The sequence below is a fragment of the Schistocerca americana genome, chromosome 7 (genome assembly GCF_021461395.2).
Source record: "Schistocerca americana isolate TAMUIC-IGC-003095 chromosome 7, iqSchAmer2.1, whole genome shotgun sequence".
Classification (NCBI taxonomy): Eukaryota; Metazoa; Arthropoda; class Insecta; order Orthoptera; family Acrididae; genus Schistocerca; species Schistocerca americana.
Window position 1 is genome coordinate 313,849,766 of NC_060125.1, and position 288,358 is coordinate 314,138,123.

At 41.8% G+C, this 288,358-nt stretch overlaps 1 protein-coding gene across 1 annotated transcript; it reads left to right on the top strand.

The window, feature by feature from the left end:
- Positions 1-30,591: 30,591 nt before the first annotated feature.
- LOC124621819 (malate synthase-like) lies at positions 30,592-168,809 on the top strand. The gene is made up of 10 exons (XM_047147257.1): positions 30,592-30,695; positions 60,862-61,008; positions 101,073-101,288; positions 105,446-105,613; positions 121,854-122,040; positions 122,137-122,277; positions 122,375-122,534; positions 134,775-134,886; positions 157,189-157,446; positions 166,447-168,809. The coding sequence occupies exons 1-10, from the start codon at positions 30,627-30,629 to the stop codon at positions 166,663-166,665; spliced, it is 1,677 nt and encodes a 558-aa protein (XP_047003213.1). The 5' UTR covers positions 30,592-30,626; the 3' UTR covers positions 166,666-168,809.
- The last annotated feature ends 119,549 nt before the right edge of the window (positions 168,810-288,358 follow it).

Here is a 288,358-nt window from a genome sequence, read left to right on the forward strand (position 1 = left end):
GACTACGTTATAGGATTTGTGAACTCACAGTTGTTATTGTGATCTTCAGTCCAGAGACTGGTTTGATGCAGCTCTCCATGCTATTCTATCCTGTGCAAGCTTCTTCTTCTCCCAGTACCTACTGCAACCTACATCCTTCTGAATCTGCTTAGTGTATTCATCTCTTAGTCTCCCTCTACGATTTTTACCCTACACGCTGCCCCCCAATACTAAATTGGTGATCCCTTGATGCCTCAGAATATATCCTACCAACCTATCCCTTCTTCTAGTCAAGTTGTGCCACAAATTTCTCTTCTCCCCAATTCTATTCAGGACCTCCTCATTGCTTATGTGATCTCGCGCCCTCACATGGCGCGCCGGAATGCCTTGTTTTACTTCAGTGTGATTGAGTTGTGGTAACACACGGTGTCTTCTTTCTGGAGTCCAGAAAACATACACAGGGAGGTGGGACAATGGAGATTCTCAGTTGTAGCGATACGGCACACAACATAAAGTGACGTGTGTTTTTGAATGTTCCATAACTGCAATTGGCGAGCATTGGTAGTTGTCAGAGTTTTCACTAACCAACATACACTGCAGTGGTGTTCACAAGCATCGGTGAAGTAGATGTCTATCGTTGTGAAGAATCACGGTGAGGTGCTGAGCAATCTTATCGTGTCATCGCTGTATTTAAATCCATTTTTATGGCATGGCCACCGTGTTACCTGAGTGTGTCATGCTTTTGTGGTATTTGAAAATACGGCAAAGCTTTTGCGAAATTTTACTGACAATAACTCATTTAACCTTTGCTAGCTTATGTATTTTCCTTGTAGATTCAATAGTTGGTATCACATCTGTATATACTGTCTTGTCCTGCCTGGGTCACTGTGGAGATAATCGTAGCAGTGGACTGTAGATCACACTAGTGGTCCATTCTGCGTGTGTGGCTGTTTTAATCTTCTGATGGCAGAAACAGTTTTTTTTTTATCTATATAATTTATACCTGTACCTTAGGATACAGTTTACCTCGAATATCATTATTGCCCTCTTTGGGGATCAGATTACTTTATTACTGTGGAGCAAATAATAATTTATTACGTCATTTTTTATCTGAAGTAAATCACTGCAAGGTGCTGAGTGCAGGAGTTTGCTGCATTCCTATGAGCTCTGACACTGTAAACTGTTGTTTAATTAAGAGCCCACGCTTGCAAAACTCCCAGTCACACTCCTCTCCCATCCAAATCCTTCACCATGAAAGTAGGAGAAGGTAATTTAGAACTCCGAAGTCGATAATTTATCTTGTGGTTAACGTATTTTTTGTTTTTAGATTAGGACTAGGATTTATGCTGTAAGTTCAAAATGTAGAAAAGGTTAAAATATTGCATAAGAGAATGAGACACTGTAAAGGAATAACACTGCAGTTGTTATTGTCCAGTGTTGCAAAATGCTAAAGACGTGGACACTCTAAAGAGGAGTGTCCCTTATCCGCTGACAAAAGTTTTCCACGTAGGCATCAGGAGATAGCGATGTGAGAGATATCTATTATCAGGGACAGGAAGCAGGCGTTGATGTTTTGAGTACTTTGATAAGGAGATTTAATTTCAGTTGTTGCCTGGGAACGAAAGTGCCCCCTCTACACAAAACAGGTTATTCATCAATAATACGATACGCCGTATCATAACCAATTTCTCGTGTAGAGAAACCACTACTCGAACGCTGTTCGCGCGCCAACAGTCCCGGTGGCAGAATCAGGCGCTTTTTCTATCATAATTTTCTCAGTTTTCTGAAGAAATGTTGAGAGTATTGACGACATCATACTTTTAAACGTTTCCCTCCTTCTACACTGTTACGTTTTCTATTGTCTCCTACGATGATTCTTTTATTATTATTTCAAATAAACGGCACTGTTGTAAAACGATTTTTACTGTGATTTGGCACTGCTTACAATACATGCAGCCACATTCGGCAAACCACAGTGAGGTGCGTGGCAGAGGATACCTCCCTTTGTACCATGTACTAAGTTTTCTTCATCTTTCGTTCGCGTATGAAGTGCGGCACACGTGATTAATAAATGCCTTGAATGCTTAAATTCTATTTCTTGTCGTTCATTAAAGTGATAAGGAGTAGGCTGTAGTTTACTCTTACTCTCTTAATACTGGTTCCTGAAACTTTGTAAGCAGACTTCCTCGGAACACTTCGCGTCTCTCATTAGGTGTTTGCCAGTTCAGCTTCATTTCTGTGTCGCACTGTGTTTAATCAGACAAACCACTGACCATTTGTGCTGCCCTTCTACATACTTGTTCAAACTCTTCTATTAGTCGTATTGGGGTGCGTCCCACATACAAGAGCAGTATTCTAGGATGAGTTCAACAAATTTTTATAAGGATTCCACATAGTAGACTGACTGCTTTTTCCCAATATCCTACCAATGAACCTTTACTATCCTCAACAATGATGGATATCGGCCACAGCTCTGGGATGTTCCACCTTGTAATCAATTATCACCACTAGTGGGGCTCTGTTATGTGGCAATTTATTCCCAAAATGTCTTGTAACCTGTTTCATAACTTAATATGCAGATCCCAAAAGGTAGTCAAGTCAAATCACTAATGCTGCACTAAAACTGCAAGCAATATTCACTACTGCCAATGGCTGAACTACTAGTTATTATTTCTGTATCTTCTTTCTTCATAGTAAAATGAGGGAGTCTTGTCATTTCGGCAGCTTTGGAGCTTTTAGTTGGCTCACAAGAGGGAAGCTTTACTTAGGAGAACAGAGTAGTCATAAAGCTCTTTTTAGCTGAAAGCCATTCACCACTCAGCTAGAGAGCAGAGTTGGACAGTCTACTGACCCTGTCCAGCAGAGACGTCAGGTGAAGCTGCGCAGTGTGCCATAAAACTGCACTGTGCAAGAAACAAAAAGGAATCCTTTTTTAGCTAAGATAAGAATCTGAAACATAGGATAAAACATAATACTTCGAAGCATGAGGGCACCCGTTAAACCCAGGTTTGATCATCGGGAATGTCTGTTCAATTTTTAGTAACGGGTACTTTGGTAGGCTCATAGTCATTATTTCAGAGCGAGTTCCCATGTGATTGCACGTCCATGCCGTTTGGTTGCCATTACTGAAAATATGCCATGTACTAAGAAAGATTTTCTGCCTTCTTCCCCCGCTATGGGAGAGACCTCACTGGTTACCCACGCCGCAGTCTGTAAGAAATTGTTAAACTTGTTTTTAAATAATAACTGGTCAGAACTCAAAAGGTTTGCCGCAACTGACTGACGTGATTTCGATAAAGGAATCCACCGTAGGCAGAACAAAAGTCATTAATTTTCCACAAATATAGCTTATTGGACAAAATAGCATGCTCATCTACCCCGACGAACTAAAATCAATTAAAACAAAAACTGACCAAAAGGCTGAAAGTCTTTGTTCAACAACTCAATCTCGTACCTGGTCGAGTTTTCAACAAACGAATGTTTACAAAGCGCTACTGCTGCCCACGAAAAGCAAGTGCCACAAGAGTTTACTTGTAATACCTGCACAGTGATACAGATTCTTGGAGAAACAGAATACAGTCAGTGTTCTAGAAAAGCTTGTGAACCAGATTACGACATCCAACCACGGAGACTGGACAGTCGACGGAGCTGCAGAGGCCAGGTGGTGTCCGACGAGCAATCAGCTGGTCGGCAGCAGGCAGCAGCGTTGTAGTGGAATGGATTTCCGTCTGTAGCTCTGACTCGACGTGAACTCACTCTGCACGGCGGTGCGTGGGCCTAAATACTGTTGCAAGCCAGGATATGGCAGGAACTATTTTACGATGCAGAAGGTCCATCCTGGTCCGCAACCCGTGGTGGCGCTGCTGCAAATCTGTTTTCCGGTGCAGAGCGGTTTCATGAAATCTAGGCAACCCGAAACGTTGCTGTGCCAGATGGATTGCCGGCCGTACAGGCAAACGCCGCAACACGTCACCGATGCTGGTGGAACCAACAAAGTTTCGTAGAGAAAAGAACATTCTGCTTTGAGGCTGCCGCAAACAACACTTCTCCAGGGCTTGAGGCAGTACGAGGGCTCTTAGAGTTACATTTCGAGACGTATCTGACTTAGAGCAGAATGCAGAAACTGAGCTGAACTTAAAATTTTCAGCCACCACTGCAGCCGTCTTGTACACTTGCACAGCTTAAGGCTGGTAAGCAGGAGCTATCGTTGCAGCCACTGAGACGAAATGAATGTGATGTGCATTAATTTGCATAAAGATTTTGTTTCAGAGATCTAGTTTTCACAGCCAGCTAGTTGTACCCGTCATGTGCTTAGGCGAGACTGTTGGTGTTTGCTCATGTTTTTCTGGGGATCTTTCTTTAAATCACCAATCTGTTCCGCAATCATTGGCCGTATTCATGACACTGTTTCATATCATTGTTTCATGTATCCGAACGCCTGCACCCAGGCCATAGTTCGTACTTGCAGTCCGTTGTCCACTTGTTAAGTTATTGTATTCTTGATTAGTGAGTAAATGGTGTTTTTTTTAATATGCAACAATGCAGAGATAGCAGCCATTCGTTTCCTTTCATATTTTGATGGATCGCGTAACTAATATCCCCGTGTGAGGTCAGGTACGCATACTTTCTTGCTTAATTTGGCCACCCGTAGTAATTTCAACTTAATAAGCTGTTATCTGTTGTGCGACTCTGTTCCCTTTAAATGTTCATGATCTTTTGGGGGTCGTCCTATCCATGTAGGTCACAACGGATAAGATCTGTAGAATCTCAGGGGTATCCTAAACAGATCAACCTATACCTCATAGTGCTCAGCACGCCACGAGAACCGACCCACTCTCTCAGGACCAAGGCCACACTGGCAGTACCTAGTTCAATCTTGTATAGTGCATTTCATTATGCCAGTCACACCTTTCAGCTATTCGGGTAATGACTCTGTTACGGATATCGCTGTTCTTGTTCCCAGATCTGTGAGAATATGTAGACAAGAATTGCAGCAGCTGTTGCTAGCTGGCGAGCACGCCGTCCTTATAGCAACCGAGCTGTTGATTTGTTGTCAGATGGTCCAACGTCGCGTGTTAAACCTGCCTGCACTGCGGTAATACACAGCACACCCAAGGGGATTTCTCTACCTGTCGGTTTCTGTGGTTTTTGGCGAGAGAATAACTAGAAGCAGTGTACTGGTGTAAGGATTGCTCTGCTCTTTTATACAAATAGCTGTTATTTTCGTAATTCACAGCACAGCAGTTCTACCAGGTCGTGCGGCGCCACCAGCCGCAGGCACGGGTCTGCCATCGCAGAGCCAGCTTCCTGCACTAAGTCCACCCTCCGACACAACGTGATGGCGCGCATCCGAATACGAAGCAGTCTGTCTTGGAGCTTATCGCTGGAACTGGCTATCCTTTAAGGCATAGCTGCAGATAGTGGGATAATATGTTTTACAGGCACGTAAAAAACAAACACCCAGACTGTGAATTTGTCCAATGATACCTGGTGGTATGAACTGCAATGTCACACACTTTTCAGGAGGGATAGCTTGCTCTAAAGGAATATGAGTTCTATACGCAAAGCAGGAATCAACCAAAGACAAGTTATTTTGCCAGCTAATGGCTAAAACCAGTGCACATACCATAGTTGTAGTTGCCTTACGCACATTTTCCCTCTCTTTCTTTCTGTGACGTAAATATTCTCCATTGCCATTGCAAGATCACGCTGACGAGAAAGAATCATAGGGGGCAGTACACCTCCAGCTTCTCGCAGCACCATAAATAACCTTCCCACCAATTTACCATCCAGATTAAGAGTCGGCATAATTGCATACGAATGCGTTAAGGCATTGATGATAGTTGATCTTGATACAACTCCCTTTGCACTTCGTATTTCCATTCTTAGTTTCATATGAAAATCCTCTTCAAATCCCGATTGGTCGAACACAGATTCCTTACTGAACTATGGGTAAGTTTTTTTTATCTCATCTATAAATTTTCGGGCCGATTCCTCAGTTTGCTGCGCATCGTCAAGTAGACGCTTTGTTTGAAATGTCGTTATCTTACGTCTTTCAATGCAGTAACACTGTGTGAAGTTATGGAACCATGCACCGCTTCCCTTGAAATCACTGTAACCTATGTCGCACACAGTTCGATGTGCATAACGCGGTAGGTCACTATCATGCACATCCCGAAAGCTGTATCCAGCATCCTTAAAAGTTGCAAACACCAGTTTTTGTAACAAGTGCGCCTTGTCCTCCCTTGAATGTCTGTAGTATTTCTTATGTAATACATGATCATATTGCTGCGGACTTATTCTGTTTAGTAACTTTTTTTTTTTTTTTTTTACTGTGGTGCGGATGACCTTCCATGTACGGAATTATGTTTAGCACCCGCTCCTTGTCCAACCACTGTCGTTTAATACCTTCATTGCAGACAGGATTTGTGGCTCCCTGTCCGGCAAGGATATTGAACTACTCGTACGTGCCTCGACACTTGTTTCTGTATCGTCATCATTATTCTCATTGCGCACACAGTCGAACGTATGCGACGCCACCCATTCCACTGACTCATCTTGCAGAAGCACGAATATTTCATCTGCCACTTCTTTCTCACTCTGCGTAATTACTTGGGTTCCTTTGTAACGAAATATCAACTTCGAAAACTATTGGTGTCCACACAACGCAGTGTTTGCTTTGTTTAATGTTACCATTGCTCTGTTTTGTATCGACACCACTAGCACTGTAGCACTATAGTGAGTTACTCGTCGACTATGCAGTCCAGCTACGCTCCGCAGCCCTCTGCTGTACTCACCAGCAATTACCTCCAGTTCTGCCCCCTGTTGCCATCAGTAGTCAATATTGTGGTTGCGTGGTAGGCAATATGTGGAGCGTCGAATGCCGTAAACGTTATTCGCCTTTTGCTACCTCGCACTCAAGGGGTTTCTTGTAAGTATCAAGGGCGGGCATAATATTATTGTAACGTCCCTCTGTCGAACACCAGATTGTCCTCCTGATGCAACGGAAAACTTCACAGAAAACCTCAGAACACTTGTACATCACTTCTCTAATCATACCATTATCATCCAACAATTATTGGGAAAATTACAGTTTTGTTAGTGGGGGGCGTGACAAGACATCCCGTGAAACATTACCAGACGTCTTCTCCGAAAACTACCTAGGACAGATAGCTCATAACTCCCCTCGTGATGGAGATACATTAGATCTAATGACAACAAACTGACCTGACCTCTTTGAGGAAGTCCACATCCAAACTGGTATCAGTGACCATGAGTCTGTTATAGAAACAATGGTATCAAAACACTAAGGGCAACTAAAACAAGCAGGAAGATTTACATGCTCAGCAAATTAGACAGGAAGCAGTAACGTCAGATCTCAATGAGGATTTGAAGCTTTTAGATCAGGACAGAAGCATGTGGAGGAACTATGGCTCAAATTCAAAAGAATTGTGGTCTATGCACTGACATATACCCAGTAGAACAGTTCGTAATGGTAGAGATTCTGCATGGTATATAATCATTGTAAAGAAACTTTTAAATAAACAGAGACTACTGCATAATAAGTATGAAACAAATCAGAGGACTATAGATAGAGAAAGGCTGAATTATATGTGTTTGGCACTCAACAGAACAATGCGTGAAGCCTTGAACGACTACTGTTGTAGGAAACTGTCAAATGATATTTCGCAAAACACAAAGAGATTCTGGTCATATGTAAAGGCTGTCAGTGGCACCAAAGTTAGTGTTCAGTCACTCATGGAGGAAAGAAGAACTGAAACTGAGAGTAGCAAAACAAAAGCAGGTATGTTTTTCAAATGCTCTTTTACAGTAGAAAATCCTGGAGTATTGCCATAATTTAATTCTCGTTGAGAAACAGCTAAATCGTTAAAACTGATCAAAACCCCAGGGCCTGATAGAACCCCTATCGGATTCTACACCCACTTCGCGGCTGTTAGCCCCTCTCTTAAATATAATCTATCGTAGTCTGTGCTCAGTAACTGGAAGAAAGCACGGGTCACGCCGTCTACAAGAAGAACAGCAAAAATGATCCACAAAACTACCGCCCAATATTCTTGATATCCGTGTATTATAATCTTAGAACATGTTCAAAGTTCAAACATAATGATGAACCTCGAGCAGAGAAACCTACATGCCAGCCAGCATAGATTTCTAAAATATAGACCATGTGAAACTAGGCACCCTCTTTTCTCATATGGCATTCTGAAAGCTGTTGATCAAAGCAGTCAGGTAGATTCAGTACTTCTCGATTTCCGAAAAGCATTTGACTCAGTACCACATCTACGTTTATTATCAAAAGTACGATCATATGGGGTATCGACGAAGTACATGACTGAATCGAGGATTTCTTGGTTGGGAGGATCTTGGATCTATCTCATCGACAGATGTAAAACTAACTTCGGGTGCACCCCAGGGAAGTGTGTTGGTTCGAAGCTGTGCAAAAATTCAGCCAGACTTGACAAGATTTCAAAGTGGTGCAATGATTGGCATGTGGCTTGAAACATTCGAAAATGTAAAACTGTGCATTTCATAAAACGAAAAACATAGTATCCTAAGGATATAATACACTACTGGCCATTCAAATTGCTACACCACGAAGATGACGTGCTACAGATGCGAAATTTAACCGACAGGAAAAAGATGCTGTGATATCCAAATGATCAGCTTTTCAGAGCATTCACACAAGGTTGGCGCAGGTGGCGACACCTACAACGTGCTGACATGAAGAAAGTTTTCAACCGATTTCTCATACACAAACAGCAGTTGACCAGCATTGCCTGGTGAAACGTTGTTGTGATGCCTCGTGTAAGGAGGAGAAATGTGTACCATAACGTTTTCAACTTTGATAAAGGTCGGATTGTAGCCTAACGCGATTGCGGTTTATCGTATCGCGACATTGCTGCTCGCGTTGGTCGAGATCCAATGACTGTTAGCAGAATATGGAATCGGTGGATTCAGGAGGGTAATACGGAACGCCGTGCTGGATCTCAACGGCCTCGCCTCGTATCACTAACAGTCGAGATGACAGGCATCTTATCCGCATGGCTGTAACAACCATCTGCACGAACAGTTCGACGACATTTGCAGCAGCATCGACTGTCAGCTCGGAGACCATGGCTGCGCTTACCCTTGACGCTGCATCACAGACAGGAGCGCCTGCGATGGTGTACTCAACGACGAACCTGGGTGCACAAATGGCAAAACATTTTTTCCGATGACTCCATGTTCTGTTTACAGCATCATGATGGTCGCAACCGTGTTTGGCGACATCGCGGTGAACGCACATTGGAAGTGTGTATTCGTCATCGCCATACTGGCGTATCACCCGGCGTGATGGTATGGGGTGCCATCGGTTACACGTCTCGGTCATCTCTTGTTCGCATTGACGGCACTTTGAGCAGTGGACGTTACATTTCAGATGTGTTACGACCCGTGGCTCTACCCTTCATTCGATCCCTGCGAAACCCTACATTTCAGCAGGATAATGCACGACCGCATGTTGCAGGTCCTGTACGGTCCTTTCTGGATACAGAAAATGTTCGACTGCTGCCCTGGTCAGCACATTCTCCAGATCTCGCACCAACTGAAAACGTCTGGTCAATGGTGGCAGAGCAACTGGCTCGTCACAATACGCCAGTCACTACTCTTGATGAACTGTGGTATCGTGTTCAAGCTGCATGTTCAGCTGTACCTGGACACGCCATCCAAGCTTTGTTTGACTCAATGCCCAGGCGTATGAAGGCCGTTATTACGGCCACAGGTGGTTGTTCTGGGTACTGATATCTCAGGATCTATGCACCCAAATTGCGTGAAAATGTAATCACATGTCAGTTCTAGTATAATATATTTGTCAATTGAATACCCGTTTATCATCTGCATTTCTTCTTGGTGTAGCACTTTTAATGGCCAGTAGTGTATTAGTGAGTCAGTGTTTGAATCAGTAAACACATAGAAAGTACTGGGGTATAACACTTAATAGGGACATGAAGTGGAACGATCACGTATAGCCTCAGTTGAGGGTAAATCTGGTAGCAGACCGGTTTATTGGTCGAATACTAAGGAATTGCATTCGGTCCACGAAGGAGATTGCTTACAAATCACTTGTGTGACCAATCATAGAATATTGCTCGAGTGTGTGGGATCCATACCAAATAGATCTAGCAGGAGGTATTGAACGTATGCAGAGATGGGCAGCACCAATGGTCACAAGTTTGTGTGACCCACAGGATAGTGTCACTGAGATGTTGACAAAACTGAATTGGCAGACGAAGACTATCCCAGAAAGTCTACTGACAAAGTTTCAAGCACTAGCTTTAAATGATGAGACTAGGAATACACTGGAACCCCCCACACATCACTCCCAAGGGGATCATGAAGAAAAGAGTAGATTAATAACAGCACGCAAAGACGCATTTAAACAATCATTTTTGTCGTGCTCCATACGTGAACAGAACAAGAAAATCCCCTCTTAACTGGGACAGTGAGACGCACACTATCTCAAGCACTTCACAGTGGTTTGCGGAGTATGGATGTAGATGGAGATGTAGATGGGAGATAAAAATTGTTGAGGGAGACCAAGAGTTGAATACAGTAAGCAAGTTCAAATGGTTGTAAGTTACAGTAGTTATTCGGCGATGAAGATGCTTAAAAAGTCTGAACAATCCTCGAGAACTGTATGAAGCCACGCTTCGAACTGAAGGCCACAACAACAACAACACATTTACATTGCTTGATTACAACTTGCAACTGAGATGTGAGATGTGAGATTTATCATGCGATTATTCTTCCGCGTATGCTCCCACGATTTTTCACTGATGACCCAGTAACACTGCTATTTGTTAGAACAATTGAACTTAAGTGAATTTCAGAACTGTTATTGTATATAAGCGTTATTTCAAATTGTGATATGTGACATTAGAAGTGTTTTTTTTTTTTTTTTCATTTATGTCTGCGGGTCGCTGTACATGTTGTGAGCGGAGGAATATTTAAAGTTTCACATATATGGACTAATTGCAATGATATCTTTAATAATACAAATGTGTTATCAGCAGAGAGAAATTTCCAATATAAAGTGACAACGGAGAGTAACGCGAGAGCAATTATTTATTATAAACAGGAAGATTACACTCACGCCAGGTAGATGAATAGATAACATAATTGGTGGCTGTGACTCATGTCTGTATCAAAGGAAAGGAAATTTCGATGAGGTACTACACTTGTCTTGCGATAAGTTATGATAAGATTAATTATGTTTAAGGATGACTCAGCAGACACAAGATAATGTCACTGACATAAAAAACCGGACTTAACGCGTTTCATGTTTGATGATAACCTTTATCTGGCGATGTACTGAGTAAACACTATTTCTTATTTTGTTACTAGATAGGCAGTTTCCTTCTCAAAAAATTATGAGTTGGCTTCTGATTGAAGTGCTTAAATCGCCTACAATCCAGAGTGCTACAGTTCACGCTAAATTCATTAAGGGGCCTAATGAAAAATCTCCTGGGAAGATTGCCACCAATAAAAAAGGTCATAAAGATAAAAAGGTGAATCCACGGAATAAATGTATGTCGTGGATAGCAAAACGATTTAAAAACTGCCATTACGTAAAGTTACTGGAAAGGTGACCGCAATCTCATACGGTCGTTTCTTTGAATTAAATTACTGATCACTAAAGGCAAAATATAAAATATTGTTTCCTTTACAAATGTTATAGACACTGCATCACGTAGAATAAACTACCTAAGGCTTAAACTTAAACCAATAATTAACTGGAACAGGTGTGGCCCGGAGTAATTTTAAGAGTACAGAATTAATGTAAGCAACAACATTTACGACGCCATATTTATTTCTATTCTTGATAAATACACACTAAAATAAAACAAAAAACGACGCACCACGAAGGAGTTATCCGAATGGGATGGAAATTGGTAGATGTGATGTACATGTACAGACAAATAAATGATTACAATAATAGAAAAACGGGATAATCTATCCTATGGAAAGAGCTTCACTAATGGAGCAAATCAGTAACGCGTTGGTCGGCTGCTGAACCTTAGGCAATCAGTTATTCGGCTTGGCATTGTTTGATAGTGTTGTTTGATGTCTTCCTGAGGGGTATTGTACCAAATTTTGTCCAATTGGCGCGTTAGATCGTCAAAATCCCGTGCCTATCGGAGGGCCCTGTCTACAATATTCTCAACTGGGGAGATATGCGGCGGCCTACCTGGTCAAGGTAAGGTTTGGAGAGCACGAAGAGAAGCAGTAGAAACTCTCACCGTGTGCAGGTGGGTATTATATTGCTGAAATGTATGCTCAGGAGGGGGCATCTCCAAAGTGAGACACGTCTTCGTCCTGGAATCTCATTTACTTGAGTAGAATTGTCTTCAGTGATTAGTCCAGCTTCGTACTGAGCCCCGACGACCAGCGAAGTCATGTGTGGAGACGGACAGCGTTGGGTTACCGACCTGACTGCCGCCCACCATACGGTCCAACAAACAGGGCTGCCAACCCTCGGCTAGCAAGATCGTCGGACCTCTACCCAACTGAAAACGTTTGGAAAATTATGGAAAGGGCCCTCCAACAAATTCGGGATCTTTACGATTTATCGCCTCTAGTGGACAGAATCCGACACAGTATAGCTCAGGAGGATATCCAGCATCTCTATCAAGTTTTATCAAGCCGAGTAACTGCTTGCATAGGGGCCAGAGGTGGACCAACACCTTAGTGAGTTGCTCAACTTGTGAAGCACCTATCCTTGAATAAATCATCCACTTTTTCTGAAATTGTAAAATTTCCTAGAGTACAAAACTATGGAAAAGAACATGCGAGCCTACACCGTATTCAAACCCTTCTTTCAGCTATTCCATTATTAACATACTTCGGGAAATCAAATAGGAACCACTGGAGGGAAGACGAAGTTCTTTTCTAACAGCTCTATTGGGAAATGATTGTGTTAGGCAAAGCACTGCAACTGTGTCAGCCACAATACCAAAGCGTTCTTATGGGTAACACATCTGCCTAGTAACCAAGAGTCCTGAGTACAAGTCCCTGCCTTAGCACAAATTTTAAGTCTTTGCTTCAGCTTCTAACCTTATCTAACTATTGAGAAAATTTAAAGAAATGGCGTTTGAGGTTCACAGCAGAACGATTCTACTGCCACCAGCGTCATTTTCACATAAGGATGAGAGGGATTAGGCCTCATACCGAGTCACGCAGACAGTCTTTTTTCCCTTATTCTATTTGCGAGTGGAACAGAAAAGTAAATGATTTGTTGTGGTATAGGGTACCCTCCGCCAATCACGGAGCAGCATTGCTCCACACGACGACAGCGAACTCCAATATGGGGCGAATCGGGATCAAGTAGAGGGTGACAGCACAATTTGGAGAAATGGACATTGCTGCTGTGCGTCGCTAAGTTTGTACCAAAAGCTGACAAAGAGACGCCTGCGCATAGGTTACCGCTGCATGGGCCTTCTGTAGAGTTTTCCACTCTCTGTCAGTTTGCTCTGTCTGAGGCGCACAGGCGCATACGTACTGGTGATATTGCGTGCACGGCCTCTGAGTAGTGGCCAAGATTTCCGTGGCAGAATAACCCGTATGATGTCTTGCGGAGATATAATGCTCCGCTGTGGTTGGTTTACTAGCCTGCAAAAGTTGAGTGTGGTGATCATATCTCACACATCTTTGACGTACCTTGCTTGTGGTCTAACCATTGTAGGCTTTTCCACACTGCCACGGTACTGTGTAGACTTCAGACTTTCGCAAAACCCAAGTCATCCTTTACTGAACTGAGCAGAGCCCAGTTCTTTTGTAGGAGGCCGGAAGATTATTTAAACAAATCATTTCTTCAGGATTCTACCTAATTTCGACGAAGTGTTGCTGACATATGGTAGATACGTTCTGCACTTGAAGAGCTCCTCCGCATGATGTTGCGAGTTGTCACGTTTCTTCGTCTTAAGGCTATGCTGATCTTTGGATGATATCCATTATTTCTGAACGCAGTGTGGATATTCCTGATCCTTTGCCAGGCTTTCTCTATAAGAAACAGCATGTAAACGATGCTTCAACGTTCGAATGATGCCCATAGTTTGAGAAGGATGGTGGCAGCTACACGCCTGCAAATATAGGTACGTATGCGTGGGCTTACCATATAAAAGGAAAGTTATAAGATGAATCCACTTCCCGACAGACTAAAACATCTATAAATGGCATATAGCCGCCTTTTTATACTTCCATCGTAAGTTGGATATCCGCGAGGCTAGATTCTGGAAATCGTAACGGCTCTTCCTTCTCGTGTGATCACGCTATGAAAGTGTCATCTATGTACCGCCTGAATACTTTTGGTTTGAGTTCCGCCGAATGACGTGTCCTCTCCTCAAAGTCTTCCATGAAAACGTTTTCTAGCGGCGGAGAGAGGGGACTACTTATCGCAACACCGTCAATTTGTTGAAAATATTCACTATTGAATAAAAAGTAAGTTGAGGCAGAGGCATGACGGAGTATCGCTGTTATATCGGTTTTGAACTAACAGTCGATGAATGACAACGAATGCATCACAAGGATTCTAATAAAGAGTGGGACGAAATCAAAACTTATTCGTAAGTCCGCAACCTTGAGTCGTAGTGATCTTAATCTACCGATGACGTCACGAGAGTTGCGAATATGATGCGCGGATTTTCCCACTAAGGGTCTCACAGGGAAACCACAGGACTATGGGATTTTTGTAATTTTTACACTTATGGTAAGGAGTTTACAAAGAAAAAGAGTTTACAAACTTTCTCGACAGGAGAAGAATCTTTACCAAATTATATCATTATTTCATAAATAAATCCAGAAACAAATTTAATAATTAGCGTTTGATTGCGCAGTTGATAATATAAATTTTAAGTATGCCAGAAATTTTGTAATTTGAATTATTCTTAAGAGAAGAGTAATTTTAATTGTTAGTACATATCGCTTGTAACACATTAATTTCTTTTTATACATTTTAGCCTGAAATATAATACATCGTATACAGAATCGTATGAATTCTTTTAGTGAGATAATTTTAACCTATGCAAGAATCGATAGTATATATGGTATCAGTTATCTCTATAAATAAAAGGTAATGTTAGAGGAGGATGATTCATTATAACTTCCAAGTGTCGACGAAGCGGAGGGAGACGTCGCAGAGCACCACACGTTTGCGCCATTACAAAGGAAGGCTGTAACCAGCGGTGAGCCAAGTTTCAAACTTCTGTGTCAAAATGGGAGATAGTTATGGGGTTTCGAAACAGTGATCCCTTAATTGTGTTGCCAAAAGTACATAAAGAAAAGAAAAAATCAGTAGCGCCCAAGACAAGTAATGGGTGGTTCGCGCCTCGTTTAGATTGTTTTATCGTTTTTTTGGTTCAGTTTCGTCATTTAGGTATAAAATTAATGAAACATATGCTAATTAATACACTTCTAACACTCATTTTTAGAAAAATGCACATCATCTTATTTCTAGTTGGATTTCCTACACAAAATGCAGTTTGTATTGCAAATATTAATTAGTAAATAGCAATCTTTTATGAAAGGTTGTTAATATAGAGTATTTAAACTTTAAATAAAATTTCATATTAGTTTTTCACTTTTGTGTGTTTTACTCTTCATGGAAACGCTCCTAGAAGATGCACCTTTATTTAAAAATTTACCACAGTTGAGAGTTGAATATAGATCACACACATTTCAGACAAGCACTCTACGACATGTCCGCATAGCCCCGCGAACCACCGAGAAATAGACAGTGCTTTAGGCTTTTGAAGACGCTCATAAAATTTCAAAGTCGGTTTTCTCTGGAGTAATTTTAGAGTTGCATTGAAGGGTTTTGGTTTTGATATTTGAGGTTTGAACTTCACGTACCACAAATATATATTTAAAAAAGTGAAATTGCTGTGTAGTCTCTTGTCAGTAGCGACACTAGATAGACCTATAAACTTGTAATTTTTTTTTAAAAAAAGCGACTTTTGTAGCGGTGTGCAATCAGTCTGTAGACTATGGCTGATGGACCAAATTTAATTCATCTAAATACGACTGTGTATTTATGCTACCCTTCTAAGATATGTTTATCTACACAGGGTGACAGCTAGCATGATGACCTGAAGGAGCTGAACTCGTATTCACATCAAAATAATTCCAAACTGAATGGCCACGCCACCGCCTCATATAGGTCACCACATGCAGACGCGGCAGTTGTGCCGTACGGCAGACTGCTCCGCCGACCTACTCGCCGATCCGTCTGACTGCGCGTGGACACCGGCGATTGCTCGGCAGACTTTACCTACCTACACTGACGGAATGCGTGCTGGCAGGTAGCTAGCCGGTCAAACCCACACACCCGGACCACGGATCCGACTGCAAACCCACACACAAGACAACTGGCCTGGGCAGACCCGCTCGGCCGACGAGTCAGGTGAATTGTCTACCTGTATAAGGGGGGGGCTTTTTAGATACGACGACGCACAGTCATCAGGCAGTAATATCTGTGTTGCGACCACTAACCGTGGAGCTGTTCAAAAACTCATCCATTGCTGTGGCCTGTCGAAAAGCCGGCTTGTGAAAAGAAGCATTGGAAGAATTACGGATGTTGATGACTCCACTCAAGTCTGAAACGAATTGTACGGTGGGAAAGAAAACAGTGCAGGTGAAAAAATGTATTCGATGCTCAGTGTCGTTAACGACTTGCTCCACAGATGATAAGAATCTGGATGAGATCTAATACTAATGTGTCGGCACGAACGTAGGTAAAGTAAGACAGCGAGTAAAAAAAAAATGTATCAGGCAATAATTAAATGTTACTTCGAGACTGCTGGAATACTCTACTACATACAACAGATCTACTACCGAGCCATATTCATATGACTGTTCTGAAATGTCGCAGACAATCTCTACACACAGAGTGGCCATACGTTCAACGAGCATAAGTTAACTTGAGCAGCTTCTGTGCATCAAGTTCTTGAATGCCGAGTCTCGCAAGTATGCGTTTCATACAGTCTGTCATGTTGCAAAGTTTCGCTGACCCAGTGATTTCTTTTAGGACTGCATACGGTATGTTTCCCCAGCATAACGTCACGAATTGTGAACCAAGATCCCCACGATCCAGTGACCCTGACCAGAAGAGGAAGAGTTACAGTCTGTGAAATGTTTTCGTGACATTCCGTGGGTGATCTCATTCTGGAAGGACAATGAATCATCACAAGTATGCATCTTGAGCAGTGCTTCGACTCGCGTTCGTGCCGTTGACAGGTTGGCGTCTTGTATTCGGATTGAGACCCCTTGTTTTCTTAGTGCGTTCACTGGCGCCACTACGTTTGCTCGCTTTGTCTGTCCGTGAGTGGCAGTAGCAGCGTTTATCGATAACGAATACTGTGGTATTATCTTTGGAGCGACCTCTAGTATTGCCGGGCGTCGTGAGTCACCAGTTGAGTTGTCAGGGAGGGGGAGGGGGAGGGGGAGGGGGACGGGAGGGGGAGGGGGAGGGGGATGGAGAGGGGGAGGGTTAGGGGAAGGGGGGGACGGAGCAGCAGTGAGTCCGCACAGTCAGTAATCCCCCGACCGCTGGCGTCATACATGCACTGCCCAACGGAAGGATGTGGTCGCGAGAGTGCACGAGCACGTCAAGGACCGGATTCAGCGAGTTTAAGTTGAATGGATCGTTATATTCCAGTAGTGCAACCTACACTTGTGTGTGTGTGTGTGTGTGTGTGTGTGTGTGTGTGTGTGTGTGTGTGTCCGTCCGTCGAAGTGGCCTCATGGCAATAAGTTGTCAGTCGACGATTCATACTGGGACGTTTGCCTTGCCTGACTTGATCGAGAGCGACCGTTGGTTGGTCGCTCGTTCTGTCGTCTTAACGGACGACGTGTATTTGGTCTTCCGACGGCTTCTGGGTTCAAATTGTTCAAATAGCTCTGAGCACTATGGAACTTAACTTCTGAGGTCATCAGTCCCCTAGAACTTAGGTTAGTTAGGTTTAAGTAGTTCTAAGGACACCACACGCACCCATGCCCGAGGCAGGATTCGAACCTGTGACCGTAGCGGTCACGCGGTTCCGGACTGTAGCACCTAGAACCGCTCGGCCACCACGGCCGGCACTTACGTTAGAGTCAATAATTTTATGATTGTTTTAAAATTTATTTTAATATTTTCAACGTGTAATTGTCTTCCTGATTTGTAATTCAGGCCTTCAGCCGTTAATCGTTCTGTGGTATTGCTTGTGATCTTCAGCTGACAAATAATTTGAACTCTTTCTTAATAAGGCCTTCAGCCGTCAATGTAGTTTGTGTTACTGTCAATTACTTTAAAATGATTGTTGAAAATTATTACCTTAAATAAAGTGTATGTGTTTACTGTGCAACCAACGGTAGCTGAGTAAGGCCCCGCCCACACATTTTCCTGCTTTCCCTAAGTCCCACGTTTCACATCTATCCTTGGGAACATGTGCACCCCTACATTTAATTTGTTTTTTCTCGGGAGGGTGATATCTACCCTTAGGACAATGTAATGTGTCACACAGCTCGCAGTGTAGGTGCGAGGTTCGAAGAGCACTGGGATGAGTATACCATATTCCCCTGGCCACCAAACTCCCCGGATTTATGCCCGATCGAGAATCCAGCCGCCTCGATCGGGCTGCTCGCGCCATGGATCCACATCCGTGAGATCTAGCTCAGCTGGTCACGGCATCGGAAACAGCATGGCTCCATATCCCTATCGGTATCTTACAGAGCCCCACTGATCCCAGCATGTCTCGCAGTGGTCTGCACTGCAAAAGGTTAGTGAGGCTTTTGACAGGTGGTCAATTAATGTGACTAGACAGAGCAAGACTGCAAATAATTATGACTTGTCGCGTAACTTCACTCCCCTGGCATTGCATTGCGAATTTTTGATGAAAACTACCATTGTTGCAAGTTGACACTGATTGCATTGTCATATACTGACGACCTAATGACTTGTACGTTGTTATACTTGAGGCTGTTGGCAGCCATCAAGGGCTTTCCAAGCTAGTGAATCAGAGATACGATACAGAGAACAGACAAAAGTGGTAGCATTTAGGTTGCCGAAGATAAATAGTAACACTAGAGCCCTAGACGCTCTTGGCAGCTGTCCCACGGGAGACGTGGAGATGTTTCACTTCAGAGAATTAACGGTAACTCCAGCCACCGCCTAGATGCTGTTATAAGATCACAGCAGAAGATGGCCACGGAAAGGTACATCTTAGCAGGGGTGCAATCTTGATACCTGCTCCTGAGAACTGCAACGTCACAGAAGGGCTGAGGGCGGGAGAAAGTGACGTAAAACACTGTTGCTGCTGGCCACAATAGGAGTGCCAGTGCCGTTTGGCTTTCAGCTGAACGCTGCTATCAGACTTGGAGTTTGTTAGTGCAAAGTCCACAAGCATCCCTACCTATCGAGTAGGAGAAGATCCACACGATTCACACTGAAGGTGAAGAGCGACTCGTCAGATTGGCCGAGGCTTGTTAAGTGCCGGTGGATTGATGGGTCGAGTATAGGAAGGCAGAAATAGTGCGCCGCCACGAGTCTTTAAAAATCCATGTTTTTGTATTCAGAGGGAGTTCTCAGTCATATCCTTGGGGCGCTGACTCCGTGTTGCACGTGACCAGCCTCGGTAAGCTCCCACACGTGTTTTTCATACTTGGAGAGCTGCTCTCAAGTTTGTACCTAACGTGCTGTTAGTGTCCGCTACTACTGTTAGCTATCACCCCCATGGATTCAAACACTGACTTCTATTGTGCAGCCAGTTGCCTCCTCTACTTTTTTCTAATGTTGGAACTACCCTTCGGAGTAGTAGTTAGTCTGATCCGTAATAAATAGTGTTAATCACACCACTGAATTTCATCAGTCTGCTGCTGCCAGCACTTTGCCGCGTCCCAAAATCCGTGCCTCTCGTAGGTGCCCTGTGACTGTGTTTGCCGCTGATCCAAGTCGTCAACCTGCCTTCACTAGGAATTTGTCTTTCTGCATTTGCTCCTCACTGCTTGAAAATTGCAGACTGACCTCATACACCCGGTCTTCCCTTCATCCTGCGTTAGGACACGACAGCATGCTCACCAAAATACACTCCTGGAAATTGAAATAAGAACACCGTGAATTCATTGTCCCAGGAAGGGGAAACTTTATTGACACATTCCTCGGGTCAGATACATCACATGATCACACTGACAGAACCACAGGCACATAGACACAGGCAACAGAGCATGCACAATGTCGGCACTAGTACAGTGTACATCCACCTTTTGCAGCAATGCAGGCTGATATTCTCCCATGGAGACGATCATAGAGATGCTGGATGTAGTCCTGTGGAACGGCTTGCCATGCCATTTCCACCTGGCGCCTCAGCTGGACCAGCGTTCGTGCTGGACGTGCAGACCGCGTGAGACGACGCTTCATCCAGTCTCAAACATGCTCAATGGGGGACAGATCCGGAGATCTTGCTGGCCAGGGTAGTTGACTTACACCTTCTAGAGCACGTTGGGTGGCACGGGATACATGCGGACGTGCATTGTCCTGTTGGAACAGCAAGTTCCCTTGGCGGTCTAGGAATGATAGAACGATGGGTTCGATGACGGTTTGGATGTACCGTGCACTATTCAGTGTCCCCTCGACGATCACCAGTGGTGTACGGCCAGTGTAGGAGATCGCTCCCCACACCATGATGCCGGGTGTTGGCCCTGTGTGCCTCGGTCGTATGCAGTCCTGATTGTGGCGCTCACCTGCACGGCGCCAAACACGCATACGACCATCATTGGCACCAAGGCATAAGCGACTCTCATCGCTGTAGACGACACGTCTCCATTCGTCCCTCCATTCACGCCTGTCGCGACACCACTGGAGGCGGGCTGCACGATGTTGGGGCGTGAGCGGAAGACGGCCTAACGGTGTGCGGGACCGTAGCCCAGCTTCATGGAGACGGTTGCGAATGGTCCTCGCCGATACCCCAGGAGCAACAGTGTCCCTAATTTGCTGGGAAGTGGCGGTGCGGTCCCCTACGGCACTGCGTAGGATCCTACGGTTTTGGCGTGCATCCGTGCGTCGCTGCGGTCCGGTCCCAGGTCGACGGGCACGTGCACCTTCCGCCGACCACTGGCGACAACATCGATATACTGTGGAGACCTCACGCCCCACGTGTTGAGCAATTCGGCGGTACGTCCACCCGGCCTCCCGCATGCCCACTATACGCCCTCGCTCAAAGTCCGTCAACTGCACATACGGTTCACGTCCACGCTGTCGCGGCATGCTACCAGTGTTAAAGACTGCGATGGAGCTCCGTATGCCACGGCAAACTGGCTGACACTGACGGCGGCGGTGCACAAATGCTGCGCAGCTAGCGCCATTCGACGGCCAACACCGCGGTTCCTGGTGTGTCCGCTGTGCCGTGCGTGTGATCATTGCTTGTACAGCCCTCTCGCAGTGTCCGGAGCAAGTATGGTGGGTCTGACACACCGGTATCAATGTGTTCTTTTTTCCATTTCCAGGAGTGTATGTTTACCGTCACTGGGATTCGGCTTATGCACAGACAGACAGGAGTATGTCCCCACCTTGAACGTGCACAGAATCGCTGACACAAAATATCATGTTAATACCTGTGTGCATACATAGCGCTACAGTCTGTGGTGGCTGAACTTTCGCTCTCTGGGGCTGAAGGAAAAATAGTCTTCACTGGTGGCAGAGGAAGGCGTAATGTCACGACTTAGACCCGTTACCTAAGTTTGCAAACCCATGCAGAGTTAGGGAAAGTTGACAAAGGGCAGAAAAGTTATTTCTCGAGAACCAACGTTCGGTTCAGATTACAATCCATTAAGGAGAAACGGATGACTTGTGCATGAAAGTATTGAAATGGTCTAAATGTGGACAGTGACAGAAAATACCAGTACTGTTACAGAAAATACCAGTACTGACAGCCACCGAGATGCAAATCCTTGTTTCAGTGGGCCATCTGCGAAACATTACTAGGAGTTTGCCCCCCTTCTAAAATTTAACCTTCGGGGTCTTCCAGCCAACAGTGTCATATAAATCTTACTTTATACAATCTTTCCGAAAAATTTCATTTATTATTTTTTATAGAATAGTACGACAATTTATTTTAAGGTAACGTCTTGAACACTTAAGTTCTTCACTGTACCATTACCGGCTTCGGCTGTTGTCATCTTCAGATCATAAAAATTTTTTGGACATAAGTATCAACGTCAATATCTAGAGACCTAGATGCAAAGTAAGTGAGCATTTGTTGCGTTGTTCTACGAAACTACTGACCCGTGTTCAGTCCTTGGTGGGAACTTTCTTTTCATTACATATTTCTTTCGCGCATGTGATAATGTTGTGATAATCGAAATACCTTTCTTTGCCTTTTTTTAAGTAAAACATCGGGAGGTGTAATTAATATTTAGTAACGTATTGACAGTTATTTTCATCGTGATACATAGCACAGAAATACACTTAAAGTGTATTATTGCTTAATCCCAACTGATCGTCTGTTCGGGAGCATTCTCGCAATCAGCGCAGAAACAGGCAAAACATAAATATTTGTCGCACCATGCGCAACACATTCTTTCGTGGAATTCAAATCTGATTCACTTTGGTAAAATCATATCTACCAAATATCAATTCAGATTTGTACCAAGCGTGTAAATCCATATGGTGAATGACAGGCGTGGACAACTGGTTGTAGACCGACAAATGAATTTAGATAGCGTTCATCCCATCTTGTAATTCTCTGCTCCGCTGTGATGTCGCATTATTTCGAAGTCGTGCGAGGAAATCTTTACCTGTCGGAAAAAGTAAACATCATACGATTAATAAAGAGGGGTAAATTTCCGTGGTATCAATTTTAAGGTCCAGCTCGGTTGAGCAGCATCATCTACGAAAGTCCTACCTATCGCATCTTGTATCACGATGAAACTAAGAGTTAATACATTACATATACTTATTTTCTTACTAATCACACCTCCGATAATCTACTTCACAAAAAGGAAAGAAAGGCATTCCTATTATGAGAAAATTTTCAGATACCTCGAAAAAAATATCGAATAAAAAGATACGACCAAGGATCAAACACAAACCAATAGCTTCGTAGTCTATGACTTGACCACATTTTGTTCGTTGTTGTTCACGTCATTTAGTCTGGATGGATGTCACATGACACCCCTTCCAGTCCATAGTTTTTTGATACTTCACCGTTTTGTGTGTGTGTGTGTGTGTGTGTGTGTGTGTGTGTGTGTGTGTGCAGCCAGCCTCTGACCGCACTCGCTCTGCTAGACATGTATGTACAATGACGGATACCCAAGCTACAGTATGAAAATACTAAAATATTAATAACTCGAACATTAATAACGTTGGGCGCCATATTACATTAATCAGAGATATTTGTTCTTCAACGAAGTTTCGATTTACAGCATTGAAAATCCTTCATCGCTTTTATCTTGACTTTTTTTTTTTTTTTTTTTTTTTTTTTTTTTTTTTTTTTTTTACAGTTGGGGAGTGTCTAGCAAAAGCGGAAAGATGTCTTTTAGTTTTCCATGTATAACGTCCTTGCAAAACTTATTCAACATCAGTGATCTACATGTGAGACCTTTCCCTTGTAAGACTAACAAGAAATTAAGCATTTCAACACTTCAAGCCCGATGATCTAGTAGTAAAGCGCGTGCCTGGAAACCGACGAGTCGAAGGATCGAATCCCAGTTGGACTAAGGAATAATTCAGTATGCCTTTAATGTAGCGTTCACTTGCCCTTACTTGTCAAGATACGCCATGAACGACGCTTGGATCACGTTCCACGTTAAAGTGTGACCGTTTCCAACGGTAGGAATTTTTGCAGTGAACTTTTATTAAATACAATTAAGTTGGAGGTGAAACCGTTACAAGTTTGAAGCCGATGTCAGCCATGTTAGTAGCCCCAAACATTAGCTTCTGGTGAAACTGTTTTGGTAAAAAAAAATGCTAGGTTGCTTACAGGTATACCAGTCGTTATGACTATTCTCTAAAGAGTGAAGGTGTCAAATTTCATTCGTAAGTGAACTCGTTCAAGCGGTTTTTTCTTTTGTATGCAAGAATTTCAGCTGCGCCTGGTTCCTTTTATTCTAGCAGTCTTGTTGTTGTGGTCTTCAGTCCAGAGACAGGTTTGATGCAGCTCTCCATGCTACCCTATCGTGTGCAAGCGTCTTCATCTCCCAATACCTACTGCAACCTACATCCTTCTGAATCTGTTCAGTATATTAATCTCTTGGTCTCCCTCTACGATTTTTACCCTCCAAGCTGCCCTCCAATACTAAACTGGTGATCCCTTGATGCCTCAGAACATGTCCTACTAACCGATCCCTTCTTCTAGTCAAGTTGTGCCACAAATTTCTCTTCTCCCCAATTCTATTCAATACCTCCTCATTAGTTATGTGATCTACCCATCTAATCTTCAGCATTCTTCTGTAGCACCACATTTCAAATGCTTCTATTCTCTTTTTGCCTAAACTATTTATTGCCCACATTCCACTTCTACACAAGGCTACACTCCATACAAATACTTTCAGAAAAGACTTACTGACACCTACATCTATACTCGATGTTAACAAATTTCTCTTCTTCAGAAACGCTTTCCTTGCCATTGCCAGTCTACATTTTATATCACCTCTACTTCGACCATCATCAGTTATTTTGCTCCCCAAATAGCAAAACTCATTTACTACTTTAAGCGTCTCATTTGCTAATCTAATACCCTCAGCATCACCCAATTTAATTCGACTACATTCCAGTATCCTCGTCTTGCTTCTGTTGATGTTCATCTTACATCCTCCTTTCAAGACACTCAAGACACTGTCCATTCCGTTCAACTGCTCTTCCAAGTCCTTTGCTGTCTCTGACAGAATTACAATGTCATCGGCGAACCTCATAGTTTTTATTTCTTCTCCATGGATTTTAATTCCTACTCCAAATTTTCCTTTTGTTTCTTTTACTGCATGCGCAATATACAGATTGAATAGCATCTGAGATAGGCTACAACCCTGTCTCACTCCCTTCCCAACCACTAATTCCCTTTCATGTCCCTCGACTCTTATAACTACCGTCTGGTTTCTGTACAAATTGTAAATAGCCCTTCGCTCCCTGAATTTTACCCCTGTCACCTTCAGAATTTGAAAGAGAGTATTCCAGTCAACATTGTCAAAAGCTTTCTCTAATTCTACAAATGCTAGAAACGTAGATTTGCCTTTCCTCAATCTTTCTTCTAAGATAAGTCGTAGGGTCAGTATTGCCTCACGTGTTCCAATATTTCTATGGAATCCAAACTGATCTTCCCCGAGGTCGGCTTCTATCAGTTTTTCCATTCGTCTGTAAAGAATTCGCGTTAGTACTTTGCAGCCATGGCTTATTAAACTGATATTTCGGTAATTTTCACATCTGTCAACACCTGCTTTCTTTGGGATTGGAAGTATTACATTCTTCTTGAAGTCTGAGGGAATTTCGCCTGTCTCATACATCTTGCTCACCAGATGGCAGAGTTTTGTCAGGACTGGCTCTCCCAAGACTGTCAGTAGTTCTAATGAAATGTTGTCTACTCCCGAGGCCTTGTTTCGACTTAGGTGTTTTAGTGCTCTGTCAAACTCTTCACGCAGTATCATATCTCTCATTTCTCTCTTCATCTACATCATCTTCCATTTCCATAATATTGTCCTCAAGAACATCGCCCTTGTATAGACCCTCTATATTTTCCTTCCACCTTTCTGCTTTCCCTTCATTGCTTAGAACTGGGTTCCCATCTGAGCTCTTGATATTCATGCAAGTGGTTATCCTTCCTCCAAAGGTCTTTTTATTTTTCCTGTATTCAGTATCTATCTTACCCCTAGTGAGATAAACCTCTACATCCTTACATTTGTTCTCTAGCCATCCCTGCTTAGCCATTTTGCACTTCCTGTCGATCTCATTTTTTTGAGACGTTTCTATTCCTTTTTGCCTGCTTCATTTACTGCATTTTTGTATGTTCTCCTTTCATCAATTAAATGCAGTATATCTTCTGTTACCCAAGGATTTCTGTTAGTCCTCGTCTTTTTACCTACTTGATCCTCTGCTGCCTTCACTATTTCATCTCTCAAAGTTACCCACTCTTCTTCTACTGTATTTCTTTCCCCCATTCTTGCCAATCGTTCCCTAAAGCTCTGCCTGAGACTCTCTACCACCTCTGGTTTAGTCAGTTTATCCAGGTCCCATCTCCTTCAATTCCCTCCTTTTTGCAGTTTCTTTAGTTTAATATACAGTTAATAAGCAATAGATTGTGGTCAGAGTCCACATCTGCCCCTGGAAATGTCTTACAGTTTAAAACCTGTAGCCTAAATATCTGTCTTACCATTATATTATCTATTAAAAAGGGAAATGGATAGGTTAAAGTTAGATATAGTGGGATTTAATGAAGTTCGGCAGCAGGAGGAACAAGACTTTTGGTCAGGTGAATACAGGGCTATAAATACATAATCAAATAGGGGTAATATAGGAGTAGGTTTAATAATGAATAAAAAAATAGGAGTGCGGGTAAACTACTACAAACAGCATAGTGAACGCATTATTGTGGCCAAGATAGACACGAAGCCAACGCCCACTACGGTAGTACAAGTTTATATGCCAACTAGCTCTGCAGATCATGAAGAAATTGATGAAATATATAACGAGATAAAAGAAATTATTCAGGTAGTGAAGGGAGACGAAAATTTAATAGTCATGGGTGACTGGAATTCAACAGTAGGAAAAGGAAGAGAAGCAAACGTAGTAGGTGAATATGGATTGGGGCTAAGAAATGAAGGAGGAAGCCGCCTGGTAGTATTTTGTCCAGAGCATAACTTAATCATAGCTAACACTTGGTTCAAGAATCATGAAAGAAGGTTGTATACATGGAAGAACCCTGGAGATACTAGAAGGTGTCAGATAGATTATATAATGGTAAGACAGAGATTTAGGAACCAGGTTTTAAATTGTAAGACATTTCCAGGTGCAGATGTGGACTCTGACCACAATCTATTGCTTATTAACTGTAGATTAAACTAAAGAAACTGCAAATAGGTGGGAAATTAAGAAGATGGGACCTGGGTAAACTGAAAGAACCAGAGGTTGTAGGGAGTTTCAGGGAGCGCACAAGGGGACAATTGACAGGAATGGGAGAAGGAAATACAGGAGAAGAAGAATGGGTAGCTTTGAGGGATGAAATAGTGAAGGCAGCAGAGGATCAAGTAGGTAAAAAGACGAGGGCTAACAGAAATCCTTGGGTAACAGAAGATATACTGCATTTAATTGATGAAAGGAGAACATAAAAAAATGCAGTAAATGAAGCAGGCAAAAAGGAATAGAAACGTCTCAAAAAATGAGATCGACAGGAAGTCCAAAATGGCTAAGCAGGGATGGCTAGAGGACAAATGTAAGGATGTAGAGGTTTATCTCACTAGGGGTAAGATAGAGACTGCCTACAGGAAAAATGAAAAGACCTTTGGAGAAAAGATAACCACTTGCATGAATATCAAGAGCTCATATGGAAACCCAGTTCTAAGCAAAGAAGGGACAGCAGAAAGGTCGAAGGAGTATATAGAGGGTCTACACAGGGCCGATGTTCTTGAGGACAATATTATGGAAATGGAAGATGATGTAGATGAAGAGAGAAATGGGAGATATGATACTGCGTGAAGAGTTTGACAGAGCACTGAAACACCTAAGTCGAAACAAGGCCCCGGGAGTAGACAACATTCCATTAGAACTACTGACGGCCTTGGGAAAGCCAGTCCTAACAAGACTCTACCATCTGGTGAGCAAGATGTATGTGACAGGCGAAATTTCCTCAGACTTCAAGAAGAATATAATAATTCCAACCCCAAAGAAAGCAAGTGTTGACAGATGTGAAAATTACCGAAATATCAGTTTAATAAGCTGCGACTGCAAAATACTAACGCGAATTCTTTACAGACGAATGGAGAAACTGGTAGAAGCTGACCTCGGGGAAGATCAGTTTCGATTCCGTAGAAATTTTGGAACACATGAGGCAATACTGACCCTACGACGTGTCTTAGAAGAAAGATTAAGGAAAGGCAAACTTACGTTTCTAGCATTTGTAGACTCAGAGAAAGCTTTTGACAATGTTGACTGGAATACTCTCTTTCAAATTCTGAAGGTGACAGGGGTGAAATATAGGTAGCGAAAGGCTATTTACAATTTGTACAGAAACCAGATGGCAGTTGCAAGAGTCGAGGGACATGAAAGGGAATCAGTGGTTGGGAAGGGAGTGAGACAGGATTGTAGCCTCTCCCCGATGCTATTCAATCTGTATATTGAGCAAGCAGTAAAGGAAACAAAAGAAAAGTACGGAATAGGAATTAAAATCCATGGAGAAGAAATAAAAACTATGAGGTTTGCCGATGACATTGTAATTCTGTCAGAGACAGCAAAGGACTTGGAAGAGCAGTTGAACGGAATGGACAGTGTCTTGAAAAGAGGGTATAAGATGAACATCAACAAAAGCAAAAGGAGGATACTGGAATGCAGTCGAATTAAATTGGGTGATGCTGAGGGAATTAGATTAGGAAATGAGATACTTAAAATAGTAAAGGAGTTTTGCTATTTGGGGAGCAAAAAACTGATGATGGTCGACGTAGAGAGGATATAAAATGTAGACTGGTAATGGCAAGGAAAGCGTTTCTGAAGAACAGAAATTTGTTAACATCGAGTATCGATTAAGTGTCAGGAAGTCGTTTCTGAAAGTATTTGTATGGGGTGTAGCCATGTATGGAAGTGAAACGTGGACGATAAATAGTTTAGACAAGAAGAGAATAGAAGCTTTCGAAATGTGGTGCTACAGAAGAATGCTGATGATTAGATGGGTAGATCACATAACTGATGAGGAGGTATTGAATGGAATTGGAGAGAAGAGAAATTTGTGGCACAACTTGACTAGAAGACGGGATCGGTTGGCAGGACATGTTCTGAGGCATCAAGGGATCACCAATTTAGTACTGGAGGTCAGCGTGGAGGGTAAAAATCGTAGAGGGAGACCAAGATATGAATACACTAAACAGATTCAGAAGGATGTAGGCTGCAGTAGGTACTGGGAGATGAAGAAGCTTGCACAGGATAGGGTAGTATGGAGAGCTGCATCAAACCAGTCTCAGGACTGAAGACCACAACAACAACATCTCGTCATACATTTCACCAAATGGCTCTGAGCGCTATGGGACTTAACATCTGTGGTCATCAGTCCCCTAGAACTTAGAACTACTTAAACCTAACTAACCTAAGGACATCACACACATCCATTCCCGAGGCAGGATTCATACCTGCGACCGTAGCAGTTACGCGGTTCCAGACTGAAGCGCCTAGAACCGCACATTTCATCAATCTCATCGTCATCTGCGGAGCTAGTCGGCATATAAACTTATACTACTGTGGTAGGCGTGGGTTTCGTATCTATCTTAACTGCTGGAACACGAAGGCAGCGTTTTTACATCTTATGCTTCGCTTCTTGGTTATTCTAAACATATAACAAAAATAAGTTACACTGACGAGGCCAAATTCATTGTATTACTGGATCAAATATGCCTTTAAGACCACAAAAACGTCTGAAAATACCTTACTGACGCTGATTATTCACGAAAATTGATATTTACTATTTAAAACAAGTGTGGCGCGGAGACGACAGAAATTAAGAACGAGACGCAACTGTCGACAGTAGTCTGCTAGTCTTTAGAGTCTGGCAATCGCTGGCTGTCACGTAAGTAATGACAATAGCTGCAGCGAAGATTTTTCCGTTGGCATGTTCCGTAGCTCGAGCACTCAACATCAAACAGAAAAGAAAATATCTATTACGCCTATGTTTCCCTTAGTATCGTAACACCCAGGACATTTGAATACACATAAAATCCCAGAGATTGAAAAGATCGCTACAGGTGTAAAGTTCTTTTATTTAGAACACGACCGGCTTCGGGCTCTTATAAGCCCATCTTCTGGTGTCGTAACTTTGTGCTGTGACTACGAGCTTAGTGGTGGACGAATACAAGACGCGGTGTGCTACCACTGAGCGCAGAGCATGGAGTGTTCTAAATAAAAGTCCCTAACAACTGTAGCGGTATTTTCAACCTCTGGTATAATGCTCGGTTTCGGATGTCCCTCCGACAGGATTGTTTGCACATAAAATAATTTTAACGTATACTGCAATAGGTTAGGCGGGAAGAACAGCATTGTGAATGCTCCAATATCTTGCCATCCTGAAGAGTTGGTAGAGGACAACAATGAGAAAGGATTACAGGGAAGATTATCTATCATGGTTGCACTGTGACATTCCCCGATCATAAAGAGGTTAAATAATTAATATTTAACGGTAAGAGTATCACGACTACCTCAGTTTTTCCGGGTACACACCGAAATTATGCCTGTATCTTATGCGCATTCTTTATGGCTTGCCTAGTCTTGTTTGTCTTCAAGGGAAAGAACCCAGCCTGATAAGAGCAACAATGATAGAGGCGGCGCTCTGACGTAGCAGTAGAGAAGACCAGTGTGACCTCGCTCTGGCGGGACTCTGAACCCAGCTCGCTTATCAGCCCGGCCGCGTCTGTTTCCAGTTTTTCGTGGGACCGCCATGGCGGCAGACGCAGCCACTGTACGGCGCCTACGCGTCCTCTCCAGGGTCATTGCTGGCGTCCGCAAGGTAGTGTACCTGCGCGTGCCCCACAGTAACTGACACCGATAAAGAACAGACAACGCTACTGCTCTCACAACTCTCCTTTTGCTACCTGCTGTGCCAGTACTCTCCTTCTGCTGCCAGCTATGACCACTTATGAGATACTTGGTGTCCCAGAAGGAGTGGTCAACATTAAGGCATATGACAGGAACGATCATTCGAAGCAAAAGAGTCCAGTAAACGTGGGCTCTAAAATGCATACTTTAATATCTGTGAGCACTCTTCGTCTTCGATAGTGTGAAACAAATCTCCTCTGCTGCAAGCTCTTTGCTTTCCACGTTTTGGGGGCAGGAAGTAGTATGGGCCAAACCAATAAAAAGATTGTGTAGTAAATATGAGCTCTAAAATGCATACCTTAAGAGCTAAGAGCACTTTTTCTGTAACATGTGTTTCATAGTAGCGAAGATAAACAAGCTTTCATAGATTTTAAGGTATGCACTTTAGAGTCCATGTTAACTAGACATTTTTTTCTTGTTTTCGTGCATATGGAGAGCAAAAAGCTTACAGTAAAAGAGATTTGTTTCATAGTATCGAAGATGGTGATGTGCTCATAGCTCTTAAAATATGCATTTTAGAGTCCATGTTTACTGGACTTCTTTTGGTTCAAATGGCTCTAAGCACTATGGGACTTAACATCTGAGGTCATCAGTCCCCTAGACTAAGAACTACTTAAACCTAACTAATCTAAGGACATCACACCTCCATGCCAGATGCAGGATGCAGGATTCGAACATGCGACCGCAGCAGCAGAACGGTTCCGGACTGAAGCGCCTAGAACCGCTCGGCCATAGCGGTCGGCGGACTTCTTTTGCTTCGATTTATCGTTCCCGTGACGTCTCGAATATTAACCATTCTTCCTGGGGCACCCTGTGCAGCACTGTGCTGTAATACATAAATCTAAGAAAAAATGCTATCTATGCCTCATTTACATTCCCCTGGGTGCAATATTGAGTCTGTTGATGATTGTCAAAAGTACCCAAATGAGTCAAATAAAAAAAAATTTCTGCAACATGTTGTTTTGATTTGAGAACACGCTTTTTGGAGCACAATCATTTACCCTTCGTTGTGTATACGCACATTTGTATTAGTTCCTAAACGATATCGTTAGTGGCTCTTTGGTTATAAATTCCTGCGATTGTATTCTAAATTCAGTTTCAGAACTTGAAGTACACGACAGACGCATATGTATCTGTTATGCTTTTCGCTTATCTTCCAACCCGATATTAATGTTTAAGACTATGACGTTACTCTTCGTGCGCAGATACAGAACGTTAAACACTCTTCCACCCAAATTTCACACCGAAATACATACCTGAGTCTGCAAAAGTATCGAACAATTATCGTTGATCATTATTTTACTATTTCTGTACTTCCTCTGACGTGTTTTTGTTCTATATTATGAAGCTCATTTCATTGTATGGTATTTCGCCGCAGTACGATACCATATTCAAGAATAAGCATCAGTGTGCGCGTCTTTTTGATAAGAGGATAGAGAGATATAAAGGATATTTTTGCAATAATGTTTTGTTTGCTTTATCGTGTAAAACTACCAGACCAGGAGCTGACATGTCGCGAACGTAGTTCATACCTTTTTAGTTTCCACAAGTGGAAAAGTCGATGCCGATTTTATCCGATGAAACGCTCATTTTGGTGTCCTTGGATTTCTCGTTGTTCTATTAACCAAAAATTATTTCTCCTTAGGGAATTCTATGGAACACAGCCACATGTGCGACAGCTTGCAGTCACCCGCATTTGTAGTGTATGAAGCATGAGCAGGTTTTTAGCAATAATGACCATAAAATATATAGAATGTTTTCATATAATATTAATGTGGTCGTGGTGGTTTAGCGGATAGAGCACCAGTCTGCAGTCCCGGAGATCCCGACTTCAGTTCCCGACAGAGGTAGGTATTCGTCCTCCTAACAAACCCTCCACGACGACATGCCTACCCGTCATGACTGATTTCGTCCAAATTTATGGTCTACGTAGGACTGTGCCAGAAATTAAAGTGACAAAACTGAGAGCTTCATATGGCTAGCGTTTCGAAAAAATGGCATCTTCGGCGCGGATCGAACGAGGCATGAGCCATTTAAGTCCGCGCAGTTTTCAGGCTGCGGTTGGGGCAGTGGAAAGATGGTAATCAGAGAGTTGTGGGATCGCTTCGCTAATTGGGTTTTTCACGTTGCTTACACTGTCAAGTAAACCGAAATAATGCTCAATATATTGTATTTATTAGTATTTTCATAAAATGCAATAAAATGAAAAGCAAAGGAAAATTTGGGGCTGCAAATAAATTTCCAGGAATGGATCATAATGCGAGCGAATGAGGACCTCGTATATCAAGTTAGATACTTTTATTATTTTACATTTGATGGTTTGCATGTTCTGGGGTGATATTCATGGTAGACATAGGAGTGGCAGCCGCGCGGGATTAGCCGAGCGGCCTCAGTTGCTGCAGTCATGGACTGTGCGGCTGGTCCCGGCGAAGGTTCGAGTCCTCCCTCGGGCATGAGTGTGTGTGTGTCCTTAGGATAATTTAGGTTAAGGGATCTTAGCTGTTAAGTCCCATAAGATTTCACACACATTTGAACATTTTTGAACCGGAGTGGCATCTTGCTCACGCTATAAACGCCGCTATTTTTACAGTTACATAGTTGTTTGAAAGTTACCATAGAAAAACAAACGTGGCTTATATTCGTGAGAGGTCCTCTCTCATCGCTCAGTTTGGCAGCAAATCACGCACAACGTTATCATTTCGCCACATAATGGCTTGGATTGCTGCCGACATACCATGGAATTTGTTTTGATGCAGTCTTCTCTAAGGTCAAAATGAAACTAACGGAATATGAAGCCCTGTACGCCTTAATTACAATCTCTCCTCAAAATTTTATTTACAGAGTCTTCATGGAAATTTATTTCCAAGCCCAAATCTTCGTTTACTTTTCGTTTTCATGCCGTTCATGAAAATAATAATAAACTCGATATACTGAGTTTTATTTCAGTTTTTCTGCAGTCTAAGTAATGTAAAAATTCAAAATAAAAAATAAAGAAGTTTCCGTGTGAGGACTCGAACCCACGACCCTCACATTACCATTCTGTAATCTTTCTGCTGCGCCAACCGCTGCTTGGAAATTATGTTAACATAGATGGCTCATGCCTGTGCCGACCCGCGCCAACAGGGCGATTTTTTTTTTTTTTTAACCGCTTGACCATCTGGAGCTCCCTCTTCTGTCACTTTCATTTCTAGTCAACACCTGCATATACTGTAAATCTGGACGAAATCAGTGATAACAGATTAGGCGAGGTCCCCTTGTCAACCTGCTATTAAACAAGAAGTGGGGATCTTTCCCGGGGGTAAAAGACGACCAAACGAGGAACTCGCCACTATCCTCCTGCTAGTACCGCGGAAATTTTGCCTGACCCTGCCTGCAGTCAGAGCTATAGCTTAGCCACAGGCTTGTGCCAAGGACTTTGTTTTTGTAACAACAATAAACTGTTTCATTACAAATATAAATAAATATTTTAATGTGATAATAATAATTTGTTCTCTTCAGTGAATTCCACACTGCCTTAGCATAACGGTCAAGAAATTACAGTTCAAGCAAATACAGGCTTTGAAAAGCGTAAGCCAAAAAATTTGAAAATTTCACATATCACACGATTAATTTAATAACCATTATTGCAGAAAACTCTCACAACTTTGATAACAACATTATCTACAGAATATAAAATCGAAGTGTGCATCTACAATTATCAGAACTTCAATAGGCACTCCGACTGCGGACACTAGCCCTTTTTTTTTTTTTTTAGTTGAGGACCCTTTCTTACTTAACTTCCTAGAGTATGCTGGTTCTACGTTAGGTTTTTCGAACCATGTTGGATTTATTGCCGACACAATGGAACTGTCTCGAAATCTGGCAGGAAACCCGAAGAGATTCTAGTCGTATGTAAAGAGCACCAGTGGTGACAGGACACAACAAGTACCTTCACTGCTCCATAACAATAGTGATATTATAGATGACAGTGTCAGTAAAGCAGAATTACGAAACACAGTTTGCCGAAATTCCTTCGCAAAAGAAGACGAAGTAAATAGCCCAGAATTTGATCCAAGAACGACTGTCAACATGAGTGACTTAGACGTAGTTATCCTCGATGCAAGGAAACAGCTTAAAACGCTTAATAAAGGCAAGGTCTGCGGTCCAGATTGTATATCAGCAAGGTTTCCTTCATAGTACGCTGATACAATAGCTCCATACTTAGCAATCATATACAACCGCTTTCTCTTAGAAAGATCCTTGCCTCACAAGTGTCTTCTTACCAAACTGCGTGCCTATGGAGTATCGTCTCAGCTGCGGACTGAATTCGTGATTTCCTGTCAGGAAGGTCATGGTTCGTAATAACAGAAATAATACCTGTCGTTGCCCAAGTAAGTGTTATAGGTCCTCTGCTGTTCCCGATCTGCATAAACGATTTAGGAGACAATCTGACTAGCCCTCTTAGATTGTTTGCAGATGATGCTTCAGTTACAGTCTTTTACAGTCATTTGATGATCAAAACGAATTGCAGAATGATTTGGACAAGATCTCTATGTTTCAATAATTGATAATTGACTCCAAATAATGATAAATGTGAAGCCATCCAGATGAGTGCTAAAAGTAATCCGCTAAATTTCGGTTAGACGATAAATCACACAAGTATAAGGGCTTTAAACTCAGCTAAATACTAAGGGATTACAGTTACAAATAACTTACGTTGGAACGATCACGTAGATAATGTTATGGAGAAAGCAAACCACCGAGCGAGGTGGCGCAGTGGTTAGACACTGGACTCGCATTCGGGAGGACGACGGTTCAATCCCGCGTCCGGCCATCCTGCTTTAGGTTTTCCGTGATTTCCCTAAATCGCTCTAGGCAAATGCCGGGATGGTTCCTTTCAAAGGGCACGGCCGACTTCCTTCCCCGTCCTTCCCTAATCCGATGAGGCCGATGACCTCGCTGTCTGGTCTCCTTCCCCCAAAACCAACCAACCAAAGCAAACCAAAGACGGCTATTTACTGGCAGAACACTTAGAAAATATAACAGATCTAATGACAGTGCCTGCACTACGCTTGTTCGTCCTCTGCTAGAGCACTGCTGCGCTGCATGGGATCCTTACGAAATAAGAGTGACGAAAGACATCGCAAAAGTTCAAAGAAGGGCAGCTCGTTTAGTATTATTGCCTCAGAGTACGAAAATATTTTGGTGCCGTCCAGCTACGTATGGAGGAATGATCATCATAATAAAATAACAGAAACCAGAGCTAGCACGGAATGATTTAATTGTTCGTTTTTCCCATGCGCTGTTCGAGACTGGAACGGTGGAGAAGTAACTTGAATGTGGTTCGATGAACCCTCTGCCACGCACTTAGTTCTGAATTGCACATTAATGATGTATATACAGATACCGTACGGTTCGCCTTCGTATATGTACCTTTTCTACTCTGGAATGTCTGTGCAGCCGCAACCCAGTCCACAAGAGCAAATGAAAAGTATCCTGTGTTAAAAGTACCTTGTAAGGTTTAGCATTTCTTCCAGTTTTCGAGTCTTTTAGTTTTTTACGCCAGTTAAGTCCCCAGAAGTTAGCTGTGAAATCTGAAACTTGATACATCTATGTATATTTCAACGGGACTTCAAAACGTACGTTACACTCTATTAAGACAGACAAAAAAAATTATTGAATGCTGTCCTACATTTCAAAGTGACACAGATACATGACACTATTTTTCTATGTAGCCACCACGACTGTGGTTGGAAGAAACGGTTGGAACGTTCCATATCTTTTTTCATTTCCTCGACGATAAAAATCCACTCCTTGGTCACAGATCCATTCGAGAATTTCTGTGTGGACGTCCTCATTATTGAAACATCCATTTCTCCCGCGACGTTATTTCAACTTGCCGGAAAGATGGAAATCGCATGATGCAATATCTGGACTTCTTGTCAACATCGTCCACGCCTGTCCGGCCTTGGTCAAGTTATTGACAAAATTTCACTGCGGGTCGATGCGACTTTGCATTTGGTCCACATATCACCAGAATTTCTCAGTGGATATGTGTGCAATTTAGACGGTTTTCGCGCTATAAATTTGTCTCGCCTCTGCACTCCCCCACAGTGATGCAGCTGTTATCCGTACCGCAGCAGAACTGTGTCTGCAAGAAATCTGAAAATGTACTCTCTTCTGAAAACTCACCACTCTTGTCTTAGTGCGGGACGACGAGTGTAACTTACTGTCCGAAGTCCCTATGTATAAAATAATGTCTGTCTGTATGTGATGGCTAATCTCGGGAACCGCAGTAGTGATTTTGATACGGTTTTCACTAATAGATAGACTGATTCACGAGGATGGTTTATGTCTATAACTTATAATCGGTACATAAGACAAGTCATCTGATGTAGATACCTAATGTTACCCGTGCGAAGCTGGAGAATGTCGCTAGTTTACAAATATAAACACTTCTGACTAAAAAGTGGTTGGAGGATTCATGACACAAATGACCACCTCTTCCCCCTCTCCCTTGGATTCAGCCTGCACATGCCATTGGTGTAGCCCATGTGACCATCGGTCATCTGCGATGCTTGGAAGACCATCGCAGCTACAGCTTCGAGATACCCACTCAATATCTGATTACCAGTGCAATTGGAAACAGCTGCGTGTGCCTGCCGCCTCCTTACCTAACAGAAAACGCGCCTGTTCTGATAACCCATCAGACGCATTACCGAATTAGTCTAACGATGGTGATATAGCCGCAACAATCGTGCTTGTTTTTGTTATCCATTGCAATAGCAGCGCACCTCGTAGCCAGCAAGCTGAACTGTTCAGTAAATGTGGAAGCCCAACCCAAAAGCGAGTACCCAATATCCCAAATCCTCGTGCTGTGCAGCGCAGGTACACACGTCTACGACTGCACACAGAGGAAACTGGTTTCCTGGTATCCAAGTGCAGAAATACCGTTACAAACAGAACATCGCGCGCACTTCATTAGTTCTGCAGCTTTTTCTTGCAATTTTACAGAAACTATTCGGTAAAAAAAAATTATTTTTCGTTACTTGTAGCTTCATACACTGAAGAGCCAAAGGAACTGGTACAGCTACCTAATATCGTGTACCGCCCCCGCGAGCACGCAGAAATGCTGCAACACGAGTGGCCAGGGACTCGACTAATGTCTGAAATATGCTGGAAGGAATTGACACCATGAATCCTACAGGGCTGTCCTTAAATCCGTAAGAGTACGAGGGGTTGGAGATTTCTTCTGGACAGCACGTTGCAAGGCAACCCAACCATGCTCAATTATGTTCATGTCTGGGGAGTTTGGTTGCTAGCGGAACTGTTTAAACTCAGAAGACTTTTCCTGGAGCAGCTCTGTTGCAGTTCTGGACGTGTGGGTTGCGCATTGTCCTGCTGGAACTGCCCAAGTCCGTTGGAATGCACAATGGACACGAATGCAGGCGATCAGACAGGATGCTTACGCACGTGTTAGCTGTCAGTCATATCTAGACGTAATCAGGGGTCCCATATCACTCCAATTGCACCCTCCCCCTCCCCCCCCCCCCCCCACGCACACACACCATTACAGGGCCTCCATCACCCTGAACAGTTCCCTGCTGATATGCAGGGTCCATGGATTCATGAGGTCTCCATACCCGTCCACGTCCAACCCGCTCGGAACAGCTTTAAACGAGTCTCGTCCTACCACGCAACGTTTCCAGTCATCAACAGCCCAATGTCGGTGTTAACGTACCAACACGAGGCGTAAAGTTTCGTGCCGTGCAGTCATCAAGGGTACACGAGTGGGCCTTCGGCTCCGAAAGCCCATACCTATGATGTTTCGTTGAATGGTTCGCACACTGACACTTGTTGATGGCCCAGCATTGAAATCTGCAACAATTTTTGGAAGGGTTGCACTTCTGTCACGTTGAACGATTGTCTTTAGTCGTCGTTGGTCCCGTCTTTGCAGGAACTTTTTCCGATCCCAGCGATGTCGGAGATTTGATGTTTTACGGGATTCCTGATATTCACGATGCACTCATAAAATAGTCGTACGAGATGCTGTGTCCCATCGCTTGTGCACCGACTGTAACATCACGTTGCGACTCACTTAAATCTTGATAACCTGCCACTGTAGCAGCAGTATCAATCTAACAACTGCGCCAGACACTTGTTCTCTTGTATAGGCTTTGCCGACAACTACGCCTTATTCTGCGTGTTTATATATCTCTGTATTTGAATAACATGCCTATACCAGTTTCTTTGGCATTTCAGTGTAAGCCATCTTAATGGTGAAGTGCCAATAATTTCGATAATGGTCATAATTATTGTGGTATTCGACATTTAAGTAACATACTCCGCGAAATTCGAAAAGTTTGCAATGAAAAGTAGGAATCGCTATTATTTTGTATTTGCTGCATATTGTGTCATACATTGCCGTGTATGAAATTTCGCTAACATTGCTTTTTAGTTAGTACTGAGAAGAGAAATGGATTTTAATTTGCATACTCAATTCCGACCGCACACCCATAAATTCAGAATGAAATATTCATAACATCCCCCATATCTCATAAACTGTTTGAGATATGGTAAATTATAGCACAAAAGGAATAGAACATTTTGCCATATGACTAACATGCAGAACCTTCTTATCCATGGCAATATAGCAGAAGCCATAGCTTTTATTTTCAGTTTGCAGGGCAGTACTGTACTTTCTGAAGAGTGAGATAGGAATTTGGTACTACGAAAACGAAAGTGAAAAATCTTTTCTTACATTATTGCAAACTGATATAATGAGGTGTTCCATAAGCTGTTGACGTCTCTGGTCGCTAATTGCTTCTTTAATAAGACACTGTTTCAGGAGTCAACCAGAGAAATGTAAAAATGTTCAAATGTTCAAATTTGTGTGAATTCCTAAGGGACAAACTGCTGAGGTCATCGGTCCCTAGACTTACACATTACTTAAACTAACTTATGCTAAGAACAACACACACATACACACTCATGCCCGAGGGAGGACTCGAACCTCCGGCATGAGGGGCCGAGAAATGTAGACGTTACACGTTACTGATATGCTTCTTCAAATGGGAAAGGTTAGCAATCCACCAAAATTAAATCACTAATACTGTTACAATTTTGGTGGGATCCCGTAGTTAATCATGCTTTTAATAGTGAACGACGGGAATGGAAACTTACCAACGGATTTTTTTTCCTGCACTTTAATGATCTGAAAAATACGAAAATAATCCACACCAAACAGTGTACCATCTATTTGTTACTGCTGCCGTTCAGAGTGAAGTGGTGAATTTCTTCACCTTAATTATCCTTTCATGCGTTAAAGATAAATTATATATCTTTGTAATTATTTTCACATTAATGAGTAGTCTAAAGTGTTTCATGAAGTATAATAGAACGATGCTGCATTTTTGCTCCAGAATACAACTGATGAAATAAAACTTTTTCATAACTGTGAAGTTGTGAACACTGACGACTTGCAGAACCTTTCCAACTATTCGTTGAAGTCAGTATCATTCGTGAATCAAAAAGTATTTGTAGTTAAAAGATTCAATCCTTCATTGTGTGCAGCGATAGGAATGGAAAGATGGTACGATATTTGCTTACTTTTTCATATATCAGAGATACCTGTAGTGCAGAAAACAATCCTTTGGTAAGTATCAGCCCCAAGTGTTTATTATTAGAGATACGAGTGCACTGGGTCACAGGATTTGCTTGAAATTGCAACATGGTTGGAGATAAATTTTCATGTGACTTGTTAAACTTTTTTTTCTTCACGGAAGTGTCACCAGCGACGAGTTTGGAATAACGCGTACACATTTCTAGCAGCCACGTTAAATTTTGCTGATTTTGCAAAACACAGCAGAAATTGAAAAAGTTAATATTTATAGATATGAATGCAAATAGTTTGTTATGAAGCTACACTGTGACGGTAAAAGTATTTATTGCCATATTGTTGCTTTAAAAACACAAGAACAAGATAGTGCGATATTCACGCACCTGTCATTCCCACAATACTGATCATGTATTTCCAGCATTGTTCAATTTATTTTGCACTGCGTTTCCTGGTAGGAGGAGTGCATGATTGATACCGATAGGATTTCTTTAAACATATTAATACATGAGGCGGTTTCAGTTTTGATTAAAAAAATATTTAACCGATTTTTATTCTGCGGATGTACTTTCCCCTAAGATGCTGACCTAACTCGTCCTCAATTATTTGTTTAATAAACCACAGTTGCAAGATTCTCTTGCAATTGCAATAATGTCAACAAGTTAGTGAGTTGATTTTGTGTGAACTCCGCTGTGTTTTCGCAAAAGAAGAAAATTTTAACTCGGGAGCAATAAAGACATAGGCTATTAGTCATAAATCGCTACTGATGACGCTTTTCTCAAAAATGAAAGTTTAACAAGGCAGGCGAAAGTAAAGCAATTCTTTTGTTGCAATTACAGCAGAATCCTTCAACCCAGTCTGCTTCTAATAACGAACAGCTGCTATTGTAACTTACCAGAGCATTTTCGTTTTACACCTCAAACTCCCTGAAACAGTAATTTATTAACTGAGGCCAAGTCAGATCAATAGCATATGAAAAATCACATGCTTAAGGTAAAAATTAAACGTGTAATTTCTTCACTTATGTTGTTGTAAAGTCATACTAATGGTCATTTAACTTGCTTATGTTGTTGCAAATCGACGCTAACAGCCATTTCACCAGCTACCGATTACTTTAAAAAACTGCAATATTCTGTTGAAAAAGTCTATAGTTATTGTATAAAGCTGTAGGTAAGAAAACTCAGCATGCTAACAGTACGTATGGTAAAATACCATCGTCTCTGTACGCTATCGTTTGCCACAATCTCGTTTCGGTATCTCCAACCCTTTATGAGGTATTAGGGTTGTTATGGATATTTCGTTCTGGCTTTTGTCACTGGCGCGTGCGATCGGAACTGAGTGCGCTACACAAAATCATTTTTCTGGAGATAGGAGATAGAGACTTCTTCCCAAATCTAAAACAAATTCAATACGTTAGCTACATTTAATATGCAGTTACGTATGCTGTAACACGCACGAAACGCCAAATCATTGCGATCCATATTCTCCATTGCAAAATTTTCGAATTTTTCGCAGTGTCTTACTTTTTAAAAAAATCACAAAAACTATTACCGTTAACGAAACGTGGTCCTTCACCATAAAGCTGATATATAAAGCTGCAAGTAACGTGTATATATATATATATATATATATATATATATATATATATATACAGTTTCTATAAGATCGTTTGAAAAAGATTGTTGGGCGCGCGCTTCGATTTTGTTAGCTCAGCGCGTCATCCACCAGCGCCGTTGTTGCTGGCATACAGTATCTCGTACATTCCGGCTCGCAGGCAGGTGCTGGCCCGCACCATTCAGCGCCGCCATTCCGACGGTCATTGTGTGCTGTCCCATTTGATAACATGGGGATATTCTTGGCGCAGTTTCCAGCCGTTTCAAGCTGGCTCCGCTATGCGGGTAACCCGCTTTCTTTCTGTGCGTGCCATATGGCAACTATGAGCGCAGACCTTCCTTTTCTTTCTTTCTTTCTTTTGCTTGTTCCTTTGTTCCGCAATGACACAGGGTCGGCATAGTTAATCGGATTTGGCAAGGTTAATTGAAGCGGTGGCCGGATGCCCTTCCTGTCGCCACCCCGTACCCCCCTGGGACGGAATTCGTGTACCCCAACTGTCTGTGTCAAGTGTAATCCACGGAATAGTGCGAATGCGGTCATATGTCTGCGAGCCATGTAACTGAGGCGGAAAGTGGGGACCAGACCAGTATTCACCTAGTGGGATGTGGAAAATGGCCTAAAAACCACATCGAGGCTGGCCGGCACACCGGCCTCCGTCATTAAGCCGCTGGGCGGATTCGATCTGGGGCCGGCGCGCCTACCCGATTCCAGGAAGCAGCGCATTAGCGCAACTGTGAGCGTAGACCGTATCGCCTTTATACACTGTCCAGTCACATTAAAGCGACCACATACTAATTTAGACGTTAACGTGCAGTAACTACTCACAAACCGTAGGTGGCATCACTAGCAGTGGAGGCATTGTAAAGCGCGTCATGGGGATGCGGAAACAGTGCACTCGTTGTCGTAACGCCGAAACTAAGCGATTTATCTGTCGTCCAAAAGGGCATGATCACTGGCTTTCAGGGCAAGGGTGAAAGCATTTCCGAAACGACCAAGTCTGTAGACTATTCGCGTGCCAACATGGTTAAACTATACCGCGTATAACAAAATGGCGGTATTCAAAACCGGCGCCATGGTAACTGTGGTGCACTGCGGGCCATACATGACAGTGATGAACAACGGTTATGGAGATGTGTACGAGCGAAACGAAGCGTAACTGTTGAGCAGAGCCGGCCAAGGTGGCCGAGCGATTTTAGGCACTTCAGTCTGGAACCGCGCGACCGCTACGGTCCCAAAGTGCTCAGAGCCGTTTTTTTTTTATTTCGTTGGTGATATTGTCATTTTGAAATCCACAATGGATCATCACAAGTATGCATCTATCATTGGAGACCATGTCCTCCCCTAAATGCAATTTATTTTTCCTCACCACGATGGTATTTACGTAGAGGACAATTTTTTTTGTTTTGGTTTTTAGGGCGCAAAACTGCTATGGTCATTAGCGCCCGGTCCGTTACTTAGGAAACAGTAAAAAACGAAGATGGAAACCAGCAGCAATGGGAACGAAACTCAAAAAATCGGAGAAACTAAAAGCAGAAGGAAAGCTTAAAATTCCACTACAGAAAGGGGTTGGTTGTCCCCAAAAAAAAGCTTCAAATGACTGACGTCATTTCACTGGCACTAATAAACTCGAGAACGCGATCGGCCGAGCGCGTGTCATCTGCCAAAATTGACGATATATCAGGCGACAGCTGTAGACGGGCGCGTAACGGAGTAAAATAGGGGCACTCAAAAGGTGTCTTACCGTCCACAGCTGAGAGCAGTGGGGACAGAGTGGCGGAGGATCGCCGCTTAAAAGATGTCGATGGCTAAAAAGACAGTGCCCTATCCGGAGTCGAGTTAAAATTACCTCCTCCCGACGACGCGCTCGGGAGGAAGAGGTCCAAGCACAAGGAAGAGCTTTCACGTCCCGCAATTTATTATGGGGAAGTGTCGACCAATGTGCGTGCCATAAAAGAACAACACGACGACGTAAAACGCTCCGTAGATCGGCGAAGGGAATCGATTGAAGAGCTGGCCGAAGAAGAGAGACTGCAGCCTTGGCCGCTATATCGGCCGCCTCATTTCCACATATACCAACGTGTCCCGGGAGCCAGGGGAACGCCACCGAGACGCCCCCCAGGTGGAGCAGGCGCAGACAGTCCTGAATCCGGTGGACCAGAGGGTGGACAGGGTAAAGAGCTTGGAGACTGAGGAGAGAGCTGAGAGAATCTGAGCAGATAACATACTGTATCCGCTGATGGCGGCGGATGTAGTGGACAGCCTGGAGAACAGCGTAAAGCTCCGCAGTATACACCGAACACTGGTCGGGAAGCCGAAATTGATTTGGGGTGTCGCCAACAATATAGGCACTCCCTACACCTAACGATGTTTTGGAGCCATCAATGTAAATAAATGTGGCTTCCGTCATTTGTGCACATAGAGCAGAAAATGCCCGACGATAAACAAGTGAAGGGGTACCATCCTTGGGAAACTGACAAATATCACGGAGCAGGCAGATACGGGGACGGAGCCAAGGCGGTGCTGTACCCCAAGTTGTCAAGAAGGTTTTTGGAAAGCGGAAGGAAAGAGAATGGAGCAGTTGACGGAAGCGGACTCCCGGTGGTAGTACGGAGGAGGGGCGGCCTGCATACCCTACATCAAAGGAGGCGTTGAAAAAAATGTCATGGGCTGGATTAGCAGGCATGGAAGACAGATGGCTAGCATAACGACTCAGAAGGACTGCTCGCCGAGTGGACAGCGGAGGTTCAGCAGTCTCAGCATAAAGGCTCTCCACAGGGCTCGTGTAAAAAGCTCCAGACACTAAACGTAATCCACAGTGGTGGATAGAGTCGAGACGCCGAAGAATAGACGGCCGAGCAGAGGAGTAAACTATGCTTCCGTAGTCCAACTTCGAGCGCACTAAGGCGCGATAGAGGCGGAGAAGGACCACTCGGTCCACTCCCCAGGAGGTACCATTCAGGACACGGAGGGTGTTGAGGGATCGCAGACAACGAGCCAAAAGATAGGAAACGTGGGAGGACCAGCACAGTTTTCTGTCAAACATAAGACCCAAGAATTTAGCGACGTCCGAAAACGGAAGGTTGACAGGTCCTAGATGTAAGGAGGGTGGAAGAAACTCCTTACGTCGCCAAAAATTAACACAAACGGTCTTACTGGGAGAAAAACGGAAGCCGGTTTCGATGCTCCAAGAGTGGAGGCGATCGAGACATCCTTGAAGACGTCGTTCAAGAAGGCTGGGCCATTGAGAGCTGTAGTAGATCGCAAAATCGTCCACAAAGAGGGAGCCCGAGACATCAGGAAGGAGACAATCCATAACTGGATTTATGGCAATGGCAAACAGTACAACACTCAGAACGGAGCCCTGGAGTTCCCGCATGGAGAAAACAGTGTTGTAGCTTTCGCGATTTTGAGAGGAGAAAGCAAGAGGTCGCACTTCCGCTGCACGTTTCTTCGGGAGAAACGCTGGCGGGTAATTTGAAGAGCTCGAAATCTCAGCAAAGTGCTGACCCAATGAGTTAGAAATTGCGACGGGGTCCACTAATGTATCATGCGCGCCAGTGAGCCCAGAGACCGGGGAGAAACTAGGCGCGCCTGATAACCGTCGAAGCCGACTCCAAACTTCCGAGGATGGAGTGAAGGTGTTAAATGAGCTAATAAAGAATTTCCGGCTTGCCTTCTTGCTATCGCGGATGACGCGACGGCATCGCGCACGGAACTGCTTATAGCGGATACAGTTGGCCAAAGTAGGATGGTGGCGGAAAACGCGAAGAGCACGTCGCCGCTCACGTATTGCGTTATTGCGTCACGGCACGCCTCGTTGAACCAAGGAACTGGGGGGCGCCGGGGCAATTCGGAGGTGCGTGGTATTGAACGTTCCGCAGCTGTAAGAATAACGTCGGTAATACGTGTGACCTCATCGTCGACGCTGGGAAAATGACGGTCATCGAATGTCGCTAGAGACGAAAAACGTGTCCAATCGGCTTGGGCAAACTTCCAGCGTCGCGGGCGCATATATGGCAGTTGAGGCTGCAGTCTAAGGACACATGGAAAGTGGTCACTCGAGTGTGTATCGTCAAGGGCGAACCATTCGAAGCGCCGAGCTAGCGGAACAGTACCGACCGAAAGGTCCAAGTGAGAGAAATTTGTCGTGGAGGCAGACAAAAATGTAGGGACCCCAGTGTTGAGGCAAACTAGATCCGCTTGGTGGAAGACGTCTAGCAATAGTGAGCCACGTGGACAAGGATGTGGAGATCCCCAAAGCGGGTGGTGGGCATTGAAGTCCCCAATCAGCAAATAGGGGGGGGGGGGGGGGGTGGAAGCTGACCAAGAAGATGAAGGAGATCAGCTCGTGCCAATGGTGTCGACGATGGAATGTATACAGTACAAAGAGAAAAGGTATATCCAGAAAGGGAAAGACAGACAGCGACAGCTTGGAAGGAAGTGTTTAAGTGGATTGGGTGATAATGGAGAGTATCATGGAGAAGAATCATGAGTCCTCCATGGGCTGGAGTGCCTTCAACAAAAGGGAGATCAAATCGGATGGACTGAAAATGGGGGAGAACAAAGCGGTCATGGGGACACAGCTTTGTTTCCTGAAGACAGAAGATGACCGGCGAGTAGGATCGTAAGAGGATCGACAATTCATCCCGATTGGCTCGAATGCCACGGATATTCCAGTGGATAATGGACATAGGGTGAACAGTAAATGGAGGAATGTGACCAAGGTTGCTGTCAACTCATCGACTGCTCAGAACTGGCGACCGACATCATGGAATGGCATTCAGCCGAAGGCAGAAGATCCTGATCCATAGGTTGTTCTGGAGCAGCTCCTGCCACCAGCGATCAGCCAGTTGATCGGCCGCCATCAGTGCGCCTCGGCGACACAGAAGACGGCCGAGGGCGATTTCCGCCAGGCGGTGCTGTAGATGGGACACGCCTTGGCGGAGAAGGAGATGAACTGGGTTTCTTAGTAGCCTTCTTGGAAATATGATATTTAGATGGAGGAGGAACTGATGGTTGTGAAGTTGGGATACGTAAAAAATCTTCACGAGTATGCTCTTTTTTCGAAATCTTGGTGTCTGACTTTTGGGCTCGAGATTTAGCAGAACCCGATGAAGGGTGAGCCATAGAGTGGGCAGGCGAAAGTGGTGAGGTTGAACGGGCGATCTTTGCGCTCGCCGATCTGACGACCGTGGCACTAAAAGTGAGGTCGCAAGTCTGTGTGGCCGCCTCCTTTGTTGGCTGAGGAGAAGCAAGGACAGTGCTGTATTTTCCTGTCTAAGGCACGGTGGGCTGTCGACTGGCGAATAATTTTCGAGCAGCAAAGGTCGACACCTTTTCCTTGACTCTGATTTCCTGGATGAGCTTTTCGTCTTTAAAAACGTGGCAATCTCGAGAGGAAGCAGCGTGGTCACCCATACAGTTGATACAGCGAGAGGATGGAGGTGGACAAGCACCTTCATGGGCATCCTTGCCACATGTAACACATTTGGCCGGATTGGAACTGGACTGGCTGGTGTGATTGAACCACTGACACCGATAGCAATGCGTAGGGTTTGGGACATAAGGGCGAACGGAAATTATCTCATAGCCTGCTTTGATTTTCGATGGGAGTTGAACTTTGTCAAATGCCAAGAAAACAGTGCGGGTTGGAATGATGTTTGTGTCAACCCTTTTCATAACTCTATGAACAGCCGTTACGCCCTGGTCAGACAGGTAGTGCTGAATTTCTTCGTCAGACAATCCATCGAGGGAGCGTGTATAAACGACTCCACGCAAGGAATTTAAAGTGCAGTGCGCTTCAACCCGGACAGGGAAGGTGTGGAGCAGTGAAGTACACAGTAATTTTTGTGCCTGGAGGGCACTGACTGTTTCTAACAACAAGGTGCCATTCCGTAGTCTGGAACAAGACTTTACAGGACCTGCAATTGCGTCGACACCTTTCTGAATAATGAAAGGGTTGACCGTGGAGAAGTCGTGACCTTCGTCAGACCGAGAAACAACAAGGAACTGTGGCAACGATGGAAGAACTGTCTGTGGCTGAGACTCAGTGAACTTACGCTTCTGAGCAGACATAGAGGAAGGTGAGGAAACCATTGCGGAAGAATCCCCCATGATTACCGGCGTCTCTGATGACGCACTCCCCCCTTGTGGGGGCCCTCTCTGAGAGCACTCCCGCCTTAGGTGATTGTTCACACCTCGGGTCACACCTCCCGACAAATGGATGGAGGGACCAATTGGCACTTTCGGAAGGTATCAGCTCGGGTAATCACCCGTCCCTGGGCCTGGCCGTTACCAGGGGGTATATACGTGTCCTACCTGTCTACTCGGGGCGGGGAATTACGCGTTACCCCGTCACCGGCTACGCACAAAAATGCGTGGGTCGGCCTTCAGACACGCACAGGGAGGAAGAAAGAGAAAGGGAAAAACAAAGAAAGGGAAAGGAAAGAAGAGAGGTCTCAAACGCTGCAGCGGAGAAAAGGGTAAAGAGAAGAGGTAAGGAAAAGAGAAGGACAAAGGATGGATGCGGAAAAGTAAGGTATGCAGCCCAGAAAGGAAGGCGGGCCACATTAGCTCAGGGTCCCGTGCTCGCTGCACTCGTATCCACAAAAAGAGTTGTGGACCCCCTGGAGGGGGTAGAGGACAATGCCATGTGTCATGCAAAAAATGGTTGAAATGGCTCTGAGCACTATGGCACTTAACATCTGACGTCATCAGTCCCCTAGACTTACAAATACTTATACCTAACTAACCTAAGGACAATACACACATCCATGCCCGAGGCAGGATTCGAACCTGCGACCGTAGCAGCATTACGGTTCCGGACTGAAGCCCCTACAACCGCTCGGCCACAGCTACCGGCCGTGTCACGCAGCTCGCTTTGTATTTGCATGGTCGGAAGAACGTGAGGATAAGGTTACGTTACCCCTCTGCTGACCCCTTGGACTTAAAACGAATCGAGCATCTGTCGGACCACTTCAATCGGGCCGTTGACGCTATGAATCCTCACACAAGAAACCTGGCGGAGCTGGCCAAGACACTGGAGTCGGCATGGCTCCACATCGCTGTCGGTACCTTCCAGAACCTCACCGGCTCTCTTCCTGCACATCTCCAGCGGTCTGCGGTGCAAAAGCTCATTATTAAGGCTTGTGGCAGGTGGTCACATTAATGTGGCTTAACAGTGTAGTTTCTACAAATGGTTACGTGTGTAACGCAATTGTAGAAATGGCGCCGGCCGGGGTGGCCGAGCGATTCTAGGCGCTACAGTCTGGAACCGCGCGACCGCTACTGTCGCAGGTTCGAATCCTGTCTCGGACATGGATGTGTGTAATGTCTTTACGTTAGTTAGGTATAAGTAGTTCTAAGTTCTAGGGGACTGATGACCTCAGCAGTTAAGTCCCATAGTGCTCAGAGCCATTTGAACTATTTTTTGTAGAAACGGCGAGTAGATGACATCACCTTTTTTTTCCTCTCTGTTTCATAAGGAGCCAGAGGTTTATGAGATTTGAGACCTAGTATGGAAGAATGGTAAACAATAACTATTGGCAGAAGCCGATTAGCCATATAAGTATAAATTTACAAAGCTGCAGCTACTTGATTTGCCGTCAAACTATATCTTCTGCTTGTTCAATGTCTAAAAACAAATAATTCTGTGGAGTGTTTCTCTCCATTTCTGAAAACAAACTTTAAAGTCACACTTCGTGTGACATCTTCAGCAGGTCATAATATCCATTGGTTCCATCCGCCTTCTGAGAGTAAAATATCTGAGTCCACAGTTCGGGTCCATGCCGGGATAAAACCATAACAAGTGCTTCATATTAATATGTAACTGTATTATCAATCTCTTTAACATAATGGTGACACAGTAGTATTAATGATTACAGAACAGACAAATCAGAAGCCTGTATAGTCGCTGTCAGATGTATGTCCAGCGGGACAAAATGGTTCAAATGGCTCTGAGCACTATGGGACTTAACATCTATGGTCATCAGTCCCCTAGAACTTAGAACTACTTAAACCTAACTAACCTAAGGACATCACACAACACCCAGTCATCACGAGGCAGAGAAAATCCCTGACCCCGCCGGGAATCGAACCCGGTAACCCGGGCGTGGGAAGCGAGAACGCTACCGCACGACCACGAGCTGCGGACTTCCAGCGGGACACCGCTTCTTCATTTCCTTTTCGATGCTGCCGTAGTTCCCGCATTCATTCGGCACTCAGCTTTTCAGGCTTTCAGTATTTATTTTGACGCAGGTTTTCTTCTGACTTGTGCTTCGGGCATATTTATGAGTCGTATGAGGTTGCGTCTTTCATTATTTTGTAATTTTCAATTTAATACGAATTTTCACTTATATTATTGGCTCGCTTTGTATCGTAGCCAGAGCTCCACAAGCCTTTCACAATGACACCCGAAACAGTCCCTAGCTAAATGAGTTTCCACGCTACATCAGTTTTTAACATTACACAAAGGTAATTCGCAACAGTCACACGCATGCTCCTACACTGGTACGATGACGTCACTGAAAGGTGAAATACTGCACGACGAATACATACCGATATGATCGACCTATTTGTGGGCTCAACCACTGGCTATGCATTATTAGTCTCGCAGGTATTAGCGTTTCAAAACTTACGGTGTTTCACCACAGGATAAAGTTCAACCGATGACAGAATAGATGTTTTCACGTCAAAATAGCTCCATAAATATTGATTACACTAGTTCCTTTGGTCTTGATGTAATAATGTGGCATTATTTATTGTATGTCTTTCTCTAAAATTAGAAATTGGTCTGTTACACTTGTGATATCATTTTGGCCTTTTCCTTTGCCTCTGACAACCACTAGTCATTTTATTTCTCTACTAGAATTCCATCCATTTATTATTATGATCACACTTTTTCACTCCACATGTCGATAGTTGGGAGCTCAGCTTTCTGCATTTGTACATTTTTTGTGCCTAAAAAACTAAGTTCCACAGTTATCATTGAGTTAAAGGTTTCTACTAAAGCAATCGTGTATTGCATGTATTATATCTGTTGAAAAAGGTTCCACAATTTACTTGTTGACATTATACTACATAGGATCTTTCCAGTGAGAGATGAATTGCTTGAGTATCAGTGACATAACATGCAATTTTAACTGAACTGCAATGTAAGTAGCGTATTGTAATACTGTTTGCAACAAATTGCTATTATCAATTTGAAGTAGCTCATATCACATGGAGTACCGGTAGTTAGTTACGTATTTTCGTGCTCCATGGATCAAATGGTTTAAATCACTGAGCACTATGGGACTTAACTTCTGAGGTCATAAGTCCCCTAGAACTTAGAACTACTAACTTACTAACCTAAGGACATCACACATATCCATGCCCGAGCCAGGATTCGAACCTGCGACCGTAGCAGTCTTGCGGTTCCAGACTGTAGCACCTAGAACGGCACGCCACTACGTCCGGCTCCATGGATCATTTGCACGATACATCGTAAGGATGTGGAACGAGTCATTTTACATTCACGTCAAAAATTAATTTTAAAATATGGCTACATGCTGAACATTTATAAGCTTTTTAAAATTATTTTTATTAAGAATGCAGATGTGAGTCAGAAAATCCTGCCCACCATCTTTTACACATTAGAGCTACTGATAGTCTTAGCAGAGCCAACCGTGACAAAACTCTTCCGTTTGGTGTGTAAGTTGTATGAGACAGGCAAATAGCCTCAGACTTCAAGAACAACATAATGATTCCAATCCCAAAGAAAGCAGGTGCTGACAATGGTGAAAATTGCCAAATTATCAGTGTAATAAGTCACGGCTGCAAAATACTAACACGGACCCTTTAAAGAAGAATGGAAAGACTTGTAGAAGCCGACATCGGGAAAGATCAGTTTGGATTACGGAGAAATGTAGGAACAGGCGAGGGAATGCTGACCGTACGACTTCGCATAGAAGATAAATTAAGGAGAGGCAAACCTACTTTTACAGCATTTGTAGACTTAGAGAAAGCTTTTGAGATTGTTGACTGCAATATTCGTTTCAAACTCTGATGATTGTAAGGGTAAAATACAGGGAACCAAAGACTACTCACAATTTGCACAGAAACCAGATGGTAATTGTAAGAGCCGAGGGCATGAAGGGGAGGCAGTGGTTGAGAAGGCAGTGAGACAGGGTTGTAGTCTATCCCCGACATTATTCAATCTGTATATTGTGCAAGCAGTAAAGGAAACACAAGAAAAATTTGGAGTGAGGATTCCAGTCCAGGAATAAGAAATAAAAACTTTGAGGTCCGCCGATGAGATTGTAATTCCGTCAGAGACAGCAAAGGACTTCGAAGAGTAGTTGAACAGAATGGACAGTATCTTGAAAGGAGGATATAAGAATGGAATTTAGATGGATGTAGAGTTCTTTTCATGAACTCAGAAGTGTTAATCATAAAATGTTTTATTTCAAGATCACTTGTCATAACATTCACTGAGTCATATTTAAGACAGATCTTGTAGTCTATCCCCGATGTTATTCAATCTGTATATTAAGCAAGCAGTAAAGGAAACTCAAGAAAAATTTGTAGTAAGAATTAAAATCCAAGGAGAAGAAATAAGAACCTTGAGTCTGCCGATGACATTTTAATTCTTTAGGAGACAGCAAACGACTGGGAAGAGCGGAATGGACAGTGTCTTGAGAGGAGGATGTACGACGAACATCAACAAAAGCAAAACGAGGATAATGGAATGTAGTCGAATTAAATCAGGTGATGCTAGAGCATTAGATAAGGAAATGAGACACATAAAGTAGTAAATGAGTTTTGCTATTTGGAAAGCATAATAACTGATGATGGTCGAAGTTGGGAAGATATAAAATGTAGACTGGCAATGGCGAGAAAAGCGCATCTGAAGAAGAGAAATTTGTTAACATTGAGTATAGATTTAAGTGTCAGAAAGTCCTTTCTGAAAGTATTTGTATGGAGTGTAGCCATATATGGAAGTGAAATATGGATGTTTAACAGTTTAGACAAAAAGAGAATAGAAGCTTTTGAAATGTGGTGCTATAGAATAATGTTGAAGAATAGATGGGTAGATCACGTAACTAATGAGGAAGTAGTGAACAGAATTGGGGAGAAAAATTTATGGTACAACTTGGCGAAAAGAAGGAATCTGTTGTAGGACACAGTTTGAAGCATCAAGGGATCACCAATTTAGTACTGGAGGGAGAATACAGTAAGCAGATTCAGAGGGATGTAGGTTACAATAGTTACCCGGAGATGAAGAGGCTTGCACGGGATAGTGTTTCATGGAGCGGTGCATCAAACCAGTCTTTGGACTGAAGACCACCACCACCACAACAACAACAACAACAACAACAACAGAAACTGTCCGTCCCCCATTCGCTAGTTTTCTCGAAAAGTGATGTGGTTGGCTATTCTCTGATTGATAATTTTGGAAACTGCTCAAAAATCTTGTTATAATCGGCGATCACACCACTATTTGGAGGTTACGAACAGTCAATGATAAAGACTGAAAACGGGCTGAAGATTTCAATTTTTCGTGCTAATTTGTCGGTTTTCAAGAGCTAAAAGTAGATAAATGTATGTTGTGTAGACACAGACAGGAGTTCAGCTACTTCTATTTTTATTGTAAACTATGAATGAAATGTTACGTTTTAAGTTTTCTCCATATATTATGTCGCAAGTCTGTAGTAGCTCCTTCCGTTTTTAATCTTGTAAAGCTAATGGAGCATTGCACTTCATTGATACCAAGCTTCACAACATACTAGGGACGGCGCGATTCCGTAATGCAACTGATATCCGATGACGACAGTAAGAAACTACCATGTACATCATATGGAGCAAATCTTGCACACTGCCTGTACATGCGTACCATCTAATAGGTCACGTCAAACGGTAAAAGGTACATTATCCTTTCAGCAATACTGTACCAATTCTTATTCCATGTGTTTGTTGCTCGTTTATGTTGGCATTGTTATTAAAATAACACTGATCGATGTTCTCCATTTTAATAATAACGCAATATTTCAAAGCAATGCAAATTTTACCAATAAAAATTACTCGTTTCTTACAAATATTTATTTAAAAACGAAAATTTTTGGCATACTGCTGTTATGGCTAATTCATTTTCTGATTTCTTTACGCGATTATTAGTAAAAAATAAAAACGTCTCTTACAACCGTGACCAAATAAATATCGAAAATAGCGGTTACTCAGAACTGAAATACCGGTAATGGTTTTAATCTTCCGGCTTTTCTCAACCCTATCACACACAAAGATTCGAAAGCAAAGTCCACCACTTTCCAAAAGCCAGCACCTGACTTACAGTGAAAAGAATCATGACAGGCAACTGGGTGCACGTTACATGAAGTGGTTCATGACCGATCAAACACCGAATTCAGACAAACCATAGTTTACGTAAAACGATACTGAACTCGTCACTTCGAGAATTCCGCACTGCTTCTATCGACGGATTTTATCGGTACAGAAAAACCAAACTCGGAATCGAAGCTAACTTTCATCCAGAATGACTACTTACTTGATCATGGAGCACCTCCCTGGTTAGTTCTCTCCAAAACTTCAACTACCTCACCTCCGCATTCGGAGAACGACAAAATTTGGTGGGAGTATACCAACAAGTCCCCAAACTGCCTGTCGCGCCACAGTATCATGACTGGAGTTGGCTTCGAAAATAACGTTCAGCTACCATTCCAGCCCACTACGCTAGCCAACCCAAGAGCTTCGACGTGAATCTGTCTGCATTTGTTAATACACCCACATTCATTAAAAATGCGAGATCATCCATTTTTGGAGCAGACGGTAATAGGTGCGTATTGTACTGACCGTCAATTGTAATTAAGGTGAGAATAAAGGCACACAAAATCAGGTTCCTAGCGTGATCTTCCTGCTTGGTACGGAAAGTAAGAGCATGTAAAATTGGAGCAAATTCAGGCAGAGAAAGATACCCTGCCAAACTTGGTAAGAGCACCAAAATTCTATGAGAGCAGGATTGATTGACGGCTTTCACCTTAGCCAGCAAATGACCTTTAGATGTGCCGCCCAGTGATAACTTAAGGGTTGCCGAGAGAATAACACAACACCATTTACCAGTCACTATGGCTGCTGAATTCTGACATTGAGCTTATTTGTTTTCCGCGTCCAGAACATTATACACTAAAATATAGTAAAGTCAAATGTAATAAAATTTAAAGATGAAATATGTTTTGCCCAGTAATCACCTGCACAGATGGTCTTATCATTACCTAGCTCTAAATCTAGCGGGGTATAGTTTGTGCTGAGGTTTCAGCACATCAGTACGTGGTCGTCCATTTGGACATTCCCAGTCACGCAGTGGTTCCCAATCGAAGTAGTACACAGGCGTGGTATGTTCAGCTGCCGACAAATTGAGTGCAATGGCTGTTGTTCGAAGCACTTGTGTGTCAACGCCCCAGTATGTATCATTTCATAATGAAAACAATCTTGGTTGCAAAATTGTTTAATGTAAACGTCGCGTTTTTCCCTTTTGCGTCATCACCAAATTGTGTAAAAATAGTTGGATATGTAACCCATCCGCCATGATGTCATATGAAATGAAAAATTGGAGAAACAGTAACGGGAATGGAATAATTTTTATCCTAATTTGCGTTTATCAGATTACGAATTATATTCTTCTTAGCACTGACCTTGTGGCTTAGTGTCCAAACAGTTCAGTTTAAATAATAGAGTTCTGTCCAACCCCACGTCAAAATATTTGAGTGTGTAGCAGTGTTCCAGCTGTTGCCCTTTTCAATTCACATGGAGTTTTCTTTTGACTTCCTTACTCCTCAGGTGGAAACCGCAAACTTCCGTCTTTGATGGATTTTGGTTTCAGGTGGTTCTGGTGACAGTAATCCTAGCATTTCAAGACTGCAAGTTAACTTATTCTCCGCTTCCTCGAAAGTGCTCACTTGGACAGCCAAGGCCGTATCCTCAGCATATACAAACTGCCTACTATCGGGATGCACTGGCTGGTCGTTGGTGTATATATTTAACAGCAATATACATTGAACAACGATATGGGCCTTCGGAGCCGAAGGCCCACTTGTGTGCTCTTGAAGACTGCACGACACAAAGTTTTATGCCTCGCCTGGCCCCGTCAACAGCAATATTAGACTGTTGATGACTGGAAACATATTGCCTGGTCGGATGAGTCTAGTTTCAAATTGTGATGATGATGATGTTTGGTTTGTGGGCGCTCAACTGCGCGGTCATCCTCGCCAATACAAATTCCCAATTTTTATACAGTCCAAGTTTTGCACAATCCAGTCTAGCCGCTGTCACGGATGATGATGATGAAGATGATAAAATGATGAGGACAACACAAACACCCAGTTCCCAGGAAGATGAAATCCCCAACACGGCCGGGAATCGAATTCGGTATCCCTGAATCTAGAGGCAGCCCCTCGCACCACTATACCACGAGCTGCGGACTCGTTTCAAATTGTATCGAGTGGATGGACGTGTACGGGTATGAAGAAAAATTCATGAATCCATGGACCCTGCATGTCAGCAGGGGACTGTTGAAGCTGGTGGAGGCTCTGTAACGGTGTGGGGCATGGACAGATGGAGTGATAAGGGGCCCCTGATACGTCTATATACGACTCCGACACGTACGTAAGCTTCCTGTCTAATCACCTGCATCCATTCATGACCACTGTGCATTCCGACGGACTTCGGCAATTCCAGCAGGACAATGCGACACCCCACACGTCCAGAATTGCTACAGATTGGCTCCAGGAATATTTTTCTGGGTTTAAACACTTCTGCTGGCCACCAAATTCCCCAGGCATGAAAATTATTGAGCATATCTGGAACGCCTTACAACGTGTTGTTCAGAAGAGATCTGCACCCCTTCGTACTCTTATGGATTTAGGACAGCCCTGCAGGATTCATGGTGTCAAATCCCTCCAGCACTACTTCAGACTTTAGTCGAGTTCATACCATGTCGTGTTGCGGCACTTCTGCATGCTCGCGGGGCCATGCAGTATATTAGGGAGGTGAACCAGTTTCTTTGGCTCTTCAGCGTAGAAGCGCCTATTCTGCAGTACACACTGCATAAATCGCGAAAATCCAAAATCTTTAGTCATCTGGTAAACCTTATATATCAGTCTCCTGTAGTTACCAATTCGATTCTACACAGAGTACGCGAAAGAACTTGCCCCCCTTCTAACAGCCGTGTACCGCAAGTCTCTAGAGGAACGGAGGGTTCCAAATGATTGGAAAAGAGCACAGATAGTCCCAGTCTTCAAGAAGGGTCGTCGAGCAGATGCGCAAAACTATAGACCTATATCTCTTACGTCGATCTCTTGTAGAATTTTAGAACATGTTTTTTGCTCGCGTATCATGTCATTTCTGGAAACCCAGAATCTACTATGTAGGAATCAACATGGATTCCGGAAACAGCGATCGTGTGAGACCCAACTCGCCTTATTTGTTCATGAGACCCAGAAAATATTAGATACAGGCTCCCAGGTAGATGCTATTTTTCTTGACTTCCGGAAGGCGTTCGATACAGTTCCGCACTGTCGCCTGATAAACAAAGTAAGAGCCTACGGAATATCAGACCAGCTGTGTGGCTGGATTGAAGAGTTTTTAGCAAACAGAACACAGCACGTTGTTATCAATGGAGAGACGTCTACAGACGTTAAAGTAACCTCTGGCGTGCCACAGGGGAGTGTTATGGGACCATTGCTTTTCACAATATATATAAATGACTTAGTAGATAGTGTCGGAAGTTCCATGCGGCTTTTCGCGGATGATGCTGTAGTATACAGAGAAGTTGCTGCATTAGAAAATTGTAGCGAAATACAGGAAGATCTGCAGCGGATAGGCACTTGGTGCAGGGAGTGGCAACTGACCCTTAACATAGACAAATGTAATGTATTGCGAATACATAGAAAGAAGGATCCTTTATTGTATGATTATATGATAGCGGAACAAACACTGGTAGCAGTTACTTCTGTAAAATATCTGGGAGTATGCGTACGGAACGATTTGAAGTGGAATGATCATATAAAACTAATTGTTGGTAAGGCGGGTACCAGGTTGAGATTCATTGGGAGAGTGCTTAGAAAATGTAGTCCATCAACAAAGGAGGTGGCTTACAAAACACTCGTTCGACCTATACTTGAGTATTGCTCATCAGTGTGGGATCCGTACCAGGTCGGGTTGACGGAGGAGATAGAGAAGATCCAAAGGAGAGCGGCGCGTTTCGTCACTGGGTTATTTGGTAACCGTGATAGCGTTACGGAGATGTTTAATAAACTCAAGTGGCAGACTCTGCAAGAGAGGCGCTCTGCATCGCGGTGTAGCTTGCTCGCCAGGTTTCGAGAGGGTGCGTTTCTGGATGAGGTATCGAATATATTGCTTCCCCCTACTTATACTTCCCGAGGAGATCACGAATGTAAAATTAGAGAGATTAGAGCGCGCACGGAGGCTTTCAGACAGTCGTTCTTCCCGCGAACCATACGCGACTGGAACAGGAAAGGGAGGTAATGACAGTGGCACGTAAAGTGCCCTCCGCCACACACCGTTGGGTGGCTTGCGGAGTATTAATGTAGATGTAGATGTAAGTGTCATACGCTACGCTAGGATCAAAGGAACATCGGTCACCTGCATTCTTTCATATCCATCTTCAGTGTACTGGGTTAAATCCAAAATTTTCCCAGTGCATGAGCATTCTGGCCTAAAACCGGCTTGTTCAGGCCTTAGGAACTCGTCTACAGGTTTGGATATTCTATTCAGCACAATTCTCTCGAGGGCCTTAAACAGGTGGCACAGCAGAGATTCTAGACGAGCCAGTATCTGTCAACTAAGCTGAGTTCGACCCGATGCCCAGCCGAGTTAGAGACGTTGTTGCTGTCTGAGTTGGCAGCTCTGTGTACTAAATTTCGTACGCTGTACACCCGAAAATGCACTGAAAATTTAATTATACATTCTTTCTACTTATTGAACGTGCAGAATAAGTAAAATTTTGTTACTTGCTTTCCTTCGTGGTATTGGAGCTCAGAAATTCCGAAAGACTTTCATATTTAAACAGAATGCGGCTTGCGAATAACTCATACCCATTACGTGAGCGCAGCTACGCCATCCAAAATATAAATATTTCTTGTTTGTTATATGGTAGATGCTTCACACAGGGATCTCTTTTTCTTTACAATTCATCTTTCGCTGGTAACACTGGGACTGTTAGAAGCGTTTTTCTTTAATTGATTTTTTAACTTCATTATTTTAATTCAGCTTAGACTCAGCAGTCGTACAAGGGTTAGACAAAAACACGGAAACATCGCAAAAAATGCGTGCTTGAACATAAATTGAGATGCCAACCAAGGCTGCAGATTGCGCTGTTGTATTTGACCACGAACGGCGCCTGTGTAATGTCCTCAATAAGTTCTAGATGTCAGCCCTGGTGAGAACAGTGTTCTGTGTAGTTGTGAGTGCATTGTGTCGGAGCTAAGTGAATTCTAACGTGGGAAAATTGTTGGTGCTCTTATGGTGGTTGGATCTGTAAACAAGGGACCCGAAGTGTACAGGGAAAGCGGAAGAATATCAACTGCTAAGTCACAACGCGGACGACAGTGCGTGTTTAGTGATGGTAACAGACGTTCGTTTAAATAGAATAAGAAGACAACATAAGAGAACAACAGCTGCAAAAGTCACTGCAGAACTGAATGTCGCATTCGCCAATTCTGTCAGTACCGAAACACCATGAGGTGAGGCCCATAAACAGGGGCTGTAGGGAGACCTGGATTTCCAAAACCACTCAACAGTGGCTGAAATGCCCGCAACAGGAAAACCTGGTGCTATGGCCATAAAACCTCAACGATGGAGCGATGGATGAAAGTCATTAGGTCGGATGAATCTTGTTTCACACTGTTACCAACTTCCGATCTAATTTGCGTCACAAGACTGAAGTATGTCGGGAGTTCGGTGACAATTTGGGCAGTCATATCGTGATATTCCATGGACCCCATAGTTACCCTGCAAGATCGGGTTACTGCCAAGAATTATGTCATCATCTCGGCTGATGAAGTCCATCCCATGGCACAACACGTGTCCCCAGTGGTGATACTGTATTCAAAGACGACAGCTCCACTTTCCACACAGCTCACATCGACCAGGAGTGGTTTCCTGTGATCACGAGGATGAATTGTCGCATCTGCACTGGCAACGACAGTCACCATACCTCAATATTATTGGTCCTTTCTGGTCTGCTTTGGACAGAAGTTTTGTGTGATCGCTATCCCCCTCCATCGTCGTTATCTGAAATGGTCACTATTTTGCAGGTAGTATGCTACAGATTCCCCTGAAAGCATTACAGGATCTATATTGATCCACTCCGAGACGACTGGAACCTGTTTTGAATGCCAAAGGGTTTCCTACACCGTAATAGGCGTAATAATGTGTTGTATTTTTGTTGTTTCCATATTTTTGTGCAACACTTGCACATCACTTTGGCAGAGCGCGAGTGGTACATAAACCTTCAACTACCTCCAGAACGTAATGCTAACGTAATCACATTGTACAGATTGAGAAGGAAACGGTGTTCTCCAAAGCGTAGTGGTTATTTTCAAGGAGAAATTGAGATATAAATTACGACCTCCATCTTACGTCGCGTAATATCCTCGATGGTGAAATTAGCGAAATTTGGGCTGATATCGAGTTACAGAATAACATAAACGCCTTGGTAATATTCGTGTTTTCTACACCAGCAGAACAAATAATTCTGGCGCATAAGGTGGTCTGCGAAGTGCTCTCGGAATCAGGAAGAAGTATATATAAGCCTTACCTGATGCAAGGCATATATCTCATTGCTTCTATTTGTCTACAGAACAACGCCAGTACGAAGACTCTCTGGAATGTAGAGGTGGAAGCTGCGCCACCAGGCGCGGAAGAAGCTCACCGGATCTTGCTGACAACGGCAGCCCTCTCTTTCGTTGCAGATCTGACGCGCACTTTCGAGCATGGCATACAGGAGGTAAGTACGAAGCGCAAGGTGAATCCACGGCTGTGTTCCTCCTCCTATATACTCAGTATGGAACGCAAGCAGTATGCACCAAATTGTATGACTCAGGTTGTTTCTTCCCCTTGCGGAGCCAGCGAAGGACTTAGTATTGGCGTTACAACAGAAAAATTATATAATATTATACTTAAACATCTGAGATTATCATTTTATCGTGCAGCCCAAATTGGGATACTCCTGAAGGGCCACAATTATAACTTCGTTATTCTCTGATTTAGAAACCCTTTCGTAGCTGTCAAGTACTTGCTCATTTGCGTTTTTCACACCTTCCACAGCCTGCTTAAATGGAAAGGAAAGGAAGGAGATAGCATACTTCTCTAATTCGTATGGTAATTGAATATACGTCCTAATCTCCTCTCTTCTGCCTTTGTCCATCTTCTCCTCCTTCACCCTCTCTCTGTCCATCTCCTCCTCCTCCTTCCCCCCCCCCCCCCTCTCTGTCCGTCATGTCGCCCCCTCTCTCTATCTTCTCCTCTGCTCAATCTCTGTCTCCATCACTTCCTTCCCCCTTTGTCCATCTCCTCCTCTCCCCCGCCCCTCTATCTCTCTCCATCTCCTACTGCCACCTCCCTCGCATTCTATCTTCTCCTTCTCATTGTCTATGTCCATTTCTTCTCACACCTCTGTCCACCTCCTCTTTCCCGCTCTCTCTAACCTTGAGTCTTGCTTATTGGTATTGCAAATTCGGATTCTGTAGTGCTCTAGCGGTATCGTCTTTGATTATCAGAACGTCCTCAGTCAGCACTGGCAACCAGAGACTTCCGGCATGAGACGTCACCCACCTTCTGCCAACGGCCTTGTCAAAGAGCGTGAAGGAGTGGAATGAGGTTCATGGCACTCTCTTGCCCTTGGGGTGGGAAACTGCCACTAAACGCGGAAGAATCAGCAAAGATCAGCTACATGAGGATGTAGAAGGCAGTGGGCATTAAAGACACATAATGTGTATCCACAGGACATGTAGTTTGTAATGATAATCGCTCCAATGGCAAAAGATTCCGGAATAGTCTCTCATTCCGATATCGGGGGGTTGGAGGGAGGGGTGGGGAGGCGGAGGGACTGCCAAGGGGGGTGGCCATGACAAAAAGAGTGAACAACCAACGAAAGGATAACGTTCTATGAATCGGAGCGTGGACTGTCAGAAGTTTCAACGTGGCAGGGAAGCCATAAAATCTGAAAAGTGAAATGCAAATGTTCAATCTAGATATAGTGGGAGTCACTGAAGTGAAATGGAAAGAAGAGAAGGATGTCTGGTCAGATGAGTGTAGGCTAATATCAACAGCAGAATCAAATAGTATAACGGGAAGGTGGGCGGAGAGAGTGTTATTGTGGAAAGTTCAGTGATAGGTTATTCTCATCAGAATCGACATCACACCAACACCAGCAACTATAGTTCAGGATTACATGCCGAAGACGCAAGCCCAGGTTGAAGAGACAGAAATAGTATATGAGCATATTGAAATGGTAATTCAGTATGTAAAGGGAGATAAAAATCTAATAGTCATGGGGGACTGGACTGCGGTTGTAGGGGAGGGAGTAGAAGAAAGGATTAATGGAGAATATGCGCTTGGTAATAGGAATGAGAGAGGAGAAAGACTGATTGAGTTCTGCCATAAATTTCAGCTACTAACAGCGAATACTCTATTGAAGGCTCACAAGAGGAGACGGTATACTTGGAAAAGCCCGTGAGATATGAGGAGATTCCAGTTAGATTGCATCATGGTCAGACAGATATTGATAATGGAAGAAAGACTAAAGGAAAATCAAGACACGTTCATAGGATTTCTCCAACTTGAAAAAGCGTTCGACAGTGTAAAATGGTGCAAAATGTTAGAAATTCTGAGAAAAATAGGGGTAAGCTACAGGGAGAGACGGGTAATATACAATACGTAAAAGAGCCAAGAAGGAATAAAGATAATGGAAGACCAAGTTCGAAGTGCTCGGATTAAAAAGGTTGTAAGACAGTGATGTAGTCTTTCGCCCTTACTGTTCAATCTGCACATCGAAGAAGCAATGACAGAAATAAAAGAAAGCTTCGGGAGTGGAATTAAAATTGAAGGTGAAAGAATATCAACGGGAAGCTTTGCTAATGACATGAGTGTCCTCAATGAAATTGAAGAAGAATTACGTGATGTGCTGAATGGAATGAACAGCCTAATGACTTCAGGATGCGGACTGAGAGTAAATCGAAGAAAGACGAAAGGAATGAGAAGTAGCAGAAATAAGGACAGGATTGATGGTCACGAAGTAAATGAAGTTAAGGAATTCTGCCACCTAGGCAGCAAAACAACCCATGACGGACGGAGTAGGAAGGACATCAAAAGCAGACTAGTACCGGCAAAGAGAAGTCTACTAGCAGCAAACATAGGCCTTAACTTCAGGGAGCAATTTGAGATGTGGTACTACAGACGATTGTTGAAAATTAGGTGGACTGATGAGCTAAGGAATGAGGAGGTTCTGCACAGAATCGGAGAGGAATGAGATATGTGGAAAACATTGACCAGGCGAAGGGCCAAGGTGATAGGACATCTCTTAAGACATCGGGGAATGTCTTCCATGGTATCAGAGAGAGCTTTAGAGTGCAAAAACTGTAGAGAAAGACAGACACTGGAATACATCCAGCAAATAACTGAGAACGTAGGTTGCGAGTGCTACTCTGAGGTGGAGAGGTTGGCACAGGAGAAGAATTCGTGGTGGGCCACATCAATCCAGTCAGAAAACTGATTACTCAAGAAAAAAAATTCTTAGATTGGTTAGTGGTTCCAAGCAAGTGTGGCACAAGCAAACCATTAATGTTTATTTTCCCCTGGACAGCAAGTCAAACATTGAAATCTGGTGTGTGGACGCAAAACGGATCGTCTGTACTGTAGGCATAGTCCACTTCATGGTGCAGTTACGGCAATGCAGAAAACTTCTACCGTCGTCAGTTATTGCTGAATAAACTATAGTCGTAGCACCTGAGTGACATGGAGATTCACCCATATACGTTCCTTTAGTTACACGATGTCTTCTTTAAATGCACACAAAAGAAACAATTCAAAATAAAAGTTTAAATCATGGCTGCGTCGTTAGCTACCATTTACAAATTAAACTTAAAGCAATTACAGCCCTCGGTCGCAAAGATTAAGTCTTTTGACCTGGTTTAGACACTTCTATGAGTGCCTTCATAGAAATTACATTCAAATTGGCCTATAACATAAGTACAAAATTACGGGGAAATCTTTTGTACAAAAATGTAAGTACTGACTAATAGCACAAGAAAGTAACAGTACTTACATGTCACGTATAAAATAAATATCAAGCGATAAAGCTTTAGTCACAAAATTTTTAAAGCAGAATGCGTGGAAAGCAAGCCACTACGGGCTGCTCGCATACGTCGAGTTACAGGTAGCATCAAACTGAGGCGCCCGTGTTAACGACGCAGGCACGTGAACATTGCACCAAGAGGGCCATCTAGTAGCAGCAAATACAAATTGGCTACTTAACATTCAAATAAATACAGACGAGTATTATGATGAAGATTACTCAGTACAGGACGTAAAAGACAATATTTTGTTTGACAGTAGCAGACAAGATAACATTGCGTCTACACCAGAGTTTAAAAGTAAAGTTTAAAGGATGAAAACACCATTATAGAAAATACAAAAAGGGCTGAATGACATTGCCTGTATAAAAACAATGTAACATGAAATTCAGCCAATATAAACCATTTAATAAACGAGAATTATGAGTCGAGTTAGATAGAAAAAACATTTCGGTAATTACTCGAGGAAACCCGAAATCAAACATGAAGTAACGGCTTTATACCGTTCAAGAAGTTTTTATTTCGTAATTGTAGTTGTTTATTGAGAATGATGATGGTGATGCTTGGTTTGCGGGGCGCTCAATTGAGCCGTTATCAGCACCCGTACAAATTCCCAACCTTTGCTCAGTCCAATCTGCCATTTTCATGAATTAGGATGAAATGATGAGGATAACACAAACAGCCAGTCATCTCGAGGCAGGTGAAGATCCCTGACCCCGCCGGAAATCTAACCCGGGACCAAGTGCTCGGGAAGCGAGAACGCCCGCGGGGCCACGAGATGCGGACCATTGAGAATGAGGCTATCATTTCGAGAAAAATACATAGAAGGCTGCCTCTAAGTATAAAGATATAACAAAGAAAGTGCTACGCACAGGTATGGCTATCCCGTTTAATAAGCAATGTGAAAAAAGGGGGCTCTTCCCTAATCATGTGAAAGCCTACACTAATTTGCAAATTGTAATAAAGATCCCAAATTCTTCAAACATACAGTTAAAAATCTCATTTCTGATAATGTTAAAAAGCAATATGCTTAAAAAGATGCTCTTAATGAAGACGCATATTTTCTGTATTTAGATCTTGTAAATATTTTTCGTCTTAATTACAATTTTAACGTTGACTATTTCTGGATACAGATTAACGAACATTTAGAAATTTGTAAACAAGGCATATTGCATGAGCACGAAGAGAAACTTAGAAACCTTTTTTGTCTATTTCCTGCTGAAAAATGGCCTCAAAGTACTTTCAAGAAAGCAGTCACGTATTTTGTAAAAGAATTTTAAATAAGACTAAGATTAATTTTATACATGAAACTGTACAGCTACACTACTGATGAAAAACAGCTGGAGACAGCGTCTGCCGTAAAATATCTAGGCGTAACTATCCACAGCAACCTTAAGTGGAATGGGCATATAAAACAGATAGTGGGAAACGCGGACACAAGACTCAGATTCATCAGAAGAATCTTAAGGATATGTAAATCATCCACGAAAGAAGTGGCTTATAACGAGCTTGTTCGCCCGTTTCTTAGTATTGCGCATCTATCTAGGATCCCTGTCAGGTAGGACTGGTAGAGGAGATCGAGAAGATCCAACGAAGAGCGGCGCGTTTCGTCACGGGATCGTTTATCTGGCAAGAGAGCGTTACGGAGACTACACAAACTCCACGTTGTACATCACGGAGAGATTTACTATTGAAATTTCGGGACAGCACTTTTCGGAAGGAGTCAGACAACATATTACTTCCCCCCGCCCTCCCACATACATCTCGCCTATTGACCACGAGGAGAAAATTCGAGAAATTAGAGCCAGTACAGAGGCTTACCGACAATCATTCTCCCCACGCACTACTCGCGAGTGGAATAGGGCTGGAGGGATCAGATAGTGGTACCTAAAGTGCCCTCCGCCACACACCATTAGGTGGCTTGCGTTGTATGATGTAGATGATGTCTTGCTTGAAAAAGGTCTAAAGTATTATGTCATGCCCAACTTGACAGAAAGTAAATGTAACAGAAAAAATGCTTGTCGACCTAAAAATTGGTCTTGATTGTAAAAAAAAATAGATAATTCATGTCAAACTAGAATTACCTTTGATGTAGCTAACATCCTCAGTAAAAACACAGCCTCTCTTCATAATGTTATGCATAACGATAGGAAGTTGGTTAAATCCATTAATAATAAACTTAAAGAAACTGATACTTTAATAACCAAGTCTGAAAAAGATTGCTCTTTAGTTTTTGTTCTGAATATATTTCTAAAACCTTAGATTTTTTAAAGAAAATAATATTTTGGAACTGCTTGATGATCCGACTCCGGAATTACAAAAAAGTCAGTCAGCTATCAATGACGCAAAATTTTTAATCAAACCTTTTCAGAAGAAAATGCTTATCAACATGAACCGTCACCCCCCAAATTTCGGTCTCAATTCAAAATACACAAACCTAACCATCCGATACTGCCGATTTCTAATACTATGCATAGCGCTTACCTTGATGTAGCCAAATTTCAGCATGAAACTCTGAAAGAATTCTTCTTCTTCCAGAACAATTATTCCATCCCCAATAGTCACGCTTAGCCCATAAAACAAAAGATTCAGAATGCAGTTCAGACACCAAGTTGTTTTCACTAGAGATAAAAATCTATATACTAACGTTCCTGTACAAGAAACGCTTAGGATCGTAGAAAAAAATTTACGTCATTTCAAAAAAGAACTTTCAGATGAACAAATCACTGACTTCATGGATATAATCACAGTCGTAGTCAAATACTATTTTGAATTTAATGAACAACTGCAATCAGTAATCCCACAGTCTCGCTATGGGAAATCCGTAAGCTGATATTCTTGCTGACATTTTCATTAACTCTCTAGAAGAAAAGTTGTTCAACTGTTTCTCAGCTACAGCACTAGGCATTCTCTCCTACTTCAGATATGTCGATGATATTTTAGTCATCTTCAAGGGACTTGTTGTTGTGGATTGGCAGGAGAGCCAACCCAAGAATACTAGAGGAAGCCGAAAGGCACGCGTTGTAGCTCACGCAGGCTGGCGTGAGGTCTGGAACAGGACAGGGAAATTAGACTTCAGAAAAACGAACGTAGCTGGTGGAATACTTAACTTTAATCCATTAATGGTGAACGTCGGTCTGACGGTACATGAATTACAAGATCAATAGCAACTGATAATGGCGCCTTGCTAGGTCGTAGCAAATGACGTAGCTGAAGGCTATGCTAACTATCGTCTCGGCAAATGAGAGCGTATTTTGTCAGTGAACCATCGCTAGCAAAGTCGGTTGTACAACTGTCCGACGTATACTAAAGGACCGCGGCCGATTTAAAGGCTAACACCTAGCAAGTGTGGTGTCTGGCGGTAACACCACACTTGTTAATGGCATTGACCGTATTTTCAATCTCTTTAATGAACTTTATAAGAAAATATCCTTCACCATCGAACTCGAGAACTAGGCCCGCCAATTAAACTTTCTTGACTTGACGGTTACAGTAGAAGAAAATAAAATATTTTTAATGTTTTCCGTAAAGAAACATCATCGTCATCATCATAATCATCATTTAAGACTGATTATGCCTTTCAGCGTTCAGTCTGGAGCATAGCCCCCCATATAAAATTCCTCCATGATCCCCTATTCAGTGCTAACATTGGTGCCTCTTCTGATGATAAACCTATTACTTCAAAATCATTCTTAACCGAATCCAGGTACCTTCTCCTTGGTCTGCCCTGACTCCTCCTACCCTCTACTGCTGAACCTATGAGTCTCTTGGGTAACCTTGCTTCTCCCATGCGTGTAACATCACCCCACCATCTAAGCCTGTTCGCCCTGACTGCTACATCTATAGAGTTCATTTCCAGTTTTTCTTTGATTTCCTCATTGTGGACACCCTCCTGCCATTGTTCCCATCTACTAGTACCTGCAATCATCCTAGCCACTTTCATCTCCGTAACCTCAACCTTGTTGATAAGGTAACCTGAATCCACCCAGCTTTTGCTCCCATACAACAAAGTTGGTCGAAAGATTGAACGGTGCACAGATAACTTAGTCTTGGTACTGACTTCCTTCTTGCAGAAGAGAGTAGATCGTAGCTGAGCGCTCATTGCATTAGCTTTGCTACACCTCGCTTCTAGTTCTTTCACTACGTTGCCATCCTGTGAGAATATGCATCCTAAGTACTTGAAACCGTCCACCTGCTCTAACTTTGTTCCTCCTATTTGGCACTCAATCCGTTTATATTTCTTTCCCACTGACATTACTTTCGTTTTGGAGATGCTAATCTTCATACCATAGTCCTTACATTACTGATCTAGCTCTGAAATATTACTTTGCAAACTTTCAATCGAATCTGCCATCACAACTAAGTCATCCGCATATGCAAGACTGCTTATTTTGTGTTCACATATCTTAATCTCACCCAGCCAGTCTATTGTTTTCAACATATGATCCATAAATAATATGAACAACAGTGGAGACAGGTTGCAGCCTTGTCTTACCCCTGAAACTACTCTGAACCATGAACTCAATTTACCGTCAACTCTAACTGCTGCCTGACTATCCGTGTAAAGACCTTTAATTGCTTGTAAAAGTTTGCCTCCTGTTCCATAATCTCGTACAACACACAATAACTTCCTCCTAGGAACCCGGTCATATGCCTTTTCTAGATCTATAAAGCATAGCTACAATTCCCTGTTCCACTCATAACACTTCTCCACCGAGCGTGGTGGCGCAGTGGTTCGACACTGGACGCGCATTCGGTAGGACGACGGTTCAATCCCACGTCCGGCCATCCTGATTTAGGTTTTCCGTGATTTCCCTAAATCACTCCAGGCAAATGCCGGGATGGTTCCTCTGAAAGGGCACGGCCGACTTCCTTCCCCATCCTTCCCTAATCCGATGAGACCGATGACCACGCTGTCTGGTCTCCTTCCCCAAAACCAACCAACCAACACTTCTCCATTATTTGCCGTAAGCTAAAGATCTGGTCCTGACAACCTCTAAGAGGCCTAAACCCACACTGATTATCATCCAATTGGTCCTCAACTAATACTTGCACTTTCCTTTCAACAATACTTGAGAAGATTTTACCCACAACGCTGATTAAAGAGATACCTCTGTAGTTGTTACAATCTTTACTGTTCCCATGTTTAAAGATTGGTGTGATTACTGCTTTTGTCCAGTCTGATGGAACCTGTCCCGACTCCCAGGCCAATTCAATTATCCTGTGTAACCATTTAAGACGTGACATTCCACTGTATTTGATGAGTTCCGACTTAATTTCATCCACCCCAGCTGCTTTATTGCACTGCAATCTATTGACCATTTTCTCCACTTCCTCAAACGTGATCCAATTTCCATCATCATTCCTATCCCATTCTACCTCGAAATCTGAAACATTACTGATCGCATTTTCACCTACATTGAGCAACTCTTCAAAATATTCCCTCCATCTGCCCAAGGCATCCACAGGATTCACCAGCAGTTTTCCTGACCTGTCCAAAATACTTGTCATTTCCTTCTTACCTCCCTTTCGAAGAGTGCTAATTACGCTCCAGAATGGTTTTCCAGCAGCTTGACCCATGGTCTCCAACCTGTTTCCAAAATCTTCCCAAGATTTCTTCTTGGATGCTGCAATTATCTGTTTGGCTTTGTTTCTTTCTTCAACATAACTTTCTCTGTCTACCTGAGTTCTAGTATGTAGCCATTTTTGATACGCCTTCTTTTTCCTTTTACAAGCTGCCTTGACTGTGTCATTCCACCAAGCTGTTTGCTTCATCCTACTTTTACACACTACTGTTCCAAGACATTCTTTAGCCACTTCTTGTAGTGCGTCCCTGTACCTTGTCCATTCCTTTTCCAATGACTGTAATTGACTACATTCAACTAACTGGTACCTTTCTGAAATCGCTGTAGTGTACTTGTGCCTGATTTCCTTATCCTGAAGTTTCTCCACTCTTATCCTCCTACATATGGACCTGACCTCCTGCACTTTCGGCCTCACAATCCCAATTTCACTGCAGATTAAATAATGATCAGTGTCATCAAAGAATCCCCTGAATACACGTGTGTCCCTCACAGCCTTCCTGAATTCCTGATCTGTTATTATATAGTCAATGACAGATCTGGTTCCCCTGCCTTCCCAAGTATACCTGCGAATGTTTTTATGTTTAAAAAAGGAGTTTGTGATTACTAAGCCCATACTGGCACAGAAATCTAGAGTTGTTTCCCGTTCCTGTTGGCCTCCATATCCTCTCCAAATTTACCCATAACCTTTTCATACCCTTTTGTTCGATTTCCAATCCTGGCGTTAAAATCAACCATGAGCAGAACACTGTCCTTGTCCTTTACTCTAACAACTACATCACTGAGTGCGTCATAAAAGCTATCCATCTTATCTTGATCTGTCCCTTCACAATGCGAATATACTGACACAATCCTAATTTTCTTGCTAGACACTGTCAAATCCATCCACATCAGTCGTTCGTTTACATACCTTATTGCAACTACGCAGGGTTCCATTTCTTTCCTGATGTAAAGCCCTACACCCCATTGTACTATGCCTGCTTTGACTCCTGACAGGTAGACCTTGTATTCTCCCATTTCCTCTTCTTTCTCACCCCTTACCCAAACGTCACTAACAGCTAAAACGTCCAGCCCCATCTTGCTTGCAGCCTCTGCCAGCTCTACCTTCTTCCCAGAGTAGCCCCCATTGATATTAATAGCTCCCCATCTCATTACCATTTGTTTGCCAAGCCGTATCTTAGGAGTCCCTGGTTTGTCAGTTAGAGGTGGGACTCCGTCACCTCCAAAGGTCCGAGGCATTTTGCTCTGACTGTTGCCAGCATCATATTTAAAGTACCAGGGAAGCAGGTTGCTAGTCTTACTTGCCCCGAGTCCCATTGGGTTTTACCTCTAACGGCTGAGGGACTAACCGGTGGATTTGGTAGTCTTTGCCGTATGAGCGCAAAGGTGACCACGACTCAGAATATGTCCGAGATACCCAGCCTTATTCCAAAGTAACTGGTATCCCGACTGTCGGGACCACTTACTTGGCCACTCATACGTTGCCCGTGGTTCATGAACTAGGACATGACTACAGGAACCCACACCATGAACCATATACTGATCAAATCGTACCTGCGTCTTCCATGCACCCACAATCTCACAAAAACGCTTTCTTTCACTCTGCTATTCATAGCTACTTCTATTCCACACATGAAAGAAAAATTTAATGAAGAAATTAATTTACTCAAAATGATAACAGTTAATAACGAATATGAACCTGGCATAATGAATGACATCCCAAAAAAGAAAACTGTTAAGAGTTACTACGCTCGACACCTCTATCATTGAATCAAACCCAAAAAAGTATTACGCTATTCCTTTCTTGGGGCCCATCTTCTATTAGATTCAACGACTTCTTCGTAATAAATACGACTGTAACGTTGCCTTTTTTTCCAATAATAATTTTAAAAAAATTATTCATAATTTAAAATCGACTCGTTCCCATTTGTAAAACTCTGGCGTCTATAAGATTTTCTACGACACCTGCTCTTCTTACTACATAGGACAAACAGGACGTGCCTTTACAACCAAATATAAAGAACATCTTCTAAGGAAAAATGGCACTAGCACCCAAAATTCGTCTTTTGTCGACCACTTTTGGATTACGCGTCACTCGCCTAAAGCTGTTCACATACCAACACTTTGCACACAGAGGAAATGGCGTAGACTAGACATTCTCGTAGAATTAGAAACTTTTAAACATCTTTCTCGAAATGATAGCATCATTCTCAATGAACAGCTACAATTACGTAATAAAAACTTTAACGGTATAAGCCGTTACTTCATGTTTGATTTCGGGTTTCATCGTGCATTTACCGAAACGTTTTTTCTATTTAAGTCGACTCATAATTTCCGTTCATTAAATGGTTTATATTGGCTGCATTTTATGTTATACTGTTTTTCTACAGGCTGTGTCATTCAGCCCTTTTTGTATTTTCTATAATGATGTTTTCATCCTTTAAACTGTACTTTTAAACTCTGATGTAGACAAAATGTTATCTTGTATGCTGCTGTCAAACGAAATATTGCCTTTTACGTCATGTACTGAATAATCTTCATCATAATATTCGTCTGTCTTCATTTTAAGGTTAAGTAGCCAATTTGTACTTGCAGCTACTAGATGGCACTCTTGTTGCTATGTTCACGTGCCTGCAGTTGTTAACACAGGCGCCTTAGTCTGATGCTACCTGTAACTTGGCATATGCGAACAGCCCGTAGTGGCTTGGTTTCCACGCATTCCTCTTTAAAATTTTTGTGACTAAAGCTTTATTGCTTGATATTTATTTTATACATGGCATGAAAATACTGTTTCTTCTTTGTACTGTTAATCAGTTTTCAGTCTTTCTGTACTTCTAAGCTTTTACGTAGACAAAAAGTTACCGTGTCTGCTGCTGTTAAATAAAACATTGCCTGTTAGTTAATGTACTAAATAACGTTCTTCTTAACATTCATCTGTCTATATTGTAAATGTTTAGTAGCGTGCTTATAGTTGCGGCTACTAGATGGCACTCTTGGTGTAATGTCACTTGTCCGCAGTTGCTAAGGTGGGCGCCTGTCTGTTGCTTCCTGTGGCTTGACATGTATGAGCAGCCCATAGTGTCTCGCGTTCCGTGTATTCTTTTTTAAAAATTATGTGACTAAAGCTTTATCGCTTGAAATTTATTTTATACGTGACATATAAGTGTTGTTTCTGTCTTGTACTGTTAGTCAATACTTACATTTTTATGTAAAAGATTTTTCCCATAATTTTTTACTTACGTTATTGGAAAATTTGAATGTAATTTCTGATGAAGGCACTCATAGAAGCGTCTAAACCAGGTCAAAAGATTTAATTTTTGTGACCAAGGGCTGTAATTGCTTTAACTTTAATTCTACATATTAAAGTTTAGAAAATCAAAATTACACTGATGGGAAAAAATCGCAAAACCAAGAAGGAACTGTGAGACGCGAACGAAAGTTGGCTGGCGTGTTTCTACATCTACTAAAAGTAATGTCTATTCAGATTTCGCGCCAGTTGCATGAGAGCCGCTACGATCATGGAAGTAAAGTTTGCTTTTAATACACGTTGTAACGGTCGTCAGCCTTAATTACCATTGATATTGGACGTGGTGAGCTGATGTTAGTCAAGAATGACTTTAAGGCGACAAAGCTGCCATTATCATCACTTCATTGAGGTTGAACGAGGTCGTGTAATAAGGCTAAGAGAAGCTGGATGTTCCTTCTGCGATACTGCAAAAAGACTTGGCAGGAATGTAGCCACTGTACATGATTGCTGGCAACAGTGGTCACGAGAATCTACGGTCGCGAGATGATCGGGGCCCGTGTGGCCACGCGGCGCTACCGGCAGGGTAGACCATCGTGTTTGGTGTATGGCTCTGGCGCATCGTATTGCATTTGTAGCAGCAATTTGAGCAGCAGTTGGTACCACAGTGACACAATGAAATGTTACAAATCGGTTACTTCAAGGACAGCTCTGAGTCAGACGCCCTGTAGCGCGCATTCCACAGACCCAAACTGCCGGCATTTGATACTTCGGTGGTGATAAGCGACAGCTAGTTGGAGGACAGCGTGAAGGTCTGTAGTGTTTCCAAATGGAAGCTTGTTCCGCAGTGACGGCTGTGTGTTGGTCAGGAGGAGGCCAATTGAGGGCCTGCAACCAGCCAGTCTGCGTGCTAGACACACTGGACCTATACCTTTAGTTACACTACTGTCCATTAAAATTGCTACACCAACAAGAAATGTAGATGATAAGCGGGTATTTATTCGACAAATATATTATACTAGAACTGACATGTGATTACATTTTCACGCAATTTGGGTGCACAGACCCTGAGAAATCAGTACCCAGAACAACCACCTCTGGCCGTAATAACGGCCTTGATACGCCTGGTCATCGAGTCAACAGAGCTTCGATGGCGTCTACACGTACAGCTGCCCATGCAGCTTCAATACGATACCACAGTTCATTAAGAGTAGTGACTGGCGTATTGAGACGAGGCAGTTGCTCGGCCACCATTGACCAGACGTTTTCAGTTGGTGAGAGATGTGGGGAATGAGCTGGCCAGCGCAGCTGTCGATCATTTTCTGTATCCAGAAAGGCCCGTACTGGACCTGCAACATCTACATCTACATCTACATCTACATCTACATTGATACTCCGCAAGCCACCCAACGGTGTGTGGCGGAGGGCACTTTACGTGCCACTGTCATTACCTCCCTTTCCTGTTCCAGTCGCGTATGGTTCGCGGGAAGAACGACTGTCTGAAAGCCTCCGTGCGCGCTCTAATCTCTCTAATTTTACATTCGTGATCTCCTCGGGAAGTATAAGTAGGGGGAAGCAATATATTCGATACCTCATCCAGAAACGCACCCTCTCGAAACCTGGCGAGCAAGCTACACCGCGATGCAGAACGCCTCTCTTGCAGAGTCTGCCACTTGAGTTTATTAAACATCTCCGTAACGCTATCACGGTTACCAAATAACCCAGTGACGAAACGCGCCGCTCTTCTTTGGATCTTCTCTATCTCCTCCGTCAACCCGACCTGGTACGGATCCCACACTGATGAGCAATACTCAAGTATAGGTCGAACGAGTGTTTTGTAAGCCACCTCCTTTGTTGATGGACTACATTTTCTAAGCACTCTCCCAATGAATCTCAACCTGGTACCCGCCTTACCAACAATTAGTTTTATATGATCATTCCACTTCAAATCGTTCCGTACGCATACTCCCAGATATTTTACAGAAGTAACTGCTACCAGTGTTTGTTCCGCTATCATATAATCATACAATAAAGGATCCTTCTTTCTATGTATTCGCAATACATTACATTTGTCTATGTTAAGGGTCAGTTGCCACTCCCTGCACCAAGTGCCTATCCGCTGCAGATCTTCCTGTATTTCGCTACAATTTTCTAATGCAGCAACTTCTCTGTATACTACAGCATCATCCGCGAAAAGCCGCATGGAACTTCCGACACTATCTACTAGGTCATTTACATATATTGTGAAAAGCAATGGTCCCATAACACTCCCCTGTGGCACGCCAGAGGTTACTTTAACGTCTGTAGACGTCTCTCCATTGATAACAACATGCTGTGTTCTGTTTGCTAAAAACTCTTCAATCCAGCCACACAGCTGGTCTGATATTCCGTAGGCTCTTACTTTGTTTATCAGGCGACAGTGCGGAACTGTATCGAACGCCTTCCGGAAGTCAAGAAAAATAGCATCTACCTGGGAGCCTGTATCTAATATTTTCTGTGTCTCATGAACAAATAAGGCGAGTTGGGTCTCACACGATCGCTGTTTCCGGAATCCATGTTGATTCCTACATAGTAGATTCTGGGTTTCCAGAAATGACATGATACGCGAGCAAAAAACATGTTCTAAAATTCTACAAGAGATCGACGTAAGAGATATAGGTCTACAGTTTTGCGCATCTGCTCGACGACCCTTCTTGAAGACTGGGACTATCTGTGCTCTTTTCCAATCATTTGGAACCCTCCGTTCCTCTAGAGACTTGCGGTACACGGCTGTTAGAAGGGGGGCAAGTTCTTTCGCGTACTCTGTGTAGAATCGAATTGGTATCCCGTCAGGTCCAGTGGACTTTCCTCTATTGAGTGATTCCAGTTGCTTTTCTATTCCTTGGACACTTATTTCGATGTCAGCCATTTTTTCGTTTGTGCGAGGATTTAGAGAAGGAACTGCAGTGCGGTCTTCCTCTGTGAAACAGCTTTGGAAAAAGGTGTTTAGTATTTCAGCTTTACGCGTGTCATCCTCTGTTTCAATGCCATCATCATCCCGGAGTGTCTGGATATGCTGTTTCGAGCCACTTACTGATTTAACGTAAGACCAGAACTTCCTAGGATTTTCTGTCAAGTCGGTACATAGAATTTTACTTTCGAATTCAATGAACGCTTCACGCATAGCCCTCCTTACGCTAACTTTGACATCGTTTAGCTTCTGTTTGTCTGAGAGGTTTTGGCTGCGTTTAAACTTGGAGTGGAGCTTGAAACACGTATGTAACATAGCAGCGATGGCGAGGCATTGTAGCATCTGTGACCAGAGAGTATGCGCTTGACCGCGCGAGTGTTGCGAGCGGTTCTCAGTCTGTCAGTCAGTCGTTGCGAGTCGGTCAGTAGTCGTTGCGAGTCTGTAGCTCTGTCTAGTTGAGAGCAGTACTCTAGTAGTAGTCGTGCAGTGCAGTACGCCAATAGTCGTCATGGAGAGCGGTCGGCAACACTGGTCAAGATGGTGAATAAGGTATACTGTTAATTAATATAATTATTAGATAATGAAAAATTTTATTTATTGTAACTATTCTCCAACAAGTCCCCAATAATAATTTTTATTCCAAAAGCATTTTTTTCCAAAAAAATTAATTTTTATTGAACTAAAGATTTCGTTGCACTTCCCATTTCACTCCATTTCTTTTGAAGAAAAATTTCACTAAAATCACAAAAAAAAAGGAATATTATCATTTGCAATGCAGTTCCTCCAAGCGGAGCGCAACAACAAGAGCAGAAATGTGACATCCATTTATTCTGAGGTAAGACTTTAACTCTGATTGTTTTACACAGGGCCAAAGACCGATATTTCGGTTTAATTGTATTTTCTTGTCACTGAACGGACTTTAAATTTTGTGAAGAATTTATCATTTCTACTAAGTATTGTCATGTTTATTTCCCTATAAAATTACGGTGGGGAGGTTACACTTGGCGACACCCAGTCCAGGATCGAATTTCGTTGAGAGTCTTTTGAACAACAGTCAGATATCGGCTCTTGTTTGCTTAACTATAATCAGGATTTGGCGCTACGCTTTTACTAATTTTGTGACTCTCTTTCCACAGATCAACGACAATTCGTTTGCTCTGTTGTATTTGTGTGTTGCTTTTGCATTTGTGATTATTTGTTTTGTGAAAAATTGTGACTATTGTAAAAATGCCGCGAAAGACTGTGAATAGTGTATCGCGAAGTATTATGAATGAAATTACCGACTTAAACAACGTGACCGATAGTAATTGTGATACGCAGCGTAATGATGACAATCCTGCGTTCACTAACAATCAGTGTATTCCAAACACTAATGATGACTTTTACCCTGATAATGAACAAACGAACTCAATTGTCTCGTCTGTTAATTGGACGACAATTGATGACGCAGAACGCTCTATTGTAATGAGCGCTGCCGAGCTTAACACACCCGATTTGGAAAATTCAAATAACGTACAGACAAATGTTTCTAATAAGAATGGACAGTGTACCGAAAATACGACGGATTCATTTAATTCCGAAATAGTGACTGACAATGTACGTTCGAGTGACAGATCTTTTTGTAAATTACAGAATGACCAAATGGTCACACAAAACGCGACAATTGCAAATACGCCGTCAAATAGTACAGAGAATGAAGCAGATAATGTTACATTGGGTCAAATTATGGCAATATTGCTACAAAATAGTAAAAGACTAGAAAATAATGACAAAAAACAAGACAAACTTAGTGAACAGGTCAGACAACAGAGTGAAGATTTTAAACAACTTAGGGAACAGAACAAACAAGATAATGAAAATCTCAAACAACACTTAAATGAAAAATTAGACGACAATTCCAGACAGCTTAGTGAACAAATTAGAGCGGTTGCCGCGCAATGTCATGACACTAAGGAACAGTTGCGCGTGGAAATTGAGGCGTGTTCACAAAAAAATAGCGAAGAAATTAAGTCTGTTGCGCAGGAATTAAGAGAAATGCAAACAGCCGCAACAGAAACACTCAGAGACGAAATTAGCGGAGTCGCTAAACAATGCTCTGAAAAAGCTACACAATTAAGGGACGAGTTTAAAGCAATGACGGTAGAACTTTCGCGCACAATGGACGCAAAGATAGACGCGAAATTCGAACAGCAGAACACTCAGATTAACGAGCGCTTTAATCAGCACATACAGAACAGTGATACGCGTTTCCGCAGATTTATTCAGGATCAAAACAAAGTAAAACGACAAGTCATGGAAACAATCACTGCACAAAGACAAGAGGACAAACGTAAAATATTCGCGAAAGCGAAGACGTATGTAGACAATAATATTACTACAGTGTCCGACAAAATTAATACCATAGAACAATTGAACGCGGAATTACGGGATGAAATTTCTGACCTTAAATCAAAAACAGATACACACACAGTAAATATTCAAACAGTGACAGATAGATTCGAACAATTAGATCTAACACAGAATTGTGATGTTATCAAAGCTGATGTTAAAAAACTGAGCGAAACTACGCGCAAGTTGCAAAAACAGATTAATGCGTCTGATTCTAAAACCGATGATCAGGTTAAAATACTGACTGAAAAATGTGATGAATTGGCCAGTCGTATTGATGCTATCGAAAATGCTAATGACAATAAATCAGACGATACTGCACCGGTTTCATTTATCCAAACACCTGAATTTCAAAACTTACAACAGACAATTAATGAGATCGATTCATCTAACAACACGTTACGTAGGAAGTTGTCAAGTTTACAACAAGAAGTAACAGAGATGAAAAACATTTCAGTTAATAACATACCGCAACAGACGCCACTTTATGAACATGTGTCAGACTCACGCAGCGCGTATAATTTGAGTAATTTACAGAGACTACGAGACGTAAAATCCGAAAAGCCACGCGACTTAAAATCTGAAAAGCTACGTAACTTGAAGTACGAAACGACACAGACGAACAGATTCACACACAATCCCGAACGTGTTATTAAACAGAGTGACGAGAACGTAGATTTCGAGCAATTTGCATTTGTAAGAAAATGTAAGGAACTTAATAATGACAGCGTACAGGTACACGATTTGCACTGTATACGACAATTTGTTTTTATGCTTTCACCGCTATTACCTGTAATGCAGAAACTAGCTTTGAACCTGATGCGACAATTTGCTATTGCATTTTCATCAGCATTGCCTGTAATGAAGAAACAACAATTAGCATGCAGACAGCGATTAACTTTTGGAATTTTACCGCTATTGCTTGCAACGCAAAAGCTAAAATTTATTCTCAGTGCGTAAATGACCTCAGGGGATTCATTACGCTTTAATGAATATGTGCCGTAGCGAGCATAGGGCCCCGAGCTGTAGTAGTGCTATTTCATCTTTAGTTTTCTGCACTGCTGCCTTTTCTTCTACTATCCTTTATATCTATCCAAACTGCTCTTTAACTATTGCTCTATCTAGAATTAAGAAACATTGTAATGAAAACCCGATATGACAAATCTTTTACCGAATGTGACAATTTTCAGTAGGCAATACCGTAATGACAATTACCGCCGTAATTTTAATAACAGATAAAATCGTAATCATCAGTATGTGTAAAATTAACAGCAAACGCATTTTTTTTGTAACAATAGACGTTTTTCACCGCAACAGCATGAAAGTCAACCGCTTAGCATACCTAACCAACAATGCAGTCTACAAGGTCAACCAAACTTTAATGTTTCGCCGCGTGCACGTATAGTCCCAGCTACAACAAATAGTAACGCACGGCAGCAAAGAAATAACTACGTACAGACAACACTCTATTTCAACTCGTATCACAATGCGGCGTATAGAAATTACTATTATGACAGAAGTAAAAAAAAAAAAAAAAATGATGAGCACAATTTTCAGCGTACATTTAATAACAGTCGATCTTATGAGCAGCAACAACAAATAATCATGAATGAAACAGACAATAGGTGTCATCCATAGCGTAACACGTCAGTAAGAAATAACAAAACAGTTCATATAGTGGATATGCCACAACATTCTCCCGTAAATAATAACACATACGATAGTTTTTAACCAGATACAGCACAGATTGCATATTACAGTAACGCAAACATTACTTTTGACACGCAGAATTTTGCTCACGAGAATGTTATTTGAAACATGCTTTGTTGAATGCTCCACTTTTATCGCACCCAGATCTCACCAGAAATTTTTCCATTGCCACCGACAGTTCCAACACCGCCTTAGACGTACATATCTTCCAGGAAATTGAAGAAGATGGTTCAATAGTAATCAAAAACATCGCATTTGCAAGCCGCATTCTGTCACCTGCTGAGCGAAATTACTCCGTTACAGAACGTGAAACATTATGTATTGTATGGGTTTTTACGAGATTTCGGCACTTTCTTTATGGCAGACATACCACCGTTTACACAGACCACAGAGCGATACAATTTTTACTCTCGGCTAAATTTACTCACGACAGGTTAAGTAGATGGAAACTTTATTTACAGGAATTTAATTTTACAATTGTTCACATTCCCGGCACACAAAATGTTATAGCAGACGCACTATTGCGTTCTCTCGGCAACAATCAGCAAGACGTAGCAACCAACTTCTGCAAAACAAATTTCAGTGTCATGTACATTCAGCAAGTTGCATTTGAAAACTTTATTTCATCGTCATTACAGGACATAGCACAAGAACAAAACAAAGACAATGTCTGGAAAGAAATTAAACACCTTTGGCTAGATAAGAATAATGTTACGATTAGGAACCATTACACTGTGCGCAATGACATTCTGTTTCGCCGCTCTCATCCTGATAGCAACAATTGGTTATTATACATACCTGACGAACTGGTTAACAAACTAATTTGGTACACTCATTTAAGTTACGCACATTACGGAGCACGAAAATGTTTTCTTGTATTGAGACAGAACTGTTATTTTACCAACATGGAGAAACGTATACGACGAGTTTTAGCGTCTTGTAAAATTTGCCAGAAAGCTAAATCAGACACCACTTCACATATTCCTCCATTATATCCCATTATACCTGTTAAATTAAGACATATGGCCGCTGTAGATATTTTTGGTCCGATTCCCAGAACTAACAGAGGTTTTTGCTACATATTTGTCGCTGTTGAGCTTACTTCAAAATTTGTTACTTTCACTCCATTACGCAAAGCTACTGCTAAAACTGTTTCGAAAGCATTTGTAAAACATTTTCTATCTCATGTAGGGCATGTAATGAAAGTAATTTCTGACAATGGATCTCAATTTCGTAGTAGCGTATGGACACGCATGTTACGAGCCAGAAACATTTCTCCGATCTATATATCCAAGTACCACGCTTCTTCGAACCCTTGTGAAAGATTAATGAAAGAAATTGGTAAACTGTGCCGAATATACTGCCACAAAAGACATATTGATTGGGACACACACATATTCTCATTCCAAGATGTAATTAATTCCATTCCAAATGAATCCACTATGCTATCTCCGTCTGTTATACTGAAAAATGCTGAACCACCTAACAAAATTAAAGAATTAATAACATTTCCTACATCTCGTCGATTACGACACCACGAAATAATTAACATTGCGCTGAACAACATCAAACGTGCCGCAGAGCGCCGGAGAAGACAGCAAAAACAGGTTTGTACACGCCGGGACTTTCACGTTGGACAGAAGATATTGATACGTACACACTATTTATCCAGTAAATTAAAAGGTAAGTGCAGTAAATTTGAACTTCTATACGCAGGTCCATATCGGATTCGCAGCATCCCTCACCCCAATGTTGTACACGTCGAAACTTTGAGAACCAGAAAATCGAAAGGCAATCACCATATCTCAAACATTAAACCGTTTATTGAGTGAAACCACTGTATGATTCAACACACTATGATGCCATTTATTAATGCAATTATTTCGCCTGACTAATTACTGATGATTATCGTATTTTTTCTTGGCAAGTGCCCGGCAAGGTAAGGTTAGCAGGTCGCTTTTCTTGTCGTTACACATCAGACCGTGCATATTTTTTCACACTTACGTATTTTATGACTAATTATGCAATGTTAGCTAATGACATGTTAATTTCATTACTTTTTTTTCATTAAAGTCTGTAATTCTCGCCTCTATTAACTACACTACATACAAGCTGAACACAACGAACGTCACATTTGTCTTTTTATGTACGATTGTATTCCAGTTTTGTTAGTATGCACTGTGAAATAGGATATAACACACACCAGTTGACTTTGACATTTTTTTTGCCTTATGACATCTCAACATCGTGACTGTTTCACATTTTTTTTTTTGCTGCTGCATTGTATTATTCTGTGTATATTTTTGCATTTGAACACTGTCAATGATTTTGACATATTACGTTTTCTGTCATGTTATGCTGTAGGGTTAATTATGTTACCATAAACCAGTCATTATCTAGTGGGTATATGATTTAAATGCAGGACATTAATCTCTGTCATCAATTTCAGAAAGAAATGATGCATGTAAGAAATAAATTCAACAGAAATGGGAATTTCACCTACGGAATAAACGAAAGGAGATGCGATAACTTTATGAGGAAGAGTAAATGGATCAGGATTAACAAACATTAACACGAATATACTATACTCATCACAGAATAGCGGTCTTAACTAATTTTTTCTTTCAGAATACAAGGTGATTGATGCAGGCTGTCAGAGAGAACTACACATCTTAGTTTTAGTGATGAAATATGCTAGAGATAAGGAATAGTTATGTAATGAGTAATGAAGTGATTTTTTGCAGATGATAATGAATACTGATGAATAATGATGAAGGATATGATGTTATGAATAATGAAGTTTTTCTTTACAGATGATGATAATAGTGAAGTTATGATGATATGGATAATGAAGTTTTTTCTTTACAGATGAGGATAGTGTTGAAGTTATGTATTTATGCTACGTAGTTATTTAAGTATTTGTTGCAGTTTGCTTTGACAGCAGGTGTAATATTGCATAGTAGGATGACGGAAAGTTTTGGAAAGGACAGCTATGAAACACATTTTTATACACATTTCGCTACCTGTTAATTCGAAGTTCACTACTTTTCAGCATAGTGTGCGTTTCTTCTTTCAGGTCAATAATCCATTTTGTAATTTTTCCAGGAGAAGTTTTTCATGATACTTACTAAACCTGTTACTTATTATACCTGTTCTAGTACTTGCATTTTTATATTTTTACCCATTTGTGTCTATCGTTTATAAATGTGATCACATGTACTGCCTTGTTACATAATCTTGCTACAGCTGACTCATGACGAATGACGTTACCTATCCTCATTTGCTGCAATAGGTCAAAAGCAAATAGTGTTATGTTTCAGCAATTAATTATCGATCCCAACGCAATGCATTGCTACCAAAAAAATGTATTACCAGTCCCACATAATGTCACCAGTTTGAGAAAATACTGAATAATACTGATTAGCTCTGAATAGTATGTCGCTTGAGTAATGACTTCTTAATGAGACAAAAAAAAGGGTATATATTTAAGATAATGCTTTGTCACCAGCTAATAACTGCCACTGTTTATTGTAATGATACTACTTATAATGCCTGTGATTTTTAATGATTTGACCGTAATTAACTGATTTTTAATAATGACTTCGTAATAATCTGAATAATACTGAATGATGATTCTATTCAATACTTGCTGGCCACTGAGTGCCAATAATTAATGTCACTTGAAGAATTGTTATTAATTATGCCATTAATTAGCCTTTTTTTTCCCATGTTGAGTTTTCATGTTTTGGTTAATGGCCAATGAGTGCCAATAATTTGTATCACTCAATGTATTATGTTAATGCTAGGCCAATAATTGACTCTCCTTTTCAATTAAGGCTTCTGATGAACATTATTCTGTCTTACTAAATATACTTTGTAACTGGCCAAGGACCGCCACTGTTTATTGTAATACGATTACCCATGATGCCAGCTAGTGATTCTTAATAGATTGGAATGACACATAATTAATTAACTATGGTACTGTTTAATAATGCTTTGTAATTAGGAGAAGACTAATGATTCTTACTATATTAGAATGACAAATGATTAATTAACAACAAATGATTAATTAACTGTAATTAGACAATGATTAATTAACTGTAATTAGACAAATGATTAATTAACTGTAATTAGACAAATGATTAATTAACGACAAATGATTAATTAACTGTAATTAGGAAAAGGCTAATGATTATTATTGGAATGACAAATGATTAATTAACTGTAATTAGGAGAAGGTTAATGATTCTTAATTATACTCTGTGACAAAAAAGAATGCGATTATTTCATAATGCTTTGTAACCAGGAAAAGAAGGCTACTGATTCTATGTAAAACAATTAATGAACATTTTCTGTAATACTACATACTTGGTACAGAAATGTTCAATAACTGGGCTATGAATGCCACAAACTATCAATGAAGACTGTAATTGTCAATATTATGTGACATAATGTCCTTCACCTCATGAGTTAACTACCCTAAATTACTGCAATGTCCATTTGTCCTGTTTATCCCACTGATCATGGAGCACTATATTTGGTTTTTGCACTAATTCTACGTTGGTGTGCCTTGTAAGAGCGTGGTGTTGACACGACATGCTGTCCACCACCGTGAGCAATGAAGACGTTATTATGGTCCCACTGTTTGGTGTACGTAATGTACTGCCAAAATGAAAACATGGAACATTACTACGACAGTTCAGTGTCTTGGCTACACTGATAAATTCTGATGGGAAAAGAACTTTAAGTTGTGTCACTTGGTGTTGTACTTCTGTGGAAAGATATGGACTTTCAGAACAGCTGTGTGCAATCTAAAGTGCTACAACCATGATGCAATCCTTCCGTTTCCTATCCTAATTCTTGTCACATAATGAAAATCATTTTTTGGTAACATCATTTCTGTTCGTAGGTTATACATTTTTTTCGATTCGCTGAACTCCAGTGCGAGTACACTTATGTCACTGGTCGACATGATGTTTGCCATTATGTTTATTTGTTGTGAAAATGCTAAAGACATTTTTCAGTGCATGTGCACTTTGGACATGATTTTTTTGCCATTATGTTTATTTATTGCGAAAATGCTAAAGACATTTATTTTTTCGATTTGTTCTCAAGTACAGTATATGTACACTCTTGTCTTTTATATTGTATATACATTTTTATTTTAATGATATGTTCTGAACTACAGTGCATGTGCACTTATGTTAGGTGTTAATATGTTTTCTATTGAACTTCAGTGCCTGTGTATTTTTCTCATTCTTCAATACTGTACATTCAATACTTTAATGCGAATGCACTTATGCCATTTGTTACTAATTGTACATACATTTCATCAATTACGGATATGTTCTCAACTGCAGTGCATGTGCACTCATGTCACTTGTCAACATAATATTTTTTGCCAGTCTGTTTATTTGTTCTGAATATGCTAAAGAATTATTTTTTTTCAGTGCCTGTGCACTTTATCTGTCAAATAATTTGTATATACATTTTTCTGATTTGCTACTATGTTTTGTACTCACATTTTGTCTTTGTCTGATATATTTTGTACTTAGTGCGTGTGCACAACATTTAAATATTCTGTAAGTTGTAGAATTTTGTTAATTAAAGAAAAATTTTGCCGCGCTTGGCAAGTCCAAATGACTCACCATCGCTGCCAAATTTTTGCCCCCCCAGTGGAGGGTTATGAAACACGTATGTAACATAGCAGCGATGGCGAGGCATTGTAGCATCTGTGACCAGAGAGTATGCGCTTGACCGCGCGAGTGTTGCGAGCGGTTCTCAGTCTGTCAGTCAGTCGTTGCGAGTCGGTCAGTAGTCGTTGCGAGTCTGTAGCTCTGTCTAGTTGAGAGCAGTACTCTAGTAGTAGTCGTGCAGTGCAGTACGCCAATAGTCGTCATGGAGAGCGGTCGGCAACACTGGTCAAGATGGTGAATAAGGTATACTGTTAATTAATATAATTATTAGATAATGAAAAATTTTATTTATTGTAACTATTCTCCAACAAGTCCCCAATAATAATTTTTATTCCAAAAGCATTTTTTTCCAAAAAAATTAATTTTTATTGAACTAAAGATTTCGTTGCACTTCCCATTTCACTCCATTTCTTTTGAAGAAAAATTTCACTAAAATCACAAAAAAAAGGAATATTATCATTTGCAATGCAGTTCCTCCAAGCGGAGCGCAACAACAAGAGCAGAAATGTGACATCCATTTATTCTGAGGTAAGACTTTAACTCTGATTGTTTTACACAGGGCCAAAGACCGATATTTCGGTTTAATTGTATTTTCTTGTCACTGAACGGACTTTAAATTTTGTGAAGAATTTATCATTTCTACTAAGTATTGTCATGTTTATTTCCCTATAAAATTACGGTGGGGAGGTTACAAGCTCCCTTTGCTTTCGCAGTAGTTTCCTAACTTTGTTGTTGTACCACGGTGGGTTTTTCCCGTCCCTCACAGTTTTACTCGGCACGTACCTGTCTAAAACGCATTTTACGATTGCCTTGAACTTTTTCCATAAACACTCAACATTGTCAGTGTCGGAACAGAAATTTTCGTTTTGATCTGTTAGGTAGTCTGAAATCTGCCTTCTATTACTCTTGCTAAACAGATAAACCTTCCTCCCTTTTTTTATATTCCTATTAACTTCCATATTCAGGGATGCTGCAACGGCCTTATGATCACTGATTCCCTGTTCTGTACATACAGATTCGAAAAGTTCGGGTCTGTTTGTTATCAGTAGGTCCAATATGTTATCTCCACGAGTCGGTTCTCTGTTTAATTGCTCGAGGTAATTTTCGGATAGTGCACTCAGTATAATGTCACTCGATGCTCTGTCTATACCACCCGTCCTAAACATCTGAGTGTCCCAGTCTATATCTGGTAAATTGAAATCTCCACCTAAGACTATAACATGCTGAGAAAATTTATGTGAAATGTATTCCAAATTTTCTCTCAGTTGTTCTGCCACTAATGCTGCTGAGTCGGGAGGTCGGTAAAAGGAGCCAATTATTAACCTAGTTCGGTTGTTTAGTGTAACCTCCACCCATAATAATTCACAGGAACTATCCACTTCTACTTCACTACAGGATAAACTACTACTAACAGCGATGAACACTCCACCACCGGTTACATGCAATCTATCCTTTCTAAACACCGTCTGTACCATTGTAAAAATTTCGGCAGAATTTATCTCTGGCTTAAGCCAGCTTTCTGTACCTATAACGATTTCAGCTTCGGTGCTTTCTATCAGCGCTTGAAGTTCCGGTACTTTACCAACGCAGCTTCGACAGTTGACAATTACAATACCGATTGCTGCTTGGTCCCCGCATGTCCTGACTTTGCCCCGCACCCGTTGAGGCTGTTGCCCTTTCTGTACTTGCCCAAGGCCATCTAACCTAAAAAACCGCCCAGCCCACGCCACACAACCCCTGCTACCCGTGTAGCCGCTTGTTGCGTGTAGTGGACTCCTGACCTATCCAGCGGAACCCGAAACCCCACCACCCTATGGCGCAAGTCGAGGAATCTGCAGCCCACACGGTCGCAGAACCGTCTCAGCCTCTGATTCAGACCCTCCACTCGGCTCTGTACCAAAGGTCCGCAGTCAGTCCTGTCGACGATGCTGCAGATGGTGAGCTCTGCTTTCATCCCGCTAGCGAGACTGGCAGTCTTCACCAAATCAGATAGCCGCCGGAAGCCAGAGAGGATTTCCTCGGATCCATAGCGACACACATCATTGGTGCCGACATGAGCGACCACCTGCAGATGGGTGCACCCTGTACCCTTCATGGCATCCGGAAGGACCCTTTCCACATCTGGAATGACTCCCCCCGGTATGCACACGGAGTGCACATTGGTTTTCTTCCCCTCTCTTGCTGCCATTTCCCTAAGGGGCCCCATTACGCGCCTGACGTTGGAGCTCCCAACTACCAGTAAGCCCACCCTCTGCGACTGCCCGGATCTTGCAGACTGAGGGGCAACCTCTGGAACAGGACAAGCAGCCATGTCAGGCCGAAGATCAGTATCAGCCTGAGACAGAGCCTGAAACCGGTTCGTCAGACAAACTGGAGAGGCTTTCCGTTCAGCCCTCCGGAATGTCTTTCGACCCCTGCCACACCTTGAAACGACCTCCCACTCTACCACAGGTGAGGGATCAGCCTCAATGCGGGCAGTATCCCGGGCAACCACAGTCGTAGTCCGATCAGGGGATGCGTGGGACGAGCTGGCCGTCCCCGACAAACCCCCATCCCGACCCCCACAGTGATGCCCATTGGCAACAGCCTCAAGCTGTGTGACCGAAGCCAACACTGCCTGAAGCTGGGAGCGAAGGGATGCCAACTCAGCCTGCATCCGAACACAGCAGTTGCAGTCCCTATCCATGCTAAAAACTGTTTTGCTAAGAACGTCTGAACTAATCTACAGAGAGCGCAAACAAATCGACAAAATTTAAACGGTTATTAAAATACAAGATTGCCTAGTAAATGCAGTAATGCTGCTACTTGCGCACTGCTGACACTGCTCGGCGGCGGAAGGAGACTAAGCGAAATTACACTATTCAGGTACTAAAACACGATGCTACACTCTCAAATACTATAATACGCCCGAAATTTATGAATTAAACAATGCAAGAACCAAAAACACGCATGCGGTCGTGCATTATCCTGCTGAAATGTAGGGTTTCACAGGGATCGAATGAAGGGTAGAGCCGCAGGTCGTAACACATCTGAAATGTAGCGTCCACTGTTCAAAGTGCCGTTAATGTGAACAAGAGACGACCGAGAGATGTAACCAATGGCACCCCATACCATCACGATGGGTGATACGCCAGTATGGCGATGACGAATACACGCTTCCAATGTGCGTTCACCGCCATGTCGCCAAACACGGATACGACCACCATGATGCTCTAAACAGAACCTGGAGTCATCCGAAAAAATGTTTTGCCATTTGTGCACCCAGGTCCGTCGTTGAGTACACCATCGCAGGCGCTCCTGTCTGTGATGCAGCGTCAAGGATAGCCGCAGCCATGGTCTCCGAGCTGATAGTCGATGCTCCTGCAAACGTCGTCGAACTGTTCGTGCAGATGGTTGTTTTCTTGCAAACGTCCCCATCTGTTGACTCAGGGATCGAGACGTGGCTGCACAATCCGTTGCATCCATCCGGATAAGATGCCTGTCATCTCGACTGCTAGTGATACGAGGCCGTTGGGATCCAGCACGGCGTTCCGTATTACCCTCCTGAACCCACCGATTCCATATTCTGCTAACAGTCATCGGATCTCGACCAACGCGAGCAGCAATGTCGCGATACGGTAAACCGCAATCGCGATAGGCCACAGTCCGACCTTTATCAAAGTCGGAAACGTGATGGTAGGCATTGCTCCTCCTTACACGAGGCATCACAACAACGTTTCACCAGGCAACACCGGTCAACTGCTGTTTGTGTATGAGAAATCGGTTGGAAACTTTCCTCATGTCAGCACGTTGTAGGTGTCGCCACCGGCGCCAACCTTGTGTGAATGCTCTGAAAAGCTAATCATTTGCATATCACAGCATCTTCTTCGTGTCGGTTAAATTTCACATCTGTAGCACGTCATCTTCGTGGTGTAGCAATTTTAATGGCCAGTAGTGTATTATCAAGAGTTCGATCTCGTATGACAGTCCGAGCACTCTCGTGGTTACCCCATGCATCCTGACCGCCAATTTGTACGTCAATCTCGTGATCCTACCTGTTGTGCTGCCATTCATGAACAGCATTCCAGGGGATGTTGTCTAACAGGGTAAGGCTCGTCCACATACCTCTGCTGTAACCCAACATGCTCTACAGAGTTTCGACATGTTGCACTGACGTGCTCGATCACCAGATATGTCTCTAATGGAGCACTATGGGACATCATCGGACGACAGCTCTAGCGTCGTCCACAACCAGCATTGAACATCCCTGTATTGAGTGACTGACCAAGTGCAACAAGCTTGGACTCCATCCCACAAACTGACATCCGGCACCTGTACAACACAATGCATTCATATTTGCATGCTTCCATTCTCCATTCTGGCGGTTACAAGGGCTATTAATGTACCAGCATTTCAGATTTGCATTGGATTATCTCGCACTTACGGTACCTGCGATCTCGCAATGTTAATCTCATATGTTACCTAGATAAATATACTCCCGATTTTTCATTACTCTACATCAACAATTTTTTGATGTTGTCATTTTTTCCCCTCAGTGTATACGATGTGTTTGCAGAAAGACTGTTAGATACAGAGAAAAGACAGTTAACACATTGAAATGGGTAAATACTAAGGCACCAAATAACGCAATATCTGCACCAGTACCCCTAACACCCTCCATATTTTCTTACCACACCAAGTACCCGCATCACCACCAGGGAGCATTCAGTCTCGCGATGGGCAAAGCTCGTAATGATTTGGTCCATCATGTAAAGCTTCATTTCGAATTTCGATGAAGATTTTAGATTCAATATTCAATTAAAAATTTTTTTGGGTTTGGGACCGCATTGTCAATATATAAAACTACCGACGTTTCGGTCCCTGTTGCAGGTGGCCTCCTTCAGGTTGTTTGTGTAGATGCTGATGTCGTTTCCTATTCCCACAGTTGGCTGGTGCCTGCTATGCCACAGACTACTTGAAAATATCCCTCTGAGCAGCATACTGCTGATGCCAAGTTCAAGATGTTATTGTCTACAACAGACTGAAACTTTTCCTGTCTTCAAGAGGTTTCTACTCGGCTGTTACCAGCCGAATACAGGAGATGCGGCAGCATATGAGTACCACTTCCTTCCAGGCGGTTTACCCAGCGCCAAATTGTAGGTCCTCTCAGCAGCAACCATAACGCGTGAACAATTGTAACATTTTGGATGTTCCATTCATTCAGCACCTACTAGAGCCATATTTCAACTGAGCAATGCTCGTCTATTCGATTATGATCAAAACTTGTTCTGTCCTGAACTGTTCGCTAATCCAAAGTTGTAGATTTTGGGAATTTTGCTGGTGGACTTCTCTCCTAGAAACGCTAAAAATGGCATTCTTATTCGGAACCTGAGTGATTAGATTCCATTACGAATAGAATCTCTTATGAGAAAGAGTCATGACTTCTGCAGATAGTGATTTCACGTACAGATTACTGTCTCAATAAATGATTTCGACTTTTATCTCGCACATACACTACTGTAGCAACATCACACTACGCAGAAGCTGAAATTGAACAAACCCCATTTCAGTTAGATAGGTTGGACATAAGACATCCTTTGGTATCGATCACGAGTAGTGGTCCTTTCTTTTTACTCTTAGCAGTCACCGATACATGAGTTCAGTAAATGAAAGTATTGTTTTTCCCACAGAAGCTTAAACAGGGTATACCTGTCAGATTTCGACATTGGACGAGTCTGAAGTTGACTTGTTTATAATGATATAAATACTTCTGTACTGATTATATTTGTTTCTCGCCCGTTTTAAGGCCTAAATTCCTTACTTAACTGCTTAGTGTGGATATTTTTCTATGAACTGGTGTAACGTGATCCTAAAGATTTTAGGACAGTGAGGTGGAATGAAAGCATTCCTACACTGATCTACGAGTATATTTGAGATACCTAGAGAATGCATTTTAATCTCTTCTCTTGACTAGGAGCTTCGAATGCATTCCAATCATTAGTGCGAATTCTTTGAATGAGAATGCTAAAAGTTAATTTCCTACCTTGTTGTTAGCCATAGTAAATACTTGAGTCATATGAATTTCGGACTGCCAGCATTTTTACCTGACCTAACGTTGATTTTCTGAACTTTAGTAAGCAGAATTGTTTCTTTCTGTGTACATTTAAAGAAGACATCGTGTAACTAAAGGAACGTATGTGGGTTAATCTCCATGTCACTCTGGTGCTACGACTACGTTTTATTCAGCAATAACTTACGACGGCCGAAGTAGATAGGACATGAAATGAAGACTGGCAGTAGCGAGGTGAACCTTTTAGAATGAGAGAATGTTGACATCGAATATGCATGAAGGTATTTACATGGAATGTGCCCTTTTTGAAATGTGTTGCTGGAGATGAACGCTGGAGACTGAAGGTCGGATAACTAATTAGCGGGTGCTGATATAACTTAGAAAACAAAGATCTATGAATGAGTGAAGTGGCGCAGTAGGTAGCTCACGAAACTCTTATTAAGGAGAACGACGGTTCAGATCCGCGTCCGGTCATCCAGATTTAGGTTTTCCGTGATTTCCCTAAGTCGCTCAAGGCGAATGCCAGAGCGCGTCCTTTGGAAGGTCACGGCCGATTCCTTCCACATCCTGGAAACAATCCTAGATTGTGATTCGTCTCTAGTGACCTCGATGTCGATGGAACATTAAACCCTAATATTCCTTCTCCTTTTTAGAAACTTACGGCACAGCTACACTAAAAGAAAGTATTAGTTACTACGACATATCCCGAGACATCAACGAATCGTAAATTTTATAATGGAAAAAAAGTGACGAGTGGAGGGAGTAAAAATTGGAAGGGGAGATGACATCTTGTCTACAGCACGCAGCTTCAAATGTGGGTTAAATGAAGAGGTTCGCACAGGACAGACAATCGTTGAGGGCTCCATCAGTGCAGTCTTCAGACTGAAGACGACAACGACGACAGTGTGTTTAGCAAGCAGTCAGAGCCAGCCGAAGTGGCCGTGCGGTTAAAGGCGCTGCAGTCTGGAACCGCAAGACCGCTACGGTCGCGGGTTCGAATCCTGCCTCGGGCATGGATGTTTGTGATGTCCTTAGGTTAGTTAGGTTTAACTAGTTCTAAGTTCTAGGGGACTAATGACCTCAGCAGTCGAGTCCCATAGTGCTCAGAGCCAAGCAGTCAGATTCAAGTCACTGTATGAAAGTCTTATTTAGTCTACATATGGTTTACCTAAATGACTCGAACTGAAACCTGGGACACTTCTTTCAGCGGTATTCTTTCCTTATTCTCGATCTGCTGAGCTCGATGAATCTGAACGATTGGGTATGTTGGCTGCAGTGTGGAGTATAGTTGGTGCAAACGGAAATAGGGACAAACGGACAAAACGTAAGAAAATATGTGGTATCATTTCGCTGAAGTTAGCAGCTCTATTCGTGTGAGTCAGATTGCTGTAGTGTGGTGTATACGAGTGACTGCGGTAAGTATAGGTGGAAACATCCCATTCTGAATCTCCTTCTGGCTTGTATACTTACGCAGGTAAGCAATATATGCTACGGAGGTAATGACTGAATTCATGGAGATTCTACCCTGGCGCGGTGGTGGGCCTGTGCTTTTTCTCACGAGCCAGTATACTACATTTTTGTGAACACTGACTCAAATAGTGCTCGGGGAGGCAGACAAATGCTTGTCCGTGGGGACAAACGGACACATTAATTTTTTCTTAATAAAACAGTTTTGGTGGTCTTGCAAATATCTTTAACTGACTACGAATTTTAATAAATGGCAGTAGTTGTGACTGACCTCTGCATTAAATTACAGAATGGTTCGTAACTGTAAAAGGTGTGTTTCTCCTGTCGTTGATATGAAAGTGTTGCGATACGATGACATTTATGAACTAGGTATACTTCCTGGTACAAACGTAGTCAGAGAGTGGCTTCATGAAATGGGGACAGTTCTCTGAGCTCTTCGACCATTTTATTAAGGTGAAGCCTTCTGGACCTGTCGTCGCATTTTGAACCGCCATGGGTCACATTGTTCAGATCCTCCAACTCTAGAGAAGGCTGCAGCCAACGGTGTGCATCTGTTATATTTTCCCCCACACAGTACTCACAGGCTACAGCCCTCACCATGTCTCTTACGCCCCGCTAACGACATTTTACAACGCTGGCTGCAGGTTGTACGTAAGAAGCAGTCCAGGGAAAGGAATTAAAAGTGACATTTGGATCAGCTGAAGCGTGGAACCGTGCAAATAAGGTCGGGAACGCTGTAAATGTCTTTAATACTTGTGGGATTCATCCGTTCAACCCGAATCGCTTGCCCGAGCAAGTGTTTGCTTCAGCAACTCTGCACGAAGACCCCACTAATTCCACAGTATCAAATCCTGCGAATGAAACAGCAGACCCCGAAGTCACAAATGTACCAGGAAATAATCCAGTGGAGGAACTGCAGGCACAGCCAACAACAGAGGTCACCAAACACACTGCGAATGCGAGAAGAAGTTTCAATGACGTCACTCATGTGCCATCGGCTCCAGAATCTGCAAAAACAGACGTAAGATGGGGACATAATTCATTTTGACAGATCCTAATTTTATTAGTGATCCAAAAGAGAAAAGGCTAGGACAGCAACAAGAAAATACGGAAAAATATTAAATGTGATAGCCATAAGAACGATGCGTGTAAAAATCTATACAAACACTGTGAAAGTAGGTGCAGTGTCTAGCATGTTCTTTCTGTTTTCATGTTGTATGTGTTTCAGGTGGAAATAACCCCTACTTTTGAGAGCTGGTTTCTCAGGATGAGGCAGGATAAGGTTACGATTCTGGACGGGGCCGTAATCAGTTACTCTCGGTTGCACAACAAACACGTAAACTTTATTTAAAGGAATTAAAATTTTAAAACAATCTCTTAAAAAACACAATTGACTGTATGATGGCTGAAGGCCTTATCACAGAAAAAAATCCACAATTTTAGGGCCGAAGGGCACCAACAATAACCTCAAACAACAAACGGCAGAAGGCCTGAATTAGAAGTCAGAAGAACGACTCCAAATAGCACATATTAAGATAAATACTTCTTTTTAAAACAAACTGTAACACGGCTGAAGGCCTTATTATGAAAGAAGTGAAATTATTGCTCGCCTGAAGGCCACACATAACTTCAAATCACAAATGGCTGAAGGCCTGAATCAGAAGTCAGAACAATTCCAAATAGTATCTTTAAAATAAATACCAGGTAGCAGAGCATGGTTTCGATCCACGGACCTTTGGGATATGGAACCAGCACGGTTCCACCTGCTGCGCCCCAACCGAACTGATGTTCGTTCGCAACCCCTCACCAAATCCAGGGCGCAGACAGCATTAAAATAACTGCTCATTCAAAACCACAAGATACACACGGATCCGGGAAAACAATTCCACCAACAACTCACAATACCAAAACCAGACACTGTGTAACAACGCGGACGAATTATAAGTCGGCACAAGCACAGAGAAGCCAGAATAGGTCAGAAGAGTGTGCTCCCTGCCGCCGTTGGATAAGCAGCTGCAGCAGCAAGTCGTATACTCCTAGCTCACTCATTTGCTACATAGTTTAGTTCTTAATTTCCTTGCGTGTTTTTGGTACTTGCATTGTCCAATTCATAGATTTCTGGCGTATTATAGTATTTGAGAGTTGTAGCATCGCGTTTTAGTACCTGAATAGTGTAAATTCGCGTAGTCGTTTGTCTTCAGTTTTTGTTTTGAACGGCCAGTGTCGGTTGGTCACAGTCAGTGTGCTCCCTGCCGCCGTTGGATAAGCAGCTGTAGCAGCAAGTCGTATATTCCTAGCTCACTCATTTGTTACATAGTTTAATTCTTAATTTCTTTGCGTGTTTTGGTACTTGCATTGTTTAATTCATAAATTTCGGGCGTATTATAGTATTTGAGAGTTGTAGCATCGCGTTTTAGTACCTGAATAGTGTAAAATCGCGTAGTCTCCTTCCGCCGCCGAGAAGTGTGTCAGCAGTGCGCAAGTAGCAGCATTACTGCATTTACTAGGCAATCTTGTATTTTAATAACCGTTTAAATTTTGTGTCGATTTGTTTGCGCTCTCTGTGGATTAGTTCAGACGTTCTTTGCAAAACAGTTTTTAGCATGGATAGGGACTGCAACTGCTGTGTTCGGATGCAGGCTGAGTTGGCATCCCTTCGCTCCCAGCTTCAGGCAGTGTTGGCTTCGGTCACACAGCTTGAGGCTGTTGCCAATGGGCATTACTGTGGGGTTCCGGATGGGGGTTTGTCGGGGACGGCCAGCTCGGCCCACGCAACCCCCGATCGGACTACGACTGTGGTTGCCCGGGATACTGCCCGCATTGAGGCTGATCCCTCACCTGTGGTAGAATGGGAGGTCGTCTCAAGGTGTGGCGGGGGGCGAAAGACATTCCGGAGGGCTGAACGGAAGGCCTCTCCAGTTTGTCTGACGAACCGGTTTCAGGCTCTGTCTCAGGCTGATACTGATCTTAGGCCTGACATGGCTACTTGTCCTGTTCCAGAGGTTGCCCCTCAGTCTGCAAGATCCGGGCGGTCGCAAAGGGTTGCGTTCTCGCTTCCCACGCCCGGGTTCCCGGGTTCGATTCCCGGCGGGGTCAGGGATTTTCTCTCCCTCGTGATGGCTGGGTGTTGTGTGCTGTCCTTAGGTTAGTTAGGTTTAAGTAGTTCTAAGTTCTAGGGGACTGATGACCATAGATGTTAAGTCCCATAGTGCTCAGAGCCATTTGAAACATTTTTTTTTTTGGTCGCAGAGGGTGGGCTTACTGGTAGTTGGGAGCTCCAACGTCAGGCGCGTAATGGGGCCCCTTAGGGGTATGGCAACAAGAGAGGGGAAGAAAACCAATGTGCACTCCGTGTGCATACCGGGGGGAGTCATTCCAGATGTGGAAAGAGTCCTTCCGGATGCCATGAAGGGTACAGGGTGCACCCATCTGCAGGTGGTCGCTCATGTCGGCACCAATGATGTGTGTCGTTATGGATCCGAGGAAATCCTCTCTGGCTTCCGGCGGCTATCTGATTTGGTGAAGACTGCCAGTCTCGCTAGCGGGATGAAAGCAAAGCTCACCATCTGCAGCATCATCGACAGGACTGACTGCGGACCTTTGGTACAGAGCCGAGTGGAGGGTCTGAATCAGAGGCTGAGAAGGTTCTGCGACCGTGTGGGCTGCAGATTCCTCGACTTGCGCCATAGGGTGGTGGGGTTTCGGGTTCCGCTGGATAGGTCACGAGTCCACTACACGCAACAAGCGGCTACACGGGTAGCAGGGGTTGTGTGGCGTGGGCTGGTCGGTTTTTTAGTTTAGATGGCCTCGGGCAAGTACAGAAAGGGCAACAGCCTCGACGGGTGCAGGGCAAAGTCAGGACATGCGGGGACCAAGCAGCAATCGGTATTGTAATTGTAAACTGTCGAAGCTGCGTTGGTAAAGTACCGGAACTTCAAGCGCTGATAGAAAGCACCGAAGCTGAAATCGTTATAGGTACAGAAAGCTGGTTGAAGCCAGAGATAAATTCTGCCGAAATTTTTACGAAGGTACAGACGGTGTTTAGAAAGGATAGATTGCATGCAACCGGTGGTGGAGTGTTCGTCGCTGTTAGTAGTAGTTTATCCTGTAGTGAAATAGAAGTGGATAGTTGCTGTGAATTATTATGGGTGGACGTTACACTCAACAACCGAGCTAGGTTAATAATTGGCTCCTTTTACCGACCTCCCGACTCAGCAGCATTAGTGGCAGAACAACTGAGAGAAAATTTGGAATACATTTCACATAAATTTTCTCAGCATGTTATAGTCTTAGGTGGAGATTTCAATTTACCAGATATAGACTGGGACACTCAGATGTTTAGGACGGGTGGTAGGGACAGAGCATCGAGTGACATTATACTGAGTGCACTATCCGAAAATTACCTCGAGCAATTAAACAGAGAACCGACTCGTGGAGATAACATCTTGGACCAACTGATAACAAACAGACCCGAACTTTTCGACTTTGTATGTACAGAACAGGGAATCAGTGATCATAAGGCCGTTGCAGCATCCCTGAATATGGAAGTTAGTAGGAATATAAAAAAAGGGAGGAAGGTTTATCTGTTTAGCAAGAGTAATAGAAGGCAAATTTCAGACTACCTAACAGATCAAAACGAAAATTTCTGTTCCGACAATGACAATGTTGAGTGTTTATGGAAAAAGTTCAAGGCAATCGTAAAATGCGTTTTAGACAGGTACGTGCCGAGTAAAACTGTAAGGGACGGGAAAAACCCACCGTGGTACAACAACAAAGTTAGGAAACTACTGCGAAAGCAAAGAGAGCTTCACTCTAAGTTTAAACGCAGCCAAAACCTCTCAGACAAACAGAAGCTAAACGATGTCAAAGTTAGCGTAAGGAGGGCTATGCGTGAAGCGTTCAGTGAATTTGAAAGAAAAATTCTATGTACCGACTTGACAGAAAATCCTAGGAAGTTCTGGACTTACGTTAAATCAGTAAGTGGCTCGAAACAGCATATCCAGACACTCCGGGATGATGATGGCATTGAAACAGAGGATGACACGCGTAAAGATGAAATACTAAACACCTTTTTCCAAAGCTGTTTCACAGAGGAAGACCGCACTGCAGTTCCTTCTCTAAATCATTGCACAAACGAAAAAATGGCTGACATTGAGATAAGTGTCCAAGGAATAGAAAAACAACTGGAATCACTCAACAGAGGAAAGTCCACTGGACCTGACGGGATACCAATTCGATTCTACACAGAGTACGCGAAAGAACTTGCCCCCCTTCTAACAGCCGTGTACCGCAAGTCTCTAGAGGAACGGAAGGTTCCAAATGATTGGAAAAGAGCACAGGTAGTCCCAGTCTTCAAGAAGGGTCGTCGAGCAGATGCGCAAAACTATAGACCTATATCTCTGACGTCGATCTGTTGTAGAATTTTAGAACATGTTTTTTGCTCGAGTATCATGTCGTTTTTGGAAACCCAGAATCTACTATGTAGGAATCAACATGGATTCCGGAAACAGCGATCGTGTGAGACCCAACTCGCTTTATTTGTTCATGAGACCCAGAAAATATTAGATACAGGCTCCCAGGTAGATGCTATTTTTCTTGACTTCTGGAAGGCGTTCGATACAGTTCCGCACTGTCGCCTGATAAACAAAGTAAGAGCCTACGGAATATCAGACCAGCTGTGTGGCTGGATTGAAGAGTTTTTAGCAAACAGAACACAGCATGTTGTTATCAATGGAGAGACGTCTACAGACGTTAAAGTAACCTCTGGCGTGCCACAGGGGAGTGTTATGGGACCATTGCTTTTCACAATATATATATATATATATATATATATATATATATATATATATATATGACCTAGTAGATAGTGTCGGAAGTCCCATGCGGCTTTTCGCGGATGATGCTGTAGCATACAGAGAAGTTGCAGCATTGGAAAATTGTAGCGAAATGCAGGAAGATCTGCAGCGGATAGGCACTTGGTGCAGGGAGTGGCAACTGACCCTTAACATAGACAAATGTAATGTATTGCGAATACATAGAAAGAAGGATCCTTTATTGTATGATTATATGATAGCGGAACAAACACTGGTAGTAGTTACTTCTGTAAAATATCTGGGAGTATGCGTGCGGAACGATTTGAAGTGGAATGATCATATAAAATTAATTGTTGGTAAAGCGGGTACCAGGTTGAGATTAATTGGGAGAGTCCTTAGAAAATGTAGTCCATCAACAAAGGAGGTGGCTTACAAAACACTCGTTCGACCTATACTTGAGTATTGCTCATCAGTGTGGGATCCGTACCAGATCGGGTTGACGGAGGAGATAGAGAAGATCCAAAGAAGAGCGCCGCGTTTCGTCACAGGGTTATTTGGTAACCGTGATAGCGTTACGGAGATGTGTAACAAACTCAAGTGGCAGACTCTGCAAGAGAGGCGCTCTGCATCGCGGTGTAGCTTGCTCGCCAGGTTTCGAGAGGGTGCATTTCTGGATGAGGTATCGAATATATTGCTTCCCCCTACTTATACCTCCCGAGGAGATCACGAATGTAAAATTAGAGAGATTAGAGCGCGCACGGAGGCTTTCAGACAGTCGTTCTTCCCGCGAACCATACGCGACTGGAACAGGAAAGGGAGGTAATGACAGTGGCACGTAAAGTGCCCTCCGCCACACACCGTTGGGTGGCTTGCGGAGTATAAATGTAGATGTAGATGTAGAAGATCCAATGTACGTCGGCCGCTGCTACGACCGACCGAACGACCAACCAACGGTCGTCCCCACTCAAGTCAGGCACTGGGAAGATCCCAGTATAAATCGTCGACTGACAACTTATTGCCATGAGGTCACTTCGATGGGCAGACACACACACAGGTGAAAGTTGCACTACTCGAATATCACGGCCCATTCAACTGAAACTCGCTGAATCCGGTCCTTGAAGTGGCCGTGCGCTCTCGCAACCACATCCTTCCATCGGACAGTGTATGTGTGTCGCCAGCGGTCGGGTGAGTACTGGCTGTCCGCACCTCACTGCCGCTCCGTCCCAACTGAACTAGCACGGCGCACGACGACTCGGAAATACTAGAAACCGCTGCAAAGATGGTACTACCGTACGTTCTACCGATAAGCGTTGCTGCTGCCACTCACGGAGAGACAGGACGAGCAATCGTAGTGGCGCCAGTGAACACACTAAGAAAACGAGACGCCACTATCGCTATTACAAGATGCCAAGCTATGAACGGCATGAACGCGAACCGTACACGGCTGAACTTCGTCTGCCAGAATTGTTGCAATGATGAGAGAGATTAAAAAGTCAGGCGTTCGTTTGCCCCATATGGAGTGCCGTTTCCCGCTACAGTTGGTGGCAAACGTTTATTAGAGCACCATCTATTTGTTTCAGTATTCCTGGGCTAAAATCAAAATTTAAAAAACAATTCAAATTATACTGTTTCGACTTAAGGTATAAGCTTGTCAGAGGTATAAAATAAAAATTTGAAATTTGACTTTATTACAGTTATTTTAAAAAATCCGCTTAAGGTTTCTGTTTGGCGCAACTTTATCCTACATTTAAACAAAGCGTTAGTTTTTGGTAGAGATAATTAACGTGTATTAAAGCTCACATGTATATTCGTGTTGCAGCTCTACCGGCGGCGGGCGCAGAGTAAGTGCGAGTTCGCCGACGGCCGGCGGCTCCCAGCATTCCGCCACGGGGACAACAGGGCCGCGTCCGGCGACTGGAGGGTAGCGCCGGTGCCCAGCAGGCTGACCAACCGTCATGTCGACCTGGGCGATGTCAGCCCTGCAGACATCGACCACTTCAGGGCCGCTCTGAAAGCCGACGTACAGGGCATTCAGGTTAGTAACACTGCCACTCACGCAATGTATTGTTTACTGCAAACCTACCATTATTGGTGTTGTAATGTGTTATCAGAAAGGCAGACCTACGCTGACGTGACAAGTTATGGAATAGTGATATACACATATACAGATGGCGATAGTATAGCGTACGCAAGGTATAAAAGGGCAGTGCATTGGCGGAAATGTCATTCTCACTCAGATGATCCTTGTGAAAAGGTTTCCGACGTGGTTATGGTCGCACTGCGGACATTAACACTTTGAACACGGAATAGTCGTTGGAGCTGAACGCATGGGCCATACCATTCCAGAAATATTTTGGGAATTCAATATTCCGACGTCCAGTGTCTAGAGTGTGCCGAGAACAACAAATTTCAGGCGTTACCTGTCACCACGGTCAACGCAGTGGGCGACGAAAATCACTTAAAGGCCGAGTTGCAGCGACGTTTCGGTAGAGTTCTCAGTGCTAACTAACAAGCAACACTGTGAAATAGCCGCAGAAATCATTGTGGAACGTACGACGAACGTATCTGCTAGGACAGTGCGACGAAATGTGGCGTTAATGGGATGTGACAGCAGACGACCGACGCGAGGACTTGTGACAATGTCAATTGGACCCTAGACGACTGGAAAACCTTGGCCTGGTCGGATGAGTCCCGATTTCAGTTGGGAAGAGCCAGTGATACCGTTCGAGTGTGGCGCAGAACCCACGAAGTCATGGACAGAAGTTGTCAGCAAGGAAGTGTGCAAGCTGCTGGTGGTTCCATAATTGCCTGGGCTGTGTCCTCTGGTCCACTGAACCTATCATTGACTGATTTGGCTATAGAGGCTGCATGGCTCACTTTTTTTTGCAGTGGATTCCAACGACTTGTTGAGTCCATGCTATGTCGTGTCGAGTTGCTGCACTATGCTTGGGGAAAGGAAGCATTCCATGACTTTTTCCACCTCAGTGTACATTCATGGCTTTTGTAGATTTAGAGAACTCTTTTGATAATGTTGACTGGAAAACACTCCTTGGAATTCTAAAAGCAACAGGCACAATTAACGGTTGCGTAAGATTATGTATAGTTAGTATGGAAACCAGACGCTGTTGTACAGGTAAGGGTCGAGGGACATGAAAGGGAAGCAGTAGTACAAAGGGAAGTCAGGGTTTTAGCCTAACCCCGATCATATGCAATCTGTCCATTGAGCAAGTAGAAACGAAGGAGAAATTTGTAAAGGGAATTAAAGTTGAGGGAGAAGAAATAAAAATTTCGAGGTTAGCCGATGAGATTGAAAAACAGTATAGAGATATCTGGATGTGTCCCTGGATCGAAGCGGGAATTTCTTTTCCCGCGTCGACCAGTTTGGCGGCGATTATTAGCAGTACGAATGCGTTCTCTCATGGCGATATCCATAAATCAAATATACTCGGCTTTCAAACCTCGACAAATGCTTAACATCCTACTATCTTTCGGCAGAGTTCCGTTCTGTAATCGTGAAGTGATTGATTGTCGTGTGGATACAGCTGCCATACTTACGTAGCCGTGGCGTCGCCAGTGACGTCAGTGATGCTCAGTCCCTCACCATGTATGGTAATGTATTGGCCGCGCGACCGTGGCGCCCGCTTCAACTCCCCGATCACAGAATCCCCGGTCGTGCTAAGCTACAATCCACAGTCCTTACTGAGGTTTCTCTTCGATATTTTGATCTCCATTCCTTCGTTTATTACGCTATCCCAGAACTGTTTGTTCCGTTTACTAGCAGAAGTCTCGTCGAATGGAATTCGGTGTCCGTTTTCCATTGCATGTTCCGCTACAGCTGACTTTTTGGTATAGTGTAGGCGGAAATGCTTTTCATGTTCTCTGCAGCGCTGTTCAATAGTGCGACCAGTCGGGCCGACATAAAACTGCGCACACCCACACGGTATTTTGAATATTCCAGGTGTTCTGAGGCCTACATCGCCTTTCACAGCCTTCATTTTTTGCCTGTGTTGCTGGGGGCCTGAAGACAGTGGACAACACCAACCGAAAACGGCCAATGGCGGTCGAGTAGGGTAAATCCAAGAAATACTAGCATAATAGCCAAAAACTGTTAATAAGTGAGAAATAATGTAGCACGTTTGAGCTGGGTGCTCAATATGTGTTATTGCACACCGCAAAGCTTCGTCATAAAATTTTAATTTCCACCCTGTGAAAATCAAGCTACGAACAAGAAGCTCTGGATGGTATCAGTCCTTCTCTACATATTCCCTCTGCGTTTATAGGCGCTAGATGGCTTGGTGGAGACCTTAGGTTGTAGAAATCTACATTTTGGCTCGTCGTCATTCTGGAAATGCATGCCTCGCAGTGGTTTCTTTATCAGGCCGAGAGAGAGGACCAAGTCACTGGATGCCTTCTCGGGAGAATTACGCGGGACGTAGAATAATTTGATGGTCGAAACAAGGAGCCTGTATAGTTGTGACTTGTGCAGATTGAATTTGGGCGCTGTCGTGGAGTAAACAAATTCCCCTGGATAGCTTCCCGCAACTCGTCGTCTTGACAGCCAGCTGTGATCTCGTCAGCTGATTTTTTTAGTACGCTCCTGTGCTGATTTGACCTTCACAACCATAGTGTGTTAGCACCACACCATGAAAATCCCAAGAAAGAAAAAAAACACTCAACACCATCTTGGATGATGAAGCAGCGATAACCGCACAAGGGAGCAATATGCGACACCTGGTAAGACGCCAGCTAGAAGCTATCGAAAGTGGGAAAGTGAAACGAGGCGCCACGGATCATATTAGGACTGCGGGAAGGTGCATCAGAACAAACAAAAATTAACTAAGTAACTACGGTGAAGAGCCAAGGAAACTGGTACACCTGCCTAACATCGTGTAGGGCTCCCGTGAGCACGCAGAAGTGGCGCAGCACGACGTGGCATGAAGTCGACTAATGTCTGAGGTAGTGCTGGAGGGAACTGACACCACGAATCCTGCAGGGCTGTCCACAAATCCGTAAGAGTACGAGCGGGTGGAGATCTCTTCTGAACAGCACATTGCTAGGGATCCCACAGATGCTCATTAATGTCCATGTCTGGGGAGTTTGATGGCCAGCAGATGTGTTTAAACTGAGGAGAGTGTTCCTGGAGCTATTCTGTAGAAATTCTGGACGTGTGTGGTGTCGTATTGTCCTCCTGGAGTTGCCCAAGTCCGTCGGAATGCACAATGGACGTGAGTGGATGCATGTGATCAGACAGGATGCTTAAGTACGCGTCTCGTGCACGTATCAGAGATCCCGTATCACTCCAACTGCACACGCCCCGCACCATTACAGAGCCTCCACCAGCTTTAACAGTCCTCTTCTGACATGCAGGGTCCACGGATTCATGAGGTTGTCTCCATAACCTTACACGTCCGTCCGCTCGATACAATTTGAAACGATACTCTTCCGACCAGGTAACATGTTTCGAGTCATCAACAGTCCAATGCCAGTGTTGACGGGCACAGGTGAGGCGTAAAGCGTTGTGTCGTGCAGTCATCAAGGATACACTAGTGGTCTTTATCACTAAAAGCCCATATCGATGATATTTCGTTGAATGGTTCGCAAGCAGACAGTTGCTGATGGCCAGCATTGAAATCTGCAGCAATTTTCGGAAGGACTGTACTTCTGTCACGTTGAATGATTCTCTTCCGTCGTCGTTTATCCCGTTCTTGCACGATCTTTTTCCGGCCGCAGCTATGTCGGAGATTTGATGTTTTACCGGATTCCTGATATTCACGGTGCACTCGTGAAATGGTCGCACGGGAGAATCCACTATTCGTCGCTATCTCGGAGATGCGGCGTCCCATCGCTCGTGCGCTGATTATAACACTAAGTTCAAACACTCTTAAATCTTGATAACCTGCCATTGTAGCAGCAGTAACCGATCTAACAACTGCGCCAGACACTTGCCTTATACAGACGTTGTCGATTGCAGTGCCGTATTCGGTCTGTTTACATATATCTATATTTGAATACGCATGCCTATACCAGTTTCTTTGGCGCTTCAGTATATTTGGTTCAAGGTGATAACGAAGACGTTACGACTACCCTTGGTACTGTGAATAGCAGATAAGACAAGAGATTCCATAGTACGCACGGTAGTTAGCGTTGCTGGCGTGACAAGTGTGTATACTGACGGAGCGAGTGTGCCCGCAGGTTGACTTCGACGACGGGCACTGTCCCACGTGGGGCAACCAGCTGGCCGGCCTCTTGGCGGTGTACCGCGCCGTGCACGGTACGCTGGAGGGCGCGCCTCCCATTACCGAGTGCCCCGTGCTGATGCTGCGGCCCAGGGCTTGGAACATGTCAGAGCGCAACCTGCTGGTGAGTATTCGTGCGACGTGGTTCCTCAAGTCACATTCAAACGGTGCACGTCTTGTAATGCGTAGCATATACAGAATGCAAACGAGCATACCGAGCAAAAAATTAGCCATCCTCAGGAGACACCACGCTAAGACCGCATAACATCGCCTCCAGCCATAATAATGGCCTCAGTTCGGGGAGCGAGATAGTCCACAAGCTACTTCCGGTATGTGACACCCATCTGAAACCATTCATTGACGTTAAAGGATGTAAATAATGTAGAAATTATGCTCTCGCCTGACTAACATGCTTCTGAAAAAAGAAGAAAAAATGATAATTAAATCGAAACCCTTTGCTGCCGGCAGGTGTTGTTGATGTACATCAATGGGGACAGCTGAAAATGTGTGCCCCGAGCGGGACTCGAACCCGGGATCTCCTTCTTAGATGGCGGACGCTCTATCCATCGTTTTTTATCTCATTTTGTTCGTTTTGTTCTTTGCATCTGCTCGGGGCGGACGTCATAAGACAGCCCTTTAAGGTCGTCGTTGATCCATTAACTCAATTTTTTTATTGCAGAGTGCAGCTAACCCTCTGACTCCATCTGAGCCACCGACGGCAAAGAGAAGAGGTGACTGCAGGGACCCATCCCTTGCACGCTTCCCGTGAGGCCCACATTCCCAACTATCCACAACCTACACTCGTATTGTTCGTAATAGATTTTTGCCCATTCACTCATTACTCACGCCAGACTAAGCTGACGAGTCCCGTAAGAGTTCGGCCAAATTGCGAGCTTTCGCACAGAAGAAGGTCAATGGCCATGTAGCCTTTAACTATAGTAACTCTTAAGGGACTCGTCAGCTTAGTCTGACTCGAGTAGTGAGTGAATGGGCAAAAATCTATTAGGAACACTACGAATGTATGTTGTGGACTGTTCGGAATGTGGGTCTCACTGGACGAGTGCAAGGGATAAGTCCCTGCAGTCGCGCTATCCTCTGTGTCCTCGGTGGCGCAGATGGATAAAGTGTCTGCCATGTAAACAGGAGATCCCGGGTTCGAGTCCCGGTCGGAGCATACATTTTCAGCTGTCCCCATTGACGTAGATCAACAACACCTGTCAGCAGCTAAGGGTTTCGATTTAATTATCATTTCATTCTAGAGAAGCTGCACGGTCATCAATGGTATCTGCTCTTTCGGCTCTTAAATACTGCTTTCTCCGCAAATTTTTTACATCTTACAGTTTACTTTTGCCAAAGAGCACAATGAGTTATAATTTTTATGATCTTTGTCTCTAATTCTCTATATAATTTTTAATTTCTGCTGCTTTTGTCTGTCTAGTCACAATACCCGACATCTGGCGTCACTAGATATTGAATACTAGGGCTGAGCAAACGAAACTCGCGTGCGAACTGGATCAAGTACTCCCGATGCGCCGTAGCGTTCGATACAGAATAGAGCCTGTTCGAACAATCATATGACATCTGACTCAAGCTGCGCGAATGCAAGGTATAAGCAAGAAACTACGAATTAGCCTAGCCACAACAAAAAGCTACGGCTCTGCTTAAAATCTGACAGTGTCGTGCAACTTGGAAGGAAATAGCATCGAATGTAATCACTGTACAAGCTTCTGTTGTATTTGAACAAATTCGCAATAAGGGATCTCGTACAATGTCGGTATGTATAGACATGTAAACATTTATGCTGATTTTTAAGTAAAGGTAGCAGGCAAAAGCGAAGATGTTTTGTCCCAAAAAAATTATTTTACTGAACCTGATTTACAAAGTGGGCTGCTAAATAGCATTTCAGTACCTGTCTACATATTATAGTAATGGTTAAAACCGTTACCAGATACACTTTAGTAAATTGATTGTAACTGTCATTGCGAGAATAAATTAAGACAAGATCAGTCTTGGAGATAGCAGTATCACACGTCACTAGATCGTGGGACGAGCGAAAGTGTCTTATTTATTTTTTAGTTGCCGTTTTAACATATGACCTGCACCCTATAAGGTATTTTAGTCAGTGTTTCAGAGCTATTTTGATTGTTAAAATGCACTGTGCATTAAAAACTTTAACACGGGGCTTGGAAATAGTATCAACAATAGTCACTGTATCATGGGCCAATCGAAAAATCGAACAGGACCTGAGATTCCCCTATCTGTGTCGTAAACTGTTCGAACATTTCGAGTCGTGCTCAAACAAAGCCCTACAGAACAGTCTTTCCAAGTGCTACTACAATGCACCATACATCAGCGCTGTTTATCTCCTCGGGATGCTTTGTATGAAAATGAACATAAAATACAATTGTGTTACTATTTCTTCTTATGTGTCACTCCGGAGTGCTTCGAAATAAATTACCGAAGTCGGAATGAACATCATTTTTTTATTCGTAAACAATTTGCACATGACGGGAATCATGAAAGGTCATAGAAACTGTTCAAAGTGACAATCACTGGTCTCATTGTGTACATTATTTCATAATCCTTTGAGAGAACTGTCCTCTGCAGTCAGAATCATTTCCCCCATTACTTGCACACATTGTTTATGATAGGTTAGTAATTGCTTCTCTGCCAATGTTGTTCACTCTGTTGTCTTAAAAGTGAGCATTTCATGTACACGTTGACGGGTACTTACCGAAGAATCATCTTCCATACAGTACAATTCCATCTCCTAAAATTCCACTGTGCAAACAAATCTTCATCGAAAACCTTGACCAGGACTCTGTGATTTGTGTGAACTAGTTTCTCGTAAGTCTGTTTACACGACGTTTTTATCTCAGTTACATTGACACCAGTTGCGAAACTTCGTAAATTATCCGGTCATTTGATACTTTTATAACTTATTTGACTCATTAACGCGTTTGACCTGTTGTTTGCTGCCACATGTTTCTGCACAGGACTATTTGTTTACTGAATTTCGGGACAACCTACTGCCGAGTTATACATATCGCTGTAAAAACTTTTATAACCACACTCCTGTGCGACAGTAGAGATGTTGTTGTCGTTGTGGTCTTCAGTCCAAGGATTGGTTTGATGCAGCTCTCCATGCTACTCTATACTGTGGAAGCCTCTTCATCTCCGAATAACTACTGCAACCTACACCCTTTTGAATCTGCTTAGCGTATTCATCTCTTGGTGACCCTCTACGATTTTTACTCTCCATACTTCCCTCCAATACTAAATTCGTGATCCCTTGATGCCTCAGAACGTGTGCCACCAACCGACCCCTTCTTCCAGTCAAGTTGTGCCACAAATTCCTCTTCTCTCCAATTCTATTCAGTACCTCCTCATTTTCAAAAGTTTGTATTCTCTTCTTGTCTAAAGTCTGCATCGTCCATGTTTCACTTCCATCCATGGCTACATTCCATACAAATACTTTCAAGATTGACTTCCTGACACTGAAATCTACACTCTGCTTCAGAAACGCCTTCTTTGTCATCGCCAGTCTACATTTTATATCCTCTCTACTTCGACCATCATCAGTTATTGTGCTGCCAAAACAGCAGAACTCATCTACTACTTTAAGTGTCTCATTTCTAATCTAATTCCCTCAGCGCCACCTGATTTAGTTCGACTATATTCCATTATCCTCGTTTTGCTTTTGTTGATTTTCATCTTACATCCTCCTTTCAAGACAATGTCCATTCCGCTCAACATCTCTTCCCAGTCGTTTACTATCTCTAAAAAAAATACTATGTCATCGGCAAACCTCAAGGTTTTTATTCTTCTCCTTGGATTTTAATTCCTACTCCAAATTTTTCGTTTGTTTCTTTTACTGCTTTCTCAATATACTGATTGAATAAAATCGGGGATAGACTACAAGAACTGTCTTAAAAATGACTCAATTAATATAATATGACGAAAAGAGATCTTGAAATAAAACATTTTATGATTAACACTTTTGAGTTCATGAAAAGAACTCTACGTCTATCTAAAGTCCATTCCAAGTACATGCACATGCACACTATTCACATTTTCACTTTGGTTAGGTATTGCACTTTCTCATTCTGTTCGGTTGCCATAATGAAAACTACGCTAATTCTTATGGGACAATACCAATCATTGAATAAATTCTTCGCGTCCCCATTCAGACTTGTTCATTCGACGATCCGATTCCCAGACTCATTTGCTACGAGCCTTTCTGCATGCTCCAGAAGCTCATCCTGTTCCTCAGCTAATGGGGTATCCCACGTCACTTGTTGATCTTGGGTCCAGCAGAGATGGGTAAGGGTAAGGATCGATACACAGTAGTGGAACCGACATCTGTACCATGACAACTTCTCTCTGTACATTCGTTCTGCATTCTGCCGCTCCACACTTTAAATGCATGTCAGAAACTTCCTTAATGAGTATTGGTTCACCTTTGAAACCAATCATGACTGTAAACAGTGGAAAACACTACTGCGAACGTGCGGTAGCGTTCTCGCTTCCCACGCCCGGGTTCCCGGGTTCGATTCCAGCGGGGTCAGGGATTTTCTCTGGCTCGTGATGGCTGGGTGTTGTGTGATGTCCTTAGGTTAGTTAGGTTTAAGTAGTTCTAAGTTCTAGGGGACTGATGACCATAGATGTTAAGTCCCATAGTGCTCAGAGCAATTTGAACCATTTGAACTACTGCGAACACGTCAGAGACGACTGAATGTTAATCATCAAGTTAGTACCGCCAGGGCCGATTCGCCAGGTTGTTGTCCGTTGTGAAATACAAAATAGTAAAGCTGTCCTCAATCCGAAGGTTGGTTTGAACATCGGTTTACTTTACTAGACATGGTCCTACTGCACATGGCATGCCCAGGCCTGCCTCCAACTGTAGGCGACTTTCAGTTAATCGTGAACACCGAACAATAGCAACTTGGCATTTTTCACATTAACAATTTATTGCCGTAGGTAATGAAGCGGTAAGTTGTAGATGATACAGTAGGTCTGACCCAGGACCAAATCCCTCCTTTGAATTTACAGGCTGGTACTTTAGCGTTGAACCACTGGACCCTGCAGTTTGTAAGTACGTGCGCCACAAACCGCCTGGAATATCCATTCTCTGCCAGTCGAAACTCATATTGTATCACCATCAGCTGCTACGGAAATTCTCACGTTTCGATTCATGTTTCGATTATCACAAATTGTCACCAAGGGCAGGAGGTTTTCAGTGGTCATTTGTGATAATCTTAACTGGTCGCAATAGTAAATGTTTTTAACAGCAGCTGATTTCATGAAATGTGATTTTCACTGGGCTATGATCTGTAGACCATCAGCTGCAGAAAACACACCGGCAGAAACAGAAAGTGTCACACCTAGAAGTATAAATCCGATATTTATTAAATTTTTTAGAAATATTCGCCACATACCTGGTATTAAATGGTTGAAATTTCATTCATTTCAGAACTTACGTCTGTTATAAACATCAGTATGAGTTGTGAACCCGACGGATATGAATATACTCTTGTATTCATAATGGCATAGAACCAAACAGCATTCATATGTCATCTTGAGGAATTTAAGCGATGTCTGAAACAGACGCTCCTGCTCCGAGTCTGGTATAAAGGTATGAGTTTTCCCATCGCATTTCCGATGTCCTCTATGGGTGACAAGTAGTCAAGAACTCGTACATTCCTGAAGGCGATTGTGGCGTGAATTTCAGTGCGGTATCTTGCCATTTCTTGCTGGAATTTGCTTTTTGGTGCAGGGACATAAAGTATATGCCATTACGACTCTCCGTTTCTGCCACATAGCAACGAATGGTGGGTGTTGGTGAGTCTAGGGTTGTAGAGGAACCTGTTCTGAGTACCTTGTCAGTGGCTTTTCATGCGACGGTCCTTAGTTTTCAAAAAAAAAAAAAAAAATCGATGTGCGCGTAACCTATATTTGTAACGTTAATCACACACTGACGGAAAATAAAATCGCAACACCAAGAGGAGTTGTGCGACATAAAGGAGGTTGATAGACGTGTTTCTGCTTCTGGAAAATGATGTCTTTTCAAACTTCGCGGCAGTCACATAAGACTGGTGATAGTAGCGCCACTGTCAGGATGCAAATGAGGTTTTCTTTAAATATACACTCTAACGGTCATTAGGGTTACCACTTTGAGGTTCGACACGGTGAGCTGGTGTTAGTCAAGAACGTATTTAAGGCGACAAAGACGCCATTATCAACACCTCAGTTTCAACGACGCCGTGTGATAGGACTATGCTAAGCTGGATGTTCCCTCTGTGATACTGCAGAAGGACTTGGCAAGAATGTATCCACTGTACGTGACTGCCGGCAGCGGTAGCCACGAGATTGTACGGTCGCAAGAAGGCCTGGCTCTGGACGGCCACGTGGCACTACCAAGAGGAAAGTCCATCGTGTTTGGCTTATGGCTCTGACGCATCGTACTGCATCTGCAGCAGCAATCTGAGAAGCAGCTGCCACTACAGTGAGACAACGAATTGCTACAAATCGGTTACTTCAAGGACAGCTCCGAATCAGACGCCCTGTATCGTGCATTCCACTGACCCCAAACGACCGCCATTTATGACTTCAGTTGTGTCAAGTGAGAGCTTATTGGAGGGCAGGGTGGAGGTCTGTTGTGTTTTCTGATGAAAGCTGGTTTTGCCTCTGTGCCAGCGATGGCCGTGTTTTGGTTAAAACGAAGCTAGACACACTGGACCTATGCGTGGAGTTACAGACTGGGAAGCGACTTCGTATGACAGCAGGAGCACCCTCGTGGCTATCCGACGCACCCTGAGTGCAAATTTGTCCTTCAGTCTGGTGATTCGACCTGTTGTGCTGTCATCCATGGACAGCATTCTAAGAGATGTTTTCCAACAGGATAACGCTCGCCCATACTCCGCTGTTGTAACCGAGCGAGCTGTACAGAGTGTCGGCGTGTTGCCTCGGCTCCTCGTTCACTAGATCCGCCTCCAATTGAGAGCGTATATGAAACGTCAGCGGATGACAGTTCCAGCGTCATCCACAACCAGCATAAACCATCCCTGTATTGACCGATCAAGTGCAATAGGCATGGAACTGCGTCCCACAAATAAACATCCGGCACTTGCACAATACAAAGTACGCACAACTGAATGCTTGCATTCAACATGCTGTCGGCTGCACGGGTTATTAATGTACCAGGATTTCACGTTTGCAATTGTTTATCTCACGCTTACATTAACCTGTGATCTCGAACTGTTAATCACTTAAATATGTTACCTAGACAAATGTATTCCCGAAAGTTCATTACTGTACATGAATGGTTTTTTTGTATTGCGATTTCTTTTCAGTGTATTTCGACCAAGCGAAAGTATCGCAGCGGCTAAGGTTTCTGGCTACCACGTTGGCGGTACAAATTCAAATTCTCCCCAAGTATCTTTCTTTTCAATTTCATGTTACAAAATGTCATTCAATAGTATATGTCAGGCTTTAGTGAGTTCACCCTTCGATTGCTTATCACACTTCTGCACTTCTGATAGATCTTTTTTAATCTGTTTTTCTGTAGAAAAGCTTGCTTCTTCCACTTCTCTGTGTTCTTTTGGCACACACTGCATTGAAGATGCGTTGCGAACAACAGATGCTGGCAACAAACGCCATCTGGCGGTTAACACAGCCTGGAAACTCCGTCAGGTCCTCGAGGGAGAAAGGACGTCAAGAGGCAAGGTCACGTCTAGGAAACGCAGGAAGCAAAGGTTGCCTGTATACGTGGGATTTTAACTGGGAACCACAAACCCTACACACATTTGAAGAAAGTTTGCTGTAATTATGGAATGATTAAGGAAATTACTACGTCTGAAATGACTGTTTCTTGAATATATTCTGTTTAGTAAGAGCTTGGTCAGCATTACACACAGTTGGTAAAAGATATCGCCTTAGTTCTTTCACAGCCCAATCGAGGAAACGTTGTCCATAATGCAATGTCCATAAAGCGTTAGTTTACTTTCAGTTCTTGACTGAGATACACAAGAACAACCATAAGTGCAGTTTACTCGTCGCGTTTTCAGACTGTGTTACTCTGCAGCCACCCCAAGGGTCCGAAAGTGAGTTATACCGCGGAGTCTAAATATGAGGAAATAAAATCATTTGTACAAAAGTGGATAACATGCTATAAATTGGTTAAAAACGTGGATGGTTTTGAAGACCGTGGCTCAATCGGCAAAGAGGCTCCAAAAGTGTGAAAAAATGAGTATTAACCTCTTTTCGGGAAACCCATTTTCAACATTACGTCAAGGGCAAGATACCCTCACTTTGAAACAGCGGTCAACGCAAATTCGACACTTTTGGAGGTCTCTTCCACGTGAACATGCGGAAAGCTTAGTTTCAAACATGCATCGGAGATGCCTAGGAATTATCGACACTGCGCTTGAGTGGACGTAGTATTATTAATTGTAACTGTGGTTCTCTTTTGTTGATGTATTATGTATGTATGTGTTTTGGTTTGTTGTCAAATAAATTTTTCTACTGGCCACTATTTTACTTAGCAGATTGTAATTTAGCTTGACGTATATTATTTGAAGGGCTTATTTCAAAACTGGTACAAGTCCATTACCTCCACTTTTCTGTCTATAGTGCTTCTGAAATTAATGAGCCAAACATACAGAAAGAAAGGTTCAACTGCAGATTTTTCAGCGCTCATTTAACTTTAGGACTCTGTATCTCAATATGAACAAAAATGGACTTGTACCACTATTGAGATAAGCCCTTCACTTAATGATATTCTCTTCGATGAAATTGAGTAAAAGTACACGGGATAGGATCTGAAGTCGCACGGCCATCGTGATAACCGCGAACCGTAGTCGCTGCGCTATGCTCGCGTGGCTGAATGGTGCTTAGCGTTATGGGTGTAGGAAATAAGCGCACAGCTTCAACACTGATTTTCTCGGAAATTACTGACCGTAGCATGAAAAGCCGCTAGCCAGATACTTAGGACAGGGATGGATCTCGAAAGTCGATGCTTCTTTTGACCTTCCAACAGACTGTCTATAGACAAGTTAGCGTCAATCTGATCACCAGAAATACGAGAGACGTTCAATAATTAACGCAGTACACTTTCTTTCTCGTCGAATTTCGTTTTAAAAAAACGTGCAATTTGTCGTGGGACATGGGGAATAATCCCGCTTCAGCTGTTCCAGTGCCACGACGTTCCGGTAGATGGCGGCGCTATAAGTAACCTTCAAAGTGGCGTCTGTAACGGAGGTGTATTCCAAACAGAGAGCTGGCACAGAGTTTCTTTTGGCGAGAAATCAGAGCATCGCAGATGTTTATAGGCGCTTGCAAATTGTCTACAGAGACCTGGCAATGAAAAACCGACGTCTCTGTTGGTAGTGGTGACACACTCGTCCACCAGTTGAGGTGTGTGTATTGTGTATTGAACCGGGAACCTAGAAACGACGGAGAGACTTCGTCCCGCCGTAGTGTCAAGACCCCACAAAGGTCACAGCACTCCACCCGCCCCACACCGAAGCCCGGGTTATTATATTGTGCGGTTCCCCCTGGGAACGTCTCATGCCAGACGAGTGTAACCCCAAATGTTTGCATGGTAGAGTAATTATGGTGTACGCATACGTGGAGACAGTGTTTGGGCAGCAATAGCCGACATACTGTAACTGAGGCGAAATAAGAGGAACCAGCCCGCATTCGCCGAGGCAGATGGAAAACCACCTTAAAAACCATTGACAGGCTGGCTGGCACACTGGACCTCCACACTAATCCACCGGGCGGATTCGTGCCGTACCTTCAGCTGGTAAAGTCACGGCAATGGTCTTCTGGCACTCTAAAGGGATTATTTTGTTTGATGTCCTCCTTCATGGTGCCACGATCAACTATGAAGTGAATTGTGCTACCCCTAGGAAACTGAATAAAGGGTTTCAGTGTGTTCGTCACCACAAAAATGCAAACGAATTTCTCCTTCTCCAATGCAACGGAAGACTTCACATAAGTCTTGCCACCCGAGAGGAGCTCACAAAGCTTGATTGAACTGTTCTTCCTCATCCACCATAGAGCCCGGGTCTCGCAGCTTCCGACTTCCTTGTGTTTGGCCGGCCGGTGTGGCCGAGCGGTTCTAGGCACTTCAGTCTGGAACCGCGCGATCGCTACGGTCGCAGGTTCGAATACTGCATCTGGCATGGATGTGTGTGATGTCCTTAGGTTAGTTAGGTTTAAGTAGTTCTAAGTTCTATGGGACTGATATCCTCAGATGTTAAGTCCCATAGTGCTCAGAACCATTTGAACCACTTGAACCTTCTGTTTGGCCCAATGAAGGATGCACTCCGCAGGAAGCAGTTCTTGGATGATGGCAGGTTATTGATGCTGCAAGGCGTTGGCTCCGACGTCGACCAGCAGAGTGACACCACGTGGGCACAAGGGCCCTCCCAGCGAGGTGGCCTAAGCCCGTGGCATTGGGCGGAGATTATTTTGAAAAATAGGGCTTCGTAGCCAAGAGAGTGGGGAATACTATGGTGTATTTCAATTCTGAATAAAATTGACCTGGTTTCAGAAAAAAAAAGTGTTGCGCTACTTACTGAACCCCCTCGTAGAAGCGAGACTCATCGCTGGACACCACAAAATTGTACGTACAATCCTCTTTGACTCTGTACCTACATCACGCACGTCTCTGTTGTCTGCTGTAGGACGTCTAGAGTAAATATTATATGACAACTCGAGATTTCATCCTATCTTTCAGTAATGTCTTTTCGACTGTTCGTAGTAACACCCAGCGTGTTGCCTCTGCTCGCGCCACAGACAGGTCTAGGGTCTTGTCGTGACGTACTCCTTCTGGAAGGGTCCATGCCTATTTCTCTTGTCATATTATTGTCCCGAGCCCAATTCGTTACCACTGGTTCCCTAATCATTACTCTGCAGTCAAATGTCTGTGTGATGTGTCGTAGTCCCATGTCCCTCACGCCAATGTTTCGACTTTTCTCGAAGTCTAAAAGATGTCGATCAGCTGCACGTGCCCATCCGACGGGGATGCTGTGTTGCGATATCCACCTCGAAAGCTGATGTTGCTTTAGACACGCCCCAACAGCTATGATAATCTTTACATGAAGAAATACCTTTCTCCGTGTCGAGAATACCGAAAATCAGTTCGCAAGAATGAAATTTTAATTAACATATCCCACGTGCATATATACTGGAGCGTCAGTTCGGCAGTGTTAGCTGAAGGTTATCGTGCTGTAATACACTCTGAGGAAAAAAAAAAAAAATTCCGACTCACCACAAAGAAATTACCTGAATGGAACGGAAATCGATGGATGTGATGTACATGTACAGATAAACAAATGATTACAACTTCATAAAAATTGGGTCATTCATTCACGAAAAAGAGCTTCACAAATTGAGCAAGTCAATAACGCGTTGGTCCACCTCTGGCAAGTATGCAAGCAGATATTCGGCTTGGAACTAATTGAAAGTTGTTGTATATCCTGCTGATGGATATGGTGCGAAATTCTGTGCAGAGATGGTTGAAGGGCCCTGCCCATAATGCTCCAAATGTCCTCAATGGGGCAGACATCCGGCGACCTTGTTGGCGAAGTTAGGTGTCGGCAACCACAAAGACAAGCAGTTGAAACTCTCGTCATGGGCAGGCGGGTATTATCTTGCTGAAATGTAAGCCCGCTGTGCTGTAAGGGTGCCGCGGATGACAACCAAAGGAGTCCTGCTATGAAAAGAAGTGGCACCCCAGACCACCACTCCTGGTTTCCTGGCAGTTTGGTATCCCACCGCTGTCCGGGGCGTCTCCAGACACTTCTTCGGCCTAAAACCTCCTTGTCTAGAATTGTTTTCAATGATGGGTCCCCCTGGCCAGTGAATTTCAACTGCTTCCTTCTTGCTTGACAAACGCTACCTTAGCTCGCCAGGTCGACGGATCTTTACCCGAGAACATTTGGAGCATTATTTCCAGGGTCCTCTAATCAGTTTCGGGGATTTTGACGATCAAATGCACCAGTTGAACAGAATTTTACACGATATCCTCTGGAGAACATCCAACAGCTCCGTCAATCAATTTCAATCCGAATAAAAGCCTTCCCAAGGGCCAGAAACGGACCAACGCGCTATTGAGTTGCTCAGTTTCAGAAGCTATTTCTCTTGACTAAAACATCCAATTTTTCTGAAATTGTAATTTGTTTGTCTGTACATGTCCAGCAGAGCCTATTTCTGTTTCATCCGTATATTTCTTCGTGGGACTTCGTTTTTTTTTAAGCCTTACATGTATATTTTTTTCAGGAATGTACGAGGGAAATCTCAAAAGTAAGGTCTCCCATTTTTTATAAGTATATAGACCTGTTTATTTCTACAGTGGTTTACATCAGTTTACAGCTTGAACATTTAGCTATTTTTCGACATAACCACCATTTCTGTCGATGCATTTTTGTAGACACTGTGGCAGTTTTTGTATGCCCATGTCATACCAGCTCGCCGCCATGCTGTTCAGAAAGTTATGAACCTCTTCTTTCACTTCGTCGTCGGAGCTGAATTTCTGGGAGCACAATTAACGCTGAGAGGTACTGTGAGACTCTGAAAAAACTCAAACGGGCAATTCAGAACCAGAGAAGAGGAATGCTGAGCAAGGGCGTACACATTCTCCATGACGACGCTCGCCCACACATCGCTCGGCAAACCGTTGCTCTCCTGCAACACTTTCAGTAGAATATAATCGCCCACCCACCCTATAGTCCTGACTTGGCGCCCAGTGACTATGACCTGTAACCTAGGTTAAAAGAACATTTGGCCGGAAAGCGATTCAGCTCCGACGACGAGGTGGAAGAACAGGTTTATAACTTTCTGAACAGCATGGCGGCGAGCTGGTATGACATGGGCATACAAAAGCTGCCACAGCGTCTACAAAAATACATCGACAGAAATGGTGATTATGTCGAAAAATAGCTAAATGTTCAAGCTGTAAACTGATGTAAACCATTGTAGAAATAAACCGGTCAACGTACATATAAAGGAGACCTTACTTTTGGGATTACCCTTGTATTTCAGAACGTGCCTAGCAAAGCCACATATATCATCCTTGTCTACCAACAGATCAGAACTGATTTTTTTTTTATAATCGCAACTTATAGCAGTAATAAAGCCTTTTCCATATCACATAATACAGATAAAAAATTATATACGACTAGTATCTACAAGAAGTTGGACACGACATAGCGAAAATATTTCAAAGTCCTTAATTTAGCATCTTCTAACGTCTGTATAATATTGATATTAAATTATTATAGTGCAGTGTCTGAGACACTACGTTGACGATCAACAGCCGCATTCAACGGAGAATGAACTCGAAAACTGTGATTAGTGTTCCGTATCAACTGTGGAATGTTTCAGAACAAACGAATTTTTGTGCCATACCGGTACTCAAAACCGGATTTCCCGCTTATCGCGAGCGGCCGCTTTAACGACTTCGGCTATCCACGTATATTTCCATTTGTCCTGGTGTCTACTGTCCCTTATGCTTGCATTATTGATTCTCGCATAGGATGAGACATTATTTTCGCTTCTCGGCTAGCTGTCGCGTAAAATAATGCCTTACAGTGTCTGATACACTGCATTGACGATCGACAGGGAGTAGAGACCAGTACAAATGGAGATGAGGGCCGCTTCTGGAAACGTGCTCGGATAGCCGAAATGGTTGAACTGACCGCTCGCGACAAGCGAGAAATAGTGTTCGATTCTCAGCCCGACACGAATTTTCATTTGTCCTGAAGTTTTCTACAGCATTATGCGGAACCATAATCGCAGTTTGGGAGTTCATTCTTAGATTAGATTAGATTAGATTAATTGTCCATTCCATAGACCCATAAAAGAGGGAATCCTCCTGGGTGTCGAACATGTCAGATAAACACATTACAAAAATGTAACTAGAAAAACTTGAGTTTCATTAATTTTTATGATCCGCAGTCAATAAACAGTAAAATTATGTACATGAATTAAATTTAAACTTCTAATATTTACAGGTTTAATGCTTACATCTGCTTTCATTAAATCCATCACTCAGACATTTGCTAGTTTCTTGGCTATTACAACCAAGTATTGTCAAAAATTAAAGTAAATTATTCATTTCAGTGATCCTCAGTTAAGAACAGTCAGATTATGTACAAGATTTAAAATTAAACTTCCACTATTTACATACTTAAGACTTACATCTGCTTTCCACAGATCCATCATTCACACAGTAGGTAGTTTCTTGGCTGTTACAACCAAGTAATGTCAAAAATTAAACTATAATAAATTTTCATTCAAATGGTCTACTGCACTTGTTGAGAAACTCATGGATGGAATAGGAGTTGGCCACCAAAAATTCTTTTAAATTACGTTTAAATTGTGTCTTGTCTGAAACTAAACTCTTAATGGTTGCTGGTAACTTATTGAAAATATGCGTCGCTGAATACTGGACTCCTTTCTGGTCAAGAGTAAGTTATTTTAAATCTTTATGTATATTGTTCTTATTCCTAGTATTGATACTGTGTACTAACCAATTAGTTGGAAAAAGAGATGTATTATTTACAACAAACTTCATTAAGGAATATATATACTGAGAAGCTGTGGTTAATATGCCCAATTCTTTGAATAGGTTTCGACATGATGTTCTTGGATTTACGCTACTCATTACTCTTATTATACGCTTCTGTACTCTAATAATTTTTTGTCTGTTTGTGGATATACCCCAAAATACAGGGTGATTCAAAAAGAATACCACAACTTTAGGAATTTAAAACTCTGCAACGACAAAAGGCAGAACTAAGCACTATCTGTCGGCGAATTAAGGGAGCTATAAAGTTTCATTTAGTTGTACATTTGTTCGCTTGAGGCGCTGTTGACTAGGCGTCAGCGTCAGTTGATGCTAAGATGGCGACCGCTCAACAGAAAGCTTTTTGTGTTATTGAGTACGGCAGAAGTGAATCGACAACAGTTATTCAGCTTGCATTTCGAACGAAGTATGGTGTTAAACCTCCTGATAGGTGGTGTATTAAACGTTGGTATAAACAGTTTACAGAGAATGGGTGTTTGTGCAAAGGGAAAAGTTCTGGACGGCCGAGAACGAGTGATGAAAATGTAGCACGCATCCAGCAAGCATTTGTTCGCAGCCCAGGAAAATCGACTCGCAGAGCTAGCAGAGAGCTGCAAATTCCACAATCAACTGTATGGAGAGTCCTACGAAAAAGGTTGGTTATGAAACCTGCCTGAACGTCAACTACCCGAGGCGATGGATCGGCCGCCAGGCAGCCCGTGACAGAGCACTTCATCACTGGCCTCCAAGAAGCCCTGATCTTACCCCCTGCGACTTTTTCTTATGTGGGTATGTTAAGGATATGGTGTTTCGGCCACCTCTCCCAGCCACCATTGATGATTTGAAACGAGAAATAACAGCAGCTATCCAAACTGTTATGCCTGATATGCTACAGAGAGTGTGGAACAAGTTGGAGTATCAGGTTGATATTGCTCGAGTGTCTGGAGGGGGCCATATTGAACATCTCTGAACTTGTTTTTGAGTGAAAAAAAACCTTTTTAAATACTCTTTGTAATGATGTATAACAGAAGGTTATATTATGTTTCTTTCATTAAATACAAATTTTTAAAGTTGTGGTATTCTTTTTGAATCGCCCTGTATGATACCATATGACATAATGGAGTGAAAATAAGCAAAATATGCCAGTTTTTTATATTTATATCTCCTATGTCTGACATCATTCGCATTGCAAACACAGACTTGTTTAGGCGCTTTAGCAGTTCGTTAGTATGATGCTCCCAACTGAATTTATTACCAAGTTGTAATCCCAAGAATTTTACACTCTCAACTTCTCCTATTTCCATGTCATCGTATTTTATGCACACACCAGAAGGAAATCTCTTGGAAGTTCTGAACTGCATATAGTGGGTCTTTTCAAAGTTTAATGACAGTGAATTGACGTCAAAGGTTTGTGTCACCCTATAAAAATGCAATATATCTGGTTGAAATATATACTTCATGTTACTTACTCCATTGTGTGTTGTCTGTGATCACAAATCATCTGCGAATAGTAGCACTTGAAATTGCTTAAGAAGTACAAAGTAGAGTTAGGTGGGTGATCCGCAAAATAATGTGAAAGACCTGAAGATGGTAATTATGGAGTGAAACCGTTCATATTGTAAACCACTTGTGAAACTGAAGCTGCAAGTAAACTCTGAATAATACTCTAAAGTTTTCAGAAACTCTATGGAAATATGTGAAGCCTAATAAAGATATTATTGTTCTGAACTGCGTCTATGTGTGTAAGATCGCGGGAAACAATAATGTAGTTTACTTATTTTAAAAACAGGTAGATGGCAAAGAGGTGCCGGGGGCTGTTTTCGATTTCGCTCTCTTGATGTTTCACTGCGGTCACATCCTCGCTGCTAATCAGAGTGGACCATTCTTCTATCTGTCAAAAGTTGAAGGCGCTTTCGAAGCGCGGCTCTGGAACGAAATATTTGTATGGGCCCAGGATGCTCTGCGAATACCACGAGGTAAGTTACAAAAATTTAAAAGCATGATTTTTAAGTTTTAACCCATATTGCTTATATTGCTAGAAATTATTGTGTGATGTCTGCACCATTTTCCAGGTACCATTAAAGCATGTGTCTTAATAGAAAATATTCTGTCGTCTTTTGAGATGGAAGTAATACTTTATGAGTTGAGAGAGCATTCTCTAGGACTGAATTGCGGAATATGGGACTACGCTGCTTCAATTATAGCGAAATTCGGTGAGTACTCATTTCATAGTGGGCTTTCTCGTATTCAAACGGAATCGTAAAATGATTGGTTTGATGTAACGGCGCTTAATGCACCGAAATGCTTTAGGTGATCGCAAGGAGTTCGTCCTGCCTGACCGTAACAAGTATGTGAACATGGAGAAACACTTCCTGGTGTCCTACATGCGACTCGTGGTGCAGACCTGCCACAGAAGAGGCGCACACGCCACGGGAGGCATGGCGGCGTTCGTAGTTGAAGGCGACGGCAGGTACGCCAAAGCGTAGGTGTACAAATTGTCCTTCCAGCTTGCCTGTCCCTATCTCCGCTGCAACCGTTAAAGCAGCTCAGCCTGCCGCTTGCATTATCAATCGAGCGTGACCAGGTGCGTACACGTTTGCTCATCTAGTTTTACTGCAGCTCGGCAGCAAAATGAACACACCAAATTTAGAGGACATTGAGGAGAAATTAAGAGTTTCGGTATATACGAGGTGCGACAATAAAGTAATGAGACTGGTGTGAAAAAGATGTTGCTTACTGTTTTAGTCAAGTTTAGCGTTGTCTCCTTCAAAGTAGTTCCCTTCTGATTGCACACACTTTTTCCAGAGCTTCCGCCATTGATGGTAACATTTCTGGAATTCATCTTCTGTCATATCCTCCAAGACCCTCGTCCAAGCTTTTTGGACATCTTGTGTTGTTTGAAAATGGTGTCTCTTGACCGCCGTTTTGACTCTTGGAAATAGAAAAAAGTCGCACGGAGCGATATCTGGTGAATAAGGTGGCTGTGGTAGTACTGAAATTTGTATTGAGGGCGGCCGTTGTGGCAGAACGGTTCTAGGCGCTTCAGTCTGGAACCGCGCGACCGCTACGGTCGCAGGTTCGAATCCAGCCTCGGGCATGGATGTGTGTGATGTCCTTAGGTTAGTTAGGTTTAAGTAGTTCTAAGTTCTAGGGGACTGATGACCTCAGATGTTAAGTCCCATAGTGCTCAGAGCCATTTGAACCATTTTTTGTTTTGAGGTTAAAAATTGCTGTACTGACAGATCAGTATGGGATGGCGCATTATCGTGATGCAGAATCCAATTGTCAGCAATGTTGGCACGGACACGAAGAACTCTTTTTACGAAGTCTTTCTAAAATTTATTTGTAGTAATATTGGTTAACTGTTTGTCCAGGAGGCACCCACTCTTTATGAACAATTCCCTTGGAATCAAAGAAGCACACAAGCATGCATTTCTCTTTTGACTTTGACAAGCGAGCTTTTTTTGGTCTAGGTGATCCCTTTGAGCACCATTGCGAGCTTTGTCGTTTTGTCTGTGGATCGTACTGAAAAAACCAACTTTCATCACCAGTGATAACACGGTTCAACAATTCTGGATTGATTTCCGTTTGCACTAATAGATCAGTTGCCACATTTTTCCGTGTTTCTCGCTGCTGTGGTGTGAGATTTTTGGGGACCATTTTTGCACAAATATTTATATACCAAGATTTTCAGTTATTATTAGACGAACTGTTTCTCGATTTATGTTCAGTTCTTCTGCAATCATTTTCACGGATAATCTTCGATCAGATCGTACGAGTTCATGCACCCTGGCCAAGTTGACATCCGTCCGTGAGGTTGATGGTCGTCCACTGCGGTCTTCACCTTCAACATTCGTTCTGCCTTCACGAAACATTTTATGCCAACGAAAAACTTGACTCTTGACATAACCTCCGCTCCAAAAGCTTTCTGAAGCTTACCATAGGTTGTCGTCGCTTTTTCAAACAATTTAACGCAAAAAGAAATGGCATACCGTTGCGCAGTATTATGCGGTTCCATTTCCGTGACGAGAGACACAAACACGTATTAACTTATTACAGCACAACTCACGATTGAGCAGTTGCATCGATGTGCTGCTTGGACTAGAAGCAGATTATAGACCTAGGTCAAAGATATTGTGTCTACACAATCCCGCAGGGTTGCCACATCTTGCAAAGAAAATCAGTCTCATTACTTTATTGTAGCACCTCGTATACCAGTCACTAAACATAGCCCAAGTCCAGCAGGGGAAAAGTTATCTCGTATTCATGAGGCAGCTTCAAATAATTTGATGGGTGTCTCACAATGGAAAATGCATAAAATGCTACTAAATACTCATTCGGGAACATCTGGTATAAAAATTTCGAAAGAGAAACTCAGTAGCTGACAAGTGTGTGGAAATGTCTGGCGAGGACTTGAGGCCATTTAACAGTATACAGGCTTTCTAAATTTGGGGCAAACATGATTGAAAGAGGATAAAAATATGGATCAGTGGACATTAGAAACTGCATTCTGGTGGTACGCAATGTAGTGCAAAGAAAGCTTAGTATGAAAGAAAAGCTTCTTCTTTTTTAGATTAAAATAATAATAACGAACTTCGTGTTTTCAATGAAAGCGTACAAAATAAACGCAGGATAGCAGAGCGGGAAGACGGGCATGCAATCAAGACTCCTTTAGCCTGTTAGTGTTGGGCACAACTCGGCTTGGATGGGAGTAATACAGTCTGCCCATTGTGCTGACAACGTGAGGCGGTTTGCCTGTCTCGCTAACAGGCAAGCATTGGCAGGTTAAAAGTGGAACATGTATTGTACACCTCTACCCCAAGGTGATCACACGGAGCTACTCACTGCTTATGGCTCAGTACAGTAACAGGATGTGAAAAGGCTGCGGCTCCCCCATGAACGAACCGTAAAGCTGAACAATATACAGTGTTATGTTGAAAATAAAACAGTCACGGCTGCAAAGTTATTTTTATTTAAAAACGACGCTTTTCGCTGTGGTTAGGCATCATCAGATTACCTATAAGGAAAAACCAGGCTAATTAAATAACTATCCTAAAAGGAAACCAATGAAGACTTACAAATACTTCTCAATTTTTATAGCATCTCCTTCAGGCGCAGCACTTAGCGGGCATGCTAAGACTTTATGTGGGGAAATGTGTGCACCATATCCCGAACTCGACAGACTTCATTGGCCGCCTGAAGGAGATGACAGTACAAGAATCCGACATCACGGTCAGCTTCGATGTCGTCTCATTATTCACACGTGACCCCCCCTGGAAGATTCTCTCCACTTAATCAGTGAGAAATTCGGGCCTGAACTGACACAACTGTTCAGGCACGTGTTAACATCTACGTACTTTGTCTTCAATGGTCAATACTACGAGCAACCGACGGAGTAGCCATGGGGAGCCCGCTCTCCCCAGTGGTGGCCAACCTGTTCATGGAGAGAATCGAAGAGGAAGCACTGGAAGCCGCCGAACTGAAACCGGTATGCTTCTTTCGCTACGTGGACGACACGTTCGTCATCTGGCCACATGGACAGGAACAGCTACAGATTTTTATACAACATCTACATTCGGTCCACAGTAACATTCGGTTCACCATGGAGACTGAGAAAGATGGAAAAGTACCCTTTCTTGATGTCCTAGTGGAACGTAGGTCTGATGGCTCACTGGGTTACAGTATGTACCGCAAGCCTACACACACTGACCTGTACCTACACGCCTCCAGCTGCCACCATCCGGCGCAGCTTAATGGAATGCTCAACACCTTGGTACATAGAGCACACTCGATCTCTGATGAACAGAACTTGCCAACGGAACTCACACACCTGGAGACCGTGTTCCGCAAGAATGGGTATGGCAACCCCCAAATCCAAAGGGCCTTCCGACAACAGAAGTGCAGCAAGAACCGAGATGATGAACAACCCGAAGAAGAGAAGCAAGCTCTCGCCTTTCTGCCGTTTGCTGGCAACGTGTCGTCAAAAATAGGGAGACTGTTAAGGCGACGCAAGATTGACAAAGTCTTCCGACCACCAGCAAAGATTCGTGACCTACTAGGAACGGCAAAAGGTGACGTAGGCCTTAAGAAAGCTCTCTCTCACTCTCACTTTGTGTTGCCTCTGATGCAAACACACCTGTTGTGTTCCCAATTTCTCGAGTAAGATCGTTCGTGAAACAGCGGTGAAAATATTCGAGTTTCATTGTTGTCTGAACTCACTGAAGTAGTGCAAATCGCTGTCGTAGGTCATAATACAGGAACTTGGTAAGATCACCAACATGATAAACCTTCCATGTCCCACAGACTGGACAGAGACATAGTCATTTTCAGTACTAACTTCAGACTCAGTGGGACTTACACCACTGAAGAGTGAGGTATCATTATTCTCGCTCTCCTCTCCTTCAGCCTCAGTATCCTCCAGAAGGATGCTCCCTCTGCCTGACATATTCAGATAGGTAAAAATCATACGTAAAGGATACGATTGTTTGCATACATCTAAGCACTTAGCATAAACTTAGATAGAGCAGGCTGAAACGTTTCCCCCAGTCTCTACTTGTGAACCAGATGAGGCGTTGCTCAAAGGGGCGGCAAGAATGTAATAGTTTACAGAAGAGGCAATTTAGAATAACAGAACAGCCGCGACGTGGAGGGAACCCCGGGCGAGTCACAGCAAAGTTCCCTGCTTTGAAATTATAAGTTACCTCACTGAACTCCACCCTCTTTATTTTTATCTGCAGATCTGCGTGGTATTAGGCCACTGACAAGGGAATCTCCCCATCGCAACCCCCTCAGATTTAGTTATAAGTTGGCACAGTGGATAGGCCTTGAAAAACGGAACACAGATCAATCGAGAAAACAGGAAGAAGTTGTGTGGAACTATGAAAAAAATAAGCAAAATATACAAACTGAGTAGTCCATGCGCAAGATAGGCAATATCAAGGAAAACGTGGGCCTAGGAGCGCCGTGGTCCCGTGGTTAGCGTGAACGGCTGCGGAGCGAGAGGTCCTTGGTTCAAGCCTTCCTTCGTGTGAAAAGTTTAATTTTTTATTTTCAGACAATTATTATCTGTCCGTCCGTTATGTTTTCATCACTTTTTTGGGAGTGATTATCATATCCACAAGGAAACCTAAATCGGGCAAGGTAGAAGAATCTTTTTATCCATTCGCCAAGTGTACAAGTTAGGTGGGTCAACAACATATTCCTGTCATGTGACTCACATGCCGTCACCAGTGTCGTATATAATATATCAGACGCGTTTTCCTGTGGAGAGGCACGTCCTTTCGTCTACTAATCGCACGGTTTTGCGGTGCGGTCGCAAAACACAGACACTAAACTTATTACAGTGAATAGAGACGTCAATGAACGAACGGAAGATCATAACTTTGCGAAGATTAAACAAAAGTGAAGTTTTCACTCGAGGGAGGACTTGAACCAAGGACCTCTCGTTCAGCAGCCGCTCACGCTAACCACGGGACCACGGCGCTCCTTAGCTCACACGCTCCTTGATGATGCCTATCTTGCGCATGGACTGCTCAGTTTGTATATTTTGCTTATTTTTTTCATAGTTCCACACAACTTCTTCCTGTTTTCTCGATTGATCTGTGTTCCGTTTTTCAAAGCCTATCCACTATACCAACTTATAACTAAATCTGAGGGGGGTGCGATGGGGAGGTTCCCTTGTGAGTAGGATGGAAGACGTCACTGTTCGGAAACGGAAACCGATCAGACCTGCATCGTTTTAATCGCAAAATGTTGCATGCAGCCGAGAAGTGATCGTAATAAATATATTAGGTGGATTACGTTACCTAATTGAAAAATAATTAACGAAAGATCACTAATTATGTAAGATTGTTCGCATCCGAGCAATCCACCGCCAATCTCTCCCATTTTTATCTGTAACTTGAGGAGACAATAGCATAAACGATAAAAAGACAAGGTAATGGCTTGAATTAATAACGAAGCCGGCGCAACAGATAGATTTAAATAACTTTTATTGAACAAATATAGTTACGACTAAGACACACCCGCTAAGCTCGAGCTCCAAATGAAAAAGTTGATAGTGCAAGAAGAAGATAAAAGAACAGCCCTCTTTCATTTATTCTCATTGGCTTTGCATTCACCACTCTTACAACTTCTAAAAGTATCGGAATGTGAAATCCAATCTGTAAACTTATATAAAAACCATAGTTTCCTTTACGGTTAAAGTATAGTTTTCCTTTCCACACGTCGTTACATTATCAATTATGAGAATAAAAATAAAGGCAAAAAAGTAATGAAACTTTTTAAGCCAACTTACGCTTTCTGTCGGTCCGATTTGGTAGTACAAGTTAAAACATGGATTATCACACCTAGCGAAAAAGCTGTAATAGAGATAGAGTTTCGGACTGGAGAAAAAGAAGAAAATCTATGTGTCAGACGAGGTCCGACATTCCAGACGAAAGGGTTTAATTTCATCTGTAACGATGGCAAACCGTTTTCCAGAAGTAAATTAAAAACCGTTCCACCTCGTTGCTATTTGCGATATGGATGAAAAGATCGAAGTCCTTCAACAGCCCTCCACGTCCTCATTGATAACGAATGAAACATGCAAGAAAAGCACGCAGAGTAAACACAGGCGTGTCGTCAGTCAGGTAACTGTCCTGTGATTAAATGAATAGCTTTGCTGGCTACTGAGGTGAAGGTCTGAAGTTCTATTCCTGGTGACTGCGTCGTATTTTTCTGGGTAGGAAGATCTCGAAAGGCCTACATTGTCAACTATGGTGGTGGTTGGTGGTTGTTAGTGTTTAACGTCCCGTCGACAACGAGGTCATTAGAGACGGAGCGCAAGCTCGGGTTAGGGAAGGATTGGGAAGGAAATCGGCCGTGCCCTTTCAGAGGAACCATCCTGGCATTTGCCTGAAACGATTTAGGGAAATCACGGAAAACCTAAATCAGGATGGCCGGAGACGGGATTGAACCGTCGTCCTCCCGAATGCGAGTCCAGTGTGCTAACCACTGCGCCACCTCGCTCGGTGTCAACTATCAGTAACTGTTTACGAGGCTACATTTCCAATAGCACAACAGTTTCTAGCGTAATTAAAAACATAATTTAGTATTTTGATTCATTTAGGATCTAGAATAATTATAACTAACTATTATTATTATTATTGTTATCGGTTTATGATAAGCCCCCACTTCGATTCTTGTCTTTAAACTGGCATCATCTTTTACAAACACTTGTGCATATAGCATGTATTGTTTCCCATTCGGATAGTTTGTGTGAGTACCTCGTGAACCTGAAAACAGAATTAATGGATATTCCATCCGGCAGATTAACAGGCACTATCGCTCCAAGCCAAAAGTCCGGCACAGGATACATAAAATAATAACCAGGCAAAACTCATGCAGCCGGCCGCGGTGGTCTCGCGGTTCTAGGCGCGCAGTCCGGAACCGCGCGACTGCTACGGTCGCAGATTCGAATCCTGCCTCGGGCATGGATGTGTGTGATGTCCTTAGGTTAGTTAGGTTTAAGTAGTTGTAAGATCTAGGGGACTGATGACCACAGTAGTTAAGTCTCATAGTGCTCAGAGCCATTTTTTAAAAAGTCATACATTTCCTTCCACGTGTTGTCAATGTTTGGCCTAAGACATCCAGAATACTCATGAAAATTCGATTTGAGGTGAGCTTAGGTTCGTAGCCTAGGACTGACAAAACTCTTTAGTGGAGTGTTACGCAGGGCAGAAGAGTATTCCAGTGAACAGCGACACTGCATTCCTTTTTTGTAACCCATCAAGTCTACTGTCGCTAGTCCCTGTGCTTCCTTCATTTCCACCACCAGCTCACAGCCTAGGGAACATAATATGTCCAAAGACCCGCAGAACGGTAACCCCTCGGGCAGTTGACTTTCGCAGTTTCACCATCTCACGATGACGCTGCCCGTGTCACTGACTAATGAGGACCCTACTCTTGTTACGACCGTAAGGCATGCATTAAATTCATAAAGCGTGCTAAAGATTAGTGAAGCTAATGCAGGTGCCCAGCTGAAATATCATCCATAGAAGTAAATGATGGTCCGAAACATCATCGGATAATAACAAAGTAACCTACCAAACTGCCAAATTTTCTAAATAATGTATGCATGCTTCCTTAAAAAATGGGAGTTCCTATTTAAAAAAAGAATATTTGCACTTCCTTTCGAATAAATTTGCCCGTAAGATACAGATAACTAACATAAGGAACCTGGATCATAATACCGAGGCATTGGGAAACAATTATGGCTCTCCTTCCAACACAAAAATACGTGCTTGACATTGTAAGGTTGTCTTCCTATATACATCTACGTATATAATCGGAAATTGTTACAACCTAATCCTTTCCCTACTATTTCAACAACGTTGCGACGTAATGTTTTCTTCTTTAAAATGAAATTAATTTTACTTAAAGTTATTGCAGTTAGAAGCTCGATGAAATATAAATGTCTGTATGGGTGGTGTAAAACAATAACCCAGGCTACTTATCTTGAGATCTGCTCGTTGTCCTGCAATTCTTGAGAGAACTGAATTCACATTTTAGGCTCAAACAGCGTGTAATGTGAAATAACAGCCGCATGGGGTAGCCGCGCGGTAGAGGCGTCCTGCCACTGTCACTGCGGCTCACCCCGTCGGAGGTTCGAGTCCTCCCTCGGGCATGGGTGTGTGCGTCGTCCTTACCGTAGGTTAGTTTACGTTAGATTAAGTAGTGTGTAGGGTTATGAACCGATGACCTCAGCAGTTTGGTCCCATAAGACCTTACCAAAGATTTCCAATTTGTGAAATAAGAGAAAGATACGCCCGTATACTTCCTATGGTAGATTTATTGAACACAGTGACTTAGGTGGTGTGTCACAAGACCACTGACCAATAACGTGCCCCACCGAGGCGAATACCGTTCTTTTATAACATCCCAAACAATGTTTCCGTTTTATTACAGATTTTCGAAACTTCTGATGAAAATAATTACATCCAATTGAACTGACACGCGCATTTTACAGTTACAAATACTCTCTTTAGTTTTAGACATACAGTTCAGCAAAATTACAATGTTATTATAAGAATCTGTTTGAAATATGTAATACAAACAATCAACTTACTAGTTTCCTTAATTACATGAAGATGAAAGTTACTCGTTGTTCCTCGCAAGTATACGGCTGATATATGATAGCATCCTTTCATTAATATGCACAGTAGTTCTTTCACATAGAGGTTCCACTTATCAGTTTGTTTACGTCTTCCAGACTGCTTTATTATGTGAATGAGTTCATTACATTAAGAAATAAAGACTTACATTATGTACCTTTTTTCACACATTGACTCTAGCAAATCACATGGTATTTCAGGCATTTGGACCAACGGATGCAAATTAAGTAACACGGCATTATACGGTGTCATTCTTCAATAATTAGAATAGAATACGTTCATTTCAGACTTTCCTGCGAATTGACCGAGTTCTATAGTTTTGGTGCATTGCTGTTCAAGGTCATACACATTTCATATCGTTCACAAGGCAGGGATGCTGGTGCGAACATTGTATTTACACTGAAGTGACAAAAGTCATGGGATAGCGGTATGCACATATACAGATGGCGGTAGTATCGCATACACATGGTACAAAAGGACAGTGCATTGGGGCAGCTGTCACTTGTACTCAGGTGATTCGTGTGAAATGGTTTCCGACTCGGTTATGGCCGCTCGACGGGAGTTACCAGACTTTGAACGCGGAATGGTAGTTGGAAATAGACGCATGGGTCATTTCACTTCGGGAATATTTAGGCTATTCTATATTCCGAGATCCACATATCAAGAGTGTGCAAAGAATACCAAATTTCAGGTGTTACATCTCATCACGGACAACGCAGTGGCCGACAGTCTGCACTTAACGACCGAGAGCAGCGGCGTTTACACAGAGTTGTCAGTGCTAGCAGACAAGAAACATTGCCTGAAATAAGCGGGAAATCAATGTGGGACGTGCGACGAACGTGTACATTAGGAAAGTGCTTCGGAACTTGGCGTTAAAGGGCTATGGCAGCAGACGACCAACGCGAGTGTCTTTGCTAACAGCGCATCACCTGCAGCGCCTCTCCTGGGCCCGTGACCATATCGGTTGGACCACAGACGACTGAAAAACCGTGGCCTGGTCAGAAGAGTACCGATTCCCGTTGGTAAGAGCTGATAGTAGGGTTTGAATCTAGTGCAGACCTCACGAAGCAATGGACCCAAGATGTCAACAAGGCACTGGGCAATCTGATGGCGGCTCCATAACAGTGTGGGCTGTCTTCAAGTGGAGTGGACTGGGTCCTCTGGTCCAACGGAAGCAATCATTGACTGGAAGTGATTATATTTGGATACTTGGAGACCATTTTCAGCCCTTCAAGAACTTCATGTTCCCAAACAATGATGGAATTTTTATTGGTGATAACGCGCCATGTCACCGAGGCACTCTTGTTCGTGATTGGTCTGAATCCCGTCGAACACTTTTGGGACATAGCCGAGAGGTCAGTTCCTGCACCGGTGACAGTTTCTCGATTATGGATGGCTATGAGGCAGCATGACTCCGTATTTTTGTAGAGGGCTTTCAACGACGTGCTGAGTCCATGCCACATTGAATTGCTGCACTACGGCGGGCAAAATAAGGTCGACAAGTTATTAGGAGGTAACCCAAGACTTTTGTCAGCTCAGTGTACATTACAATTATTCCATTAGTTGAAATCTGGGTGATTACTTATCCTAGATGGATTAAGAATTGTGATACCGAGCAGTGAAGTAAATCTCCGAAACTGGTCTGTTACGTAAAAAAATCCACTGTGGTGTGTTGGTTGAGTGTACTTCCCATTATACCACTTACAAGGGCATCTCCCCATTAGATTCGACTTTGTAGCGCGGGAAGAATGAGCGCGTAAATGACTCTGTGTGCACAGCAATTGGTCTAATCTTGTCCTTGTGTTCCCTATGGGAGCAGTATTATGTAGGGGGCTGTAGGACACTCTTGGAATGCTCACTTACATAGACTTTCGCAGGATAATTGGCGTCTTCCTTCAGGAGTAACAGTTCAGGTTCTTCAGCATCTCAGGGACACCCTCTCTTGTAGTAAACAAACCTGCCACCATTTGTGCTTCTCTTCTCTGTATGCGTTCAGTATCTCCTGTTACTCCTGTTCTATATGAGTCTCAAACACTTAAGCAATATTCTAAAATGGGGTGCAGGAGTGTTTTGTGAGTAGCCTTCTTTGTAGACTTAGTATACTTTGGCAGTATGCCACCAATGAACTGAAGTTTGCCACCAGATTTATTCACAACTGAACTTAAGTGGCTCTTACCACTATGGGACTTAACATCTTAGGTCATCAGTCCCCTAGAACTTAGAACTACTTAAACCTAACTAACCTAAGGACATCACACACATCCATACCCGAGGCAGGATTCGAACCTGCGACCGCAGCAGTCCCGCGGTTCCGGACTGCAGCGCCTAGAACCGCACGGCCACCGCAGCCGGCTTCAACTAAAGTGATCATTCCGTTTCATACCCTACAAATAGCTGTGTACAGGTAAATATATGAACTGACTGATTCCGGATGTGATTCATCGATGTTTTTATCATAGCGCAATAGGTTTTTGCGTTTTTTGAAGAGTAAAAATTTAAATTTACGATTATCTGAAGCAAGCTGCCAATCTTTAAGCCACGCTGGAATCTTATCTACACCTTCGTCCAAATAATGATTGTATTTTCAAATGACAGCGGATTTGTCCGTTAATGAAACATAATAAAGAAACCTGCAATAATACTGCTAAAAAGCTATTGTACTTGCACTAAGTAATTGTACCGAATGTATTTTCAGTATTATTCAATTAATGTGACGTTCATAAAATGTTTGTACTCACAGGCCTATTCGATTTCAGTTACTTTTGAAATCATTTTCAAATTCAGAACCTGCAAAATTTTCAGAAGTTTTTGCTTTACATTGCCACGGCTTCTTCTGAATTTGTCTATTACAACATCATCACAGGTCTCCTCTTGCCTCACTTGATCCTTGATTTGTCGTAATTCCTACGCTTGTGAACATTATTTAGTCTGCCTAATATCAGAGTCAGAGAGTTAACCTTTTTTATTGCCCCATATTAGCTACACTGTTTAGTACAGCCAATAAAAATTTATTTCGAACGCTTGTTCCTTAGTTATTGATGAGTCATCGTGTTAAATTTTTACAGTCAGAGCTCGTCTTATTTTGTGGTCTTCACTGTCACTGATGAACATCCAGCCCAGCATGAAGCCCTGGGTAGTCTCTCCATAGGGAGCTTACCACTCCCTAGCAAAACGTCTCACTTCTCTCAGCCCGCCGATGAAAATAAGAAAACTTAAATTTTCCATTCCATCGTCAAATGCAGTATCCCTAAAGTACACGTTGTTTATTAAATTTGATTGGGCCCGTAATGAGCGAGTTTTCATATATTCCCTTGCAACATCAGACAGACGTCCAATTGAATTAGTATCAATAAAAGTTAACCACACTACTCGCAGTTTATGCTTGTGTCATTGAACATCATATTTTTACAACTCTACTGTAACTCTGTTATTTGAAAACAATCACCCGAAACATTCTTGTGACCAATACTGTGTAATTCTCCAGCCATAAAGTGCCACAAATTCTATTACGCCATTGATAAGGCCGTGTCTGCTGACTTACTTTTTATATTTTACAGCAAAGAGAAGCTCATAGTGGACAAAGTTTGTCAAGCGAAACTGCAGGAGATTCAACATGGTGTAGACGGCTTCATGGTATATGATTTGCGGTTGGTTCCCTACGTAAATCAGGTAAGTTAAATACTAATGCACGAAGTGATGTCATATTTAAGGTCCCTCTTTTTGAAAATACCTGATAATTCAAACAATTTCAAAGGAAAGTAAGTAATGCAAGCTTTCTCTCGAAGTGCTAGAGATCTCTTAAAGCCGATGATGTTACATCTGTGCCTCGTAGAACGGATTCGGTTATTTCTGAAAGACCTCATATCCACACTGGATGGTTTTGAGAAAAAACGTAAAAAAATACTCTTAAATGAAACTGATGGTCACAGAAAAACTATTTCTTACATGTCAGCAATGAACATCACAAAGATTTTTTTTTATTTAATTTTTTTTTTTTTTTTTTTCATTCAGTAGGAAGGAAGCTATGAGCTTCAGAGTTCTGTGAAATAAAGGCCTTTTAGCTATTACTTCAGTAATATTCTTTTATGCACCCAATATTTAAGGATTTATCTTTTTAAAAACAGATATACGTATTTGAATGCTAGATGAACATTTAGTATGCGTCAAGATTGCGCTGAGTACACAACTAGCATATACTACTACAGCTGTGATGTTCGATGCGTCTGGTAATGCTTTGGTCCATGACACTATTCCTGCCGACCGCTGTGGCGTAGTGGTTCTAGGCGCTTCAGTCCGGAACCGCGCTGCTGCTATGGTCGCAGGTTCGAATCCCGCCTCGGGCATGGGTGTGTGTGCTGTCCTTAGGTTAGTTAGGTTGAAGTAGTTCTAAGTCTAGGGGACTGATGACCTCAGGTGTTAAGTCCCATAGTGCTTAGAGCCATTTGAACCATTTTGAACACTACTCCTTCAGGAACTGGTAGTATATCGTTACAATACTTTACATACTGGCACAGGATGTATTTCATAACGTACTTTCTGTATGCTATTTTATCACGTTTGGTCGCAACACTTTCGCTGTACTCTAGACACCAAGAACCGTCACACGTTTTGTTAGGGGCAAGCATAGGTCGAATGTGTGCTTCACAAATCCACCGATGCAGTCAAAGGTGGTCCCCCACATCTGGAGTGTTTGAGATACATCTGAATTATGATGAATCAACTGTAGTGAATGGTATCTTTGATTGATGTTCCAGTTCCCTTCTCAGAGATTCTGCTGGCTGTATGGTAACTTTGATTGATGTTCCAGTTCCCTTCTCAGAGACTCTGCTGGCTGTATGGTAACTTTGATTGATGTTCCAGTTCCCTTCACCGAGTTCTGCTGAGAGTCAACCGTTCTTGTAGAAATTGAGCCATCAACTGTTTAAATCTACAATTTCCTTCATGTCGACCACGTGAACTGTAAATTTATTGTACTAGCATAGTTTACAATGATTGATCGCAACTAAATTGCCACTTCTCCACGAGAAAGGGGTTTTTAGAAAAGAATGGGAATATTGTTGGCTTCCTGTGTCAACACCAAATGCAAAATATTCGCCTCCTTAGTAATATGATGACACCACTCCTGGAGAGTTAAAAATTACAATAAAAAGCTTTTACCAAAGAATGTTACGAAGGGCCTTCCAAAAATGACAGTCATTTATCTGGTTTATTAACTTGTCGAGACGACAGAAATGCGCCACAATATGTATAACACTGGATGTAGGTGGACAGAACATGAGAAAGTATTGAGTCTGTCTTTCCGAATCTCGATCTAAGCGAAGTAGTTGTCTGTAGCTGTAGTCAAAATATTCTCATCATGTTTACGTAACCAAACGTAAGTACAATTCTAGTTTGGTCTTGATGAGGTGACGCACCAGAAATACATGTTTGAGACACCGTGCAATACTTCCTGCAACTTAATAGTAGACCCTGAGAAATGATCGTCTTAAATATCTCTGAAAACTCCCAGGTATAGTACATATCTACGATTTTTCGTTGATGGAGTTGTGACCCTGTGGCTCCTATAGTAACAACATCTACGTTCTCATGCAGCGATTTCTTTTCATGCCAAGAAATAAATTAAATTCTCGCTGTCCTTCTACTTGAGGAAAAAACCAATGAATGTTTCGTGTACCATCCACATTTAAGTTACGGAAATAATTGTTTCACTCATAATGTGGTATGTTACTCATCTCTAATGAGCGATAAAAATTTACCGTTTGAGGGTGTTGCTGCAGCATATATGAAACTCAGTGCGACTCCGATGTCGATATATAAGCACCGACGTGTATGCAAGGGATTAGTATGGCATTTGTGTCTTTCGATCTGTGTGCGGTGAATGCGGCAACGTGGACTATGACGACGTTATTACCAAACGCGTCCAATCAGGACAAACGTGATGTTATTCTTTTTTTGGCTGCCGAAGGGCAGACACCGGTAGATATCCAGCGGAGAATGAAGAAAATGTATGGAGCAGCATGTCTGTCGAAAACAGCCGTTGTGGACAAGGGATTCTTCATGATTACGCTTCCCATATCGCACCGAAGTTACGCCAACTTAAGTGAGAGACACTCGGGAGGGTGTCGGCGAGAAAAAGTTTAGAAAAGATTTCAAATTATGCGTAAAGTTTGTTGCAAGTCTCTAAGTGCTCTCATTCTCAAATACTGGATGACCAAAGTAAGGGAATTCACGGCTCGTGGGCTATACTGCTTTTTCATCCCTACCCCAACACCTTTAATAGGTAAATGCTTGTTACCTCCACAGCGGTTCTTCCCGGACAGCAAGTGATATATGTACCAAATTGTTGAAAGCTTTCCAGTGGTTTAGGAGTAGATGTGGAAAACACACACACACACACACACACACATATATATATATATATATATATATATATATATCCGTTTTTATAATATGTAGGGATTTTCGTTCTCTAAAAGAACCGAATAGTTCAAATGGTTCAAATGGCTCTGAGCACTATGGGACTTAACATCTGAGGTCATCAGTCCCCTAGAACTTAGAACTACTTAAACCTAACTAACCTAAGGACATCACACACATCCATGCCCGAGGCAGGATTCGAAACTGCGACCGTAGCGATCGCGCGGTTCCAGACTGTAGCGCCTAGAACCGCTCGGCCACCCCAGCCGGCAAAAGAACCGAATGCTTGAGCATAAAACGTTTTAAATAATTCTACAAAAGATTGACTTCAGCGATATAGGGCTATGCGTTTCTGTCCGACGACCTTTCTTGAAGATAGAAATGGCCTGCGCTTCATTTTCATTGATAGACGCCCATCGGCGTTGCAGTGATTTGCGACAAACTGCTATTAGAAGGAAGGCAAGTTCTCTGGCATTATGTCTGTAGAACCTCACAGGTAACTCATCTGGCCCGGATCCTTTTCCACTGTTGAGCAGTTTGTTGTCTGTTAGTGGTTTTACTGCTACCAACACTAACATCTTGCTCGTTATTTTCTGATGTGCAACCGCAGCACACACAGCAATTCGACATTTGAACTGTGGCCACCACGTCACAGTGCATTATGCAAAATTAGATCGCCTCTGGGTATTATTATGCTGACGAAGTGCTTAATTTGTTACACTGCAACTCTCAATGAATCCTTACAATGTACCCAGCTTAATCCTCGATAACTTACTCTATCCTACCTTCACGTTGCTCATAACTGATCTGTTTCAGCAGCACATATAAAGTGAGAGAATATTAATAACTATGCAGTTTCAAGAGAAAGAAATGCCTTTCTCTTCGATCATTCGAGTACCATATAAACTAATTTCTTAGGGTATGGGACACAATAACTCATTTTTCAAAGTGTCCGGCGTCTCAAGCAACCGGAAAAGAAATGACGATCCCTCATACGCGGATTTAGGATGGGCAGTCCGAGAACCGATAGCTACTTTTAGAGATATTCGAGCTTACACGTAGGCTTGTCAACAATGATTCACGACAGTAAAAGGAAAGGTGGAATGTGGTGGTAGTACCTTCCGCCATACACCAAAGGCGGTTTGCAGAATACAGATAAGATATAGATATACAGAAGACACGTGGACGTAGCCGTAATACCTGAGGAGGTCCAGATGGTCTGTCCGAAACTTGGTAAGTGCACAGTTGGGACCACGGCGCCTCCACAGTCGTGTCTTCAGCGGCAGTGCTGATCGAGATGGCGCAATAGTTAGCATAGTGGACTCGCATTCGGAAGGACTCTAGTTCAAATCCGCTCCCGGCCACCCAGATTTAGGTTCTCCGTGATTCCCCTAAATCACTCCAGGCAACTGCTAGAATGGTACCTTTAAAAGGGCACGGTCGATTTCATTTTCCAACCTTAAAACATTCCCAGTTTATACTCCGTCTCTAATGATCTCGATGCCAATGGGACGTTAAACCCTCGTTTTCCTTCTTTCCACTAAATTACAGGCCTATATCGTTAACGCCGGTGTGCAGCGGGATTTTGGAACGTATATTGTGTTCGAACATTATGAATTACATTGAAGAAAACGATCTATTGACACACAGTCAACATGGGTTTAGAAAACATCGTTACTGTGAAACACAACTAGCTCTTTATTCGCACGAAGTGTTGAATGTTATTGACAAGGGATTTCAGGTCGATTCCGCATTTCTCGATTTCCGGAAGGATTTTGACACTATATCACACAAGCGGCTCGTAGTGAAATTGCGTGCTTATGGAATATCATCTCAGTTATGTGACTGGATTTGTGATTTCCTGTCAGAGAGGTCACAGTCTGTAGTAACTGACGGAAAGTCATCGAGTAAAACAGAAGTGATTTCTGGCCTTCCCCAAGGTAGTGTTATAGGCCCTTTGCTGTTCCTTATCTATATAAACGATTTCAGAGATAATCTGAGCAGTCATCTTCGGTTGTTTGCAGATGACTCTGTCGTTTATCGACTAATAAAGTCGTCAGAAGATCAAAACAAACTGCAAAACGATTTAGAAAAGATATGTGAATGGTGCGAAAAGTGACAGTTGACCCTAAATAACGAAAAGCGTGAGGTCCTCCACATGAGTGCTAAAAGGAACTCGTTAAACTTCGGTTACACGATAAATCAGTCTAATCTAAAAGCCGTAAATTCAACTAAATAACTAGGTATTATAATTACGAGCAACTTAAATTGGAAGGAACACAAAGAAAATGTTGTGGGGAAGGCTAACCAAAGACTGCGTTTTATCAGCAGGACACTTAGAAAATGTAACAGACCTACTCAGAGACTGACTGCACTACGCTTGTCCGTCCTCTTTTAGAAAACTACTGCTGCTGGGATCCTTACCAAATAGGACTGACGGAGTGCATCGAGAAAGTTCAAAGAAAGGCAGCACGTTTTGTATTATCGCGAAATATGGGAGAGAGTGTCACAAAAATAATACAGGATTTGGGCTGGACATCATTAAGAGAAAGGCGTTTTTCGTTGCGACGGAATCTTCTGACGAAATTTCAATCAACAACTTTCTCTTCCGAAAGCGAAAATATTTTGTTGACACCGACCTACATAGGGAGGAACGATCACCACGATAAAATAAAGGAAATCCGAGCTCATATGGAAAGATATAAGTGTTCATTCTTGGATTGGAATAATAGAGAATTGTGAAGGTGGTTCGATGAACCCTCTACCAGGCACTTAAATGTGATTTGCAGAGTATCCATGTAGATGTAGAAGTAGACTGCTTTTCAGGTCAACCTTGGAGATCGTGAGTACCTAGTTCAAGTAATATTGATGCTAGGTAACTGACTGAGCTAATAAAACCGAGTTGACATACAAATACATCGAATTATGACCAGTCCGGCGATGAAAGCCAGAACAGCGTTCAGCTCGACACACACTGGTGGGAAAAGAGGCCCTCATGCGTCACGCTATAAGCAGTCTCCGTAGAAACTGTGATGGACAAATCGGATTTAGCTCATTTTCTTTCTCCTTCTCCATCCAACACCCACCTCTCCCCCCGCCACTGCGTAAATAGCTGTCCCCTTTCCATGTCATTCTCATCATACTTACGCACTTGGACTGTCGAATACCGCGTGGTATTTAATAACTGTGACTTGCAAAGAATTCTGTTATTATTTGTAGCCTCTGTTGTTTTATTCATACACTCTAGTGTACCTGCGTCGGTTATTTTATGGGTGCACACATTTTTGTTCTTGTCGTCTTTTCGATATTAAAATGCTGTGTGTGGAATCTAATCTTAGTACATGAGTGATTCATTAATTAGTTTGTAGTTACCTTCTGCCTCTCCCCATGCTCAACTGTATGAAAGAGCATGAAAGAACTAATTAAAGAACCCTGACAGAACGAACGAATCTAATTCATTCTGTTAGGGACACATATACATTACAACATGAAATCACATTCTTCAATGCACAGAAACTCATTGGAACTGTTATCAACAACATACATAGCCATGATGAAATCTTAACTTTCCCCTCAGCTATTTTTAACGTTATACAGCACTTCTCTTGGAAGCGACAATTGTAAAGTGATCTCAAATATTAACAAAACCAATCTATAACACCACTGCGTTCTAATTAACACCAATTTTTCTTCTTCCTTTTCTATTAGACTGTTTCCTCACACACGTTACAAACTGTTGTTTTGTATTGAAGACTCTGTACCACGTATACGAAAATTGTTAGTCGGGAACTGTTATAATTTTGTAATTATATGGCAGCACCTGATTACATTTGAAATAAATCATTAAATTAATAAATCAACAAATCAGTCTAGGCACGAAACACGAAGGAATCAAAATCAACTGTCTGACCTCCGTGGTTGACACTGCAGTTTTTGCCAAAGATATAGAATTAGCTATCACCCAAAGAAACCTCCTTGTAAGTACATCAGAGAAAGCCAGAGTACAAATCTCGACAACCAAAACTGAATAAATGACAAATATCGTAAGTGGCCGCAAATTGCTGAAAACAGGTTTTGGAAATACTGAAATACCTCAGAGAAATAATTCAAATCAGTGGACTGACGAAAGTAGCAAACAACGTCACATCCCAGAAGATCAAAACGGCATAGCAAAAAATGGTTCAAATGGCTCTGAGCACTATGGGACTCAACTGCTGTGGTCATAAGTCCCTTAGAACTTAGAACTACTTAAACCTAACTAACCTAAGGACATCACACACATCCATGCCCGAGGCAGGATTCGAACCTGCGACCGTAGCGGTCGTGCGCTTCCAGACTGTAGCGCCTTTAACCGCTCGGCCACTCCGGCCGGCAAAACGGCATAGCAATTCTCCAAGGACACCTACAATAAAAGAATCAGTTTCCATTTACGTGAACATGAGAGACAGTGCAACAGTTATTAATCTACAATCTCTCTACGCAGCAGAGTGGAATCCAACGTTTAAAGTAACAGCACAGAAAAAAAATGGACAAATAAGATAGGAGAATCCTTCGAAAAATTCTTGGCTCTACTATAGATGAAACCGAAATAGGCAACTACAAATTAAAGAGCAACAAAAAACTCTACGCTCTGGAGAATGTGGATCAGTTTTTTTGCACATGTGAAACGAATGAATGACAATAGATTAACTAGAATATTCTTCCAGTATTTCAGTAACAAAAAGGAGCAAAAATAACTGTCTCCAATAGATTGAAAAAGACAAGAGATGAACAAAATTGGAGAAGAAATTCAGAACAGAGAAAAATTCAGAACCAGAATAAAGCTTGAAAGAGAGGAAACGCTTAGTAATTTCCACCCAGGAACGAAAGCAACAGCTGAGTGAGAGAATAAAGTACTGTGGAGACCAGAAGAAAAACTTCGTTCGAAAGAACAATTCCTCCGCGTAATTGAAGGTGTTGGAAGAAGGATGTGCTCACCCAGAAGAGCGTGTTTTACGTTACTGCGTGTTAGATGTTTGGTTCAATTGAAAGACAAGAACATAAACACATTATAAGACAAAAAAACACAACAAGAGGAAATTATCCAAATTGGACGGTAATTGGTAGATGTGTTATACATGTACAGACAAACAAATATTATAGTTTCAGAAAAACTGGAAGATTTATTCAAGAGAAAGAGCTTCGCAGGTTAAGTCAATATAGCACTAGTCCATCTCTGGCTCTTATGTGGGCAGTTATTTAGCTTGGAAGTGATTGATCGAGTTTCTGTTGCTTGTCTTCGAGCATGCCGTACCCTACTTTGGCCAGCAAGATCAACGCAGCTGTACCCAATTGAGAACGTTTGGATTATTAAGGGCAGGACCCTCAAGCCAACTCTTATTTTAGAGTGTACAATAAGACCGAGTAATTTATATAACAGCCAACTGCCTTGCGGCAGCGGTAACACCGGTTCCCGTTAGATCACCGACGTGAAGCGCTGTCAGGCCATCCACTTGGATGGATGACCATCCGAAGAATGCTGAAGATTAGATGGGTAGATCACGTATCTAAAGAGGAGGTACTGAACTGGGGAGAAGAGGAGTTTGTGGCACAATTTGACTAGAAGAAGGGAGCGGTTGGTAGGACATGTTCTGAGGTATCAAAGGATCACCAATTTAGTACTGGAGGGTAGCGTGGAGGGTAAAAATCGTAGAGGGAGACAAACAGATGAATACGCTAAGCAGATTCAGAAGGATGTAGGTTGCAGTAGTATGGAGATGAGTTTTGCACAGGATAGAGCGGCGTGGAGAGCTGCATCAAAGCAGCCTCTGGACTGAGGACTACAACAACAACATATTCATTCTTGCTTTTAGTAGTAAAGAAATTTTGTGGCTTGCGACAAAACATTCGCTATTTCTATACACAGGTTTACACCTATACAGGTTAAGAAGTTGTCCAGACGTCCCAAGTCTCCAAAACATTGGAGTATAATAATGTTCGAAAAGTTACCTCTTCACACTTCCTCCAAAAAGTACGTGATCTATCTGGATGTAATAAAACAGTTCCGCACGTGTTGACTGTCGAGGATAAGATTTCATACATCATTTCTGGAATTATTTTTCTCTCCAACTTCTGAAGATTTCACTGCAAAGCTCATCGTGCTGATGTACTCAGAACGGCTAATAAACAGACACAATTCGTGTAAACCAACAAGCGCTCGTAATAATGATATTTGATCCGGATAATAAAATTAAATCTGGCCTTATCTGTGAATAGGACAACGAAAATAGGATTCCGAAGATCGATTTACGTCTTCTGCAGTTACCTGGCACATAAACATGGTATTTTCAAGGTTTTACGATTTTTTTCGTACTCACATTGTAAACACATTCGTTTGTGCTCTTCATCAGACGTCTAAATTTTAGCCGCTAAAGTAGGGCTGTTTATCTGGAGAATATAAGCTGTAGCAGAAAAATTTCTGGCAAAGTTCTAGTGCGTACAAAACATCGGAACTACCTTTACGTTCAGTTCTTCAGATCTGTGTACATACTAGAATAAAATGGGATCTATAACTTTTGTAGCAGTAATTTTACAGAGTGAATTGTTGGGTCGCGTATTGAAATTATAAAATTCCAGTTTCATATTCAAAGCTTTTATATGTCCTCTCACACATATTTCCTGTTGTGTAGTCACGCGCGCTGTTCGCTTTTTGTCCTTAATCAGGATAAAGTTTATAGACATGATGCTAATACTCTCTGACCAGTCATTAATGATTATATCCGGCAGAATTACTAATTTATGTAGATGTTGATTCCTGCGTTTCACCCCCTGTTGCAAATAAACTGAAAAGCCAAAACATTATCTGTAGAACTCTAACTGCCATGACGACTTGTAGTAACCAAATATCAGGATAATTGAACAAATAATAAAAACAGGACATTCCTTTAAATAAATCCAAATTTTTGTATACATACTACGGCAATATTAATTTTATAACTACATAACAATGTTGTTTAGATTTTGAAAGTACTGTGCTTACATACTGTGTTACTTCTTGAACTTAACAGTCAGAGTCAGTTGTTTTTGCTGTCTTTAATGGTTTTCGTGCAGCCAAGTCTCACATCCACTTGACGGTGAGCAGCTGCATAAGGTCACAGGCCACCGCTCCATCCGTGCTGGCACAGTGTCGAGACACGCAAACGCCTCACCAACTGACGGTCCCGTATCTGGATCACTGATAATGTCATCCTCCTGGTCATTAGTTTCTTCTCTCTCTCTCTCTCTCTCTGTTTCTCTCTCTCTCTCTCTATGAAGGATTTTTTCATCGTCATTGAGAATTTGGAATTCAGGGTCCATAGAATCTCAAGCAAGCTACTCTCCTGTATTTTTTGCACTGCAATCGAAACGTCCAGGAATTTTCAAAAGGATTCCTACATCCTCAGGTGATGTTTAGCTTTCTGCCATTTATCTTTCTTCCCTTTCATGCTTCTTCTTTTCGTCTTCGTCTTTCTGTACCTCATCATTGGTAGAAATACCGTTCAACTTAGAGTCCGCCACCATGTAGGTGCAGTCTTTTAAATTCGGTGTTTGGTAATGATCCACAATGCCTTCTTGATATCCATCTTCTATCAAAATATTCTTGAATAGTTATCTTCTGAAATGTCGCTTCGTAGTCTCGATAACCGATTGTTCCACTGGATGCAGCAAACTCGCTACATTTGGCGGCAGAAAGAATGTCTTGAAACGTCCATCTTCTCTGTCAGGGAGGCCTTCTGTGGGGCGGGTGGGTGGTGGGTGCACTGTCCAGGATTAACATCACCTTACTCTCTTCCTTCTCTATGACCTATTGGTATTTTTTTTACTTCAGGTACAAAATTGAATCGCACCGTTCGCAAAACAAAGTCGCAGTCATCCAGACCTTTGGTTGATCCTTGTAAAAGACTGGAGGTTTTCCAACAGTTTTCGTTTTCCTATCAACAGAAGGGTATTTTGTATTTTGCAGTAGATTTAACACGTTTCAGCACAGTAGCACGGTCTTTACTTACATTATAGCCAGTACCACTAGTTTCCCTTTTACAAGCTAAAGCTGCTTCAGGTAAAGCTTTCCGAATAAGGCCTGTCTGCTCTGCGTTGTATAAAAATTCAGGATAATAAGATTCTGATTAGATTTTGAATTTTTCAATAAACTTTTCTACTGTTTTTGGGTGTACTGATAGTTTTTCGCACTTCAATTTAACTCAATGCTGTGCCTTGCCTCGACATTCCATAACAGGCCATTGATGGCTTTAAACGAAGATAGACTGAAGATTTTCTTGACTAAAATCTCGCTGCTGCAAAAATCACTTGAATACGGCCTCTTCAAGCTCTTTGTTTCCTGCTGTTTTCATTGCTTTTCTCGGCGAACTCGCAACTTCAGTCTCAAGGACAGACACAAACTTGAAAACTCAGGGCTTGTTTTCTTATGCTTGAAATTGATCATGTCCCCAAGAGAACATCTCGTCTAGTATCTTACCACTCATGCCTTTTTCTCATTATTCAAGGACTTTTATTTTGTCTGCCAACGATAAGAAAAAGCTGTTCCTTTTAGAAGACATATTCACACAACATATTAAAGCACTCCCGCAAAACACAATAAAAAACATGGAGGATGAAACATACAGCGACAAATCAGTGTATATGTTACGGTCACAACACATACTAATATACACTGCGTCGACAAAGCCAGGGAATAACTCTTAATATCATGTCGGACCTACTGAGCGATGTGGTGCGAATGTTATCGCACTGGACTCGCATACGGCAGGACAACTGTTCAAACTCGCGTTCGGCCATCCAGATTGAGGTATCCTGTTATTTCCGTAAATCACTCCAGGCAAATAACAGGATGATTCCTTTAAAAGAGCATGGCTAGTTTCCTTTCCCATTCTTGGCACAACCCGGACTCCATGGCGACATGACGTTAAACTTAATCTTCCTTCGTTCTTCGAGTCCGAAATCCTTTTACCCGGCGTAGTGCAGCAACTCGACGAATCATGGACTCAAAAAGTCGTTGGAAGGCCACTGCAGAAATATTGAGCCATGCTGCCTCTACAGCCGCCTATAATTTCGAAAGTGTTGCCAGTGCAGGATTTTAAGCACGAATTGACTTCTCGAATATGTCCCATAAGCGCCTGGTAGGATTCATAGCGGGCGATCTGGGTGACCAAACCTGCGAATGATTTCCAAGTATCCGAAAGTACCGAGAACCCAGTCCATTCCATGTAAACACAGTCCACGCCAGTATGGACTACCACCAGCTTGCACAAAGCCTTGGTCAGAACTTGGATCCATGGCTTCGTGAGGCCTGAGCGACACTCGAACTCCACCATCAGCTCTTACCAACTGAAGTCGGGACTCATCTGACCAGCCCAGGCTTTTCCAGTCTCCTAGGATCCAATCGATATGGTCAAGAGCCCAAGAGAGGCACTGAAGGCGACGTCGTCTGTTAGCAAAGGCATTCGCGTCGGTCGTCTGCTGCCATATCCCAATAACGTCAAATTTCGCCACACTGTCCTACCGGTTACATTCGTCGTATATCCCATATAGATTTTTGAGGTTATTTCATGCAGTGCTGCTTGTCTGTTAGTATCGACAACTCTACGCAAACGCCGCTGCTCTCGGTCGTTAAGGCAAGACCGTCGGCCACTGCGTTGCCCTTGGTGAGAGGTAATGCCTGAAATTTTATATCTTCGACACACTTTTGACACTATGGATCGCGAAATATATAGTTGGCCGAGGAAATACAGCATGGTAAAGCAAAATAATAAAACAAAAAGATATTCATGTAAACGTTATTAATTTATTTATGTATGTAGCATAAACGATGACCTGTAATTTTAAGAACCTCATCTCAGATTCGAAGAAAAAAGACTAGACATAGTGATGGCACACATATCTAATAAATACAACAGATGTATAGGAAACGAAGCATTTAGCGAGTGTTAGAAGTGTAAAAAAACATCTCAGGCTTCGCTCTTCATAACAGAGGGTTTCTAAATTTACACCTTCATCTACATAGCTACTCTGCAAATCAAACTTAAGTGCCTGGCAGACGATTCATGGTACCTGATTCTCTATCATTCCACTCTTGAACAGCGCGCGGAAAAAACGAACAAAATGGCTCAAATGGTTCTGAGCACTATGGGACTTAACATCGGAGGTCATCAGTCCCCTAGATCTTAGAAGTACTTAAACCTAACTAACCAAAGGACATCACACACATCCATGCCCGAGGCAGGATTCGAACCTGCGACCGTAGCGGTCGCGCGGGTCCAGACTGAAGCGCCTACAACCGCTCGGCCACCACCGGCCGGCAAATAAAGGAACACTCAACACCCATCCATGTGAGCTCTGATTTCCGTTATCTTATTATGATGATCGTTTCTCCCTATGTAGGTCGGAGTCAACAAAATATTTTCGCATTCAGAGGAGGAAGTTGGTGATTGAAACTTCGTGATAGGGTTCTGCCGCATCGAATGACGCCTTTGTTTTAATGATTTTCACCCCCAAATCTTGTATCTTGTCCGTGACACTCTCTCCTCCATTTCTCAAAATTGCAAAACGTGCTGCCCTTTTTCGAACTTCCTGGGTGTACTACGTTCATCCCAGCTGGTAAGGATCTCACACCGCGCAGCAGTATTCCAAAAGTGGACGGACAGGCGTAGTGTAAGCGGTGTCATTAATAGCTCTATTGCATTACCTAAGTATTCTGCCAATGAAACGCAATCTTTGGTTAGCTTTCCCCACAAAATTTTCTATGTGTTCCTTCCAGTTTAAGTTATTCGTAATTGTAATTCCTTGGTGTTTAGTTGAATATACGGCCTTTAGATGTGATTGATTTGTCATGTAACTAAAGTTTAATGGGTTCCTTTTAGTACTCGTGTGTATGACCTCACACTTTTCATAATTTTTGGGAAAATAGCCAATTTTCCCACCATATATATACCTCATCTAAATCGTTTTGCAATTGACCTTCTGATGACTTTGCTAGACGGTAAACGACAGAACCATCTGCAAACAACTTGAGAGAGCTGCTCAGATTGTCTCCCATATCGTTTAGATAGATAAGGAACAGCAGAGGCCCTATAACACTATCTTGGGTAATGCCAGAAGTCACTTCTGTTTTATTCGATGACTTTCCGTCAGTTACTACGAACTGTGACTTCTATGACAGGAAACGACGAATTCAGTCGCGTAACTCAGATGATGATTTGATTAGAAGCCGCTTTTGAGGTACACTGTCAAAAGCCTTCTGGAAATCTAGAAATGCGGGATCAATTTGAAATCCCTTGTGAATAGTACACGATACTTCGTGTGAGTAAAGAACTAGTTGTGTTTAACAAGAACGATGTTTTCTATACCCGTCTTGAATATCTTTCAATAGATCGTTCTCTTCGAGGTAATTCATTATGTTCGAACACAAAACATGTTTCAAACTTCTGCTAGATGTCTACGTTAATGATATGGACCTGTAATTTAGTGGATTATCCTATTATCTTCCTTGAATACTGGTGTGATCTATACACTTTTCAAGTCTTTGAGTGCGGATCTTTCGTCGAGCTAGCGGTTAAGTTTGGAGCTATTGCATCAGCATACTTTGAAAGGAACCTGTTTGGTACACAATCTGGACCAGATATCTACTTCTACGTTTCCCATAGTGGCAGCTGTTCTTGACTCGAAAGAAATATTCACTTCATCGTCTTCGGTGAAGGACTTTCGGAAGGCTGTCTTCAGTACCTCTGCTTTTGCAGCACTGTCATCGATAGTATTTCCATTGCTATCGCCCAGAGAAGGCAGTGACCGTGCCTTGCAGCTAGCATTCTTTACGCACGACCAGAATCTCTTTGGATTTTCTGCCACGTTTCGAGACAAAGTTTCGTTGTGGAAACTATTATTAGCATTTCGCATTGAAGTCCGCCTCTAATATCTACTATTCTGTAAAAAATTACCACCATTTAAATTTGGCAAGCTTTTTTCATTGTTTCTGCAACAATGTTATGGCCTGTTTTGCGTACCAAAGGGGATCAGCTCCGTCTTTTGTTAATTTATTTGGTATAAATCTCTCAATTCCTCTGAATTCAAGCCCCACCTGGTTTACACTTACATTGTTAATTCGGAAGGAGTGAATATAGTCTTTCAGGAAGGCGCCAAGCCAGTTTTTATCTGTTTTCGAACACATATAATTTTCGTTTATTTTTGGTGGATTTGGGAGTTACGGCCTTCAGTCTCGTTACGACAACCTTGTGTTCAGTAATCCCTGTATCCCTTTCGTGCTCGTTATTAACTCAGTATTAGTTGTAGCTAAGAAGTGTGTTTCCACAACCGTTTACTATTCGGGTACGCTGATGAATTAATTACTCGAAATAATTTAATGCGGACTTCATGTATGTTCGCCAAGCATGTCGAGAGTATTTGAAGTCACCGCCAACTAAAGCTGTATGAGTCGGCTACGTGTCTGAAATTAGACTCAAGTTTTCTATGAACCTTTCAGCAATTGTAGTATCTGAGTTAGGAGGTCGGTAACAGGATCCAATTATTTTTTATTCTGATTGCCGAGGATAACCTCTACCAGTATTAACTCACAGGAACTATCTGTTTAAATTTCGCTACGAGATTAAGTACTTCTAACAGCAACAAACACGCCACCGCCAACTGTATGTAGCTCATCCGTCCTGAACACCGTTAGGTCCTTCGGAAAAATTAAGGCACCAGTGTTTTCTACTAGCATTTGAAGCTCTGGTACTTTGGATATAGGATGGTTTTTTAAGACTCATATAATTAAGCATGTATATTTTATTAATTAACGTCCGTTGAATGTCGATATTTCGTTTGTTTCTTTACTTTCCGATAAGCATCGGAAATAAAACCTAAAAATGGGTGTACAGAATGTCGGCGGACTTTTATTCTCTCTATGTGTCACACGAAACCATTATGGACTCCTTAAAAAATGAAAAAGGTGATTCGCCGGCCGCTGTGACCGAGCGGTTCTAGGCGCTTCAGTCCGTAACCACACGGCTGCTACGGTCGCAGTTTCGAATCCTGCCTCGGTCATGGATATGTGTGATATCCTTAGGTTAGCTAGATTTAAGTAGTTCTAAGTCTAGGGGACTGGTAACCTCAGATGTTAGTTAAGTCCCATAGTGCTTAGAGCCATTTGAACCATTTTTTTGAAAAAGGTGATTCATTCCTCGCATCTGTATTGCTATATGTCTCGCATGACTTGTCCCACAAACATCTGCAGTCTTTAAATTTTTCCCGAAACCGGTCCTTAAAGTTTCGTCCGGCTTGCATCCTATCATGTATATTAGAACAGCATTTAATCCCACGAGCAGTGACAGAAGACGAACTTTTGTCGGTCGGTTGGCACGACATTGCTACTCACGGCACAATTTATTGGTTGAAGTGAAGGAGGTGGGGGAGAATCGGCTGTCGGTTGGTCATACTCGCCCGACATCCCGACAAGGTAAGTTCGTCGGTCGGTCTTTCAAACCTCCTACTGACGCCTAATTTGTTGGTCGGTTCGTTGGTGCGTGTGTAGGGCCCCCTAGGCTAACAGAACTGAATGGTTATTATTAGTGGTACATTGTAATTCGGATTAACTGTCTCTCTTACATTTCCATACAAGTTTTAAGATATTGTATTCGAACATTCAACATTCCTGGTTCTTTTTTGGTTATTCATGCCTTCCCCAAGAGATCACCGATTCTTCGTTTGTACTCTCTCATCACCAGCGCATGCGTTAGCCGACTGGCTGGCTGTTTACTTTCGCGGTGTATTTCCCAGTACACGGTCGCATTCCTTGTATGCACGTAGGCTGGCGCTGAGGCGTGTGTTTGTTTTATTTGTATCTCCTTTTGTGCTACCAAGCTATTTTCTTGATGGACACTGTCTAGTGCTTTAGGCCAGTTGCGTTACTTTGCTGGAAGATCCCCTGTTCTTTAAACTAGCTACTTAAAAGGTCTTCATATGGTTTTCTAAGTATCTTTGTGTTACCAGTGGATTTCCTTGGTGTAATCTGTTTAGGCACCAGCCATTTTGGACTTTGCTCTCTACGCCCGGCTGATTTTTGATTCAGTGATAGACCACAGTATTATAACAAATGACGGTATAACAACGAATGCTGGGTTCTATGTTCTGGGCTACTTAGCTCTTATCACGTAGTTACGTGAGTATAATTTTCTCAGTTTTACATATTTTTAAAAATTCTTCAAAATTTTTTCATGTTAGTGGGCATTTTTAGTATATGTCACTCTTTCTGGACTCATTGTTATCCAGATGGCACCTGAAGAAAGCCGGCGAGAGTGGCCGAGCGGCTCTAGGCGCTACAGTCTGGAACCGCGCGACCGCTACGGTCGCAGGTTCGAATCCTGCCTCGGGCATGGATGTGTGTGATGTCCTTAGGTTAGTTAGGTTTAAGTAGTTCTCAGTTCTAGGGGACTGATGACCTCAGATGTTAAGTCCCATAGTGCTCAGAGCCATTTGAACCATCCTAGCCCAAACAGGACTCGAGGACCAACGGCCCTTCCACCCAAACCGCGATTCTGCGCGCAGACTTTTCCGACCTATTTGTTACAGCGCTCCCTCGCGTTAACCATTAAATACAGCTGAACTGGCCTCTTAATCCCGAAGCGAATAACCGTAGTTTGAAACAGACACTCATTGACAAGGCGCGAAGCTGGTCACTGGTTCCTGCCATTTAGTATCTGACCACTTTCCTTACGCCATGCTACATGATTGTGGGTCATTCACCATTCCTTGTAGAGACGTTGGACATTACGTGTTAATACACCGTAAAATCGGTTAAGTTGCTTCAGGATTTGGTCGTGGGCGCGTCCAGCCACGATAGCTTCTTTCTGCCATTCTATCACGTCTCCATGTGCTCCAGCTCACTGCGCTGTTTCCATGCAGCCACCTGACTGGTACACACCAGTTCATTTTCGTTACTTAAGCCAATGGTGGAGCGTCACATGACCGTCCCATACGGGTTCTGTTGTACGTATTTGATTGGCCTATTCATACAGTGTATAAAAGGCGAATGAAAAGACCAGTAATCTGCTGCAGCTGTATTTAAGTCGATTACGCACACAACCGGTTTTGCAACTTCCAGATTGCATCTTCTGTGTATCTACATCTACGTGATTACTCTGCTATTCACAATAAAGTGCCTAGAAGAGAGTTCAATGAACCACCTTCAAGCTGTCTCTCTACCATTCCACTGTCGAACGGCATGCGGGAAAAACGAGCACTTAAATTTTTCTGTGCGAGCCCTGATTTCTTTTATCGTGATGGTCATTTCTCCCTATGTAGGTGGGTGCCAACAGAATGTTTTCGCAGAGATCTTATAAATTAAGACGTTCATAACAGTTGGCGTGGCTAGGCATAGTTTCGAGCCTTCAGTTTATAAAAACAAACATTGACGACTGTCCAGTCTAAAATGCAAAAGATTAGCATTAAGAATCGCTGATCCTTCATCAAAACATAGTGAAGGAGTAACTAAAATGATGGGGTCAGCTCAAGCGCTGCTTAGCATTGACTACAGAAATGTCTGGTCTATGAGGAGTTGCTCGACCATTAAATCCCATTCTTTTTAACTCTATACGCACAGTCATTGTTCTAAATGTACTACCTACTGTTAGCATTTTGGAACTCAAGAGTGCTTCCTTCCGCTGATTTCATGCTATATTTTACAGCTACCCTCAGCAATGCTCGACGCCCCTCTCCGTAAGTACATGGTACGCCTGGTCTTTGTTTAGATGCGTTTCTTCCTTCGCATTTCCGCTTCAGACAAATCATAAACAGTCGACTTTGGCAGCTTTATAAGGGTTCAAACGTCCGAGATGAATTTGTTACTGAAGTGACAGCCAATGACTAATCCGCGTTTGAAGTCACTGACCCATCCTGGTGTACCCGTCTTGCTTTTATTGCTTCTACTGACAGTAAAACACTCCCCGTCACCTTTTGTACTGGTTGGCCGGCCTCGTTATATCTAGTGGTCACTTCCGCATTACATACGATTTTTCGCATACTTTTGAACACTGCAATTGCGCTGAAACTGGAGCCAAGTATACCTGCACCAACGTGCTTGAGTGGTCCCAGTTACGAAAGTAGGTTAGTCATTATCTAGAAATGAGAGAAGAGACATCTCCGCTCGACACTGATAGTGTAATGTGAGGCGTGTGCAACAGAAAAATTTTAAATTGGGGCGTTGCAGGTGTACACATACAAATAAGGCACACATTGCGAATTTTTTTCCATTATGCGTCTGCTATACCTGTCTCTTGCACTGAAGAGATCTCACGGCCGAAAGTCCGTTGACAGCACTTAATATGCTGCTTCGCTGTTAGCAATTAGTATTCAAATACTGTTTTAGGGATGCCAAGACATTATCACGAATTTTCTTTAAGGAATGTGTAAGAATCATTCACGACCACTTCGAACAGTAAGCACGCAAGACTGAAATAAAACAATTAAAATCAGTACTATTTACAAAACGCTCTAGCACGATGCACGCCTTTATGCACGATCATCACTCTAGCCACACCTTCGTGTCGGGTCGTCAGTCCCCATTCTCGAATGCTAGTCAACCGGGGGCCATAAAGGGCAATGCGTCGTTAAAAGGGCGTGCCGTATACAGCTAGTATGAAACGAGAAAGATATTTCTGAGTCGTTTCACATGTTCGTTGCTCAGTTGAGTTCACCCCATATGGCACATTATTACAGTTTCCATATACTGGATTAGTTCGCTGAAAGACTGTCCCTCCCAATAAACCATGTTACTGATCTGGAAAGTCTCAAAAGACCATTTACCCAAAACTGCTACAAAGAGAAGCATAGCCTACACTTTCACTCAGATGGCTCCGAGCACTATGGGACTTAACTTCTGAGGTCATCAGTCCTCTAGAACTTGACAACTACTTAAACCTAACTAACCTAAGGACTTCACACACATCCATGCCCGAGGCAGGATTCGAACCTGCGACCGTAGCGGTCGCGCGGTTCCAGACTGTAGCGCCTATAACCGCTCGGCCACCTCGGCCGGCTCACTCAGATGATCTGGTCACTTGTTTAGCTGGTGTAATACCCCCATTTGAAGTAATTTACGTAATAGTCGTCTAATGAAGAACCCAGTCTAATTTGCCTAATAACAGCTACTAAAACATTTCTGTGATATTTCTTGCGAATCAATCGTAATCATTCCTTTTCTATAAACCAAAAAATAATTCCCCCAAATATGTTTACAGTAATGAAGTAAATTGGAAGATTAATAATTATTATTAATCTTTCCTTCATTTGTAATCAGCAGCTCTTTGCAATGCGCTCTGTATTGTATATTCAGTCAGCTAGAATGCCAACTCGAAATTAGGTACGTTAATAGAAAAGTTCGTCTCCAAATACAGATTCTGTCACGACTGTTCATGGGTCACCAATAATTACCAAAATCGAAGATATTCCGGCGCTTAAGACAAAACTCAGTTTTTGGTAATATTTTCGAAGAACAGCGATGTTGTAAGCTATATAAAATAAGTGAAAAACAGTCTAGATCGCAATGGTTATTTAAAAAGACCGGTTTCGGCCTAGTCTTACGGCATCTACATAGTAGCAGTCTGCTGACTGTTTCGCACATCAACTCATAAGTAACGACTCAGATTTTAATAAGTATAAATTACTTCGTCACCGACTTCTTTATGTGCCTAGCACTATTTCTACCCTTTACAGTGCTATTCTGTAGATGGCCTAACACTAGACCGAAACAGTTGATTCTAAATAAAATAACCATTGCTATCTAGACTGTTTTTCTTTAATTTTATAAAACCCAGAAAACCGAAAAGACGTTAATTTCTCATCCAGTATGAAGTCGGCGCTTTGTCACTGTCACACCAATTTTGAACACACAGGTTATCGAGCAATGAAAGAATAAATCCCTGACGGGGTAATGCACAAGATTGCTGCTGCACTGATTACATACTGAGATGAAAAGTCGTGCGATTACTCCCAATATCGTGTCTGAGCTTTTTGCCCGGCATAAAGGAACAACTTGACGTGGCATGGACTGAAGTAGTTGGAAGTCCCCTCTAGAAATAGTGAGCTATGCCGCCTCTATGGGCGTCCCTAATTGCTAAAGTGTAGCCAGTGCAGGAATTTGTGCACCTACTGACTTCAGATTATCTCATAAATCTTAGATGGAATTCATGACGGCGATATGGGTGGCCAAATCATTCGTCCGAATTGTCCAGAATGTTCTTCAAACCAGTCCCGAACAATTGAGGCCCGGTGACATGCCGCATTGTCGTCCATAAAAATTCCATCATTATTTGGAAAGATGAAGCCCACCAATGGTTGCAAATGGTCTCAGTGTAGCCCAACATAATTTCCAATCAGTGATCGGTTGAGCTGGGCTAGGGGGCACAGTCCATTCCATGTGAACACTGCCCACAATATTAGACCCACCACCTGCTTTTACAGTGCTTTTTTGACAACTTGGGTCCGTGGCTTCGTGAGGTCTGCGACACAATCGAATCATACCACCAGATCTTTTAACTGGAATCTGGACTTATCTGGCCAAGCCACGATTTTCCAGTCTTCTAGGATCCAACTGATATGGTCACGAGACAAAGAGAGGAGCCGTAGGCGATGTCGTCTTCTTAGCAAAGGCACTCGCATTGGTCGTCTACTGCCATAGCCCATTAACGCGTAATTTCGCTGCACTGTCCAACGGATACCTTCGTCGTACACCCCACATTGATTTCTGCGGTAATTTCACGCAGTGTTGAAACTTCCTGGCAGATTAAAACTGTGTGCCGGACCGAGACTCGAACTCAGGTCCCGAGTTAGTCTCGGTCCGGCACAGAGTTTTAATCTGCCAGGAAGTTTCATATCAGCGCACACTCCGCTGCAGAGTGAAAATCTCATTCTGGAATCATGCAGTGTTGTTCCTCTTAGCAATGACAACTCTACGCAAAACCGCTGCTCTCGGCCGTTGAGTGAAGGCCGTCGACCACAAAGTTGTCCGTAGTGATATGTAATGCCTGAAATTTGGTTTTCCTAGCACACTCTTGACACTGTGGATCTCGGAATATTTCATCCCCTAACTATTTCCGAAATGGAACGTCACATGCGTCTAGCTCCAACTACCATTCCTCGTTCAAGGTCTATTAATTCTCGTCATGCGGCCACGTTCACGTTGGAAACCTTTTCACATAAATAAACTTACAAATGGCAGCTCCACCAATGCACTGCCCTTTACGCGGTATTACCGCCATCTGTATATGTGCATACTGCTATTTGATAACTTATGTCATCTGAGTATATTCTCTGACGTATGAAATTTCTGTAACTTGTTTCATGATGTACTACAGAGGCTCGAAAGAAATATTGAGGTTTACTTTATCCAACTGGCTTATCACTCAACATACTTCTGTTACAAGAAACATTCATAGCGGATTGTAGAACACTTGAAAATATGGTAGTCTAGATGCAAATCAGAAGTCACAACAGTGTCGTGGTAGCGACGTTGTCACTCTAGGATTATGTTGGCAGCTGTGGGAGTGCGCCGCTGCCGACGTCAACCAATTGTCGGTGATTCACCCAGCGCTGGTGGTATCTCGCGAGGACCTGCTGCAGATGCCAGCCGGAGGGGTGACAGAAGAGGGCCTGCGCCACAACATCGCCGTCGCCGTGCTCTTCGTCTTTCACTGGTTCAAAGGCCGAGGTCACTTCTTCTACAGGGGCTGCGTCGAGGACTCTGCCACCGCAGAAATCTCTAGGTCGCAAGTCTGGCAGTGGATACGACATCAGGTAAGTCTCCTCACTGTACCTTTTTACTGTAGAAACAAAAAACTGTTCTTGCTAACATTTTATTTGTTAGAAGTTCCACTTCTAGTTAGTGTTGTGGTATTCGATTCGAAAACTTGTCTTATACAGACTTGCTGGTCTGTCTTGTGCAAGTATCTTCATCTCCGCGTAACTACTGTAACACGCATTTGCTTGAACCTGCTTAGAGTAAGATTCTTGATCTCCATTTAATGTTGTGACTGTTGTTAATCCCCAACACTTCCCTACAGTACCAAATTATTTCTCGGTGCCTCGGGATGTTGCCTATCCACCCACATCCACTTTTATTAGAGTTGTACATTAGATTTATTTTCTCAAGTCGATTCCGTAATTCGTCATCAGTTATGCGACCCATCAATCTCCTGTTCAGTACTCTTCTGTTGAAACACGTTTAAATATCTATTATCTTGTCTATATTAGTGTCCATACTTCACTTTCATGTAAGTCTGTCACGTAAGTCAATACAAATAGTTTCAGAAAATACATCGAAACAAATTTATAATAGGTAGTAACATAGCCCGCCCATCCAAAAATTTCAGAGGCTGATTTTACTACTGGTGTACAAACAGCGTCACCACGATAACTGCGATGGAGCTTGAACTAATAACAGATGTGCATTCTGCAAGTAAGTGTTCAATAGTGGACTGAGTAGTGGACGTGCAACGTAGTGTCAGTATTGCCACGAATCACAATGGAGCAACATTTCCAAATGACATGTTAAAGGCATTCACCAGAAAGTTCTGAAGAATAGGAAATCGTGTGCAAAGTGTCTCAAACCTTGGAACCAGAACATAAACGATGCTTTGACACTGTTATCAATAAAAACCTACCACAAAACGACAAATTGCAGAAATTCACTTGAAGGGTCGACCGTTTGACGGCAAACAGACATTCAGGCCAATGTTACGCGCGAGTTGAACAGTATCACCATGACAGTTTTCATAGTTGTACGAATGTTCTGTGCGTTGTAATAAAGTGCAAGGAGACTAGATAGAACACCTGAATCATTAAAACCATTATAACTTTTCCATATATTTTTTATTAATTCAGGCTCGAAACTTTTCGGACTGGAGGGGTAATCCTTCCAGAAAATCTTTTCATGCAGCTGCGTTTAGTTTTCACATCCTTTTTCACTTCGGCAGTCATCTGTTGTTTTGTTGCCCTGTTAGCAAAACTCGTCTACTACTTTTTCATTTATTAATCTAAGAGGATGTATCTAATATGAACTGGAATTCAAATCTGGTGGCTGTGATACTGGACTGTAACGGGTGTGAGCTCGACAGGATGTTAGTGGGGATGTCTGAAATAGTACTGTTCTGCTGCAGTTAGACGCCACCGCCATCATGTCATGCCAACAAGACGTAAACAAGTCTGTTGCGAAGTTTCTCGCGGAAGAAGGCGCCAAATTTGCGGAAATAGAGGAGGTTGCATGCAAAGTTTAGGGAAAAGCCTTTTCGAAGACCGAAATGTATGAATGGTAGGAACATTTGTGGCAGGGCGCCTAGCTGTGGAAAACGTACCCCCAAAAGACGACCACAGACACACATCACACCAGACGATGTTTGTGCCTTACAGGACCTTACTACAGAAAATCGGCGCATAAACCTTTCCGAAATCGTTTTTTGCAGTAGGAATAGGCTATGGCAGTGCTCAGGCCATCGATGATGGTGATGCATGGCCACTCTCTGCTGCTTTAACGAGGAAAAATGGCTCTGATCACTATGGGACTTAACTTCTGAGGTCATCAGTCCCCTAGAACTTAGAACTACTTAAACCTAACCAACCTAAGGACATCACACACATCCATGCCCGAGGCAAGATTCGAACCTGCGACCGTAGCGGTCTCGCGGTTCCAGACTGAAGCGTCTAGAACGCACGGCCACACCGGCCGGCCTTTATCGAAGAAACTACTGGAGGAAATTCACTGAGCAACTCCAAAATATCCTGCCTAGAATCCAGATTGGTGACCCTGTATTTCATGGTTGGAGCGCTGAAAGCAGAGCTTGGAGGCTACGTTTGATGACGATACAGCGATAGAGTAGTTCACGTGCAAGTGGCCGCGTACACGTCCCCTTTCAAAAAGTTGCCTGCTCGCTGGAAAAAAATGTGCAACAAAATCAGGAGAGTGTAGAAAGATTAGGTGAGTGTATTTTTGGTTTGGTTCATTTAGTAAAGTTTACAAAAACAATTCAGGTTCATATTTGATCTGATACTTTCAGCATCACCTGAGGTAATTGAAATATATACTATTATTCACGTTTTACTTGAAGTTCACTACCCATTCCACTCAAGTGATTTTCCAAGTTCTTTCCAGTTTGTCAGAATTATACTGTCAGGCAAACCATATAGTTTTTATTTCATCTTCCTGAACTTCAGTCTCTCTTCCAAATTCCTCCTTAGTTTACTTTACTGTTTGTTCTCTGTACAGAGTGGATAACATAGACTACTATTCTGCCACACGCCTATCTCAAGGATTCTAAGTTCGCATTCACAAAAAAGTTCTGCATCAAGCATGCACAGCAGAAGTAAATGAACACCCATACATAGAATAGTTACTGTACAAAAGTGCTTGCATACTAGGTACCGATGTGGTCGCAGGGCGCTTGTCTATTACTTATGTAATATGGCCAAAACAAACTGAAACCACTTCTAAGCATTTATTAAAATAGTGCGCACTTATATTCTCAGCTTTGAGTGATCGAGGTGGGTGGCCCTGTAGTTGAAGCCTTATAAACCAGTATGGGCGTACGTAGAAATATTTCCAATATGGGGCAAAATTTTGCTATCTTCTATGTAACAGAATCGGCGAGTTTACAAAAGTACCCATTAACTAAATTTCTGAAGAATTACAAAGGATTATTGTGCCTCAGATGTTTTTATTTATCCATTTATTGTTTAACGTACAATATTTATATAAATAGTAAGCAGATTCAATTTCTTATGTAAAGTACATCTTTTCATATTATTATGAATGTCAATGGCACTTTTTGATTTTGTGATCCAAGATTCCATCCTGATACAATTAAATCAAGCATATTCAATGAGTTATGAAAAGTTATACAAAAAATTAGTGTGTAGCAGCATAACATGCTGTGAAACTGAAATTCAAAATCTAACAGTCAGAAAGATTGAAAAAAATTCTGGATATCAACATAATTAACCAGCATCAATATTCCTCGAAATGGAAGAACAGGCTTTAAACTTTGAAAAAGAAAATTCTTATTAGATTTGGTGTCAGATACACTACTTCTTCACGAAACTCATCTGATTCTAGGTACATAGTGTAATCTAGGGCCTGTAAACGACTAGATAAATGTGATGGATCTTCCAAAATGATCCTTACATTAGCAGTAAAACAGACATTTAGCAGCCTTGGACTGAATGAAATCAATCCTCGTCTCTTCAGTTTCAAGTTGTCCTGCAGCCATACCAAATCGACAGCTTAGTTCATGGCTCTAGGACTGTGTTTGGTGCTATATTACACCACGAAGTTGCGAAGGCTACAATTCCTTTAGAGGAAACTTTTTTGGCGTTGAAATCTTACTTTTTCTTCCTCTCTTCTAGCGCACAAAATGTGATTTTCTGTTTTGACTGAAGCACTTGAACTAACCGATTTACAAACGGTTCTGTTCTTCAGTGTCTAGTGCAATAGTTCTGCCGTTTAAAACTGAAAGTAGAATTGACAAGCCATCGCAGGTCTTCTTAGTCCATTGATAAACTACAAACGAAGAGAGAGTGCTGAAAAATGCCTCCAAATATTTCATGTGAAAGCACTTCAAGCTTTTTAAATATAACAAATATTATTAACGTTATACATGTTCAATTCTTCATGTATACATATTTGCAGCGCTCTGCCGCTAGTGGGATCCGAATTGTAGCATGTGACATGGCCATGTTAACGTAACTACGCTCATAAAAAACAGTGTGCTGTATTAGAATTCAGAATTCGAAGAGTTCGTCCACAGATGGAGTACCCTCCCCTGAGAATGAGAATGACAATGCTAGAACACACACGTGCGCTGCGACATCGGCAACAATTCTAAACCATTGGTTCACGTTCACAATCATCTTCCACAGAGTCCAGGCAGGGTATCGTCCAATCTTTTTCTGCTTCCAAGGCTTAAAGAACGCCTGCAACATTTTACATTGACAATGTCAACAAACTGATCTCTTTGGCAGAAATGTTTGTCGTCAGGGTCACTGCTACACAGTAATTATGTAGACGAGAGCAAAATTGTAAAATTTTAAAGTTTGTTTGGTTTGAAAAGCTGAAGGAGTTTTCACATAAAATCTGAGGCATCGTACAGTTGAGATCCTGTTCTGCAGCAAGAGCTCGAGGCGTTCTTGATCAGGTAGGGGATGTGTATACCGCATCCATGTTTGTGTAGTGCTGGGAATCCGTACGTCAGGGTTTTGCAACGGTCCGTCCCTGCAGCTCGGATAGGGCTGTACGAGGAATAGGCAGAAAAGATTGAGGGAGAATGTTCCAGTACTGTTCTGTAAAGATGTGCCACCCCACCAAGGAATCATAATTTCTCGTTAAAGGCGTCAAAACCAAGAAAATAAAGTCATTACTGAAATATATGCATTTAGGTCCCTGTAACGGATCAAACTAATTGTCAGACTTCACTAATTTGTGAAATTAATTGCAGTTCGAGGCTTTGTTTGATGTGTTCGTGAAATATATACTGCGTCTGACGTATTTTAAAGATTCTTCGATTGACGGCCGATTTGAAAAGATGCCGGACGTTATGTCACCGTGCATGTTTAGAGAGAGATTTTTTACAATTTATCTCACTGTATTTTGAACTTTGCACAAATGTAGAACCTGGGATAAAGATTATATGCATAAAAGCAAAAGAGCAGTCGACATGACCTAAATAGGAAATTTGTTGTATTTCCCAGATATATATTGCGCATGAACACACAAAGATCAAAATTAACACTTAGCGTGCGGCTGACGTAACATTACTGTTCTTGCAGAAATGGCAGCGTGCAGGGGATGTAATATTACGTCACACCAGTTACGAGGGTTTTCCGTGATGTCGGCTGTATTTTTACGGCTTCTGTAATATGTGAGGTCTGCACGTTTCGTAGATCACAGTAGCGGTATCATTTCAACAATCCATATTTTCTGAAAAGTTTGTTACTGTCTATTGCTTTTTAGGAATTAGTGACGTTAAAGTTCTGTTTCGTCTGTTTTGCGTGCTTTTATATTGATTCCGTCTCTAAAATGTGCAGGGAAGAGAAGAAATATTTGGAGAAAATAATTTGCAAATCCCTTGAGTCCACAAGTGATGAAAACGAAGAATTTGATGACTATTCAGATTACACGTCATCTGAAAATTGTAGTAATGTTAAACTTTTGTGAAGAAGAGTTGCTTCATACATTTATCTTATTTTCACAGATTGTTTCCTCCTACAGGCACATTACGAAATGAATGGGGGAATAACTATCCTGGGATGTAATGTTCGACTGTGTATCTCTCCGTTTAAATTTGCATCACACTGTGCTTCACTATGAATACAACATTTTCTTTGATTGAATTTTCTCATTTTAAGAGAGCTGAAGGGCGACCTGTTTAACTGTTAAAAACCAATCAACATTCAACATCACATATATAGATCTCCAGAATATGTAAACAGTTATGTTTTCGTGTAGCGTGTTCGCATTATGCGACAAGCAATTGTGAACAATGCGTATTGACATAGCCTGTGGCACAAGGTGCTTTACTTTTTAAATATTTTAGCAATGACAAAATTTTTGCAATGTGCTGTTTTTATACACTTGCCATCTTGTGTGTGATTCAGCGTAAAATAAACACTCTCTACAACTAAAAGATTTTTAGACCCGAAGAAGACAGCATAGTCTGTTGAAACCGGTAGCCTTAGATTAAAAAAGTTTCATGGGAACTTGGCTGTTAAACGGTTTTTAAAAATATGCTTTGATCCTATTTCGTGTGTTCCTTTAGATATAAATTAGCTTTACAAGAAATATAAGCAGAAGAATCACGTGTCCGCTGAAACATTTTAATACAAGAATTCATTTTCAATTTTTTGTGATGTTTACTGTCAAACTGAAGTTTCCTCTACGTTTTCCTGATTTAACACTGGCAACTAAAAGTATTTACATCTGAGGCAGGAAGTCTAATAAACCTGAAAATGTTTTGAAATTCGATCTGCATATTTGTATGCACGAATCAGAACCAGGAAACTAGATATTTTAGCCAGTCCACTGGTAATGGCAACTACCCACGAGTATTCACTACCCACATCATTAAGAGCGGAGCGCAATAAAAAATAAATAAAAGTTCACGTAATAATTAGATTCGGAGTCAAATATTTTCTTTATCAGATTTTCATGCATGTTTCTTTCAACCATTCCCTGGAGCAGGGTCTTGTTTTCTTTCCTTCTTCCTACTCAGTGCTAAGGTCTGTACACGAAATGCTTTGTCTGCATTAGTAGTCATTCCCACTAGGATCAAAACACGATGCGGTACGCACTTTTAAAATACCGATCAATTTGACAAACTTTGTTGGTACGTCTGCTCAGTTGTCTCGCAAACTCGAGAATAGGGAAAAGATGAACTGATAAAGTTTGATGGTTTGTAGGGGTCTTCGCAACGTAATTCATTGACGTAGTGAATTCTTAGAGTTCAAAATCATTTGTCCCCATTGCTTACAGTTTCCGTTCACGGCAGGGATATAGCCACTGTAGATCGTCGAATATCCGAAAACTAATGAAACGAAATACCAATTAACCGAAAGCGTTCCAACCCGCAAGGCAAAGTTTTCATGTGTGCGCTGTAGAACTTGAAGGGTGCTGTGTATATTGCTGAAAAAGCCTGATACGTAGTCAAGGGCATTACAATAGAAAAATTGCAGTAAGCTATTTGCTTGACATGAGTCTCGCTGAATTTGAAGAGCCACGAAACAGACAATTTGCATCTGAATTGGCAAGGGTGATTATTTAATCTTCAATATTAGAAGAACGCGATCAAGAATGTATTGAGGACTGGCTAAAAGGTGATGTTGTTGAACCTAGCTAGCAGATACTGACGGACGATGAAATTATCACCAATGTCATCGACGACCTCTGTAATAAAACGTATGATTTATGGAGTTACAGCATGGTGGAATAAAGTAGAACAGAATGTGGCTGCTAAGGTGCTTGGAGTGGTGCAGAGATTTGCGTGCCTAGCCACGACAGGTGGAATTAGTAGCACACCCACTGGGGGATGGAGACCATGCTGGGCAAACCCTATTGCATATCTGGATTACAATGGAGACAGTATCAGGAACACACTGTCTTTAGGATATCCAGAAACCCACGCCAATATCAGGAGTATGGTAAACATGGGAATGGGCTTGGAAATGCCAGCTGACTATACAATAATTTTAAGTTGCTTCAATTAACTTTCGAGGGTAACAACCGCAAGAAGAGAGCAGCAGAAGACTGAACCACGATACCGTTCAGGAGACAATCTTGTTTACTCGCATTCGGGAGGACGACGGTTCAATCCCGTCTCCGGCCATCCTGATTTAGGTTTTCCGTGATTTCCCTAAATCGTTTCAGGCAAATGCCGGGATGGTTCCTGTGAAAGGGCACGGCCGATTTCCTGCCCAATCCTTCCCTAACCCGAGCTTGCGCTCCGTCTCTAATGACCTCGTTGTCGACGGGACGTTAAACACTAACAACCAACCAACCAACAATCTTGCTTACTGGTGTTCGAAAACAGTCTAATCTATGTGGGTATATGGAGATACAGCCTAGGCTCTCTCTTGAAGAGCTGGCTACAATATTCCAGGCAGAGATTTTCGCTGTCAAAGTATGTGCAGATAATAATCTGTTTAGATCACAAGAATCGTTGGATCTACGTTCACTCACACAGCCAAACAGCTCTGAAATTTCTATCACCTCATCAACAAGACAAAAGAAAGCCATGAAGTCCTTGTGAGGCTAGGGGAAAGCAATAAGGTTAAGATGTCATGGCTCCCTCAGGAATTAGTGGAATTGAATGAGGTGATGGGCTGGCCAGGACAGAAACAACGAGCCCATTTGTTGGATACGAACATGTCCTTTCCATCACTAAGGCGATGGAAAAATCAAAACTTTTTAGATGGATTAGGAGACAAAACGCAGAATACTGGACGAATATACAAAAACACGGCCAGATAATGATGCTAAAGCCGTGTTTTAGAAGCTGCTTTGTGGACAACAGCTTGAACAGGAGACACTGATTTTGGGGCTAACGTCTGACCATAGGAACTTCACACGATGGGTATAGAGAAAGAAGCCCCTAAGTGTAGACCATATGGTGAGGATGAACCCGCGCCACATTTTATCTCCCAATGTGAAACTTTGGGGTGAAATCAGTAAGTTCTGAAGAAATTGTGTAATCAAGAGCTAGTAAAGGGTCTCCTCCTACCCTTTGAGGGTACTGCCTGGCTTTACTAGAATGACAGGCAGAGAGACAGTTTCGATGTGGGTAACTGTGTCCCAAGACCACTGCTTTCTCTCCCTGTGTCAGTCAGTCAGTCTGTCAATTCCGACTCTTGCGAGAACGAGGAAGAGCCGGGCGAAAAAGACTTCGCAGAAAAACGACCATTCAGTGAAGAAATTTTTAACTAACTAGATAAATGCAGGAAGTGGCTAGAATAATGTGACGCTTTCCAATTGTCCTCAAAATGTTCGCGAGATATATCTGTAAGAAAAATTTAAATTCTTCAGCAAAAATAAAATTTTCGACTTTTTCCTGAAATGTAGGACAATTTAATGGTCAGTTTGAATTATTCAAACGAGGCTGTGTAGACGTTTATGTTACTCAGCATTTTTGTTTCGTATCCATGTGAACGCTGATAGTGCTCTTGAAACGTTAGAATGTCCTAAACATGTTATCCGAACACCCCTCATGCCCAATTGTTCTGAATAACCGATGATTTACTGTAAATACCTTGTTTCAGGTCTGCATGGAGAAGACGAACGTAATGGTGACTAAGCATCTAGTGAAGCAGCTGACAACGGAATTCGTACAGCAGCACCCGTTCTGCAAGGCGGATGTCACAAAGATGCAAGCTGCTGCGGAAGTCTTTATGGACATTGTAACCAGACGAGAGTTCCCGGATTTCATTACTACTTACCTGAACCAATGTCCTATTTTCTGGCACTTTCAGAGAGTTTGAATCTTCTGGCAATACGCTTCACAAGTGGCAGTTACGACATAAAAGAGCAGAAACGTTGCATTCTTAATTACTCTCATTCTCTAGAGAGCATTTTAGAATGTCATTAAGCCCTAGCGAGGCTATGGAAAAGCGACAGGGTAAACCTGCTGTGGGTCTCTGGTCACTTAGGAATTAGTGGCAATGAACAAGCTGATAATATTCTCGAGGGCTTCGGCAAATGGCTACTAACATTCTGGGGTCGGAATTTTTCATGTCTAACGCGTACTATACAGAGGTGGATCATAGTAACACTGTAAAACAGATCACAGAGTGAGATGATTGGGAATTTAACATATTGAACTTACAATCGAGAGAAACGAGATACAGATTCCTGCCCGACCATAACTCGTTTTTCCAGAGCGCCTACAAACCGGTTAATGCGAAAGCCAATGTGTTTCCTTTGAAACGCGGCAAATTTCCTTCTCAGTTTGTACCTAACCCAAGATTATGCTCTGTATCTGATGAACTCGTCGCTTTCCTTCCTTTGTCATTTTCAGAAATTTTCAAAGGGAGTGGTCTCCAATCCAGATGCCAAAGTTGTCTATGCTCTGGAACTTCAATTGAAATATTAGAACGCGCCTGCCTAACAGATTCAAAGGTGTGGTCTCCAATTCCTTATCAACCTCCATGGAAGCTCTTCCAGGTAGCTATAGGTACTGCACCTCTTGAGAAAAGGATGTAAAGGATAGTGGCTGCAACAAAGCCTGAGGTTGGATTCTGAAAGGAATCTTACACTTGGTGGCGAACTGTATCCTGATGGGTACCATAGCAGCTGGTTATTAAAATTCTGTAGAAAATCAAACGTCCATATCAGTTACCTGTCCAACATGTACAATGTCCTTACAATGCATTGGTTCAAGTGAGCATCGCTTACGGACCAGGCACTCCACTTCCTTCGATGGCTGCGACTATTTTTTTCATAGTAGAGAACCATCTAGAACATCCCTTCTTTCTCAACGGCTGACTATGAAGGTTGTAACACTGATAGAGAACAAACAGTAACGCGTATATTATAGCAGAAATACTTGGAAGAACAGTGCTGAAGTGCCAGCCTGCAAATACAAAGGTCAAGCATTCGATCCCTGGTCCCCCGCAGAATTTTAATCTGTCGTATTCAGTTCTTTAACCTCTGGCAATGTTTGTTGATGCGAAAGACAACGCGTTGCTTTGTAGTTCGGCTTCCCCTTATAAACAGCTGGATGAGTCAGTTCGATGATCGGAGGAAGGTAATGGCGTACTACCTCTAATAGGACAATGCAATGCCTAGTGAATGTCCTACTCATCTGGTAGAGCTACAAAATCTGTTGACGTCACATTTTCTGATCCACTTCCATGTCTGCAACTCTCCCTATTCCCTTAGGTTTACGTTATCCAGATACGCATCATTGTAGTAGTGAAATTTCGTTTTTTACGAACCGCATTCACGTAAACTGACAGTTAACACCATTCGAACATTTTAAATTGGCCTAATGATTACGTTCCTTGTCATTGAGATATGGCAATCCCTTTTGCACTCCTTACCACATACAGACACGATACACAGCGTCCATTTCTTCATATGTGCTCCTAATTGTTGTCTCCACAAGGTGCTGCTCACACTGAACACGCTCAGTCGCAGTGTAATACCTGTAATTTGCTTGACATGCATTATAAAGTGACATCTGAAACATGTCAGGCACCCAATAACAGCTGAACTACACAATAAAATAGGGGACAAAACTGGGAAGCAACTAGAACCGCCAAATGCATAGACTCCAGCTGCCAACTCTCATAGGTTCATAATTGTTTACTAGGTAGCATACTGTAATATTACTGCATATTTAAGTTGGCTCAATGAAGAATAAACTTCTTAGACTATCGTAGAGGTTAGGCACTTACGTTACAATGTGCTTTTGCCAATGATCGTTGTCTAATCAATAAAGAGTTAGAATTAAGAATTTATACAGCTAAGAACTGGAAACAGGCAATACAGAACCAGTCAGAAAATCGAGGGTTTACCATCTTGACTATCAAACATTTGAACCTAGGAAATAACACATCTAAATAGCTTTTGTGTAATTATTTCTGATGCTGCTTTTAGATAACTAGGATGCAAAAACAAAGAAGGAAATTTTGTGTTGTGCGTCTTTCCCCTCATTTATAACAAATATATCGTCATAAAACCCTTAAGTATTTAACCATAGGAAATTGGGAGGTGTTATTACTATTTGATACTAAGGAGACACTAGTGACAACTGCTCTATCATAGTGGGAAGAATAGTAAGTGTTTGATTAATGTAGGTTCCCTAAAACGAAAAACCACTTCATCTCTGTAAACTGAAATAACACAATAAAATATGAATAAAGTGTTAAAGAAAATAATAAAATATAACTTTTTTAAATATTTGGCACATCCTAACTCAAACTAAAAGCTACATAACGGCAATCCTACAAAGATAAACAATGTGACTCACGGTGCATCTATGTTATGAGAAAGAATGTCACAGTAAACATGATAAAGAAATAAGCAGTAAACGATAGAAAAGATAAAATTAGAAAATTGCAAGGCCAACGACTAGTGGATATGTAGATCATTGAAGAAACATAAAGCTCTCAGAATAGCTATCAAAACATAAGCTACTGCAAATATCTACAACGTGAACATGTCAAACGTCTGATTAAGACAACAGCCTCAGGTTGCTTCCTGATGGTGATAAACGTAACTGAAATATCATACATAAATGTAAATTTTAAAGAAACAATTCTGTACCTATTCATTAGCAATCTGACGAAACACACAAAGGAAAATAAAAAGGGGTAATTTTTAGTTGAAACATACAGATACTAATTACAAAAGATAATCTTTCAGCACAGTAACATCTCATTTCAAACTCTGAGACGTAACGTTAGCTTATTAGAAACAATGTGAAGTTACATGATGCAGTTTATTAGGCACAGCCTTGCACTGACTTTTGTCAGTTAAAATGTGATTTACTAATGTAAATACCTTGTTGCAACATAATTATAGCATTACCTAAACCAAGAAACTTGTAAATATTTTCTAATAATTAAAAACTGTATTACCTTCATATGACAACTATGAAGTAGAATTCTCAAATTTAAATAATACTTGGTTTAAGTTGTCATACCCTTAGGAACACTTCGTACGGCTGCTTGAAGGGGGTTGGCTGATGAAAGAGAATGTTTGTACAGGGCTATTACAAATTATTGAAGCGATTTCATAAATTCACTGTAGCTCCATTCATTGACATATGGTCACGACACACTACAGATACGTAGAAAAACTCATAAAGTTTTGTTCGGATGAAGCCGCACTTCAAGTTTCTGCCGCCAGAGCGCTCGAGAGCGCAGTGAGACAAATTTGCGACAGGAGCCGAGAAAGCGTATGTCGTGCTTGAAATGCCCTCACATCAGTCAGTCATAACAGTACAACGACACTTCAGGACGAAGTTCAACAAAGATCCACCAACTGCTAACTCCATTCGGCGATGGTATGCGCAGTTTAAAGCTTCTGGATGCCTCTGTAAGGGGAAATCAACGGGTCGGCCTGCAGTGAGCGAAGAAACGGTTGAACGCGTGCGGGCAAGTTTCACGCGTAGCCCGCGGAAGTCGACGAATAAAGCAAGCAGGGAGCTAAACGTACCACAGCCGACGGTTTGGAAAATTTTACGGAAAAGGCTAAAGCAGAAGCCTTGCCGTCTACAATTGCTACAAGCCCTGGCATCCGATGACAAAGTCAAACGCTTTGAATTTTCGGCGCGGTTGCAACAGCTCATGGAAGAATGTGCGTTCAGTGCGAAACTTGTTTTCAGTGATGAAGCAACATTTTTTCTTAATGGTGAAGCGAACAGACACAATGTGCGAATCTGGGTGGTAGAGAATCCTCGCGCATTCGTGCAGCAAATTCGCAATTCACCAAAAGTTAACGTGTTTTGTGCAATCTCAAGGTTTAAAGTTTACGGCCCCTTTTTCTTCTGCGAAAAAAACGTTACAGGACACGTGTATCTGGACATGCTGGAAAAAATGGCTCATGCCACAACTGGAGACCGACAGCGCCGACTTCATCTTTCAACAGGATGGTGCTCCACCGCACTTCCATCACGATGTTCGGCATTTCTTAAACAGGAGATTGGAAAACCGATGGATCGGTCGTGGTGGAGATCGTGATCAGCAATTCATGTCACGGCCTCAACGCTCTCCCGACTTAACCCCATGCGATTTCTTTCTGTGGGGTTATGTGAAAGATTCAGTGTTTAAACCTCCTCTACCAAGAAACGTGCCAGAACTGCGAGCTCGCATCAACGATGCTTTCGACCTCATTGATGGGGACATGCTGCGCCGAGTGTGGGAGGAACTTGATTATCGGCTTGATGTCTGCCGAATCACTAAAAGGGCACATATCGAACATTTGTGAATGCCTAAAAAAACTTTTTGGGTTTTTGTATGTGTGTGCAAAGCACTGTGAAAATATCTCAAATAATAAAGTTATTGCAGAGCTGTGAAATCGCTTCAATCATTTGTAATAACCCTGTACATAGTTCCAATTTATATATATTTTTACACTGTATTTTCGATGTTTACAAAAATCGTGAGTAAAGCATTTAATTTTCATCTGCTAATTGGGCTTGATCTAAGGTGCTTCTATCAAGTTCGTAATTATTACTCGATTTCCTATAAAATAGGGCTTCTTTTGATTACTTATCGATATATGTTTCATGTACACAGTTTATATATCGTATTATCACTATATAGACTGAAGATCTTTAAGAGTGCTGCTCACTCAGTTCTAGGAACAGTTACGTACCAAGAACAGAATACCAACCTCAGTAATAGATCACATGGTAAGTGGAACAGGAAAAGTAGTCTCTGGCCAAAACTGTAAGATCACAAATAACATGGAAAAGATTTTGCTATCGCTTCCAGTGACCAGGAGAGGTCTGTAACGAAGGTAAGTCACCAAAGCGTAGATATTTCACTGTCCTGTGTTAGTAGTCCGTTTTCCAAGTTACAAGTTACAAGTGTACCTGCTAATGTAGGGAAGTGCAGGGCATTCTTCAGAATAGCTATTGGTGCAGCTAGATATCTTTAAACTAGAATTTGGAAAACACCAATTCTTAAAACAAGTACTACTTCAAACGGCATTTCATATAAATCACAAGCTCAGAAAATTTCCACAGATCCAGAAATCAAAGCAGAAGCGAAGAAATATGTGGATGACATGGTTGGTAAACGCAAATAACTGCACCTTCTACATAGTCATGAAGAGCAAAATGTGGTCATCAAGACTAACTGGAGGCAGCCTTTTCGATGGATAGAAGGTTCGTAGTTTTTATCTGAGATGCTGGGAAGTGGAAAACTAATATGGAAAATCATGTCTGCAGAGATTCTTCAGAGGCACCTCATTCAATTGTAAAATACCTCCATAGTGAAAGGTATTTCATACCTGGTACGCAGTAGTGACTTTCTGTGACGTTGTTTAGGTCTTTGACTCTATAAACTGTACTAAATCAGGCGAAAAATTTCTGCATTATGGCATCAAAGGTAAATTAGTTGCATACTTACACAAAAGAAAACAAATCTAAATGATGCAGCCACAACAATAAATTCAGAATGAAAAATTGTTGAATGTGGAATTCCCCGACGCTTAGTCCTTATACTACTAATATTCTTGACTTGCATTAACGATCTGGCAGTGTCAAACATAGTAAAAACGTTTATGTATGATAAAAGTATCATAATCAGAGAGACAAACTCCACCAAACAAGTTACAACCAAACCAATAACACTCAAAGTATACAAATGGTTCATAGCAAACAGTTTAACCTTAAATATTTCGAAAACAAATCTTACGCAGTTTAAAGTCGTAAACAAGAAATTGTAAGCTGCTCAAGTAGACATTAAAGGACAGAAAAAATAAACATCTGGTCCAAAATTTGTAGGTATCAAAGAGATGTAATTAACATAGACGGGTCATACTGATAAGCTACTTATGAAACCTAGTTCGGCAGTCTTTCCACTAAGAGCTACTTCTCGGAATCATTAACTAGAAATTATGCTTTCTTGATTGGTACAGTTCCGTCTACTCTCATCTACTCTCCTGTGGCCCAATAGTCCTGGAAAATATTACAGCACGGGATGCCTCTCCTGTTGGACCAGCGGTCGATTTCCCTGCCCAAATGGTTCAAATGGCTCTGAGCACTATGGGACTTAACATCTGTGCTCATCAGTCCCCTAGAACTTAGAACTACTTAAACCTAACTAATATAAGGACATCACACAGATTCATGCCCGAGGCAGGATTCGAACCTGCGACCGTAGCAGTCGCGCGGCTCCGGACTGAGCCCCTAGAACCGCTCGGCCACCGCGGCCGATTTCCTGCCCATTCCGGACAAGTACAGAGAGTGGGCGTGCTAGTAATTATGAGCTCCAATGTTAGGTGGGTGATGGAGCCCGTGAGGGAGATAGCAGGCAAGGCGGGAAAGAATTCCAGTGTGCATTCGTAATGTTTGCCGGGAGGTCTCATCCGTGATGTGAAGGAGGCCCTGCCAATAGCTATCGAAACACTGGGTGTAGCTGGCTGCATGTAGTGGCACATGTCGGCACGAATGACGCCTACAGCTTGGTTTCTGAAGCCTTCCTCGGCTCCTTTCGGCAGCTGGCAGATTTGGTGAAGGCAACTAGCAACGCAAGCGGGATGCAGGCTAAGCTGTCTATTTGTAGCATCGTACTCAGGGTTGATCGCGGTCCTCTGGTTTGGAGCAGAGTGGAAGGTGAAAACCAGAGGCTCAGACGACTCTGCGATAGCATCGGATGCGAATTTCTCGACTTCCGCTATAGGGTGCAGAATTGTAGGGTTACCCTTAACAGGTCAGGGGTGCACTACACGCAGGAAGCAGCTACTAGGGTAGCGGACAACGTGTGGCGTGCACATGGGGCTCCTTTAGGTTAGAGAACTCCTCCCTTGGGAGCAAAGACTGTTTGCCTGTTAAATCAGCCACAGCGACCTCAGATCATGTTGGTCCTCGCAGATCAGAGATAGAAAAGATTAATACGATTTTAGTAAACTGCAGGAGCACCCAAGGAAGGGTTCCAGTGTTAATGCCTCTTACTGAAGGTTATAATGCACAGATAGTATTGCGAACAGAAATCCGGTTGAAACCAGACGTCAGTGACAACTAAATCCTAAGTTCAGATTGGAATGTTTATCGTAAGGATAGGTTAGTCGCGAGTGGTGGGAACGTGTTTACTGCAGTAAAAAACTCGATAAAATCTAGAGAGGTTATCACGGATACCGAATGTGGCTTAATCTGGGTGAAACTGAGTATCAAAGAACGGTCAAAAATGGTGATGGGATGCTTTCATATACCACCTGGGTCAGGATCTGTAGTTGTAGAGTGCTTCAGACAGAACTTTCAGAATATATAGCAATTTTACTGAGCATGCCGTCGTAATAGGGGGGTGACTTCAACTTTCCAGGTATAGACTGGGAGTGTTATGCCATCAAAACTGGTGCCAGAGACAGAGAATCGTATGGCATTGTTCTGGATGTCTTGTCCGAAAATTACCTTGAGCAGATAGTTAGAGAATCACTCGAGAGTGTAACGTCTTAGACCTCCTGGCAGCAAACAGAAGTGAACTTATCGAATCAGTTAACGTAGAGGACGGTATCAGTGATCATAAGGCTGTGGCAGCATCTGTGACGACAGGTACTACAATGTCCCTCCTTTCAATCGTCGTACGAAGATCGAAGTGGCCGATATTGAGATAACTGGCCGCGGAATTGAAAAGCAGCTACAATAGCTTAGTAGTGGAAAGGCGTCGGGACCAGATGAGATACCTGTAAGATACTATAAAGATTATGTGAAAAAACTTGCTCCCCTTCTAGCAGTAATTTATCGTAGATCGCTTGAGCAACGAAAGGTACATAACGACTGGAAAAAAGTGCAGATCATTGTCGTTTTTAAGAAAGGCCGTAAGACAGACCCACACAATTATAAACCTATATCGTTGACATCAATCTGTTGTAGAATTGTGGAAAATGTTTTATGCTTAAGAATTATGACGTTTTTTGTAAAATGAACATCTCGTCTATAAAAATCAACATGGATTCCGCAAACAGAAATCCTGCGAAACTCGGCTCGCTCTGTTCCTCCATGAGATCCACAGCGCAGTGGACATCGGCGCTCAGGTTGATGCCATGTTCCTTGATTTCAGTAAGGCATTTGACACCGTTCCGCAATGCCGTTTAATGAAAAATATACGAGCTTACGGAGTATCTGAGCAGACCTGCGATTGGATTCAAGACTTTCTTGCACATAGAACTCAACACGTCGCTCTTAACGAAACTAAATCGACAGATGTAAAGGCAATATCCGGAGCACCACAGGGAAGTGAGATAGGAGCGTTGCTGTTAACAATATATATAAATGATCTAGTAGAAAGCGTTGGATGCTCTTTAACGACATTCACAGATGACGTAGTTGTCTAAACTAAAATAGCAACCCCAGAAGATAGTAAGAAATTGCAGAACGACCTGCAGAGAATTGATGAATGGTGCGGATTCTGGCAGCTTACCCCGAACGTAAATGAATGTAACATATTGCGCATACATAGGAAAAGAAATCCACTGCTGTACAGTTACACTACTGATGACAAATTGCTGGAGACAACTTCTCCCGTAAAATATCTAGGCGTAACTATCCAGAGCGACCTTAAGTGGAATTACCATATAAAACAGGCAGTGGGAAAAGAAGACACAAGGCTCAGATTCATCGGATGAATCTTAAGAAAATGTAGCTCAACCATGAAAGAAGTGGCTTATAAGACGCTTGTTCGCCCGATTCTTGAGTATTGTTCATCTATCTTGGATCCCTATGAGGTAGGACTGATAAGGCAGATAGAGAAGACCTGACGAAGAGCGGCGCGTTTCGTCACGGGCGAGAGAGCGTTACGGAGATGCTAAACAAACTCCACTGGCAGACGTTAAAAGAGAGGCGTTGTGCATCACGGAGATATTTACTACTGAAATTTCGTGACAGCACTTTTCAGGAGTCGGACAACATATTACTTTCTCCTTCATACGTCTCGTGTAATTACCATGAGGAGAAAGTTCGAGAAATTAGAGCCAATAAAGAGGCTGCCGACAATCGTTCTTCCCACGCGCTATTCGCGAGTAGGACAAAGTAGGAGGGATCAAAATGAAGATCGTGTGCAGCAAAGTGTTGTTCTCAAGTGGCTTCATTTTCAGTTTGTTGCAACAAATTTAAATTTTCTTCTGTGCTTCGACGGACCTGGGAAATATTTTGCAGTGGAAATTAAACAGTTCAGCCTCCATAAAATGATCTTCAGAAAGAGGCTGTTCAGGGCGTCACCATGTCTGTCATAGTTACAGTGTTAATTGAATAGATACAATATCAGCTTTGGAAGTTAGTAAGGATGATGAAATTCAAAAAGCTTCACTAACAAGGAATCCCTTGAGTGTGAGGTCCCAAGTTCAATCTTTAGTAAAGTTCATTTAAAAATTTTGGGTTAACAATTAGGAAAAACAGTAGCTGCTAACGACTCATCATGTGCATCAAGATGATGACAGGAAATAAGTGTCAGGGAGTTGCAGACATCAGCCTTCTATGCGATGTATGTATTACGCTTCACGAAATGGGCATCAACATTGAATAAATGTTAGGAACGAACCATGAAAACCGAATGAAAAATGGCGTGCCACAATAATCAAAAGGTTTGTATCTTCAAGATCGAAGGCGAACTCCTTGGGAGTTATAAACGTGCAGGACGTTTTGTTAGGTATTCACCCTTAAAGGCTCCATATGGAATCATACTGGTGTGATGAGGTGATGGGAACTGATGGAATACGAAGGCATGCAACCCAATGCGAAACAGTCTGTCGCAGAGCTTATTGTGAAACTGGCTGTTCTCTAAGGCGTAGCTGCTGATAGTGCGATGCTATGTTTTATGGGCAGGGAAAAAAACAAACATCCAGAGGCCGAGTTTGTCCAGTTGTTCCAGGTGGAATGAACTGCAATGTCACACGCTTTTCAGAGGGGATAGTTTGCTCTAAAGCAGTATGATTTTTTTACGCAGACCAGGAATCAAGCAATAGTTTTGACTTTCTGTTGACCAAAAACAGTGTTCATACCATAATTGTACTTCTCTTACGCCCATTTCTCCCACTCCCGCTTGCCCTTGCAAGATTACGCACACAAGAAAGAATTGTAGGGGGCAGAGCAATTCCAGCTCCTAGCAGCACAATAAATAACTTCCCAGTCAACTTGTAACGCATTTTCTCTTCAAATGCCGACTGGTCGGAGTTGGAAACGAATTCCTTACTGAACGATGGGATGCGGTTGGTATCTCATCTACACTCCTGGAAATGGAAAAAAGAACACATTGACACCGGTGTGTCAGACCCACCATACTTGCTCCGGACACTGCGAGAGTGCTGTACAAGCAATGATCACACGCACGGCACAGCGGACACACCAGGAACCGCGGTGTTGGCCGTCGAAAGGCGCTAGCTGCGCAGCATTTGTGCACCGCCGCCATCAGTGTCAGCCAGTTTGCCGTGGCATACGGAGCTCCATCGCAGTCTTTAACACTGGTAGCATGCCGCGACAGCGTGGACGTGAACCGTATGTGCAGTTGACGAACTTTGAGCGAGGGCGTATAGTGGGCATGCGGGAGCCCGGGTGGGCGTACCGCCGAATTGCTCAACACGTGGGGCGTAAGGTCTCCACAGTACATCGATGTTGTCGCCAGTGGTCGGCGGAAGGTGCACGTGCCAGTCGACCTGGGACCGGACCGCAGCGACGCACGGATGCACGCCAAGACCGTAGGATCCTACACAGTGCCGTAGGGGACCGCACCGCCACTTCCCATCAAATTAGGGACACTGTTGCTCCTGGGGTATCGGCGAGGACCATTCGCAACCATCTCCATGAAGCTGATCTACGGTCCCGCACACCGTTAGGCCGTCTTCCGCTCACGCCCCAACATCGTGCAGCCCGCCTCCAGTGGTGTCGCGACAGGCGTGAATGGAGGGACGAATGGAGACGTGTCGTCTTCAGCGATGAGAGTCGCTTCTGCCTTGGTGCCAATGATGGTCGTATGCGTGTTTGGCGCCGTGCAGGTGAGCGCCACAATCAGGACTGCATACGACCGAGGCACACAGGGCCAACACCCGGCATCATGGTGTGGGGAGCGATCTCCTACACTGGCCGTACACCACTGGTGATCGTCGAGGGGACACTGAATAGTGCACGGTACATCAAAACCGTCATCTTTCCCATCGTTCTACCATTCCTAGACCGGCAAGGGAACTTGCTGTTCCAACAGGACAATGCACGTCCGCACGTATCCCGTGCCACCCAACGTGCTCTAGAAGGTGTAAGTCAACTACCCTGGCCAGCAAGATCTCCGGATCTGTCCCCCATTGAGCATGTTTGGGACTGGATGAAGCGTCGTCTCACGCGGTCTGCACGTCCAGCACGAACGCTGGTCCAACTGAGGTGCCAGGTGGAAATGGCATGGCAAGCCGTTCCACAGGACTACATCCAGCATATCTACGGTCGTCTCCATGGGAGAATAGCAGCTGCGAAAGGTGGATATACACTGTACTAGTGCCGACATTGTGCATGCTCTGTTGCCTGTGTCTATGTGCCTGTGGTTCTGTCAGTGTGATCATGTGATGTATCTGACCCCAGGAATGTGTCAATAAAGTTTCCCCTTCCTGGGACAATGAACTCACGGTGTTCTTATTTCAATTTCCAGGAGTGTATAAATTTTCGGTCCGATACCGCAGTTTGCTGCGCATTATCAAGTCGACGCTGTGTTTGAAATTTTGTTATCTTACGTTTTCCAGTCCTGCAGCACTGTTTGAAGTTTTTCAATTGTCTGCTGCTTTTCTTGACATCGCTGTAGTGTATGTCACGCGCAATGTGATGTGCATGAAGAAGCAGGTCACTGTCATGCCCATCATGTAAACTGTATGGAATATGCTTGAAACGCGCAAATGTAAGTTTTTGTGCCAAGTGTGTCTTGTCCTCCTTTGAAAATCATTAGTTCTTTTTATGCACTACACGGTAATATTGCTGCTGACTTATTCGAAATATGGTCATAATTGTTCTTCTTTTGCTACGCTGCGTACGATCTCCCATGTACGTAATTATATTTAGTATACGTTCCTTGGACAATGATTTGGTTGGTTGGTTTGGGGAAGGAGACCAGACAGCGAGGTCATCGGTCTCATCGGATTAGGGAAGGACGGGGAAGGAAGTCGGCCGTGCCCTTTGAAAGGAACCATCCCGGCATTTGCCTGGAGCGATTTAGGGAAATCACGGAAAACCTAAATCAGGATGGCCGGACGCGGGATTGAACCGTCGTCCTCCCGAATGCGAGTCCAGTGTCTAACCACTGCGCTACCTCGCTCGGTGGACAATGATTTTCCTTATCTACGTTAACTGAGGACGGAATTTGTGGCTTCATGCCCGACAAGGATGATGAACTACAGGACTCGACACCTGTTTCAGTATCACTTTCACCTGTTAAGCACGTGTCGTCGTCATTGTACTCCTCATGAAAATTTTCAGTACAGTCGACCGCATACCACACCACCCACTCCACTGACTCGTCTTGCAGAAACGCTAATATTTCATCAGTCACATCTTTCTCACTCTGAAATTCTTTGGATTCTTTCTGACTAAATGTCAACTCTGGCAACTGTTGTAGATATAATGCAATGTTTACTTTGTTTGTAGTTAGTTAGAATTGTCTACTTTGTATCACTGTTGCTCTGTTGTGAGTTACACGTCGACTAAGCAGTTCAACTGCGCTGTACTCGCCACTGGATACCTCCAGTCCCGCCCTCTGTTGTCATTAGCAGCCAATATTGTGGTTGCGTGGTGGACAATACGTTGGACTTCGAATGCCGTAAACATCATTGGCCTTTTGCGACCTCACGCTCGAGAGGTTCCTTGTAAGATGCGAGGCGACTGGAATTTTGAGCAGTTTTTAGAATCTGGAAACTGCAGTAATGACAACTTTTTGGTCAACTACATGCTACAAATAAACTGCTGCAATGCGTTGACACCGATACAGAGACTGTAATGAAGATGTGCGGTTCCTTACTTGAATACGCTCGGGAGAATAGTTCTATGAATGGCACATATAAAAACGCTGGCATCCAAAAGAGTAAGATAAATATGTACAAAACAGCCACAAGATAGAAAATGCCAAGCTTGAAGGAAAGGAAGATTTTAGCGAAAATACATTTCTGCTTAATATAGACAAATTGATATCTGAACTGGTGATAAGAGTAATTGGAAGAGTTTTATGGAATTTTTGAGTCCCTAAGCATTTTCGTGTACGAGACAAGTTAGCCATTAAAAAGTGCTAGAAAACTGCAACAGTGTTACAAGGCGAGATGGAAGAATTTTCGGATGGTCGCGTTATTTTAAACCATACGTGAAGAGCAACTAATTAAAAATCTACTTCCTAAGTGCTTTGTGTAGGGTGTTGCATGAAAACAATTACAAAATGACCTAGAGATAATTTCTGTATGGTGCGAAAAATGGCAATTGCCACTAAACAAAAGTGCGACGTCATCCACATGAGTACTAAAAGAAATCCGATAAATTTTGGATATACGATAAATCGCACAAATCCTAAGGGCTGTCAGTTCGACTAAATACCTAGGAATTACAATTACGAGAAACTATAATTGGAAAGACCACATAGATAATATTGTGGAGAAGGCGAAGCAAAGACTGTGCTTTGTTGGCAGAACACTTAGAAGATGCGACAAACCCACTAAAGAGACAGCCTGCATTACACTTGTCCGTCCTCTGCTGGAATATTGCTGCGCGGTGTGGGACCCTTACCAGGTAGGATTGACAGAGGACATCGAAAAAGTGCAAAGAAGGGCAGCCCGTTTCGTGTTATCGAGCAATAGGGGTGAGTGTGTCACTAATATGATACGCGACTTGGGGTGGCAGTCACTGAAACAAAGGCTGTTTTCTTTGCGGCGAGGTCTATTTACGAAATCTGTCATAAACTTTCTCTTCCGAATGCGAAATTACTTTTCTCTTCCGAATGCGAAATTACTTTGACACCCACCCACCTACGTACGGAGAAATAATCATAAGAGAAATCAGAGCTCGAACGGAAAGATTTAGGTGTTCCTTTTTCCCACGCGCCATTCGAGAGTGAAATGGTAGAGAAGTAGTATGAAAATGGTTCGATGAACCCTCTGCCATACACTTACGTGTGAATTGCAGAGTAAACATGTAGATGTAGAACATTGAAGAGCTGTTTCCTACGAATATTTGTCAGCTGCTGCAACCAACTGTTAGACCTAGCGCCCCTTCTCGTTTCTCAAGACTCAAGAACTATTTGTGGTCATCCATGTAACTGTATTTCAGTCCTCTGCGTGAATTCTGACATAACACAGCAACTAGATTATGAAGATGTGATCGACGAATTTACTACAGAGAAAGCACGCCGTAGGCCAGCTTTCCCTGACTTGAGGGTGGTGAATTCAACATGTATGTATTTATTATTATTAATAATATTATTTGTTAGTAACAGCAGTCGTACTATTCAGGTAAGTACAGATGTAAGTTACTTCGTGGTACATTTACGTCGAACTGAGAGACGGAAGTATTTTGTCTGTCTAGGGGCGGCAAATAGCTAAATTCGCCCCTGCTTGACATTCCATATAGTTAAAGCAACTCACTGAGAGTTATCAAAGTGGTATCTTCACTTTAGAAAACGTATTACGTCACCCAGCTCGAATACTCCTTAAAAGAAAGTAGAAAACATGAAGATAAATGAAAGAGCAATTCCTTTTAGTGCCGCTTTTTATTAGAGTATCCATGTTCACCAAGCGTAGCTCGCTTTTCACTTCTGGCTGACAAAGCCCTCGGCTAATTACTCAGTGGTATCACACTAATAAGTTGTTAGCGAGATCAACACGATATATCTAGTTACGGATCGAAACAAAACGTTTAGTCTGAACCAGTTAACTGTAATCCGCTAAATTAACTTCCTTTGGAAATATGGTTACCGGGTCGCACAATTTCCTACTACCCGTGACCACAATTTTTCATCCGTGTCAAGATAACCGCAAGGATAAAGAAAGACGTAACACTCTATCAACGGAAAGAAAATAAGAAAGTAACGGTGTGCGTGAACTTGTGTGCATACATTTTTCAACAGACATTTCGGCGATAAATTTCTTTGTGACTGATCAATAATAAGCTGGGGGTCACCTTCCATGTCCAAGTACCGCATTGCAGCTTCTGGTGTGGGGCGAGACCACACGTATTTTTTCTCATCAGGTGCATTAAGAGTCAGGTGAGTGCAAACCCATTGCATACAAAAAGATAATTGTCTGTCATGAGCATTATTTTGTCTTAAGGCGTAACAATCAAGTGTGATCATCGGTAAGAAATTATTGACAGTAAGAAAATTAAGAATACACTAAATATGTAAAAGAAATACTGAGTAGAAAATGTTACCCTAATTATAAGCACACCGGAAAATAGTCACTGCTATGAGCGATCACGCTACTACCGGATACCTCGCTTCTATCCTTGATAAAGGCCTTAATTCGAAGAGAAGGAAAGTCCGCAAGTTTCTTCACCCACGCCCCGCTGAGGCCACTGACTGATAATTGCACTGATGTGACGAGTCATGGGATAGCGACATGCAGAATGCAGATGGCTGTCGTATCGCGTACGCTAGCTACACAAGGACAGTGCATTGGTGGAGTCGTGATTTGCCGTCAGTGATTCACGTGAATAAAAATGGTTTCCGGCGATATTGTGGCCGCACGACGGGAATTAACCCACTTTGAACGCGGAGTAGTAGTTGGAGTTAGATCCGTGGGGCATTCCATTTTAGTAATCGTTAGGGTATTCAATATTCCGAGATCGATAGTCAAGAGTGTGCCGAGAATACCAAATTCCAGGCATTATCTCTCACAAGGGACATTCCAGTGGTCGACGACCTTCGCCTAACGACCGAGAACAGCGGCGTTTGCGTAGATTGTCAGTGCTGACAGACAAGCAACACTGCGTGAAATAGCCGCAGAAATCGATGTGGGACATACGAAGAACGTATCTGTTGGCACAATTTGGCGAAATCTGGAGGTAATGGGCTATGGGAGCAGACGACCAATGCCAGTTTGCTTTCTAACAGCACGACATCACCTGCAGCGCGTTTCCTGGGCTCGTCATCATATCGGTTGGACCGTAGACGACTGGAAAACTGTGTCCTGGTCTGATGAGTGCCGATTTCAGTTGATAAGAGCTCATGTTGTGGTTAGTGTGGCGCAGACCCTACGAAACCATGGACCCAAGTCGTCAAAAAGGCAATGTACAATCTGGTGGTGGCTCCATAGTGGGTTGGGGTGTACTTATGTGGGATGGACTGGGTCCTCTGTTCCAACTGAACCGATTATTGGCTAGAAATGGTTATGTTCGGCTACTTAGAGACCATTTTCAGGCATTTGTGGACTTCCTGTTCCCAAACAACGACGGAATTCTTATGGGTGGCAGTGCGCGTGCCACTGGGCCACAATTATTCGCGATTGGTTTGAAGATCATTCTGGACAACTCGAGCGAATGATTTGGCCACCCAAATCGCACGACTTGAATCCCACCGAACTTTTATGGGACATAATCGATCACCGACGACACTTTCACAGTTACGGACGGAATGGCTCAATTATTCTGCAGGCGACTTCCAACGACTTGTTGAGTTCTTTCCACGTTGAGCTGCTGCACTACGCCTAGTAAAAGGAAGTCCGACACGATATTGGGAGGTATCCCGTGATTTTATCACCTCAGTGTAGAATCCATAGAGCCACTAAACTGAGTGATGTTCATTGCTCTGCCTGAAACAGTCCCAGACATTTTCTACAGAACTAAGATCAAGTGATATAGCAGTGCTCTCGGGATGGTGTAGGGTCCCCAAGTGTTCTTAAAACACTATAATGAAGTACTGTCTAAGGAAGCTGTACATATAGTCAATCAGAACTCGGTAAGATTTCAAAGTGGCCTAAGCGTTCAGCAGCGGAAAATTGTGCAATTCACAAAACCAAAAAAGTAGTACCCAGTGACTATAACTGCAGTGAGTCACACCTTGAATCGGTCAATTCATACAAATACCTGGCTGTAGCAAATGGTAGGGATGTGAAATGGAGGCTTAGTCGTGATAGAAACAGGTGGCAGGCTTCGCGCTATTGGTAGAATACTAGGGAACAGCGATCAGTGTACTAAGGAGACTGCTTGCAAATCACTCGTGCGAGCCACCTTAGAATATTGTGCAAGAGTATAAGACCAGTAGGAAATAGTACTAAGAGCGGATATGGAACGTATACCGAGAAGGATCACAGGTTTATTTGACCGATGGATGAGTGTCACAGTGATACTGAAGAAACTGAACGGGCCGACTCTTGCAGGTAGACGTTGTACCATTATTTTATGGGTAATCCTCCTTACGTCGAACAGTAATATAGTGTTGATACATAAAGTCGTATCGTTTTTCCGTAAGTTAACACATACACATAATTTAGACTTTAGTCATCATTAATATATTCTCCTTCACTATTTACAAGTCTGCCGGCGGTGGAATAACTTTTAGGTTCTTCGACTGTAGAAATCACGCGATTTTGAGGCCAAAAGCTCGTCGAACGATGTTCGGAGAGCTTTTTCATCCGAAATGGAAGTTCCTTGAAGATGGACGCGTTACACATCTGAATTGAAACCGTCGTAGAACGGAAACGGTACGTTTCCGTACATGGGTTCTCATTCAAAATATTATGTACTCACTCACCTCCACAAGTCGTAGAAATTTGTAAGGGGATTTTCCGAACATCCTGTATGTTGTCCGGTGAGCTTACAAACGGTAAGCAGCCTTCGACGACATACTGTTTCAGACGAATTTGTTACAGGCGTAAAATTTATTCTTCTCTGGCAAAAGGATTATGATCAAAACTACTATCTGCTATGTGCAACTGCTGTAATTTGTCATTTATCGCTCTCTAATATAGTATACTTTTAATAGAACTGAGACTATTAATCTTGACCTTTATGAAACTGTGACCTGTACGTAAACACAAATAAATCGCCAGTTTCTCATTTTTATGTTTGATGAAATAGACAAGCATCAAACCTAAATGAGACGCATGACTACTCCAAGAAGATAAGTAGCACTACTCCAGAGTTCAAAAGGCGCACATGGGTGATAGATGTAAATGGCAATATCATTAATGACAAGAAATTAGAATAGTTAGGGGGAAACAATATTGCGAAACACTGTACTGGAGAGGATATAATAGTGAGGAAGAGAGCATTTTTATGGAATCAGACAATGAACCTGATTTTCCTATTCAGTGAAATCGAAAATGCCGTAAACCATTTGAAAAATAACAAATTCCCAGTTATAGACGGTATTTCCATACAAATGTTGAATGTGATGGGGGAGGAAGGCATACTTACTTCGTATTTAACATGTCAGCTGGTTAATGATCTTAACACTGAATTACATCTGCTCTAATTCCTCTTCTCAAAAGAAGAATCACTTAGGGACTGCTCCAGTTATAGAACTACAGCATTAACATCGCAGCGTAGTAAAGTCTTCCCGCACATAATAAATCAACGTCTAAAGAAATTTCTAGAACCCCAGATTTCTTCAGAACTAGCAGGTTTTGCGGCAGGTAAAGGTACTCGAGAGGCAATTTTGAATTTGAGCCAAATAACTAAAAAATGCCATGAGTTCAGTGTTCCTGCCTTCATTTGTTTCCTCGGTTATAAAAACAGGCTTTTCATTCTGTCGTGTGGGACAAGCTGTAGCAAGTGCTCAATGATTTTGGGGTTACAAAACACGTAGTAGTATTATTAAAAGGTCCTCATAACAGCCATACTGCAACCATAAAGGTGGATTGTGAGTATTCGGAGTTTTTCGACGTAACAAATGGAGTCGGACAAGGTTGTATGTATACTGTCACCTCAGCTCTATAACATCTATGCGGGTACATCATAAGGGACACATTGGATTACTGGGATGGCGGAATTTCAGTTGGTGAGAGGAAAATCACAATTTACGCCTTGCGATAATACTACCCTCATTGTAGGAACTGATCTGGTCTCCAGTGAGGAAACTATTACTTTGGGTTTCGGTCTAGAGATAAACATAGAAGGCTAATCGTTTTTAATCGTCAAGGTTTAGATAAAAACAACTTACAGGATACTTAAAGGATCTGGAGGTAGTGAGTGATTGTGTACATCCAGGATGTCTTATCAGTGAGACAGGTAGTGTGATAAAGAAATAAAACAAATAACCATCCTTGACCGAGCCAGAATAGTTAAATTCACTAAGATCGGGAAGAATCGGTCGATATCCAAACCAACGAAGAGGCGCTTGGTGGAATCATTGGTGTTTTCTGTGGTCTTACACGGCTGCGAGACCTGGACAGTGAAAGCTAATGACAAGAGCCGAATTGAAGCCTTCGAGATTATGTATTGGCAGAAGACGTTACGTGTACCATGCACTGAAAGAACAACTAATGCTTCCTTCATAGAAGAACTTAGCATCACGAGAAGTTTATCTTCTCCTGGCAGCCAAAGATATTGCCAGTTCCTTGGGAACATTTTGAGAAGACAGCTGTGGATAAATATGTCTAGTCGAAGATCCAATTGTTTAAGAAATGAATGAAGAAATGACGTCGGGGCATTTACCAATGAGTCAACCGACTAATGATGAAGACGATATTGAAGTTTCAACACTGCGGCTTGGCCAATTTTTCAATGCACGCCTTATTGTCGACTACGCAGAATGGAACACACTTTGTTCATGTACTTTGTGTACTAATATATCAATACCAACTATTCTGCTGATGAATAATCGAAACGCAACTACAATGCACAGGTTCAAAATGATTCAGCTGTACTCATCCAAGCATTTGCGCAGAAACTTCGGAATAGGTAGCATAGGTCTGCATATTACAATTGGAAAATTTTTTAGAAAGGCTGTGAAATTAGCTGTAGTTCTCATGCTGCAATAATGCGAAAATGCTTGAAACCGTATTTTTGTAATTTAATTACCTTTAACGTGAAAAAGGTTCACTTATACAGTAGTTACGGGGTCCGAGTAGATTCGTTCTTTCAGAGTGAATAAAGGTTATAACACATTTAAATTTCAGCAACGTACTGACACAATTACAGAGGGTAACATATTACCAGCCGTAATACGATGAAGAAAAATCATTGGCATTCAAAACATATTCCATTCGTCTCGTAATAGTTAAACATAGGTACCGAATGGTTTTTAAGAGAGAATCGTATACCGTTCTTTCTGCAAAATAGCGTCAAGTTCAAGATATCGATCACGCACCCTTCTCTCGAAAGTGGAGCACCAAGGCTAAATGATATTACTATGTGCTGATTGTGGTGGCCACGGGAAAAGTGACAATTGATCCTCGTGCTCACATTCCTGGACGACCGCGAGAGGTGTGAACAGGGGCACCCATCACCACTGGGGAACGAATATTGTACCATACGATATACTTGATCAGCCGAAACGGTCACATAAACCTTGGCAGTAATGCGTCCTTGCAGAGTACCCATGGGGCCTACGGAATACCACAAACTGGCTGCGCGAATCATCGCCGAACCCCCACCATGTTGTATTCTTAAGACGTTAACTCGGCCATAAATTGGAAACAGTGTGAAGCAAGAAACATCGGACCAAATGACTTTTTTCCATTGCTCTATAGTTTCCTGGTAACGGCATTTGAATAACAGATGAATGTATTTGGACTTACAGTTCGCCCTGCAATTTCCTGCCTCTGGAGCTCCCTTAGTGTTGTTTTGATGCTGACTGGATACGCGTGAGTGACTTTCACTTCTGTAGTGGCTTTGCAGCTTCCGTCCTCTTATCTTTCTTCCCAACACACTTATGTGTCTGTCTGTCTGTCCGTCTGTCACGATCACTGCCGCGCGGGGTAGCCGCGCGGTTTAAGGCGCCTTGTCACGGTCCAGGCGGCTCCCCTCCCGTCGGAGGTTCGAGTCTTCCCTCGGGCATGGGTGTGTGTGTTGTCCATAGCGTAAGTTAGTTTAAGTTGATTAGGTAGTGTGTAAGCCTAGCGACTTGTTACCTCAGCAGTTTGGTCCCATAAGACATTACCAGAAATTTCCAATTTCACGATCACTCAACACACACTTCGGCCGCGTTGTGACATAGCGGATGTTGTTTTTTCGCTTTTCCATTCTGCATCATAAATCGTTAATATTGTCTCTTGAAACGCGAAACACTTAGGCCCCGGCTACGGAAGCACCCACCGTAAGAGCATCAACAATTTGCCGACGTTCGAAATCACTTAGTTCCGACATAATGCAGTCGCAATTACAAGGTACACTGTTCTAACGCTTGTAACGAATGGAGTACATTGGACTAGTGCCGTTCGTGGTTAGATACAACAGCATAACCTGAAGGCTTGGTTAAGATATGCATTTACAGGGTGTTTCAAAATGAATATACGGGTTTTAAGGCTTTGTAGCATTTATTACATTCACCTTACAATTATAAATAATACATCAAGTGAAAGAGTAATTGAAACAGTTTTCTTTGTGTACCTGTACACAAAAGGAAGGGAATAGAAAGAGCCAAGAGTGACTGAACAACGTGTTGAACGAGTGAGAGCCTCTTACACGTAGCCCCAAGAAATCAGTTCGGAAGGCTAGTCGTGAATTAGCAGTTTCAGTGACACCTGTCTGGAGTATTAAGGAGACGCCTACAACTAAGTCCTTATCGTTTGCAGTTGTTACAAGCTCCAAAGCCTACAGAGTACGGTTCACGTGCCAACTTTGCAACCGAAACATTGCTGCAAGACCATGAAGATTTTCTGGATCGTGTCGTCTTCGGTGATGAATCGACATTTCACGTAAGTGGAAATGCAAACAGAAGTAATGTGCGCATCTGGGGGTCAATAAATTCCCACGAGACGGTATAGTTGGAAAGAGACTGAGCTGAATTTTTCTGCGCCATATCCCGGCGGAAAGTTTATGAGGAGCCTTTCATTTTCGGTGAAGCAACTATAATTGGTGTTTCCCATCTTGAAGCTCTAAATTATGCCTCATTCCATCAACTGGAAGAAACTGAACCACATAACTTTATTTGGCAGCAGGATGGTGCGCCTCCTCATTGGCATAACTCAGATGACGATTGGTTAAGAGACGTTGTACATTAACACTGGATTTGCCACAAGGGACCGAATGCCAGAGCTTGTTTTGCATGACCTCCACGTTCACACACGAGCTGACTCAACGCGAACTTCATAACGGATCTTGTGTATGTCTCTCCGCTACCCGCTGAGCCACCTGACTTCTGTATCAGCATCGTTGCAACAATTATATCAGACCCAGTGATCAAGATTTGAGAAGAACTCCTTTACCGACTCGATGTCAGACGAATGGTGGTCACACTCAAGACTTGCAAGAAAAACTGTTTCAGCTGCTCTTTCATTTTATGTATTATTTATAATTGTAAGTTGAATGTAATAAATGCTACAGAGCCTTATAACCCGCAAATTCATTTTGAAACGCCCTGTATTTTCAGGCATGTATTTCTCGCAGTGCTTCCACATTTTTGTGCAACTACTGTACTTTAGTGGACCATGCCACGTTACAACACAACTGGAAACTTGTTCTTCGCATTAAGATGGCTATGAGCTATTGGACATTATGACCTAGCGCTAGCATTATAGTCCATTGGCATATTGTTGTGGTTGCTTCATAAATCCTGGTGGAAGAATAGTACAGACGTTTTCATCACATCAACACCTTCACATATATGAAGATTTGCAGATCAAGTAGTGATCATCAATATACGCTGTCAGACCAAAAATACCCAGACACACGTATGTAATGAGGAACTGAGCACTAGATGCCAAGAGAGCCGGACCCGGCAGTGTGAAACGGGGCGGGGTGTACTGTTTTGCCAGTAGAGGAGAAGTAACAGCAAGATGGGTCTGCCAGGAGGCCTCAGTGACTTCGAACGTGGACTCTTCATTGGATGTCAAATGAGTAACAAGTCCATCAGCGACATTTCAACCCTGGTAAGGCTAATGAGTCGATTGGTGATGTGATTGTGAAGTGGAAATGCGAAGCAGCCAACCATAACTAAACCAAGACCACGTAGGCCTCGTGAATAGACGGACAGGGATCGTCGAACATTGTGGAGGGTGATTGTAAAAGAACCGCATGAAATCAGCGGTGCGAATCATTCGTGAGTTCCAAAGTGCTTGCTGCAGTCCAGTTAGCACAATGACTGTGCGTAGGTAGTTGAAAACAATGAGGCACAGTGGTCGAGCAGCTCCTCATTAGCCACACATTTCTACAGTCAGTGCTTAGAGACGCTTGATGTGGTGTAGAGAACGACGATGCTGGACAGTGGATGACTGGAAACAAGTGACTTGGAGTGATGAATCAAGCTATATCTTGTGGCAATTCTCTGGAAGGGTTTGGTTTTGGTGAATGCCTAGAGAAAGTTACCTGCCGTCACGTGTAGCGTCAATAGTGAAGCACGGAGCAGGCGGTGTTATGGTATGGGGGTGTTCTTCGCTGCTAGGATGAGGTCTCCTTATTGCGCTTGAGAAAACACTAAATGCGTAAGCATATGATCACATTTTACAGCTTTGTATACTGTGTGTAGTGGAGCAACAGTTTGGAGACGATGACTGTTTGTATCTTATGACAATGTAACCTGCCATGAAGCAGCTTCTTTGAGGCAATGTAACATTCCTGAAACGGACTGGCCTGCCCAGAGTCTCGACTTCATCCCAATGGACCACTTTTAAGATGAGTCAGAACGTCGCCTTCGCTCCAGACGACAGCGTCCAACATCATTACTTTCTCTCATTTCGCCTCTGAAGGAAGAGGGATGTTGGTAGATCTCCTAAATTCATGTGATCTGATGCAGACTGTGTCTTTTACAACTAGGGTGCAGGGGAACAGTAGCTCAGCCATAGACAAAGTTTGTATTCATTCTTCATTACTAGACATGTATTCTGTTAGTAAAAAGGTGAACTGCCTTTCAGACCATGATGCACAAATTTTAACACTAAAAAGCTTTAGTACTCAAACAAATGTCACATATAATTACAAACTATATAGGAAAGTTAATCCAACAGCAATAGAGAGCTTTTTAAACCTCGTTAAGGAACAAGAGTAGCATGATGTTTATAGTTCCAATAACACAGTAGACAAATATAATGCTTTTATTAACAAATTTCTCATGCTCTTTGAGAGTTGATTTCCATTAGAACATTCTAAACGGGGTACTAGCAGTAAAAGGCAGCCAAGGTGGCTGGCTAGTGGGATAAGGATATAATGTACAACAAAGTGGGAATTATATCAAAATGTTAGAAGTAGTCACAATAAAGCTACAGTATCCCATTACAAACAGTACTGTAGGGTGCTTAAAATGTTATTAGAAAGGCAAAGAGTATGCGGTATGCAAATAGAATAGCTAATTCACAGGATAAAATAAAAAACCATATGGTCACTTGTGAAGGAAGTGTCCAGTCAGCAGCACAAGGTCGACGATATGAAGTCAGTTTCATATTTCTGTTATTGATAAATGTATGTACAGAATTTAACAATCATTTTCTGAGCATTACTGGTGAATTAAATAAAAATTTATTTTCCACAGGGAATCATATAACTCTCTTGGCAAATGTCTTTCTGACTTTGATGTTTGAAATACTCCTCTGTGATACAGACAAGAGGGAGATTCAGTCAATAATTAAATCACTGAAGACTAAGGACCCTCATGGATGTGATGGAGTACCTAGCAGAATATTAAAGTACTGTGCTGCACATGTTAGCCCTGTATTTAGCCATATTTGTAATTTCTCCTTTAGGAATGGCCAGTTTCCTGAACGATTAAAGTACTCAGTAGTAAAGCCGCTTTATGAAAAGGGAGAAAGGGATCACGTAGACAGTTTTAGACCTATTTCCATGCCATCAGTGTTTGCTAAACTTATTGAAAAGGCTGTTTATGTAAGGATAATTGTTAATTTTATATCACAATTTTCTATCAAATGTACAGTTCGGCTTTAGAAGTCGTTTAACAACTGAAAATGCTATATTCTCTGTTCTCTGTGAGGTACTAGATGGGTTAAACATAAGGTTTCGAACGCTAGGCATATTTTTTTATTTAACTGAGGTGTTCGATTGTGTTGATCACAAAATATTGCTCCAGAAGTTGGACCAGTATGGAATACGGGAGTAGCTCACAATTTGTCCACCTCTTACTTTAGCAACAGACAGCAAAAGTTCATTATTAGTGTTGAGAATGGCTGTGATGTGGGGTCTGAGTGGGGTACAGTCACATGAGAGGTGCCTCAGGGATCAGTGTTGGGGCCACTTGTTACTTATTTATACAAATGATATGCCCTCTAGTATTGCAGGTAACTCTAAAATATTTCTGTTTGCTGGCGACACTAGCATGGTAGCAAAGGATGTTGTGTGCAGCATTGGCTTAGTTTCATATAGTGCAGTTCATAACATAAGTTCATAGCTTGTAGAAAATAAACGCTAAATCACAGTAAGACTCAGTTTTTACAGTTTCTAACACACAATTCAACAAAACACGACGTTTTAATTTCAAAGAATAGGCATATGATTAGTGAAACCGAGTGGTTCAGATTTCTAGGTGTTCAGATAGATAGTAAATTGTTGTGGAAAGCCCACATCCAGGATCTTGTTCACAGCCTAAATGCTGCTATTTTTAATATTCGAACGGTATCTGAAGTGAGAGATCGTTCGACACGAAAATTAGTGTACTTTGCTCATTTTCAATGGCTTATGTCGTACGGTATTATATTTTGGGGTAACTCTTCCCATTCTAAAAGGATGTTTTTGGCTCAGAAACGGGCGGTTCGGGTAATAAGTGTCGTGAGTTTACGAACATCTTGGTGACCCCTGTTCACGAGTCTGGGAATTTTGACATTGGCCTCTCAATATATATATATATATAAATTCCTCACTGGCATTTCTTGTTAACACTGGCATTTCTTGTTAACAATATTAGCTTACTCCCTAGAATAAGCAGTTTTCACTCAGTTAATACTCAGCAGAAATCAAACCCGCATTTGGATCGGACTTCCTTAACTCTTATGCAGAAAGGTGTTCAGTATACTGCATCCATTTTCAATAAGCTACCACTAGAATTCAAAAATCTTAGCAGTAATCCACGCGCTTTCAAATCAAAACTGAAGAGTTTCCACATGGGTCACTCCTTCTATTCTGCCGAGGAGTTCCTTGAAAAATTAAGCTGATTCTTGTTGTATTGTTGACTGCTTTTACTTAAACATATGGCCTAACTTTTCTCGGGTTCAAAAACATTTAATTTTTATCTGTTATTACTTTTATGTTGTAATTTCATGTACTGACACATTCCATGACTTTGGAGATTTGCTCCTCAATTGGTCCTACGGAACTTGACGTGTAAATAAATAAAAAATAAACGGCTGGCATTTCTCCTCAGACATTCAAATACCTCAGTGAAAGCGTTCCCCACGGAGTTCAAGCCGTCGTAAAGGCAAAGGACGGACGCATCCCATATTAATGTCCACTAAAAGTGTGCGGATACTTTTGATCAGACACATATAAGCATAATCTGGCGACATTTGCCGACTATCCGTTTGGGTCTGGCCTGTATAAGTGTTCCTAACCTACTGTTGCTACGTTCGCACGTTTTCCTCACTCGCCTCGCTCTGTCCTCTAATCAAGGTGCTTCCCCTAACTATTGTTATTTAGCCTGAGACTGTATTTTCATCGACAATTATCTAAGACCCGAGCGATAACCAGCGAGAATAGATGAATACAGTGTGAATCAACGGATACATGCACTGCAGATATTTCGAAGATGGAAGGCACTATCAAAAATGGTTCAAATGGCTCTGAGCACTATGGGACTCAACTACTGAGGTCATCAGTCCCCTAGAACTTAGAACTAGTTAAACCTAACTAACCTAAGGACATCACGAACATCCATGCCCGAGGCAGGATTCGAACCTGCGACCGCAGCGGTCTTGCGGTTCCAGACTGCAGCGCCTTTAACCGCACGGCCACTTCGGCCGGCGGAAGGCACTATCGATGTGAGGTTTTCACAGAATTTGAGACGTTTACAAAAGTGCATTTATTTACAACTGCTACAAATTTTTAAATATGACACTACCTATTGACAGTAAAATCCTAAAAGTAGTGTAAATGAGGATGTCAGTGGTGTTTGTTGCAGGAAGCTACTGCAACTAGTTTACGAGTTATGGTATTGTGAACACTATGAGCATCGATAGCATCGATAGCTGTTTGTTTCATCATATTGTTTAGACGCTAGCCGACGACGTCATGTTTGTTTAGATTGTGCTGTGTATATACTGCGACCGCATTGCGACGGTCCTGTCACTTATTGTGATTTCGGACGCAATAAGATGTGCTTAGAAGATGGTATGTCCCAACGCAGAAAAAGCGGACATGCTCGTGGTTCATGGTGAATGTAGGAAGAATGCCGTTCGACCGTGTACCGTGTACGCCGAAAGATATCCCAATAGATGTCAACCACCGCACCAGTTAATTGCGAACCTCTTCAGACAGTTACATGCAAGTCGTAGTGTAATGCCCAAAATACGTCACGGAACGGAAGAGAAGGGTGAAATTAATGTTCTGGCTATTGTAGCAGTAGAAAAAGTAGTTCACATGCAATCACATGAGGAAGCGGCATGGGTCAGCCGTGTGAACTACGCGTTCTCCATCCCTATCACATCTCTCTCCAGAAAATGCTGCATGGAAATTATTTTAGGAATCGTGGAAACTTCTGTATATGAGCTTTAAGACATGTTTGCGACTGCAGCTGCACTGACAAGTAAATCTCAGAAACGTGCTCTACTGACCTGTTGACAATTCCCGTTGACTTCGCCAAGTGTAACGTCGACGCCGCTGTAGTTTAAACGAGTTTAAACGTATGGTGTGAAATAGTCCACTACCATCTCACAGATCCGTTGTTCCTAGAGGCAACCCTGAATTCGCACAAGTGTCTCATCATCCTAGCGGAACATCTTCCACAGATGTTATAAGACGTTCCCCTTCAAACTAGGAGGAACCTGTGACATCAACATGATGACTCTCCGCCCCACAGTGCAAGATTTACGACTGCGTATCTTCAGGGACTTTTTCCAAATTGATGACCAGCCAGTTCCCCAGATCTGACGCAAACGGAGTTTTTTCTGTGGGGAGTCTGAAAGACGTTGTTTGCAAAGGCGTATCATCGGCACCAGATGATACTAAAAGGCGTATTACTGCTGCCTGAGCTGCAATTTCCGTTGAAATGGTAGAACTTGTGCAGCGATCGTTGCATGGAAGACTGGAAGCTTGTACTGAGGCTGGTCGCGAAAATTTCGACTGGAAGCTTTGAAGGTGCATCGATTCTTTACTTGTCGGATCCCACAGGGGTACTGTACTCACCTTTGTTGTCGGCCATGTGTTTCATTTAACAACACGACACCTGCAGAGATGTATTAACATCAGTGTAGGGATGCAAATACGTACTCAAGTAAAATTCACATTCGTTTGTGCTACCACATGGAACAAGCAACTGTCGGTGTTCACAGTGTTCAAACTACGACTTCTCGTAAACTACTTGCACTAGACTCCTGCAGTAAACACCATCAACATTCCAATTAACTCTATCTTGATTGTAATACGGCCAAGGGGGAAAGTTTCATTGAAATATTTGTGCATTTTATAAATAAATATGGATTCGAAACTGATAACACTCTATGTGCGAGCTGCAAAGGCGGCGGGCCCCTGACTTGCATTCCAATCTGTCAAATCCGCATATCAAATCAATGGCGCCTTCCAGATCAGAAATATTTGCTGTGTATGTTTTAGTTGATTCGCCCTGTATATATCTTTTGAAATAACAATCATTGCAAAGTTTGTAAATCGCCTTTGCCATAAGTAGAAACACAAACTTTTTATTTTACTGTGCATGTGGGAAGAATCTTATCGATCGTCCGCCTACTGTACGAACCTTTTACATTTATTTCTATGGAGGGCGTTGGTTGCCAACTCGGAGTTGGTCATCATCCTAGCACATTCATACAATATTTAATGTCGCCGACAAGTTGTGTGGCTTTTTTTTTCCTTCTTCTCATGACAGTTAACCACTGCAAGTATTTAGGGAGTCTTTTTAGAAAAACAACAGAGCAGACATGGTAACAGATGCTCGTATAGCTGCAACTAAGAGAACACTTCACAGACATGTCAGTATCTTACGGGGAAGATCATTTAGCGTTACCTTCAAACTTGACCTAAAGTATACTACTGGCCATTAAAATTCCTACACCAAGAAGAAATGCAGATGATAGATGGGTATTCATTGGACAAATATATTATACTAGAACTGACATGTGATTACATTTTCACGCAGTTTGGGTGCATAGATCCTGAGAAATCAGTACCCAGAACAACCACCTGTGGCCGTAATAACGGCCTTGATACGCCTGGGCATTGAGTCAAACAGAGCTTGAATGGCGTGTACAGGTACAGCTACACATGCAGCTTCAACACGATACCACAGTTCATCAAGAGTAGTGACTGGCGTATTGTGACGAGCCAGTTGCTCGGCCACCATTGACCAGACGTTTTCAGTTGGTGAGAGATCTGGAGAATGTACTGGCACTGGCAAGAGCAGCAGTCGAACATTTTCTGTATCCAGAAAGGCCCGTACAAGACCTGCAACATGCGGTCGTGCATTATCCTGCTGAAATGTAGGGTTTCGCAGTGACCGAATGAACGGGAAGAGCCACGGGTCGTAACACATCTGAAATGTAACGTCCACTGTTCAAAGTGCCGTCAATGCGAACAGGAGGTGACCGAGACGTGTAACCAATTGCACCCTATACTATCACGCCGGGTGATGCGCCAATATGGCGATGACGAATACACGCTTCCAATATGCGTTCACCGCGATGTCGCCAAACACGGATGCGACCATCATGATGCTGTAAACAGAAGCTGGATTCATCCGAAAAAATGACGTTTTGCCATTCGAGCACCCAGGTTCGTCGTTGAGTACGCCATCGCAGGCGCTCCTGTCCGTGATGCAGCGTCATGGGTAACCGCAGCCATGGTCTCAGAGCTGATAGTACATGCCGCTGCAAACGTCGTCGAACTGTTCGTGCAGATGATGGTTGTCTTGCAAACGTCCCCATCTGTTGACTCAGTGATCGAGACGTAGCTGCACGATCCGTTACAGCCATGCGGATAAGATGACTCTCATCTCGACTGCTGGTGATACGCCGCCGTTGGGATCCAGCACGGCGTTCCGTGTTACCCTCCTGAACCCACCAATTCCATATTCTGTTAACAGTCACTGGATCTCGACCAACGCGAGCAGCAATGTCGCGATACGATAAACCGCAATCGCGATAGGCTACAATCCGACCTTTATCAAAATCGGAAACGTGATGGTACGCATTTCTCCTCCTTACACGAGGCATCACAACAACGTTTCACCAGGCAACGCCGGTCAACTACTGTTTGTGTATGAGAAATCGGTTGGAAACTTTCATGCCAGCACGTTGTAGGTGTCACCACAGGCGCCAACCTTGTGTGAATGCTCTGAAAAGCTAATCAATTGCATATCACAGCATCTTCTTTCCGTCGGTTTAATTTCGCGCCTGTAGTACGTCATCTTCGTGGTGTAGCAATTTTAATGGCCAGTAGTGAATGTTAGTCAACTACCTTTCTAGTAATATGATACGAAAATGAAGCTTTAATGTAAAGAAAAAAAGATGAAGAAAAACTATTAATATTCGAAATGAAAATATTTGACAAGTTATAGGAGCGATGAAGATAACATGAAATGAAGGGTAAGAAAAAGAATGAAGAACTATGGGTATTGTGCAAACACAGTGAGATCGTCAAATTGCTAAAGTACAGAAAGTTGAGTTGGGCTGGCCACGCAGCAAGAATGTCGGGGAATGAAGTTTATCTACATGTTGGTATTAACAGAGAACTTTTTCGCAACGAAGCAGAAAAAACTTATATTTTGTAGGTGTTTTATATTGTGCTGTACGTGTTACACTGTGAGATCGAAACATTCTCTCAAACACTCTACAAGCCTCCGCAACGGGTGGGCCAGAGGAGGTCCTTGGCGCTCCCTCCCCTCCCCTCCCCTCCCCTCCCCGCCCCTCCCCTCCCCGCCCCATCGGGAAGGTGTAGTACGAGAGACTGTTGTACTTTAGCACATTTTTCAGAGTTTCATCTCTAGCCTGCCCTGTAAGAGAACTTTATTATGTTTTCTTACAGTGGTACTGAAATTGTAGGATTCTTTAACACGGAAGAGTTATAGAAAAGCACAGACACAGAAGTGTATTTCGTGGAGAGGGTCATATGGCATCGAGGGAACAGAGAGTTAGTTAAATGGTTTAGTTTTCCTGCATCACAAAACAGCTGGATCGATGTTGGCGACTTGCTATATAACAGGGTGCTCACGCCACAAACACCTCCGTAGCATAACATGCGTGATAGGAGATGCGTTAGAGGAGCAGGCGGTATTCTCGACAAACTACCAGTCGAATTAGACATTCGTAGATGTAACTATTGTGTATCTGGAACACAACTTCAGAAACGATTCACACGCGGTAATAAGATAAAAATGTGCTTTACGAAGCATGTATAGAACGCGACATCGCATACGCAGCAAATAAAGATCGTCATAATGCCGATCGCTTTTAGCTGATAAAGCTAAGGCAATTCGGGCGAGAAGGGACGTTGGTATAGGTCAATGCATTGCAACATTTTCAGCTGAAAAAACCATGTGTGATAAAGTTAGGTTGGGATTGGGTATGAAGAAGTTCAGCCAAGTTATGAGCGCTTCACGTCGGACGTTAAGGAAAAAGAAGACAACCAAGCCACCCAGGATTCTACAAATATTCCCTTCCTCACTCCAGCCCTAGACGGCCTCTCGGCGGTAGGTTCATTGACTGGGACTATTGCCAGGACAGTCAAGAATGCACAAACCTCTCAGGACCAACTGCAGGAGGCTCGAAGACATAACCGCATGATGGAGGCAGCAACCATCGGAATGAACTGTACTTGAAACCATACAAGAAATGACAAGGTCTCTTCATAAACAAAAACAAAGCCCCCTAACAGTCCTACCAGACAGGGCCCCTACAAATAAAGATTTGCTTAAGTTTTTTAAGAAGAAATTCAACATTCCGAAATTCCGAGGCTTATTTGAGCCGAATACATTACTGACAACTATGGGGAAATCAGGAGAATGCGGAATTGTGAATCTAGATGTAGCAGGAGGACCTGAAACTCACTGGGTAGCATATATTAAAAAAAGAAATACAAATATCGTCTAATATTTCGACAGATTCGGCAACTTGCAACCTCCAGAAGAATTACGATACTTCACAGGCAGAAGACGTGTGTTCTACGATTTTCGACGCTACCAAGACTTTAATACATCCCTGTGAGGTCATCTATTCATCATGTTCCTCCTGACGTTTAGGAATGATATACAGGGTGGTCCATTGATTGTGACCGGGCCAAATATCTCACGAAATAAGCGTCAAACGAAACTTGTCTAGCTTGAAGGGGGAAACCAGATGGCGCTATGGTTGGCCCGTTAGATGGCGCTGCCATAGGTCAAACGGATATCAACTGCGTCTTTTTAAATAGGAACCCCCATTTTTTATTACGTATTCGTATAGTACGTAAAGAAATATGAATGTTTCAGTTGGACGACTTTTTTCGCTTTGTGATAGATGGCGCTGTAATAGTCACAAACATATGGCTCACAATTTTAGACGAACAGTTGGCAACAGGTAGGTTTTTTAAATGAAAATACAGAACGTAGGTACATTTGAACATTTTATTTCGGTTGTTCCAATGTGATACATGTACCTTTGGGAACTTATCATTTCTTAGAACGCATGCTGTTACAGCGTGATTACCTGTAAATACCACATTAATGCAATAAATGCTCAAAATGATGTCCGTCAACCTCAATGCATTTGACAATACGTGTAACGACATTCCTCTCAACAGCGAGTAGTTCGCCTTCCGTAATGTTCGCACATGCTTTGAGAATGCGGTGAATCATGTTGTCAGGCGTTGTCAGTGGATCACGATAGCAAATATCCTTCAACTTTCCCCACAGAAAGAAATCCGGGGGCGTCAGATCCAGTGATCGTGCGAGGCATCGTATGGTGCTCCGACGACCATTCCACCTGTCATGAAATATGCTACTCAGTACCGCTTCAACCTCACGCGAGCCACGTACCGGACATCCATCATCTTGGAAGTATATAGCCATTCTGTAATGCACCGAAACATCTTGTAGTAACATCGGTAGAACATTACATAGGAAATCAGCATACATTGCACCATTTAGATTACCATCGATAAAATGGGGGCCAATTATCCTTCCTCCCATAATGCCGCACCATACATTAACCCTCCAAGGTCGCTGATATTCCAATTGTCGCAGCCATCGTGAATTTTCCATTGCCCAATAGTGGATATTATGCCGGTTTACGTTACCGCTGTTGGTGAATGACGTTTCAGGCTAAATAGAACGCGTGCAAAAAATCTGTCATCGTCCCGTAATTTCTCTTGTGCCCAGTGGCAGAACTGTACACGACGTTCAAAGTCGTCGCCATGCAATTCCTGGTGCATAGAAATATGGTACGGGTGCAGTCGATGTTGATGTAGCATTCTCAACACCGACGTTTTTGAGATTCCCAATTCTCGCCCAATTTGTCTGCTACTGATGTGCGGATTAGCCGCAACAGCAGCTAAAACACCTGCTTGGGTATCATCATTTGTTGCAGGTCGTGGTTGACGTTTCACATGTGGATGAACACATCCTGTTTCCCTAAATAACGTAACTATCCGGTGAACGATCCGGACACTTGGATGATGTCGTCCAGGATACCGAGCAGCATACACAGCACACGGCCGTTGGGCATTTTGATCACAATAGCCATATATCTACACGATATCAACGTTTACCGCAATTGGTAAACGGTCCATTTTAACACGGGTAACTTATCACGAAGCAAATACCGTCTGCACTGGCGGAATATTACGTGATACCACGTACTTAAACGTTTGTGGCTATTACAGCGCCATCCATCACAAAGCGAAAAAAGTGGTCCAACTAAAACATTCATATTTCTTTACGTACTACACGAATATGTAATAAAAATGGGGGTTCATGTTTTAAAAAATCGCACATGATATCCGTTTGACCTATGGCAGCGCCATCTAGCGTGCCAATCATAAGGCCATCTGGTTTCCCCCTTCAAGCTAGACGAGTTTCGTTCTTTGTAGTTTTTTCGTTTGATGCTTATTTCGTGAGATATTTGGCCCGGTCACTACCAATGGACCACCCTGTATAAGGACAGGCATTAAGCATCCATTCACCAGTTGATGTTTATATGTAGTGTCGTACACTCTGACTTTAAAAGGACGATCGTCTGTAGTACGTGGAATTAGTTCCCACCAATTGATTTGAAAGTATTGGAGATGGGAGCATCGCGCTGACTGGACTGGGGACATACAACACCATCCCAAATATCACAGAGGCTAACAATAAACTGCATCTGGAAATTAATGGTGGTAAAGGAATAGGGGAAATTTAACCTGGTGCGTACGAGATTGACGACTTAAACGAAGTTTTAAAACACTCTGGGAAAGAGATTGAGCTTTGTGCAAACATCAGTACTCTTAAATCTGAAATAAGGACGGTGGTTGCATCGATTAACTTGAAGCAGAAAGGTTCAGTAGGCCCACTACTGGGTTTCACAAAGGGACAGGGTCTGAAGACGGATCCCAGCAAGTTTTGCATATCTTATCAGACAGTAGATATTCTCCCTGTAGTACAATCGGTGTTGAGTGTAACATTGCAACGAACTCATATATCAACAATAGATTGTTAATTTACGGATTGTTCCCACCAGTTGGAACAGGATATAAGATTTTTGTGACTCCTACCAACGCTATATACCTTCCAGTGACAGTTCAGACATTGGACTAGCTGCAGCTGCTTATTGTGAACCAAAATAACCGAACTTGTTGACTTCCGTGATGAGGAAATCATTGTACGACTACATGTAAGACAATATGGGCGTAAGGTATAAAACCAGAGCACACAGCGCACTGCACAGCACTTCGTAGCCGAAGCGCAAGGTGATAACACGAGCGAACTACGAGTTTCTTAAATGAGTAGAATTGAAACATCGCAATGACGTCGTTGCTCAATATATCTAACCCAGTGGAACACGATGAGCGAATCATACTCCAGTAATACTTCTCATATAAACCTTATGCTTCAACGACATTTAACAAGAACGATAATATTAGGATTGTCATCTAGCACCAAGACGCTTTAATTCTTCCATGCAAAAGTTTCATATATTTGGATGGATCATTGAAGAAAAGGTAGTAATATAGTTTGATCAAAGCTTACATGTAATACTTCGTCATTCCTGTTCAAGAAAATACGATATGAACTGAATGGGGCAGAGAATGATTATACACGTAGTGTAGGCATATCGTCAAACCTTAAAACATATGTCTAATCATCATCATCCTCAGATTTGAATGGTTTAGAAAATGCAGGATGCTTCATAGACGAGCCTGTGGGCAGAACTGCCGAAGAGTACCACCGATTTACTACCTGCATGCCTGTAAAAATACTTATAGGGTACTTTGAAGACATGCAGTGAATTATTATGAATGCTAAACAGGAACTTATCCCGGTAAGGAGTGCAAGGGATAGCAACTGGTACAGTCAAGGAGCTCAAACTCCAGGATCACATCGTCATCAATAAAATTATATGAAAAATACCAACATAACTGAGGCGGACGAGGGGCGTTTCAAGCAGACTATTAGACTTGAAGAACACACAGAATAGAAGGAACCTAAAAAAGTCTGTATGCGGCGCACATCTGCCACATTATTCGTAACACCATGGAGCCAGTGATCCCAACCTGAAACGAGGCAACTCTCTTACCTGGGGTGTAAAATTACCGTAAATAGACCAAATTGAACCAAAAGTATCGTACTTATCTGCATAATGACCATAATACATAGTACTGAGTGCCAGCTCTTGTTGTGAATACCTTATAGTCTATCTGTTGTGAAATATACTATTGTTTTATATTGGACAGAGATTTTTTGGGATTGAAATTAATGTTTTATGCATAATACAAAAAACCTCTAACATTCTGCGTGGTGTCTGTTTGTTCTAAGTCGTGTCTCCCTACCACTTTCGCGCAACGACGCTCTGAGCGTGTTTTTTAGGGAATTGACTAATTTGAACCTGGGGCCTGTTGCTGGTAAGGAGACGCCAGACCACACATGACATGTAGAGTTCAGAAGAGTTCAGTGAGACTAGCGATGATATAACCAAATACTTAATGATTTCAGCGTCAGCTCCACTGCACTCCGTGTAAAAGAATCTTAATACTAACTAAATTTAGTGGAAGGGGTTCAAGGCTTTCCTATTTTTAGTTAGCTGGTAAAACAATGCCGAAAAAGCAGTTAAGTTTACCATTGTAAATTTTATTCTACTCACAAAACATTGTTTATAAATTGCACTATTGATAAGAGGAAATGTTTTAATACAGGATGATAAAAACCAACTGCGTTCAACAAAAATGTGAACGAATATTCCCTGAATGGGTTTCCAAGTTCTACAATGGATCGAAGGATGACCTATGCCATATCACATCTATAATCTAGGTTTAAATTAAGTTTCACAAAAGAGAAAACTATCAAAATGGTCTACAGTGACCCTCAATTATCTTTAATTACTTATCTAACTTGTCGTAAATTGGCTGATGTGGCTTCTCAATAATTATATAACAGAGAAATCATCGCGTTTCAGATTTTAACTTACGTAGCAAATGTGAATACCATGAGATTTAATTGACGATCGACGCTAGTATTACGTAAAAAGGGGATGTAACAGATGAGACTTCTGCAGTTCTGAGTGAAGCCTTATGCGCTCAAAAATGCGGCATCGCGTGCGTTCATTACCTTGTTGGTGTTCGTCAGGGTCGGCGGCCGGAGCAGCTCAATACACCTCGCCGTCTCGGAAGCAACTCTCTCTAACTTCTCCTTACTACAATTTACCGAAGTTGGTTTAAAAAAAACTATCTGGCTGTGTTTTCATCTGACCAATCAGGGTCTCAATGTTAACCTTAAGCTCCGCCTACAAAAAGTCTGTCTATCCAATGAGAAACGTTATACTCTTCGTGGTCGGGCAATGTTTTTAATGTTTGCAACGTAACAGAGACGCGATAAAGTCTCACGGTAAAACTTGCAGCTGGTGTGGCCCTTTTAGTGATATCGTAAGATCTATACTGTTCTTCTGGAGGGCTCTATCTTTTAACGTGGGCTGAGGGGTGGTCCTGGTGGTTACTTTTCGTGGTGGGGCAATGTTTTTAACGTTTGCATCGTAACAGAGACGCGAAAAACTCTCACGCTAAAACTTGCGGCTGATGTGGCCCTTTTAGTGTTATCGTAAGATCTATACTGTTCTTCTGGAGGGCTCTAGCTTTTAACATGGGCTGGAGGGTGGTCCTGGTGGTTAGCTGGCGACGTGGGTGTCCGTCCCTTATCGTAGGGCCTTCTAGTTTAACACGGTTCTGCTCTCGGCTTCTGTTCTCGTTTCTCCCATCAGAACAGCATCTGTCTCACGGTGGGAAGGTATGACATGCATTTAGGCGTTCTTGTGTTAGTCTGTGGTATTCCATTTGCTCACTCGTTACTCGTATTACTTTGGTTAATTTAATGTCACGATTTATTCGGAGCTATGTGACGTACTACTGGATTTGCTTATCATGTCAGGGTTTTCATGGAAGGTGTTGGATTTGCCTGACACCTTACAATAATACAAAACACCGTCCATGAAAAGATGTGCGATGTCTCCCTGGCTCTTTTCCACTACGTGACTAAATTTATCATTGTTTATGAGAAAAAAATTCAAAATACCACTTGCAAAAGCACAAGGACGATCAAGGACAGCATCGAAAGCAATACCTTTAAGCTTTATTGGATTTTTCTCATAGGCCCCAATAGTGATTTCAATACTATCAATGACTCTTTAAACAGTAGCACTTCAGGCCGGTTCCATCTATAACGGCGAATCTCGTGAGTCTTTCAAAGCACATACCGGCTCCAGACAGAAATCTTTGCGTTCTATCTCTTCTTTTCTCATTGCTGCCAACGCCACCGACTTAACAACTGTGACACAACAGTTACGTTACAGAACTGTGTTGTATTCTTTGCCGCCACGTAGTTATGCATATGTTACAGTTCAGTGTAAATCCAAACGTTAGCAGTTGATCGGTGCGAAACGCGTCAGACGTGCAAGCTACACACACAATGTGGACTGGCAGCGCCGAGCCTGCAGTATGTCAGCATTTTCTCCCACACGTCTCCCCACACGCAGCGGTAAATGCACTGAAGCGCCAAAGAAACTGATATAGGCAAGCATCTTCAAATACAGAGATATGCAAACAGGCAGAATGCGGCGCTGCGGTTGGCAACGCCTATATAAGACAAGTGTCTGGCGCAGTTGTTAGATCGGTTACTGCTGCTACAGTGGCAGGTTAGCAAGATTAAAGTGAGTTTGACTACAATAGCTGGCGCACGAGCGATGGGATACAGCATCTGTGAGATAGCGAGGAAGTGAGGATTATTCCCTTACAGGCATTTCACGAATGTACCGTAAATAGTTGTATTAGGAATCTTGTAAAACATCAAATCTCCGACGTCGCTGCGGCCGGAAAAAGATCCTGTAAGACCAACGACGACGGAAAAGAATAGTTCAAATTGACAGAAGTGCAGCTCTTCCGCAAATTACTGCAGATTTCAATGCTTGGCCATCAATCAGTGTCAGCATGCGAACTATTCAACGAAACATCATCGACATGGGCTTTCTGAGCCAAAGGCCCACTCGTGTACCCTTGATGACTGCACGACACAAAGCTTTACCCCTCGCCTGGTCCCGTCAACACCGACATTGGGCCGGCCGGAGTGGCCGAGCGGTTAAAGGCGCTACAGTCTGGAACCGCACGACCGCTACGGTCGCAGGTTCGAATCCTGCCTCGGGCATGGATGTGTGTGATGTGCTTAGGTTAGTTAGGTTTAAGTAGTTCTAAGTTCTAGGGGACTGATGACCACAGCAGTTAAGTCCCATAGTGCTCAGAGCCATTTGAACCAACCGACATTGGACTGTTGATGCCTGGAACTAGGTCGCCTGGTTGGACGAGTCTCGTTCCAAATTCTATCGAGTGGATGGACGTGTGCGGCTATGGAGACAACTTCATGAATTCATAGACCCTGCATGTCAGGAGGAGACTGTTCAAGCTGGTGGAAGCTCTGTAATGGTGTGGGGCATGTGTAATTGGAGTGATGTGGACCCCTGATACGTCTAGATACGACTCTGACAGGTGACACGTACGTAAGCATTCTGTCTGATCACCTGCATCCATTCATGTCCATTGCGCAGTCCGATGGATTTGTGCAATTCACGCAGGATAGTGTGACAACCCACACGTCCAGAATTGCTACAGAGTCACTCCAGTAACACTCTTCTGAGTTTAAACACTTCTGCTGGCCACCAGACCCCCCAGACATGAACGGTATTGAGCATATCTGGGATGATGTGCAGTGTGCTGTTCAGAAGAGACCTTCGTCCCCTCATACTCTTGCCGATATATAGGGACAGCACTGCAGGATTCATGGTGTCAATTCCCTCCAGCGCTACTTCAGACATTAGTCGAGTCCATGTCACGTCGTGTTGTGGCACTTCTGCCTTCTCGCGGGGGCCCTACACGATATTAGGCAGAAGTACCAGTTTCTTTGGCTCTTCAGTGTATAACACGTGACCTCCCTTAGCTATGGTCTTCGGTTACGACGAGACGAGATGAAAGGGAAAAACAGTTTCTGCCGAGAGGCATAGCACGTGGAGGGGAGAAGAATTCTATCAGTCTTGGAAACTTCACGTCCCACTAAATATTTGCTGTGAGTGTTCTGCGCCCTAAATTTTGAAGAAATCAATAGCTTTTTTTTTATTTTAGGAACTTTATTCATTTTCTTCAAAGAATGCAAATCAACGTGTCGAAGAGGGAATGTTGTTACTAACGCAAAAACCGAAATATACTGCACAGTGTTTCATCGCGAATATTGGCTACATTTGTGAGGCGCACGAAACTTTCTGCGATCTGTTGATGAATTATCAGAACTACGGGGCGGAGAGCCGTATAGAAAGTGAGCACCTTATATTACCACTTTCTCGCCATTGTAATCGGCTCAGAATACAACATATGTAGCCGAAGCTACTTTCTCTCCACCTTCGGTATTAAAATTTGTATACATAAAAGAGGAAAACATATCATTGCCCTTCCAACATTTTGAATTTATGAAGAAATGAAAAGGGAAGGGCACTAACAAACGAAACCAGTGGCAGTTTTATTATGCTTATGTTAATATGTGTTTTACATTAAAACATTACGAAAATATAAATATTTATGCAAACAGCATCGTATAAGCTATGAAGCTTTGGCAACAATAGTACCAATTACAGCCTAACATCGTTTTTTGTTTGAATGATGCACTAGTCATTCTTATTATCACGCTGTCACTATTTTTATATCTTAAAACTCGTTAGGCATTAAAACGCTATCACATTCTTCCACATCTATGCCACTACACAAACAGTGAGTTTTATCGAAGTTGTGTTGAACTGCGGATTTTTTTCTGTACAATAGTGCTAGGTTCATATGGCAATATTCACTCTGTGAAGGCTCAGAAGTTGTGCAGTTTACATTTCTCTCTTTCACTCGTTTCTTTTCCGAGCTTTGTTCATAGTCGAATTCGCTATTTCATTTCGTTTTTATTACATTGATTTGGCTAAATGCACGTTCACAATGAGCATTCGAGTCCGGAAGTGAAATAACATCCAACATAAATCTAGACAAATATTTAAAAATGAGCCCTTGGTTGTCTTCTTCGCAAGCCATCAATTTTGACTAAAAAAATCCACTGGACTTTTTATTTCAGTACCTGCCAGGAGGTCAAACGATTGTAATTGGTGCCACTCATCATCGATTATTTAACAGTTGACAGTGGATGCAAATACGAGGCAAGGCTTCCATCAACAAAAGGAAACTTGACACGGTATCTCTTGTCTTCTTAATATTACTTTCGCTCTAGTTTAAGAACGGGACGCGAAAATTTGAAGGATTTCTTACTTTCCCTACAGCCTTCCGTCAGAAATTCGACACAACGTGTTGAAAAATCTGAGTTCAGCTTTTCATTATTGCGGACCTCAACCCTGTCTAAAACACTTTTCTAACGTCAACCCGTAGTACATATTTTCCGGTCGTAAACGATGCGTCTCGTTGCATAGATGTAGTTTGTGAAAATCGGTTGGCTAAACATAATCCTTGGACGTGTACGATTCTCACAACTCTTAATAGTTTGTAGATTCTGTCATGGATGTTTGTAATGGCTACAGACGATGACTGGAAGAGTTCATTCGGCATGGCGAATTTAGGTAGAATATAGTCCAGAAAAATGTAGAACAGTTTGATTAGAGGATTGCTGAGTGAATGGACAATCTGTTCAACAGATAACAATCTAATAGTTAGCATTTGGTCTCTAAAATACAGTTCTAGTGCAGCTCACTGTTCTGGTATCATAGAAAGAACGGTTTTTAAAATAACCAACGCGTTTGTTCAGGGCGAAGCGTTTTGTGGGTGTTAATATCTAAAAATGTTTGAAATTTTTGAAACAAATGTTGTTGTTTTGCGCTGCTCTTAAATTGATCGTAAACGTTTCGTAGTAGATCTTCGGGACACCTAGGTAATTTCTTACATTCATTGCTACTACAAAGATGCAATGAGTGATGTATGTACCTGAATATGTAAATGTCAGGGCACTGCTCTATGCGATGCGAATCCAACGATATTCTCAAATGGAATTTCTTTAACTTCAAAGGAATTCGTCAGTATATCTAAGATATGTTTTGCCTTAACACATTCCAAGTCCGAATTTTGTTCAGAAACTTGGCAGACATCCAGAAATTTGCGGATCACTCGACTCTCTTTGGGATTAAAAAACCTGTTTTACACAGCACAAGGTATAGGAATACAGTACGCATAATTATGGTCAGTAAATGCAGTGAAGAAACAGTTACTACCTTACAATGACATTCACCGTTTGCATGCTCCCAGTATGAGTGGATTCGTCTTTTAAGATGATAAATCGACTAGTCTGCATTTTTTGTTGTAGTGGTTCTATTTCGGCGATGGTGATGAAGTATTTTTTAATGCAGTTCCTTTTGTTGCCTTTAATTGCATATTTCTAATAATTTCAGAATCAGGTACAGCCCTCTTCAACAGTATTTTCAGATGACCAAAGTAATGAAAGAAATATTGTGTTCAACTAAAAAAAGCACATAATTTTATTTCAAGAGCTTGAGTTGCCTTGGCTTCTGTGCTGATTTCATAAATCTATTTGCTGAAAGAAAGAATCGCCGACTGTGCTGATATCAGATTGTGTACATGAGTTTTCGATGACACATGATTTTTAACCACAGTCAGCTCCGCTTTTATTGTTACTTTCCATATACGACACTGGGCTTTGTTCTGATCTTAGGCATCTTCCTAAGCGATTCTTTGTAATCATCATTTTTCAGCCATGCATCTCTGAATTTTTGTTGGCGATGTTTATTGCTAATTTTGACGATTTATCTCGGGGGTGATTCAGTTCACTGACTGTCGCTGTCTAAACAAGAAGGATTCATATTTCTTTCGACAAATAAAAATCATAGAGTTAAACGATATATATGTATATAAAATGCAGCCAAACAACTAAGATATCTAAGAGATATACTTAAGTTATCAACGCAAAAGCAATCACTCTTCCAATCACTAAGTTGTTGCCTCAGAATATTAATTAAATACATGAATCTTCAGCGCCACCAACCAAGTGATAAGATCGCACACTTCAAACCTATTTAACAAAACTAACTGACAACACTCAAATGGAAAATATGTGAAATGTGTAAAGTGGGAACATCAACAACCAAATTACATTGAAGCGCCAAAGAAACTGGTATAGGTATGCGTATTCAAATATAGATATTTATAAACAGGCAGAATACGGCGTTACGGTCGGAAAAGCCAATATAAGACAACAAGTGTCTGGCGCTGTTGTTAGATCGGTAACTACTGCTATAATGGCAGATTACCAAGATTTAAGTGAGTTTGAACATGATGTTATAGTCGGCGCACGAGCGATGGGACACAGCATCTGCGAGGTAGCGATGAAGTGGGGATTTTCCTCTCTAACCATTTCACGAATGTACTGTATCAGGAATCCGGCAAAATATCAAATCTCTGACATCACTGCGACACTAAAAAGATCCTGCAAGAACAGAGCCAATGACGACTGAAGAGAATCGTTCAACGTGATAGAAGTGCAAACCTTCCGCAAATTGCTGCAGATTTCAGTGCTGGGCCATCAACAATGTCAGCGTGTGAACCTTCAAGGAAATATCATCGATATGGGCTTTCGGAGCCGAAGGCCCACTCGTCTACCCTTGATGACCGCATGACACAAAGCTTTATGCCTCGCCTGGGCCCGTCAACACCGACATTGGACTGTTGATGACAGGAACTAGGTTGCCTGGTCGGACGAGTCTCGTTCCAAATTGTACCAAGCGGATGGACGCGTGCGGCTATAGAGACAACCTCATGAATCAAGTCAGCAAGGGACTGTTCAAGCTGGTGGAGGCTCTGTAATGGTGTGGGGCGTGTGCAAGTGGAATTATATGGGACCCCTGATACGTCTAGATACGACTCTGAAAGGGTAGATGGTGACAGCCTCGACGTGGCCTACCCCCCCCAGTATCGTGCCGCACAACGATCGCATTGCGAGAAGAAAATCGAAATGCTCAGAACGAGCTGCGACACGAGAAGCAAATGTCACCACCAAACGGCGGCCGGACGTAGTAATACCTCCCGGCCCTCACAGGCGAAGTTACGCAAGAGAGCGAGACAAATGCCTCAGTTTCCCCCCCGGAGCCAAGTGCGTGGACGAATACGTATATGCCAAGTTAACATAGAAGGATACACGAGGACAAAAGGAGACATCCTCACAAAGCTACTAACAGAAGAAAAAATTGATGTGCTGACCTTGCAGGAAACACATCTATCAGAAGAAAATATCTCGAGACTTCTAATACCAGGCTATGAAATTGTGGGCTATAAAGCCCATAATAAACACGGTATTGCAACACTGATCAAGAAAGAACTGGTTGATAATATTGAGGAAACTATGCACCACGAATTTGCCGTGGGAATCAAACTAAACGATATGACTGTGTATAACGTGTACAAGCCACCTTCAGAAAAATGGGAACAACCTGTTTTACCTAACCCACAACACCCTGCAGTCATAATTGGCGATTTTAACTCCCACCACCCCAGATGGGGCTATCAGTCTTGCGACAAAGAAGGACTCATGCTGGCAGACTGGGCAGATATAAATAATTATACATTAATATACGATGCAAAAGATACCCCCACCTTCTGTTCAGGAGCGTGGGGCACAACATCAACGCCCGATCTTTGTTTTGTCTCATCTGGAGAAACTGAAATAGCACTTCCGTCCAAGAGAACTGTACTGAGCCGTATTCCTCGGAACCAACACAGACCAGTTATTATAGACCTTGGGATCCAAATACCAGTAATAAAGAGCCCCCCTATAGCCCGCTGGAACCTCAGGAAGGCTAACTGGGTTAAGTTTAAAGATACCATTGAAAATAATGTAAACAGAATTCCCCCAATTCCAGAAAATTACGACAGATTTACGAAGTTAATTATTAAAGCGGCACATAACTCAATGCCAAGAGGAGCGCGGAAAGAATACATCCCATGCTGGACAAAGGAGTGCGAACAACTACTCGATGAATATAACAAAACAGAGAATCCAGAACTAGGAGAACAGCTCATAAGAGCTATGGACGAGGAACGCAAACAGAGATGGCAAAAGCGGATGGAACAAATGGACTTTACGCACTCCTCGCAGAAGAGCTGGAGTCTACTGAGGAAACTTGGCGGAGCACAATTCAAGGGACGGAACATCAATAATAAAATGACCCCTAACAAGATATGCTCTTCTATACTACAAACATCCAGAATCCATGCCTCCGCCTCGAAGAAAAAAGAACTGCACCAACTGATGAACGAAGAGCTAGATGCAAGCGAGGAGGAAGCAGGTTTAGCGAACTGGGTAACACAAGAAGAGATAAATATAGCACTAAAGAAAATGTCACCTGGTAAAGCAGCTGGCTGTGACGGCCTTCTTCCAGAATTCTTGAAGAGCCTCGGGCCAAAGGGAAGAGCATGGCTGTCTTCTCTTTTCTCTAATATCATAGATACCAGCCGGTTACCAAAGCAATGGAAAAACGCACAAGTCATAGCCATCCAGAAACCAGGGAAAACAGGAGAGAATGCTAAAGATCATAGACCGATATCTTTATTGTGCACCACTTACAAGCCGTTTGAACGAGTCATCCTAGGCAGAATAGAAAGTAAAATAGAAGCTGCTCTTCCCCCAGAGCAAGGCGGTTTTCGAAAAGGAAGAGATTGTTGCGACCAAGTTCTCGCCCTAACCACTTTCATTGAAAGAGGTTACCAAAACAAAAAGAAAACAGGCATGGTATTATTAGATCTCACCTCAGCATACGACACCGTATGGACAAAAGGGATACTGTATAAACTGTCAAAAGTCGTGAAATGCAAGAAGATCATAGATCTAGTCAGAAATATGTTGATAAACAGGAGATTCAAGGTATCTCTGAATGGGAAAACAAGCAGCTACAGGACACTACAAAATGGTCTCCCCCAAGGGTCTGTGCTGGCTCCATGCCTTTTCAATTTATACATAGCGGACATCCCAAACCTGGAATCTCGTTCTTTTATGTATGCAGATGACATCGCTATCGCGGCTCACGCCAACACTTTCGAAGAACTGGAAGAAATTTTAAACAGGGATCTGGAACGACTACAACAATATTATGACAACTGGCACCTCAAAGTAAATCCGACTAAATCCGTGGCATCAATAATGCACTTGTGTAACAAAGATGCAAATCGTGAGCTAAAAGTGCAAATAAAAGGTAAATTGTTGAAAAACGATAGAACGCCAAAATATCTGGGTGTTAAGCTAGATCGCACTCTCACATATAAGAGCCACCTGTACGAAGTCGCCCAAAAAATGAAAACAAGAAACAACATCATAATGAAACTGGCAGGAACAACCTGGGGATGTTCCACTGAAACTCTACGCACATCAGCACTGGCACTTCTGTATAGTGTAGCGGAATATTGCGCACCCGTCTGGGCCCACAGTAGGCATGTCAGATATATTGATGTGCAACTTAACGAGACAATGAGGCTCATAACAGGAACAGTAAGACCCACCCCGAAACCTTGGCTGCCCGTCCTTGCCAATATCGAACCACCCTCGATTAGACGTGAAAGAGCAATCCAGAGGTACAAAGAAAAGTTCAGGGACCTACCTCCTCCCCCTGACAGATTGATGTCAAGAAATCCCTTCTGGAAAGAACTAAAACAACAGATTGATATCGTTAACCTGTGGAAACAGCAATGGCAGGAAAGCAAAGTGAATAACAGTTTCCTTATTGAGGACCCATCTCAACGAGTCCCAGGCTTCCAACTCCAACGTAGAGTGTGGGTAACTCTAAATCGTCTGCGGACAGGTGTTGGTCGGTGCGGATATTTGTTGAAAAAGTGGGGTTTCTCCCAGGACCCCAATTGTGAGTGCGGAGAGAGTCAAACCATGCAGCATATAGTTGAGTGCAACGTACACGGACTTAAGGGAGGAAATCTGATGGACATACATGTGATAAGTGACCAAGCACTTTTGTGGCTGGAAACCCTGAAAATTTTATTGTAAATCATTGTTAATGTTAATTTAAATTTTTATGTTGATGTTTGTAAGTGTATCACGCTTTGCCTGTAGCTGAACGAGAAATAATAAAAAATCTGAAAGGTGAAGCGTATGTAACCATTCTGTCTGATCACCTGCATCCATTCATGTCCATTGCGTAGTCCGACGGACTTGGGCAATTCTAGCAGGATAGTGCGACACCTCATGCGTCCAGAATTGCTGCATAGTGGCTCCAGGAACACTCTTCTGAGTGTAAACACTTCCGCTGGCCACCAAACTCCCCAGACATGAACATTATTGAGCATATCTGGGATGCCTTGCACGTTGCCTGTTCGTAAGAGATTTCCCCCCAGCACCACTTCAGACATTAGTCAAGTCCATGCCTCGTCATATTCTGGCACTTCTGTATGCAATATTAGGTAGGTGTATCAGTTTCTTTGGCTCTTCAGTGTTTTAATATCGAACGTCATTATATTCCTGCTGACTGAGCAGTAGACGTTAACGGCCACTGAGTTGATTAAAGAGCTACGGATGAACTGTTTACTTACGAAATGGTTCAAATGGCTGTGAGCACTATGGGACTTAACATCTATGGTCATCAGTCCCCTATAACTTAGAACTACTTAAACCTAACTAACCTAAGGACATCACACAACACCCAGTCATCACGAGGCAGAGAAAATTTACTTATGAAAAGTGTTGGGAACAATCAAATGAAACCAATCGATTCATTCGATTGTTGGAAAACAATGGACTCATTTAAAGTAGCTTCACGTGTCGGTTGAATTATTCATCCGTTCATTTGAGTGAAACCAGTCCGTGGGGAGAAGCAAGCTCCACGTCCGCGGCCTGCTGCTGCCAGGGCCAGGCTAGCAGCCGGCGCTAGGAGGTGGCCAGTTGCCGCTAGCGCGGATCCCTGTAGTGCTGCCCTCGCGCCGGCCACCGCGTTCTCCTTTGGGTCCGGCTGCACCACTGCCCCTGGCGATAGCAGGAGGAGGCTACGGCGGCGGCACCACGTGTCCGCCTCCAACGACCGTCGCTCCCACGGAAAATGTGCGAAAAAGTATGGCATTCAAATCACTCAAACCCAGATGCTGTGTGTAAACATTCATATAACTGATGTAACCGACAGACACTTGCCTCGTATTGAATGAAACCACTCAAACCAGGTGTGTGAGTGAAAACATTCGTATAACGGCCGCAGTCGACGGAGCTTGTGTCCGTTGATTGTCTTGGATTTGACTCAAACCCGGTGAGTCAATGAAAACATTCATATGACGGCCACAGTAGATGGACACTTGTTTCAATCGGTTGTCTCGCCTTGAGTGACACTGCTTAAACCAGGTGAGAGAATGAAAACATTCGTATAGTTGCGGTGGCCGCGGTGACTAGTTTCATTCGGATGTTTCATTCGACTGAAGAAACCGAATGAAGGAAAAAGCAGTCAACTGACCAGTGAGTTGTTGAAAACAGTCAGTTGACCCACCACCGAAAGTAATAAGACAGTGGGGGTGTGAGAAAAAATCTTTCTTTGTTATTTTTTAGTTGTTGTCGATCAGCGTAAGAGTACAATGTATTTCTTATTACGTTCAAAATTATCGTACGATAGTAACATCCTTTCGCACCTCGTACGCAGGCACGAAATTATCGCAAATGTACGATAATTACCGTACGATTGTGAACACTGCCATGGACAGCTACTTCCATTTTGTGGTTCATACAATGCACAACAATGTAACGTAAATGATTACGCAGTAGAGTTGCTATGCCTTTGTAAGGTGCAAGCACTGCTTATGCCCCATCTGTTGTGATATCTACAAGATGGTTTTTTATGGCATCCATCCATCCTCAAAGGGTGATTGTGTAGCATAGACTCTACAACATCTGCTATGGACGAAAAGTCACACTCGAAAGTGGCAGTCTCTATTGCAGTTTGGGCACTTGAAATGTGAAGGACTTCCACCAGAGGCCACTCTCTCCTTCCGTCTTGCCCTCTTCCTGATGTCTTTTTGCATGCATTTGTTCTTGCGAGCTCAACCCCATTGCGCACAGCTTGTCGCCATTTGACACGGTCACCAGCTGTATCTTTCCACTGACTTGGATTGATGCTGGCCTTGGTCAGTTCTCTCTTGCAGACACCCTTCAAGTGAAAGTGCGGTCTTTCTACTGGCCTAACACCCTCCTGAAGTTCTCCGTACAGCACTTTTTTCAGTATTCGCTCAGGATCCATGCGCCTGACATGTACCAGCCACCTTAGACGTCGGTAGCTCAGGAGTGCATGAATTCTGGTTGTGCTTGTGAGCCGTAATACTTCGGTGTTGGGTACTCTATCCGTCCAAGAGATGTGAAGGATACTCCAGAGACAATGGAGATGGGAGCTGTTCAGTCAGGATTCGTCTTTAGCAAGAGTTGTCCATGTCTCACAACTATACAAAAGGGTGCGCATAACACAGGTATTATATACTTGCAATTTAGTTTTTAATTTGAGTAGTCCATTTTTCCATACTCTGTTTTTCAATCTATCCATGACAGACGATGCTTTTGCAATTCTGTTAATAATTTCAGTGCCCACAGACAAGTTGCTATTGCTACATATTGTAGATCCCAAGTAGGTAAAATCGTCAAATACCTGGAGAGGATTGCTGTCAATGCTGATGAATGGAAGGTTGATGGTTCCCTGCGCCATGATCTTAGTCTTTTGGGGGCTGATGGTAAGACCAAATTTTCCACTTCCATGTGATAACTTGTTGATCAGGTACCACAGTTCATCCTCTGAGTTTGCTACCAGAGCTGCATCGTCTGCAAATAACAACTCGCGAATAACAATTGTATTGACTTTGGTCTTGGCCCTGAGATGGCCAATGTTGAAGAGATTTCCATCAGACCTTGTATGTGAATACGCTCCCCCCTCACAGTCTTCAAAAGCAAATCTCAGCAGAACTGGAAAGAAATTGCCAAACAGAGTAGAAGCTAATACACACCCCTGCTTTACACCGCTATTTACAGGGTATGATTCCGATGTTTCGCCGTTGAAACAGACTGTTGCTTCCATTTTATCATGGAAAGAGACAGTTATTCTTAGTACTTCAGGTGGGCATCCAATCTTCTGCAGCAACTTGAAGAGCCCACTTCTGCTCACTAAATCACATGCTTCGACGAGGTCTCTGCTGCTCACGGCACTTCTCTTGCAGTTGTTGTAGAGAAAAAATCATGTCCAAGGTTCATCGGCCAGGTCTGAAGCCGCATCAAGATTCTGGGTAGATTCTAGATGCTAGGAATTGCAATCGCATAAGGATGATTCTTGCATTGTCTTCCCAGTTACACTCAACAGCGAAATGCTTCGGTAATTATTGCAATCACTTCTGTCTCCTTTCTGTTTATACAATGTAAAAATCTTTGAATTTCGCATACTTAGTGGTATGTAGCTGTCTTCGCAGATGGTTGTCAGAAGTGAATGTTGGTGCTGTAGAAGGACAGGCTTGTTATACTTAATAGTCTCTGCAGAGATCCCATCTTCCCCTGGAGCCTTTCTATTAGCTAGGCAACCTATCGCTCTGCCAAGTTCTTCCATAGTGGGCTTTGCATCAAGCTCTTATATAACTGGCATTTGTTTGATGGCATCAAGTGCATTCTTGCTTACTTCATTTTCAGCTGCATACAACTCGAGGTAGTGTTCAACCCAGCGCTCCAACTGCTTGCCTTCATCAGTAATAACTTCTCCTCTCTTAGTCTTCAGAGGAGCTGTTTTTCTGACAGTTGGACCGACTGCTTTCTTAATACCATCGTACACTGCCTTAGTGTCCCCAGAATCAGCAGCTTTCTGTATATCTGCACATAAATTTCACCAGTAGCTATTTGCGAATCTCCTAGATGTTTGTTGTGTCCTGTTCTTTGCGTCTCGCCAGTCATCCCGATTTCTTCAATTTGGGTTTGTTTTATAGGCAAGCAGGGCTTTCCGTTTTGCCTCAATGACTGGTTCCATCTCCTTCAAATTTTGCTCGTACCAGTCCTTGTTTCTATTCTCTTTCATTCCATAGGCCAATACTACCGAGTTGTAAATGGCGTCAGAAAGTTGTGCCCATTTTTTTTATCAATATTCATTTCTGTTTGTGCGTTTCTTCATAAAGCACTTTCAAAACTACTCGCAAATTCTTGTTTTCGTTGCAAGCTATGAACATGATATGTGTTGATTCACGTGTGACGCAGCAAGCTGGGATATTTTTACTTCCCCTCTTGTTTTGCCATCTGTCTCCATAGAATTATCTTTTTCACTCTTACCATTAACATACGTGAATATAATTTGCATTTGCATAAAAGAGAAGGGCTGGTCCTCAGTTTTAAAGAATATAACACCAGATCTAACTTTGTACTCAGTTTTACGTATGTAATTGATTTTCTAATGTATGTTGACTTTTCCTAGTTAGTATGTTTTGTTACAGGAGAAATCAGTAATTGTCTCGTAACTTAAATTCTATTGTTGGCTTATAAACAAATATAAATTCTGTACCAGTTATAAACATTTGGAAGACGAAATGCTAGTAATCTTAAAGTATCTATTCGGCTTTCTTCGAAAACATGTTAATTAATTCCAAAGTAATTAACAATTTTGTCAAAAGTATTGTTTGCGTAACTGTATATGTTAATTTCAGCATTTAAACAAATGATTTGGCCTAACTCTTGTAGCAGAAGAAATTGATAAAAAGAACCAATTTTTCGATGTATTCAGTTAATTTGATGAGTTAAGTTTTAATTGTTATTTCTGTAAATTAAACATCGAACAATCTGAAGTTTCAGTACCTATTATTGTGAGGATATATAAGGGCCCAAATTTGGCCCAGAGACAGTCAATCCATGTCCGAGTTTCAGACGAGAAACCTGTGTTGGTTAGAACTACAACAATGCTTCAACTTCACTGTGAAATAAGTGCTACACAATTAGGCCGTGTGTTAAAACAATGACACTGACTGCTCCATATGTACCTTTCTATTCTTCAAGAACGGTGAACTTTGTGGTTAGGTTTTTACTGCTCATAGATGCTCAATAGTAAACTATTGTAGCAGTATGTGGAGGTTTGCCTGAAAACTATTAATGAGGCTTATCGAAAGTTAAATAATAGTGCACTGGTCATATAACTATGTATTATTGGGGTTTTGTGAACAGTGAAATTAAAGTACTCTGAAGGGCAACTGTGCACCTGTCAGCTACATTATTTACTGTACACAGTAGTTGCACTTCCACCCCCTATTTTCTTCAGCCAATACGTCGACACCGAGGGCAATTAATGAAGAAATACAGCAGGGGACCGCCACAAGCGGTAGACTTCTCTGTTTAGAGTGGTGATATTTCTTATGGGTGAGCGTCAGTCTGCTCACCACCAAAGCATGGTCAGTGTTGCAGTCAGCGCTATGATAGCTTCGTGTCAGTAGGACATTTTTTAGATCTGTACGCCTGGCTACGGCAAAATTAAGTTGGTGCCAGTGATGAGAGCTGGGGTGTCTCCGGGTCACCTTGGGTCGATCTTTAAGTTGGAAATACGTGTTTGTGATACACAGACCATGAAAACAGCACACTTATAGCAGTCTCTGGCCATTATCATTTATTTTTTTCCCACTCCATGATGACCCAGGCAAGTCAACCACATGTCATTATCTGACCCAACTCGAGAATTAAAGTCGCCTAGAATATATAGTGACTCTGAGCCACGTACTTTGGCTGTTCTGTCGCTGAGTAAATCAAAAACAGACCCTTCTCTTCTACGCAGGATGATAAGGTATGAGCGTACACATTAAAGATGTTAACAGTTTCACTTAAAGAGCATACTTGTTAAGTAAGAATCCGCTCCGTTCCACCAGATGGTGGCACAATACTTTTCAGCAGGGTGTTTTTAACCGCGAATCCTACACCCTGAAGTCTTGGCTCATCTTGTGACTTTCCATGCCAGAAGAACGTGTAATTAGCTTGTCTAATAGAGCCTGTGTTTGGTAGCCGCGCCTCCTGTAGTCCCACAATGTCCAAATTCAAGCAGTGGTGCTCCCTATCAATAACTGTAATCTTACGAATGAAATCAACTTCTTGGGTATCGTCAATGTGTCTTCGAACACATGCTCCTGACATTCCAGGTGGCAATACTAAATGGCTGTTTCTTTATTATTTCCTTTTTGTTTTTGTAGGTGTACTTTATCTACCCGCTTGTTGAAGATCACTTCTCAGCTCCACACACCCAATGAAGCAGGCGGGTACTGGCGGGACAGCACCTTATTGGCTCCTGGCTGCCCAACTTGACGCGGGCAATAGCTCTTCCAGTTTGATGCTATGAACTCTCTCACTGCCGGAAGTGGCCCCAGGCGCTCAAGTCTTACGCCAATCACACAGATCTTATAACCGGTGATTGCCTCTTTCCGTGTTGTTCCGATGGCTTTAGACGTCGCTGAAGTGTCCTCTCCAGGGTGCCACATGCCTGGGCAATAAATATGAAGACACGTGAGTCGCCCGTGCATCACGGTCTCCCTCTCGACCTAAATGACAGTGTCCTGAGGAAAGGCAAGCAATACATCTGGTATCACTTCGGTTGCAGGAGCTGCCAGGAGTAGACGTAATACGCCTCCCAACCACTTTTGGGGCCCCACTCCATATTTTTCTTCAGGGTTTTCTCCCTTAGCCTTGATTCCTCTCGAGACTAGCCACAAGGCAGTGGTATATAACATAATTAGATGAGGAAAGGAGTGGTAACTGAGGAAAGGGTAGGTTAGGGAATATATAGGATATAAGATGGGTCGTTGTGCTATGATTTCAGGAGCTGCTAGCAGTATACTGAAAACACCTTTATCCATCCCACTTTCTAATTCTACCATATCGAAAAATTAATTGCAAGCAACTACTGCGAAGGGTAAACGTTCATGTATTATTAAACAGGTTTTAGTGGAAGTCGTGGTACTTTCGTTTATCATGACACTAAAGTTTGTACCCGATTCTGTAAGAGAATGACCAAGATTCTTTTTCATTTTATCTCTTATAAACATAATTATATTCCTGCTTGCATAATCAGAACAAAGCACATTAGTGACTGATAAACAGTTAAAATTTTGTAGTTCAGTTACTGCTGGATATGATTCGATTGACAATTTCTGTTTAACTTATATACATGCATCTCTAAACAACGAAGTACTTGCGATAAGTTTCTACTGATGTTTGGTTTCCCCATAAACTTTCACTTTCACTCACGCATCTTTCTACGCTTTGCTTTCCTTTGCTACTTAAGATTTCATGGAAAAAAGGTCTCATGAACATGTGTCCAGAAAAGCATGGGGCTGAATAACAAAAGTTTTTCGGAACACATGCCTATGGTTTCCCTCCATCCCACATATAGGGACCATCACGGCTATGGACCTTCTTGTCCAGACATCCCAACAAGACCCAATTTTGTGGAGTGCATCAGACTACAACTCAAACATTCAAGTAGCTCAAGAGAAGAAAGAGATCTCTGTCAATAAAATTATATGGAAAATGCCACACATCATTGTATCGGAGGAGCAGCTTTTAAAAGTTCTGAATGGTGGTATATTTCTACCATTATCTTTCCATTCATGGGTGGTGTTCGAGTACTCAGTGCAACCGACTGCAAGCAGACAAACGTGGTCAGTTAAAACCTCTGCCCAATTGAAGACGCCCAGATTAATCATACTTGCGTTTCAGACTAACAAAAGAGGGAATGTAGCAAATGATTCCACTACATTTCACAATTGCAGGTAACTAATGCCAGAGTCCCCTCCAAGAACCATGGACCTTGCCGTTCGTGGGGAGGCTTGCCTGCCTCAACGATACAGATAGCCGTAGCGTAGGTGCAACCACAACGGAGGGGTATCTGTTGAGAGGCCAGACAAACGTGTGGTTCCTGAAGAAGGGCAGCAGCCTTTTCAGTAGGTGCAGGGGCAACAGTCTGGAAGATTGACGGATCTGGCCTTGTAACACTAACCAAAACGGCCTTGCTGTGCTGGTACTGCGAACGGCTGAAAGCAATAGGAAACTACAGCCGTAATTTTTCTTGAGGGCATTCAGCTTTACTGTGTGGTTAAATGATGATGGCGTCATCTTGGGTAAAATAATCCGGAGGTAAAATAGTCCCCCATTCGAATCTCCGGGCGGGGACTACCCAAGAGGACGTCGTTATCAGGAGAAAGAAAACTGGCGTTCTACGGATCGGAGCGTGGAATGTCAGGTCCCTTAATCGGGCAGGTAGGTTAGAAAATTTGAAAAGGGAAATGGATAGGTTAAAGTTAGATATAGTGGGAATTAGTGAAGTTCGGTGGCAGGAGGAACAGGACTTCTGGTCAGGTGACTACAGGGTTATAAACACAAAGTCAAATAGGGGTAATGCAGGAGTAGGTTTAATAATGAATAAGAAAATAGGAATGCGGGTAAGCTACTACAAACAGCTTAGTGAACGCATTATTGTGGCCAAGATAGATACGAAGCCCACACCTACTACAGTAGTACAAGTTTATATGCCAACTAGCTCTGCAGAAGACGACGAAATTGAAGAAATGTGTGATGAGGTAAAAGAAATTATTCAGGTAGTGTAGGGAGACGAAAATTTAATAGTCATGGGTAACTGGAATTCGACAGTAGGAAAAGGGAGAGAAGGAAACATAGTAGGTGAATATGGATTGGGGCTAAGAAATGAAAGAGGAAGCCGTCTGGTAGAATATTGCACAGAGCATAACTTAATCACAGCTAACACTTGGTTCAAGAATCATAAAAGAAGGTTGTATACATGGAAGAATCCTGGAGATACTGAAAGGTATCAGATAGATTATATAATGGTAAGACAGAGATTTAGGAACCAGGTTTTAAATTGTAAGACATTTCCAGGGGCAGACGTGGACTCTGACCACAATCTATTGGTTATGAACTGCAGATTAAAACTGAAGAAATTGCAAAAAGGTGGGAATTTAAGGAGATGGGACCTGGATAAACTGACTAAACCAGAGGTTGTACAGAGTTTCAGGGAGAGCATAAGGGAGCAATTGACACGAATGGGGGAAAGAAATACAGTAGAGGAAGAATGGGTAGCTCTGAGGGATGAAGTAGTGAAGGCTGCAGAGGATCAAGTAGGTAAAAAGACGAGGGCTAGTAGAAATCCTTGGGTAACAGAAGAAATATTGAATTTAATTGATGCAAGGAGAAAACATAAAAATGCAGTAAATGAAGCAGGCAAAAAGGAATACAAACGTCTCAAAAATGAGATCGCCACGAAGTGCAAAATGGCTAAGCAGGCATGGCTAGAGGACAAATGTAAGGATGTAGAGGCTTATCTCACTAGGGGTAAGATAGATACGGCCTACAGGAAAATTAAAGAGACCTTTGGAGAAAAGAGAGCCACTTGTATGAATATCAAGAGCTCAGATGGAAACCCAGTTCTAAGCAAAGAGGGGAAAGCAGAAAGATGGAAGGAGTTTATAGAGGGTCTATACAAGAGCGATGTACTTGAGGACAACATTATGGAAATGGAAGAGGATGTAGATGAAGATGAAATGGGAGATACGATACTGCGTGAAGAGTTTGACAGAGCACTGAAAGACCTGAGTCGAAACAAGGCCCCAGGAGTAGACAACATTCCATTAGAACTACTGATGGCCTTGGGAGAGCCAGTCCTGACAAAACTCTACCATCTGGTGAGCAAGATGTATGAGACAGGCGAAATACCCTCAGACTTCAAGAAGAATATAATAATTCCAATCCCAAAGAAAGCAGGTGTTGACAGATGTGAAAATTACCGAACTATCAGTTTAATAAGTTACAGCTGCAAAGTACTAACGCGAATTATCTACAGACGAATGGAAAAACCGACCTCGGGGAAGATCAGTTTGGATTCCGTAGAAATGTTGGAACACGTGAGGCAATACTGACCCTACGACTTATCTTAGAAAATAGATTAAGGAAAGGCAAACCTACATTTCTAGCATTTGTAGACTTAGAGAAAGCTTTTGACAATGTTGACTGGAATACTCTCTTTCAAATTCTAAAGGTGGCAGGGGTAAAATACAGGGAGCGAAAGGCTATTTACAATTTGTACAGAAACCAGATGGCAGTTATAAGAGTCGAGGGGCACGAAAGGGAAGTAGTGGTTGGGAAGGGAGTGATACAGGGTTGTAGCCTCTCCCCGATGTTATTCAATCTGTATATTGAGCAAATAGTAAAGGAAACAAAAGAAAAATTCGGAGTAGGTGTTAAAATCCAGGGAGAAGAAATAAAAACTTTGAGGTTCGCCGATGACATTGTAATTCTGTCAGAGACAGTAAAGGACTTGGAAGAGCAGTTGAACGGAATGGGCAGTGTCTCGAAAGGAGGATATAAGATAAACATCAACAAAAGCAAAACGAGGATAATGGAATGTAGTCGAATTAAGTCGGGTGATGCTGAGGGAATTAGATTAGGAGATGAGACACTTAAAGTAGTAATGGAGTTTTGCTATTTGGGGAGCAAAATAACTGATGATGGTAGAAGTAGAGAGGATATAAAATGTAGACTGACAATGGCAAGGAAAGCCTTACTGAAGAAGAGAAATTTGTTAACATCGAGTATAGATTTAAGTGTTAGGAAGTCGTTTCTGAAAGTATTTGTATGGAGTGTAGCCATGTATGGAAGTGAAACATGGACAATAAACAGTTTAGACAAGAAGAGAATAGAAGCTTTCGAAATGTGGTGCTACAGAAGAATGTTGAAGATTAGGTGGGTAGATCACGTAACTAATGAGGAGGTATTGAACAGGATTGGGGAGAAGAGAAGTTTGTGGCACAACTTGACTAGACGAAAGGATCGGTTGGTGGGACATGTCCTGAGGCATCAAGGGATCGCAAATTTAGCATTGGAGGGCAGCGTGGAGGGTATGAATCGTAGAGGGAGACCAAGAGATGAATACACTAAGCAGATTCAGAAGGATGTAGGTTGCAGTAGGTACTGGGAGATGAAGGAGCTTGCACAGGATAGAGTAGCATGGAGAGGTGCATCAAACCAGTCTCAGGACTGAAGACCACAACAACAACAACAATGCCAGAGTGTACCTGACCTCCGAATTATACTTCAATTATAATTTACACCTGCAGTGTAATGAAAATATATACAGTCTAATACATGACATCTGTGTGAGGTTCCGTGCTTCATACTCCAAACAGGAAATATGTCTGCTCAGCCCATAGAAATTCAAGGAGCTGGCGTCAACTGTCGTAATAGACTGCTCAAAACAGAACTAGATAATTAAATCTGGACCTATAGATGTACGAATTTAATTTAAATCTTCGGCAAATTTCCCAGAATACACTGCAGTGTATGCTCTAGTTCTACATGACAGTGTGAGTAGCTATTGTCTGGTCACTGGTGTTGTGCAACGAGCTGTATAAATGAACAAGTACTGCACTATACCCCGAGCATTTCACAGTGACGTCTCAAGGTGTGAACATCATTGCAGATGCTCAAGGTTTCTATGATGATGAGTGTAGACAGTCCATATTTAAAGATGTTGCATTCATGGCATACACAGAAGATGTCAGAACAATAGGAACATTCTCATTAAGTGTTGCATCGCCGAGTCTTTCAAGGATGTGAAGTGTGCTAACATACAGAGGACTGTAAAGTGGTTAACACGTTCGTACCATGGAATTCACTGGGATGTTCCTGGTACACCCAATAAAGATATGATGACGTCGCTTCGATTTATACCACCACCTATGTTCAAGGCAAGGAGAACATCACATGGATGCGTCGAATATTCAAGTTTCCTGCTGTTCAAGACCTGGAATTCTACGGATTCCCTGCTCTCCGTAGATTCAAGAAGAAGAAATTGTGTGAACTTGGTGTTGCTGTGTCTGCTTATAAGAATGTAAAATTACTTTTAAGTAGAATGAAAAATAAACGAATTTTTACCACACCATCTGTGCACTTTTCTTTCACACTTCGCTAGTATGTGCCTTTACCCACGTACCACGTCTGTGGTTCTCCTCAAGCACAGGAGATATAACTTTTGACATGTTTGGTATATGTCTCTGGCAATAGATATGGTCATCTGCTCCCATAACGAAATTCGTGCTGCGTGATGGGTATAATCCCATGCAACTTTAAACTTCACCTTAACAGCACTCATGTTTAAAACTGATGTCATTTGTGTCTTGCACATCCTATATATTTATACAACTGGGATAGGTTTTCTGTACAAAGACATATGTTATTGAATTGTTCGTTTATTTAGTTTTCACAGATACAGTTTGATTCTTCAGGTGTGATTTGCTTTTTGAGATACAACTTATTTCTTGAGATACAAATTGGTTCTTGAGATACAATTTGGTATGCCTGCATTATGCTAACTACTTAAGCCCCATCTTATTCTAGTATTTGCTCCTGTGAACGTGTACATTGTATCGTCCTAAGAAATGCCAAATTAAGATCAGCCTGAAGATGCCTAAACAAGGTGAAACGCGTAGTTTGTAAATAAAAAAACTAAAATTGCAATCAAGACTGTTTTCAACTAATACTACTTTTCGTCACTTGTGGTAGCATGTATTGAATAATTGTCTGTGTGTATTTGGAACACCAGGGTTCTAGGGTAAGTGGCAGTTCGGTTTCGAGTGGTATGTGAATTTTTTTTATTGATGATCTGCGTGTTTTTCCTGCCAAGTGGATGAAGGACGAATGCTGCGTTCCCAGCAATTTCGAACCTCTCCCGGTTGGCGGCGGTGGCCCTTACACCAAGGAGAGACCCTCTGGTTCATTCAGTCCGGGGTAGTGGAATAGGACGAAGTGGCCTCCGGCACTGGGAATCGACCAACAATTTCGAAAAACATAAACAGCTCCAGCACGGACAATAGTCTCTATGAATTGCGAAATGCACCATCATTATTTGCTAAAAAGTATTCCCAGTACACTCATCCATTATCAGCTCCTTCCATCCCTCATGAACGAGAACTGACTGAAAAGTAATGCCTCCACCTTCCGTAACTCAAAACCCTGCGCAGACGGCGGTCAATACGATTTAAGCAACGTTCAGTCATTGAATTCTTGACAGCGGAAGGTGTCACCCCAAAGGAGATTCATCAGAGAATGAAAGCAGTTTATGGTTATTGTGCTGATGTGAGTACTGTACGCCGTTGGGCGAGTAAGTTTAAAGATGTTGACGAGGGAACATCTGACCTGCGTGACAAAGAGAGGGACGTCCTGTGACAGCAACCATCGAGTTTCACAATCACAATGTTGACAGGTTGATTCAGGACGATTGTCGTATCACTCAGAGACAAATTGTAAGCACAATCGGCATTTCACAAGAGCGTGTGGGTCACATTATTGCTTTGCTAGGCTATCGGAAGCTCTGTGCACGATGGATACCCTGGATGCTGACTCCTGAAATGAAAGCGCGCAGACAAGAAATTTGCCAGAAACTCCTCTCGCGTTACGGGGACACATCAACCCCGTCATATTTGGCCCATGATGCGCCACAGTTACCTCACTACTGGTTTGGGTTAGCGCCATTTTATGTAATTGAAGGGGATCACTGCCTTCAACTGCAGCGGGACATTACGCGGAATCAGCGGCGACACGCAAAAGTGTTTACTAGACCGGGACTACGAACCTGGGATCTCCTGCTTACTAGGCAGGTGCGTTAACCACTGCGCCATTCAGGACAAAGCGTTATCGCAACTGCGCAGGTTATCTCGGTACGACTGTCAGCCGAACCACATTCCCACTGAGCTCCACCTTTCTGCAGTCCCTGTCCATTGACTCACTGTTTGCTACTCTGAGATTCCCACAGAAGGTCGGACATATTTGTGCATCCGCACTGAAGAAATTGGATCCATTACCCAGCTAGGCGTATCAGTTATTTGTTAATTCGTGGTGTCTGTTCTTTCGGACACACGGATTAAGACATAGCGCCATTTTGCCATGCGTGGTATACTTTAACCGCGGCGGCACAAAAAAGTTTACAAACTTAGCTATTTTGGAAATGCTTCCTCCCTTGACTCTAAAGCCAATGATCATGCGCTTTTGTACGTCAGATAAATAGCTCCTCTTCTGCATTACAACGAATGAACTTTTTTCTGTGTCTCCCATTACGCTTTATATAAGCACAATTGATTACGCTGACACCTGCTGCCTGTGAGTGGTTATTGCATGTCGACGTCTAACATAGGCTGTGGTCACCCGAATGTGGTTGGACCGTTTCCTATAGACTATGATTGTGCGAAACGCTCATTAGGAATGCCATCACTTGTTGCTTAACCCATGCTCTAAAATTACCCTTACGAACTTCTAGGACTCATAGAGGGAACTGAGTGCATAATGTTTTGAATTGGAGCCCATATACGGAAACGTACTATTTCCGTGCTACAACCATTTGAATACAAGCAGATAACGCGACCAAAAATGGTTCAAAAGGCTCTGAGCACTATGGGACTTAACATCTGCGGTCATCAGTCCCCTAGAACTTAGAACTACTTAAACCTAACTAACCTAAGGACATCACACACATCCGTGCCCGAGGCAGGATTCGAACCTGCGACCATAGCGGTCACGCGGATCCAGACTGAAGCGCGCAGAACCGCACGGCTAACGCGACCACTTTACAAGTAATTTATTAGGCGTGACCTAGTACATCACATGTTTTACAGTATCACTCATTAATAATCAAATAAGCAAAAAGAAAACTTAACCATTTTTCAAAAACACTGTTGTGTATGGTGTCTCCTTGGAGCATCACAGTCACGCCTGCTGACAGTGAAGGTACCCGTTTCCCGAAGCCGTTGCGTAGTTGTGGCGAAAAGGATACGTGATAGTGTCGGACGTTGTGCATACAGATCTCGATAAAGACGACTAGCAGCTCTTCCATTACTGTGAACTTCGCCATACAGGAGGATCGTGTGGGTGTATTCTGCAAAAGTGTGCTCAACCATGTTGCTCTAACACTAACAGACACGTGAATGAAGCTCGAACCAGGTCAGAGAGGTAGTACGGACGTCAAATGACATCAGCCAGTCCAACATAATCACACATCCCTCCTCCTCAACGTGACTAATTTGTTGCATACCTATCTAGTACACACGTTTTAAAACGACTGTAGCAACATTTAAAAATGTTGTTTACTCAGCCCCGTCTACAAGTCCTAGAAGTTTGTAAGGGACATTTTAGGGCGCCCTGAATATGCATTACAGTTTTTCACTGCAACGTAGTTTTATAACGCCAAGGGGGCGATATAAGCTAATCACTAAATTATGAAGTAATGTGGTTATTTCAAAATAAAACACAGGCCTATGCAGGAAACAGCAATTATTAAATACACTTTTCCTATTGGCAGGATGTCCGGATCTCTGAAAGCCGCCTTCAGAACTTCGGAGATGTTGGAAGCGATGCGGCCGTTCCTCGCAGTGTGCAGGCTGCACGGTCTCACGCCGTTCACCCTCTCTGCGGGAGGGAAGTCCATCAGACGCTCAGCACTGAACATCTCCTACGCTGCCGGGTTGACGTTGCTGCAGTTGTCAGCGCTCTCCTACCACATTTACTTGATGACCGTCGAAGACAGACAGAAGCACGGAAACATGGAAGACTTGGCGACTGTGGTAACTTCTACGTTGTACGCAATATCCGGCATCGCAGCGGTGATGGACCTCTGCTTCAACTACAGCAACTACCGCAAGATCGTGGCGCTGATGGCGCGCTGCGACGACACGCTGCTGACGCGCTACTGGGGTGGCAGGTTAAAACACGCCCTCTTACGACTCTGTATATAAATGTCGTGTGAGCTGCTGTTTTACTAAATTTTGACCGTGATCCTGTTACCAATCGTTAGTTTCGGCAGCTGGACTCAAAGTTATTCATTCTTCCCCGAAACATTCCATAATCAGTGTTCGAGGGGCAGTCAAATGAATACTGACTACCCAGCACATTTGGACCATCAAATAGTTCTATTCAAAAGCATTCACTACACGCATTAAACATTCATCCGACTGGGAGACGACACGCTCAATTTCTGTTTCGTGAAACGTGGTCGTTGTGTACCCGTTTGATGATGATCTTTGGTTTGTGGGGCGCTCAGCTCCGCTATCATCAGCGCCCGTACAAGGTCCCAATTTTTACACAGTCCAATTCTTTTCACAGTCCAATATACATACTGACACGAATGATGATGAAATGATGAGGACAACACAGACACCCAGTCCCCGGGCAGAGAAACTCCCCAACGTAATCGGGAATCGAACCTAGGACCCTGTGATCCAGAAGCAGCAACGCTAGCCACTAGACCACGAGCTGCAGACAATCTGTGCGCCCGTGCACTATGGGTAGAGTCTTTGGTTAGTAATGAAAACGTCCTCACTCTTGGTTCGAAACACGTCACCGATTAAATGTGGAATAAATAGCATCTGCAATGGGGGCCGAAATCAGCAATGATCAAAAGCATAAGGATGCAAAAGAGTGGAAACCACTGCATTAAAGAAACATAATGTCTATCCACAGGATATATGGCCTGTAATTGTAAAGTGTCATGATGATCTTTGCATTGGTAAAAGATTCTAGACCGGTTCCCCATTCGGACATCTGGAAGGGGATTGCCAAGGGAGAGGTGACCGCGAGAAAAAGATTGAAAACCAACGACAGGAAAACATTCTATGAGTCGGGGCTCGAAATCCCAGAAATATGAGCCGGCCGGGGTGGCCGAGCGGTTCTAGGCGCTTCAGTCAGGAACCGCGCGACCGCTACGGTCGCAGGTTCGAATCCTGCCTCGGGCATGGCTGTGTGTGTTATCCTTAGGTTGGTTAGGTTTAAGTAGTTCTAAGTTCTAGGGGACTGATGACCTTAGTAGTTAAGTCCCACAGTGCTCAGAGCCATTTTGAACCCAGAAATATGATCGTGGTAGGGAAGCTACAAAATCTCAAAAGGGAAATGCTAAGGCTCAATCTAGGTATAGTGGGTGTCAGTGAAGTGAAATGAAAAGAAAACAAGGATTTCTGGTCATATGAGTATAGGGTAATGTCAGCAGCAGCAGAAAACGGTATAACGGGAGTAGAATTCGTTATGAATGGAAATGTAGGACAGTTAGTGTCTTGCCGTGAATAGCTCAGTGACAAGGTTATACTTACCACATTCCACAGCAAACCAACATCGACAACTATAGTTCAGGTACACATTCCGACGTCGCAAGAGAAGAGATAGAGAAAGTGTATGAGGATATTGAAAGGGTAATATAGAACTTAAAGGTAGATGAAAATCTAATAGTCATGGGGGACTGGAATGCAGTTGTAGGGGAATCAGTAGATGAAACGGTTACAGGAGAATATTGGCTTAGGACAAGGAATGAGAGAGGAGGAAGACTAATGGAGTTCTGCAATAAATATCAGCTAGTAACAGCGAATACCCTGTTCAAGAATCACAAGAGGAATAGGTGTACTTTGGAAAGGCTGGGAGATACGGGAAGATATCAGTTAGATTACATCATGGTGGGGCAGAGATTTGATACAGGATTTTAAGGCATACCTTGGAGCAGATATAGATTCAGATCACAATTTAGTAGTGATGAAGAGTAGGCTGAGTTTCAAGAGACCAGGCGGGAAGAATCAATGCGCAAAGAAGTGGGATGCGGAAATTCTAAGGAACGAAGAGATACGCTTGAAGTTCTCTGAGGTTATAGGTACTGCGATATGGAATAGCTCAGCAGGTAGCTCGGCCTAAGAAGGAAGACCACCTCTAAAAAAAGGCAATCGCAGAAGATCGATAGAAAATCGACGTACAAAGAATGTAACATCGAAGAAACTGGGGATAACAGAAAATATACTTCAGTTGATCGACGAAAGAAGGCGGTACAAAAATGTTCAGGGAAATTCAGCAAAACAGAAACACAAGTCACTTAGGAATTAAATAAATAGGAAGTGCAGGGGACCTAAGGTGAAATGGTTGCCTGAAAAATGTGAAGAAATCTAAAGAGGAATTAATGTCAAGAGGATTGACTCAGCATAGAGAAAAGTCAAAACAACGTTTGATGAAATTAAAAGCAAGGTTGGCAACATAAAGAGTGGAATGGGAATTGCGCTGTTAAATGTGGAGGAGACAGCGGGTAGTTAGAAAGAGCACACTGAAGGCCTCTATGAGGGGTCGGCTTGACTGGTCACGTGGTAGAAGAAGAAACAAGAGTCGATAAACAAAAAATACGGGATCCACAATTAGAATCAGAATTTAGAAGCTTTAGAAGACTTAATATGGAATAAGGCAGTAGAGACAGATGACATTCCATATACTTTCTAAAGCCATTGGGGAAAGTGGCAACAAAACGACTATTCACGTTGCTGTGTAGAATCTATTAGTCTTACGGAATACCACCTGACTTTCGGAAAAACGTCATCCACACAATTCCGAAGATAGCAAGAGCCGACAAGTGCGAGAATTATCGCACAATCCGCTTAACGGGTCAATGCATCCCCTTACATTGGGGCTGATAATGGAAGCAAGACTAAACAAAAATCGAGACACGTTCATGGGATTAAAATTCAAAGTGAAAGGATATCGTTGATAACATTCGCTGATGATAATGCTATCCCCAGTGAAAGTGAAGAAGGTTTGCAGGGTTTTATGAATGAACGAACAATCTAATTGGTACATAATGTGGATTAATAGTAAATGGAAGAAAGTCGAAGGTAATAGGAAATAGCAGAAATGAAAAAAGCGAGAAACTTAACATTAGGATTAGTGATCACGAAGTAGATGAAGTTAAGGAATTCTCCCATCTAGGCAAAAAAATTACCCATGACGGATGGAGCAAGGAGGACATCACCCAAAGCAGCCAAGAGAAGTCTGCTAGTGTCAAACATAAGCCTTAATTTGAGGAAGAAATTTCTGAGAAAGTATTTTTGGAGCACAGCGCTGTATGGCAGTGAAACATGGATTCTGGGAAAACCAGAACAGAAAATCATTTAAGCATATGAGATGAGGTGCTACAGAAGAATGTTGAAAATTGGGTGGACTTATAAATTAAGGAATGAGGACGTTTTCCGCAGCAACAGCCAGGAAAGAAATATATGGGAAACACTGACAAGAGGAAGGGCCAGGATGGCAGGACATTTGTTAACACATCATGAAATAACGTCCATAGTATGTAGAGGAAAACAGAGGTTGGAATACATCCAGCAAATAGATTTGGGCGTAAATTTCAAGTGCTGCTCTGAGATGAAGTTGGCACAAAAGAGGAATTCGCGGTGAGCCGCACACTACAGTGTCCTCCGTGGGTCCCGAATGCCTCATCCAGTAATTTTAACATCTTTGGCGACCTGAGGAAATACATGAGTGGATGTTGGTTCCAGTCGGACGAAGTAGTGCAAGAGTGGGTGCGATTGTGGATCTCTCGACTGCCAACCACATTCTACAAAACAGGATTTGGTTGAAACTTCCTGGGAGATTAAAAGTATGTACCACACCGAGGCTCGAACTCGGGACCTTTGCCATTCGCGGTCATGTGCTCTACCGACTATTTTTCTTTTTTTTTTCATTTTGTTCGTTATTGTCCATTGTATTTGGTCGTAGCGGACGTCACATGACATCAGTTGCTGATCCTTTCATTCAGTTTTTCATTACAGAGACCAGCCAGCTCTCTAACTGAACACGCTGAGCTACCGTGCCGGTGATTAAACTACCGCAGCACGGCCCACGTACCGTCCTCACAGCTTTAACTCTGCTAGTACCTCGTCTCCTACCTTCCAAACTTCACAGAAGCTCTCCTGCGAAACTAGCAGAACTAACACTCCTGGAAGAAAGGATAATGCGGAGACATGGCTTTCCCACAGCCTGGGGGATGTTTCCAGAATGAAATTTTCAGCCGGCCGAAGTGGCCGAGCGGTTCTAGGCGCTACAGTGTAGAACCGCGCGACCGCTACGGTCGCAGGTTAGAATCCTGCCTCGGGCATGGATGTATGTGATGTCTTTAGGTTTAAGTACTTCTAAGTTCTAGGGGACTGATGACCTCAGAAGTTAAGTCCGATTGTGCTCAGAGCCATTTGAACCATATTTTTGAAATTTTCGCTCTGCAGAGGAGTGTGCGCTGATATGAAAGCTGCGAGGATGGCTCGTGAGACGAGATTGGGTAGCTCAGTCGGTAGAGCACTTGCCCGCGAAAGGAAAAGATCCCGAGTTCGAGTCTCAGTCCAGCACACAGTTATAATCTGCCAGGAGGTTACATATCAGCACACACGCGGCTACAGAGTGAAACTTTCATTCAGGATTTGGTTGTCTCGTCTCCTAGGGGGGTAAACGAATAACGCAAAGTGATTATTTTGAATGGAACAATTCCATAGTCCCGTTGTGGCCAGTGTTCGTTTTTCATGTGACTGCTCCTTATGCAAAACAATGTTGATGTAAATCGTTTCTCTTAGGCTGTACAGACTGCAAATACGAGTTGTACCAAGGTAAAATTACGGTCGCCAGGATAATTCGACATACTTTTTAATCAATTAATAAATAAATGTTAGTAATTAAACCTGAAATTCCGATGATTAATTAACTGTCTTCGCACAGTATTTCATGAGAAAACCATTGAATAAACTTTTACCTGTAATACTGTTATGCACTCTACTTTGAGACACCAATCAATCAGAAAATCAGGCACTCATATTAACGGTTACAAAAATATTCCAGGTGGTTTTTAGAAAAGCAACATCTAAAGTAAATGTGAAAATTAATCTGCAGCCTTACTTTCTTTACATAAAAGCTTTATAAACGCAATACATATCAATGAACAGACATCTGCAACACTTTGCAAACAATACAATGCTTCCAGAATGAGATTTTCACTCTGCAGCGGAGTGTGCGCTGATATGAAACTTCCTGGCAGATTAAAACTGTGTGCCCGACCGAGACTCGAACTCGGGACCTTTGCTTTCGCGGGCAGTGCTCAACCATTTTTTTTTTTTTTTACTCATTTTGTTTGTTGCATCTGCTCGGGGCGGACGTCGTAAGACATCCGTTTAAGTCCACTGTTGATCGATTAACTCAGTCTTTTTATTACAGAGGGAGCTAACCCTCTGACCGAATACGCTGAGCTACCGTGCCGGCGACTATCTGAGCTACCGAAGCACGACTGACGCCCGGTACTCACAGTTTTACTTCTGCCAGTATCTCGTCTCCTACCTTCCAAACTTTACAGAAGCTCTCCTCGGTCGGGCACACAGTTTTAATCTGCCAGGAAGTTTCATATCAGCGCACACTTCGCTGCAGAGTGAAAATCTCATTCTGGAAACATCCCCCAGGCTGTGGCTAAGCCATGTCTCCGCAGGATCCTTTCTTTCAGGAGTACTAGTTCTGCAAGGTTCGCAGGAGAGCTTCTGTAAAGTTTGGAAGGTAGGAGACGAGGTACTGGCAGAAGTAAAGCTGTGAGTACCGGCCGTGAGTCGTGCTTCGGTAGCTCAGATGGTAGAGCACTTGCCCGTGAAAGGCAAAGGTCTCGAGTTCGAGTCTCGGTCGGGCACACAGTTTTAATCTGCCAGGAAGTTTCAATACAATGCTACCTGCAAATTTAATCGCCTATAGATTTATCGCAGGGGGTACACGCAGAAAGTGTTGTGAAATGCTTCTGAACACATTTGGGCAGCTAGTTAGACAGCGCATGCGCAATAGAAATATTTTAGATCTTGTAGCCGCATACAGGCCTTACCTTATCGATGGCGTCAATACAGATTCAGAGATTGGTGACCATGATGACACCATAGCAATTACGGTTACTAAAGTTAATAAATTAATCAAGAAGGCTAGGAGAGTATTTCTGCCAGAAAGAGCAGATAAACAGTTGTTACCGTCCCACTTATACAATAAAATGACATCATTTGGTTCCACTATGATGGACGTAGGCCAATTTGAGCAAAGTTTAAATGGATTGGAAATCGTGATCTGGAGAAGAAAGCGCTGAGTAAATGGATTAAGGACGGTAAAGACTCACCGTGGTTTAACAATGAAATTCGGAAAATGCTGAGGAAGGAAAGGTGGCTGAGCTCTCGGTTCAAAAGAGACGCGCAAACGACGATAGGCAAAGTTGGTAAAAATTCTGACGGCTATAAAAAGATCGATGTGTGAAGCCAACAACACCTACCACCGTCATACCTTAACAAAAAGTCTTCCCTAGAACACAAGAAAATTCTGGTCGTAAGCAAAACCGTAAGTGGGTCTAAGGATTCTATCCAATCATTCGTTGACAACTTTGGTGTTACAGTGGAAAATGGCAAATGAAAGCTGAAGCTCTAAATTTCGCAAGTAAGAAATCTTTCCAGCAGGAGATTCATACAAAGACGCGTATATAGACGTTCGACCACCGTACAGATTCTCATATTGTGGACATAGTAATTACCATCACTGGCGTAGAGAAACAAATGAAAGAAATGAAAGCAAATAAGACGGCAGGCCCGATGGATACGAATTCAGTTTTAAAAAGAATACTATATGGCATGTTTCCGTTACTTGGGTTTCATTTATCGCTTGCCTCTCGTCTAGCGCGAAGCTCTAACGACTGGAAAAAAGCGCAGGTGGCTCCTGTATACAAAAAGGGCAAGAGAACGGACTCGGAAAATTACAGACCAATATCCTTAAGAATGATCTGCTGCAGAATTCTTGAACGTTCTCTTAGTTCGAATATAATAAATTTCTTTGAGACAGGAAAGTTTCTGTGCACAAATCAGCACAGTTTTAGAAAGCATCGCTCGTGCGTAGCTCAGCTTACCCTTTTCTCACACTATAACCTGAAAACCATGGCTGAAGGCAACAGGCAGATTCTATATTCCGAGATTTCCGAAAAACTTTGACACAATGCCCCACTGCAGGCTGTTACCATAGGTAGGAGGAAACGGAATGGGTTTCCATGTATGTGAATGGCTGGAAGACTTCTTAAGTAAAACCACCCAGTAGGTTGCCCTCGACGGTGAGTGTTCGTCGGAGACAAGTCTATCATCAGCAGTGCCCCAGGAAAGTGTGACAGGACCGCTGCTAATTTATACATACATAAAAGACTGGCGGAAAGGGTGAGCAGCAATCTGCGGCTGTTTGCTGGTGATGTTGTGGGGAGTGGGAAAGTGTCGTCGTTGAGTGACTGTAGGAGTATACAAGATCAGTTAGACAAAATTTCTAGTTCAGGTTATGAATGACAGCTAGCTCTAAGTGTAGAAAAATGTAAGTTAATGCCGATGAGTGGGAAAAACAAAGTTGTAATATTAGGATGCAGCATTAGTAGTGTCCTGCTCCACACAGTCACGTCGATTAAATACCTAGGTGTAACGTTGCAAAGTGGTATGAAATGGAACAAGGATCTGAGAACTGTGGTAGGGAAGGCGAATGGTCGACTTCTATTTATCCAGAATTTTGGGAAAGTGTAGTATATCTTTAAAGGAGACCGCATACAGGGCACTAGTACGACCCATTCTTCAGTGTTGCTTGAAAGTTTGAGATCCGCATCAAAGTATTTCTGAAGCGGGCTGCTAGATTTGTTTACTGGTAGGCTACGAGATTTATTACTGGTAGGTTCAAAGAACATGCAAACATTAGGAAGCTATTGCAGGAACTCAAATGGTAATCCCTTGGGGGTGGCAACGTTCTTTTCGTGAGACGCTATTGGGAGCACTTAGAGAACTGCCATTTGAGGCTGACTGCACAACAGCTCTACTGCCGTCAATGTTCGTTACGCTTAAGGAGCACAAAAATAGGAGAAGAGATATTAGGGCTCCGAGGGGAATTGTTTAAACATTTCATATTTTCACCATCTGCAACAGCAACCATCCTAGGCCACAATTCCTTGTAATTATATAGACTTGAGCCTCATATCCGATGTGCTCAGTACGATGGATGTCTACTGACTGGTGCTTTGTCCTCCTCTAGTGCACTCTGCTAGCGCCTCCCCCCTTCTCAACTGGAGAACTTTTGCCTCCTCAACATAGGACTTAACTCCAGCTTTTGCCGTCGCATCGTCACATTTCTGCCCATTGACCCTAAAAATGGACCGGTAAACAGATTACGTTACATATATAGAAAATGTTCATAGTAGGTACAAAATGAGAAATGAACATAAGTAGTAACAAAACTTGTGTGAATTCCTAAGGGACTAAACTGCTGAGGTCATCGGTCCCTACACTTACACACTACTTAAACTAACTTATGCTAGAACAACACAGACATCCATGCTCGATGGAGGACTCGAACCTCCGGCGGGAGGAGCCGCGCAAACCGTGACATGTCGCCTCTAGCCTCCGCGCGGCTGTAAGCAGTAACAAAGTGTAAACAAAATACAGGGAAAACATTGTTTAGAATGAACTGAAGAATTAAAAATGGAAGAAGTTGTAACTGCCAGATCTCACATTTGGCAGGAGAATAAGAAAAACAACATGTCTCTTTTTGTAAACAACGTATTTGCATCTAAAAATCTGAGAAATCATTCAGATATCACAGAATTATGTAGCCTACCTCATCACCGTAAAATGTAGTGAGACAAATTAGTAAATAAATAATGTATTACGACTGTTCTACGTGTCACATCAGGGAACTGACTGATTCTAAGCGCCAATAAAAAAGTTGTCATTTCTAGTGCCATTAACACTGAGACCCTTCAGTTTGTTTTTGATAGTGCAAATACAGAAATACAATAGTAATATTTTGACTAGTAGAACTGCAGGCAACAAAAGTCATTTCTCCCTTCTCTTAAAGTTTTCACAAGAGCGTAACAAAATTTAATTGAACAAAACAATCCTTCAGTATTGAGATCAGAGGTAAAGTTTATTATATAAAACACCCTGTGCTGTAGAGGAAGAACTGGCAAAATCTTCAAAAGCTCTTTCTGTTTTGCAACTGACAAACATGGCATGTGACGGGCGGAGCTTACAGTATTATTTTCGAGTAATGCAGCCTTATTCACTAGAACTATTACGGATATTGCTCGGTTCACCGCCACCAGCCGCCATTATGGGTATTAAATCTTACTTTGTTATTGTTGTAGTTTTTATTTTAGATGTTTTTTAGCCATATTACCATCTCTTTGTGCGAAAAATCCCTCTTAATACCTGTTACTATTGTTTTATAATATACATTTTAGCCATCAGCTGTTTATTTGTCCCTTTAGTCCTCTGTCCGTTTCGGTTATTAATCATCATCTGGCATGTAGGGGCACCAGAATAGTTAAAAGCACGCCATATTCCTTTGGAGCTGAACAATATCTAAATTATACAGTGAAGTTGTACAAACAATTTGACTTAGAATACTGAGAGTCAACCTTATGTCAAACAGATCGACATCACAAGAGAAATAAGACGAAGTAATTGTTCGTGATGTCAGTCTGTTTGACATAAGATATGACTGTCAGGGTTCTAAGACGAATTGTTTGTACAATTCCACTGGATACATTCGATTTTGTTCAGCTTCAAAGGAATACGGGATGCTTTCAACAAATCTGATGTCCCTACATCCCGGATGATGGTTAATAACTGAAACCGTTAGATGACTAATGGTGCAAATAAACAGCTCGTGGTTAAAATGCATTTTATAAAATACTTTAAAGCTGTTGACTCTCATCTTATGGAAATTTTTACTGTACTGTTGTATTGTAAGGCTTATGGCCTGCAGATGATCTGTATTATACACTACCGGTCATTAAAATTGCTACACCACGAAGATGACGTGCTACATACGCGAAATTTAACCGACAGGGAGAAGATGCTGTGATATGCAACTGATTAGCTTTTGAGAGTATTCACACAAGGTTGGCGCCGGTGGCGACACCTACAACGTGCTGACATGAGGAAAGTTTCCAACCGATTTCTCATACACAAACAGCAGTTGACTGGTGTTGCCTGGTGAAACGTTGTTGTGATGCCTCGTGTAAGGAGGAGGAATGCGTACCATCACGTTTCCGACTTTGATAAAGGTCGGATTGTAGCCTATCGCGATTGCGGTTTATCGTATCGCGACATTGCTGCTCGCGTTGACCGAGATCCAGTGATGTTAGCAGAATATGGAATCGATGGGTTCAGGAGGGTAATACGGAACGCCGTGCTGGATCCCAACGGCCTCGTATCACTAGCAGTCGAGATGAGAGGCATGATATCCGCATGGCTGTAACGGATCGTGCAGCCACGTCTCGATCTCTGAGTCAACAAATGGGGACGTTTGCAAGACAATAATCATCTGCACGGACAGTTCGACGACGTTTGCAGCAAGCAGCATGGACTATCAACTCAGAGACCATGGCTGCGGTTACACTTGACGCTGCATCACAGACAGCAGCGCCTGCGATGGTGTACTCGACGACGAACCTGGGTGCACGAATGGCAAAACGTCATTTTTTTCGGATGAATCCAGGTTCTGTTTACAGCATCATGATGGTCGTATCCGTGTTTGGCGACATCGCGGTGAACGCACATTGGAAGCGTGTCACCCGGCGTGATGGTATGGGGTGCTATTGGTTAGACTGTAACCTCCCCAGTCGCTCACTTATAACTTTTCAATAATTGACTGTAAATTTAACCTGGTAAATTTTGGACATCAGCAGTGCTGCGTCATGGCCCTGAAAGATCATTCTGAATAAAAAAAGAAAAATTCTTACCTCAATGAAGTCGCCGGATGACGCATATATATATCTGCTCTTACAATAAATTTTTCTGGCACAGCCGTGTGCAATGCTGGCCGATAGATTTGTCATTTATGAAAGGAAACAACTGATTTTTCTTTTGCAATAATCGGGATGATCATGGATTGGAGAAATTAGTACATTCTTTAAATTGAAATGAATGGTTGTTAAAAGTTATTTTTTGTGAGAAAGATTATTATTAGGACATTTTTAAAACTTTTACGTGGGACTTGAGATAACAATACTAATATGCGCGAGGCTGCTTTTTACCTTATACAATAATGCTCAGGCTCCGGCATCGCTGCACCACGACCGGCCCAGCCAACACGATACACCAGACCAGACTGCTCGCTAGCAACTACTTACCTGCTACAGCTACACAGTTCTTACTGCAGTCAACACTGCTCTCTGATCTGAGACTCTCTTATACCTTGCATATCGCAGGCAGCTCGTGAGCAATACATCGAAATTACATCTGCTCGGACTTCTTACATAACCCTCCACACTGGGGGTGGGGGGGGGGGGGGGCAAAAATTTGGCAGCGATGGTGAGTCAATTGGACTTGCCATGAGCAACAAATTCTTCTAAAATCTATTTAGTTACTAAGTCTACAGTCGCAGAGTATGTACATTATTGATAAGTGCAGAACATATTAAGTAATGAAGTAGAGTGCACACGCACTGAGTACAGAACATATCAAGAAATGACAAAATGTATACGCAATGAGTACAAAAGATATTAACAAATGACAAAGTGCACACACACTGTATATGTCTTTAGCATACTTAGGACAACTGATCATATTAACAAACGAAATAAAGTGCACATGCAGTGTAAAAGTCTTTAGCATATTTAGGACAACTGATCTTGTTAACAAATGAAATGAAGTGCACACGCACTGTATACTCAAAATATATTAACAAATGACATAAAGTGCACACACACTGTATAAGTCTTTAGTATTTTTAGGACAACTGATCTTATTAACAAATGAAATGAAGTGCACACGCAGTGTAAAAATTTTTAGCATTTTACAAGAACTAGGAAAGGAATGGGAAGGATTGCATCATGGTTGTAGCACAGTAGGTTGCACGTAGCTGCACCGAAAGTCCATATCTTTCTACAGAAGCACAACACCAAGTGAGACAATCTGATGTTCTCTTCCCTGAAGTATTTATCAGTGTAGCCAAGACACTGAAATGTTGTATTAATATTCAATGTTATCATTTTGGTAGTACATTAGGTACACCAAACAGTAGGACCATAATAACATCTCCATCGTTCAAGGTGGTGGACAGCATGATGTGTCAACACCACATTCTTGTAGAATCCATACTCTTTCACCAACGTAGAATTAGTGCAAAAACCAAATATAGTGCCCCATGATCATGAGGATGGACAGGACAAACGTATATTGCAGTAATTTCTGGTAATTAGGTCAGAAGGTGAAAGACATTAAGTCTTATGCTAGTCATCATTGAGAATTACACTAGTCTATCAACCGATTTGAGTAATTATTGGCACTCATTGCCTAGTTACTAAACATTTCTGTACTATGTATGGAGTATTACAGAACATTATTCATAAGTCATCTGATTACAGTAAATACTGGCACTCATTGGCCAGTCACAAACCATTTTTATGCATTATTCAGAAATCATCATTCAAAGCAAGAGTTAATTAATGGCATAGCATTTATACATAATTCATCTAACTATAGTAATCATTGGCATTCATTGGCCAGTTACTAAACATGAAGCAAGTATTGAATATTACAAAACACTATTCATAACTCATCTGATTACGGTAATTATTGGCACTCATTGGCCATTTACAAAGTATTCATATAGTTTTACAAAACATTATTCAGTATTATTCAGAAGTCATCATTCAAAACAAGAGTTAATTATTGGAATAGCATTAATGCATAAGTCATCATTCAGTATTACTCAGAACTCATCATTCAATTGACATAGGACATATTTAAAATGTAACACACTGTAATTATTACTCAAGGTCTGTGGTCCAATAATACATAGATATAATGGATTCAATACATCTGAGAAATTTGCATTATATTTAGAACTAGAAATATATCATAAACTGGTAGCATTATTTGGTTGTATACTGGTAACAGTTGGGACAGGTAATAATTTTTTTTTGTGCTAGCAATGCATTGCATTGGGATCGATAATTGCTGGGGCATGAAAAAATATGCTTTTGACTTATTGCTGGAAATAAGGATTAATAACGTCATTCGTCATGAGTCAGCTGTAGCAAGGTTATGAAACAAGTAGAGTATATGTGATCACATTCATGAATGATACACACAAATGGGTAAAAAAAAAGTACTAGAAGAGATTTAATATTTAAGTGCTTATAGCATATTAGTATCATGAAAAGCTTCTCCTGGGAAAAATACAAAGTTTAAGCTGAAAGAAGAAACGCATATTATGCTGAAAAGTAGTGAACTTCGAATTAACAGGTAATGAAACGTGTACTCAATATGTATGTACTCTAGCTGTCCTTTCCAAAGCCTTCAGTCATTATACCATGTGACATAAGACAAACGAACTGCAACAAATACTTAAATAACTACATAGCATCTCTTAACTAATAGTAAATATATAAACGTCATCATTATCATCATCTGCAAAGAAAAACTTCATTATTCATATTACCATAACTTCATCACTATCATCACCTGCAAAGAAAAACCTCAATATTCATATTAGCATATTCTTCATATAATTATTCATCATCATTTATTATCATCTGCAAAAGAGGACACTTCATTATTCAATATTCATATTACCATTTACTTCATACAACTATTCATACTATAGAGTTTCTTATTTCTAGCATATTTCATCACTAAAACTAAGATGTGTAGTTCTGTCTGACAGCCTGCATCAATCGCTTCATATTCTGAAAGAAAAATAATTAGTTAAGACTGCTATCATACGATGTGAATAGTATATTCTGGTTAATGCTTGTTAATTCTGATCCATTTACTCTTCATGGGAAGGTATTGCATTTTGTTTCGTTCATTCTGAAGGTGAAATTCCCATTTCATAGTAATCCACTGTGGTTTGTTTAATTTATTCCTTTTACACGTTATTGCTTTCTGAAAATGATGAATAAGGATTAATATCTTGCATTTAAATCATATACCCATTAGATAAAAACTTGTTTCTAGTGATACAACTAAGCATACAGCATAGCATGACAGAAAACGTATTATGTCAAAAACATAGACAGTTTTCAAGTGCAAAAAATGTATACACAGTATCATAATGTAGTGGCAAAAAGTGTAGAATAGTCAAGATATTGTGATATCATAATAAAAAATGTCAAAGTCAACTGGTGTTTGTTATATCTTAAAGATTACATAGTGCATACAGACAAAAATTCTACTTTCGATAGGAAAACAATCATACATACACAAAAAATGGAAAATGTGCACGGTCTGATGTCTAACGACAAGAAAAGCGACCTGCTAACCTTACCTTGCTGAGCACTTGCCAAGAAAAATACGATCATTATCAGTAAGTAGTCACATAAATATAATTGCATAAGTAGTCATATAAATATCAGGAAATGACATTACAGTGTGACAAATCATAAAGTATGCTCATTCAATAAAAGGTTTAATATTGGAGACATGGTGGTTGCCTTTGCTTTTTTTGGTTCTCAAAGTTTCGATATGTACTACATTGGGGTGAGGAATGCTGCGAATTCGATATGGACCTGCGTATAGAAGCTCAAATTTACTGCATCTACTCTTTCCTCTGTTGGATAAATAGTGTATACGTACTAATATCTTCTGTCAAACGTGAAATTCACGGCGTGTACAAACCTGTTTTTGCTGTCTTCTCCGGCGCTCTGCGGCACGTTTGATGTTGTTCAGCGCAATGTCAATTATTTCATGGTGGCGTGGTCGACGAGATGTAGGAAAAGATACTAGTTCTTTAATTTTGTTGGGTGGTTCAACATTTTTCAATATAACAGTCAGAGATAGCATAGTAGATTCATTTGGTATGGAGTTAATTACATCCTGGAATGACAGTATGTGTGTATCCCAATCAACATGTTTTTTTATGGCAGTATATTCTACATAGTTTACCAATTTCTTTCATTAGTCGTTCACAAGGGTTCGAAGAAGCGTGATACCTGGATATATAGATCGGGGAAATGTTTCTTATTCGTAACATACGTGTCCATATAGCAGATCGAAACTGTGGTCCATTGGCGGAAATTACTTTCAATATATGCCCTACATGAAATAGAAAATGTTTTACAAATGCATTCGAAACAGATTTAGCAGTAGCTTTGCGTACCGGAGTGAAGGTAACAAATTTCGAAGTGAGTTCAACAGCGACAAAGATGTAGCAAAAACCTCTATTAGTTCTGGGAATCGGACCAAAAATATCTACAGCGGCCATGTGTCTCAATTTAACGGGTACAATGGGATGTAACGGAGGAATATGTGAAGTCGTGTCTGATTTAGCTTTCTGGCAAATTTTACATGACGCTAAAACTCGTTGAATACGTTTCTCCATGTTCGCAAAATAACAGTTCTGTCTCAGTATAAGAAAACATTTTCTTGCTCCATAATGTGCGTAACTTAAATGAGTATACCAAATTAATTTGTTAACAAGCTCGTCAGGAATACATAATAACCAAATGTTGCCGTCAGGGTGAGAGCGATGAAACAGAATGTTATTGCGTACAGTGTAATGGTTTCTGATGGTAACGTTATTCTTATCTTGCTAAAGGCGTTTAATTTGTTTCCTTACGTTGTCTTTGCTCTGCTCCTGTGCTATGTCTCGTAATGATGCCGAAATAAAATTTTCGAATGCAACTTGTTGAATATACATGACGCTAAAATTTGCTCGGCAGAAGTTGGTTGCGATGTCTTGCTGATTGTTGCTGAGAGAACGGGATAGTGCGTCTGCTACAATATTTTGTGTACCGGGAATGTGAACAATTGTAAAATTAAATTCCTGTAAATAAAGTTTCCATCTGCTTAATCTGTCATGTGAACATTTTGCTGAAAGTAAAAACTGGATAGCTCTATGATCTGTGTAAACGGTCGTATGTCTTCCACAAATAAAATGCCTAAATCTCGTAAATGCCCATACAACACATAATGTTTCAAGTTCTGTAACAGAATAATTGCGTTCAGCAGGTGACAGAATGCACTTGCAAAGGCGATGTTTTTAATTACTGTAGTACCGCCTTCTTCAATTTCCTGAAAAATGTGTACGCCTAAAGCGGTGTTAGAACTGTCGGTGGCAATGGAAAAATTTCTAGTAAAGATCTGGGTGTGATAAAAGTGGTGCATTCAAAAAAAGATTGTTTCAGATTGACAAATTCAGACTGTGCTTGGCTATCCCACGACCAAATAGCGTTTTTACCCGTCAACTGGCATAATCTAGGGGTGTCTAAAGCAGAGTAATGAATAAATTTACAGAAAAAGTTAATTAATCCAAAAAAGCTGCGTAGTTGTCTCTTCGTCGTAGGTACAGTAATATCACATAAAGCTTGAAGTTTTTCCGGGTCAGGCGCAATGCCTTCTGCTGAAATTACATGTCCAAGAAATTTTATGGAAGTTTTGCCAAAGTGCGATTTGCTAAGATTAACTGTAAGTCCTTGTGCACGAAAAGTTTGCAACAGTTGTTCTAGAATCAGATTGTGTTCAGACCAGTTAGCTTCTGCAATAAGAATGTCGTCTACATACGTTGTGATTCTGTCTTTAAGTTCTGTTGGAAGAATACTATTCAAACCGCGAATAAATGCTGCTGAAGAAATAGTTAAACCGAACGGTAATTAAAATTTGGATGATCCAATCTTTACCTCAATGATAGGGTGGGAAATGGTTTTTTTGAATAACAGGTTTTTCATGCAAAAGAGTGTCTCGGATGCCGTCAAAAGTAATAACATTTTCGTGAACAAGATTCTGTGTGTCAAAAGTATTGCTTGCGTTGCTGGAAGGTGCAACCTGTACTGTATCTAGTCAAATTCTTTCTGACGTGCTGTTATTTGCGGGAGGATGCTGTGGCATCTCGACTATTTGTACTGTTCTGTTACTTCGTCCTGACGCATTAGGTTCGGGATGATACCTACTGTCTGGTTCATTCATGATAATCTGTTGTTGCGGATGATTCTGTTGCTGGTAAGACCGACTGTTACGCTGAAAACTATGCTCATTACATTTACGTCTGTCATAATAATCATTGCTATACGGCGCGTTGCGATACGAGTTGAAATGATGTGTCTTCTGAACGTAGTGATTTCCTTGTTGCTGTGAGTTACTGTTTGGTGGAGCCGACGCTATATGTGTACGCGGCGAAACATTAAAGCTTGGTTGACCTTGCTGACTACATTGTTGGTTAGGTATGCTAACCGACTGGTTTTGTTGATGTTGTGGGGAAAAGCCTCTATTGTTGCCAAATTGTCTTTGCTGTTGCTGATAACTATGTACATACTGATGATTAAAATTTTATCTGTTATTAAAATTACGCTGGTAGTTCTGGAGTGTCTAATGAAAATTGTCACTTTCGGTAAAAATTGTCATATCAGGTTTTCTTTACACGTTTCTAATCCTAGATAGATCGATAGTTGAAGAGTTGTTTTGAAAGATATAAAGGATAGTAAAAGAGAAGGCAGCAGTGCAGAAAACTAAAGATGAAATAGCACTACTACGGCTCGGGGCCCTGTGCACGCTACGGCACATATTCATTGAAGTGTAATGAATCCCCTGTGGTCTCTTATGCGCTGCAAAGAAATTTTAGTTTCTGCATTACAGGCAATGCCGGTGAAAATTCAAAAGCAAATTGTTGTATCCAGTCAAAAGGGTGAATCTTTGTTCTGTCATTTTTAAATGCCTTACATTTTCTAACGGATAGAAAGTGCTTGTAATCAAAATTATCGTCTCTGTATGTCTGAACAGGTTCAGGATTGAATGATAATTTGTTTGTCTGTGTCTGTTTGGAATCTACGTCATGTAGTCTCTGTAAATTACCTAAATTACACTGGCTGTGTGAATGTGACAAATGTTCAGAGAGTGGCGTATGCTGTGATGTGTTAAAGGCTCCGTCACTTCTTGCTGTAAAGATGATAATTTTCTACGTAATGTATTATTGGACGAACCTATCTCACTGATCGTCTGCTGTAAATTTTGGAATTCGGGTGTTTGATTAAACGAAACTGGTGACGTATCGTCTGATTTGGTGTCATTATTATTTTCGATAACATCAATACGACTGGCCAATTCATCATATTTTTCAGTCAGTGCTTTTACCTGGTCATCGTTTTTAGTATCACAAGCATTAATTTGTTTTTGTATTTTACGTGTGGTTTTTGTTCAGTTTCTTAACGTCTGCTTTGATGGCATCGGGATCCTGTATTAGTTCCAACTTTTCAAGTCTGTTGGTCATTGTCTGAAAGTCTAATGTGTGTGTGTCTGTTTTTGTTTTAAGATCGGAGATTTCATCATGCAATTCGGTGTTCAACTGTTTGATTTCGTCTGATACTGTAGCAATATTGTTGTCTACGTATGTTTTTGCTATCGTAAGCAATTTACGCTTATCTTACTGTCTCTGTGCAGTAATTGTTTCCATGACTTGTTGCTTTACTTTATTCCATACCTGTATAAATTTACGGTAACGCGTTTCACTATTTGGTAGGTGGTGATTAAAACGTTCGTCAATTTGCCTGTTCTGTTGGTCCAATTTCGTGTCTACTTTCGCATCCAGTGTGCGTGAAAGTTCTGCTGACATTAATTTAAACTCGTCGCGTAACTGTGTTGCGTTTTCAGAACATTGTTTAGCGACTGCACTAATTTCATCTCTAAGTAATTTCGTTGTGGCTGCATGTGTATTACTTAATTCTTGTGCAACAGATCTAATTTCTTCACTACTGTTCTTATCACAAGCCTTAATTTCCTCATGTAATCGTTCTGTAGTATCGTGACACTGCACGGCACCGGCTGTAATCTGTTCACTAAGCTGTTTGAAATTGTTGTCTTGTTTTTCATTAAGTTGTTTGTTCTGTTCATTTAGGTTGTCGTGTTTTTCATTCAACTGTTTAAGATTTTCATTAAGTTGTTTGAAGTTGTTGTCTTGTTTTTCATTCGACTGTTTGGAATTGTTGTCAAGTTTTTCATTAAGTTGTTGTTTGAGATTTTCATTAAGTTGTATCAATAATGCCATAGCTCGATCCATGCCAAAATTAGCTGCTGTATTTTCTGTCTTGTGTGATGGTGTATGTGCATTTGTCACGTTTTGTGTAACCATTAGGTCATTCTCTGATTCTTGAAAAGGTTTGCCAACCGGACATGCACTGTTGGTCACTACATCGGAATCAAATAAATCTGACGTATTCTGACTACATTGTTCATCTTCGTGAGAAAAATTTATCTGTTCACAATTCAAATTTTGCAAACCGGGTGTGTCAAACTGGGAAGCGTTCATTGTATCGGAACGTGCTGCGTCATCAATTGTTAAATTTACTGTGGACATAATTGAATTTGTTTGCCCATCATTAGGATTTAACTCAATACTAGTGATCGGCAGGACTGATTATCTGTAATTAGACGATTATCACTATTACACTGAGTGTCGCAAGAATTTTCGGTCAAATTATTCGAGTCGGCTATTTCACTCATTGCACATCGCGATGTACTGTTAACAGTTTTTCGCGGCATTTTTCACAAATCAAAAATAAGCACAAAATGAAACAAAGACGAAGCAAAAATGGAACAAACACAATTACAACAAAGAGCAATAAATTGCCGATGATCTGTGAAAGAAAGAGTGACAAATTAGTAAATGCGTTGCTCCAGATGCAAACTACATTTAAGTAAATAAGAGCAGATATATAACTGACTACTTCTCAGAAATTCGCAAAGAAATACGATCCTGGCCGGTTGTCGCCAAGTGTAACCTCCCCACAAAATATATATTCACATTTAGTTAACCTCAAAACAGAAAAATTCCTAAACTTCTCAACAGTAAAAATTATAATTATGTCGTTCGCATTCAGTGTAACGTCCCAACAAAAAATAAATTCAGTAACCTGGTAATAATACAATGTAACTGACCTCTCAATTAAATTGTCGCTCACTTATAACTTTTCAATAATTGACTGTAAATTTAACCTGGTAAATTTTGGACATCAGCAGTGCTGCGTCATGGCCCTGAAAGATCATTCTGAATAAAAAAAGAAAAATTCTTACCTCAATGAAGTCGCCGGATAACGCATATATATCTGCTCTTACAATAAATTTTTCTTGCACAGCCATGTGCAATGCTGGCCGATAGATTTGTCATTTATGAAAGGAAACAACTGATTTTTCTTTTGCAATAATCGGGATGATCATGGATTGGAGAAATTAGTACATTCTTTAAATTGAAATGAATGGTTGTTAAAAGTTATTTTTTGTGAGAAAGATTATTATTAGGACATTTTTAAAACATTTACGTGGGACTTGAGATAACAATACTACATATGCGCGAGGCTGCTTTTTACCTTATACAATAATGCTCAGGCTTCGGCATCGCTGCACCACGACCAGCCCAGCCAACACGATACAGCAGACCAGACTGCTCGCTAGCAACTACTTACTGCTACAGCTACACAGTTCTTACTGCAGTCAACACTGCTCTCTGGTCTGAGATTCTCTTATATCTTGCATATCGCAGGCAGCTCGTGAGCAATACATCGAAATTACATCTGCTCGGACCTCTTACGAGACGTCTCGGTCACCTCTTGTTCTCATTGATGGCACTTTGAACAGTGAACGTTACATTTCAGATGTGTTACGACCCATGGCTCTACCCTTCATTCGACCCCTGCGAAATCCTACATTTCAGCAGGATAATGCACGACCGCATGTTGCAGGTCCTGTACGGGCCTTTGTGGATACAGAAAATGTTCGACTGCCACCGTGGCCAGCACATTCTCCAGATCACTCACCAATTGAAAACGTCTGGTCAATGGTGGCCGAGCAACTGGCTCGTCACAATACGCCAGTCACTACTCTTGATGAACTGTGGTATCGTGTTGAAGCTGCATGGGCAGCTGTACCTGTACAAGCCATCCAAGCTCTGTTTGACTCAATGCCCAGGCGTATCAAGGCCGTTATTACGGCCAGAGGTGGTTGGTCTGGGTACTGATTTCTCAGGATCTATGCACCCAAATTGCGTGAAAATGTAATCACATGTCAGTTCTAGTAAAATATATTTGTCCAATGAATATCCGTTTATCATCTGCATTTCTTCTCGGTGTAGCAATTTTAATGGACAGTAGTGTAGGCTGAAACTGGTTGCCAACCAAAACAAACAGCTGTTGGGATTAAGACATGTACTGAATTTTAACATGCAGTGTTGCTGTTACAAGGTGGCCAGCCAAGAGGGTGGTGTGGGCGGAGCTGGCCGCGGTGGCAGTGGTGGAGGTGGCCAACGTGGCCGCGTGCTTCCCGGCCGCGAACGCGCTGGAGGCGCTGCTGCGGCTGGCCGATGTGGGCTGCGGCGCCGTCGTGTGGCTGACGACGCTCAAGCTGGCCGACGCGGTGCTGGTGGTGCGCAGCGGGCTCGTCTGCCTCAACGAGCGCCTGCCCAGCCTGCGCGCGCAGCCCGCCGCGGGGGAGGACGGCGACTGCGCAGTGGACGGCGACGGCGAGCGCTGGCAGGCGGGCGGCCGCTGGGTGGCTGCGGGCTACCGCGGCCGCGCCGCCGGGCTGCGCGCGCTGCGCCGCTGCTACGACGCGCTCAGCGAGCTGGCCGAGGCGGCCGTGGCGGCGCACCAGCTGTGCGCGCTCTGCACGCTACTGGCCACGCTCGCCAACTCCATCCTGCTGGCGTACCGCGTGTCGCGCGGCGCCGTCGCCAGCTGGCCGCGCTTCGCCGCCTCCGCGGCGCACAACCTCGGGCTGTTCCTCGTGCTGGCGGTGCCCGCGCACGCGGCCGCCACTGAGGGAGGCCGCACCGGCCGCGTCGTCTCGCAGCTGCTGCTCGACGAGCCGCTGCGCACGCAGCCCGAGGCCGAGATGCGCCTCTTCGCCCACCAGATCGCCAGCACGCGGCCCACCTTCTGCATCTACGGCACCGTCACTCTCGACCTCAATCTGCTCGCCTCCTTCATTTCCACGCTCACTACTTATACTGTGCTCCTTCTCACATTCCAATAATCCCTGTCTTATAGCTGGCTCTGCAGTAGCACGTTTCCTACAGCGCCGAAATTTAGGGACGCGTCAAATTATTATTTTTATGTTCCGGTATTTCACTTATCGTCACGGCCCCGTCACATAACAGTACCATCATGTCAGGGTGTATTCACATTGTCTGTCACGTCACGGCACAGCATGTCAAGTTAATTTAAGTCACGTGATCTAAACTCGCACGGCTGTCCTGACGAAGAGCACATACACAACGCGATAGCTTAGCCGGCCGTTGTGGCTTAGCGATTCTAGGTGCTTCAGTCCAGAACCGCACTGCTGCTACGGTCGCAGGTTCGAATGCTGCCTAGGGCATGGATGTGTGTGATGTCCTTAGGTTAATTAGGTTTAAGTAGTTCTAAGTCTAGGGGACTGATGACCTCAGATGTTAAGTCCCGTAGTGCTCAGAGCCATTTTGAGCGATAGCTTATGCTGGTTGTTACAAACTTGTAGAACTTGTAGTGGGAAGTGAGTACCAAAAGTTTTGAATACGAATGCATGTTCGGAAAATTACCGTTTCCGTTCTGTGGTGGTTTCAACTTAGATGTTTAACTCATCCACTTCTGGTTGAAAAACTGAATTCTGAGTGACGCAGTCCGATTATTATGTGACAATTCGAAAGAAAACATAACGAAACATCCAGTTATCACTTAAGCACATTCGTTTTCTTAAGACTTGAATATTATGTGTTTACGTTATTGCAAAACAAAAAAGAATCCAGCATACTTTACGTACAGAACAGTACTGTTGCTTACAACAGGAGTTTGCTGTGGCAACCACCAACGTTGTTACACGCATTGTACCTACAAAGCATGTTTTGGTTCATACTAGCCATCTCACCTGGTGTCTCTTCAGTTCCTGGAGCAACGGACAGAAAGTTTGTCAGCAGATCATCCTCTGTCTCTACAGGAGTCCCAAGTAAGACAGACGTTAGGTGATATAAAGTGACTATCTGACGTAGTTGGTTGGTTGGTTGATTCGTGGGAGGGGACCAAAGAGAAGGATGGGGAAAGAAATCGGCCCTGCCCTTTCCAAGGGACCATCCCAGCATTTGCCTGAAGCGATTGAGGAAAATCACAGAAAACATAAATCAGGAGGGCCAGATGCGAGTTTGAACTGTCTGCGCCACCTTGCTCAGTCCAACGTAGTACGTGTCCACATGTCTACCCTGTTGCATACCAGACCAAGCATACCTGAGACTTTTCTTTTTCTCAGCGTTACACAGCTGAACTGAAACCATTGTAGAACGGAAATGATTCATTTCCGAATATGGATCCCTATTCAGAATATAATGTGACCACTTCTCTCTACAAGTCCTAGCAGTTTGTAACGACAATTTCCGAACAGCCCCACGTACGTGGATGCTGTAGCGGATATTTGTATGAAAATGAGATATTGAACTCAAATGATTTGCAACTTGAAGGGATTGCTTGTATATCGGAGACGGAAGACAGGAAAACAAAACAACGCAAAAAAGAGTGTAAGTCCGAAAAACGTCACTATATGGCACAGAAGGGAATTTCGTGCACTATAAAAGAAGCTCAAGGGAGAGGAATCGGCATTTTATAATTATGTTACAAAGTCGAAGCACCGGCTTTTTCCATTTATTACATCAGATTGCTCCCAGAATTACTGAACACAGTGTTACGAGTGGCCATCATATCTTGTGAAAAACTAGTTTGCTTAGGTTAAGTTTAGTTTCCAGTTCAGTTCAAATTTTTGTGCAACACTCGTATCTCCCTCAATACGTTTCCCTTCAAGGTTTTTTTTTACATCTTATATTTGGCTGTTAATAGTACAAGTGGCTTATTTGCTCTGGGGTTAGTTAGCGAAAACATATAAATATTGCCCATCGATGCTTGAAAAACTGTTTCACAAACATTCTAGAGAGCAACTTAACAGTCAATAAGCCTACCACAAACACATATTTAAACAAATAACTTTATTACATTACTTGATGTATACTTCACAAAATGAGAATCTTGCCATTGTTGGAGTGTCTGAAAGTTGTAGTCTATTTCTTTATAATACATTAAAAATTTCTAACAACTGATTAGTAAGTGGATTTCTTTAATTCCACTTACTAATCGATATGATTCTGCCACAGTGCTTTTTCACTTAAAGTAGCAGCCATACTGTGATACATTTCATCATAAAATATCAAATGCGGAACTAGTATGTATAAAAATCCATTTCATAAATGTAGTACATGGCAAGTAATTTAGCACACTCATGATGAACAATGCAGACTGCTGCCTCACTGCTTAAGTTAATCTTTCATTAATTATTATAAAATTATAAATTTGAACAAAACCAAACAATTGATAACAAATAACAATTGTTGAGAATTATTTCAGATTTGTAAAACTTTTGTTCTTTACTATGAAATAACCTATATACTGAAGGTCGTTACATGTGTACCTCATGTCATAATCCATATTTGCTTTTTTTCAGTTTGGTCCTCGATAATGCAGTTCTGTAATAACAGTTGTTTCTACACTCTACAGCAGTGTATGAAATATTAACCGATGAGCAATTAGAAACTCTTGTTAATGACAGCAATGTGGGATTATCTGATTGGAAAGATAACGAATTCTCGTTTTTGACTGAAAACTGTCCTGCTGAGCCTAATGAAACTGACTACCAAACAATAGAACGTTATCACAGTATGTCATGACAATGGCTAGGAGAAGGGGTCTTTCTAGACTGACATTGCAGGTGTAGATGAAGTAGAAAATGTGAATAACAAGTCAAGAAGAGCTGTGCTGCAACATATTAGAAAAGCAAGTTTTACAATGTTGGCCAGTTACTAAAATTTGCTGAGGCAAGGAATACATCAAAATGCAGCAAACCTGGTTACAATTCGAAGATAAGAGATGTGTATCGAACTTGAAATGTAGTTATGTATTGCAAAAAATAATTGTTAAGAAGCTTATCATAAAATGTACGATAAACATTTATTTACTGGCAGTGGCAAATAAATACTTACTGTGTGATTATTATTTTCTTGCATTTGTGAAGTTGTTGTAGAGCATCAAGAAAACCCTCTTTTGGACATCATATATTTTCTGTGTGCACTACCAGACCAAGCATATATATTGCTGAATAAGATGAGTTCAGTGAAGAAAAGTGAAAGGCAACATGAAACAAAGACGGATACATTTTTACAATAATTGAGACTTGTGGTCCACATGTGTGGAACTTCATTTACACATTAGGCACCCTATCAAAAAATATTTCATTCACATTTATGTAATGTGTGTTATTAGTTTGATGGAGAAAATAATAATAAAAATTTTCTGCAAATATTTTTATCTCAGGAGAGAAGAGGTTAAACGTTCTTTTTTCATGATAGAAAGGAACTTCTGACACAGAACGTGTTCCGCATATGGCAGGATGGAGATCTTACACAAGTGAGTGGCTAACAGACATATCCAGCAGTCAAGTGGAATATGGCTACTGCTTGTCCACTTGGTCAATCAGGCAGGGAAGATCGTTGTACCTGTAGGATAGTGTACCTAGGAACACATGATGTTTCCTCGTCAGTGTTTCTGTCTAGTGACTGATACCATCAGATGATTGAATGCACACCAGAGACTGAAATAAGCAGTTTCCAGTATTTCCTACTAGCTTTGTTGCTGTGGGACACGGGGCTGTATTTTGTGCACCGTTTGTAAATATTATGAGTACTGCAAATTTGAATGCTGTACAATGTAAGGTACAGTCAAATGGAAACGTAAGAGATGGAAAAAAAGGAAGTAAAATGTCTGTTATCTCTAAAGTAGTCGCCCTAACTGTTAATACATTTATTCCACTGTAGGACAAGGCGGCCAGTGCCTTCATGGAAAAATGTTTTCAGTTGTTGCAGAACTGTGATTGCGCTGAGGTGGGTACCTCTTCATCTGAAGTAAATCAACAGCCGAGAATGTCTTCCTTGGGAGACGCATGGGGAGAGATCAGGACTGTACAAAGGTATGTAAGGGCTTCCCATCGAAACTTATTCAGCATAGTCGAAACAACCTAGGTAGTATGTGGTTAGGCACTATTCTGCAGCAGAATGATGCCGTCTGTCAATATTCCTGGACGTCTGGACTTGATGGCTGGTTTCAGGCATGCTTTTAAGTCCAAACCCCCAGTAATGTCGATGGGCAGCACAGTTCTTGGACACTTTGCAAAAACTGAAGCCGCCGTCAAATCCAAACGCCCAGGAATGCTGATATCTACATCTACATCCATACTCCGCAAGCCACCTGACGGTGTGTGGCGGAGGGTACCTTGAGTACCTCTACCAGTTCTCCTTTCTATTCCAGTCTCGTATTGTTCGTCGAAAGAAGGATTGTCGGAATGCTTCTGTGTGGGCTCTAATCTCTCTGATTTTATCCTCTTGGTATCTTCACGAGATACACGTAGGAGGGAGCAATATACTGTGTGACTCTTCGGTGAAGGTATGTTCTCGAAACTTTAACAAAAGCCCGTTCCGAGCTACTGAGCGTCTCTCCTCCAGAGTCTTCCACTGGAGTTTATCTATCACTCTGTAATGCTTTCGCTACTACTAAATGATCCTGTAACGAAGCGCCCTGCTCTCCATTGGATCTTCTCTATCTCTTCTATCAAGTCTATCTGGTACAGATCCCACTGCTGAGCAGTATTCAAGCAGTGGGCGAACAAGCGTACTGTAACCTACTTCCTTTGTTTTCAGATTGCATTTCCTTAGGATTCTTCCAATGAATCTCAGTCTGGCATCTGCTTTACCGACGATCAACTTAAACTAAGATCGGATCCAAGGGAGGTCACAGTAGGAGTATCCCAAGGAAGTGTATTAGGCCCCTTGCTGTTCCTCATTTACATTAATGATATTTAGGTGTCAGAGGTAAAAGCTAGAATCATGTTATTTGCCGATGATACTACTTTAATAGTTAGTGATATGAAGCAGTCATTGCACAGTACTGTGGACCATGTCCTACAAGATATACAAAAATGGTTTAGTGCCAAGAAGCTAACACTGAATGCAAAAAAACTAATTATGTGCAATATGGAAAAATAAGTGAACAGGACGACCTAAATCCCACCATGGAGGGCAAACAACTTGAAAGAGTACAGTGTGCAAAATTCCTGGGTATTCACTTTGATGAGGAGATTAATTGGAAGGACCATGTGGTGAGCTTAGCACTAAAACTAAATTCAGCATGTTTTGTGCTTAGAACAATTTCAAGAGTTTGTAGCAATGACTGTACCAGATTAGTATATTTTGGCTATTTTCAGTCCATTGCATCCTATGGGATAGTATTCTGGGGAAAAACAAATTGTCGTCTAAATGAGATTTTCAAATTACAAAAACGTGCTATTCGGATAATGACCCACAGCCCACCTCAAACACATTGTAGGCCCCTTTTTAAAGCATTGAAAATTTTAACAGTTCCATCATTATACATTCTGAAATGTCTGTTGGTGATCAAAATAAATCAGGACAAAATGAAAACCAATACAGACTTCCATAATTACAATACACGGCAATTTAAAGATCTCCACATACAAGCTGTAACAAGGACCTGAAGCCAGAAACATGTATGTAATCAAGGCATCAAACCTTTTAATGCACTACCAAAACATATCAAAGAGCTGGAAAATGAGGATAAATTTAAAACTGCCATAAAGAACCACATGCTTGACAAATGCTATTACAGCATAAGTGAATATCTCTGTGCAACTGTATAAAATATATGTTTAAGTTAATGTGACAAATGAAATTACATCAGTGCATAATAAATTATGTTATAAAAACACTTATTAGTTGTATATTGTATTAAACATAAGATAGATTAATATAAATTCAGCACAGATACAAATTTTGTAAATATATTATATAGTTGTTAAAATGTACCCTGACAAATCCTGTAGCACAAATGTGATCATTGGGATGATAATAAATAAATAAAATAAATGATCATTCCATTTTAAATCACTCCTAATGCGTACTCCCAGATAATTTATGGAATTAACTGCTTCCAGTTGCTGACCTGCTATTTTGTAGCTAAATGATAAGGGATCTATCTTTCTATGTATTCGCAGCACATTATACTTGTCTACATTGAGATTGAATTGCCATTCCCTGCACCATGCGTCAATTCGCTGCAGATCCTCCTGCATTTCAGTACAATTTTCCATTGTTGCTACCTCTCGATACACCACAGCATCATCTGCAAAAAGCCGCAGTGAACTTCCAACGTCATCGACAAGGTCATTTATGTATATTGTGAATAGCAACGGTCCTATGACACTCCCCTGCGGCAACGCCTGAAATCACTCCTACTTCGGATAAGTTCTCTCCATCGAGAATGACATGCTGCGTTCTGTTATCTAGGAACTCTTCAATCCAATCACACAATTGGTCTGATAGTCCATATGCTCTTACTTTGTTCATTAAACGACTGTGGGGAACTGTACCGAACGCCTTGCGGAAGTCAAGAAACACGGCATCTACCTGGGAACCCGTGTCTATGGCCCTCTGAGTCTCGTGGACGAATAGCGCGAGCTAGGTTTCCACGACCGTCTTTTTCGAAACCCATGCTGATTCCTACAGAGTAAATTTCTAGTCTCCAGAAAAGTCATTATTATCGAACATAATACGTGTTCCAAAATTCTACAAGTGATCGACGTTAGAGATATAGGTCTATAGTTCTGCACATCCGTTCGACGTCCCTTCTTGAAAACGGGGATGACCTGTGCCCTTTTCCAATCCTTTGGAACGCTACGCTCTTCTAGAGACCTACGGTACACCACTGGAAGAAGGGGGGCAAGTTCTTTCGCGTACTCTGTGTAAAATCGAACTGGTATCCCATCAGGTCCAGCGGCCTTTCCTCTTTTGAGCGATTTTAATTGTTTCTCTATCCCTCTGTCGTCTATTTCGATGTCTACCATTTTGTCATCTGTACGACAATCTAGAGAAGGAACTACAGTGCAATCTTCCTCTGTGAAACAGCTTTGGAAAAAGACATTTAGTATTTCGGCCTTTAGTCTGTCATCCTCTGTTTCAGTACCATTTTGGTCTGTTGCAGGATAATGCCCAACCACCTGCTGTAGCTGTTTTTTCGGCTGCGTTGCAGAAGTTTCAGGGGGAAGCCCTTACACATCCTCTATAGAAACTGTACTGCACTATGCCAATTGATTTATGCAGAATGGAGTGTCGAGTTGTGACTCTAATCTGTATTCTGACAATAGTCCTGCTTTCAAAACTAGACACACCTCGCCCTAGTACTAATACAAATCGTCAAATTTTAGTCCACAATGTTTAAGTGAGTTAATGTAATAGGAACTGCGCACAAACTATGCATCCAACTAGAACAGAAGTACGCAGGTTACATGTCCCTATTACATCGTACGCACTCTGTCAATACTATCCTCGTCAATAGTGTTGGAGTGCATTAAAGTCGTGATAGGTCAACACACCTTAGTATCGGTACTTATCGTTACAATAACTAGGGTTGGATTAAATCTTTTGCACACTCCACATTATATGAAACCTAAATACGCTCGTTCAATGAGCTGTAACATGGGTTGCTATTGACAAAAACAGTTCAACTATTCTCAGTAAAATCGAGTGCGTTATAATTCATAACTCTCGCCGATTATGGCGTTATTATTTACCTGAATGATTAAAACCTCTTATTGACATCAAACAACTTCAGAGCCCGAAATAACTATAGTTATCACTGGTTATTTACTTTTTTCACGCTAACGATTGGTATAATGTACTGCGCGAAGATCTTCCACTCACTACTATAAAACAAGATCACCTAAAAACACGTAATAAATATTTACTGTAACCAATGTTTCACTTGTTCTTATGGTAACCCTCAATTTCGTATACCTTTGATTGGATAATAAACTGTTTCATATTACGATAATTCCGAACTTGAAAAATAAGTTATAATTTCATTGCAAACCTGAAATAGACCAATAGCTATCTCTGCGATGCTATTAATTCTCTTACGACCTGTAAAGCCAGGTTCACACATGCAACCAAAGTGCTGCCAGAGCTAGTGGCATAGTACAGTTGCATTTCAGTTGCACATGTGAACTCCCATTTCATAGTGGCGCAACTATAGAGAGACAACTTTTGTCACACCACAAAAAGTTCACCTTGGTTGTACATTGTTGCGCCACTTTCCTACCACCACTGCTCCATAGCGGCAGTATTGTGAACTTACAATGCAGTAATTGCTGCTGTACTCCATTCGATTTCAGTGTGTTTTTATTTTATTTACGAAACAAGAGAAAACAATGGTGGAGAGGTACACTTTTGTACCTTCTAGAACGACAAGAACAGCAACCTATGTCTGATTTTCTGCACCAGTGTACAGGTGTGTGTGTGTGTGTGTGTGTGTGTGTGTGTGTGTGTGTGTATGTGTATGTGCATGTGTGCGTGTGTGTGTGTGTGTGTGTGCAAAAACCAATTACATATCCCATGAAGGAATAAATAAATAAACTTAATATATGTAACCAAACAAGTGAGTCAAATAAACTTCGTAATTTGTGAGACCAAGCAATATATAAATTATAGATCATATGCAGGAAATAGCTCCAGAGTGTGATGTGGCAGCTATTAAACTAAAAGTTAGTTATTCAAAATACCATTGCAAGACTGGCTTGTAACTACTTCGCATCAATGAAGTTCTTTATTATTTACGACACTTTCGTATCTGTCAGTGGGGATTCAATCATTTCCACTGTAGAATTAGGTTCAGATCTCAGAATTCAGTTTAACTTTTCTTTATGTGAATCAAATTAATATCTCACAACAACTCTGAACGAGTGACATTTAAAAAACTCTACAACCCACACAAATCGGTATAGATAAGACAAATCAAAAACACAAACAAAAATCCTATCTGCCACCACCGCTTTTATAATAACTTTAATGCAACAATCAAGGCTCATCCACTTCAGGTGTTGGAAATCACATTCCCTCTAATAATCACTACATTAAATTTGCCACCCTCATCCTACCAAGCAAAGGAATTGAATATCATTGAATAATATTAATCGGTTCTTCTAGGGTACAAAGTTTATTTTCAGATATTAGTGTCACAAATTTTATGGGCTACAATGACTGTGTCCTCTATTACATAAGTCGTGCCGATTCTGGTTCCTGACTTTATAAAACACCAATTGAGATTTAAACACAATGGTACACAAAATCACAAATATTAGGCCAAAAACCCTGCAGTGTACTCAAATATATACATCAACATAAACTGCTCAATACTCAGCTACCTTAGACTTGGTGCCCCAAAACCATACAACACCACATCTGTTCAATTACATTAGAGTGTGTGTGAATGTAGCATTCGCCAACATCAGCCATAACAACTTCTAGGGTCTTGTGCGCACCAGGAAGACCACTCACACTCTAAGTCTAGTCCATTAACTGACTAACACCTCCAAACATCAACTTATCCAAATACAGACCACAGATTCATAGAAATTAGAGCATCAATTTTCAACAGCACACTAGCCTGTTTCTTCCTACACCACATGAATACTAATAAACTTTATCCACATTATTGTAGAGTAAATTAACCAATTCCTCCACATATCTGATCATAGCAAAAAGTCTCTCCAGCACTATAACCCAAAATAAACTCAAATCAATAAGTTTAACATACCATACTTTCTCCTGAGGAACAATATAAATTGACACAGATACACTGCTAAACACGTCTGACAACTCCATCACACTAAGTTCTGATCGACAACACCAACTAAATATCAACTCAATAATTTAAAAAACCCTTTTTATGATATTCATGTACAATTTATTAGTCACAATCCCACCTAGATCCACGATCTATCGTTTCTCCTAGTTACTGTTAGACATAATAATTAATTAGAGCTTGCACCTACTAGCTCTAGTGTAGGCTTCTCTAGAAAGACTCAAATCAGAAATGAACTTCTAAATCCTAAAAACATAGGGAAATCAATTGAGACAATTACTTCACAGTTTTGTTGCTTTTGACAATTAAATTTAAGCTCTTCAGGGGCCTTCGTCTTGCTGAATAGCGGCCAACTCGATGTGATGATAACTCTGGCTTGGACATATGATATCTGCTGCTGCCAGTGTAAGAAGACGCTTTGTGACAACTTGCTCATTCTGTCAAGTGTGGTCGAAAGCTCGCTTTTCTACAACATTTAATCACGTACAGACTTTAGTTACAGATCATAGATACATTAATAACCATTCACCATGTATTTAATACTTGCAATGGCTAGTTAATATGTTGAAGCGAATCAAATTCCATGACAGCACCCAAAAACTTTTGTCCTATGAAGAGAGGCATGTCTGGATTGTATCTAAATGTAACTAAAGAAGATAAAATCGTATTTTGTCTTTTGTTTTGGTGATGATTTTTTTTATTTTGTAAAATTATGATTGAAAACACACACAACACTGCTGTAGTATTCTACAATATTTATAACTTGTATGACAAACCGGTTTTCAGCTATTATGCTATCATCAGGTACAACGATAAGTATGTGGTGTAGCGAAAATTTTTTGGATCAAAGATTTTAAACTAGTGCATCTCCAGAGTATCTCCAATTGGAGAGATGAAAAACATTAATTTTAGAATTAGGAATAAAACAAGAGAGAATATCTCAGTGTAAGTGCAATGTAAAATTATTTAACCAACTCATAGACATTGTCTATAGTTCATTAACTAATGGACCATAGCGAAATTGCAACAGTTGTTCAAAGAAGAAAATAATTGAACAAGAAACTTTGGTGACATATTCTGAAGATGTAGCTGAACAAAATAATTTTATCTCTAATAGATACTAATCTACAAACGGATAAGGTATAATAGTGATATTAAACAGGTGAGTGAAGCAGCTCTGATTATACAAAGTAAAATTATTTAATACAACAGGAGAAATTATAGTTACTGAAATAAAAGGAAATGGGATATGTGAGTAGGAGGGGTAATTTGAAACATGATCTGCATTAGATTATGAGGTGTATCTGGAGTCAGAAGTGGCATGTAAGGAAACTGTGTCTGATCATTCAGTACTAAGCTTGGGATGATGGACATATGATTATTAATTTTCATTCTTTCAAGGTAGTGCATCTTCCTTTCTTTATCAGTGTGGTGTAATACTTTATGTTTCACCTTGTAACTATGACCTATGAAACAAATAGCATCATAAATATTACACCAGTGTTGTATACATATATATATATATATATATATATATATATATATATATATATATATATATATATATCTGTCAAAATAATGCATTGCACAGCCTACAGACATGCAAACCAATTTACGTCCAGGGAGCCAAACAACTCTTAAACTGTCAAAATAATAACCCATCTGAAAGACTCTGCAAACATGCTTGCTAATCATCAACTGTCGAAATCATGCACCAGTCTTTATTTAAACAATTAGAGGCAGCACCACCATCCAGTGTGCTCGTCACGAGGTCCATACTCCAACTTACCTAGTACACTGTACAGGCCCCAGAGGGCACTGTCGTCCAAGATGGCGGCCATGACGTCAGTTGATGACGCAAATACAGTTATCCATGATGGTGTGTTCACTAGTACTCAGTACCACCAGCAGAGGGCGTTGTTGTCCATTTTGTGACGTATCCCAAGATGGTGGGGATAAATGGTGGGAAAAAGAATCTGGACACAAGTTTTTATTTTGCAGGCAGTGTCTCCACCACAAGGTCTAGACTCTAACTGACCTAGTACACAATACAGCCACCAGAGGGTGCTGTCATCCCTCCTGTCATGTAATCCAAGATGGCAGGGGGAAATGAGGGTAAAATGACTCTGGACACAAGTCTTTATTTTGCTGGCAGCCTCTACACCACGAGATCTAGATTCCAACTGACCTAGTACACAATACTGCCACCAGATGGTGCTGTAATCCCTCATGTGATGTAATCCAAGATGGTATGGAGGGGAAAATGCGCGAAAATGACTCAGCTTACTCTGGGCTGCTGGATAGAATAACGAAGGAGTGAACTTTATTTATTTTGAAAGAAATTATTCAGAGATAGAGTATGTTTATCACACTGACACAAAACACTCGTACTGTTGTGCTTCAGGTCACAATACACAGTCTGCAGACACGCAAACAACTCCTAATTTACCGAAATAATTTCAGTACACACTTGCAGACTCCTCCTAAATAATGCAACACAGTGATGTGTAGACACGTAAGTACTCGTAAACTGTCCAGATAGCGCATATCATAGCCTACAGACCTGCTCGCAAAATAATGCAATCAACGTGCGCAAGCACCCTCTGTCAACCCCAGTCCCCCTGTAAAGTGATGCAGCCATCAGCTGTCAAACCACACACAGACGCTCATTCAAGACCGTGTGCACCATCACACGCCGCCACCGAATGCAGGTGAAAGTTGATTCTATACAGTCTCCGTTATACCGACATCAAAGAATTCCAAGGAGTGCTCACGCCAGTCTCATATGCGAGACATCTCCAGACACCACTTGTCTTTACCATTGATGTCATAATAGCACTGGGCCCATTGCTCCTAGCGCGACACGAGACATGCATTTAACCATACTCAGCTACCCAGCGTGACTGTCGCAACACCGCAAAGTGCACATGCATAGTTACAAACGGAGCTAAAAACGTTCCCAATGTTATTCTTAAGTCACATGGCTTTGTAAAAAAAAAAAAAAAGAAAAAAAAAAAGAAAAGAAAATGATAGCCATGTCGACCTCTCAGGGATTGTATAGTGTCCTAGAAATAGTTAACACTCGCTTTCTAGATGTCTCAGCTTGTATGCACGGAAATTCTCGCCCTAACAGAACCTGTTTATGAAAATAAAATCGAATGCACTCTTCCCAGCAGTCCTAACGTGATACCATTCCTGCTCTCAACATACGCAAACGTTCCCTCCGCTATGTAGAGGCTCCCTTATCCCAGCCCAAACGATGTGAATGAGTCGAGCATTCTGGTTGGCTCTTATCGAATTTACCCGCCAAATTACTGAAGGCACTGGTATCGAAGCACCATCCACCTCTTCTTTCTGAGGCTTTCAGAGGTGAAAATTATTTTGCACAGATCGCTAAATTGCTTTTACAGTTAAACCCACAAAGTTGTCTACAGATTATCAAATACATACCAGACTCACAAGAATATTGGAAGCCAGGAAGATATTTACCAGTGTAACTACAATTAGACAAACTGTAGATCTGGGATGTCTTGCATGTTGTTTGTTTATAAGAGATCTTACGGATTTATGGACAGTACTGCAGGATTCATGGTGTCACTTCCCTCCAACACTACTTCAGACATTAGATGACTCCATGCCACGTCGTGTTGCAGCACTTTTGCGTGCTCACGGGGCACCTACATGTATTAAGCAGGTTACCAGTTTCTTTGGTTCTTCAAAAAATGAAATGATGGTATGGCAATGTTGGCCGGGAAGTCCCATTCGGGGTGGTTCGGCACCCGTGTTGCAAGTCCTTTTTAGTTGACGCCACTTCGGTGACTTGCATGTCAATGATGATGAAAATGACGATGAAGGACACACAACACCCAATCCTCTGCCGGGAATCAAACCCGGGCCCCCTGTGTGGAAGGCGGTGACGCTACCACTATGCTACGGAGGTGGACATATGGCTCTTCAGTGTACATAAGACGAGATGCTAGAGTAAACTTGTTTCGCATGTAGACATGTTAAAGGTCTTGAAAAGTAGATTGCCTCAGGACTTGCGAGAGATATTTATCACTATACCTGAGACAGACCTTGAGTAATTTCTCTGGGTATAGAATTCTGCAGGTCTAATACACGAAATTCACGGAGCTCAAGGAGATAATTCGATTGCAAGATCAAATGTTCAAAGCAATGGAAAACATCAAATCGGTAACAACAATAACCATGGTTGACACACATACGTGTCGCCACCAGATAACAAAAAAATGGTTCAAATGGCTCTGAGCACTATGGGACTCAACTGCTTAGATCATAAGTCCCATAGAACTTAGAACTACTTAAACCTAACTAACCTAAGGATATCACACACATCCATGCCCGAGGCAGGATTCGAACCTGCGACCGTAGCAGTCATGCGGATCCGGACTGAAGTGCCTAGAACCGCACGGCCACTCCGGCCGGTCACCAGATAACAGGCTGAGAAATTTCGGTTATCGGGGAAACAATGCTTATGGAAAGAGAGGTGGCTGTGGGTACATACCAAGCTACAGGAACCAATCAAATCCTAACAACAAAGACAGGTGTAATGATTGGCAAGGCGCTAAAGCTCCTAGGAGACCAAATAATGTAAACTGTAATGAGTACAGACCAGTAACTGTTGATCCTGGGCAAGGTACAGAAACTAGGCAAGGGGAACAGGATCTGGGCAATAAGCAAGACACAAATTGGCATAACATAGGGCGCGTGGTCCATATAGTCGCGGTAGTTGACAATAACGGTGCTACCTTGATGGCACCACTGGAAAACTACAACTGGTCACGTTAAGCTCCCTTATCATGACCGAAAGGGAAAGTTGGGCGATTGAATTCACAAAACACGTATTTTTTACGTTATGATAAAGACCAAGATGTATGAGATGAGTTATACGCAGGCAAGGTACTGAATGGCGAAAATACTGACGATATAGTACAGGCGATAATAAATGCCAAAGGAGGAAATATTTTAGTACCTATTGTACTCTACACTAGAGCTTCGACCAATAATGTATCAAAGAGTTTATTTTACGAGATCAAAAAGAGTGTGCTTGTACCAATATTACCTATTCAAAATTATAAAATTCTGACCGCCGTGGGAGGCAGGTCAAGAGGAATAAAAGTACAATGTGCATACCCCTCACCCTCAACGAGATACAATCGAATGTACATTTTTTGTGGTGGAGAAGTTAATAGTTAACTGTATTCTTGGAATGGATTTCTTAGAAATAAGAAAAGAAAGATTGAGACGAAAAGGATAAGAGTATAGATAATACTAACATACTTAAAGAACTAACTATACTTATTGAATAAAATGTGTGATTAATTACAAAAGAACATGAAATATAAGCTATGCTGTGTTACAAGCTCATTAAATCTATATTAATATAATTATTTAAAAAAAATTATAGACAACAAATGTAGCGAGAAGAAGTGTCATGGCAAGATGCAACTAGGACAGAGAAAGGGAATCAATGGCCACCATGAGCTTGACAAAATGTGTAATACCACAAAAGACACATGATTTAATATTCATTAAGTAGTAAGTGTAGTCATGAAGAACATTATGTGTTGGGTAATAGAAGCTACAATATATGAACTCCCAAATATAAGTTTTAATGGAATAAGTATAATTTTAGCTCTGGCAGACTCTGTGAGACACAAGACTAATATTTAGCGAGTACAAGAAGTAACAAGTTATAAGCTACTCTCCTAAAAATGTTTGAAGTATGTATGTTATGCTGGTTAACCTACACATAGCTAAGCATTTGGTCATTTTAAGTAGGGATTAAGGATTTAAGGGGATCATGTGAGTGCATGTCCAAATAATTTAAGAAAATAAATAAAGTATGATGGTAGGTACCAGGAGGGCCTCACTAACAAGAAATATGGTTATGTGTGAATGTACAAGTGTGTGTGAAAAGGAATGCAAAGTCGAATAGCGAAGTACATGTGAATACTCATTACCATGTATACTATAGTAACAATAATCATACTGAGAGAATGATAAATGAATGATATAATGAATCATACACACGCTGGGCTATCGAAGAACTGAGTCACAAATCACTTGGTAATATTCGTTTCACAAGTCAGAGCAAAAAATAAACTCTAACAACCAACACTGCCTCCCCTTACTCAGATGCAATCATTTGCATGTTCATATACTGCACTATAGTACAATAATCACCTATGAACTTCAAAGGGATTACATGAAATACATTTTTCCACTGCAATGTCTGTTACATTATGTGAGTTTGAAAGTCATATACTCTCAGATTATAAAAATGTCAACATAGTAGTATAATCAAACATACATTCCATAAGAAAATGAATTAGAGATTTGTTTTAAGACAATTTACCAAATAAGTAATGGCATAACTCTGTAAATACCTATATAATAAGAATCATTAATGTAAAACTGACTCAAGGTGAAAATTTTATTGTATCAGCGTAAACAAATAAAAATAAATATTTGTGCATAAACAACAGTAACAGTAAAATTGAGACAATGCAAATAGTATCACTGTGTAAATAGAAACAACAAAGCTTTGACAATGTAGAAGGAAGCCACAATGTCGATTCCTCATTGACCTTGTTCAAGTAAATATGTCCTTAACACCATAGAGTAATTCGATACTATGTTACACTGTATCATTTTTCCTTTGTCCTTTTACAAAATATTTTTTCTTAATAGAATAATCACACATTCTACTGACATGTGCACTCTGACACATGCAAATGTATTGCATCTTCTATGCACGTACTGTAGAAGTTCTCCCTTAGATACTCTTGAATGTATTTTCAGATGTAGATGTGACAGAATTCGGATGAAAATCGTGATAAGCATTGAAGAAGTGATCAAGCAAGATGTGCTCATTTGCCTGCAATAGGCAAGAACCTCGAAATACCCTAAATAAACTCCTTCTATCCTTAAAATAATGTAATATAAAGAAGACAGGCACACAGAAAACCCTCTTCTTTTTTAAAAATGTTGGTTTCAAAATGTTTGTGGTACAAAGCATACAATTTATAGTAGTATGTATTTTAGAATAAACATGTGTCATAAATTGTACTTTAATGGATTAGTATGTGAAAATGGTGTAAAATTGCTCAGACAATGTGGAACAATCACGTTTCACAAATTTGTAAAAATGGAGTACTGGCGTAATGTCAGTTCGGTTTAGAGTAGAGCTCTTCAACAGAAAATGCTATACATGCTTTCATTGATCAAATATGAAATGCTCTGAATATCCAAATTCACCCATTTTAAGTTGTGTGATCTCTCAAAGGCATTGATTGTGTGAATGATGAAATTCTTCTAGATAAGTTTAAATATTGTGGTATGACTGGGACAGTACACAAATTGTCAATTTATATTTAACTGCAAGAATGCAGAAGGATGATGTTAACAGTACAGATAGTTTGCAAAATTCAACGGAGTTCTTTACTGGGGATGTATCCAGAATGGTGTCCCACAGGGTTCATTCTTGGATCGCTTATTGTTCTTAATATAGCATATTAATGATTTGACACGCTATATCCATGAAGGTGAAAAGCTAGTCCTTTTTGCCGATGATACAAACATAGTAATCGCACCCAACAAACATGAATTTGCTGTGGATATTGTAAATAATGTCTTTCAGAAAGTTATTAAATGGTTTTCTGCAAATGGGTCCTCACCAAAGTTTGCGAAAACATAGGATACACAGTTCTGTACAGTAAATGGCATAACACCTTTAATAAATATAGGCTTTGAACTGAAGTCTGTTGCTGAGGAAGAATATTCAAAATTTCTGGTGTGTACATTGATGACAAATTGAATCAGAGGAAATACATTGATAATGTGTTGAAGTGTTTGAGCCAAGCTACTTATATTATAAGGATTACTGCCGATTTTGGTGACAAACATATCAGTTTATTAGCCTACTATGCCTATTTCCATTCACTGTATTCATATGGCATCTTTTTTTGGGGCAACTCATCATTAAGGGAAAAGTATTCATTGCACAGAAGCATATAATCAGAATAATAGCTGGAGCCCAGCCAAGACCACCTTGCATACATATTTAAGGAACTAGTGATATTCACAGTACCTTAACAAGAAGTACATTGCTTTATGAATCTTGTTATTAATAACCGATCCCAATTCAAAAATAACATCAAAGTGCATAACTACAACACTAGAAGGAAGGAAGATTTTCACTAATCTGTGTTAAATCTGACTATGGCACAGAAAGTTCTGAATTATGTTGCCACAAAAGTCTTTGGTTATTTAGCAAATAGCATTAAAAGTTTGACAGATAGCCAACCAGTACTTAAAAACAAATCAAAAGAATTTCTGAATGACAACTACTTTTACTCGATATACGAACTTTTAGATTATAAGTAGTGACTGTAAAAAGAAAAAAATAATTATATTGTGGAAAGAAACCTTCTGTTACGAAATGTCGTATTCATGACCTATGGAACAAACATTAATGTAATGTATGGCTTCAGAGGAAACAGGGACAATAAACTGAAATTATGACATGATGCATAAGTTGAATTTACAGTTTTCGTACTAAAAATATGTTAAGTGGATCAAATGAGAGTGCATAGACTTCAGCGATATGACCCACAAGGCGTGTATGATGAAGTGTGTCTGGACAGCATTGAGTCTACAACTGTTAGGAAGGGACGAACTCTCACTTCAGAAAAATGCTGATAATCGTGTGGCGATCTTACCGTATGAAAGTTTTGGCTGTGTGGACCAATTATGTGGTCTTTTTCGATCATTCAGCTGCTGATGTCCCTTTATATCTCTTGGAAGAAATGGTTATTGGACACCAGCCTATTACAGATACACAGTTGGGTAGACTAGCAAGGCAAGGTACGAGCTTATTCCTGTTAGCTGACACTCTGACACCACTGTGGTTCGGGTGCTTGGACCCAAACATTATGGCTTAACAGAGAGGAAAGTCAAACAGTAAAGCTCAGCTGCCCACTAACTCGCCAGTCGGTGTGGCCAAGAGGTTCTAGGCGCTTCAGTCTGGAACCGCATGACTGCTACAGTTGCAGGTTCGAATCCTGCTTCAGGCATGGATGTTTGTGATGTCCTAAAGTTAGTTAACTGAGAAAGCATAATTGGAGAAAGTAGGAAATTAAATTTTCTGACATTATCCTGTAGCAGTTATATTGCAATCTGCTTTTTTGGATGAAGCTAATGTGTGTTTCCAAATGACTACTGTTATTGTTGTATGCATTTTTATATTATAATCATTAATATGTTTTCATGCATCAAATTATTTTGTCCCTTTTTCTTTGAACCAATGGGGTCCACAATTGCAGATCTACATATGTTTATTTGAAATGGCATTAACATGAAGTACCACCAGTAATGAAGAATTCCAACTCCACATCCTGTGTCAATATAGCGTACTTTTGTAGTGGCTGTTGGTTGTGCAGATTTCAAGTCTGCAGCTTCGTTTTTTAGTTCCTTTAACTTCATAAATAAAAAACAAAAACTCTGCATAATGTTCATTTCTCTGACTTCCATGTTTAAATGGCAACATAATCAAGATGCAGTTGATTATCACATTGCATCACTATTGTCACTTATGTATTCCCAAAAAATAATACTGTGCCACCATGCAAATATATGCATCTGCAGCTGTCAACGTATCTGCTTGCTGCATCCATCATTATTGTGCCAAGACTCTCACCACCACTGCCTACCTGAAGCTGAGGTAGATGGTTTGTGATGTCATTTCTTTAGTGCCCATGACCAATGATAAATACAGGCCTGATCGGATGTCTATGTGATGTCAGCAATGTAGTGTAACTGACAGCACAAATGCAGGAAGCCAGAGGCCCTTATTACGCTGTAAAAGATTTATTTTTGATAGTGATTATTCTCAAAGATTTTGTCAAACTTGTTTGACCAAATTCCTTCACTGGAGCTATTACATGATCATACAATATTTCATCATAGTTGTTTGGGAATAGTTGCTAACAGCAAATCACCTTTATAACAGGTGTTGAGTACTTCACTTGAAAATAAACAAAATTGGAAATCACTGCAGGTGAAACCATAGGTAGAAGGGAAGCTTGAAATGTTCCCCAGAATTTGTTTTGTGAGCTACAGTTCGAGGACATAAAGAACTACAAAAATTATTTGAGAATAGGGGAACAAACATTTCAGTCTGCCCTGATTAAAATAGTCCCTCATATCTGCATACATAATACTCATTTAAGAATGTCATTTCTTAATTTCATTGATCATAACCAATATTTTGGAAAGCCTAGAACCACATAATTCATAACTTAAATAATGAAACACTGCACGAATTACGTATTTATTCATGCATAATTTGACTCATTTTGAAAATTTATTCTCATTAACAAAAGGATATATTCACATTGGCTTTTTATGTGTTTGAAAGGAATGAAGTCGCCTACTTTGCGTGGTCTAGGAATACTTCATAGATCAACTTGACCTGTATCATACAAGAGTCTTAGAGAAACATGTTGTCTGCAACTTACATCATTAAGAAATTTTATTCACAAAAATAGTTTGTTGACAGTATTTTTAATGTATTGAGTTACCGAGACACAATTTTCCACAGCACGACTTTCTGTCATTTGTGTAACAGACCGACTGCAAACACTTTAACTTCCACAGATGCATTTGTAAAGCTTGAAAATGTGAAAGGATACATTATCTTTGCGAATTAAGAAGAGTTTTGTTGAGCAAAGTAAGTTGCAGTAAGCAGAGTGGCAGTAGCAGGGAAAGTCAGTCTCAGGCCGTGTCCTGCCTAAATGTCAGAAGCCACCGACAGTGAGTGACTTATGGATATGTTACACTTCAGAAACAAGCGGCAGCATCGGGCAATATGCTCTCATGTAATGCGTGCAAGTGACGTTCCCCCACTACAAGATGACTACTAGAGGACGACCAGCTGTTTCTGTAAAATGGCACCCTTAAACAGTAGAATACTGCAACTCTAGAGTAAGGCAGCAAAATTAACTCTATTTGGGAAAATAAGGAGATAAAGGAGCAATGTGCATGAAATTTATGGAGGGTGGGATCTTTCTGGAGTATATCATAATTTGTGTTATCAACTACTAAACTACTACCAGACAAATACTTCGCAAATACATGTCTGAACAGAAGTGCTCATCAAGAAATTAAAGAAAAATGTTTCTTACATGACTAAGAACTTTAAACAGCTGATGAGGGTGGAAGAAAGACTGACCACCATAAATACAGGAGAATGTCTAATGCTGCACGCAAGTATCCATAGTGTAATGGTAGAGTCGTAAGCTTGTAAAAGGTATCGTTGGTGAGATCTGGGTTAGATTCTGACTCTAATTTTCTAACTGACTCAGTTACAACCTTGACACTAACGCTGTGTACCAAGTTTTATCCATAATGTTTACACTGCATCACAACGTATATTTTTAAGGTCTCATCAAAGTACTTGATTTTCAAGTGTGTACATGCGTATCCCAGAATATCACATACATTCAATTCCGAATAAAACACACCAAACAACGATGGAATATTACAAACATGTGATTGTTGGGAACGTAATTCATCAGCAGTCAATGTTAAGGTCAAGTGTTTCAATTAATTTAAATGGTCTGCATAAGTAAAACATATAAACTTTTTGAAAATAAAGCTAACCGTTTTGTGAAACGACTTGTCTAAAACTAAGAAATAAAACACATTAGAGAACCATTTGATGCTCCTCATTTTCTGTACATGTTTTCGAGCGTTGTTCAAGGTCAAATTTTTCGTTGATCTATTTTCTTTTCAGACAAACCATTTTACAAAATATTTGACCGATTTCTTTAACTTTTTCAAGTTTTATTTAGAAAGTATATCTTATTGACACCTCATTTACCTTCCTAACGGCATCTCGAAATTCCTAAAGTTAGTATTTAATTCGCAGGAAGCCTGTCTGACAGTTAAATAGCACACCAATGTATCATTCTATGTGCAAGATATCTAGACCTGGAAGAAATGAACTTTTTGACGCTTCATTTATATAACTAGCAACAGTTGTTTATGAAATATTTCAGTTTTCTCCTCAAGTCGGTAATTAAGTTTCCCTTTATTACCCCAATCACTTTCAAGCAATTAAATATTTCCTTGTAGCACTATACTTCTGGACGCTTTGGTATCCCATTTGACCATTTCCCATTCTTTGGCTATGAAAATTCGGACAAATACTCATTGCGTTGTTTGTAGGGAGTCTTTTTTTCGCTCCGCTCAAACATTTGACCAATACGTTTCGAGTGTTAATCATACGATGATGTATGTCCTTTATGCGTGTTGTGATTTCCATAAAAACCTCGTTTCGATATCTTATTCCCGACATGCATGAATCGATTCGAGTCGGCTGCGAGCGAACCGTCCACGGATATTATAACCTATATCTGGAGAATGAAAAGAGATACCATTCCGCTCTCGACTTTAAATACAATTTCGATATGTTGGCTGCATTTGATACACAACGAAAAATCACCCCGTTTACATGGAGTAGCATTCATCTCACGCTAGGTGAGGAGAGCCCTACGTCATAGTGACGTAGGCACGTGTCATCATGAGTTTCACGAGTTGTCCTATCGACTGTTGTGTGCATTCTGTATATATCGACTGTTGTGTGCGTCTTGAATCGGCATTGTTATTTGTTTATGTGCTTTCATTTTCCTATGTCCGATGTTGCTAGCGTGTACGTCGTTCTGAACATGGACTCTAACGGAGATGAGAGAACTTTCGAGCAGATCCATGAAGATAGTCTGAAAGATTTCACTATCTTTCTTAGTTGATTTACAACACGAAGGCAAAATTAAATGACTAGATGGTTTAATGTTTCTAGCAACAATCGGAATTATCTTCAGAACCACTTCAATTTCTCAGTTTAACGTTTCTGCCCACATGAATTATGTACAATTCAAAGGATTTTATAAAAATACGAAACAATTTAATTTCTTTCTATTTCACGTTTTTATCCACATGATTTATTCAATATTAATCGGATTGAAAACATGACTAGACACTTTTTAAACTTTCGTTATGGTTATGATTCCTTCATTCAGATATTCGTTACATTCACGAAACACACAATAACATCCCACATTATTTGGATTGCAGCTTAATAATTAATTACTTCACTTTTCTGTCCACACGATTTATGCGCGATTCATCGGATTTAAAAAGAATGACAAGCTTTTTTTTTTCGTTATGGCTCCTTTGCTCAGACATTAATTACGTTCATGAAATACACAATAACATCGCAAATTGTTGGGATTACATTTAACAACTCATTCAGCTGGGATGAGCATATCACACAACTCCCGCCACTTCGTTTGTACACATGTGTTTACATTTAGCTTTGACGTTATAGGTACAACTGCAAAGATCGATATACGTACTCATTTAGTCGATTTAGGTTATTTATGTCACGATGATGTAGCGTTACGTCATTATGACGTAGGGTTTTCCTCACCCAGCGTGAGATGAATGCTACCCATTTGCATGGAGCTACCAAACCGTATTTCGTAAGTCGATTTCCCAATATCGCTTTTGGCTCGTCATGTAAACACTTCAAAATCGATTCTGAAAATCCGCTTCTAGTTTCCAGTTTTCCGATTCAACAATCGATTTTCACCCTCATGTAAAGGCAACCGGTTTTGAAAGGTGCTTGGGCTGTCACATTTTGTCTTTTTTTTTTTAATCGGCTAATATGGACGGAGTGGCTTTTTTTACAGTGAAGGATAAGTAGAAATGTTAGACCGAAGTTCTTTACGTCTCATCTAACTGAAGAGAAGGTTGGCAGCCCTGCAGCCAGGCGACTAGCGCGAGTTTTGGTGTTCTCGTAAAGATAAGTTATTTTAGATTATAAAACATATAGATTAGTACTGATTACGTGGTAAATAAGTGTATTAGTGTGCCGTTTAAGTGTACCATTAAAGGTTTCACTTTTCTTTACGTAATATAGCAGAAAACGCGAAAAGACCGTACAGTCGTATTTTTTGTTTACGTTCTGCTGCAGCAAATCTATAGAATTTCGCTTAGTTGTTCCTTGCTCTCTCCAGCAATTTAACTTAGCTTACCTCTTCATTATTTAACTAGCATTTCCGGAAAGTAGCGTAAAGTTTAACTTGTTGTTTCAGAAACTTTGCACTTTTGTTTTTGTTTACACACAGTTGCGTATAGGCCAAATTTGTGTAACCATATTTTCGTGTTTATCTGTAATTTAACTGACTTATTCTTAATCAACTATTACGTTTATCATGAGTGAAAAGTGCTTGACTTGCCGTAGAATTGTTAGGTCGGGGCTTTGGTGTGATGGGTGCTGTAGTTTTTTCCATGTGGGTGACTGTAGTGGCGTGGGAATAGGGGAAGTAAATGAGACTCATCAGTGGTTTTGTAGGATTTGTAGTAGAGATAGGAAGATACTGGAACAGGAGGGGAAAATTGCTGCCCTTCAGGCTGAATTAGACAAGGCCAGGGGAGATCTTGACAGGTTAAGAAGGGAGAAGGGTAAAGAGAGGTGGGAAGTGGCAACAGGCAACAGGAGGAACAGGCCTAGAACTTTGTCTGACAGCTTTATGGTGAATGTGGAAAATAGATTTGACCTGTTGCTTCAGTTAGAAGCTGGTGAGCCTCAAGCAGTTGCAGGTGTAGACAGGGCACAACAAACTTTCAGCAGCAGATTGAAAAGTAAGAATGTAGGGAAATCAGAAAAGAGAAAGAAAGTGTTGTTGTTAGGTAGTTCCCATGGAAGAGGTGTTGGCCAACTCTTGCAGGATGAACTAGGATCAGAATACCAGGTCACCAATTTTTTTAAACCTAGTGCTGGTCTGGAGCAGGTGACAGAGGATTTAGGATCACTTTGCAAAGATTTCACTAAGGAAGACACCGTGGTTATAGTGGGTGGGGCAGGTAACAGTATTGACAGAAATCCTGGGTACAGTATAGAGTGTGACCTGGCGAAGATTGCATCAGCATCGAAGCATACTAGTGTTGAGTTTGTATCTGTTCTTGGGCGCCATGACCGACCTCATTTGAACTCTTCTGTCAAGAGAGTTAATTTGGAGCTGGAACGGCTGCTCATGTCGGGTGCGGGGTCACACATTGGTGTGGTTCATGTTGATTCTCTCAGTAGGTGGGATTATACTAGGCATGGCCTTCACCTCAACAGGAAGGGGAAGGGTAAATTGGCTGGGGAAATAGCAGGAAAGTTAAAGGGGGGAGGCACTGTCATGAGTGGTAAAATACCAGTGGTTATAGGATTCAGAAAAGACCCTTTTTTAGGGTAGGGAGGACAGAAAGAAAGCAAATTTTAAGAGAGGTTAGAACTGAGACAAACCTTCAGTTTGAAAAAGAAATCAAAAAACATAATTCCAGCTTATTACATCAGCATAAACAGCCATTGGTTAAGAATTTTCAACTGTCAGCAGATATTTTAACTCCACCCAATTTTAACTCAGACAATGTGAAATGTCAGCTATCTTTATTGCATCAAAATATTCGAGGACTGAGAAATAAAATTAATGAATTAACTATATGCATAGATGAATTAGAGTCTTCAAACCCAGCTGACATAATCTGCCTCTCTGAACATCATGTGACCACTGGTATAGAACTTTTAAGTGTTACAGGGTTTAGGTTAGCATCTCACTTTTGTAGATCAGAAATGGAGAAAGGAGGAGTTGCCACATTCATCAGGAACTGTCATAAATTTAAGAACATAGACATTCATAAATTTTGCCTAGAACAGCATATGGAAGCATGTGCAACAGAATTAGATTTTCACAAAAAATCTTTCATAATATTAAGTGTATATCGAGCACCTGCAGGTAACTTTAATCTGTTTGTAAACCACCTTGAAGCTGTACTGGCCCATTTAATAACCAAAAACAAAGAAATAGTGGTTGCTGGTGATTTCAATGTAGATTTCCTTAAAGACTCTCCGAATAAGAACTTATTTGAGTTAGTAACACTATCATTCAACTTAATTCCCACAGTAAAGTTCCCCACTAGGATAGCCACTTGCTCACAAACAGCCATTGATAATATCTTTATAGAAAAGTCCAATGAACAAAATTATATTACAAAACCAATAGCCAATGGCCTCTCAGACCATGACATGCAGTTCCTTCTGTTAAATGTTAATACTGAACAGGATATAAAATCTGTTAAATCTGAGCTCAAGAGGGTAATCAGTAAGCCAAAAATTGATTATTTTAGGACACTCCTCAGAGACATTCACTGGACTGATGTTTACAGTGCTCATGGCATGAATGAAAAATATAACATTTTTGCTAATAAAGTGCTTACCTTATTTGAACACTGCTTTCCCCCAAAACTTACCAAGGTTAGAGGAAAATCTACAAAGAAGCCATGGATTACTCGAGGAATAAGGGTATCTTGTAAAACAAAAAGAAAACTGTATCTGTCAATCCGAAACATTTCCAATGTTGATGCTATAGCACATTATAAGAAATACTGCAAAATATTAAAGACTGTAATATGGATGTCAAAGCAAATATATTACAAGGAAAAGATAGTCATATCAGATAACAAAATAAAGACAATATGGGATATAGTGAAGGAGGAGACCGGTAGGACCAGACATGAAGAGGAACAAATAGCATTAAGAGTAAATGATACATTGGTGACAGATGTGTATAGTGTTGCAGAACTTTTTAACAAACATTTTATAACTGTTACTGAAAAGATGGGGTTGTCAGGTTCGGTAGATGCTGCTATGGATTACCTTAGACCAGACATTTCAAGTACTTTCCATAATATGAATTTGACCCTCACTACCCCAACAGAAATAATGTCCATCATAAAATCTTTAAAATCAAAAACATCTAGTGGGTATGATGAAATATCAACAAAGTTAATTAAAGAATGTGATTCTGAGCTAAGTAACATATTAAGCTATCTGTGTAACCAGTCGTTTATCAGTGGAATATTTCCTGAATGGCTGAAATATGCTGAAGTTAAGCCACTGTTTAAGAAGGGAGATAAAGAAATAGCATCAAATTTCCGTCCAATTTCACTGTTACCAGCATTCTCAAAAATTTTCGAAAAAGTAATGTACCGTCGTCTTTATAACCATCTTATCTCAAATAACATACTGTCAAAGTCACAGTTTGGATTTCTAAAAGGTTCTGATATTGAGAAGGCTATCTTCACTTACAGTGAAAATGTGCTTAATTCATTAGACAAAAAATTGCAGGCAACTGGTATATTTTGTGATCTATCAAAGGCATTTGACTGTGTAAATCACAATATCCTTTTAAGTAAACTAGAATATTATAGTGTAACAGGAAATGCTGCAAAATGGTTCAAATCTTATATCTCTGGCAGGAAACAAAGGGTGTTATTAGGAAAGAGCTTGATACATGTCTATCAGGCATCATCCAACTGGGAACTAATTACATGTGGGGTCCCACAAGGTTCCATTTTGGGGCCCTTACTTTTTCTTGTGTATATCAATGACCTTTCATCAGTAACATTACCAGATGCCAAGTTTGTTTTGTTTGCCGATGATACAAACATTGCAATAAATAGCAAATCAAGTGTAGTCTTAGAAAGATCAGCCAATAAAATATTTGTGGACATTAATCACTGGTTCCTAGCCAATTCTTTGTCACTAAACTTTGAAAAAACACACTACATGCAGTTCAGAACTTGTAAGGGGTGTCCCAAGAATATATGTCTAACATATGATGACAAGAAGATAGAAGAAGTGGACAGTGTTAAATTCTTGGGATTACAGCTTGATAATAAATTCAATTGGGAGGAGCACACCACAGAACTGCTGAAGCGTCTTAACAAATCTCTGTTTGCAATGCGAATTTTGTCAGACGTAGGGGATATAAAAATGAAAAAGCTGGCATACTATGCTTACTTTCATTCCATAATGTCATATGGGATTATTTTTTGGGGTAATTCATCAAGCCAAGCTAAAGTTTTCCGGGCACAAAAACGTGCAGTAAGAATTATATGTGGTGTGAACTCAAGAACATCCTGCAGAAGCCTGTTTAGGGAACTAGGGATACTAACTACAGCTTCCCAGTATATTTATTCCTTAATGAAATTTGTCATTAAAAATATATCACTTTTTCAAACCAACAGCTCAATTCATGGAATCAATACTAGAAATAAGAATAATCTTCACAAGAATTTAAAGTCACTTAGTCTTGTACAAAAAGGTGTGCATTATTCAGGAACACACATTTTCAATAACTTGCCAGCAGCCATAAAAAGCTTAACAACCAATGAAATTCAGTTTAAGAGAAGCCTAAAGGATTTATTGGTGGCCAACTCCTTCTACTCCATTGATGAATTTCTTAGTAAAACCAACTGATTTGTATATAAGTACAACATAACTTCTGCACAATTTCAGTGCAGTAATGTGTTCACTGAAAATGTGTGTGTGTGTGTGTGTGTGTGTGTGTGTGTGTGTGTGTGTGTAAGTATAATCTAACTTCTGCACCATTTCAGTGCAGTAATGTGTTCATTGTAAATAAGTATTACAGTAGTTGTATTACATGTTTATTACCTTGTAAATAAATAAAAAACGTTTTTTATCTTAAATTCAGTGCATTAGTATTTGTAAAATGACTCTTAGTGTTCATTAAAAATGACGATCATTCCACTTGGGACCTGTGGAATGGTACATTAGCTTATTTGTTTTAGTTGTAAATATTTGTCATGTATTGTTGTTTTTCTGACATGTTCCACATCCAGGAGGACCTCCTCACTACGGATCAATTGGAATGAAAGTAAATCTAATCTAATCTAATCTAAAAAAGTGCTTGTGCTTACTAAACCAGAAACTGTAACAGCTGTTTTCCAGGCGCCATATTTAACCGGGCCGGCAAATCCGCTTCAAACCTTAATATGTAAATACAATAGTTATGTCTTTTCTGAAGATGTGTCACAGGTAAGTGCAGTGAATGTGTGGCCTAAAATGAGCTGTATGTAAAGTCTACATAATGTGATTTTGTCTCTGCAAAATCTTAAAAAATTTTTCCTGTCATTTACTTAGTTTTGTGCAGCACAATAATTACTACAATTAACGATATCAAGCTGTAAGATGCGGAAGAATCAAATTGTTTCAACGAATAGTTTTCTTAAAATTAGATGATAAGTATTTCACAGCAGCCGGCACGACCACTCCAGTGCTTTTGCCGAGAACACACATAATTGCCTCTCTCTTGCAAGAACTCTGGTGATGAGGTTCAAACTCGTTTGAATTCAAACGTCGCATATTGTAGCACAGGACAGGTGGCACGACAGGCATTGCTCACCTAGGACACTTCTGTAACTGCACCTGCGGTTGTGTTTTGCTCATCTGAAGCTGCTGTCCTGTTGGTAGCTTCTGTCACTTACATAGTAGTCTGCTTTACAATTGGCTGAGAGTGAGATATAACAGTGATTAGTTGGCTTAGCTAAGGAGCACTGGATCAGATAAAGTGGTTTCCTTTTGAAGAGCAGAAATTTTGAAAAAAAGAGAATAGTTAAGATTTGAATATTATTGGGGAAAAGATTTTTGGTATATGATTCTGATGCAGAAATGACTCAAGAGTCAAAAAATATATGCCAAATTGCTTTTTGTATATTTAGAGGTTATTGTAGTTTGCTCATTTTAATTGTTTAGTGATTTAGAGTGTTAGGTATAGGAGACGATTTATCAGTCATACTTCCAGGGTGTTAGCAAGGTCCATCCACTTCTATTAGTTAAAAGGAGTTTCTGTTTAATAATTTAAAGTAAAACTGATAGCAATTTTATACTTCAATAAAACTTAGAGTCTATGACAAAGATGAAAAGAATGAGTAATTTTATTAAAATAGTTTAAATGTTGGATCTGCAATATTGAGAAAATTAAAGGAGTTCTGATTTCATTTTATTTTTCCTTTATAATCATCCTCTCACTTTTCTTAAATAACATACATTTTAACACAATCTGAATGGAGAGAGTACTGAGAGCATTACTAGCAAATGGACGGAACAACGAGTGATATCACGGCACACAACCAAAGGTCTATATCGCTAGTTGGCTGCCCAGTTTCGAAAAACAACCTAGTACTTTTTTTGGAGACAAAATAACAACAACACATCTTTTCTATCTTTCTCAAACCATGAAGAGATTTTATAATTTTGTAGACTTCAGTGGCCACAGTCAGTTGATATAAAAGTTTTCTATGTGTTGTACTGTATCATAATGTAAAAAGCTATACTGGAGAAACCAACATTTCAGAAACAGTCGTATGATACTTAGAAAACTTTTATATCAAGTATCAAGAGCCTGTCCAATACATGGAGCACAGAACCATGACACTGTATTGGGTGCAAAAAGAGATGCATCAACATGACAAAATTCAGTGTTGTCAGAACAACATTTGTTTTAAAAGCATAAGACTACACCTGGAAAGGGGGTTAACATTTATTTACGTGGAAACTTCATTGATTTCTAGATGTTATTCGTCGACTTCATCATTAAGTTGACCTGAAAGTTCAACGACTTGATTATATATATATGTATGTATGTATGTATCACCTGCTGCCATTTAGAAATCCTACGGAGACATCTGGTAAGTCTACACTGTAAAATACAAGTAGAGAGATGGAGTGTGTTGGTACAACACTCAGTGTAGTAAGTGTAAGACCACATCAGATATGTGGATAATTGATTATTTTGCAGTATATTTCAGTGTGTTAAATACTGTTCTGAAATTTTACAACATGAGCAAAATACGGAATGTTTATGAGGAAATTATGAATTAATTGGTGAATTCTCAGCGAAAGGCATGTTCTTAATGGCAGGGGATTAACTCTGTTTGTTCATGACACTGGATGATGTAACATTTCGTCTGTGTTGATATCAAATATTACATCACACCAAGACATATATACAGTGAAGTCAGTGTGTCTAAGGAACATGTGAAATTATGATGATATTCCAAGCTGCAGACTTTCACATTACTTCTTCTAAGCTGCAAGCTATACAAATGCAACTATGTATACTCTACAAGTCTTTATGTAGTGGCAACTCGTGCGTGGAGTCTGTGTGCACAGTCCCAGAAGTAATAGGTCTGCCTGGACAGATGGAGTGCAGCCAATGGTGATTATGTGTGTGAATCATGTTTGACACTACCTAGTGACCAGAGCTTTCACACATCATTACCGTCCTCTCGAGGCATAGAGTTCATATTTCTACCACCAGATGGATGTAGCAATCTTAGATGTATCGTTCAGCAATGTCACAGTCATCTGCTGTCAGTTGAAGGCAGTTAAGTTTTTTTGTCTTGGTATGTTGTTCAGAAGCTAATTGATGATGAGCAAGCAGAGATGCACCTGCTGAGTTTTGTGATTTTGTTTTTGAGCATGCGGTGTCCATATGCCTGATTTTAGAACATTCCCCATTGCATGCAAATGTTGCACGATGGTGGAATGATCACAGTTCATCACATTCGCCAGTTCTCAAGCTCACTAATACGGATATTTGTGGATTAACGCATTTAAACGATCTTCAATACAACCTGAAGGTCTTCCTGAATGTGAAGAGTCACTAATGTCAAAGCAATCATCCTTAAAACGAGAGAACCATTTTCATGCCATTCTCTGTTCAATAACATTACCCCCATACGCAGTGCAAATGTTTCTGGCTGATTCCATTGCTGTCACCCTCTCTACTGATCTCAAACAGAAAAATATGTCGGAAGTGTTCTAATTTCTCCTCTTTGTACACCATTTTCTAGCTTCCACAGCTCCACTCATTGACTCCAGATGACAAAATTACAGTATGTAAACTCAAATAACAACAGAGAACTACAAATAACAAATAGAAGTCGATAAATAAACCCTTAGAAACCGGAATGCAAGAAGCAAAATAAAAGCACTACAGATGTATGCACCAACCTAATAAATATAGCCATTCTTCAATTATAAGTACATCCCATGATTAAACATCAACAATCTACTTTCCATTAAATGAATTTTTTTAAAATTAACTTTTTTGCTTTAGGTACCGGTACATAATCCATAATGTACATATTATTGAAATAATAGTTTCGGGAACTATGGAATTAGATGAGTATCAGTAACATATTATATCTATATATAATGAGAACTGTCTGGACTAACTAACTGACTGACTGATTCATCAGTACTCAGCTCAAATCTCTATGGACAGAAATTTTAAACTGGATAGTTTGTTAATATGACACTGTAGGCATCGTTTAAGAAGCGACTTTTCAAAATTCCGCTCTTCAGGTGGTGAAATAGGGGATGAAAGGCTTTCTTGAAAAGTGTCACTATCAAAGCAATCGTTGAGCAGTAACTATGAGAATTTGTATTTTTTTTTTTTGGGTAAAATAACGAAATACGTGCTTCAGCATTTTTGGAAATTCAAGCCCTGGGGGGGGGGGGGGGGGGTGAGAGGTTTGGAGCGTGACATAGATCATGAAAAATTTTAAGAAACTATTTCATTACAAAAGCATTTTTTAAACTAAATGTATGAAAATTTGTATTTGGCAACTTCATTAGAAGTTAAAAATTATATGTTTTAGTGTTTTTGGAAATTCAGGCGCTAAGGGGGAGATGTAATGTACGAAAATTTTTACCAAAGTATTTTGTTATTTTAAAACATTTTTAAAGTTGAACCTATGAAAATTGGTATTTCACTTCTCAGTTAGAAGTAAAGAAATGCACATGGCGAAATGTCTGCTCAATGTGAATTAGCAGAAAGTGATGTCACAAAACTCGTAGGATGCCACGTCAATGTTAGCTAACTTGTCACGTGTGCTGAGGAATTAAGAGGGGAGAAATAGGAGATGAAAAGTTTTTTGTAATTATAAATATGTCACTGTTAAGGCAAGTTTGAGGTTAGAACTACGAAAATTGGTATTTGATTTCTCGGTCAGAAATAAAAAAAATACGTGTTTCAGCACTTTTGGAAATTAAACTGTAAATATTTCATCACAAAAGCATTTTTGAAACTACATGTATGTAAGTTTGTATTTGGCTTCTTAGTTAGAAATAAAAAATGTGTTTGAGTGTTATTTGGAAATTCTGTCTCCAAGGGGATGAAATAGCGGGTGAAATTTTTTATGAAAACATTTCGTTACATTAAAACATTTTTGAAGTTACATCTGTGAAAATTGGTATTTGACTTCCAAAGAAATGTGTGTTAAGGAAGGAAAGTTTCTATTCAAACTCACCACAAGAATTCAAAAGCCATCACTAAGAAAGATCTCTAACTCCAGCTATCAGAATTGCTTTTTGTTCAAAAGTACATCAGAGGAAAATACCATACCTCTGTGGCCTTAATTAGCACTGAAGTTTAGAAGATGTTGCTATTTGTGAACAACAAAAAATTTTGATTAAAGAAAAACAAAGAAATCTGTGCATACCCTACATTCTGTGCAAGTGAAGCAGCAGGAAATAAGTTGATATTGTATATATGATAGAAAAATTTGTATGCAAGAATATTAAGAAATATATTAGATTTATTACTGTTTTGTTAGTAATAAAGAAATTTTATTCAGTTAACAATAAATTGAGGTACATATGATAATATAAAATTGTATTAAAGTAGTACAATAAAACAAAGTATCTTTAAATGGTGGGAGGATGGGGGTCCTATAGCATTAACATTGGTGCAGGGTTGGCCTTCAAATTGTTTGCAAATGATAGTACACTTGATACTGTTTCTCGTGCAGGAACAACCTTCATGGCATCCTGTGTGACATCTGCAGTAAATGGTTTTCAACAGTTTTGCAGGTGCTGCTCCTTTAGTAGTGAGAGCGGGCAAGAGGCCAAATTGTGAAGCCTTCTGCATATTGCAGTATATCTAGTGCTGTGTCCGACATTTTTGTTTTGTTTAAGAGCCAATATTGATACTGTAGGGCGATAACACAGACTGCATCTGTAGTGGTATTGGGGGTGGGGTGGGGAGGGGGAGAGCAATCAAAATTTTCACCACTCCATTGATATTGACAGCTTACATCTTACACATTTTGAATTTACATACTACAAAGATATCGATCCAAACAAGCCTGTTTTTAAGTGAAAAAGAAAATAATGTATAGGAATTACATTTATTTTCTGCAGGCTTTTATAGTGATATTTTCCATACTGGAGTAGGTACTATGGCCAGTTAGTGCCATCAAAATATGATCCCACGTTTGTTTCTCCGATTTCAGGATACATTTTCTAGGCATCTTCTCACTTAGTATCTGAAAGAATAGTAAGCAGCTGCAGCATACCGTTTACAAGATGTCCAAGATGGCCGCCGAGTGAGATCACAGGTATATTCTTCGTCCGTTAAAAGAACTTATTTCAGAGGGAACAGTGCCAAATTTAAATTTTCTTTGTTTTGTGTACTTGCAGTAGTGTCTGTTATTGTCACACAACTGAATATTAGCGTTCCAGCAGAGCTTGTTCTTGAAAAAACTTGTTCTTAAGCTGAAGTCCCGATAATCGTGACATAACCTGAAATTTTGTATGACATAAACACAAAATATTTTATTCAAGTTTTCTTGACAGTGCAAAATCCGTTTAAAAAAGACAGCTACTAGTTTCATCAGTTTCTTTTGTCACAATGAAAGTGTAATTAAAAGTTTCTAAATCATATGTAACTAACACATTTCGTATTGTTTACTAGTTAGATAGACGCGATCTAGGCCTAAATTTTCCAAAATATAAACATTTAAAAACCTGACCAAACATGTCTGATAACGTAAATTCTCTAAAAGCAACGTAATTGCAAATTCATTCTTCTGTCATTGTATCTCTAAATCAGTACAAGAACAACAACCACCGCACATAAGACCTCTGTGTCGTTTTTTGTTAACACACAGCCAATCTCGCGTCCTTGACACATTTAAAACATTCTTTAAAGCTCATTATTCTTTCGAAACAGACCGTGAGTGAGAAATGTGGGAGCTGTTACAGGGTAGTGAGTAGAGGGATTTGTTGCCAATCTTGTAGGAAATATTTTCACTGGGGAGGATGCAGTGGGGGGAATGTTGGGAGAACAAAAGAGGCTCTCTCCTGGAACTGTAGAGTATGCAGTAGGAACGTTTTGATTGTGGAACAGGAAAGGAAAATCTGAGCCCTTCAGGCACAGTTGGAGGAAGCAAGGAAGGAACTGATAAGGATCAAGGGAGATAGGGTGGAGGAGGGTGGTTGGGCACTGGCAGCTGGTAGGAGGATAGGAAGAAAAAGGACGCGATCTAACAGTTTTATCATCAACACCAAAAATAGGTTTCTACCACTGCCAGAGTTAAGTGGAGAAGAGCCTCAGGTAGAACGAGGAGCAGGAAATGTGCAGCACACTTCAACCAAGGCCAAGAAGCCTAGGAATGCACAAAGTGTTAGGAAGATGAAAGTGCTGCTGCTAGGTGGCAGCCATGGGCGAGGTGTAGCCCTCAGTTACAAGAAAGTTTAGGGGCAGCAAATGCAGGGCTAAGTCTTGTGAGAGAGGACCTAGGGTCTTTATGTAAGGACTTCACAAAAGACGACCTTGTACTGATAGTGGGTGGGTCAGGAAACAGTTTGGACAGGAATGCGGCATATGACATAGGTGGCGACCTGGACAAGATAGCTTCCCTGATTCATGGCATCAACGTACTTTTTTGAGCTGTTCTGGCGTCATGATAAATCACACCCTGATGTTGCTGTGAGGCGAATCAATGTGGGTTAGGGATGGCTCTGAGGGCAGCCAACTTTGCTAATGTTTCCCTGATGTCCATCACGACAATCAACAGATGGGGGTTTCCCTAGGCTTGGCCTACACCTAAACAGGACTGGGAAGGGAAGATTGGTACAGATGATTCATGAAAGTATAGGGGGTGGATCTCGGGCCACACATGGTCAATTACCTATTATCATAGGTAGGAAAAGTAGGTCTTTTTTAGGGTAAATCCAGACAACAGGTTCCCCTACCTAAAAAGTATCTCCAGCAGTTTAAAAGATACTGAAACAATTACTCACAAGACAGATTTTAACACTTCGAATATCACACATACCAGATGTCACAAAGAATAACAAACCATTGGAAAGGGTAGCATGGGGCATTTCACGGACTTAACAATCCTCCATCAAAAGATGCAATAATTAAAAAATAAAATACAACTTTTAGAAGTTGAGCTCCAATCTTTGAACTGCACAGTAGTTTGTATTACCAAGCACTGGTGTAGAGACACATAAATCCATCATGTAGTATTAACATTATATAAAAGGGCAAACTCTTACTGTAGAACTACTTCACGGGGTGGAGGATCATTCATTTATATCAGAAAAGGAACGCAGTTCAAATCAAGACATGACTTCAGTACAGTAAGAGAAGACAAACACTTTGAAATATCAACTATTGAATTAACAGGGCTTGATATCACCAAGAAATTAATCATTTTGTGTGTGTATAGATCTCCCAGTGGTAGTATGGATATTTTTTTCAATAAATTAACAGAAGTTATAGGTAAAGTCTCAAGAACAAAGGTCAACATAATTCTGTGTGGGGACATTAACATCAACACTAATATCGTGAATGAATTCAGCAGCACCTTCATAAACATCCTTCATTTGTCATGTCCCTATTGGTCAATAGTGCAACAAGGATTACTACAGTGACTGCATCAGTAATTGACCATGTGCCCACAAATGTGGACAGGGGAAAATGTGATGTAGCTGTAAAACATCTTGAACTATCAGACCATCTCTGTCAAATAGCAACAGTAAACTCAGGCATCGAATCATTCCCTAAACTACAAGCCTACAAACGAAATCTATCAGAAATCAAAATAAAAGATTTTTCAAAAGAATTAGAAAAACAAAGCTGGGATGAAGTGTATAAAGAAACCAACGTGAATAAGAAATTCTCTAAATTCACCACACTGTTTAAATTGAACTTTGAAAAGGCATCTCCAAAAGTATGCATGTCTGTATCAACATCTCACAAAAACAGATGGATAGCTGCAGGT

What these genes read in the sequence shown, in the direction of transcription:
- LOC124621819 (XM_047147257.1), top strand. Translation starts at nt 30,627, where the DNA reads ATGGCGGCAGACGCAGCCACTGTACGGCGCCTACGCGTCCTCTCCAGG. An exon ending in TCATTGCTGGCGTCCGCAAG is followed by an intron (nt 30,696 to 60,861) that starts GTAGTGTACCTG and finishes ATTTGTCTACAG; the next exon opens with AACAACGCCAGTACGAAGAC. An exon ending in TGTCAGAGCGCAACCTGCTG is followed by an intron (nt 105,614 to 121,853) that starts GTGAGTATTCGT and finishes TTTTAAAAACAG; the next exon opens with GTAGATGGCAAAGAGGTGCC.